Here is a 258427-nt window from a genome sequence, read left to right on the forward strand (position 1 = left end):
AAGAGCAACTTCTGCCACGGGATAGTTACAGGTCCCAGCTTAGGTCTACGGGCTCTTCTCATCTGTCCTTGATGGCAAATGAGATTCTTGTCCAAAGCCTTCTTCACCGCAGTCCCTCTGCAAGCTGAGGGTTGGGGAGGAGAGGCAGCACTGCCCGGCCTCAGAGGAGCCACTGAATCAGAGGCTGGGCACTGTCCCAACCCAGAGCATCCCAGGAGCCCAGCCAAACTGCTGTTCGCTTGGTTGCACGTGGCAACGTACCTTTCATCTGAAAAGGGAAACACATGCAATAGCAAGCAAGAGCAGAGCCTGGAAACACCAACGAGGGCAGCTGTGGCAATGAGGTTACTCTCCAGCTTGTGCCAGCACTGCGATGGCCCCAGCTGAGAGCACAGAGCAGAGCCCTTGACCCTCAGCGTGGGGCATTGCCAGTTGGACCATCAGCCAATGCTGCAGGTGGGTTGTGCAATTGCACCCAAGTGTGGGTTTGCCTTAGAGCCCAGGGTGAGTAGAAACACATAGGTATCGCTCCATACCATGTCCCCAAGTGGGGCAACAGTACGCCTGTTCACACTGAAATGAGCAGGTGTTTCCGTTTTCTTCAGAAAGAGCAGAGCTTGTTGCATCTATGAACATGCTGTACGGCCCATTGCCTATGACCAGCTCTCCGAGGTACTGGCTGCTCTTCCTGTGGTCCTGGCACTTGCATCCGTTCCAAATTCTTTTATCACAGGTTTGGAGACTCCATGGGCATGGGTGTGTGTCACATGCTGGCAGAGGAGGGAGGGCACTGCCTGAAACCCTGTGGGAAGACCAAAAGGAACTGCTGACGGAGCTTTGTAGGGATCCAGAGGTATGCGGAGACCATAGCAGCAGTAACGAGAAGGAAAAAGCACTTTAATCTCGCTTGAACAACATCCTGTTACAAGGATCACAGGTACACATTAAACCAAGACCGGAGAACTGCCACACAGGAGAAAGAATATAATTTTATTTTAAAAAATAATAATTTAGCTCAAACACAAACAGGATTGCAGAGGGTTGATCGAAGCAGGAAGAACAATATTTACCCACAGAACTTAAAACAGACTAATTTCATTCTCTTGTAGATGATCCTTTCAGTGCCCTTCCCTGTCCACAGCTCTACTTCAGGTCCTCACCTGCACATAAAGGAATCCTGACTCCCGAGGCTCTTGATAACAAGGCAGAGGAGAAACGGTGTCTGCCACACATGAAATGCTATTCCTACCTCCAGAGCCTCCACGGAAGATCCAAAAAGCCAGAAGAGCAACACCAGCATCTAAACCAATGTGCAATACAAAGGGAACAACTTGCACTCCTCCCTGGAAGTCTACCTACCCATGCCCCATTCCCAGCGTCCTGGCCCAGTGCTTCCACCCACGCCTGAATTCGCGCCCCCGCCCACAGGTGCTGTACACAGAAGTGTGCACACAGGCCTTTGCAATACTCCTCCCTCCCCGCTCTCTTCTTATCCAGACCTGCTGATCTTTCACCTCTCTCCGGGCCTGCGTGCCATACATTTCTTGGCACAGCAGCAGTTCATTTCACAGTGATGGGATGTGCCCTGGAACATGCTGAGCCACTACTGCAATTTCTTCTCTTCTGTGAAGTGGCCTTTCATGCAATTGCCATTCTGATACACAGGGCTGGCCCCCTTCCTTCTGCACCACACCACAGATTTGTAGAGGACGAATCCAATACCGGCCAGACACAACAAGAGAAGAGCCAAGATGTCCAGGCAGAAGTACTCGTATAAGGAGAGGTCGTAGACAGCAGGGCGAAGGTACGGTGCCCCATCGTGACGAAGGATGTACTCCAGCCAATACACTGTCCTATTGAGAGCATGCATTGGTCTGTCCAGGTGCAGAGCTGAGATGAGCTTGGCCGCTTTTCTGTAGCTGCAAGGGAAGAAGAGAAGAAGTTATCCTTCTGACAGGAGCTTCATAGCTGAGAAGTGGTCTGAAGTGTCCGGTGGTGCTTTCAAGTCCCAAATAATACCTTGGGAGAGTAGCAAATTTCTTCCATTATTCTCTTCATATATGCCTCTGAAAGCCACTCTGATGGCAAACATTGGCCATGGCAGCACAAGCCAGAGTGTATTTTACTTTGTGTTTTGTTAACAAGACTGGCAGTTCAGCTCCCAAGTACCTGCTCAGTGGGTTCATGTGGATTGTTGCTTTCTGAGGGGTGTTTGCACCCAAAGACCTCACCCAGCATCAAGCAACAGCTGCACACTTGATGACTGGCCAAATCCTTCAAGCTGCCAAGCTGCAACACCTTAACAACTTACACTGAGGTCAGTAGTTGAGAGCTCCTAACAGATAACCAAAAAAAAAAAAAAAAAAAAAAAAAAAAAAAATCAATGTCTTGGACAGCATTTCAAACACTAGCAGTTGCATGTGTCCTGTTAGAAAGTGGGAGCCCTGTGTCACTGTGCTGCAGCAGCTCTAGGAAAGGGCAGAGTATCTGGTCGTCAGAAGGAACAGATGGAACACTACCTGCACTCCACTCTCTGCGCTAACTGTTTCTACAGAAAGCTGTTTGGACAAGACCAGGGACATCCCAAGGTGAGGCTGTGATCTCACTTTCCCTGATGACAGGCTGGCATTAAAAGAAGAGGTTTGTGCCTCAGCATCTCAGAAAGCTTTCTAAGAAAATTACAGAGTCAAACAGGACTAGATCACACTCTCTAACAGCAAATGCTGGAGTATCTCCTCCTGGACCGCATCTCAGGATTTCGAGGCAGTAACATGTCCGGCCGTCTGAGCAATGCTTGCAACTCTGCTTGGTCCAGAAGCCACCACAGGCTGTGTAGGGGTCAACACAAAGACACACTGGTCCCTACATATGGTCTGCACCAAGGAAGAGCTCGATGCTTCCGGATGCCTCACCTGGGGTCAGAGATAACTGTGACGACAGCCTGGTAAAGATCCTCTTCTTTCATTCTGCTCCAGTCCATGAGGATACCCATGCCCTTCGCCTGCACTCTGGTCATGATGTCAAACTGGTCCCCATAGAAAGGAAATCCCACCACTGGCACACCGTGATAAATTGCCTCAAATACACCGTTCATCCCGCAGTGGCTGACGAAGGCTTTCACGTTGGGATGGCCTGCAGGCAAAGAAACGGCAGCAGGTCAGTGCCTTCCACGCTGAAACATGGCTACCAGTGGCTTCCTCAACACACAGCGCTGATGTATGTTTAGACTACTTAGGCAGCCCAAAACTTGCCGAGTAGCGCCTGGAGGAGGAGGGAGATACAGGCCAAGACGCAGCTTCAAGCACGAGTTAGGTGAGGACCACGTTTTGTACAGATCAGACTCCCAACAAGCAACAGACTTAGACCTACACAGCTGCTGTTGTCCTTGCATGCCTTTCCTGTGGTTTGGGCTAAACTCCAGGGATTTTGCTAGTGGCGCACACACACACACACACAGAGCCCAGCCTTACCTAGCAGGTTGTTCTGGGGCAGCCACCCCATCATCAGCGTATTCTCACCCAGGTTTCTTGGCTTCTGCCCAAAGTATCTGTGGGAGGAGATAAAGGAGGGGAAAAAAAGGGAAAAGAAACACACAGAGAACAATTATAAATTCAATCAGATCAAGAGACAGAAAGCAAATTCTGTGTTTTGAGATGAATCACCCCTCAACATTGATTTTCATCCAACTCAAGTTAAAAGGAATCCCATTCCCTCCTCACCTCCACACCACCCTCTGCGGGAGGCGAGCGAACGCGCCAGCCATCTTCTCCACCAAATCACTCGGAAGAGCTCGGATCCCGATGCCAAAGGAGACAACAACAACACCCGCATCTGCTGCTTCCACCCAGAGACGCAGACCCTGCGGGCAAAACACACACAGCTACCTTGAAGTCTTGTTGGAGAAAGGCCCTTCCCACTGTTGCCTCTGCCAGTAGAAAGTTGTCTACAGAGAGGATGAAGCCAAATCCAGCTGGAGCACAAAGCTACGTGGTTTTCACCAGGCAATGAACTCTAAAACCGCTGTGATTTCTGCACCCAGCTAGGCAGAAATTACTTGAGCACCTGCTGGGCTTGGGAGCTTGCAGGGAGGTGTCCAAAACTTGCATTTCATAGCATTACCTTCTGCTTTGGAGTAACGCAATTACTCTTTGGCAAGGAGGGCTCTGAAAACATAGGGCCCACATAGGAGCAGCCAGAGCAGAGAAGGAAATTGGAGTAAAAAGAGGAAGGCTATTTTCCATCATCACTAAGGCAGGAGGCCTGTTAGGGTCTCTAGCTGTAGGCTGATACAACAGACAAAACATCCTGCAGGCAGAGCCGGGAACATCTCGCTGGAGATTCCCCACAAACTCTCCAATGTCGAAGGCTCCTGGAAGTGGCAGAAGGTTTTGCCATCTTGCCAGGAGACTTCCACCCATCCTTGACAGCTACTTGCAGGTAGCAGATTTAGTTTTTGATCACTAGGCAGAGAGGCAGCTACAGCTCCAGCAAAAAACACAGTTGTTTGTCCTTCGTTTAGAGGCTGCCTGTAATGCTACATAAACAGGTGGGTATCTAGAACAGAGTCCGTACTTTTTTCAGCCAGGGCCAGAAGGCTGCAGGGAGAAGAAATCAGCCACCACAGCTGCTGTGGAGCAAACGCAGACTATTCCCTTTTATGCCAGGCTCGGCTGAGCCTATCTCTCATTATGGATTCTGTCTTGCTTCAAGCTTCCCATATATCACAGTCAGGAGCATTTTAGGGAAGTTTCATAAAAATCTATCTTTGAATATGAATACTTCCTTGAAATAAACACCATAGAAGAACATAAAGGGCAAAAAAATAGCTCTTCCTGTTATTAAAGGAGAAAAATAGGATGATTAATTCAGAATATCTTATTAATAGTAGTGTACAGGTTGGGGGATCATAGCACAGAAGAGTTACAGAGCATATTTTAGTGTGCTTTGAGTGTTACTCTCTGGGGATATTTGTCCTTTGTTGTATGCTTCAGGGACTCAAACCTATCTTTGCAGAAATGCTTAAAAAGCCCTAAAACAATCCAACAACGAAGAATCAAAAAGTTTTCAACTAAGGGATTTTGGTTTCTCCATTCTCTTAAGTTTCACATCCTTTAAGCAATACAACCACTAAAACTGCTGAAGAAGAGAAAGTGCTAGTTTTACTTTTCTAAATAAAAGTACAATGGCTCATAAAACAGATGATTACGTTATCCATTATAATTGGGCCTTAACATTTGACTTTCAGAAACAGCATTAAAGTCGCTAGGGAAGCATGGCTGACCACCAAAAGTTCTCACCATCTCTCAAATACATATCTATATTTCACCAAGTCCTAATTAGAGGAACTCACAATCGTAGTGTTTCAAATATGAGGAAATAAACAGCTTAATTACATAACTCTGCTCCAGTTCAGATGGGAGATTCCTTAAGCTACACCTAGACCTACAGAGGCCCCCTCTTCTGCTGGCATCCCGTAACCTGGTGTCCTGGTTTCAGCTAGGACAGAGTTAATTTTCTTCCTAGTAGCTAGTATAGTGCTGTGTTTTGGATTTGGTAGGAAAATAATGTTGATAACACACTGATGTTTTTAGTTGTAGCTAAGTAGTGTTTATACTAAGTCAAGGATTTTTCAGCTTCTCATGCCCAGCCAGCAAGAAGGCTGGAGGGGCACAAGAAGCTGGGAGGGGACACTGCCAGGACAGCTGACCCAAACTGGCCAAAGAGCTATTCCATACCATATGACATCATGCCCAGTATATAAACTGGGGGAGCTGGCTGGGAGGGGCGGATCACGGCTCGGGAAGTAACTGGGCATCGGTCAGCGAGCGGTGAGCAATTGCATTGTGCACCACTTGCTCTGTATAGTTTCATTCTTTTAGTATTACTATTGTCATATTATCATTATCATTGTTTTCCATTCCTTTCTGTCCTATTAAACTGTCTTTATCTCAACTCACGAGGTTTTTTTCCTGATTCTCTCCCCCATCCCAGGGGTGGGTGGGGAGTGAACGAGCGGCTGCGTGGTGCTTAGTTGCCGGCTGGGGTTAAACCACGACACCTGGACACAGACATGCCTACCTGCTAGCATGACAGCCACCGCCTACTGCAGGGCTCCAGCCTTATCTCCATCATTCTTCCCTTAGGCGCCCTGGGATCTGTTCTGGAAGCTGTGAAGCACATGAGTAATGCCCCGGCAAACAACTCCCTTCTTTGTAAGGCAGGCATGTACGCGGCCAGATTGGACCAAGCCAGTGTTTTGCAAGAGCTGTGAGGCAGCCACTCTCTGACATAGCTTTTGGAGCACCCTGCATGCGTTGCATTACCTGCATGCCATGCCACATGCGAAAGGGTGATGTGCAGCCATACATATCTGGAGAACTTCTGTTCTAAACCACCTGACCTCACTTTTTCCTTTTAACTGGAAAAAATTGGCACCCACAGTCTTGATTAAAGCTGCCATGAGAGATCTTGACAGGCCTCTAATAATTTGAAACTTGAATCTTATCTCCATTTCAGTCCCTCAGTCAGGACACCAGGAAACCCTGGCTGCCTGAGTGTCATTATCCAGGTTTATTTCCCCCCAGTGTTTGTAAAAGCGGTAAGGCAATGGAAGGAATGGCAGACAGGTCCTGCTCTGTTCCAATATTGTCCTCAGTCGGAGGCTTTAAGAGCTTGTCCCTCTGAATTTATTACTGGGGATAGTGAGGTACAGGCCAGGGAAAGCCTCTGGGATACTTGGGGAGTTTTCCCTCAGGGCTGGACCTTGAGAAAAATGGGATGATACACTTCAGTTTTGTACACTTTGGGATTCCACATTGAATTTGATAAGGGAAGAAGCACAGCTCTCCCCTATGGGTTCTTAAGACTACAAGCTCGAGGGCAGAAACACCCTGCGACAAATAGGATTAAGGAGGAAATTCTGGGTTGACATACATCAGTGATGAAGCAATGAAGACTAATTGTTCTTCCCATTTCCGCCTCAAGTATAGGAACAAACAAACTACTCACGATCAAGTCCCAGGGGCAACACTGCCAATTTAGGACTTCCACACATCATTTTACATGGACAGTGAAGCCAAATCCTGCTTCAGGATCAACAACTTAATACTACAACCTCCCTGCAACCCCACAGTCCTCAGTGTTCCCTGTATCCCTGCTGCACCCAAGCACCAAAACACAGCAGCTTTCCAGACTCCTGGGGCTTCAGAGCTTTTACAAGGTTCTTCAAAAGAAGATTTGCACTGAATAACTCCCCAGGTTAATGTGCAATCACAGCTCAAAGCTTTCCTGCACTTACCACTGGAAGGGGCTTTGCAGGCTCAGCAAGGATCCCCCCTGTGAAAATGACATGGGGGAGCGTCGGACGGGGAAAGTCCAGCACCACATCATTACAGAGGAAGAAAAGACTAGTTCCATGGACAAGGTCCAACATGGATGTCTTGGGCTCCACCCTATGCTTCTCCATGAGACGTTCAAACTTGGGCAGGATGACCAGCTTTGTAGCCACGCGAGTGATCATGTAGACTAGGAGATTCCAAGTCCTACCAAAGAAGCCCATCCTGTCCGTCATCAGGGAGTTGAACTCGGGGACATAGGCAATGGGGGAAGTGGCACCAATCTCTGCTGGGAACCAGAAACCAGTGGAGATCACAGCATATTTAACATGGAGGATGTGGGCAAGGATGAAGCCGCACATCTCATTGGGGTCCACCAACAGCAAGTCAAAGTGCTCACACTGGAGCTTCTGCAGAAGGGTAGAGTTTCCCAGCACCAGGTCACAGTTTTCCAGGTACTTCTCCAAAAAGGAAAACATCTCCAGAGAGGTCATCTTCCCTTGGAAGACACGCTTTATCTTCTCCTGCACCCAGGCATCCGCGCTCTCTGTGCTGAAGATACCCCAGTACCTCTGCACACGGAAGCCAGGCAGATAGGTTTCCACATCCCGACCCTCATGAAGAAGTAGCACGGGGTCATGGCCCCGGTCAGTCAGTGCCTCTGCCACTCGCATGAAGACTCGTAAATGGCTGTCAAAGACTATGGTGGGCATGATCAGCACCTTGGCACAGTGAGATGGCTCCAGAGTAAATGCAGCCACTAGGAAGAGAAGAGCAGCAGAGCACGGTAGCACCTTCATCATCTTCATCGCTGCAAGGAGAGAAACATGCCATTAATATAGTATGAAATGCTCTGTCATGTACTTGGGCAACTAACAACTGGGATTGTAGCTGCAAGTCAGAAGCTCATGAGCTGGGAGAGGAGAGCAGTCTGGAGTTCATCACTGGGGAAAAAAACCCCAACAAAACACAAAACACCACAACAAAAAACAATAAACAAAAAAAGCCACAAAAATAAAAAAAACCACAACAAAGTCAGATATCAGGGTGTATCAGGGGAGTTTTCCAGAAATTCAAAACCTCTTCTCTGTGCTCCTAAGGCTCAAAAACTAGCAGACTGACTTGCAGAGAGTTAGAGAGGGAGACCGGCTGGAGGAGCTCTGCTGGGTCACAGCACCAGCAGAGACACTTGCTGCTCAATCCCCAGTTACTGCTACAGAACCAGCACATCTGGATTTCATTTCTATTTCTGCCCAGCCAGAATGGCTGGTTCCCTTTGAGCCCTTGATGTCTGTGCAAGCTCGCTGGGAGGCCTGCAGAGCCCGGTGGGAAAGCCGAGAGGCACGCTCTGGCTTTGGCCCTCGCAAGGCTTGCAAGCCACCTTGCTCAGCACAGATGGGGCGGGAGCGAGCCCAGGACCCTCCGAGAGGAACTGCAATCCCAGAGAGCACAGCAGGGGTCTGGACGGAGAGCTGTTCCGCTACGGATCAGCCATGGGAGGATCGGGAGGCTCTGGGGAAAAGGGCTGGGAAGGGAAAGCAGGCACCAGGATACTGATGCACTGGAAGAAGGCAAACCCGGGAAGCAGCCCCAGAGATAACGTGCAACACCCATGGCACACTGACGCCCCTTAGTCACACTCCTACAGCCGTCATCCCATTCCCAGTTTGGTGAAACACCCAACATTTCTGTTGTGTAAGGGATGTTGCTACATCACTAGAAGCGAATGCGCCTCACCCACACCTTACATTATTTTGGGAGAAGAATTACATTATAATTATTTGGGAATAGTCAGAAGCAGAGCTGTGTCCTGAGGACCCAGTTCAGACATGCTAGGAAGGGGGGAGGGGGGGGAAGAAGTTACAATGGGAACAATTATAAGTGGATTTTGGATGGCCCCACACACTAAGCCCCAGGGTGGCTGCAGGGATGTGGTAGAGCAGAATTTGGTACAAGATTTTCTGCCAGCCTCTCCACTATTGCTTGATCAATTGAGAGGCAGGAAAGAAAGTCCCGGATAAGATCCTGCTAAACACAATCTTCAGACTCCCCTCAGCAGCTGGATATCTCTGGCCGGAGATAGCACGTGGGGGTGCAGATATGGGAGAGTAAAAGTGCCATACTCCCCCCCCCATTGCTTTCCTGTCCCATGGGGGACAGGACACGGGAAAGAAACAGAGCAGCTGCTGGCTGAGCCCCTCCCCTGTTTCAAAGGCAACTCCTACTAGTGCTTGGACTCCCACCCTTCTCACTCAGGGCCAACTGGGTGGCTGTGCCTGCAGGAGTGATGAGAAACATGAGAAATGCTAGCAGATACCAAGGGGGTAGTTGGACCCACAGAGCAAGAGCTTCAGGAGGATGGAGACAAAGGTGATGGGCTGGAGAGAAGAGAGCAGAAGCCCTGCGAGGAAAGTAAGGATCTGCCCAGCACCCTGCCTCCCTGCCAGCAGGAACAGGCTGGCCCATGCCAGCAGCGCTGGCCGCCACGGAGCTACAGCCTACGAAGCTGGTCTAGTTGTCAGCTTATTTGAGAGACCCAAAGGGGATTTATCCTGCTCAACACCAGGGAAGGTAAAGCATTTGGCTATGACATTGCGCAGCAGATCCAGAGCACATGCAGCTTCCAGGGGAGAGAGGGAGGGATGGCAGCTCTATACTGCTGGCCTTCTCCAGGACAACGGGGAGCTCAGGACAGGCTCCATGACAGGAACAGGTATAGCCTTGTCCTGGGGCACCTGGTGGGTCATACACACGCATAAGTATGCTGAGAAGAGCAGAAGAAGTGGTTTTATATGTGGGGTGGGGTGTTTTCTCATTGGGCAACAAGTGAAAGGAGAAGAACCAGGGCAGGTGAAAGGAATAGTTATTGAAAGAAAAAATTTGTCACCCATCTTCAGCAAGGACTGTGTCCTGCCATGGACCTACATGCCAGACATTGCTGAGACCCTCAGCTCTGCCGGGACCCTCTGGGGGCTACCAAAATCCAAATGACAAGTAAGCTGTCAATCTCAGCCCTCAGGCCAGGGGCAGATGCTGACACAGGAGACTTGCAAACTGCTCTTGGCTGCTTCATCCCTTCCAACATCAGGAGCAACCCCTAAAGGTGCTGGCTCAGGAACCCCTTCTCCCTGCCCAGGCAACAAGGGAGGCTGTAAATCTTCTTAAGTGGTGAGAGGATGCCAGGCTGCAGGAAGGGACCTTTTTTCCTACCCTAGCTCAATACCACTAGAGCTCATTTCTGCTCTGTCCATGGGAGGTACCCTGGCCACAGCTCCAGCCCTAGATCTGTGCTGGATACATCAGGCAGGGTTCCAACCAGGCACATGCCTGCTTTTTAGAGCTCCTGGGATATAATGAAGGCATAACTACCAGCTCAAAGGGCAGTACTCTGCTCTCTTTCCCTTGTTCAGCAACTAGTCCCTGTTAGGATCTCAGGTGGATAGCAAAGGGGAAAGAAGACCTAGACCTTATGCACACAAGGGCTAAACGGCCTAGATGAGGGAAGGCTCAAAGTCCACCTGCTCACCTCCCCGCTTTACCTCTTACCAACACTGAACAACAAAACTGCCCCACGAGCTTTGCGGCAGGATCCTCCAGCAAGGGCAGGTGCTGTGGCCAGTGCAGCCCTGTCCACAGCATGGGGCGCTGGCTGCAGCCCAGCCCTCTGGCTACGGGAGCTCAGCTGCCTGCACCCACTGTCGGGCTGCAGGCAGGTGGTCTTCAACAGAAACCTCCAAACCGCTGGGCACAGGAACATGATTCTGTGGGGAGGTGAATTCACAGCCTGCGCCGTGGCAGAGGTGCAAAATCCTGATAAACGACAGATCCCACGCTAGATCTGAGAGCAGAGCAGAGCAGACAGAAGCACCTCCTCATTTGTGGCCTGGAAGTCCTGGGCTAGGGGCTAAAACAGATAAATGTTGCAAGAAATAACACTGCCACTGCAAGGAGAAGGCTTGTAAAGAGAGAATAAACCCTTCCCTGTTTTCATGACAAGTGCTCGGTAAAGCTATGCCAACTGGCTGATTTACGCAGAGCAATCCCCCTAACACCACAGTTAACACTAACAGCCAGAAGTCAGTGTTCAAGAAAACTATTAAAAAAGCCCATGCCATAGCGGCTTTAAGTTTCACCGCTGCAACATGCGGGGCAAGGCAGGGCAAGGCTGGCACCTCGGTAAGAGCCAGGACCAGAGCCTGCTGCAGGGGTGGGCAGGGGGAAGCCCTCTCGTGACTGCCACTGCAGGCAGCAGCGTCCCCCCTTGCCCTGCACGCCTGGCCACCCTCAGCTGCTGGGAGTTTGCTTTCAAAGCCACAGCAACGCATTGAAATTGAAATGGGAGGCAGCAGAAAGGGAGCAGAGAGAAAACAGCCCTCCGAAACCCCCCTGAGAAACCTCTTGCTGGGCTGAAATTTGCCCCTTGACTTTGCCCTATTTAACATGTTTCACAGGGTATGACTTCGATATCGATGGAAAATCACATCAATTTAACTTAAGTGAAGTAACTGGACAGCTACAGCTCTAAAGACAGACATTTCTTTAATTCAGGTGCCTTTTATTAGGTTGAAGTACTAAAACCTCTGACAGCAAGGAGTCTAGGCAGAGAGGCCCACGAAGAAAGGGCAGTGAACAGACTCCAGTGCAAGGACCCTGCCATTTACATCTCTCCCTCTCCTCCGGTATTTTGTATTACCCAGTTCCTGCCTAGGACTTGGAAGCCCATATCCATGGGGCTGAATTATTTCCCCTCCTGCATCCTAGTCTCTATCCAGCTCTTGCCCACAGTAAGAAGAAATGTTTTCACTGTAAACTTCTCAAGAGTTAACAAAGCAGCACAATTCATTCGAAGCCAAAAGGAAAAGGCATCTTCACTTGGATCCTCAAAACTCTTCCTGGAATAAGAACCCCAAGTTTGCCTCATCTGTTGGGTATGATCCAGAAAAAACAGGACCACCTGCTACCATCAAGTTGATGACATCCAACCCAGTTGTGGCTAATTTATGGAAGCCAAAACTCCATGCAAGCAGGCAGGTATGCAGCTCTGAGAGCAATTCTGCCACTGCAGGAAGATGTCGCACTATAAGCAAAAGCTACCCAGGGGAATCTCTAGTAAAAACCTAGAAGATACAATGCTGTGCAAAGTAAACTCAATAAAACATATGTTGAAGCAGGGAAGTCTAACCATCAATCACATCCAACCCAGTGCTTGGTGGGCTTCTGTGCTCTGGTTTTGGATTATCACAGACTCCTGCTTCACCAGAGTCACCTGGGTAAATAACACTAACACTAAAATACTAATATTAGTATTATGGTATACTAATATTAGGATTAGTATTTTAGTATGAAAAACAATGAGCAAGAAAAAAACCTCCCCTTCAAATATAAGCCTCCCCAGGCAGCCTACAGCCCTGAGCTTTTAAAAATATTGTTCGCACACAGAGTGAATAGTGCACAGATGGTCTCCTCAAAACAGCGTACCTTTCTAGCATTTTTCCTTCAACATCTTCATGGCGGCCCACAAGAAACACAGAGAATGAAGAAAGCCCAGATTCCCAAAAGACCAAAGGGAACAACCACAGCAGTGATCAGGTCAGCACCAGAATAACTAATACTTTGCACCATGCTCGGTGCTACTGCTTCCACACAACAGCATCAGAAGTGCTCTGCTTATCCTCATCCGTTTTGCACAAAGATTGATGTAGTCCCCAATCAGTTCCAAACTTTTGGGACCTTGGGCCATCTTCAACATCCTTCCTGCCTCATCACAGTTTTATGGAGGAATCTCTACAGGCAGGGTGGGAATCTGTGGGCCAGCGGGAGGTTGGCGGTCCATAGGTCACAGCCAGGGAAGCATAGTACTAAAGAAAATACTGGTCCATAACAACTGAGAAAAGAAATAAAGACCTGTGTCTCAGCTTGTCAAGGCATTTGAAACTACACACATCTTCAAAAATTTGAGCTGGGGGATGGTGTCAAGCACCACAAATCTGCTTCCCCACCTTGCCTCTCATCATACATTAAATCTGTCCAGGTGGTAAGCGAGATTCCCCCCACTCCATATCCACAGGCTTCCCGGTTGTCTTCCGAAAGGGAGCGAGATGGTTTGTGACACCATGGAGCTCTGCAACAGCAAGTTCTTCCGGAGGGCCTTTTCCCCTTGCTTGCAACACAGTTGCAAGACAGAAGCAGCTGATGTGAGCTCCTTGTGAGCGGTGCAGGTCTGCAGTGTGGAAGCACTTAAGAACATTATCTGTAATCCCTGGATGCAAGAGACAGAAAGACTTGGGGCCATTTCCAAATACTCATGTGAGCCACAGACCTTGAAATGAGAGCACATGACAGTTCAGTGCACATTTTGTTCTTAAGAAGGGGTTATGTCTGTACGGCAGTCGAGTTGAACAAGTTCTTGAGACTGCAGAGAAAATTGGAGAGATACAAATGCACCAAACTTTAGAGAAGCAGTCAAGTGGGCTGGGGAAGAAAAGAGTCTTCCATTTACCGCCCTGTCATTTCAGCTTCTTTCTGCAGAGAAGCGCCACATTAAAAGAAAAGTCATTAAACACCCCAGAAGGTTGTGAAACCTTGTGTAGGAAGCACTGGGGATTGATAAAGTCCTGACAGACAAGTCTGATCACATTTGACAGAATTACAGAGGTAAGGAAGCTAGAGATGAGTCTTATCTTCAATAAAACAACTGACGCCCTCATGTAAAAAAAAAAACCCAAACCCAAACCGAACAGCTCCTTGGCTCTGAGCACACTGGAGGAATGAGACCTGGCTGAGCTGCCATAAACAAAGGTTGAGGAGGGATGCATAGGAAGAGGAGGCAGAACAGGAGAGAGAAGACACTCCTGAGATCTAATCTCCTAGAGGAAGATGAAGCAAGGTTACACAAAAGCGCTTTGAACATCTGTTCAGGTGCCAAGGCTCTGATCCTGCACAGTTAAGCAGATGCTTAACTCGTGCCCTTCAGTAGCCCTGTTGAAGTTACCCAGGCGGTTCACACGTGTCCTGGCAGAGCCAGGGCCCAGCTGACAGCCGGGAACTCACGCCGTCGCCCGCTCTCCTTCCCCGCAGCAGAGCAGCATTCGGGTGCCTCTGCCATTAGCTCAGAAAGTTCAATCCAGCCCTTCAGCGTTCACCCGGAGCGCAACTGCCAGCCGCGCAGCACCCGCGGGTGCTGCCATCGCCTGCACCCACAGCTCACACCGAGCCCACCCGTCTGCGCAGCCCACCGACCGCGCTGCCGCCGCCAGCGCCCGGGGGCAGAAGGACCCTCCTCCTCCTCCTCTCACGGCAGCCGGGCAGGACGGCCGGCGGCGGGGCAGGCGCCGCAGACCGTGGCCGTGCTCGCACCGGCGGCGGCGGGGAGCTCCCCAGGGCTCGCCGACGGGCGCCCCGACAGGGAGGCAGCGCCGCACCCGCGGGGCCGAGAGCCGCCCCGGCGGGACGGGGAGCGAGGAGCACCGGCCGCAGCGGCTCCCGTGCCGGCTCCTCTCGGACCGCCCGCCCCGCCCCGCCGGCAGCGGCGCCAGCACCCACCTGCAGCGAGTCCCGCCGGGAGCGCGGCCCGAGTCGCAGCACAGAGAGGCGAGGCGAGGCGAGTGCGAGGCGAGGCGCGGCGGCGGGAGGAGAGCGGCCCCCGCCCGCCTTCCCCTTTCAGGCCGGCCGGCGGCGGGCGCGGGCGGGGCCGGGCGGCGCAGCCCCGGCCCCCGGGCCGCCCCAAGCCAGGCGCTTGGCCGCAGAGAGGCGGGGCGAGAGGGTCGACAGCGGGAGCACCGAGAGCCGCCCCCGCCGCTCCGGCAGCCCGAGCAGGCAGGGAGGCAGCGCTTGGCAGCTCCCGCTTGTGCCTCCTGCCAGGCCAGCGTGTCAAAAGGGTGGCAGAGCTTCCCTCCAGTGACCGGTGCTGGGCCCTACTCAGACACGCACAGGGCCAAGACCCCGTCTGCGGGCTCTGTGAGAGGAGGGGGAACGGGGGGGGGCTGCACACGCAGTAGTCAGGACAGCAAAAGGGAAAGGATGGCGCATAGGGGAGCTGGGACGCTAGGGACAGTGTTCCAGGGCACCCGGACAGGTACAGCACATGCCAGAGGGGGATGTCCTGTTAGTCCAGTTCCAGCGTTAACCGCAGCTGAAACTGCACCAGTGAGGCACAGGGAAACTAGGCCTAAGTGCTCCACGAGGTGTTTCCTTTACACCAGGACAGCAGCAGAGATGTGGGTTAAGCCTGCCTAGCAGCTGCAAAAGCTTGTGAAGGGAGCCGTTTTCAAAGCACATGGAAGAGCACATGCAAGCTTTGAGTCTCACAGAGCATTCCCCACACCCCAGCACTTGTTGCACTTGCTCAGTCAGGTGCTGATCTCCAGCAAGGCTAATGACATTCTTCGCATCTGCTGCTGAAACTTCAGGTAGTGTTACACTTTATCCTACAAGATCACTTTTGAGGTGGAAGGCTGTGGCAGACAGTGTTGGTTACAGAGCAACTGACAGCCCAATCCACCCAGGGATTCATCCCAACCTTTCCATTGAGGCATAGCACAAGCGGTAAAAGTAAGCATTAAGCACAGATGATCTCCACCACGCCCTACACATGAGCAAGTTTCTTTTCCCTGCTCATATGGTCACAGACGAGGAAGATATCTAAGGGGACACAGAAATTACTTTTTAGCCAGGCATATACAGAATTTTTGTGTTAATCCTATTGTTTCCTGTAGGCTGGTGCTACTTAAGTTATATTGCCAGCAGCCATATAGCTAATTTGGTAGCATATTTGAGAAGAGCTAACCAGATATTCTGGTGGGAAGGAACTTGAGCACCCTCAGTTTGTCTTGGTATAAGCAAATATTCTTCTAGAGTTTTATCCAAGTTTCTTGCAGAGTCACTCGACAGCCAGCTGCACAGGCCACCTTTCACTTCTGAAGGCCTGTTACATGCACATGAGCATACAACTAAGGAGACAAGAAGTGGCTGTAGACAGATGTAGAGAGACAGTGCTGCATTACCCCCAGCACTGATACCCTCCCTTTGCCCACCTGCTATTCCACACCTTTAACTACCAGATCCACTCAGATTACAAAGGCAGCAATCTTTATTTTCCAACACATTAAAATTCTTACACTTAAAATACCCCCAAAACATAAAAGTTTTTAAAAAGTTTGAGAGTTCCAAATGTAAGTTCCTGATAAACAGAAGAAAGAGGGCAAACGACAAATCACAAGCAAGATGATGTTCAAATCCCCAGGCAGAAAATACTCTCTTCCCACCTTCCTTTGGCCTCTAACCTTTAAGTCCTTGTAATAACTGTGGTCTCCTGGGCCCCTCTGCACTGTAGCCTAGAATCCAGGCACCAGAGTGATTGTGCAAGCCAGAGGGGAAGTCCTGAAAAAAGCTCATTGGAACAAGTTGCAGCTCATGTATATGAGGGTGGCTCATCAAGTCTCATCCAACCCTCAATTAGGTGACACTGCTTTGCACAGAAGTGCAGCTTCATGTAACAACAGGGCTCTTCTCACTGTCACCCTTTGGGGAGGGAATGGAAACCTGGAAATCAGGCCCTGCATAACCTCTCTCGGTGGCTGGCAGTTTCATGAGATGGGGTGAGCAGTTCTCAGCCCACTACCCCGTTTCCCAAACATGCACTACCGCTATTCAACTCATACTGACTATGGGCTCAGCAGACTGCTCCACAAACTAAAGTTAACTTAACCCACCTAACAGGGAGAAAAAAGTAGTTGGGGGAAGCATTTTCTACCAGATGCAAGTTGCACCAGAAATAAGGAGGCAGTCACACAACTGGAGGGAAAGCAAGCCCTCTTCTCAACAGCAGTAAGCCATTGTATTGTATCTCAGTTGCTCACAAAATCTCAGTTTAGGCTGCAAGTTACTGAACTTGTTTGAGGCTCCCCATACCAAACATGTACTTTTAGCTAACACTTCAAACCTTACAGCACCAGGCTTTATTTGCCTTAGTGCTATGGGGAAACTGGCATTTTACTTCTTGAGAGGGATTTAACAGATGGAAAACAGCTCAAAGAGCAAGTGATCCAACTCAGAAAAGAAACCGAAGGCATTAATGATACACTCATCTCGACTCCTAACAAGCTGCACAGCACATTGCTGCAAGCAAGCATAAGCTGGCACATTTTATGTTCAAAGAGAACAAGGAGTAATGCCACACTGCAGTCAGAGCCTCTGAAACACAAACACAAGAAAAAGCAGAGCTGGATAGAAAAGAGGGCTTTATCTCCTCTGCCTCCTTACCCATTCCCACTGAGCCAAACGTCACAACCTCATGCAGTCAAGAGTTTCTGCACATCTCCACTCCCCAGCTACATTCCCAAGGGAAGCATTACCAAGAGTGCCACAGCAGTACTACAGACCTTGGTCTTTCTGACAATAGCCTACAACTTGCAACTCCAACCAATACAGTTACTCAACTACTAAGGTGTATTTAGACTCTGCTTCTCCAGGTACTCTGGTTAGTGGCCTCAACAGGAGTGGAAGGAAGAGGAAGGTAGGAATTCACTACAAGGTGAAACCATAAAAGAAGGAAACAGGAAAGAGGAACCCCGTCACACTGCAACTGTGAACTTGAAATGTCAGGTGGGGGTAGGGATTACAGCCAGAGGGTTCAAATCAGTTGTTGCTCTTACAGTAACTAGCCAGAGGCAAGTTACAATACTTGCCATTTCACAGGTATCCAAGTTAAACTGGCTGAAAAAAGAAGTGGGAGGTTAAGATACAGGAGAATGCTTTCTCTTTCTTCTACTAGATGGGCAGGAAACTGAAATAAAAAAAAAATCACTGCCAGCCTTTTAAAATAAGACTGTAGAAAATTTAAGTCTTGGAGGTGACCCTAGTGGTGCCAATAACACCAGCTCAAGGATGGTTCCAAATCAGGGGCCTAAACCAGAATTAGAAATAAAAGGGGGAAACATCCAACCATTCTCCTACATCCCCACGCTGGAGCTGCCTGCCCCACAGTGGGCTAGGGGAGGTAGCATTCCAGGCAGGTTTGACATCCATAACGTCCACATGCCCATCCAAGCCATTCTGGTGAGCAGATGGTTTATGAATTCCAAAGGAAACATTCTCAGTCACTTTCAAACTTGACAGAATTGACTTGGGTCGATATACTGCCCCCACGGTAGCTGCCTCGTTTTTTCTTTGTCTTCTCATGGCGGAAAGATTTGCCTTTAGTGAATTTCAGGACATTGTTAGCCTTCTCACCCCAGTCACCAGCTGCTCCTTTCTGTGAGGGATGAAGGGGGAGAGGAAAAAGAAATTCGGGTCAGTACCCAAGAGAGTAAAGGCAATGCTTTGCACTTCATCCTACCCAGCAAACACCAGTACATTAACACTGGAGCTGATACCACTCTCCCACACGCCTCCTGCCAGTGCTCACACACCTCCTAAGAGCACCTCCTGGTGGAAAAAGTTCCCACCAAAACGACTGCCTACAAGCACAGCAAGGCTGCTCCGCCGACCTGCATTTGCAGAGGCCGAGTGTTACCACCCTGGGCACTACCCAGCCCTACCTTTGCTTCAAATGAGTTATCAGCCACACGGGCATCCAGCTCAATTTCTTCTTCCCTTACGCGGCGGAATGGAGAGGCTGGCTGTTAAAGAGAAAGAAAATGAGATACAGTAAGCGCATACACTCACATGATATTCCCTTTAGTGAAAACCTCCTTCCCCTGCAAATATGGAGCCCTGTTCACACCACCTCAATCTTTAAGTGTTTCTCAGACTCGTAATTCTTTGCCTTCTGCAGATCAGGCAGCTCACAGATGCTCCTGTGCAAGCACATCCAATCAACCTTTGCCAATAGTATTACACACATACGTGCATTCCCTAGTGTTCTCCAGACACAGTTCGAGTGCTTGAGGAGGGAGGAAAAATACAAATAATCCTGTGGGCCCAGCCTCCCCCAAAACAAGCCTATTTGTTCAGGAAGCAGAGATGCCTCTCCCACCAGTCACCACAGTCCACCCTCACTCACCTGTTTCACCTTGGGAACTGTGTGTGGTGTTTTGGCTTTGATCTTTGCCTTTTTACTGCGTGGTGTCTCTGGCTCCTGAACATCTTCCCTCTTCTGTTTCTTCCTGATCATGCCTGTTAGATGTACAGCAGTAAAACTTCAAAGGGAGTAACTGCACTGTTGGGAAAGGTAGTGGCATCTCTCCCCCAGAATGCAAACCCAGTGCTGACACAGGTGTGAGGATCAGTCCCTGCATCACCCCACCCAGAAAACAGACACTAATAGCCATTCTGGGTCAGCAAGGGTTTTGCCATCCTATCCTAACAGGTAACTTTGTGGAATAGGGTACCTCTATATTAATGATTTAGTGCACTTGAACATTCTGTTGGTTAAAATTTGCCAGTTCTTGGAGTCACAGTATGCACTTGCACACATCACTAGTGCATTCAAAGTTGTTTTCCTCCTGGAGGGATAAAGATTGAGATTGTCCATTGGGGCACCATCTGTGGTGTCCCACTCAACACAGACAAGGTCCTCCAGCAGTCTGCCTTGCTGTCACTAACAATCTTGTGCATGCACAGGTGGCAACTGGCAACAACTGTACAGAAACATACTTCATGTTACCACGAATTCCATTGCCAGCAGATACGCAATACAGACAAAAAGGATCACACCAAATTAAAAACTAGCCCTTCCCTCTCAGTACTGGACCAGACGGCATAAGCTAATAGCACACAGAGATTAGACTGAATATTGCTTAAGAAAGGCTCCCATTCATGCTTAGCTCAGTAACATTGCCTGACAGACCCACTTCTCAGACTGCAGGTAATACCTCCATTGACTTTTCCAGTCTCTTCTTCAGAGCTGCTTTCACTGCTGCTGCTGCTGCTGCCACCAGCTGGCTTAGACTTCAGGTTGTTTGCTGCTGGTGTGGATGCTTTTGCTTTCTCTGTAGAGGCAGTGGTCTTAGAACTGTTCTGTGCTCCTTTCCCTGCCTTTTTGGGCTTCTCATCCTCTTCGCTGGAACTATCAGATGAGCTGCTACTACTTCTAGAAGCAGCTGCCTTCTTCCCCCCAGTTGCTTTTGCTGCCCCTGTAGATTTGGTGGCTGGTTTCACTGCTGGCTTCTTTTCCTCTTCACTGCTTGAGCTATCAGAGTCAGAAGTGCCTGCTTTGGGAGCTGGGGTAGAAGGTTTGGACACTGGCCTACCCACTTTGCCAGCTAGTTTAGCTGGAGTGCCTTTCTTCTTCTCATCCTCAGAGCTGCTGGAGCTGCTATCTGAATCAGAGCTACTTTGTGCTTTCTTTGTGGCAGCTTGTGACTTCTTTGTTGCAGGCATTGCTGCTTTAGTTGCGGGCTTCACAGGGGCCTTCTTGTCAGAGCTGTCAGAATCTAGAATGGAAAGGAAAAGAATAATCAAGGCTAAGCCCCATTCCTTCAACATGAAGCTAACATACAGATCCAATGTTGATACACAGTGCACTTCATCAGCTGCTTGAAACAACACTGCAATGGGTATTCCTGTCCAACTGCACTCTCATACCCTGCCTAGAAACACACAGGTCTGAGCAAGCACAACATGCATGCCTCACTCCACAATGTGGAAATTCTCCTTTTCTCCTACCCCAATACCTGAGCTGTCTGAGGAAGAACTGGAGTCTTTCTTTGCTTGTCCAGGCTTGACAGCTACTTTTGCTGGTTTGGAAGCATTCTTTATCACAGGTTGTTTAGCTGGGAGCTTACTCCCTACCTTCTTCTTGTCATCTTCAGAGCTAGAATCTAAACAAAAAAAGGATGCTCTTTAAGTTAATAAGCTTCTGGTGCAAGTTACTTTGGTAACAACATGTATATAACTCACAGGGAAGTGAAAAGCAAAATGGGTTGCGGCCCAAGGCTGAGTCACTACACAACTGGCAATAAGCAGCATCTGATGAACACTTGAATGGTCAGGGGACAGCACTCATCTTTCCACATATCATCTTTGTTGGGAGGAAGTGGAAACAAGCGGTTTAAGGTCTTCACTAATGCAAGCATAAGGAAGCAGATATTTGGAGAATAATGTAGGAGAAGAGGTACAGAATAAGGGACTGGAGAAAGTAGAGGTATCACCAAGAACAAACTCAGAGAGAAGAAACACCGAGAAAAGAAGCTACGTGGTAAAGATCAAAGAACAGGCAAGAAATTAGGAGACAAAATTGACAAAGCAGGGAAAGTGAGGCAACAACAGCGCAGTATCTCATTTTAGCTTTCTATTTCCTGTATCAGATATGTTTAGCAGCAGTCTGAGGATGGACTGGAGACTCCTGTGTACAAATATGCCTTTGTATTGTGTCACAGCAATCTGGAATGCTAAGCCTCATCTATTCCAACATTTCTGAACACTTTAATAAGTCATCAAAACCATGTCCATTTGTGAGAAACCAGGCAACAAAACCTTAAAACACAGAACTCCAGCCACTTGTTGAAGGTTCACACAGTCTAGTGCTAGCTGTCTACAGACAGACAGGCAGCTGCCACCCACAGTCCCTGCCATGGCACCAGAGATGTTGAGATATACAACAGCACCTTGAACTTGGGAGGGGAAATATAGCACACAGGGAACTTATATGCAAAATACAACATTGCAAACCTTAAAACTGATCAACAGAAGACACAAAGCACACTGCCCCCATTTCTAGGGTCACATTAGGAGAAAGCATATTTTGAGTCTATTTTTATTTTGGAAACTTCTCCCAAATACAATGGGGTAACAGAAACCAAAACTCTTAAGACATAGATCCTCAAAAAGTGTAACCATTAACTTTCCTGGAGAAACCTGATACACAAGATGCCCCACCCTTTCCATCCAGCAACATGCAGACCTTTCTGCACTTGCCAATGGTCTCATTGGTGTCTCATGGTCAGACTCCACTCTGCATAGCAGGCTGCTGTTTTTCACTTTCACATCTTGTTAGCTATGGAGACTGTAAAGCTTTCGAGCTCATAAGCTAAGGATCTCAGCAGATACACCGCTATACAGCAACCGCTATACAGCAACCTGGCCAATAAAAACATTAACACAAAACCCCAAAACTTTATTTCTTGAATTACCTGAGTCACTGTCAGAACTGGATTCAGCCTTCTTGGTAGTCACAGCTTTGTTTTGGGGACCAGGGATTTTTTTAGCTACCACTGCTTTGCCTGCAAAAGCAAGCTTAAAATTAACAGGCCACATCCACACCAAACCTTTGTCCCAAGATCCAAACCTTTCCAGATGTGAAAAAGCACCGTTCTCAGTGCACTAGCCATTCAGCCAGCACATCAGAAGCCAAGCAAGGACCTGGCCAGCTGCAGTAATGGGCCTCGCTTATTCCCGCTAAACTAGATCCTGTTGACTTTTCAAACCAACACGTACACTGCACACTGTTTGGATCCACAGGCTGTACACAGTGTTGTTTGGGACACCTCCAAATTACTCAGAAGCTTCCAGAGAAGCAAATGGCAACACAGACCCAAGTCAAACAGCTTTTTCAAGGAAACCAAGACATTGCCAAAACACTGGCCGCACCATGTAGTACTTCCTCTGCAGCCTCCTCTCCTCACAACATACCTGCTCCTCCCTTTGGGGGCACCTTCTCTGCCTCATCACTACTGTCTGAAGAGTCACTGCTCTCAGCCTTTTTTGCAGGAGCCTTGGCAAGGCCCTTCTTTGTCTGCGTAGCTTGAGGAGGTGGTACAGCACTGTACTGACCTATGAAGAGACACAGCATTCAGATGCCTGCATGATAATGCGAGCAGCACGAGATGTTTGTTGTAGTTAGAATAAAGCACTTCTGCTATTTGGTTCCATTTATTCCCCTCCTGTAGCTACAAAGATACTAGCTTATAATTTGGAAGGTTACACCCACCCCACTGCTACCTCCTGTTTCTACTGAGAGTTTAACTCTCCTCTTGGGGTTCAGCTGACCCAACCATCTCTGCAGAAGTTTTCTCTGCACTTTTAGAAGAATGGGAGCTTGTGTTGCCAAACTTTTTCAGAAAAAAGCCAAACAGAGATGTCAATTGTTGATTGCTTTCATTTACTGCCTTCTCAAATCCTCTGGTTAGAGGATCAGACTGAGTTTCAATGCTTGATTCTCCACGCAGATCAGCTCTCTCCTGGAATCCTAAAAGCACTATGAACAGAGGCCCATATAGCCCATCATCTGGATTGCAACTAAACAGCCCTGCATACTTCACAAAAAAACCTAAAAAAGCTTAAATTGCTGCAGTTGCAGAATAACCAAACCACTGGCAAATAAATTCTCAAATCCTGGCAGACAGGAAACCTGCAAGAAGAATGTACTTAAAGGCTACCCAAATAGAAGACATGCAGCAAACCAAGCAGAGTCTGTCACAATCTCTTTCACTCCCCATCCCTTGCTGAGGGAGGAGCTGAACTGTAAGCGTAGCCCCAACAGCACACATGAAAAGAGCTGCTGTATTTCTGGTTCACAATACCACCACCAGCACCACCTGGAACCTGTGTGCAGCAAGAGTTGCCTGTGCCCTGCACACGCTTCTCCCAGGACAGTGGGACCAGCAGAAAGCATCCTCCCATGTAGCAGCAATGGTATTAGTACTTACCAGACTTCGGCTTTTGTTTTGCAGGTGGCTTTTCATCCTCTGAGCTGTCAGATGAGTCCTCACTACTGGAACTTTCCTTGGCATGTTTGTTTTTCCCTGGACATGCTTGAGTGGCTGCAGGTTTCGGGAGAGGTGATTTCTTGGGAACAGCCTTATCACAAGAACAAAAGAAATACACATTAAAAAAAAAAGTTACAGAATCTTGTAGGGACAGCTGGACATGGATCTTATTTAACTCTAAGCCTCACTTAAGAGAGCAAATTTTGAAGACAAAGGAAGAAAGATTAATGAAGATTCTCAAATGCAAATTTTAGGAAACACATGAACATCATCTTTCTGGCCACTCTGCTGTTTTCTGCTGCCTGAATCCCTAATGAGGTGCTCCTCTGACTAAGGGGCCCAGCACTGACTGAAATAGTAGCAACTGCCACTTTATTAAAGACAACTATGATTATTTTTGTGTTGCAGAAAACATTTTTAAACACTCCCTAGTGGAAACCTCAAAATTACAGATAGCTAAGCACAAAAGAGTCATGCAAAAGTGAATATATAATGGAGACTACAATATGGTTATGACACAATGAGATGTTTTCCTGTAAAAGCAAGGAGCAGAGGAAGCAGTAAGGAGGTATTAGGGAAGAAAGCCAGCGCATGGAGAGGTGCTAGAACACATAATCCCACTGTATAAAGGAGAAGGGGGTATAAAAGCCACAAATGCCATGCTCAGCATCTGTGTAGTCTGTGCCTTTGTGTACACATTTCACAGTCCCTGCAAGACAGAGACACACCCAGTCTTACTAGACTTCTACAGCATTCACAAAGTTTTTCATGGTCTAATTTACCTTCTTCGGTGCAGCCTTTTCCTCATCAGAATCTTCACTACTGCTGCTACTGCTTGCTGCTTTTCCATTGACCACTTTGGTGGCCGCCTGGGCAGCTTTACTTCCTTTTGAGATAAGTAAAAAGAGACATTAGAAAATACACTATGGTAGATGAGGCGTAATTACATTCAGCATAAATTATCAGAGAGAAAAGAACCACAGGAAGCCAATAGGGCACACTAAGGCAGTACTGCAAAACTGTTGTTTTATCCTACTGCAAGCTTACAGAAAGTTTTCAGAAACCTGTCCATTCTAGCTCATCAGAAGTTCCAGGACTAAAGGCTAAGTAAAGATCTTCCCTGCTTTCTGAGGGGAAGACACTGGCAAAAGCACAACTTAAGCAGTTGAGATTGCTGATTACAGCTACTTATGCAAACAATACAGTATTTGGGACCAGATGTTTTATTCGCCATCAGTTCTACACCTCTTCCATGTCAGAAGCAGACTGGACTGGAATGCAAATGGCAGTGACAGCAGATTTTCAGACTGCTACGTCAATACATATGCCTTTGCATGTAGGTACAGTCCCCATCACTCCTCCCCTGGCTTTTTTGGTTTTGCACTTTGACTCATGGTACACAGTAAGAGGTACCTGATTTAGGTGTTGCTGGTTTTGGTGGCTGTTTCTTTGGTGCTTCTTCATCTGAGCTGCTTGAGTCAGAGCTGGAACTCTCTGCTTTCTTCTGAGGCTGGATTTTGGTTCCAGCTGGCTTCACCACGGGTTTTGCGCCTTTCTAAACAACAGTAGGGAAAACTGATTAGCCCTCGTAGCCATGAAAAGAAAAAAGAGGCTAATAAGTGGGACACATGTACAGAGAGTATAAACAGCTGTCTTTCACAAAGGTTACCATTTTGACTTGGAAACACCACTCTGCCTAATGGTTAGGGCCTGAAAATCCCTGGACAACAACTTTGCTCTGGGAAACCTCCCAGCAGCCCACGGGAGACTTCCTTTGCACCTCAGTCTCCAGTTCTGCCTCCTCAAAATGGGGCAGTTCTGGGGCTGGCACTGTTCTCTTCCTTCTCCAGATCACACTAGTTTGAAGACTGAAAATACTGACTAGGCAACTCTGGCTGGTCTCCTCTAGTGTACCCTCACATCATTCTTCCTCCCCTCCACTCCTCAAGACCATGACTGCAGCAAGAAAAAGGAAAGAGAAGATTCTCTTTTTATATATACACACAAATTTGATCTTTTTCTACATATATTTTAGCAATTGTAAATAAATCTTTCTCTGCAAAAAAAGTAAGCCCTGGCAATCTTAGGATAAAAGCAAGTAGCAGACCTGGATATGAAACAAAGTGGGTGCTGGACACAAAATTAATTTTTCATGGGACCAGTCCAAATGGCACACCGTCCACTACAGAAATGTCTTCTTACATTGCACCTGCAGCAGTCTAGGCACTTCATAGTTCAGGAAAAGTGAGCCCAATTTCAGAGAGAGTTCTGCTGGTCAAATTTGCTATTATCCATCACTCTCAAACACGCATTAAAGAGGCTAGAAAGAAAAGCTGACCTTTGCTGGCGGCTTCTCCTCCTCTGAGTCTGAATCATCACTGGAGTCCTCGCTGCTGCTCTCTGCCTTCTTGGCTGGACGAACTGCTTTTGCCTTGGGCACAGCTGCTGCTTTAGCTGCAAATAAGGGACAGCACACATTGATGATAAGTTAATTCACAACTTCCATGTACCTATGTTCTGCACTAGTGTGTATCAGGGCAAAAGGATATACTAAGGTTATCAAACCACGACTGAAGTTCATAACACTGACTTTGTTTCTTGGGCAGGGCACGGCAGAAGACTCCAAAATGGGTAGGCAAGAGCATAAAACCAATTCTAGATTTTATCTTTGTCACATACACATTTAAGTGCAGACTTCTATCACCAAAAAGGACACCCGACAAGGAAAGTGTCCCCACAAACTGAGATAACATTAACTGGGTCTGCACACCTTCCAGCTTACAAAAACCCGCTGAACAAGTGCGGACTTCCAAAGAGAACCACTGCAATGCTGTGTTAAGGTTCCAGACACTTTGCTCAACGTGTTTTAGCTAAATCTACTCCTTCCTGGTTACTGATTGCTTTTTAACAACATGGAGCAAAAGAAATAATTTTGCCTCAAGTTATATTTGCAACTGTCCTTACCAAACAAAAATCAAATCTAAGTTCAAATTCAGCTTTAGGATGGCTCAAGTTGAAGACCAGTTTTCTTTCTGTGTCTCTCCCTGTCTTCTACTCCTCTCCCACAAATCTACTGCTAGATACACACAAACTTGCATACACCGTGATTAAGGCAAGGCATAAGAACAATTCCAGATAAAAAGGGAAAAATACAGCTCACCACATACCAAAGTGCAGTGGAGGGATATATTTTTTGATTGCACTAGGACACAGGCTTGAAAGAAAGGAGGGTAGTAACCTCACACAAGCAGCAGGTGAGTAAGGATGCTTGGCATCTCTCTGGATCTTGAGGACACCATGTACAACTGCCCTGCATCAAACAGGTCAGAGCCCACCAATACAGAGGAGCCTGATAAATCCTACCCACGCAGGAGTGTTGTCAAATCACACGTATTTTAACAAATGTGAAAGGCCTTATAAAACCTGAATCAGTTTTCCTACAATAGCAAGATGAGAAACCATTCTTTAAAGCTCTCAGTGAAACTGAGAGTCCCTGGAAAACAGCAAACAAAAAAAATCATGAGCTAGCTACCTTCCATGAAGGGAGTACCAGCCCAATCTACATGCACTTGAAAGTCAGTTTCACTCAATATTTAAATCAACACATGATTCGAATGTGCTGAAGCAAGTGGGAGTAAACCTGCTGAGATATCCCATCAGTGAGTATTTGGAAAGCAGAATCTCAATATAGACAAGGTAATGAAGGCGCTACTTCAATAGCACCTTCAAAACTCAATACAGCCCAATGCCTTCACCAGTCTCAGCCAAAAGCGACAAACTAAATGGCTAAAACCTTCTAGCGGACACAAATCCTGATGTACTTAAATTATAACTGAATAAAGAGATCATCCTTAGCTAAAATGAACATACCTTACATGTCATGGGCAAAAGACCTGCCAGGAACAAGATCGGTGAATACAAACTCAGTCCTTGCTAGCTACTGAAGGACTCCAAATGAGCCACTGAAGCTGAGCTCTATATCTAGGTGAGGAGCCAATGTCAAACACAACTCTGGCCTGCCCTAGGGCCGCTCACAAACCCCACCTGGTTTCTTGGCTGGGGGCGTCTCGTCCTCCTCGCTGGAGCTGTCATCGCTGCTGGAGGACGGCTTCCTCTTCGCCCGGGGGCCGTTGGGAACGAGCTTTCTCTTCTTGGCCGCTGGAGACCTACAGAGAGAACGGCTGAACTGGGGACTACGAGGCGAGGGCCGGACGGCAGCTGGTGCCGGAGGGAGCCCGGCAGAGCCCGCCCCCCCCGCCCGGTAAGTGCGGCCCCGCCGCCGGAGGGGCACTTACTTCAGCCAGTAACTGAAGATGTCGAGGAGGGAGGCTGCGTTGGGGTCCTGCTCCTTCTAAACCAAGAGAGAGGCCGCGTCAGTCAGTCAATCAGTCAGTCCGTCCGTCCGCCCGCCGCCGCCCCCCCGCCCGCCCCGCTCACCGCCGCCGCCTCCCTGGCGAAGGCGCGCGCGGCGCCCTCGAAGCGGTTCTCGCGCAGGAAGGCGAGCACGAAGGGGAAGAGGTCGCTGGGCACCGCGCGCCACTCCGCCATGCTGCCCCGCCGCCACGTGCCGCCTGCGCGCACGCGCGCGCGGCGCCACGTACCGACGTGCGCGCGCACGCGCGCCGCTTCGCCCCCACCCTCCCCGCCATGCTGGCCGGGCTGTGAGGGGGCGCGGAGCTCCCCGGGCGCGGTACCGGGGAGGCGGGCCCCGGCGCGCAGGTCTCGGTGCTCGGCAGCGGCAGCCGGGAGGAGAGGCCTGCTGGCGGGGCGGGTGGGAAGGGCGCGCAGAGGTGGGACCCGCGAGGCACGGCCACCCTCCCGGCGTGAGGGGATTTGGAAAGGCCCCGCTCAGTGGCGGCGCGGGCGTCTGGGTGAAAGCAACAAGCGAGGCGGGAAGGCTGCTTGTGGTGCAAAGGCAGGCTTAGGGCCCGCAGCGGAGAGAAGGAGGAGGAGACCCCGGACAGTCTCTGCAAGGAAACTCGGCAGTGTGCCTATAATATTGGAGGAGGGAAGACTTCAGTCCACTTAAACCCCTTCCCCCCTCATCAGTCTGCTCCTAGTTGTAATCCATTTTAAATGTGATCACTGAAAGAAGAATGGCAGGGAGCAGAAGGAGCAGGGCTGCTCCATGGAGGAGAACAAACCTGTAGCTGTAGGCAACCTCGGTGCTGGCAGTGTCCTCACCAACAGGGTGCAGTACCACATAGCTTGAACATGGCAGGCAGAGCCAGAAGTTGACAAGATTCATCGGTAGTCCCAGGAAAGGTGAGCTATGAACCAGGCCTAGGTTCCACATGAGGAATCTATTCAGAAGTAAAGGGAGATGGTGCCAGAGGAAGGGCTAGGCTAAAAATAACACTGTAGGTCTAAAGGGACTGTCTATAAGACAGACCCAGAGAGGGACTTGGGGATAAGATTACTTACAACATAGTGTTTGAAGGGTATCAAGGAGGTAAAGTTAGAGATAAGGCTTGCAACAGGTACATCTACTAAATAGGATAGGCAAGCACTGAATCCCCAGGCCTGAGCTTAAATGGAGCTCCTGGGCCTATGGGCAAAGGGTGGGTGTGGAAGCCCCAGGTGAGGCTGATCAGGACAAGCATGGCCTCTTCGTGTACTCAGGACCCTGATAAGGAGAAGATTTCATTCAGCTGTTGTATATTGCCATGGCTTTAAATTAGTCATTTCTCCCTTGAAGTTTTTTCTTCTGTGAAGCTGAAGGTTTGCTTTGATGGATGCAGTGCTCTGTTCTCCTTGCCTTTGTGGTGGGGCTTTTTTTGATTCTCTTCAATGGAGTGTACTATAAAGCCTGCTGAGGGCAAAGGAAGAAGAGAGTCCTACACTGAAAGTCCTGAGTTAGGGCTGTCAGGGTCAAACAAGCAGTAGTAGGTAGGTAGTGTTATGCTCTTTGTTTTCCCTACCCAGCCCTCTGCTCTTAATCATCTCCAAATACTGCTGTGCTCTGCTGCGTGAGGGTTCTGTCCTTCTTGTGTGCAGTTAGGTAGTGCCTGCTGAACGCACCCTTGGGCGGGCTCTGTGCCCAGCAGAGCATACCTGCTGCTGGTGTCTCTGGAAGGTGCCACATTTGCACTGCTGGGGAAATGAAAGTAGCTCACATAGTGGTAGACTGTACTGTAAGATTCTGTCATTTTGCACAGGTGCTGTTGCCTGTAGTGTAGAAAAGGGACGTTCAGCTGAGGGCTTGTTAAATATGTGTGCTTTGTTTTCATATGCCCCTGATCTGGCCTGCCCCTGTTATATATGGAATAACTCGGGGCTGTGTTGCAGAGAGGAAACTGTTTCCAGGAACCAGTATTTCTCTCAGTTCTTGTAGCTTCCATCCACAGTAAGCTACAGCTGCAAGCTTCATCTGCAAAGCTCAGCACAAGTTCTGTGCTTTTGTCTGCATCGGAAAGGAAGAGATGCAGGCATTGCTGGCAAACTCTCCTTATTTTAAGTCCTGCTGTCTGAAGTAACTGCTGTGAGGAACCAGGGAAATTACTGGCTGTGTTTGCTTCACTGGCTCACTTTGCTTCTCGCCTGGTTAGTAAGCATCTCCCTCTCCTGCCAGGCCTTTGCGAGTTAGGTCTGTTCCCAGATGCTGTGTGACTGCTGCTCTTCAGAGGTGTGTGGCTGTCTAGGTGTGTTCCCGTGCATTGTGCCTGCAACTGCCAGATGACCTGGCAGGGCAGTAACCATGCAAGGAAAGCTATTTTGTTCTTGTGTTCCCAAGGCAGTAGTGGGCGATCCTGGGATCTAAAAAGCAAGCAAATTCAACTAATTTATGCTACTGCTTGTGAATTCCTTTGCTCCCCTCACCTACTCCTTAGGTCTTCTCAGTCCTTCCCCTTGGCTGGCATCTCTTTCGTTAAGGCTGCAGAGAGCTATTCACCTCAGAAGAGAGCATTCCTGTGAGAGGTCTCCGCTCTTCCCACTCTCTTCATGGCCAAGAAAAAGTGAAGAGAGATGGCATGGGTATTCAGACACTTACTGAGTCCTTTCCTTGTTACCCCTCAAAAGTACCTAGCAAAAAAGCAATGGCTCCAGAAAGAGCAATCTAGTCCTTGTCTTTGGACAGGTCTAAGACAGACCCTTGAGAATAACGCTGCAAATGCAACTGTGTTCTCATGGTGCAGTGACTTGAAGGGAGGAAGGTTAAGACTTGTACGGTCAATTTTGGGCAAGGGAGGATGAAAAGCTCCTTCTCTTTCCTCATTTTGTTCTTAATTCATTACAAGCTGTGTAACTCTTTCCCTTAGGCCAGCCTAATGTTCTGGGGTGTGAACGGGCTTTTGCCTGAATTTGTCACCTGAGTTTTTAGGTGGAGGTTGCTGTAAAGGTTGCTGAAATAACATGCTAGCAGTTGTTTTACATAAGCTCCTTTGGGGAGGCACATTAAGTTCATTTTAGTGACTTAGGAAGTTTAAACCCTAAAGAGGTTTCCCGTGGGCTCTGCATTGATTAAATAAAACACATAGCATCCTAAGTGACACTGATACATATGGAGAACCATATGGAACCCATGGGTTCCTACAAAGCAGGAAGCTGACTCTGCTAGCCCTTCGTATGATACCGCAAGGCTTTAAAGAGAGAAAGAATTTAAAAGCTAGTTCCAAGGAGCATGTTGAAATCCTCATCTAACATCAGAGAGATGATTTTGGTTTTAACTTTTTATTCTGGAAGTTAGAAGATAAACAGCTTTACAAGGGAAATAATGTGGAACAGTCTTTATAATGTCATATACATGGTTATCCATCTGTTTTACTAGTTCTTAATATATGCGTATTATTCCATAATAGTCAAAGAATTTGGCTAGAGACTCTAGTTTCCAACAAGTACATTTTTGTCCCTCACAGAAATCCCAGGTAGATTCTGTATTTGCACACTTCTCCAGTGCCCAGGTGTTCTTTACTCTATTGCACATTTTCAGGATGATTCAGACGAGGAAGTGCTGGTTTCTGCTCTGCATGCCTGGAGTTTCTCGTAAGGCTGTATCATCAGGAAGTATTTTTTATCCTAGTACTTTCTTATTGTGGGAGCAAACACTCTGTTTTTGAAAGACAGGCTGTGGCACACAGTTTGTAAGCTTCAAGTACATTTTGGGTAAAGAAAGATTTGGAGGTAACAGAAGAGTTTGACCAACTTCTAAGATAGAGTTGATTAGTAGGAAACAGTTGGTTCCTTATTGTTTGTAACCAGCTCTGTTCTAACATTAGTGTTTGTGACATGAAGTAGGCTGCACACAGAATGTCCTCTGACTGCTTGGGAGTGACTGTCTTGATGGGGAAGCCAGAGTGCAAGGCATCTGCTTTTGCTTTGCTGAAGTGCATCAATGAAAGACTTCACTGGTTCTCAGCAAAGAAATGTTTCTGAATGCAAATCAGTGCACATGGTTTTTCCAAGTTTGCAAAGGAATAGACTGAGTTATTTAGGCAGAATCTGTTGCTTTGTCTTCAGCAAGAAAATTAAATTGAGTCCTACTCTCTGAACTCCAACAATGTCCTTCCACTGGTTATTTTCTCTATACTCAAACATGAGCATAGTCATATGGAATCTGGTAAATCTAAGTTAAAAGACAGCACTCTCTAGAGGAAAACACAGAACATCAAGCTGCTTCATTCTACATGGAACAACCTGTTTTTCCCCTAGGAAAAAATGAAACTCCGTGCTCATAGGAGACAGAAGTCAAAGCCTGAGTTAGGGGTGTGCATAAAGCAGGTCTCGCTTGTTCTCTTCGACAACCGTTACTCTAAGTTTCTCGTGACTAAGGACATGGAGTTTCTGTATCACCATAACGCACAACCTTTCCTCGTTGTGTCGCCGTTTCCTCGGCCACCTATGGAATATACGATTGGAGCCAGCTGGAAAGGGGGAATTCCCCTCCTACGGCAGGAGAATCCCGCCGTCTACCTAGAAGGTGGTGCACCGCCGGCCTGAGCGGAGCCGAAGGCAGCCGCCGGGCGGGAGCCGCCCTGTGCCCGGCTCTGCAGGGGGCGTCGCGGGCCGCCCTCCGCTGCCGAGCCCCCTCCCGCCCCGGCCGGGCGGGAGGCGGGGCCGGGCGGCGGGACGGAGCGCCCGGCCGGGGTCGAGGAAGTGGACGGGACGGGACGCGCCGCTCCGCCGGCGATGTGAGGGAAGGGCAGCGGCCCCTTCCCCGCCAGCCCCGGACCATGGCGGCCCCCGGTAAGTGCCGCGGCTGCTCGCCCCGGGAGGCGAGGGGAGCGGCGGGGTTTCTCCGCCCGGCCGTGCTGCGCGGCTGGGGCGGCGGGGCCGGGCGGGCGCTGCTCCCCGGTCTGCCCCGCCGAGGCGAGGCTCTCCGCGGCAGCCCAGGCCGCGAGCGAGCTGTCCCGCGCGTTGGCGCCGGTAAGCGGGGAGGCAGCGGAGCGCGGCGCGCTGCCCGCGGCTCCCTGCCCGCTCCCGCCTGCGGGGCGGTGCTGCTGCGCGGCTCTGCTCGCCCCTGGCGCTCCGCTGCTGGGGAAGGGGGAAGCAGAGTCCCCTCCCCGAGTTCAGGGGAGCCCCGGGGCTCTTCGGAGCAGCGGTGGCTCCTTTGTTCACAGCCAGGTTGCTGCGGTTTCTACCTTATCTTGCTTCACTTGGCTTGAGCTCCGGGCAGGTGCTGGCAGAGCTCTCCTGTGTCTTGAGTGCACTTCGGGTTGGCAGCTCAGCTAGCTCTGAGGGAGGGTATTCTGTAGAGGAATCTGCGCCTGCTCAGCCTTTACCACCTAGATGTTTTTCTGTGATGTTTGGTAGAAAAGTCAATTCTCCCTAAATGCTGCTTTTGCATAGTTCCTTTTTGGGGTATGACTTCATGCCCCTTGCCACAGTGGCACAGGATCACAAACAAAGTGAGCTAGGTTGCCATCAATGAAAATGTTTTAGCTAACGTGCAGGTAAAACTGGTTAGAATAAAGCTGTGAACTCCAGGGGGAGAGGGGTTTAGCCTATATTGTGTAAGTCTTGCTAGTGCCCAATTTGCAAGTTCCCCTCCCTGCAGGGAAGTGTATGTGTTTTATCTAAAAAAGGAAAAACGTGCCATTCTCAGGGTGTGAAGTAACGTTAGTGTTTCACTGACGCATATCTCCTGGTGATGTAAAAATAAACTAAACGGAGGCCTCAGGAGACTTGTGGGCAAAACTACTTTTCTCCTTATAAACAGAAGGTGATTTCACAGAGACTCTTAAAAGTAGAACAGCTTTAGGTTCGCATATCATAATGCAAATCTTCTGTTCCTATCGCTGAAGTTTGGTTTGCAAAACTTTTATCTACTTTGATTCTGCTATTTCCTCTTGCTTGTTTGCAACACTTTATTTAAAGCAAAGGTTTTCTATTCCAGTCAAAGTGAGAGGTCTTGCTAGGATGTTAATAATTATTGCATGTGATCACTATTACGTTGTTATGCATTCCAGCTGGGCAAAGAATGCATTCATTTCCTCATACATCACTTAAATACACACACTTCAGATACTGAAATATGAAAGGTGCTGAGGACTTCTGTTAATGGCCCACCAGCAGCTTCTAATGCCTCTTGGAAGCGCGCTCTCTTTTAAGAATTTGATTATTAAGACACCTTTGGTTGGGTTTCATTTATACCATGGGCAATTTTCTTTCATAGGAAGTGAATCCGCCTCTATCAAGGATTGATATTTTGGACTGCCGTATTCATGTATCCTCCATACACATGAATCCCAAAGCAAACTGAGAACAGGCTACGTAGCACTTTTTCATTTAGTCAGAATTTGAGGTGGATTTGATCTAGCAGATGAAAATAGATTGGCTTGCCACTGCATATGATCATCTAAGTTGGAGTAAAGGATTTGTCTGTCAATTTTTTACCTGGTCTGTGGACAATGAGAAGTCATGGTCTGCTTAGGAGAGGGATGTGAAAGATGACGCAGAAAAGCTGTGTATTATTAGAGGCCCTGAATTTTCTCCATGGGACCCACAAGTACAGTGGAAAACTATGATCTGTAAATTGAAAAAGGTCAAACCTTTTGGCTTGTAGAATGAAATAATAGGTAATAACAGTTGATGACATCTGATTCAAATTTGGGAAGTGTTAAGTGGGCAAGATGTAGTCTTACCCAGAGCTGATATGCCAGCTTCCCACAGTATTCTTTAGCTATTTCGGTGGTAAGCAGAACCTTACGATATGGCCATAAACCACTATCCCATGTTTGCTCTGAACTCAAAGATTGTCACCTCGCTACTCCCAAACATGGTCCAAAGATGAGCCTGATTTGTTTGCTTCTCAGAGAGGACTATGAAGGCATGATATAGTCTATCACTATAGGATACTTTTATTCTCTTGCCATGGGTCTTCTGTGATTTTGATGGAGTTACTTCATCTCCTTCCATTCTGTGTGCAGTTTATAAGCTAGGGAAAGCTTTGTATCATGTTCTGTCTCTGTGCTATTTAGTCTGTGGGCCTTCCACCTCAATTAGAGGTCTTACAGTACTAGTTTGTAATCTCATCAGTCTTTTGTCATTGCTGTATAATGGAGTGTGCAAGTTAGCACTGAAGAGGCAGTTACAGCTGGAAAGGAGTCCAAAGGTTATGGTTTATCATTGCAAACTGCAACAGAACTGTGCCTGGATATTTTTCTATGAAATAAACAAACATGCCCTGCAATATTGTCAATAGTGCTGACATTTTGTGAACAGAAGCGAAAGTCACTTTTACACCCTAAGTTTAGGAATGCAGAAACAAGGTATTGTTAAAATTTAAACTAGATTACACTTGAGAGCATGAAAGATTTTTTAAACGGTTGGCACGAATCTTTCTTCATCTTGCTATTGCATATACTGTTCATATCTTTCTTACTTGAATTGAAGGCTTCCTTGTGTGCGTTTTTCCAAAACCAGCCTGTCAAACACATTGTCAAAGCATCCATCTAAGGTCAGAGTTTAAAGAAATAAAATGCTTGATGTTCACCTAGGGATTTCCTTGTATGTGTACAATAGGCAGAGCATACATTGTGCTTTGAAGCGTGCTCTGTGAGTTTTTCTGTAACTGATGTGTGAAGAGTTGTGGGAAAACCTCCCCGAAACATTCTGTATTCTCCATTTATTACACTTTTCCCTGAGGACTGGACAGTAGTTGGTGCTGCAAAGGGAGGTATTTGGTTAGACAAATAATAGCATGATCCAGGAAAGCGAGTCCTGTGTCATCCTTCTTTTAAAAGGGGATGTTGCAATTGAAACTATTTCTAGATTTTTGTTTTCTTTGAAACAATCCCGTTGCTGGCTTAAGCTTGTTTAGCTCTTCAAGACCCACTTCCAGTATTTTTGCTTATGAACATAGAGAGTTTCCTTGGCTCTAAATGTGGAGTCAGTAATTTTATTTCTCAGTTCTCCTTTTAAAAGCATTGTTCCTCAGTTTATCCTAGAAGTGTAAAAGGCTATCGGAGTTGAGGTGAGAGCTGGCACAGCTCTGTTAAGGGGAATGGCGTGCTGGTAGAGCAGTACTATCTAGGGAATCAATACCTTTCCTAAACACTAGGTGAAGTTCCTTCCTACTGGGTGCAGAGGCTACACTGCTCTGGGTGGTGTTGTCTCTGGGGATATAAATGCTGGCAGAGAGCTTGCAGAGAGTCTGTCAAGTTTGCATCTTTTGCCTACATCTCGGAGAAGGGAGGCTTCTCGGATACTTAGTGCCCCTACAGTGCAATGCATGTTTAAAATCAATGGCTCCCCCACCCTGTGTCCTCTCCAAGCACAGCTGCTTCCTTTCATTGAAAGGCTGGAGAGGGGCCTGTTTGCCAGCAGGTTTAGTTGTGGAAGCTCTGCCTTTTTTAAAAATGCATGGTAGGGTTAGGTGTCCCATTTTACAGAATGTTAAAATGCCCTGGAGGCCACTGTTGCTTTTCCCGGAGTCTGGAGGTGGGACTTCTCCCAGAGAGCACCAAGGTAGGACTTTAGGAGCCCTGGGCACACCTCACACAGTCACTGCGTTGTCTCCCCATCAGATGAGGTCAGGCTCAGCTGGCTGTGCTGCAGTGTGTGGGCTCTGTTCTCAGCAGATAGTTGTGCTGCCCTTTCCCACTGTGCTGCATGTAAATCAACACGTGGCGCTGAAGCAGAAGTCTCTGGTACTCCTTCCTTTCTAGAATAAAACAACTGACCTCCTTAATTCTGCTTGGTTTTCCTGTTTCTGCTCATGTGATTCTGTCATCTTTGTCAGGTGGTGTTCAGCCAGAAGCAATATTTTGGCGATAGTGGTGTTCTCACTGGTGTGAAAGCCATCTTTTTTCACAGCAGTTCTGCACTCTTAGCTTAAAGTTCCCAAGGCTTTGGGTCTGTTTGTCTGCTTTATGAGTTTGCTGGATTCACTCCATTGAGAATGCTGTCTCCTACAAGCCTCCATCTGGGGTTCAGGAGCTGTATTCACACAGAAACATGCAGCCGTCCTAGTGAATACTGCTGAACTGCTGTATCCGTGTTCTCCATAGCTAGGACATCATCCTTTCACCGCTAGAGACTTTCCATTTATGCAGGTAACCGTAATGCTATTGGGTGAGCACAGAGCACATCTCCACGCTTTACCTCTCAACTGTACCACTTCTGCTCAACTACAATTTAAAGTTGATAATCGTATGGTTTAGAGCTGGGATACTGTAGCCTAGGCATCATTTCAGCCTTCATTTCTTAATGAAGGTTCTGGGGAACGTGGCAGAACGGAGTCTTTGGAGGCTGTTCAATTTTGGTTGAATTTTAATAAGGTGACTGCAAAACTGTCGTCTTCAATTCTGGTAAATTCACACTCTGCAGATGCTCTTTTTGGCATGCCAAATTTTAGGCATTGCCTTCTACTTTAATTAGAAAAATCTGCCTTTGCTTGCTTCTGGATTGAGATGCATTGGAAATGTTGACACTTTTAAAGAGTCAAACTGGAATTAGAAGAATACAGTTTGCTAATACGATTTGAAATGCTCAGCACTGAAATTTACCATGGGACCAGAGCCGTAATCCTCAAATTTGGGTAAACTTCTTCACAGGTGAATGGGAAAACTAAATTTAGACTTAAAAGTTTTCTTGAGATTGGTGGGAGAGCACTGCATCATGTCATACTGGCTCAATCTGCATGTGATCTTAGCAAGCTGGAAACCATTTTAAAAGTGCTTTCATTCCAGAGCACAGAAATGCAGGAGTGTGTAGTTAGGAGCGGTCTCTAGAGAATTATGGAATAAGTCAACTTTGGCGAGCATATTTTGGGCTGTGTTATGGCCACCACTATTGTATTAATTCTTTCCCTCTGAAGAGAGGGTTTGTCATGCCAGAATGGTTGGGAAACCTTTGTATGACAGTTCTGGGGGAAGGACTCTAACACAGGCTTGCAAAGTGTCTGAAGCCTGAATGATAGAATTGCCGTGCTGCGGGCACGGGGGCTGGTGTACCCTTCAGTTGCATGCATACTTTGCAGGCAGTTTGCTTTCTGCTGCAATGAGAGCAAATGTCTAACAGCATGGAAGCCATAGTGACTTCCTGTAAGCGTTGTGGGACCTCATTTAAATAAAGGCCTTTCTTATTTTAGGTGTGCTATGTTTATTGTGTACTCTGCTTGAGCATGTAATGGTCTGCAGTTGTGTTGCAGAGACCCGATAGTGGTCTAAAATGATTTCACTTCACACGCAAAGGTGAACTCCCCTTTTCAAGCTAGTTTTTTTGGAGGTCGGTTTTTGTGGGTTTTTTTCCTATCAACATGCTTTAAATCTGTAAATCTCCACATGTGGTTTGTTTCACTTGAAACTACATAGGAAATCCCCTTCTTCATAGGAAGGTTTTTGAGAATGAAAAAACTACTTAAATTTTAGTGAGGTAAATGCAAGTAGGAGTTCAACACCCTTAGAATTGCTCTGTAGCTGTGAACACCTCACTTTGGATATATCTGCTGTTCTTTTGAAGTGCTTTGGAGCTTCTGACATGAATTATAGGGACAGCCCTGTGGGGTTTTTGCTGCAAAGCTGTGGGTCAGTTCTTGCTTCGAATTTAATCCTCTTCCCTGTGATCATCTTGCACTGGTACAGGAACCCCTGGAGGATATGATGTGCTGATTGTGTATGCAAGTGACGCCACTGAATGGTGTCAGTACCTCCAGAACCTCTTCCTCTTTACTCGGCACGTTCGAAAGCATCGGGTTCTGAGCTACCAGCTGGAAGGCGAGTCTGCCATCTCCCACCAGGAGCTAGACCTGTTCAACAGAAGTCGGAGCATCATCCTTTTGCTGTCTGCTGAGCTGGTGCAGAGTTTTTATCTCCCTCCTGTTCTGCAGAGCCTTCAGGAAGCTTTATGGCCCCCGTACAAAGTAGTCAAGCTGTTTTGCGGTGTTACGGACTGCGATGACTATTTGACCTTTTTCAAGGACTGGTCTCAGTGGCAAGAACTCACAAATGATGATGAGCCTGATGCTTACCTTGCAGCTGTCAAGAAAGCCATTTCAGAAGGTAAGGTAGCAGCGGTGGAGTTGTGCTTCCTGGTCAGGGGTTGGAGGAGGGAGATACGTGATATTGTTTATCCTTATTTTAACACTGGTAACGTGATTTACTGAAATAGAAAACTAAAGCAAATTGCACAACCCTTGTAAACTAGGAAGTTTTGCAAGCCAGTTTTTCTATGCCTGGTCAATTAGTCCCTAATTCAGGAGAGATTACCAGTGACTCACAGAGAACTTCTGAATTTGCAGGTTGTCTTAGGTGCCTGGTTTTGAATGCAAATTGAAAATAAAAACTGAGTGTCTTTAAAGTTCTGCCTGTAAATATTGTGCTCTGCAGTTTATTGACCCCAATCGATGGAAAATTATCTTTTCCTTCAGACTTGCATTCTGTCATACCAGAACCAAAATAAGGTTGTCTAATACGTATTCTCTAGCATGGGGCCTAAAGTCAGAGATATAAGCATATTGGCAACAGATCAGCTTGTTACCTGTGATGGAATGGCAGAGATTAATTGGAGAATTGCACTGATGGCCTTAAAAATAACCCACCCAGTCTGAAAGTGATCACCTCATAATAAGCACAGAGGACTTACTAGCGCAGAAGTATTAACAGCTGCAGACTACAGAAGCCCAATGTACTGAGTTTTAATTGAGTCTGAACTTTCCTAAACTCTAGAGGCGTGTGTGGTACTCCTTTCTCATAGTTTCTGTTGAAATGAAGGTGGAGAGCTCTGGGGAGTCGTGCTGGTCAGGATGTTTTTATGACGCTGCCATACTTAGGGTTATAGTGTTCTTTGTCAGCCTCCGTAGGATTGGAGTCCTGTGGTTGCATCTTAGATTAAGATTTATCTGTATTGAGTGGCATAAATGAGGCAGTGCAGTCTTCTAGTGTGTCTGGTGGTGTGTGCATAAAGGTGCTTTATGCCAGGATAACAACGGCAATAATCATGATGACAAATTTATCACAGTAAAAATAAATTTGAAAGTCGTGATCTTAGCTGAAACAGTCCCCCTGAAAAAAGATGACTTAGGGGTTGTGCTGAAGATGGCATTCTTAGGTACCCAGGTCACAACAGATGTTTCCTAGTACCTTTTAAAAACCTGCATAAACTAAAGTTTGCATCTCCCTTTCAAACACCCCTAAAACTTCTTCGTTTCCCAATGATTAACCTAGGGCTAAAGTACTCTGGCTTCTTTGCTTTCAGCCTGGAAGAAGACAGAAAACAGTGGCTGAGCTTTTGCACTCTGAAAAATAAAACTGACCAGAGATTAAATTAGCTTTTCTGACACTTTCTGGCAAAAATAAAAGTTTAGTTACTGTTTTCCTCCAAACTTGGGTCTAGAGCACGGCACCAATATTTTATGGATTTTTAAATATGCTATTCAAAATTAGGGAGGTTTCAGCAACATCTCCGTGGAATACTAGTGTTAATGGTTTTACTTAACATGTCTGAGGACTGTCAGAGTTATTCTAGGCCAGAGTAGGAGCAAGTTCTAGTGTAGCTGAAGAGTGTGTGAGAGTACAAAGGGACGTTGATCCTGAAATCTCTTCCTGGAGCCAGCTCTCACCAGCCTCTTCTGGCTTGCTGCATTCTGAGTGCACAAAGCACAACATGGGGCAGAAGAAAGACTCCTGCTTCCTGGGCTGCGGGTGTAGCGGGAAGCGTGTCTCTGTCCTTCATTAGATGGACTGGCTGTAGCGGGAGGTTTCATGTAGCCAAGTGGATCCCTATTAGTGAGAGGCTTTCACCCATCTTGCTTGCTTTGGGCGCATTAAAAATCAAAGAGAATTTGAGGTGAAGGGAAGGGGACGGGTGTGGGAATGGATCAGCTAGAAACCACTCTGGATCAACTGCTTCTCTCTATAGAGAGAAGCTGTGTTTGTCAAAGGGAAGCACCCAAAATCTGGTTTTTATGCTGGGAAAGATATCTGTTGGCAGTGGTGCGCTGAATGCAGAGCATTGTCAACTAAAGAGCAGCATCCACTCTCTTTGATGTTGGATACAGTCAAAGAATTGTATTAAGCTGACCTGGCGCTCTTCCTCCACTTCAAAAAGTGGTTCTCCACAGGTGAGCTAGCTCTGTACAGCTGGCTGCCCCTTGGCACACTGGGGGCTGTGCCCGGGGGACCTGGGTGCCGGATCTTCCCAGCACTTCTCAGAGCCCACCCTGGGAGGGGGCAGAGGTGACTCTTACTGGTAGCTCTATACTGTCTGTCTGAGCAGCCAGGGAAGTACGTCTTGCGTGCCTGGCTGTTCAGCGGGCTGGCTGCCATACGTCTATGGCAAAACTTCCTTGGGGTAAGGCACTACAGTCTGACTTTTCACAGTTGGACATAGAGTCCTTCTCCAGAGGTGTCATCTCTGCTGAAAGTTAGCATGTGCTGAAAAAAACTGTGCTTTAGCTTTATGTGAATGGTGTCTTGAAAGGGAGATTGTGCTTTGTATTTTTGTTGATGTTTCTATGTAACAAAAAAAAATCAGCTTATTTTCTGTTTTCTCACTTGAACAAGCATACATTGATCTCAAACTGACTTTAGTATGTCTAGAAAATACGTGACTGAGGGAAAAAATGAGATAAAAGCAAACTCATTTGCTGTGGAGTCTGCTGTAGCATTTTCCAAATAGTTTGGTACACAAAGATTCAGAATTTCTGGACTTCTGTTACTGTTATGGGAGCCCTACCTGATGTGAGCTGTCAGCTGCATGCACGAGTTGGGTCATGTCAGGCTGTTCTTTTGCGCGCATCAGAGCAATTGCCAAGGCAGGCCATCCGCTGTCACTCTGACTCTTGTGAAGGAAGAACCTACTTACTGGTTTCATGGCAAAAGTGTTTTGATGAATATATTGGATCCTACCTCTGTGTGGGGAAAAAATGACTAGGTGACCTCTTCCATCATATGATTCTACAGACCAAGTTTTGTGAATGGCCTCAAATGCAAATGTTCTGATGCTTCCTCTGAAGAGAAGACAACCCCAGGTGTACATAGTTCCCTTTTTTGGTTGAAACTGTGAAAACTTTCTTCTTGGTTGGTAATAAAAAATTAGCATCTGCCTTATAGTTTGCTTGCAGCTAACTCCAGCATGAGTGACTTAAAGAGTGTTTGTGACAGCAGACCTTTCCCATAGAGAAACACAGCCTGTGCTCTGCTCCCAGGACTTCATGGTTAGGATTTTAGATGAAGGCTTTGAAGTCAGGAGCTCTCAGAAGGTCTCAGTTAAGTCCATTCTCTACAGCAGACTGTGAACTTTTCCTGAGTAAGGCAGCCTTCAATTCCTACAGCACTTAGCAGAGAAAGTTTATGACCATATTTGAAATGATTTGTCTGGGTGTCTTCCTCTGGGAAGTACTTCTCTCCACACGCGTTCACCAGTACTTCTAACGGCAGTGTCAGCACACATTGAAAAACTAACCCTGATGCAAAAATGACCGAGCTTCAGCTTCCTAATAGCGGAATCCTGAGCTAGTGGAGCATATGATACAGGACACGGTGAGGCAAATACCTCTCCATAGCCTGCACACTGGCCCTGCTCAGGCTATGCTGTTGCCTCTAGCGCAGCTGTTAGGCTGTGGTTTGTTTGGTGCATCATGGGAACATGACACCCCCAGACATCACACGCTGAAAGCTATTTTAATTCTTATTAGTTTAGAACAAATTCAGAAATGAGGAAGCTCTCATCTGGCCTTGTTGAGAGCTAACTGTGTGCTGACACTGAGTCTTGCTCTCTTGTAGATGGGGCATTTTTACTTCTACGTTTCTCAGTCGTGGCAAACTACAGAAGGCATGAAGGTTTGCATTTGCAGGCACTCCTGTTATCTGTGGGGAAGTTTTTCAGGCTATGCAATAACTATGCTAAGGACATGGAAATGCTCAGGATGGCACTGTACAAGCCAGCTCAGGTCCGGCAGGGTATAGTCACCAGCCAGGGTGCAGTGACCAGCCTGCTACTTAAACCCTCTTGTCTGGCTTGTGATACCACACCATGCTGTGCTGTGTGCATTGGGCAGCTGGGAGTCTGTGCCGCACAGTTGGAGTCAGCGACCTTTCTCTTCCTCCTGTGTTCTCAAAGCTCCGTTGGGATCTGTTTTGTATTATGCACATTTCAACTTCCCAGTTTATTTCAGCCCCTGCCTATGGTGTCTTGAAAAATTTCAAATCTCCTGCTTTAAAAGTTGATGTTTCCAAAGCATTTACTAATTAATCAGTGGCTTTGAACTTTCTGTACCCAAGCAAACTCTTGCAGGGAAAAACCCAGGGAAGTCAACATCTGCCTGAGATTGCTAAGGTGATAACTGAATGTAACAGCAGCTGTGAACCGTGCTGTTGAAGGACAAGTGCAGCCTTGGCTGAGCAGAGCTCTCATGCAACAAAATGGACAAGAAAGAAAGATCAGTACCAGCAAACTTCTTGCAAAATAGGACGGTCAGAAGTGGGTGTAAGGAAGTATGTGGTGAATATGGAGGACAGTGGGCAGTTAGAAGGAAGATGAGAATTTTGCTGGAGCCCTGTAGATGAGGAAGAGCTGGAATGTTACTCCACCTAGTGAGGGGTTCATCGAGAGATGCCAGAGACCAAGGCAGTGAGCTTTTGTTGGGAGGGAAATGGCATGACAGAAACCGCATAAGCTGTTATCATTCTCCCTGCTGTACATGTCAAGGAATTGAATTAACTTCCTGGCTTTCTTCTGTTGCACTGGTGAAACCACAAATGAAACTTGAGAGCGTATCACAGAATCATTCAGGTTGGAAAGGACCTCTTGAGATCATCTAGTCCAGCCTCCCTACTCAAGCATGGTCAGATAGAGCAGGTTGCCCAAGGCCATGTCCAGTCAGGTTTTGAGTATCTCTGCAGGTGGAGACTTCACAGCCTCTCTGAGCAACCTGTTCCAGTGTTTGACCACCCTCAGAATAACAAAGTGTTTTCTTGTGTTCAGATGGAATTTCATGTGTTCCACAGTTTGTGCCCATTGCCTCTTGTCCTATCAGTGGGCACTATGGAGAAGAGTCTGGCTCCCTCTTTTTCATTCCCTCCCATCAGGTAAACATTGATAAGATCCCCCCAAGTCTTATTTTCTCCAGGCTGAAGAGTTCCACCTCTTGCAGCCTCTCCTCATATGAAAGATGCTGTGGTCCCTTCATCGTCTTTGTGGTCCTGTGCTGGACTCAAGCTGTGAAGATAAAGTAACGTTGGAATAGGCTACTCAGAGTTTGAGGTCAGGTTGGACAGATGCATAAGTTGTTCTCAAGTGTGTCTCAGCCCAGGGGGATGAAGTGGTAGTATGCAGGAGATTCCCTTCAGCCTGACACTTCTGTAATTATTTGATTGCTAACTTTTGCTCATCGCTGCCATTTAGGGCTAGAGCCCTAAATTCACAATGAATTTTTAAGTGTGGCAGGAGCTGCTCTGCTGTTACTTTGGGGGTTAATGATAACTGGTCTGTTCAGTGATGATACAAAAATTCCTATTTGTTATGTATCTTGAGATTTCTGCCGAAAGGCAGGTTTTTCCTGGAGTAGCTCATTAGCCAGTAGTCCTTCTGTGGAGGGGTGTCAGAGTTTGTTCATTTGACTGCTCAGACAAGCTCCATATTAGGCCTTGATGCACTTACAACCTTCTGCTTTACCGTGTAACTATTTGAGGACAGCAGCACAGTGAAATTCAGTGTTATCTGGTATGTTACGCTTATACTTGAGATGTCCTGAGGAATGACAAAGCAAATACCATAACTTAGAATAATAGTCTGTAGCTTTTGTGGATAAATTTGAACACTCTTTCCTTTCTTCCCCCCCCTCCCCCCCTTGTTAACTCACAATTGAATACTTTTAAGGGCAACTTTTCACTAAAAACCACAGAAGGCACCAGACAGTAACAGAGCTGCACACTTTAGCATAGGACAGTGGTGATCTTACCTCAGGTGCCTACTACAACAATTCATTGACATGCGGGTGCTTTGTACTGTACAATGCCGTTGGTAACTATTCCTCTGACAGTAGCATCTACTGTATCTGTTGTGCTCTGTCTGTTTCTGGCAGGTAGCACTTCAGTCAGGACTACTCTGTCAGCCTGACACTGAGACTTGCAGGTGAGGCAGTAGTGAAGGGTATGCTATAAACTGGGAACTGCAACGTCCCTCCCCACAGGTCCATTCTGTCCTGTATGGGAACATGTTCCTACAAGAGGGAGTGCTGTAGTGTGATTTCCAGTGCCTGTGGAGTTTGCTGTTGCATCTGGAGGCAGAACAAGACCTGAATGCTGTAGCAGCTCTTCCCTGTGCTGCTTGTTAAATTTCATAAAGCATGGCCATTGAGGAACATTGGATACAGAAAGTAATCCTGCTAGGAAGAGGCATGACGTGGCCAAGTACTTTATGGTGAAGTTGTGCCACCCCCTTAAAAGATACATCCTGGAAATAAAGCAGCCAAAAAGAGTTCTGTGAGTTAATTTGACATCCGTGGTCATCTTCTTAGAGAAGGATCATGAAGCTGTGTCAGATCAATGCCTCTATGAAACTACCTCCTTAATCTTTGGCCTGACAGAAAATGGTGCTTTGGGACCTGTTACATTGTTAGAGAGCTAATACTGTATCTCTGAGTCTCCAACTTGTGAGCAGACCCCAGTTCATGGAGCTCTAACTTACTGCGTTGTTCCTCTAGCCCTGCTGGAGTCTCTTTACTTGTCTGTCTGAGGTCCTAGATGAGATCCTAGCATTGTATTTTCCTCACCAGCTGACCTCTTCAAGCCCTCATACTGTGGTCCCACGTCCTCACAATGCTCCTGAAGAGTTTCCAGTCCCATGCATGCAATTGCCATTCTCTGCAAGATCCATTTTGGCCCTTAGGAGGTTCTAGAAACTGCAGATTGGATGTGGATGCCTGTGCTAAGTTTGTAATCTCTGCTTGCATCTTCAGAGTCTGTTTGGATATCAGAAGTATAGTAAAGGAAGCAAGCTGGAGGTAGGAAGGGACAGGAATTGATCTACAGACCCAAAGGGACAGAGAAATGTGAAGCTGGGGACCATTTGGTGTTTACTTCTGGCTCTCAGTGCTCTGTGGAGGAATATGTTCTGAGTAGTCCTATCTCAGAGAATTACATCCAGCATTTATTTCTGCCAGCTTATTGGAGTGGCCTTGAAGACATGAGGTAGCATGATTATCTGCTGTACTGCAGTCCTCCCTCCCTCGCTCCTTTTTTTCCCCTCTTCGAAGGGGCAAAATTAAGTGAATTCTTAAAACTGTATTTTTCTGTTATATTGTGTTGAAATAGAAGATACGCTTCTTTGACCCTGCTCTTTGAAGAGGAACGGGTGAGGTATTAGTCAGCCCTCTGGGGTGCAGTGGGAGTCAGCTTCATTATATGGGAGCTCTGCAGCCTGGCTGGTTCTCACTGCCTGTCAAGGAGAGGAAACTGTGACGCTTTTGCACAGGAGTTAAGGTTGAGAGAACATACTGGTAGCATGGCCTTCCTTGCAGATGCTAGTATGGTTATAAACGACTGATACTGGAAACGCAGAGACTTCAGAGAGCTGGTCAAAGCAGTCAGAGAAACCTTAACTAAACCCCCAAGTGATATTGAGAGAAATGCATGAATGTCCTTATCTGTAGCAAACAGGATCAAGCAGTTGAAAGTCTTCCCAGCTGCAGGAAGGATGCATTGTTTGTCATCAAGGTGCTTCATAAAGTCCCAGTTTATGCACATTAAAAGCAATACTTCATGGCTCATCTTTCATGACAGTATGAGATTCAAGCAGTGCTAGCATAGGTGCATACTAACTTTCTAGACAGAGACAACAAAATGATAGCCCGGAACTAGTAAAGTACAGAAACTGGTGTGGTTAGGAAGTGTCGGGCTATGATAGACTTCATGCACATCGCAAATACTAATCATATTTCTCTGTGGCTTATGGTTCTGATAATCTCCCCACAGGTTGCTTTAAGGTACTAACTAAGCCTAATGCTAAGTATCTGCCAATGTGAACTGCAAGGCTTTAAAACACCTGCATAAGATAAGAGCCCAATGACCATCACTGATGGCTTCTTCCAAGTTTGGAATAGCTAAAGTCATTTCTGCAAAATCTTTGCAGAAGTGTGTGGTCAAACCAAAGATGCTTTACAGAGCAGGTCTGAAGAGATGTGTGGGGCAGACTTCAGGTTGTTTCAAAGACTTTTATTGTGCACTTGGACAGTTGTTTTGCTTCTAGGGTTGCATTTTGTAGAATTTTCATGGCTGTTCTTTATTACTACAGAAAACTTTCGACATGTTTTTCAAAAGTGACTTGAGAATAACAGTGGATCTTGAGTTTCCCCGGGGGAAAGTTTCATCAGTGGCATAGGCTGACCTTAGCATAGACTACTGCAAAAGAGAGTGGTCTGTGTCATTCTCCACCTTTCATCTGGCTCGATGATCTGGTGTGGCATTGGACTGCAAGGGTGATATTCCAAGAGGGGCTATTTGAAGAAGAGGGAGGGCAGGACTGCCCTTTCAGTAGTAATGTGGCCTTAGATCTACTGAAGCCACTTGTAGAACCACACCTTCAGTCAAACAGTGATCTCCTGGTGGGATGTTTCCAAAGCAGCTACCCAGCTCTCTTAGGTGGAGTTTGCTTGAACCTTAGTGAAAGAACTACAAGCTAAACATTTTGCATTTGTAGCATGCTCTAGACGTGGTCAGATAACCTGTGTTATCTCTATGTTATAAGGGGGACTCTGCATTTCACCCCTGAGCTGGCAGCTACTGTCTTTGCAGTAGGTATGAGTGAAATGAATAAATGTTCCTCCTCATCCTTGTCGTGGTTTAACCCCAGCCAGCAACTAAGCACCACACAGCTGCTTGCTCACTCCCCCCGTGTTGGGATGGGGGAGAGAATCAGAAGAGTAAAAGTGCGAAAACTCATGGGTTGAGATAAAGACAGTTTAATAGGTAAAGCAAAAGCCGCACACACAAACCAAGCAAAACAAGGAATTCATTCACTACTTCCCATGGGCAGGCAGGTGTTCAGCCATCTCCAGGAAAGCAGGGCTCCATCATGCCTAACGGTTACTTGGGAAGACAAATGCCATCGCTCCAAACGTCCCCCCCTTCCTTCTTCTTGCCCCAGCTTTCTATGCTGAGCATGATGTGATATGGTATGGGATATCCCTTTGGTCAGTTGGGGTCAGCTGTCCCGGCTGTGTCCCCTCCCAACTTCTTGTGCACCCCCAGCCTCCTCGCTGGTGGGGTGGTGTGAGAAGCAGAAAAGGCCTTGACTGTGTAAGCACTGCTCAGCAGTAACTAAAACATCCCTGTATCATCAACACTGTTTTCAGCACAAATCCAAAACATAGCCCCATACTAGCTACTGTGAAGAAAATTAACTCTGTCCCAGCCAAAACCAGCACAATCCTGAAGTTCAGGGACTGGCAGCTTAGCTTACACCCCAGTTGTCAGCTGCTGAAGCAGAGATCCTGGTCCTGTGTCTCGGTGACGCAGCCAAATGCGTGCTCTTTTCCACTGGTTCTGCTGCGTGGGCCATAGCCTCTGATGAAAATAAAGACAAGAAGGGGAAACAGGAAGGGGAAAGAGGGCTGTGATGGGTGCAGTTGTATTTTAAACTGCTATCGCTCTTTTTTTGTGAACATCTGCCCCCAGATGAATGCACAGATTTATTTTTTTTTGCAGCTCAGCAGACTCACTAAGCCAGAATAATTCTTTGGAGTGAGGTGTGCATTTGAGCTGAAACAAAGTCTTTTCTGGACAAGTAACAGCGCTGTAGGGGCAGTGTTGGTACTCATGTGCTTTATTAGGTAATGGAAGAAGACATTTCTTCTCCAGGACTGTGCAAGGTCATCTGATGAGGTTTGTAAGAGCAGAATTTGGCACAATCTCAGAACAATATTTTGAGGGGTCTGTATTTGGGGAACATCTGTTACTGGGGTTGGAGGAAAACCCATGCTGGATTCAGACTGCGTGCTTTCCCTGAGGTCTTGCATGTTGCAGCTGGAAGAGTCACTGTTATCTCAGGTGCATCCAGTTCTTTACATTAAAGGTCCTGCTCTCAGCTCAGGGCTGCTAGTGAGTGAACAAGAGCTGTAAGTTTCAAAGAGTTTTGCAGGAGGTCACAAATTGCAACATCCTCTTTAATCTGTGACAGAATTACTGAGTGTTGTCTTGTCATCCTGGGGAAATTGCTGAGCTTCTGTGAAACTTCCCTGTGCTTATATCTTTGTGGATAGTGCCTTCATGCAACCTGCAGCATTACAGACCAAGAGTGTACCTTCCTCAGCTACTGAGGAACAGGGGGCTACAGACTGTTCAGACAGATCACTGTTTAGTGATTCCAAACTGAACTATAAGAGCCCGTCCAGTAGTCATCTGCAGTGAAGGCAGAGGAGGCTGAGGAGTGTTGCTGGGGCAGATGATGTGTCGTAGGCAGTTTCCCAGCTGTTACCTGCGTGGCACTGTATCCATGACAAGAATTCCAGTGGCGTGTTAACCCGGTTCCCATTTCCATCCGTTGCTAATGCAGGAAGGACTTCCCGCCTGGGATTCCTACCCGTGCTTCTGCACATCAGGAGATGTTATGTGAGGTGCGATGGTTATATGCATCAGTCTGATGACAGTTGCTTTGCAGCTGACTTTGCCTCCTCAGTCCCATTTTTCATCTGAAATGAATGAGTGCCAGAAATAATGAAAAACTGAGCCCAGCCCAAGCAGCCAACTGGAAGTTACTGGTGACATTTGTCCCTAAACTGGAATATTCCCACAGAAGGTACCTTTGATCCTGTGGGTTACCTTCCTGATCTCTGCCAATTCCCCATCTGCTTGAGGTTTTTTCTAGTGTCTGGCATTTTTTCATATTTTTTCGTCTTGCTTTCTCTTCTGTGTCCTCTCCACTCCTGTGGCTTTTCAGACTTTCCTAACCTCACTGTTCTCGGAACTATGTGCTGAGTTTCCTGTTCCTGCAACCCAAGTATGGTATTTGTTGGCCACTTTCTCATCCCTACCTTCCAGTATTTACAGGAGTGACATGGAGTTGCCCTTGGCATTGTAAACAACTTTTGGTGACTCAGCTTTCTCCAAATCCTTTTTGTTTCAAAGATGAAATTGAAAAATAACTTGGAAGCAGCATTTGGGAACACTGAACCAAGAAAAGTGAACAGATTCATTCACTTGGGTTAAATTTTCGTGAAGATCATGAAAACCTCTGGCACTCTGCTGCAAAGACATTTTTCTCCTTTCAGTTACATGTCTGTAGTTCTAAAATACAACAAAGGAAACCTGTTCCTTGAAGTTTGGATGAGATGTGCTTTATAGAGGAACGGTGGAGTAATGTATGTTTTTGAGTATTAAGGATATATATTGTCTTAGTAGGTTACAGAGGTAAACACAACTTACGTTCTGGCTTCTCACAATTTGCTGAAACACTGGTCTTGTCAACAGGTCTCAATAACCCACTTGTGTTCTTTGTAAGGATACAGCTTCCTAAGAGACGCACAAGTGTGTGTGTGCACGCTGGCTCAAGCAAAACTTGGCATAGTAAAATACAGCTTGTTTCCTTGATGGAGGATGAGAACTAGTTTATTGTGACTTCCAACTTTACAGGACAAATGAAACGTGACCACTTTCTTTGTAGAACTGAAAATCTGTTTTCAGGTGCTATGCTTGTAGATGAGCTGCTTGGGGTGAGGGGTTTGGAGAGAAGGGGGAGATGTCCCATACTTTATTTGTTCTGTATGGACAGTTTTACAAAGTCTTACATTTTACTGTGTTTTTTCTTCTCACCTGCTGCTTTTCTGCATGCTTTTCTCCACTCTGAAAGGGGAAATGTTGCTACAGTATAACCCAGTTTTGAGGGGTTATCACAAGATGTTTCACTGCTGAGTGTGTATCTCCTTGGTAAAGCAGGGACTCTGAGGTTAGCATAATGAAAGAGAACTTTCCCTGCTTTCCCTGACTACTTTGTCAGTACTCTGCCTGCTTCTCGCACATGCAGCTGGAGTTGCTCTGGGAGACTTAATGTCCTTGTTCACACTTGGAAAAGGAGGCTGGCCAGTTGCAAGCTTCAGGTGATAGCAGGAGCTCTCTCTGAGGGTCTTCCCTCTTGCTCTGAGTGTACTGAGGTGAAAGTCTGAGGCCTCATGAAAGCTAGTAGTCTCGGCTGGTGGGCTGGTCGATGGATGGAGTGGGAAGTGTTCACAGATGCCAGCGAGGGGGTAGTCTGCACGTGCAGAACCTATAGGGACAAGTTGTTGCCCAGTCGTGCCATTTGCATTAATATCTGGATGACAGAGTGGTCCGGACAGGCTGCTGACTCGTTCCAAGCATTCATGTGTCCTGTGGTGTAAGGGCTGACTTCTGAGAAACCACAGCTGTCGGCTCCATGCCGATAGCCCGCCAGCTTAGCCAGGAGGAAATGGATGACAGAGCGAGCTGCGTGTGCTGTACAGCAACAGGTCAAAATAACTGGCTGCTTCATATTAGTTTCTAAAGCTGCTAAATGGCTTGTGAAGCACATGGCCATGCCTACGTTTTCCCTGGGCTTTTCCCGGGGGTGAGTTTCTGCAGGGCAGCAGTGCGCGGAGCCCGGCAGGGCAGGCGAGAAGGGGCCGGTGCAGGGCTGCTCTCTGTAGCTCAGCTACTGGCACTTCCTGGAGGGGGGCATGTTCTTCAAGGGGAAATGTGGTTGGGTTTCTTGGACCACATCTCCTCCCCTTGCTGCTATTCTCACAAGTATTTCACAGACTGTCAAGTGTAGCCTGAGGTAGCCTTCCTTTAAAGGGGAACAGAAAGGCCCTCCAGTCAAGGCAGAGCCGTTTATAACCACGGGCTGTTGACCTGCAGCAGCTGCTCATGGAGAAGCTCAATTCAGGTATTCACTTAACTTTCTAATGAGTCTGTTGATTTCCTCAGTGATGGCCTCTCTAGCCTGGGTATCATTACAATTCTATAATTGCTGAATCTGTATATGCAAATGGGTTGTCATTACTCAAGTATCTCAGTGAGTGGGAAGCCTGATCTAACAACACGTCCCTTTAGAGCATGGATGTTATCGAATGTAGTGGGTTGGTTTCCTCTTCCAGTGCTTGCATGTTCACAAGCCAGTAGCACGTGACTGGAACTTGCAAGATGACCATAGCATCACCTCACTGCTTATGTGGGAAGTCGGTAATTTGCAATTGCAGAATTTTCTGAATGAAAAAACAGATGAATAATTCATACCCGAAACTCTGAGTGCCTGTTTCGTCAGCTGTTAATCCAATTACTGATTAACATTGCTATCTTCTTCCCACATTACCTAACAGCTGTGTTCTTACATATGACCTCTGGGCAGTCAGCTCTGTTACAAGAATGCAGAAGTGCAAGACAGGATCAGGCAATGCCAGAATTTCTTAAAAGTGCAAGTTATTCTTTATCTGCTAATTTGTTTCTAATATCAAATAACATCAGTAAAGCAGAGAGACCGGGGGGCTTGTTTTGTCCTTGCTCCCCTCTTATCCTTGCTTACGATAGATGTTGTAGCTGAGATCCACAGCTTTAGGTTTCATTTTCCTCTGAAATGGACCATATGTTGGGGAAGTGAGGTACAAATTACCACACTAATGGTTCCATATTGGGGTGGGGATGATGCCCTCAGCATCAGGATGCTGGCAAGCGTCAGCTTGTGCATATGTTGCAGGAACATTAATGCTTTGCTGTAATTTGGTCATCATTGGCTCTCTCTTATCTGCAGTGAGCTTAGTCTTTCTGATTTAGTCATATTGGAAATAACCAAAAGAGATTATAGAGGCACTACTCTAGTAACAGTTGCCTCTTCTCCTCCTCCCCAAAAGACATAGTGTCTTGCTCTGCATATGGCAAATGCCTGACGTGATAGTTATCATGTAAGGGAAGGATGTGGGACGAATGCTTTATTTTCTCCTGTGCAGCTTGGCAGCCTGGCACTCCCAGGTGGGAGTAGTCCACCTTTCCCTAAGAGAAGAGTTCCCAAAACTGGGGTCTGGCTCTTGCAGCTGATGACTTTGGACAGTATCAATTAAAATATTGAGTTAAAGAATTTAAAACCTCAGTCCATTTTCTGTAATACTTAGTACCACTGTCTGAAAATCCAAAAGACCACCATCAGTACATAGCCTTGTGTCGGAGTAGTTTCTTAGTCAAATCTGCAGATTTGTGTTGGTGCAGTATTAAAATCTATTTGCTAAATTACATGTACTATTCTGGGTTTGTTTAGGAAATGTTGATGTTGGTGGTAATGCCTTACTTTGAACTTCACAGAGCTGCAGATTTTTGGCTCTCCTCTTTCTACAGCAAACATTAAAGCAGCAATCTAGTTGTACTCATGTGAGTAGGCTTACTTGCGATGTGGAGTGATTCACATACTTAAAGTTAAGCGTATGTGCACCACTTTGTGACAAAAATTTCAGCTGAATGATTTGCTAAAATTTTGTGGCTTAAAACCTGTCTCCTGAAAGCAATTCGTATAATTCATAAAATCCCATTTAAATGTATAGAAAATATTAAAAAAAAAAAAAAGTGCATGACAAAGAATTTCAAATATCCTAAGCTTAAGTCTTTGGTAATTATAATAATGAAGAAGTCTAGATTTAAATTCCTCACTGACTTCTGGCTTCACTGTTTGAAACTAGCAGGACATGAACTCCTAATAGAAGCCTGCTTTAATAACTTTGGCTCTCTTGATTTGTGGAAACTTGATGTACCCAGAGGTTGGGGGATTCTGAGTGAAACCTGGACTATTGGCAGCTTCACTGTATGGATGCCACAGGTTAGACAGTGCGGTTGGTCGCTTAGGTCTTTCTCATCAGGACTGAGCATTTTAAATAGAACATTTCTTACTAATATAAAAACTCTGCCAGTCCAAATCTGAGATTTTATCTAGTAAATAATTTGTACTGCTCTTTACAGATGTGTTTTACAGTAAGTAGTAAATAACAAATAACTTCCAAAATGTTGTCCTAAATCCTTGACTGCTCCACAGTTTTCCAAGGTTTGGAAAATTTTGGCCCTGGGAGATAGAGTTTTAAGAATTCATGCTAGTCTTCTGACAAGGGGAAGTCAGTGACTTTCACCCCATGTTTTGGGAGATGGGAAAAAAGGTGTGAATCATGTGAATCAAGAGGTAGAAACTAGATAAGAAAGCGCTCTCTACTAAGTAGATATAAAATTGTCTGTTGTTTCCTTTCTCTAGTTGGGAGAAGTATTTCCTGGCAGGGGTAGGAGACCTGTAATCTATTTTAATTCTTGCTAGTTTTTTTTGCAGCCAGTGATATCAATTCAGTTTGTTTGTTCTTCCTTCAATATCCATGCTGTTACTGGGAAACAGGAATGAGAACATTGTTTTGTACACACAGATTGTCGGGTTGCATGTGTTTACTTCTACTCTTGGGTCTGTTTGGGTAGCGTACTGTTATTCTTCAACGCAAAGGCTCTGGTATGTTTCAATTTCACTGTTGTGATAGATACAGGAGCTTATAGTTCTTGCTTGAGGAACAGGATCCCTTCAGACTACTGCCTCATGTTGTATTTTGTCGACACAGTAATGAACTTGGGAGTTGGGGTGAGCAACATAAGCAGGATCCAGAAAACTAAAGATACTACTGAAATGAAAGTAAAGTTGGTTTTCTTCATTTACTTTAGGAGAGGAAGACTAAAGGCTGCTGCCCATCCTACAGGGTACTCAGAGCGCAGCTGGAGTCAGCGAGTCCAGTTGCCGATCATTCTTATATTAGACACTGACATACTAATTTTCCTATCTAACATGAGAAGGGACTAGCCATCTCAGCAAAGAGTGGCATTGTTATTTGTTTAGTAAGCATGTTCAGTGATACTCCAGCACTTTTGTGTCTTTGTGTATGTTTCCCAGCAATCCTCTTAAGGGAAAAAAAAGAGGAAGCTCTGTAGTTTCCCTTTCTTCAACTAGATCCCCTTTTCTGAGCATTATTTTGAGAAGAATAGCAAGTTCCACCCCACCAACTCCCTGGCTGTTTCTCAGGATGGATGTGTATGATATGCATTTTCAGCAAAGGGGAGTGATGTAACAGGACTCTGTATGCTTTATTTTAGACTCAGGCTGTGACTCTGTGACTGATACAGAAACAGAAGACGAGAAGAACCCCATTTACTCCCACAGACTTGCCATGAGTGAAGAACATGGATCGTCCAAGAGCACTGGGGACCACCCAGTGGTGCAGCCTGACCGCATACGGTGTGGGGTACTGTATGTCCACTCCTTGGGCTAAGTTGTTACTGTGGGCTGGTGCAACCCATTATGCTGCTCTGTAATGGACAGCTTTACAGGCCTGGGAATTAGTCCCTAATTCCTTTTCTGTCACCTTCCCTCTCAGCCCCCTGTCCTCAGTGTCTCTGTTTCATGAGCTCGGTTCCCTAGGCCCAGAAGTAGCTTGGTATGCAGTGCCCAGTGTTGTCTAGGCTGCAATGTCACTTAGTGACAGATAGTCTCATTAATGTAGCTGCTTGTCTTGTGTGCTGTGAGGCAGGTTCACACTCTTGACTTCCCATCTTCTGTTCTGGTGAGATTTAGGGGTGGCAAGTGGAGTAAGGTGATTATAATGACCAATTAACTCCACAGCCTGGATGCGGTCTAATATGACAGTTCTGGTGCATGTCCTGCAAGTGACTCTGAAGAGCTTGGGTCATGGCTGCCTGTCTGAAAAACAGCATTTCTTAGTATAGCATCCCCTCGCATGGAAAAAGTCTGTTTCTTCCTTTGTTTCTGTTTAGAACAGGGCTGTGCTGCTTGAGGGAAGAGACTGATAGAGTTGAAACTAAATCAGTTTATAAATCTAGCTGATAAATCCGGATTTTTATCAGCTTAATGCATGTATCTATGCTGGTGCAAGCTGTAACAGAAGCCACCTGCCTAGTTATTCCATGACTGGAAGATGCTCCTGAGAACCATTCAGGACCATGAAAATGACAGATGATAATTTATGTGTTAGTTGCAATGACAACAAAATCCCTAGAAAAAGGACTTAACAAATAAGTGTTCTTATGTTGTGAACCTGCATGTTGTAATGCCTTTTCTCTTAGGTGCAGACAACAGTTTATATTATCATGAAATGTAAACTAGACGGCGAAGTGAAAACTGAAGTTGAATTCTCTCCAGAGAATGCGTCGTCTGTGCGTGTGCTGGCTGAGATAGAGAATGAGTACACCATCTCTGTGGAGGCCCCAAGTAAGCTGGTCTGAGATATCCCCCCCATCCTCCCCCCATTGCTTCCCTTCTATCTCAACCTGCCTGTCCTGAAAAGCGCCAGAGGGATAAGGGTAAAGGTTGCAATGCAGTGAAACTTGAGGCTAGGAAATCTTGAACTTGCATTCTCGTCTGTGATACTTCTGTGATGAGGAACTGAGATAGACTGCTGCTTGGGGGCTCTGTTTTCCCCTCAGCAGCAGCAGGGTTGCAGTGTGGAAACACCTTACTGGGAGTTCTGAGTGCTTGTAAAGCACTTTGAACTTAACTGTGTATTATAACCACCGCCACATTAGCATTGGCAGGGCACCAAGGGAAGGTAAGTGCCAGTAGATAATTGCATGACTATAACAGCATGTGCTTAATGGATGATGATATCTCTGTGATCAGAGCTGAAACTATTTATCCTGGCTTGCCTTTTAATTTAGATATGTTCTGTCACTCTAGATATTTACATTTACAAAACTGTAGGTTGTCTAAACTTTAGGTTCACTAAACTTTAGGGGCAAGATTTTGGAGCCTTAGAGGTTGATAGTTGTTTCCCAGCATGATTTTATTTAATCTACTTTAGTCTGTCCTCTTGAAGAGTCTTTGTACCAGCTCTGAGAATAGAGACTAATAGTCATTATAGCAACTCCCGTAAAGTCAGTGAGGTGGATTGATTTAAAGAAGGTGACCTCACCCACATAAAAATGTTCAACTTAATCTGTCTTGATTTAAGACTTACAATTTAAACATGGACCTGGAAACTAACTTGCACTTTGAATTATAAACATGACCTTCACATTGATGAAGTGTAGAACTATGTAAGCTCTGCAGTTTCTAACAGTAAGAGAAACATATTTTTTATTCTTTTCGTGCGTGACTAACTATTTCATAATTTCCTGAGTTGTTAACAGCCAAGCATATATACAGGGAAAGATTAATTTCAGTGGGATTCAAAATATTTGTGTTTCAAAGAGAAAGTTTAGACCTATGAATGCACACTGGGCAAAACATCAAGAAGCTCCCAAGGTGCAGGTAGGAGATAAATCCTGTGCATGGGTTAAGTTCCAAAGCTGGAATTCTTTTAAGTTGATTTTGTTCAGAGACTAGTGAGGCTGACAGGGGTTGCAAAATCCCTAGTGACTTTTCTGGTTTCTCTCCCCTTCTTCCCCAGCTCTCATATGTTATGGCATGGTTTAGAGACTGCTCCAGAGAAAGCCAGGAGTGGAGACATGTGAGGCTTTCTAGTTTGAGGTGGTGTACTGTTAACATTAGTGGTCCAGACTACTGTTAGCAGAGGACCTAGCAGGTCACAGGTGATGTGCGTTGACATAGCAATGAAGAGGGTAGTTTCAAAGTACTTTCCTACCTAGTGTTCAGACCAACATCATCTCCTTTTTTTCATGGCTTCATGAATTCAGTGCAATAGAAACTGTTTTGGTATCCAGCTGGCAGTATCTCCAAACTCCTCCTATCCTCAGGGTATTTGATGCAGACTCATTCCCATTGTTTGTTCTTAACGGTGACTTCTCTTTCTTTTCAAAGATTTAACCTCTGGAACAGTGCCTCTGCAGATATATTCAGGGGACTTGATGGTGGGAGAAACAAGCGTCACCTATCATACCGACATGGAGGAAATCAGCAGTCTGTTGGCTAATGCAGCCAACCCGGTACAGTTCATGTGCCAGGTAATGACTCTAGCAAACAGCTGCTTTGGAAACCAGCTCTTTCAGAGGCTAGACAAGTGGACATAAGCAAAAGTGCTTGCCATGAAGTAGCTCTTCTCAAATGAAGAAATGCAAGGTTATTTAGGGATGTTCACATAACCTTAACATCCCCTTTTAGTGAAAGCATGGGTGCTTTTTCTCTCTCTAGAGCAAATAGCTGGCTAAGGTGACTAAGGCTATCCAACTAACCAATAAAAAAAAAAAATTGAGTCAATCAACACTCACATTTAGACCTTGATGACTTGAAAAGACTGGGATGACAGAACTTGATACAACAGAAAGTACCATAAAGAAATAAATTGTTTGGAAATTTGGAAAGGGTTCTTGGAAAAGATGTGAAAAGGTAGCAAAGTTTCATACTAGCTGAATGGAGTAACGTAAAAAGATTTGTTTATTCTTAGCACTTAGTTCTTTAAAGCCACTCCTCAGTTCTCATATCATATTTTGCACAGTTGGAGTACCTGAACCCTATTAGAGGGGTAAAGCTTGCACAAGCAAGTTCTCCAGATGTGTTGTCTTTTCTGCCTGCCTGCATGTCCCTGATCAGCCATGTAGCGGAAGCCTCCAGAGTATAGTGTTGTTAGTCACCAGCATACCTGGGGCAGGGGAGACTGTCTTTCCCTTTCTTTTTAGTTCAAGTTACGGAGCGGTTGGTACTGGGCTGTGCCTCTACTTGAGGAATAGGCATGCTTCTCAGTCTTTGGCTAAGAACCAGTCCAAAAGCCAAACCCAGAGTGTACACCAGAGCAATTCAAAATGGCCTAGTTCATACTTAGAGTGGGAGTGACACTTCATTGGAACAGTTTCAGAAGTAAGATTATACCTGTCAAGGAAGTAGGAAGTAACAGTTTTCTGTCCTTCCAGTTGCATGAGTGACTTTCTCATTGTACTCTGTCTTGTTGTGGAGTGTACAGTTCTCATCTGCTCACATTAATGATACTCTGTTTCTGGACCAGGAAGCTATTCATGTTCTTTGCCTGACCTGAATGTTGCTACCTTCAGTGTTTATGATACGTGCTAAATAAAGAAACGTTACCATTTTCTGATACGTGCTAAATAAAGAAACACCTTATAAATCTCACCTGAACTGAATCTCCAGACTCCCCCAAACAAAGTCACTTTCCATTTATCTCTAGGCCTTTAAAATCGTGCCATACAGCATAGAAGCACTGGACAAACTGTTGACTGAGTCACTCAAGAAGAACATTCCTGCCAGTGGCTTGCACCTGTTTGGAATCAACCAGCTGGAAGAAGAAGATATGACAACAAGTAAGTTTAAAGATTTTTGTTTTCTTTTTAAACTTCATCTGTATCAGTTGTTTTACCTTGGAGTGCTTTAATACTGCAGTGTGTGGTACCTGCACAGGCTGTCTCAAAAATCTTGGATCTCAGCCAGGAAGTTAAATTTCTGATGATGCCTACAGAAGGGGGATTGCCATTTGGGTCAAGTGACCCTTTTTTTATTACATGCATCAGTCTCACTTCCTTGCACTGCGACAGATGCCGCTGTGTAGACAGCTTCAAACACAACCAAAGTGAAAAGATGATGCACCCCAAAATGTCTCCCATATTTTCTCCCTTGTTCTTCTCCCAGTCCCACGTGGTATTTCTCCCCAGCCCAGTCCTTTTCCCCCAACCCCATGACTCTGCTCTAAGGTGCACAGTGGGCACTCAGGATTGGTGTGGCACTATGACATGGTTGCCTTACATCAGCTGGATCCTACTGGAATGATGATCTAAGAGGTCCTTGCAAACCTGTGATCCTACATACATTAAGCTATTACAGTGCCAGATTCCCCGCTAAAGGTCATAGGACTTAAGCCTGGAGATGTGCTAGATACCTCAGTTAATTTGTGCAGTTAGCTCCATTTTGAAACTGTATGTATACTTTACAGGGCTTTCACTCCTGCTTTGGTCTGTGCGTTTGCTAGGAATTTTGTTTCTCACCTACTGGCTCTGTTGCTGCTAGAAACTTAGATTCTAACAGGCTCCTTTTCTCACAGATCAGAGGGATGAGGAGTTGCCAACACTGCTTCACTTTTCTGCAAGATACGGGCTGAAGAACCTCACCGCCTTGCTGCTTACATGCCCTGGAGCACTGCAGGCCTACAGCGTAGCCAACAAATATGGCCACTATCCAAACACCATAGCAGAAAAGCATGGCTTTAAGGACCTCCGCCAATTCATTGATGAATATGTGGTAAGAGGAAGCAGCAGTCCCTCTGCATTGTCCCATAGCAGGTGTGGGCAGTCACACCAAGCTTGGCATTTAGTGTTGCGGGAGCAGGAGTGATGGGGTAATAACGGGTGCAATGTAGGGTGTAGGAGATGGACATGCAGCCACACTGAAAGCTTCCAGGCTGGAGGGTTGGGTGCATCTCTGGAGCTGGGGAAGTTCTTGGGGCTTTAGCACAGAGCAAATAAGGTGGAAGCAGAGACTGCCATGCTGAGTTTCTTTATCATCCATCCATCTAGTTAAGGTTCTGCAGGAATGTGGTTGGTGCCTGGTGTACTCTTCTAACCTCTGATCTTGGGAAAACTACAGCCCCTTCATCCCACTTACTTTAGGGAGTAATATGAGAACAGAGTATGTTTGGGAAGGTACAATCTGAGGTGCTCTCTGATTAGTCATAGTACAGTCTGGACTGCTTATTAGCTCATTCACAGCTGATCTGTGTAGTCTGCCTGCTCCACTTGAAATCCATTTCTTCCTGTCTTAGGATAGCTGTCTCTTCCCTACTTGTTCTCTCTGGGAGCTGAATTCACAATTCAGTTCTCTTTGAGCTAACCCCATCCACAGCAAAGAGCACTCTGACTTTTCCAGATTATGACTTGGACCTGACTCCAGCTGGGCCAGGCAGTTGTTTCTGTGGGGTCCTTCAGTGTGCATGGGGTTTATACTTTTCCATTTGAGTTGTTTCCAGCCTGTATGCTTCAAAATAATGAGCAGCTCCTTGACTCAGATCATGTGACTCCTTCAGCAGATTTTATTTGCTTTTGCTTTCAGTTGAAAAGTTGTGTGTAATTGTCCCTAATGGTTGTCTGAATGGTGGGTGATAGATCTGCCAGCCTCGGTGTGGTGCTGCCAGCCAATTACAGTAGTGTTTAAGCCCTGTTTAGGAGGCATGGGTGGATCTTAAACTTGTGGCTTGCTTCTTGACGTAAGTATGAATTTAGGGTTATACATTAGAGCTAAATAAAGGTCATTCCCTGTTCTGAGATCAGGAGGGCTGCAGAAACTGTAAATTGTGTGATTAAAATCTTTTCACTGGGGTGAGAGATGCTTAGGAAGTCCTTCCAACCTCTTATTGCAGTACTGTGCTCCGCCCATGTCCTCCTCTCCACCAGCCCAGTGACAGAGCTGTGTTAAGAGTAGGTCCTGCTTACTGACCATCAAGCTATCTGTGCAGCTTAGTACCAGAGCACACAAATGATTTGCACCAGTGTATCCACTGCAAGGTAGTGATTAGAAGCACTACTAGTATGGATATCTGAAAATCCCAGTAAACCCCTTTACTCACCTAATTTTCTCTCTGGCAAAAGTTCCTCTGCACCTCCCTAAAGCATTGCATGAGCTACGTGCCTGACCCATTTTGACTGTGGAGGGAAGCATGTGTAGACAGTTTTGACACACATGCCCTGAGGATTGAAGGCCCATGAGGTGGCAGGTTGTGGATGGAAGAATATCTTGTAGTACTGCAACCAGTTAAGATGGCTGCGCTTGTAACATAGTTGGAACTTGGGGAGGAGGCTGGGATGAAGCTTTGCATTTTGCTCCCTTGCGTGGTTTGGTGAAGATCTGCACTGCCCTCCCCCCTCACCCCATGTTACAAATATGTGAGAAAGGGTTCTGCTGTCCTGTGAATCGAAAGTTGCCTGTATTATATGAACAGCTGCCTGTTGTGAGGTTTCCTGTTAATCTCACAGAAAAGGGTCTGCGTACTTCCACTCTGGGTGTTACATGCTGCTGCTAATGCCAAGAAACTGAAACTACACCAAAGCTAAAACTTTGCTTTCTTGTAAGTGCTCCGCGTGTGGCAAGCTTTCCCCCTTATGGTCAGCTACACTTACCCCAAAATAGCCTTTGACAAGCATTTGTATTTTTAGAATGAGCTTTGCTTATGTTCTAGGAGTTTGCAGACATCAGGTAGGACATGAAACTGAGGGGGTGAGAGGCTGTAATGGCTATTCAGAATGTGTCAGCACCAACTTGTTTCACCTTCATTACCTATTATTACAACATATATCTTGAAGGCTGGGCCCAGACAGCTGTAGTGGGGATTTAATTCCTTTGAGAAGCCTTAGTCTTTGGGAATGGGCTGCTTTTAGAAGGTTTATTCCATCAGTGATGGGAGAGCTGAGATATCTTTTGCTTGCTTTGATTCTCCAAATTCTTTATTTAAATGAGACTTGAACACTTTTTTTTCTTGCCCTCCTTCCTCTCCAGGAAACTGCAGATATGCTGAAGAGTCACATTAAGGAAGAGCTGATGCAAGGCGAGGAGGATGAGTCTGTTTATGAGTCCATGGCTCATTTGTCCACTGATCTGTTAATGAAATGTTCCTTGAATCCTGGCTCCGATGAAGAGCTTTATGAATCCATGGCTGGATTTGTCCCTGGTGCCCCAGAAGATCTTTGTATGTATATTCATAGAATCACAGAATCGTAGGATGGTTTGGGTTGGAAGGGGCCTCTAAAGGTCATCTAGTCCAAGCCCTCTGCAATAAGCAGAGACATCTTCAACTAGATCAGGTTGCTCAGAGCTCTCGTCCAAGAGGCCTAAGCTGATCTGTCTCTCTTATACATAGTAGCGCCTCAGTTGATTTTCAGAGTAAGGGCTGGTTATAGTTTTTCTACTCTCACAAGGAAAGCATGCTCCAGTTCTGGTGTTGGCTGGCTGATAAAATTGCTCTAAACCTGTCTTTGATTGCCAGTGTACAAGATCAAGAGCTGTTTCCTCAGTGCTTTGAGGACTCCCTGAACCCTGAGCAAGTGAATTAGCATTTGGAAGAGACCAGATTTTCTACCATGTCCTGCTTCTCCCTCCTGAGATCCAGGGAGGTCGGGACACTGATTTACAGACACTGGTGGAAAAGAACACTATGTAAGATGTGATTTTACTGACAACTGGGAAACTGAAAAACAAGAGCTGAGCCTTCTACCTCAAGAGCTTGAGAACAAAAGAAAGCAAACATCTAGAAACACGTGTACTGAAAAGATTATAATTGAAAAATCATTATTCTAATCCATTTGGTTTATTGCTAAAAATACAGAGCTAATTCTGATAAATACGCAGATGTTTAAATTTTTCACCATTCCATTAATATTCAGTGAGGCCAATTGCAAATATGAAGTTAAGTACCTATGTTAAGCAATTGTAAATTTGCTGTTCTTACCAATCTGCCTATTTGGTCTGGCTTCATCCCACTGATATATTTTATTATTCCCATGGCGTGCAGATAATCTAGCTTATTATAGTTTAAGTACCTGCACAAGGACTTCTAGTGTTTCTGCAGTTTTAAGTGTGCTGCCTCAGGGGAAAAGCTTTCTTACTGAAACACTTTTGCTTATAGACTGTATGTGTCCTGGGCTGGTTTTCTCCTCTTTTAGATTAAACGATGTTATAAAACACATTTTCGTTGATTATGGAGTCCAGAAGACTGTCGGTTCTCTGCCTGAAATCATAAACTCTTCTCTGCGAAGTTTTGTTTGGCCGCTGCAGGGATAGTTTTGCTACCAAAACCAGGATTATTCTGCCTTCAGGTGGAGATAGGCAGTAAGGCCGATGTGGACTCCTAAGGAACAAAGCTGTTGTTGTTTGCAGTAATAGGGGTGAGAGTTTTAGATGTTTGGAAGCTCTGCCTGCAATCAGTGCACCTCTGAATGGGGTTGATTGACTAAGTCTGTGGAGGGGGAAAAAACATGCTTAAAACCACTAAGCCCAACTTGTCGTCTTCTATCCCTGAAATGTCCAGATCTCCCAGAAACTATGCAGAGGATATTCCTTTCTTTCGTGGATGCAAATCAAGCTCCTTGTAATTTACCACTTCTGAACTGGATTCTGAAAAGCCTCTCTGAAAATATTCTCATATAGGTTCAGATTTAGATCAGAATTGCTTCCTGTCAAGAAAACCATTTGCCAGACCTGCAGACTGTTGGTGGAAGAACTAATTGTTTTAAGGCACTTGTTTCTTCTTCCCTGCTGAAGATCACCACCTTCCTCAGTCTGCTGTCTCAGTTGCTTGTGTGCGTGTCCCCTTGCCTATTTCTGTCAAACAAGCCACATCAAGTTAAACAGTTCAAGTACACAGGTTTTCCTGCCCTCACTTACTCTGATTGACAGATCTCAGGAGGGAGTTTGGCTGGTGTTTTAGATGCATACACGAAACAGAGCCTACTTGGCTGACAGGCATGGAGATGGAGAGCTAGGAAAGATTGCCATGGGATGTGAAAGGTTGTGCATTTGAAGCCTAAGTCAGGCTGCTTTCCTTAAGCCTCCTCAGTAGCAAAGGCCCAGCAGGCATGTGTCCTTTAGGGAAGCTTTGGAAGCACAGCCACATCAGCAGGGTGGCAGTGGTCTCTGGGATCAGCACCAGAAAGTTCTCTTGGTGTGCAAATGTGCTGCAGGCTCTGCAGGACTGGTAGGACTAGAAAGGTAAAAACCCAAGCTGTCCCTTAAGTAGGTACTTATGGTTCCTTTACTGAAAAGCAGAGCTGAATGAGTCTGTGTTTTAAAATGTTTTCCTCACTGGTGAGATGCTGTATATGGCTTATCTGTAATACCTCAGCAAGGAATGTAAGTGTGTTTCCTGCTGCTTCTGGAGTTCTCCTAGTGTGTTGCTCCTGCACACAAATCTCTGTTACTTTCCACTCAGGAGTCTTCTACTGAAAAATCTCTGTTTTTCTTATGTAGTCTGTTAGTCTTTGCCTGAAGAATATTTACAGCTTGTCTGAACAGTGCTTAAATCTACCTGTATTGTAAAGGTAAGGTTAAATTGGCACAGTGCTTGACACTTACATTGGTTCTCTCAAAGCGAAGGTGTTTCAGTATTATTTAGAATACCAGCACACAGGCAAACCCTCACTGAAATTAGTGGGAGTGCTGGCTGGTTTAGAACTGCCATCACAAATAAAGGCTTCAAGCTTTTATACTGACTTAAAGGTTTGTGAGGATGAAAAACTCCCTAGGAAATCATGATTAGCTTCTACTGAGGTGCTTTCTCCAGGTCACAGTAGCCCTTACGTGAGTAGCTATGGCTGTGATGTAGAGGATAATACCTGGGCATTAAGTGTAGCCATACTGTGGCAGCATGCCCATTTATTGTGATCAAGATGTGCTTTCACCACAGCCTTTCAGAGACTGATCAAAGGAAGGTTAGATACCACAGAGTCAATTTGTCTGGCAGGAACTGGTTTGAGAATAAGGTAACACAGGACTGAAGCCATTGTAATGAGTTAAAAGTAGTAGCAAATACTTGAATACCGGAGTGTTCTGTTAGTTCTTGTATTCTTCACCCCACTTCTGATTTTTCAATGCATTTTTAGGTGGTGTTTTTTTCTCTTTGCATTTGGTCCTGGGGAAGCATTTACAGAGAAAGTGCAGAAGCTGTGCAAGGGCCCAATTTTGCTTAAACTGATGCTGCACGAGAGTTGCACACATCTGTGTTGAGTTGCTAATTGTCCCTTTAAGTTTTGAGATAAATGATGGAATTTTAAAAAATGGAAAAGGTTTTGTTCATCTACAGAACACTGCCTCCCCTTCTGCTGGAGGGGAGCGTTCTTTCCCAGGTAGGTCTTAATGCCCTGAGCAGTGTAGATCATAAAGTACTCCTAACCAAATCAGTGGGAACTTACTAGCTCCTGCTATTACCTTGTTTGCTGTTCTTTAATAATGAGATTGAATTGCCTTATTTAATTTCTTATCATTAATCTAATTGTTCCTGCTTCAGAAGAGCACTTCCCTCTTATTACATTTTTCAAATACCTGTAAAGTCAAACGTAATTTTCCAGAATATGCTCCAGGTTGGTGCAGGCTGCCAGTAAATGTCATTTAGCTGAGTCACTCACACTGTAACAAACAGCAGCTGAATAGCAAAAAGGGAGAGTTATCTCCATCATATCAGTCTCGTAGTATGAACTACAGCATCAGATAAAGTGCTTTGCTTTTTCTGCTTTCCTTTCACCAGCACCTCCTGCTGATTTTTGCAAAACAGAGTATTTTGAGTAGGCTGGAGTTGTGTGCAGGAGGGGCTCTGAGAGCAAGGACTCTTGAAAGTGCTGAAAACCTGTTTGATTTGTGTGAAGACTAAACTGCCTGGTGTGTGTGTGTGTTATTACACTGTTTTACTTGGGGAAGGAGTTAAGCTGTATTTCCTCTGTCCAAGGTCAGACAGTGGCAGTGGCCAAGGGCAGGTGGAAACAAGTCTGGACTCTTAGCACTGTTTCCATATCTATGAACTGTGTGGACACTCAGACCCTAGATAGTGTGAGTTTCATGCAGAGATTTAATCCTTTACCCTAGAGAGTTTCAGCTGACTAAAATCTATTGTCCTGTAATTTGTAGACCTCCAACACCTAAAGAGTAGATGTTAGTTCACATATAAATAAGTTGTGATGCCCTTATTCTACTCTCTTGCATATCCTCTCCCTCCTCCACCATTTTTATTCTCTTGAGACCAAACTTTCAACACTGTCCTCATTGATTTTTATTTTTTCCTTAGTTAATGCAAGAAACAGCAGCCTCCTTGTCGTCCTTGAGCAAACTGAGAGAATTGTGCACAAAAATTTGTGCTTACGGAGTTCTGAGTTGTGATTTACGCCAACACATTGAAGTCTTTGTCTTGCATAATAAAGGACTGTAGCTTGCTTTATGTGCAGGAATACCTGGCATCTAGTGTTTGCAAATGTTTAAAGGGGGAAGGGTGTTGTTACTTTCTAAAGGGTGCCCGCGCATGGATATTTTAGCTGTTGTGAAGAGTCTGTAGGTCATAACTTGTCTTCTGTATGTCTGTCTTCGCAGGTTGGTTGAGCTCCCTTCTGAAGCCTTAAACCCTGCAAAGGGAAACTGAAACTCTTTGAATAAATATCTTTTAGCTACTAAATTCTGACATCTAGGAACTACTTAACCCTCTTCCTCCTAACCCTTCAGACCAGCTTTCACCAGTAGACTGAGGAAAATCTGGGGACCTTTTCTGTGATACCCAAAGTCTGTGTGTGCCACCTTCTTGTCAATTCTGTCTCACTGGCCTGTTTTTGCAGTAAGTGGGACAGAAGGTGTCACTGACGAAGTCGAGTACTTCTTTTCAATTTTGGTACATGGGTGAGATGTTAGGTCTCATCTGTATGCAAGACAGGCCGGTGTGCAAGAGGGTAGCGAGATGGCAATCATGTCTTTGAAGGAGAACTAATTAATTGATGAGTTTAACTACATTGACTATGTGATAGAAAACAAACCCTGCAGTATCCTGTTGCACTGCTGGTTTAGTAATCCTGCAGAGCACAGCCAAAACTGGGAAGATACTGTTCCCTCCACAGAAAAAGAAAGGAACTTTGCACACCTGTCATTCTGTTCTGCCCCCAAATCCATAAAGTAGTGGCTTTCCTCTGGGCCTGTATTTGTTACAGGTTCATTTCTAAAAGCTATGTTAAAAATAATCAAGGTGGCTGCAAGGTGCAAAAATCGCTCTACAGAAAAATACAGGTCTGTAGTGCTGATTCTTTAGGATGCTCAAATGTCAAATCTGTGCTTCCATGTAGTGCAGTGATACTTAAGTGAACTTTATATTAAGTTGGTGGTGAGCAGATTAGCTCCAGCAGCATGCAGCTTGGCACGGACTGCAGAGCTCTTGCGAAGCTGCTGGTGTGGTTAGTCCACACAGCATGCAGTATTGCTGTGGCTATGCTGGAGGTATTCCTGTGAGGTTAAAGAATTTCTCAATAAGCAATGTTAGTCACCCTCAAGCGTAAGCATCAGGCAGCTGGCAAAGATTTGTGCAGAGTGGACTGAACATAGCAGCTTAGGAGCCTTTTTTGAGGCAAATGTCTGGTCAGTTGCCTGGCTTCCTCTTTGATTTTCACCATAAACCAAAGGTCCAGTCAGAAATATCACATCATTTTGTTATATTACATTGTTCCACATGTTTAAGGGCATTATCAACAGGTTCATCTTTCTGATTTTTTTCAGATGTAGAGATGCTTCAGTCCAAACCAGACACTCCAGTTGCTGGAGATGAAGTTTCTCTAACTACAAAAGACTCAATGCTCCGCAAGTTTTTAGAAGGTGAGACCTGTTTGGAGAGAGGGATGGCAGTAGCACAGTTAAAGCAATTAAATGGAACTTGAGATTTCTCCTTGATGTGTTAAGGATAGGAGCTAGTCCACACTTTGACATGGACAGTTTTGCCTTAGTGGGTACAAACAAGGCACAACAGAAAAAGCAGCTTGTGAGGTGATTTCACAAATGCAGCTAGTTTCTTACCAAAGAGGAGGAGTGATTTCTAGTTCCAGTCCCTGCCTTCCAGTGAGTGCAAGCACACAGCTGGTATCTATTCAGGAATGGCTGTCTTTTGTCCTTATCTTAGTGATGGGAATTAATTCTGGTGTCCTGATGTGAGTGCAGGCTCCCCTCATGGGCAGAGGCTGGGTATAAAGTAGAGCAGCACAAGCTACTGATGAATTTTAATGTAGATGCTTTATTCAAAAGTCCATCCATTGAAAACAGCAGCCTGGAAAGAGGAAAAGAACTGCTAGCCCCGAAACCTGATCTACGCTCTGCCTCTTCAGTGATCCCTCTGCCTTCTCTGACCAAAGCCAGACCTTAGCTCCATGCTGTCCCCACTGAGCATGATCGGTTTGTCCAAGCCTTTTCCTCACTCACCAGGTTCCACAGGATACAGACTCACTTTTTGTGGGTGACCCAGCTGGACTCAGAGCAAGATTAAGTCTGGGGCTCTTAACATCTTTTTCTGTTTTCCTTGCCAACACCGATGCTCTGGCAGTCCCATTGCATTGACTCCACTAGGTGTTGCAACATCACTAAAGGGAAGTCAGTCCAGTGGTTAGGGTATTCACTTGTGACTTGGTAACAGAGTAGGGAGTTAGTCCAGGGGCTCTTAATTCTTTTTGCTAGCATGCAAACAGAGGGAAACTAGCTTTTAAATTAGGTATGACAGCATTTGATGATTTCACAGTCATGTTACGAGTGAGAATAGAGTGGAGATGATGAGGTGGTATAATGGTAGCTGGACTTGTTAAGTACAGATGTGCGTACCCAGCTCCCCCTGAGACACGTTGTTCTGAGATCAAATATGTTGTCAGCTGATGGCAATTGCTCATTTCAGATAAAGGAATAATTCTCTGTAGTACTTTGTAGACCACCACAAGTAGCTTTTGGAAACTAGTGCTCTGTTTGATATGTTAACTATTATAATATGTTAATTAACTGGAATTAATTGAACTAACTTTCCTCGAGTTCTTAAAAACAGTTATGAGATTTTCCACTATGGTTTCTTCACCAAAACAGATGGTACAGGCTTAGTGGCAAACACTTACATGCTACTAGATGTTAATGACTTTGTCAAGTCCTGTCTTGAAGGGCTTTCACGCTTTAAGTCACTGCAAAACTGGATGTTTTTGCCTGTGAAATGGCCAGCTTGCTAAGAATGTGGTACATAGTGCATCTGGAGGGATCCAGCGTTCAGTGAAGCGGCCAGGTTGTTTTTCTTACAAACTCTACTCTGTTGTAGGCAGTAGCATGGATGTGCCAGATTCAGAGGAAGGTGTTTACCAGTGCTATGGTGAAGATGTATACTTCTCAGTGGAACAAGATACTTTTCCACAGGAAATGGCTAGCAGACCTCCAGTTCCTGTTCCAAGACCAGAATCCAGCTCTCCACAGCCAGACAATGAGCTGTACATCTCCAAAAGTGAGTTGGGTACCAGGACCTAAACTGTAGACTAGTCAACTGTAGAATGGCCTTGACATGGGCTCCAGTTGCCGAATAAACACCAAGAAAATCTACGTGGTTTTGAGTCCCCTGGATTATTTGGCTCTGGAGCTAGATTATCTTTGGGATCCAATTTCAGATCTGTTTTTCATCTTCTGCCTACTCTGAAAATGTGGGGATGTTGTATCCTGAGGTCTTGGCCTGAGCTTGCTCTTAATGAAAGCAGCAGGACAACAGATTACCCTCCAAACAGTATAAACATATCCAACTAAATAGGAAAGATCCTGATATTATAAGGACACAATCAAACTAATAAATTGAGACATTGCTGCTCTGTAATGGTATCATTGATTCAATAGCATTTGTATAGGGCATGATTCTATACCTGAATACCTCCCTCTGAGGTGGGATTTAATTGAAATTGAAGAAAATTGTGCCTCTTAGTTTGCTAGGCAGTTTTAGAAATCTTTGTCACATTTCACAAACATTCTGACAAGAACTACAGTAAGGTGTGGGAGAGTAATTTCAGTGACTCCTCCTTCCCCCCGTGACAGGACTGTGGGGAAGGCATGTCCAGATTTCTCTTAGAGGTGGCTGAGCTAAATTCTTTGAGGTCAATAGAAGGGGAGTTCTACTGTACAACTCCTTACCTTGTTTTCTTCAATGGACTTAGTAGGGTAACAGAAGCTGTAATGCAGTGCAGAATTGTGTATGCTTCCCATATTCATCCTTGCTATTTCTGTCTTTATAAGATGCATTTCAGTATCTAAATAGTGTTTGTTTTACAGTTTTTGCACAGAAAGCTCAAAGACCTGAGAATCTCTATGTCCCTAGAGGAAGGGTTAAGAAAGGTAAGTCAGAAGTTCACCCTGAAAATCTTTCCAGTAATCCAAAAGCAAATCTGCTGAGGTAGCTTCATTTGTGTGAAATGTGACTGAATAGTCTGTTTTACAAGGCTCTGGGGATAATAGTCCTATATGAATGACCCAGCCTTTCTGACCTTATGTGACATTGGAAACTTTTAATAACTGCAGAGTGTGAGGGGTGTACCCTTTTATCACGTACAGTACATATACCCTGTCTCAGAGTTTATCCTCAGTCAGGATCATAATGATCATAGAAGTCCTTTTTTATGTTGTGACCCATATTAGTTCATGGAGTCGATGTCCCACTTTTGATCTTCTGGATATAGCCACTGCCTGTTGATCGTTATTTCCTGGGATTTAACCTTTAGTGAACTGCTTGCCATTGATCTCTGCGCTTCCAAAACTGTGGCCTTACTCCTTCACCTCTTATCCTATGCACTATCAGAGTGCCAGGAACCACATCTGAGCTTTTATCTCATGCGTTGGGAACTCTTTATGTTGCAAATGAGTTACAAAGAGCCAGCATCAGCAGGATGAGTTTTCACCTTTCTGTTTCTGGAGTTATGCTGCACAGATTACCTAGGAAGAGTCCAGCTTTGTGAATGCCAAGGTGAAAGCTCTGTTTTGTGGATTGCTGAAGAAAGAGAGATTTTTGCAGTGAGGAAGCAGAGCACTTTAAGGAGTACATTTTGTGCTGTTCACTTAAATTATGTTTTTAAGAACAGAGGTTATCCCTGGGACACATTTGCATAAAAGGCTACCTCTCAGCTGGGTTTTTAGCCCTGACAAATAGCAGGATGGCATAAGGACAAAACACTCTTCTGGTTAGGGAAACATTCAGTCTGTAATACTGATTTTTTTGCATCTCTGCTATATCAAGGGTGCTTGAGTTTCTTTGTATTCAGTGAGGAGGGCAGATGCCACAAGTTCAATAATATTTTTGGTGTTCTTCTCTCTTCAGAGACAATAGTCAGGCCTGTAAGGGACCCGTCTCAATCAAGCATATATGATCCATTTGCTGGAATGAAAACCCCAGGTCAACGGCAGCTGATTACATTACAGGAGCAAGTGAAAATGGGCATACTCACTGTTGATGAAGCTGTACTTCATTTTAAGGAGTGGCAACTGAACCAGAAAAAGAGATCAGAATCATTCCGGTTCCAGCAGGTACAGGCTTATTGCACTGTCTAAGAAATACAGCTGTCTCTCTAGGTATATATCACCAGCTGTTCAGCGTGGGTACATTTCTTTTCTGGTTGGAGCAGGAAGACTGCTAACACAATCCCGCAGCTAGCAGAGTTCTCTCCTGTCACGGAAGGGCTGTTCCCATGCAGCCGCAAGCAGGTAGCTGTTTTACAGATCTGTTTGTCTTGCAGTAGTATTGTTAGTTTTTGGAGATCTGTACACTAGGAATTGGGCTAAATCCAGTTGGCTAAATTACCTTTCTAGAGGTCACCTAGCACCTACCTGTTGGCAGGGAACTTCTGTGATGAACATTTAGCTTGTCAGTTCTCATCCATTTCAGATCAGTGAAGACTCAGTGTCTCAGATGGTGTATTGGCTTTAAAGTCCTGTCTTGTAGATGGTCTGATGCCTCCCTGGATGTTTGATGGGTCCAGGACTACCTATTCTTTGCAGCTGGGCAAGGTCTAGCAACAGTCATTAGTGAAAGCACAGTGTTTGGGTGACTTAGCTGAATGAGGGAGTCATTATGTTGGCAGCAGCAACATAATGACTGGTGGAACTAGCAGTCATAGTTTAAAATTTCCATTCTCAAGTTAGTGGGGCTCCCTCTTTAAAACCACTGCCTGGTTCTTTTGGAGCCTTTTGTTTATGCTGCAGCAGTCTGCTCTCACACTTGTGACGCTGTTTTGGGAGCTGTCAGAACAAAGCCAAGACTTTTCTCTTCCTGTTTCTCACTTGGAAGGGTCCTCTCTACACAGAAACAGTCAGAGGAATCCCTTGTTCTGTCAATAAAGAACGCAATGCTACTTTAGTAGATGTCTGTAGCAGAGATGAAGTGACATGCTCTGTGCCCCATCCCATGAGCAGCTTTCAAAGTCTCTGCTCCAGATCTTGCCTCATGGTGCAGCAATTGCTCTGTCTGCTTTTCCACCTATTCAGGAGTTTCTTCCTCTTACATATGTACATATTTCCCTGCTGGAATAGTTGTCCTTTTTTTTTTTTTTCCTCTCCCCACTTTTCCTTACTGTAAGGTGCAGTATGCCACCACACAATGGTGAAGAGACTTAGCTCCCAGTTACATTTTCAGTTGTCCCCTCTTGCTTCAGTGGGGACATCCTGAATTCTTTCTGAATTGTCCCTCACACTCTGGGATGCATGGCAGCCTCCTCTGTCCCTGCAGTCAGAATTATTTGTTCATTAGTACAGAAGGGACTGTGCAGTTACTTGATCGTGGGTCTTGTTTCTATGCCAGTGGAAACAGAAAATAGCGGGAGTTCTAAACCAAGTGTGCTGCTTATCTGCAACTGCTAGTGAGTCTGTGAACTTGACCTGAACATACACAATGAACATCTGAAAAAACTTGGCTTCTGAAAGGCACACATGGATTTTTGAAGGGAATAGATTAAAACCTGTTGACATGGTTTGGATTTCAACCAGGTCTAGCAGGCTTTGTTACAGCTTGGTTGCAAAGTTAGCTGAAATATAATATTGGTATTGCTCATCCTCCTTTATCCAAAGCCCTGAAAAGAGTATCTTGTGATATTTCTAGGAAAATCTGAAACGGCTACGAGACAGCATAACCAGGAGGCAAATGGAGAAGCAAAAAAAAGACAAAAGTGCAGGTAACAGTCCCTGATTCTAACATTCTTTGGTAATGAAGCAGCTAACAATATTAATAGGCTCTTCAGGCAGAAATGTCTCTGTGTGTATTGTAGTTATGTGATATTTTAATATTCACATCCGTGTGCCTGTTGGCTAAAACATAGGGAAGTTGCTTTACTCCTCAATTTCCCAGACTGAGGAAAGGATGCCCTCATCTGTGGAGTGAATCTTGATTCATTCATGTACAGTTATGATTGCCCTTACATGATTGTGTTTAACTTTGTTCTCGGGTGCAAAGCTGTCTCTCAGAGGCTATACTTGCATAGACCCTTCTGAGCTGTTAATTTTGCCTTTCAGATTTGGAAATTACAGTACCCATTCGACATTCTCATAATACTTTGGGGAAACCAGAATGTGGAATATATGAATACGCCCCCAGGAAAAACATTTTCCCACCAAAAAAGGAGTTAAATCGAGGAGACTGGAAAACAGAAAGCACATCCAGCACAACAAGTAAGCAAACCCTGAGTGTCACCCTCTCTACAGGAAAGCTGGATGGAAAACACTTCCCCAGCCTGGCTCTGGAGTCAGCTCAGGGGACAGGACTTCTGGTCCTGAATCCAGTACTGACACCACCCCCCCAAATCCTGCATGCCTCAGGCTGGCTGTTCTCGAAACTGTAAAAGCAACTCCAGGTATATCAAGTGGTTTGGGCATCTTGTGTCTGCATGTCTGCAGGAGGAGAACCTGAAAGCTGAGTGAAAGATTCCCTTCAGCCTTCTCAGGGAAGGTATATCACCCATCTTCAGTTCTTAAAAGTAGATGGCAGCTGCTGTCTTAGAAAAAAGGATGCTCCCTTGCTGTGAGTCTCAGCAGGCAGTGTGCTCTTCTGGTCTGAAGGGCATAGTTATATTGCAGGCTGGGAACCAGTCTCTACATGTTGTTTCCTCAATTGTTGTAGATAAAGGACAGCATTTTTCATTGGTAACTCTGGGACCTCTTGAGTGACTTGGACAGTCTGCACATTTTTATTATCTTTGGTTTTTATTAGGTTTAATTTGTGCAAATTAAATTCCTGCATTCTCGCTGTTACTGCAGACTGAGCAACTCTTGCAGAAATCATTAAGATCATTTTGGTCCTCTGAAAGGACAACTGAGTCCCAGTGAAGTTACTACCTTTGTGGCTCTTGGCAAGATATAGCTGGCACACATCCAGAGTAGCTGCCAGAGGCAGGTGACTGAGCCAGTAACTTGCATATAAGCAGTTGTGAGAGAAATGTTAACGAGCCTCCAGAGTTCACTGTCTTCAGCTTGGCTCTCTTTCCCGTGGCATGATTGTGAGAATGGACCCTAACGCAGTATTTAGCACTCTCAAGTGCTGCTGTTTGTACTAGTTGATGATACGAGTTACCTCACCAAGGCTAGGGAGGGACTGCATCTTATGAGAAAACCCCTCTAGCCTCCATTTCAATGTATAGTTCAGTTCTGAACATTAGTGTCCCAGTATTGCACAGCCCTATAGAATATTATCTATTTATGACTGAAACCAGCCATAGCAGCATAGGATATGTTTGTGAGTTGCTGTCGCCTTCAGAGATGGCACGACTGATTGCAAAAACATTCCCTACTCTGAGTCCATGCAAGTTAAATGGGTTTGCATAAGTGGTTGCTGGAGGTTGTTGAACAAATTTGTCATTTTTAGCTCTGAAATAGACTAGGAAACATTCCTGTGGTGAGTAGGGATTTTTGTCAGAGGAGGTGGAGAACAGCTATTGGGAACAATAATCTCTCAAGCAGTTGCTTATTCCAGGAATGAACGTGTGACAGTGCTCAGAGCCGTCTACCTCCACGCAGTTGTTAAGGAAACGGGGACTGATAATTTAAATATACATAAATGTTGGGTCTGTAACACTTGTGAAAATATTTACCTGACTTGCCAGCTGATATTGGCACTGGATCCTTTCAGTTAGACTATGGTTGTGAGTATTTAACTGGAAGCCTGGACCTAGATGGGGCAGAAATCTGCTAGAAAGAAAGCGAATCTGAATGGTTTGGCCCTATGATCTGTGTTGTATGAAATGCCATTGTTTGGATCCTGAACATGTGAAAAATAACAGTGGAAATAAATTAATCTAAACAAGCATTAAATAATTTGTGCAAGAGGTAAGCATGAGGTTAGGAGTCCTGAGTTAGTGATTTGCAGTGAAATCACCAGGATTTAATAATCAGTTTGTTTTCTCTTGCTTACTCACTCCAGGTAGTGCAAGTAACCGCTCCAGCACTCGGAGCATATTGAGTGTCAGCAGTGGGATGGAAGGGGACAGTGAGGTAAGCTCTCACCTCTGCTATATACTGGTCCACTGTTCTTAAGTACATGGCTTTGTTTTCATGCAAAAGAAAAGGAGCTCGGGGATGGCATTGCATTTGCAGAAATGGCAAAATGTAGCCACTTCTGTTGTGAAGCTAACAAGAAGCAAATTCTGCTGGTGTGTAACCTCTTTTCTTCATTTTGTAGGACAATGAAGTCCCAGAAACAACTAGAAGCCGCAGCCCAGTTGCCCACCAAGCAGAGAGGCTGCCTTTCCCAGAAAGGCCTCCCAGAGTGCCTCCTCGAGGTGCAAGCAGGTAAAGCTAAAATGCAGCTCAAACATGAGCTTTCAGTGAATCAATATGGAAGCCTTGGGCAGAAAGCAAGGCAGGAAGCAAATGTGTCTTTCAACAAAATCTACCAGACTATTGTCTATAAACACACACTGTTAGGAATTGTAAGATCCTTGTTTCTCATCTGTAATACTTGGTGGAATTGGTTTCCTAGTTGGTAACATGCGTATTGCAATGCTGTTACTGCGGTTCACACACTGCAAGGGGCAGCACTATTGAAGCACACAACGCTTGCCATAATAAGACTGACTCAGGTGGAGCAGCATCCTGCCCCTGGCAGGGATTTAGTACTTGATCCTCCTGAGCAGATCCTCTTGGAACATGCAAAGTGTAGTGCAGAGGGAATTCCCTTTTGGCATTCCCTTGGACTTTTTTTCTTTTTACAAATTTCAGATCTTTCCAAAGCACGCTTGTTAACATGTATGATTGGCCTCAAATAAGAACCGCACTGGTTTTATAAAAGGTGTTGAGGGGTTTTACCTTGATTTGATCAGACCACCACAAACTTAAGTAACTTGTAAACATTCCTTTAGTCCAACCAGTGCAAGTCTATGAAGTCCAGGCCCCAGAGGCTTATCTAAGTACAGATGCTAATAAAATTCTCCTACTGTTAAAATAGTAATTACTAACGGGTGGGTGCAGTAAGTTCTGTATGTTGGCTTGGCTCTGGCAAGAATATAGCTGGAATTTATCTGTAGTTAGTTTGAAAAAAGGATTTTGAATCTTTTGATCTCTTCCTATTTTTGATCTCTTCATCTAATTTTCAGGAGAAAGCTACTGTACTATCAAAGTTTTACTCCAACCAAGTATTATAGCATCTCTTTCCAGTAATAGTAGAATTACTGCAGCTAAAGAGCAGAAGAAATAACTTGGACAGGAACAGGGCTCTGGCACCTTGGCATCTGCTCTGTTGCTGAATCACTGATAGCCTGTTTTTCTTGTATGACTATTGCTTGTACTGTATTCCTAGATATGGTGTTATTGCATGCAATGTGTTGTTCCAGAACCCTCTTCTCTACTATTTTTTTTAATGCATTTGTATTCTCTGTCTTTTTATAGGCCTGTAAGCTGTGAAGGCTTTTATCCTCCACCTGTGCCCCCAAGAGGTCGCTGAATCTCTCAACATCTGTGGAATATAGATTTTTCTGTTTGTACGTGTGTTTGTACAGATATTTTTGGGTTGTCTTAAATTATTTATAAGTGGGAGCCAAATGTTTTCTTCCCCTTCCTCCTCCCTAAAGCTCTGGTGACTTTTCCCATGATTTTCACTGAGACTTCTTGGCCTTCTGTAACTTTTTTGCTTGGAAGAATTTTGGTGCTTTGGGACTTCAAGGAAAAAGTATCGTGGTTGGGAAGGAGAACACTGATGTGTGTCTTGGCAGCCCTGCACCAACATGAAGTTTCCTTTTGACCAAGAAAGAACACATGTCCTTTTAGAAACTAAATCCTGATAAGCATTGTTACCAAAACCCTCGATACAACCTACAAGGGCTCGACTGGAAAACATGCTTGAAAAAGTAAAGAAATTAAGTTGTTTGAAGACTTTGTTTGAAGAACACTCATTACAGCAGGAGCAGGTGAATGTACTGCTGTTTGGTGTAACATTTTGGGTACGGACATACTGACCTTTCAGAAAGTGTAGAATCTCCCTCCAGCAATCATTAAACCATGGGAGGATGAGAAGTTGTCTTTATTCAAGAATGTATTTTGCATACAGCCTTGAAAATGCCTTTCCCTTTCCCCTTCCCTCCCTGAAGAGGACAGACATTAACAAGGTGTTGTGCGTGCTGCATTTACTGTGAAAATTCCCAAGGCAGCTGGTAAGGGACTTGCTGAATCACAAAACAACTGTACTTAAATCTTTTTTTGGGGGGGGGGGGGGGGTATGTTGTTACTTGAAATCACATGACTGACCTCTCAAATTAGAGGAAGGAATTGGCAGCAATGCTGTGTTCTTTCTCTCTTCGTTCATTGTAGAAGCAATATGAAGGCATTTCACTTCATGCTCTGGAATAGTATAGCGAGTCTCCAATTATAAATGCACACACCTCACAAATACCAGCCGTGTAGTTAGCCTGCTGCAGTGGAAACAGGCAGCCTGGGGCTGGACTCTGCTTGCTCTGCTCTTCCTTTCTGGCAATGTGAATGTGCAACGGCTGTGTCCAGCCTTTTTTCTGCCTGAGGGCTTCCAGACTTAAGGAGAGCTTCCTGGTTTGGCTCTCTATGTTCCAAATGTAGAAAGCATGTAAAGCAGAAATTAATTTTGATTCTTCATCTCAAGGAACTCGGATGATGGAAGTGAGGTGTTTTGGTTTGGTTTTTTGTTTTTTTTTTTAATTTTTTAATTTTCTTCCAGGCCTTGCAATCTTCTGTGCATATCCTGGCCCCTGGGGGACAAGTATAGGGCTCTGGTTGTCCATAAGTGATGCAGATGGGAATTCTGCAAGATAACATTCAGTGTAGAGAATTAAGCATCGTTACCTACTTGGTTTTCAAGCCATTCCCCCTCTTCCAGCCCTGAGAGAGACATAGATACATCTGTATTAGGTGATCCCTCAGGTACAGGTAGGACACATGAAGCTTCTGTCCGGTCATGTAAGCTCCCCTTAATGTGTAAGAGAGCAGGTGATAGCGTTGTAGCTCCTTTCTCTTGCAGGGTGGCAAAGCCAGTGTGCGGAGCTGCAGGAGTGACAGACGGCAACTGTGACTCAGTCAGCCCTGAATGAAGGTGGAGAAGCCCCTGCTGCTCTGAGGGGTACAGGCACAAACTAAATATCATCTACACATTAAACTCATAGGCTGTGACTCCAAATGCAGTTCATATGGCCTCTCCTTTTGATGATAGAGGGACGCAGGTGGTGTGCTGCAGGCCTATAGCTAGAGGTGACTTTTTTCCCCTCTTTTTTTCCCCCTTTTTCTTTTCTTTTTTCCCCTCTTTTTCCCCCTTTTTCTTTTCTTTTTTCCCCTCTTTTTTTCCCCCTTTTTCTTTTCTTTTTTCCCCCTTTTTCTTTTCTTTTTTCCCCTTTTTCTTTTCTTTTTTCCCCCTTTTTCTTTTCTTTTTTCCCCCTTTTTCTTTTCTTTTTTCCCCCTTTTTCTTTTCTTTTTTCCCCCTTTTTCTTTTCTTCCCCCCCTTTTTCTTTTCTTCCCCCCCTTTTTCTTTTCTTCCCCCCTTTTTCTTTTCTTTTTTTCTTTTCTCCCCCCCTTTTTCTTTTCTGCTCTGCTCTTTTCTGTTCTTTTTCTCTCTCTCCCCTTTTCTCTCTCTCCCCTTTTCTCTCTCTCCCCTTTTCTCTCTCTCCCCTTTTCTCTCTCTCCCCTTTTCTCTCTCTCCCCTTTTCTCTCTCTCCCCTTTTCTCTCTTTAAAGGACCTCAGTGCCTTTTCCAGTAACTCTGACACTACAGGCTCTCACTGACAGTTTGCTCTTTGTTCACAGTAGCCAGGGCAATGGTGAGGTGGGAGCTGCCTTCCTGTGCTCTTCTTGGAGCATAACAAAGTTCCCAGCACTATTCGGTCAAATTGGAAGCAGGGAAGGAGGTTTTGGTGCTGAAATGAGGAAAATGGTAGCATGGATAAGTGAAGGAAACAGGGATAAAAGAAATAAACTAAAAGAGGAAATTCAACAGCTTGATTTTATTCGGCTGTCACACATGCTTTGGTTTGCACACAGCTCCGTGGTTTTGTTCAAAAGTTCCCCATCTCCTTAGTGCTGGCTGCAGCTGTGGTCCAGAGCTTGGAGCTGTGATGTGATAAGAGGAATTTATGTGCTTCCACCTCTGCCAGGCACAACATGAGTAGAAATGGAGGATGTGGGGAAAACTGTAACAAGGCAGGAAGGGAAGAGCAAAATACGAAAGTGTGTCATGCAGATTTCTTTTCAAAGCTGTTGGACTGAAGCAGCCCAGGGATCTGTCTTCCCCAGCTAATTTTTAATTCTGCACCCCCTGCATGCAATAGCCAAATGTCTTCTGTGGGAGGGGTTTATCTGAACTGTATCTGAGCGTTTGCCTTTGCACAATCCTAATAACATGGCTGTGCACTGGATTTTTATTCCTGTACTGCAGTGAGATGGTTTATATCTGAATTGCTGAAAAGTAGCTCATAAGTAGCCTTTCAGTCCGTCTCCCATTTGCAGCTTAGATAGTTCCTTAGTCTGACCTGACCTATCATACAAAAACAAATGCTAGTGGGGCTCTAGTTTGGAGGACAGGGGAGCTGGGACAAGGTGGGGCTGAGAAATATTATAAATGCAGTCTGTTCAGGCCCCTTCTGCACTGCGTAAGGCGGGGGAAATCAAAGATGCAGCTGTAGTCGCAGGCATTCCCATCTTACTTTCTCTTTGTAACTTCTGGATTAGTTAGGGATCTCACTGACCAGCAATCACAGCAAAACTATCACCCTATCGAGGAGAAAAGGAACAGCACTAAAATGGCTTCACTGTTAATGCAGGTAAACAATTGGGACGCAGGCATGACTTTTGAGACTCTTGCAGGCCAGCAGAGGTGCACCCTCTTAGCCACCAAAACATGTGTTCCACATTGGTTTTGTTTCAGTTAGTTGTTTTAAGCCTCTTATGGCTCAGTGTCTGGAGTCCTTGTATCTGTAGACTGCATTTGTGCTGGTGAGCATGTGGTGTGTATTCCTTCCACCCAAGATGAGAAGTGCACTGAAACTGAAGCTCAGAAGAGACCGGAGAAGAAAATTGCATGCAACCAGATTGTTGGTTACCCAAGAATATGCTTGAGGGGGGAGAGTGGGAAGGAAGTGTGTTTCTGTCAAACATTAGAGCTCAAGGACTGAACAGATAATAAAATTGCTGGTAAAAAGTAAATGGCCTGACCACCTGTAGGGGCATTAACCAATCCACCAAGCTCAGGTGGCAGCTGGCTGGCTCTGGGAAAGTGTGTGCTCTTTGTGCAGCGTGCCTCACAAAACTCGCTGCAGCAGATGGCTCCGGCTGGCCCTGTTGTTGACTGAGAGACTTAAGTACTGAATAAACTGAAGATGCTGAAGCCTCCTCTCTCTGTCTCCCAAGGGTAAGCTACTCTGTTTTGGACTGAGATGCAACTACTAGAAAGAAACATATGGTGTTATCAAAGCTGTCTAGGTTTTTTTTTTGTTGTTTTTTTTTAAATACAAACAGGGATTTTGAATGGGTTTTGACAAGTCTCTCTCTACAGGGGCCTTGCTTCTACTGAAGTAGGTAGGAGATCGCAAACATACTATCTGGAAATGGCTTCGTATACATGTAGCTTGCTAAAATATGTTCAGGGAAGGTAGATTGAATGTGTAAGATCACAAGGGGAAAAGCTTTTGGTATAGGTATGGTGGTCAGTGGTAAACAGGGAAATCTGTTTTCACATCATTCCTGCAAAGCATGGATGGCATGTAACAGCACAGAGCAGCTCCTGCGTTCAGCTCATGTCCTTCACCGTTTATTTGTTGGCTTGTGCGATATTTGAGAAGATGGTGTAGCCCCTTTTTTTTTTTTTTTTTTTTTTAAATATTACGCCTGGTAGCCTCTGAAAATTGTTTCTGTATTTGTTCAGTTTAAAAATTGATCAATTAATACCGTGAGCTTTTTGGCTTGGGGGTTTTGTTTGGTTTGGTTTTTTTTTTACTTTGGACTTGAAGCTTGAGATAGTTCCAAGTTCACACGCAGATTTGCAGGCTTTATCTTAGCCAGTACTGACCGAAAAGTGACCGGTTGTTACGCCTGGGTGCAGCTTTGCCGCCTCGGTACCTGCCCCTCAGGCGGGTGGGGCTCTTGGCACTTCAGCGTTCATGGCTTCCTTCTGCTTGTACAAGCGTTGGAGAAAACGGGACCGCTTATTTTTGAGAGTACTTGCACGCAGCCCTGTGTCACGTTGTTCTCAAATAATTTTAGATTATTTCATTGATCAGTTTTATGGATTTATCAATTATAAAATAATTCCATCGATTAAAAAATAACTGAGCTTCAACACACTCATGCTGAAACCCGTGGTGTCTTAAACACCCGCGGTCTCTGGGCATTTCGGGTCCCGACCGCCCTCCCGTTGTTTCCGCAGCCCCTGTGCCGCCCGCAGGCACCGACCTGCCCCCCCTCAGCGGGGGAAGCGCCGAGGGCGAGGCCGGGCCCCGCTCCTGCCCCGCGGCGGCCGCAGCGCTCCGGCACTCGGCTTGGCTCCTGGCGGCCGCCGTAGGCGCCGCTCTTCCGGCGTGCGGCCGGATGACGTGGCCGGGCGGAGCGGAAGTGGCGTCGCAGGTCGGCGTTGGCGGCGGGGCGCGGGCCGGCTCCGCGGCGGGGCCTGCTGCGTGCGCGGGGACGCCGAGGCCCGAGATGGCGGCGCCCGGGCTGCGGCTCTGCGCGGCCGCCGCGCTGCTCCTCCTCCTCCTGAGCCTGCCGCTGCGCGCCCGCGCCGACGAGCACGAGCACACGGTGAGGTGGGGCCCGGCCTCCCCTGGGGGCGCCGCGGCGCTCGGGCCGCAGCCCCGGCCTCCCCGCCCGCGGGCCCTGCTGTCGCCGAGGGGCGGCGGCGCCCGCAGCGGCCCGGAGAGCGCGGCCCGGCGGGCGGGCGGGGCGGAGCGGAGCGGGCAGCGACGGGCCGCGGCCTGGGGGGGAGCGGGCGCGGCGGGTGGCGGCGGCGGCGGCCCTGGCGGCAAGCGGGTGGCTCCCGCCCGCGGGGCTTCCTTCTCTTCTTCTCCGCTGCTTGGGCTGTTTTGACTGCGCGGGCCGAGTTTATGCGAGATCGGGTCGTCTCCTCTCTATTTCGGTGTGAGCGGGACGCTCGGGTGCTCGGGGAAGGGCTACCGGAGTTTTCTGATCCGGTTTGGACATCCTTGTGTTAGCCGTGCGGCCGGGCGCGGTAGCGCTGAGCTAACTACCGTGTGTCCCACCTTTTCCTGGAGCAGATAAAAGCCTCGGCAGGCATGTGCGCTTTGTTTAAAGAGGGCTGCCTTGCTGTTTGACTTGCATTCTGCGGGAGTCGTCATTTCTTCCGGGAGGATGTTTGCATTTGCTTCAGAACAAAAGTCCAAGCCGGAGCGTGGTTCTGCGCTGCCTGCACGGTGACAGCCCTGTGGGAACACGCTGCAGTGTGACAGCTCGCTTCTGGGAGAGGGAGGTATAGCGTGGGTCTAGGCTGAGAAGTAAGAGCAGGACAGGGCGCTCTCGGACTTGCAACACTGACATGGACCGCTAAAGAAAATGGGTGCATAAATACTGCTGACTTGAACGCTCACCTATTAGTATGAGGGTAGTTTTTCTAAAGAGCTCGCAATATCACGCAAAAAGAATCTCGAGGAAGTAAGTACCGGTGCTTCGTCTGTTTCTGGTTTTGCATCGGAGTGTTGTTTCCCATGGCTTTTGGTGTGGGAGGGTGGAAGTCTGTGCCATGAGCTGAGATGTGATTTTTGGAACGAGACTTTGCTAAAAACCATCCCTGTTTCCTCACAAGTGGAGTGGATTAGAGTGCAGCTGTGATTAAACACAGCGTCTGTCTGTCAGAACTTTTGTGCTCTTGAGCAGCCTGGCTGGTGAACACTTGCTCAGTTTCTTAACATAGCTTTCTCTAGGTGTGATATGGTAAGCTTAATAAGTGTTTTTAATAAAACAGATAAATAGCATTGATAGTTTTTGTATAAGCAGTAGTTAATTAGTTGCCTAATTCCATGCATTTATGAGGCTTGAAAACTGTTTAGGATTGTCTTTATTTTTTAAAAGCTAATGGGATTTATCAGTGCTGCAGTTAACAACAGAAAAGCTAAGCTGATATTGAGTACTTTCAAGGAGCAGATATTCTTTGAACTAGCTTAGGTCCCAGTTTTGTTGCTGAAGCTGTGTTTTAGGGTTAGGTTTCTGCTGAGGTGAGATGGTTTTCAGCGTAGCACTGTGTTTATTTTAAAGGCTGTTTGACTTGGGATTCCTAATTATTCCTTTAATATTGGTAGTCTTCTGGGGAAAAAAGGATTTCATAAAGCTGTCATTGAATGTATTTATTTTTGAGCTCTTCCTTCAAAAGTGAATTGTGCTGGTTTTTAGGTCTTCTGAATGAGTACCTAAACAATTACCAATGGAAATCACAAATTTCTTCTGAAGGCTTGCCATTTTTTCATCTAAATTACTGAACTCTTCAAGATTATAACTGTTTCTTGGTTTAGTATTCTCGTTCACATGGTGTACAATTTAGTAACATCACATGATAGGTTAGGAATAGTTAATGTAGGAAGACAGTTACCTTTTTTTGGAAGGCTGTCTCCTTGCTTAGATATTTTGATACTTTAATATTGTACAGGAGATCGGAGTAGAAGCATTAATAGCATGAATGAAACATGAACAGGGTTTTGTAGTAATACACTGATTTTGAGATTAAGAACCTGAAGGAAATGTTCCTTAAATACTGCATTTTAATGAATTTCAGTTTTGAATATGATAGCAGACGGAAGATTAATCTTTCTATAACCAAAGTGCTTTATTACATTTTGGAGGCTCTGCTCGCTTTTGGGGAATGGAGGGTAGATAGTAGTATACTAGTATTCAGGACTTGGTAACTTCAAAATGTAAATTTTCACTAACTTTAAGACTTGAGTCCTATTGGTAGGAATAGACACCATTAGGCACTGCCATTTCTGTATTAATGCTTTAGTGTGCAACCTCCTGTGCCCAAGCACTTGGTCGTATCTGGGTGAAGGCGTGTCGTTACGTCTTGCCAGAGTTTACTTTTAACTGCCGATGTACAGGGCCTTACCTGTATGGAGCATGCTGAACATTTAGAAGTACTGACTTAAGTGTTTAATGCTCTGTGTTAGCAGGTTAATTTTTTAATTCCTTTACTGCTGCTATAATACATAATAGTATACAATATTTATAAAATAATACACACGTGTCTATAATATGTATTTTTGTATTAATATAAATTGGCTGTTAATGTTTTATATGTGTCCTTTATTTTATAACTGTAGGACTGCATAAGCAAATATTATAAAAGGTAATTGTAAGAGGACTCTGCATGAAGCTCTAGGACTATAAGTACTAGTGTTTTTGGAGATATTAGGTATGGATAGCTTCATTGTATCAACAGCTAAATCCTTTATCTTAAATTTGAATTAGTGTTTAAAAACGGTGTCTGCATTTCTTTAGGGGAAGAATAGTATAAATACAATTATAAGATAAAGACTTGGGTATTTAAAATCAATAGTAAGTGAAGAGAAATTGAGATTTGACACAGCATTTAAAATCTGCATTATCAGAACACAGTGCAGCAGCATAACTTCAGACCACAACAGAACAATTTATCAGAAACTGACTGAAAACTTCTCTGCTGATTCTTTAACTTATTTTCATGCTTCGGAGTGTGTCATGTACCTGCTTTTTGCCTATATTCTGATAGTTGCACCATTTCTTGACAGTTGGCCTTTCACTTGTGGAAGTGATAGTATAAATGAGATATTGGTGGCCTTATCACAATATATGCTGATCCTGCAGAAGCAGGGTTGGTGGGCTCCTGCCTGGCCTTTGTTTTCACATCTTCTGTTGCTAGACTTGTTGGAGTTGATGATAAAATAGACAAACCATAAAAATACTCTGAAATATCCTGGGCTTTTTGTTGCGGGGGCATGGTCTAGGGAGTAGGTAGCATTTTAGTTTTAACGTTGCTTCAATTTAATTATCAGTGCTCTGTAAGCATGGAAATACATGACAAACATTGAAAAACAAACAAAACCCAGCCTATACTGCGTAGCAAAATTCCTAATTTATAATGATTGAGAAAAGCATTTTTGTTTGACTTTTAGCCTGATGAAGTATGTTAAAGCCCTGAGCCTGTAAAGCTTGTTTAAAATTAATACATAAAATTATGAAATTTGTATAGTATCTGTAAATTGTCAGTTAGAGAAACACTGTAGAAAACATTTCAGTGCATGTAAAATACATCTTTGCATACGAAATTGTGTGCAGATGAGCAGCCTGATTGCTTTTTGAAGTTCTCGTGGTTCTGTTTTGAAGAGGTGAAATAAATGTCACAGAAGCAGAACGTAGCGTGCCTGAGGAACCTTGTGCATCTAGGAAGTGTGACAGTAAAAGGACTGCTTGTACAATGGTTCAGACTGTGCTGCTGGTACAGTTCTAGCCATGTTTTGGTGAGGCCTACAGTTCAGAGAGAAATGAAGAGATGTTACTAGAAATAACCTGCTTTATCCGAAGGAGAGCATGAGACTGAAATCCACAATTTAATAGACTGTGGATGTGAGCTGCGAACATTGGGTGTTATCACAGTGCTTGATAGACAGAATATCTGTAAGATACTGGGGACTAGAAACCTGGGATATTACTCGCTGGTTGAGTCTTACTTGCTACCTCTTATTTCCTGTCCTGCTTCTGCAGCTTTGCTCTGCCAGTGACAGATAATGTTGGTACTTTTTCTCCTGAAAGATGTGCTGGTGTTCCAAGGAACTGCATTGTGGAAAGCCTCACTCCAAACTTCAACTTGAGAAAAGGAGTAAAATGGCATACTTTTTGAAAGAATCTATCTTAATTTGAATTTTTTTTGCTGAATCATCACATAAGATTTGGTAGTTGTAATCCTTTCTGTGCCTCCATCATTTTTTGCAAAGTGTTTTCGTGGTTTAAAAAAGAATATCAACAACCTGCCAGTCTCATACCCTTTTCTGCAGCCTTTCATATACTGACTTAATCTAGCCTTAATTGTTTTATAGAATAAATAGTTTATTTCTCAGGCTACCATGCTAATTTCTACGGTCGTGCAAAGAGAACGTTAAGTTGCTTTCCACATCATGAGTGCCCTATTGGGTAACAGGAAAGAAAGATGCATGCACTGTGCTGAACATAGTCTCAGTATTACTATGCTTGAATAGTTTTTAAACCGTACGGGTGTATGGAAATTGTATTAAGCCTCAAAGTGGCGCGCACACACAAGTTTTCAGTAGTTGTATTGTCACGGAAGAAGTCCATGCTTGGGCAGGTCAAACCATGCAAGCTTCATGCCAGTTTAATATTCTGCAGGGGACTGGAATGGTAGTGTTGCCTTGTTGCCAGTATAGAAGGGTTTAAAGTGATTTTAGCTCGCACATGCACAACATCTCTATAGCCCAGTGCTCTGAACGGGCAGTGTGACCATATAGTGCTGCTTTGGAACAGATGTCCCCAGCTGTGACGAGGGTTGTAGCTGATACGTCGTTGCACTAGAGGTGCAGATTGGTCGTCTACCACCTGGGTGGCAATTACGGAAAAAAGTTTCTGAAGGTTTACCTCTCATTAATCAGATTGTACCAGCATACGGTAGGTGACTTGTGTTGATGCTGAGACTCATTGAGGCTGCCCCTGTCGTTTTGCACAGTTGAAATAGATCATTATATACTCTATATAGTTACTGAAATTACTGAGCTGATACTAAGCTTCGTGCAGAAAAAGATGCAAAGCCAAACTTGCTATGCTTACAGAATGAGTACCACATTTTTCATAAATTACAGTAAGTAAAAGGTATTTAAAATTGTGTTTTGTAGTCTTCTCTCATATTTGGAAGTAGTGAACTCTGAATTCTGGCACCATTACCAAGTTGTTAAATGATTGTGTCTGTGAATTTAATTAGAATCTCTGAGCTATATGCAGTGTATTGTCCTTTGATATGAACCAAAAACCAGAAGAGCTTGCTGAGATATACCAGGGTAGAGATTGCAGTGTCTTATTTGTTGACCTTTTTTGCCTTGTCAGTTACAATGTTCTTAATAGGACACTGGTGTCCATCTTCTGGCATGTGAAAAGCTGTCTTTCCACCATCTAATTCTGTGCAAACAAGTCAGGAAAGATAACGAAGAATAAAAAAGAATTTCTGAAATAGCAGTACTTCAGTACAGCAAAATAAGTCCTTCATGTTAGGAAGATGTTTGGTGCTTGTTTTCATAAGGGATGAAGATAAAATTGCATTGATGCATAAGTGTAACTCTAGATATTAGATTTATGTCACTCAGATTATCTGGAGTCTACTCTGCAGGTCATCAGTTTTCCCTCAAATTGTCTTACCGTTTGACATGTTATTTCATTACTGTTTGTCCCCGTTGCAAGCCTCAGTAGTTTAGAAACAGCTGTAATAGGAATATGTTTGTTTCTTTTCTAAAAGTCCTATAGCAGTGATGGGTCAAATAGTGACTCAGGACCCTTATATGTGGAATGAGAGCAAGAAATTTTTATTTAGATCTGTTACGATGACAGCTATTCTTGGTGAATTTAACTTGTTAGATGTGTGACGTGGATATTCTTGCACGTTGTAGCCAACTTCCTCTTTCGTTTCTTCCATACCTGTATTGATAGGGACGTCTTGATACTTTTTTCATGTTTTCTGGGATCTGGCAGAGTGTCCATGAGTCGAAGTATGTTGCTTGCTGATTATGTAGCAGAAGATAAGGAAACTATCACACTTGCAGTTGATTATGCAAGTTTTATATGGCTGTATAACAATTTTTGAAAGAGACCATTGGACTTTTCGCATCCTGTCTTATTCCGTGTTGGTTTTGACTATAAGTTATTGCTGACTTGCCTGCTAAGGTTAACAGAAGGCAATAGGTTTTGATTTGCTCTGTTGTGTTCAGAGCTCAGAGGGTACAGTTGAACAGTTGCTCATCAGCCAATATCAGAACAGTAAAAATAAGAATTCAGGGTTCTTCTGTTTTGTCATTTTGTCCAGTGCATCTAAGGCTGATGAGTTCCTCATGAAATGAGAATAGTTTCTTCAGTATGTTCTTTCTGCCGAGAATGAAAGGTGGTGCTATGGAGCTGAAATTTTCTTCCTGTTTTCTATGCCTCAAGTTCTCCACAGTTTGCAGGAGATCCCACATATGCTGAAAGAAGATATAGAAGAGCATGACAGTAGTTGAAACTACTGCAAGACTGACAATGAATGTGCTGACCAAAATCTGACTGGTACTGATACAGCGTACCTGAGTGCTGTGGCTCCCTTGGAACTAGGACTTTCTTTAGCAGCTTATTTTATGTTATCTCTCTCATAATATGACATTTTTGCTGGAAGGTATGTTGTATGTTAGCCTTCTCTGAACCTAGAAGTCCTCATGTAGAGGTGACAAAACAGTCCTAGAAGATAGGCTAGTTCTTTGTCTTCCCTAAATAAGAATTGTTTTCCTGTAAGTGTGTTGACACTGTTATTTGTTGTAGATGCTTTGATATTGTGAAGGCAGTAATGAAAAAAAAAACCAAAACCAAAAAACCCAAACCACCACAAACTTGAACTCTTTGATAGCACTGAGTTCTTGCCACCAAATTACCCTACCACTAGGGTAAGATTATAAGGATGAGTCATGACAGGGAAACGTATTTAAACGTGAAAGCTCATCTTTATAATTGAGAATGAGCAAAACCCAACAAATGTAGGGAGAAGAGAATCTGTTTGAATTGCTACTAGACACCACCCCCACCCCCAGTTCAGGCTGAAGTTGCTTAAGCTGGGTTTCTGTCCTGGTTTTGGCTGGGATAGAGTTAATTGTCTTCCTAGTAGCTGGTATAGTGTTATGTTTTGGATTTAGTAGGAAAATAATGTTGATGACACACTGATGTTTTTAGTTGTTGCTAAGTAGTGTTTATACTATGTCAAGGATTTCTCAGCTTCTCATGCCCAGCCAGCAAGAAGGCTGGAGGGGCACAAGAAGCTGAGAGGGGGCACAGCCAGGACAGCTGATCCAAACTGGCCAAAGGGATATTCCATACCATATGATGTCATGCCCAGTATATAAACTGGGGGGAGTTGGCTGGGAAGGGGGATTGCTGCACAGGAACTAACTGGGCATCGGTCGGTGAGTGGTGAGCAATTGCATTGTGCATCACTTGTTTTGTATATTCTAATTATTTTAGTGTTATTGTTGTCATATTATTATCATCATCATCATTATTATTATTTTCTTCGTTTTTGTCTTATTAAACTGTCTCTATCTCAACCCACAAGTTTTACTTTTTTCCTGATTCTCTCCCCCATTCCACTGGGTGGGGGGAGTGAGCGAGCGGCTGCGTGGTGCTTAGTTGCCAGCTGGGGTTAAACCACAACAGTTTCTTACTACAGCCCTCTTAATTTTGGGAGGGCACTGGGAGCACCTGATGGACTGCAAATTGCTGTGACTAGGGACTTGCTGATTATGAGTGAGGTGTAGCCTGGGATGGCTGAGGTGCTGTGTTCATTTATGTAGCAGTCCTGAACGGATTTCTCTTGTGCTGTTCTGAGATGGTTGTGAGAAAGGAGGAAGTAATAAATGTAGACTGAATTCTTTGCTTATGTTTGATTTGGCCCCTTTTCTCTACAGAGCAGACTAATGGCATCTTGGCATCATTGTGGGAAAAACTTGTAGGCCCTGAAGGAGGGCTGAGCATCATGTGGCTAAGAGACAAGCAAAGACCAAATTTGTTATTGTAGATGTTGTAATTACAATGTAGTTACATTATTCGATCAGAAAATGTAACAAGATTTTGAATAATATGTTCTTAAGAAGTTGATTTCTGTCACTTGAAGCTGATCTGGTATAGTTCCAAAAATGCAGAGGTCCCAACTCGGTATGAAGCAGGTCAGAAACAAGAAGCTAAGTAAAGCGGTGGTCAGTGCTTTCTTTATTCAGACACTGTCAAAGATGAATTCACAGACCTAAGGATGTTGTCATATTCTATTACTGAAGGTTGAACAGAGACATAGCTCAGTTCACATGTAAGCTGTTGTGTTACAAGGAGTAATGCTAAAGTGGGCTCTTGACAAGTTAAGACCATTTTGAGAAAGGGCTGAAAATATGTTCTGCAGCTGTTAGAGGAAGAAACAGAAGACGTGCTAGGCATAACAGACTAGAAAGAGACATGGACCAACTTGTCCCTTGCTACATTGGCAAGAGCAAGAGGTGGTATCGTAGTGCAGATTCCACTATCTGCTTCTGCTGCTGAGGGGGCTGGAATTCTGATTTTTCTTTCGTTCTTCCTTCTTTCCCAACTTTCTTTGAAGTTGGACAACTGTGCTGTGCTAGTATAACCTTTCTGGTTGCTGGCAGAGAGGAGGAATGTCTACTTTCTCTTGCTGTGTTGTTTACTCTTTCTTTGCTCCTTCATTGACATTCTTTACCTGTCAGCAATGTTCTAAAGTGTGTGCTCTGCAAACAGGCAGGTTTGTGAAACTGATAAGTGTTTGGCCTCTGCTGCAGCTCAGAATGAAATTAGTAAGATATTTGAAGTTTCTTGTTGGAGATCACTCTGTAAGAGGCTGGAATGACCCTTGTGCATCTTTGTAAACAAAAAAGATGAGGCTTGTAATTGAGATGATGTGTTAGTATAAAGGGATTAAATTATTTCCCAAAGCATGTTTGTTTAAATCCTTGAGTTTAACTTTTAAACACTTCATCTGAAGAATTTATTGCATTCCACATGTAGCTAATTATTTCTGAGTTAACCTGTTGGTATGGCTGTGGTTATTCAGAATAAATGGAGTTGAAGAACCTGTGTTCATTTGTTAAAAAGGGAGATGCAGAACTGTATTCGGTATTTCAGCTGTGCGCTGTGAAATAGTTGCGGCTAATTAACATTTGACTTTCTTTTCCTCTCCAATGTGTTCTGTGTTTGCGTATTGGTCTTAAAATAGTACTTTATTCTTCTGTGCCTTAAAAAAAAATAAGGATCTATATGGTGATTGTGCTTGCAGGTGTGTACAGTTATAAGTAGGGGTTTTTTTCTGCCTTAAAAGTTAGATCACTGTCCCTCCTGTTGAAATTACGGTAGGTGAAGAAGTTGTGTTGGGTGAGAGGCTTTGTAGTAACCAGCAAACTTGATACCTCATCCAGATGCATTCAGATATAGTGCAAGGAATGATTTCAAATCACTTAGTTCTCCTGAATTAATGCAGTATTTGAATACTGATAGGTGAATGGCTTTAAGGACTTTTTTGTTGTTGAAAAGTTATAAGGGCTTGAAAAAAATTACTGGCTCCTAGCCAAGGAATAAGTTTTCCTGGCTAACAGTAGCTGTAGAAAGTGAAGGGTGGATGTTCCCAGAAAGAATTTCATGGCAGCCACCAGACTCCTTGCTGTTCTTTTTTTTTTTCACTGTGAGAATGTTGAAAATGCATCAAAATACAGTCCTTCTGTCTGACTTTTTTGTCTCTTGGCTACTGTAGGTATGCCACAGTTTAATTTTAGTGCTTCCTGTGAGGTGTTGTGCTCTTCTGGGAATTTTGAATGTAATTTATACCATTACAAAAATGAAAAGGAGTTGCATTTTAGGAAAATACAGTATACCTGTCACCATGAGTAGATTGCCTGATTTATTTGCTAAGATCTTGTTTAACAAGACATTAGTCCGATATTTCCTTTCTCTCAGTGGAGACAAATAGAGTTTTGCTTTTAACTGATCCGTGTTTCCACAAAATTTGTAAAAGCTTATTTATTTTTGAGACTTCTGCTTTTCTCCACTTCTGCTCTCTGCATCTTCTGCTTCTCTATTAAATTTGTATGAATCCCCCTCTTCTGATACTTCAGTGATAGGCTCTAAGAAACTGTATGATCCACTAAGCTTTTTTTTGTAGGAAAGCAGGCTGAAAATGTTGTCCTGGAATCCCTGCCACCCAAAAGACAAAAACACTCAACTGTCTTTAAATGTAACTGTTGCCTGCGATTGAACAAGCCTGCCTTGCTAGTTAATATGAATGAGAGAGTTTCTTGAATATTTTTATTCTGCTGAGCTTCTCATCTAACTCAATAACTTTATCTTTCAGTACCAAGATAAAGAGGAAGTTGTTTTATGGATGAATACAGTAGGACCCTACCACAATCGCCAAGAAACATACAAATACTTCTCTCTTCCTTTCTGTGTGGGATCAAAAAAAAGCATCAGTCATTACCATGAAACCCTAGGAGAAGCACTTCAAGGAGTTGAATTGGAATTTAGTGGTCTTGACATCAAATTTAAAGGTAAGCAATTGAAAGTGCATTTAGTCACTTAAAAAAACCCCACAAACCCTTAAAACTTGATTTTTGAACTAGAACTTTGAACTAGTTTGCTGCTGCTAGCAACTGAGTGGATTTTGTGTCGTTGCTTGAAACACCCTGCAAGGTTGTCTACTACCATTGGCTTTTCAGTTTACAGTAAAGTTCTCATCTGTGTGCCCTTTAAGGAAGATGCTTGCAGCAGATGCATGCTTCTGAAGTAACTGATTACATTTTATAAAGTAAAACTAAGCTTTCTGTATGTGAATGATTAAAACTGTGTTTACTGAAATTAATATTCTGGAATTATCAGTTCTGAAGATGTAATTTTTTCCTATGAGGTTGAATATTTGGAAGGGATATGCAGTTGGAAGGGAGTAGCAAGGACTCAACATCTCAAAGTTCTACCTTAGCACAAAGTTAATTATTGTATCCTTCTATTTACTGTCTAGTTTATAAAATCCCTTTGACAAATACCTTTATATTATTGGCTCTAACTCATCATATGCCAGTCAGGATGGAGCTGGTCTGGGTTTTTTTCTGTTGTTTCCTGCCTTCTCCCTCTTTCCAAACTGTTCCAGAGATGACTTTTAACTTCTTTTGCAAATACATTTCTTGGTGTTAGGGGCTGAGTCTTTTATTGCATAATTTCTCTGTGTGTATTCCTTGGTACCCAGAGTGCTTTCAGATATCTGTAACTGGTGGTTGCAGAGCTTCAAATAATAACGGATTCTTTTTGTCTGTATTGAATTTTAACATTTATATATTTAATCCAATTTGGGTTTCTGTGTATATGTATTTTTTTTCCCTAGAGGGCTACACTTCATTGCATCACCAGTGCTTAACTGGATGGAGAACTTAAGCATAGTATCTCTTGTCTGAGCATTTGCAATCAGATGGGACTTAGTTTCTGTAAGTTACAAAAGTTTTATCCAAAACTAGAAATCTGCAAAATAAGAGACTTGATGATGTTTTTGTTATAGGTAGGATAAGTGGAATAAAAGATTAAAAGTTTGTTAAAACCATAAATTCTTCATAAATTTTTAAGTTGCATAGGGGATAGCATCTCTACATTAAAGGAATTTGGAGTTGAATCTTTCCTTTTAAGAAAGGAACTATACCTGCACAAACACTGGAAAACAGTCCTATTACTGGTTTGGAAGACCTGTGGCCTGCTGAAAATTTTTTTTCAATATGGAAGAAATAGTTTTCCTGTCAAACCTCATAGAATATGCTCAGAAACGCAAAATGGAAAGAACAGAGAAGGCAACTGGCAGCAATTCAACATGGCTGTGAAGATTAAGTAAAAATTCTATTGTCAGAATATGATAAATGTTTATTTTTACAGCAAGTTATATATGTAATTTTTACTTCCTTTAATTGTCCCACCTTTGCAAAGAGATCGTGTTATTCCAGTGACAAGTGTACTCTGTAGATGCAGCACCAAATTGAGAAGACTGGAAGGTTTGTGAGTTAATGTTTACTGTTATGAAGTGCCCTATTCTCAGATTTATTTTCTGAAGATTATTCATAGTTAATTTATTCTCCTATCATATAAAATTTTTGCTAGATCAAGTCTTTTATTTTGGGACTGGGAGTACTGAGCAGATTGTGCTGTTCTGTAGCTCACTTTTCAGCACTTCTGTCCTGGACCTGCCCTTTTCCTTATTGACCTGGAGATAGTAATTTAGTAATTTGTTTTTCTAGTGAAAGTTTTGAGATGATATCAAGGGAAGGAAATGGACTGGCTCAACATCAGGAACTGGCTGAAATGCGTGAAAAATTTTCTTCTTTAGGGGTCCAAAAAAGCTAGAGCCTCTGTTGTACCAGAACTACATGCAGTAGTCAGGCTGGTATAGATTTGTAAAGCATGTTCATCTTCTTTTTCCTGAAATAACAGATGAGAGAGATGAAACTTTCAGTTTGTCTTTTGTTTCCTCTTTTGACCACCGTATAGTCTGTAGTCAGATGTAGTTTAGCTTTCCAGAGTATTTTCGGCCATTTCTGAGGGAAATATGTGGAAGCAGAGCATTGGACAAATCCATTCTTCTGTGAATACACTCTCAAATACTTCTGTAAGATACTCTAATAATGGAAAAATTAATGAGTTACTGTTTCGGTAATTCTTTAACACTCAGAGAAAAGATACTTAACGTCTGTTTTCTTAAACAAAAATAAGTACAACTTGGGTAATACTGAACGTCCAGCTCCTCAGTACATAGAAATTGATACCATTCCTATTTTTGGAGTTCAGAAATACAGGGAGCCAAAATCATTCCGGACTAACACGAATTCAGAATGGTGGAAAAGTGCTGTGGTTTTTGTACCTTATGATTGTTTTGGTTTTTATTATGTCCCTGCCATATTAATTTATGTGTTGTCTTCTGTACTTCTTTACAACAGGTAAACCTGTTTTCCTTAAGTCTTATTTTGCTTTCAGGTTAGGAGTTTCAGATTCTGATTCACAACTGCTTGTGCTGATGTTTTGACACAGAAAGCTTTAGATTTTCTCTATTATAAGTAGTATTTATCGTGAAAAATTGAGTGCAGTTTCTTCAGGGCTTGAGGTCTGGTCTTCCACTCATACTAGCTTTTTCAGGTGCCTTTTTGTACCTCTGATTGCTTTACCAGTGCATACCAAGTATGTAGTTGCTATATTGGAGTATGTTCTTCCAGACAGACTGGGCATGATGTCATTCAAAACAGGCTTTGAATGGGTACGGAAGAGTAGAGATTTCAAAAAGAATCATATGTTTATGGCTTGTAAGTATAAGTGATTGATGTGCTGGTACATTTCCCAGCAGGTGGGGAATTCCACTTTATCCATGTCCTTTGGTGCTTTTTAAAATTTTATTATTATTAACACATTGGCGCTCTGTGTAGATTGATAATCTGTATTGGACCTGCAGTGAATTTAACTCCTAACCAAAGTGGCTGCAGGTCAGATGTTTTCTATAAAGCAGATGGTAGCTGGTAGCTGGTTGATGGCTACGTAAGTGTACATGATCTGGGAAGCTGTCCATGTGCACTTCTAGTTTTTTCCCTGACAATCTGTGTCCTCTGGATAAAAGATGAAGACAATAATCTCTTTGCTGTTAGCCGGCATCCAGCAGCTTCTATAGCAGGAGGTGCTTTAGTATTTCTAGCGGTGGATCCATGAAGTGAAATCTGAATGGGAGTCAACTCTATTTTACTATCTTTAATCTGCTATTAAAAGTATTAAAATATCCTTTTTTCCAAATTTCAGAGTAGCAAGTATAAATTAATTGTAGCAGTAGTTATTAGTACTTATTTAATAAAAAATTATGTAAAATTTGTTGAAATCCAAATCCCCTTAATATACAGGTTTTTAAAGTGAAAAACCAGAGCAAAGGATTGCTATCTGAGATTCATTTTTTACAGGCTTAAAAGCTGTCATAAAATCAGTACAATTTATATCCAATGCATGTAGGAAAATTTAAATTTCATAGACCAGCCCTTAAAATTTAGCATTTGTATAAAGAATTCTATTCCAGTTTGGTTATTGAAATGTGATGGTAGCTCAGTTTTTTGGTGACTCTTTAACGGTAGATCTTGTTCTTGGCTGAAGTGGTGTTCACTTTTTTTTTTTTTTTAATAATTGTAACTGGATTATATCAGTGAAATTGAGATTTTTTTTTTTTTGTAGTGGATAAATTTTATCTTGTTGTGATTGATCCATGCTCCCACCTCTGCACCAGTGGTCCAGAAGTTGCTGCAATGAAATTGAAACAGAGTTGTTGGTGATATGTTTGGGGTGGGTTTTTTTTTTCCTTAACAAATAGAAGCTTATGTTTTGGCATCAATAGTTGTTCTTAAGAAAAAGATATGACTTCAAGGAGTGTTGAGTATCTAACATCTACAGCTGAAATAATTAAGAGCTGCTGATGTACCTTTCAATAATCATTAGATGCTTGAATATGCATTTAAATACCTGCTTTTCAAATGTTGGCATGACTGCCTGAAAGACTTGTACAGATTTTCTTCATGAATATGTGAATCAGATCTAAGTTCTGAGTTAACAGGTAATCATGTTTTTCCTCATGTGTGTTTGGAATTATGGCAAGACTAACAATTACAGGTATTTTTCCTCTTTAAATGAGTGTCATAAGAGTTTACAAAATTATATTAGATTTGGATTTTATACTTTTAGATTTTTATCCTCTGGAGTGAGTAAAGGGGAATTAGAATTGTTCTAATAAATTGTCTTCTGCAATAAAAACCAGTTCCCTTCTTCTCAACATAGTTTGGCTGGACAGCAGTAGCAGGTAAGTGTGAAACTGCATGTTGTTCATCGTACATATTCAAAGAATTATTTAGGCTGCAGCTGTCGGTAACTGAAGTACTGTAGACAGTGTAAGTAAAACTCTCGGTTGAATCAGTGGACCTTGCCTGTATTTTTGAAACAGAATAAGAAAACTATGGCTCTGCAGAAATGTATTCTGCTGAGAATGGAGGTTTGCACTTGAATGCTCGTAGTGGTGGGGCAAATCTACAGTGTATTCAAGAATCCATGAAGTAGTGTTTCTTCTTGTGTTTAAAAATGTGTCATGTGAAAGGATACCTGTGACCCTACAGGATAGCTGGATTTCCCTTCTGTTACAAATATGAACAATTTTATTCTTATATCACAGGTCTCAAACCTGCATAAATATCTTTGTGAAGAAGATAATGAATTATTAACATATACTTATATTGTAATGTAACTTTAAGTTTTCAGTTGGCTTAATTCTCTTGTCAAGCTAAATCTAGTGTAATAATGCTTTTTATGTAATATGTCAAGTTCTTTATTCAAGTATTTGAATTGACATCTTCTACGTTACACCTGAGACCTAGTGAATTATTAAACGTATTGAACATTGGGATCATAGTGACTTTAATTAGAACATTAATTTTTGACAATGCCATACAATACCAGTTAGAGAAGATGAATTTAAAAGGGAAAATGATTTTTTGTAACATACTTGAATTTTGCGCTTATTTAGAGATGTTATTAAATGACCATACTTGTAAGTGAGAACTCCTTGCCCAAGACTTCCTTCTGCAACACCTCTAGAAAATATGACCGCCATTCAGGATGATGTTCAGTGTTGTACTAGGAGATGGTCAGATATAATGAGGTTTTATATGGTTTATATGTTTGAATAAAACCCAGTTGATCTGACTGTTCATAGGAAATTTGAAATCTGGCATAAGCGTACCTGCTTTTGTAATGAATCTTGCTTTCATACTCTTTTAAAATTTGCTTAATGTGCTACTGATGTTACTGAAGCTGTATTATATAGCAGATGTTACCTCTTTGACATCCCTGATGTAGACACAACACAAAACATCCCTCTAACTTCACACTCCTCTTGGATACACACACAACCATAATTTGCATAAGAACTATCTAACATACACAAAACTTTAGATCTGGTAAAGCTGTAGTGAAGTAGACTTCAGCTTCCCCAGCCACTGAATGATGTTCTAAGCTACTTTGATTTAATCATTTAACACAGTGGACTTAAGCTTAACCATCTAACCCTGTCCTGTAACTGAACGACAGCTTCAGCATTCTCAGTGGCTGGAGGAAGGAGCACTTGTCTTCATTCCTCTTGCCTTCATTCAGTTGTTTTAGAGGGAGGTGAGAGGAGCTGTACTGTGTAGTATGGCTGAGGGTGAAATCATACACCATGTGTAAAGTCACGCCTATGTTTTGCAAGAATTGAATGAGGCTGTTTCTAATGATTCTGCTGGGGTTTTGTGTATGTGCACGGGAGTAACTCATTGATCCACAGTTAATTGTAATATCTCTGTGATGTCTTTTGGTATTCTGAATACCAGGAGTAAAATCTGTAAAAATGGATGAAGACAGTTTTTTGGTGGCATGCTGCTATCTGCAGCCTGGTTGGATGTCAGTGCAGTCATTTCACTTCAAATGATATTTTGAAGGCTTTTTTTTTTTTTACAGCAGCAAAAGCCACTGTTTACATCCTAGAGTATTAGATGCAGAATGGTTCATTTCAGTTAGTAGTTAAAAAAAAAAAGGTGGCAAATTCCAGGGGTCTGAAAGCCCATGAAGTAACTTGGTATTAGATTACAATTTAATACCAAATTTGTCTTGGTTAATAATTGCAAACAAAGGCTTCTGTATTCAGGCTATAAAATGGGAAACATCTCTAAAAAGAGCACTTGTAGTTCATGTGATTTTTATTTCACTAGTAGCACTTGCTCCTATTGCCATGTTGTCCTTCACTTGCGCTGGTACCGCTGTGTGTGTGGGTGAACCAGTCAGGAGAGAGCCACCTAAAACCAGTCTGGCCCCCGTAGCACTTCCCCAGATCAGGCTTCCGTGCTCCAGCGCTAGCTGATGCTTCAGTTAACAGCCTCTACCAGTTTCTCTTTTATGCTTATTTTAATTCACAGTATATTTTCATTTGACCTCTGTGTGTTGAACAATCCTTTGTGAGTTAAAAAATTTAACATTAGAAAGGTGTTATCCTTTATTTGAGTATGGTATGAAACTGCTAGAGAGTGACAATAAAGTGCCGAGTATTTTGGAAAGAATTAATCCCTACTTAGCAACAAATCCAGAAGATAAGAAAAAAAAAATCAGAATCCCTTTAATTAATGTCAAGATGACTCAAAAAAATCTGTTAAAGCGAAAAAGTGCCAAGCAGAGGCATTTTCTTTGGGAACATAGTCCAAAAAGTACAGGATCCAGCTCAGTAGAGGCATAAATGCAAACTGAGGCCTGGATTTGTAAGTCTGTGTTTCAGCTGTGGTGCCAACTTTAATGGCTTCCCTCTCCTGAATGTATCAGTATGGGTCCTGAAAATGTAATCCATGGTCTGAAAGTTGTCTTGGGACACTTGTTGACTTGAATGGTTTTGTTAATTCTCTTTTTTCCCCAGCAAAAGTTTTATTGCCTAATAAGTCAGTCTGAAAAATGATTTTTTTTTTTTCCAGTGAAAAAATGAAGCTTAGCGTGCATTCGTTAGGTCTTGGAAAAAACAAAAATAGAAAATACTAAAGTTTTCATAAGAAATAGGAGAAAGAGATGCATCCATTCCAGAATAGCAAGGGGCACTGTTTTCTCCAGGGCTATAGGAAATCACTGCAACTATGCGGGACCACTGTTGGCTGGTTTCTTACTGTCTTGCTTCACCAGGTTTTGCTTCAGTTTTGCTTGACCAGGCGTACTGTGCATATTTTCATTTTGACAGATTGTCATTATCAGAGAAATAATGTTTTGTGTTGAAAATATTCTACTTACTAGTGCTTTTTCTGTGCAGGTGATTTGATTTTCTTTTTAAGCTTTATATTGCAGTTAGTGAATAGGAGAAAGTAAATTTTAATACAGATTAGAGCTGTACTTGGGGCACAAATTAATTTTATCTACTAGAAATTGGTCCTCAATTCCAGTGATGACAAAAAGAGGAGGGGGGGGGGGAAGCTGGAATTATTTACATTCCTTTTGTTTCACTATTTGCAGAGTGAAGACATTTACGAAGAAGCAGATGGGGGGGTTTTGTCTCTAAATCTATTGCTGCCTGAATTCTTGTAAATGAGCCCTTTTGTCTTTTTTTTGCTTGAAAAGGAAACATTAGGGAAGGAAATTGGAATGTGAAAGAATGGTTGCTAACTGTATTACTTATGAATTGTAGATGGGGAAAAATAGCTTTCTGGCTCAGAGAGGTGGATTTATTTTGTTTCCAAATGCAGCCTCTTGTGCATTCTTTGCGTTACTCCTATTTTTGTCTTCTGTCCTTTTTTCCTACCTTTACCCTGATTGCTTTGTTTCTTCCTTTATGGTAGTTTCTTGAAAATTGCTGAGAACTTTAAGAAGTTTTAGTTTTTACAAACAGTATTCCTAGTCAGTGAGCCTGATTACACTAAAATGGAGAGATGATATCATACACAGTTTTAGGTATTTGTTAATAATTTCATATCTCTTGTTAAAGTGGTCTCATGATCTGTCCAGGCAAAGCTGCCGTCAGCTAATGGGTCTTAATTTAGTGTGGGTGAAGTAGCAAAAGGATAATACTTTGAAACCTTTCCTTATCCAGTCTGTGGGAAGCTTCTGCATGTGGAAGGGTAGAATTACAAAAACAATCATGTAATTGCTTTAATGGTTCCTTTTTAAATGTCCTTTTTTGTTACCTACTTGAAGATAGCCAAGAGGGGTTAAAGACTCCAGCAATGTCCGTTCCTCCATTTGCTTGGTTTGCCTTTGCTTTGAGCCAGCTCATTAATAAATCATTAACAGTGCTTTAATTTTTTGCAGACGATGTAATGCAGACTACTTACTGTGAAATTGACTTGGACAAAGGAAGAAGAGATGCATTTGTGTATGCTATCAAAAATCACTATTGGTACCAGATGTATATTGATGACTTGCCAATATGGGGTGAGTGATATTATGCATAAACAACTTGATTACAACTACAGGAGTCCTGTGCTAGTGGGTTTCATGGAGTCATTTAATGACTAAGCTTCATTACAAGAATCTCACAAGTATGTAGAACTTATGTAACCAAATAGTACAAATAAGTTGAAGGATTATTGCATTGAAAGAACAGTAGGATGGCTTGTACTAGTGAATTACAAAAACAGTGAAAAGCTGTTTTGTTTCTCAAGCACTGATTTAATAATGCCAAGTTCTTAGGGTTAAATTCTTTTAAATGTTCAAGTGAGTGGTAATTAGATAGGTCAGATATAAGGTCCATGTTAATGTGTTCATGAAGAACTCTTTCAATGTTTAAACTTTATTTTGCTAGTTCTTGTGTTTATTACTAACGCAAGAGCTGTTTGATTTACTTTTATGGTAATTTAGTGGCTTTTAACAGTTTTGCATGTGCAGTCTGTGGTTATATGGAGGAGTTTTATTTTACTTGTTCTTATACAGTTCTTAAAATTGATCTTGCTGAGTATTATTAATCTGGGCTTAGAAGTGCTTGTGTCTTGAGTAAAAATTTATGTGTCCTTATTGCCATTGTCTCCTAAGCTCTCTGGTTTTTGTTACTCCCTTGTAACCTGTGATCACATACCTAGTAAAGAGCGCTCTGCAGATCGCACTTTGCACTGATAGCATCAACCAAACCCCCCAAGCCCTAGTCTCCCTGTTGTAGATATAAACTGAAGGGAAATGAAAAGCACCACAAAAGCTTTGTTAAGGTAAGGTCTTTGTTGCCTGTGTTTCGTGAAAGAGGTAAAACGGCCCAAAATAAACAAAATCCCACAACACCTACAAAAATACAGTTCAAGCCACATGAAAAAAGTCCTTTGATAGGTAGTATGCTGAATAATGCTATCCATCGTTCATTCATTCTGACAGAAGGTGGTTTTTTTAGCTCTTTCTTATAATTTTAATTGGTTTTAGAAAGTAGCTATCTGATGAACATGAGCCCCAGTCAGAAATGCTAGTGCTTTATTTATTTATTATTTATCTGTTAGTCAGGAAGGTTCTTGCCTCTTTTAAAATGTGTGTGTTTTTAAGAGATAACATTATAATGCCTGACAGGAGAAGTACTCATATTTGTATTCGTTCTTTTCAGCTGGTTTGCTTAGTGTGTGTAACAGCTCTGTGGCAGGGCTTGGAGTAGAGCCTAATTAATCTGTGTGGCCTTTACTATACTTCCTGAGCAATTGCTGGTAGGCTTTTTAAAAGCATGCATGAGTGACAGTTGTTGCTACAATATTTTTTTATGCTTTTGGCCTTTCAGCAAAAGATCAATGAATGATTTTCCTAGACTAGTGGCAGCTACGTAGGCTTTAGACTGCCCAAGGATGATGGATGCTAAGCTGACTTCTTTGGAATCCTGTGTGGCTAGCAAGTCTTGGAGACCTTCTTTTTTAGGACTGATTTTTCTGATCTTATTTGGGAACATTTTTTCTCACCTCAAATACCGAAGAACAAGTATACTTACTAAATCTTCTACACACTGAGTAAACTTTACGCTCTCAGCTGAAAAATCTGTTTTACTGTGATTCCAGTGGTTTTAATGTTCTTCATTATGCTTCAGTATGCTTTGTATGCACAAGAAGTCATTCCTAATGCTACAGCTAACAGACATGTACAATCTAGGTATCATCTTCGTATGATATTAAGAAGCTGGTTTTGATAGTTGTTTGGAACCAGGAGCTCAAGTTGTGATACTTAATGGATGACTGCAGCATCATGAGTACTGGTAGTATTATGCAAGGTTATAATCTGACATCAGGTGTGAAAGCAAGCGGTGCTGAAGATTTTGGTCTATGTCTCCTGAGGGCTGGGTAAAACTAGCAGGGCTGCAGATTGGTCAGTGAATATTAACCCGGTTTTTATTCCAAAAAATTAATCGGTTCTCGATGGGGGGCTGAGAAAGGAGTGGATGCACCTGAACTGATCAGAAGTGTTTATGTGCAAGTCTGCACATGTCTTTCTGACCTTTGTGTTCCAAGTACAGTTTAGAAAACTGTGAATATAGCTTATCTGCGTTACTTCTGGTTTTGCTGGGTTTCTGTTCAACAATAGGAATATTTCAGGCTCTGAGTGCTGCCTAAACCTTAAAGCTCTGAGACTTACTGCTCACTGAGCAGTTTTTATTATAAATATTTCTGTTATGAATACAGCATGAGTGATACCATACACGTGGCTCCTCCAGCTTGTTGGTGTCTTTGACTGTGTTGTGTAGACTTGCCTAGTACCATGTAATGTGGTGGTAGAGATACTAAGGAAAACTAATATCTTTTGCTTGATTGAGTGTCATCGCATAGCTGTTCATTTCAGTAACTGTAATGAAAAACATTAGGACTGCTTAAAATACACGGGAGTAAGAACTTTAGTAATAATGATGGCATCTCTGAAATACTGTGAATACTGAGAACGTTTTTTTGTTTTATTAAGATAGTGTCCAGAACTGGTTACCCTCAGCTTGCATTAAAAATATCTTGTGCTGAAATGAGGGTTTTGTTACTATGTGAAGGCTATCATGTTGATCCACTTCAATTGGATTACCTTTCCTGAGAACCCTAGAGCCAGCATGTATTGTATGTACTGTATCACCCAGTCCACTATTTTTTTCATTGTTGACTTGTGTCTTGTAGCTGGATTAAACCAAAATTTTGTTCCCTAAATTTAAATGGCTAGAGTCCTTTTTTTTTTTTTTTTTTTTTGCTACAAAAGAAAATAAGTATTCTCTGAAGAGTTTAAAAGAAAAGGATTCAGATGGTGTTAATGTTTGCTGAGAATTTTAGGCAACTTCTGTTTAATTCTGTTCTTAAAGCAGACCACTCGCTTCTCTGGGCTCATCCAGATGTATTTGTGACACTCCTCCTGTCTCCTGGCAAACTTTAGTTAAGTTCATGTTTTATGTTGTTCATGGTTTTCCACCTTGGTAAGGCTTACTGATGTCAAAGTCATATGCACAACCATTAGTATTTGAAATTCTCCTTAGGAAGTCCTCAAAATAGCCAGTAAGGAGTACTCCATTTTCAGTAAAGACTAGGCATAAAATAACTTTTCTTAACTGCTGATAACTAAAGGTAAGGACTTCAAACTGCTGTTTGAGGGCTTTGGAAAGTTTATGCTTTATTTTCTGACCTGAAAAAGGCAACCAGATCTTTTTAAGTGCATTCAGATAAAATGATTTCATTTTCTGCTTTTTCCTGAACTTCTGTCCCACGGTGGAGTGGCTAGTCTTGACTGTCTTTGTTTCAGGACATCTCCCTAAGTATATGGAGCACTGTGTTAGTTCGCTCCTTCACGTAGTGATTGATCAGAATGTCCTTTAAGTAGTTTAGAGGTCTGTATTGTCATGGTTTTGGATGCTACTATGGGAACAGATGGTATAGCAGGTGCTAGGCTGTATGGCATAGGCACAAACTGGCACGTGTTTCATGTGGATAGCATATACAAGGCAATCCTGACAGATGAGATTAAGTAAAAAACATGACAGAAAAATACCACCTTGAAAATTAAAAAGCACAGGTAATGCACAAGTGCCATTCCTTCATATACCTGCTGCTTCGTGATAACCTGTTCCATATCCTTCACCTACTTGTTTTCCCACTCCCCCCCACCTTTGTATATCTTGCGTGCTGCTTTTATTGTGGCTTTCCATCTTGTATGTGATCTTTGGTATGGTGGTCTTGACATTAAAGATGATGCTTGTAGCCTGTGAACTTGGTGACTGCTAGGCTTGACCTCCCCGCCCCCAGCATAGTACATTCTCTGGAATTTTTCTGTAGTAGATTAGACATTTTGCAGTAATTTATTGAAAAGAACTTAATCATGGCTAATATTGAGTTCAGTTGAGTTGCATCTGTGCAGCTTTCCATGTTGGAGGTAATAAAAATCTTCAAGTAAACGATAACTTTCTGAATTTTTCAGTGAAAGTAACAGAGAGAGTAGTCAAAAACTATCATTCTTGGCAAGCATTGGAAACTTGTGTGCAAATGAGAGCAAAAAGTATGTGTGTGGGAGTCAACTAATGAGGAATACAGAATGAAAGTAAAATTTTTAATAGGAAGAAAAATGAGTGAAGGGATAGATGGGAGATGGGAAAATACAGAGGTTTTGGCTAAGTTCTGTTCATGGAAATTAAATCTGTATTCAGCTAGTTGTTTATCTGGTAAGAATTCCAAATAAAGCTAGAGGAACTGTTGTTGTGTCTTCTGTTTCTTCTCCAGTGTTTGTAGCTGCATGCTTTTTTCTTTTAATGCCGTTACAAAATGCTTCTTGCAGATACCTGTGGATTGAAGGTGTAATCCAGGTATTAGAGTTGAAGAGAAGAGCATAAGATCTGCTGTGTTCTCTTTACTATAGTTATGTTGCTTTTTTAGCTGGCAAAACTTTTGTGATGCATATTTTAAAAAAATAATTACAGAATATTTGAAAAGCATACCTGTAATAGATGCTGACACATGTTTCCTATGCAGGTATTGTTGGAGAAGCAGATGAAAATGGAGAGGATTATTACCTTTGGACTTACAAAAAACTTGAAATCGGTTACAATGGAAACAGAATTGTAGATGTCAATCTGACCAGTGAAGGAAAGGTGAAATTGGTACCAAACACAAAAATCCAGATGTCATATTCAGTAAGTAATTTGGTGATGAATCTGTAATAAGAAATGCTACATGGTGAAATAGCTCAAAAATAGGTACTTGTATACCTACAACTATGTATTGATACATCAGGCTATTTTAGAGGAAGATGCATCTTCGCTCCTTCAAATCGTTTTTTTTTTTTCATTACTGAAAAACCTTGATAGGTTTATTAAGAATAAATGTAAAATGATGATTTTTGAAACACTACAAACAAACTGAAGCTTCTATAATCTGCAGAAAAGTGTTTTGGTGGGAAAGGAAGATGTCCCAAAAGGTATAGAGACTAGAAGTGTAGAGGACCCCCCAGTAGGTATGCATTTTCTTAATGTTTGGAGCTCTGACATTTGCATCATAGATTTGAACTGGATTCTGAGCTAGGACTGAAACCCACGGCAAGCCTTCATACTTTGCAAGCAGTTAGTGTCAAAGCTTATTTTGGTTTTGCAATTCCAGTAGAAATTTGTCTTATTTATGTAACCTTATTAGTAAAGTTCTCTCTGAAGCCCTCTGCTATTACATTGAATTGCTATGATAAAAGGTAATGAATAAACAATGTTTGCTGTTCTGAGTTAATGAATTAAATTTTTCAGTTTTCCTCCTTATTTATTTGATGTTACTTAAATCTGTAATGGTTCACTTCTCATGTTCACCACATTTGTGTACTGAAACTAGTTCTTAATGCATTGCTTTTCTACAGTGTGTTAGCAGTAGGTGTCAGCATAAGATTTTATTTCAGAGGATATTCTTGCTACTATTACATTTGTCTTGTGCTGAATAAGTTGTATAGTTTGAAGTGCAGATAACTGGTTTTTATATGTGCTCTCTAGAATTATGTTTACACTAATCTCCCTATTTCTACTGCAAAATTGATAGTAGAAATTTTGAAATTTTCTATTTCAAATTCCACCAGCATTGTGAAGTCCATTTGCTCTGTGAATTTTGAGGTGGACAGCACTGAGTAGCTGCCAGTAATGAAAATAACATTAGATGTTCCCTTAAAATACTTTTCAGCATACAGAGCTCAAGACTTAGCTATCCAATTCTGTTGGCACCACTGGCCAATGGCTGGGCTGGCGCATGTGTGGTGTTTAATTCAGAGATTGTCTCTGGTGGCTTTGTTCTAAGCAGTGCTTCTTAGTGGCAGATGCTCTAATGAGAAGTGTATCTGCTTAAAACAGTGTTGAAAGCTATTAATGTTTTGAGCCACTAATCTTGAACAAGGTTGTAATTTGAACTGAAGAACATTTATATCATACCTCAAAGTGAATAATACTTGAGTCTTGGGGTTTTTAATCTGTCTCAGGACTGTGGTGAGTGATAGGGGTATTCAGTCTACATTTATATGCTTTCTTCTGTACTGAATAAGAGAACATCTGTTGGAAAGGATAGTTCTTGTCATGTATTTTAAAAAGATAGGCACAAGGGGGCTGCATTTGTTTCAAGATCACTAAAAAACCTGATATTTCCTAATCTTGGCATGCTTTTGAAAAAATTTTAGTGTAGATTTGTGTTTAATTTCTGAAATTGCATTTAAAAATAAAAATGAAAACAATCTTGCAAAAATTCTGAAAAATACTTTGTGCTACCGTGTTAGCACCATATAGTTCATTAGTACAATTAAATCTTCCAGTTTCAAAGCAGTCCTCTGTGCAGCTAGTGGAGTAACTGATAGCAGTAGTGTGCTGTTACCCTGTGATAGTATGGCCATAAACGCATACTTTTCCAGCTGGTTTCAGAGTTATTTATTGGCAATTGAAGTGTCTAGATTGCAGAATCCTGTGGTCTTACAGATTTTAGGCTGCAGCTTGTAGCTTTTAAAATTTTAACATCTGTCTTTTAGGGTCCAGCTTGATCCCTTTTATCCAGTTCCCTTCCAGCCAGCTTGTATCTCAGTTTATGCCCTTTTCTTTCCTATTGGCATCTGTTTTAAATCTGCACTTATAACTTCTAATTTCCCTCACTTCTGCTAGACTACATCTTTTTTCTTGGGCACTGTACTCAGAGAATTTAGGTACAGATGATTTCACTGAATACCAGTCTCAGTGCATGGCAGCAAAACAGATCTCAGCTGCCATTGGGGGAGTGGAAGTAGAGGGTGTTGTCATTGCTGAGTGAACACTGGTAAAGTTCTCCACAAGCCTCTTTTCATACAATGCAGCACATGGAAATGTTGAGAAAAGGGAGTGTGCTGTCAGCAAAAAAAAAAAAATCTTTGGAGAAATTCCACTGCTTTCTAGCACGTCATTCTTGAACATATTTAAACATGCTTTCTTTCTCTAACCTTTCTTCTGAAATCTTGGGCAAATTTGGGAGGATTTTTCAAAGGTATTGCCTCATCATTTTACGAGTATCTACAGTGGGAAAAAAACATCCTCTTTGAACTATTTGTTTGACAAAACTGAAAAATAGGGTCATTTGATGGATTTTGGTTTTGGCACCCTCAGTATGAGTATCTTTATGAGCTCCTATAATCAAAAAAAGGGTTTGTTGTATTTGACAACTAGAAGTTTGCATCTTTGGTTAGCCTCACAGAGACAGTGAGAGCTGAGGCGGTGCAAGACTGATTCTTCCTTGTTCTTAAACATAAGCATAGACAAGATTAGACGCATGAGGCAAGGTGGCTGATGTTCATTCTATGTCTGACCTGTAGATATCAGTCTTTAAGAACATCAGTGCATTGTTTTTGCCAAAACCTAGATTCATATTGAAGAAAACATCTGAAGTGGATGATTTTTAAAATGTATTTTGGGTTTCTGCATGTGAGTATAGCTGAACGTACTATAATGAGCTTTTCAAGTGTAAATTTTTCTCTCTTTAGGTGAAATGGAAGAAATCAGACGTGAAGTTTGAAGACCGATTTGACAAGTATCTTGACCCATCTTTTTTTCAGCACAGAGTATGTATTGTTCTAAGACAACCTTACGAAATATCCGTTTGAAATGGTTGCTTTAGTTCAGAAGATGTCACAGAATTTTTGGACGACATCTTTGAATTTTTGGATGCCCCAGATGTTCTGGGACAATGAAACAGGCAGGTCTAGGACTGTAGGTTTTAAGTGATAGTTCTGTTGCTCAAATAGGATGGCTCCAGTAGAGTGCTTCAGTAAATGTGCAGGCAAGCTTTAAGCCTGCAGCAAGTACAAGGCAGTTCAAGAAAATATATTCACGTGATCGGAAGCCGTGACATTTCAAGGACACAACTGTACGGCTTGCATAGCTGAATAACTGCAGTTGGTCGTATGTACACTTTTTACTGAAGTAAATGCAAAGCAAAAAGCATTAGCCTAAACCCGTTGGCCACATCAGTTGTGATAGTTTAAACCTGTGGCTGTAATCTCCTTAAGGGTAGTATGCTGAGCTATACTACTTTCTGAAATTAGAGGGTTTGGATTCTGTTTGGAGCTCAGTGAAAACCAGAAGATGTGCTTGTCCGAGGCAAAATAATGCCCCTGCACATTTTGGTCCTGCGCAAAGCAATGGTTCCTTTGGCTTTTTGTCTGTGAGCATCTCTCGTACTGTTTAAACCTCTTCTCTAGGAAGGCAGCAGTACATCATGTTGCCTTTCCTTTACCAAGGGAGCATGCGCAGCCAGTTGCTCAAACTTTGCTGGTGCTTAACTAAGCTGTGATAACTTTGTCATGAGCATGCTTGGCTGTTGAAAAGCTTTATGTATGGTGTTTCACAGGCCAGTTTTAGTGGGACTTTATACAAATGTAGTGTTACTTACAATATGGGTTTATTGTTACTTAGCTAGTGCTGACAAGCTGTCCTGCTAGGCAACGATTTATCCTTATTGGAACAAATTTGAAACACATGTACAGTTCTAAACCTTAGGGATGTGTTTTCTTTTTGTAGATTCACTGGTTTTCAATTTTCAATTCTTTTATGATGGTGATCTTTCTGGTTGGCCTAGTGTCTATGATATTAATGAGAACTTTGCGAAAAGATTATGCAAGATACAGCAAGGAGGAAGAAATGGATGATATGGTAAGATCTGCCTTCACGCTTTTTTAGATCTCTTTTTTTTTAAGGCTTATTGTTTTCTCTTCGTACATTCATTGTGTTAGCAGCTCTGAATGGCTTTCTTCAATTGGACAGAAAACTGCCTTATGTGTATCTTGACAGTGTTACTGGTTTTCTTTATAACACGCTCCTAGGTTGCAACCCAGAACTCTGTCTGTAGTTACTGTGTTAATGTTTATATCCACACTTAGGTTAAACGAGGTCCATTCTAAGTGTGTAATAGAAGCCTGTGTATACTCCTAAGCACTTCAGAGGATTTTAGGGACAGGGAGGGAATCTGATAGATTTTACTGCATCATGCATTCAAGTAGTAATTTTTGTTGTTTTCATAAGCATCTGAAAAGTAAACTTTTCTCCTAGATTTGATGCATTCAGGAAAGAAGACATGCTTGCATTTGAAGTTGCTTTAATGAGTCAGACCTTTAATTTATGCCTACGTGTGTGTTTGTCATTAATTGTCATGACTATACTTAAAATTTTTTTCTTGTTGTTCCTAGGACAGAGATCTAGGAGATGAGTATGGGTGGAAGCAGGTCCATGGAGATGTTTTTAGACCATCCAGTCATCCTCTAATATTTTCATCGCTTATTGGTTCTGGTTGTCAAATTTTTGCTGTCTCTCTTATAGTCATTGTTGTTGCAATGATAGAAGATTTATACACAGAGTAAGTATAATTGTGCCATGCCTTCAGCATATAAGTGCTTAAATGAACAAAATAATTAAAAAAATGAATGTTCTAAGTGGCCTGGAAAAAAGTGTTTGAGAGTCTTAGTCTTTATCTTTAGATCAGATGTAGTATTCAGAAGGGCTCTTAAGTTGAAATGAAGCTTTGTCCTACTCTTATCATGTGAGTTGGTCTCATTTAATTTTACTCTTAATGCTTGCCTTTTATATGATTTATTATGAAACTAGTTTGTTGTTCAGCAGCATCACAGGTAGGTTATGTGGGAAATAAATGTTAAAAGGTACATATTTCACTCCTGGTTTCATCTGGAGTGACAAGATATTGATATATTTCTTACTGTATTTTCCCCGCCATGTCCTGTAAAGACTGAAGGAGGAGTGTGCTGGGTTGTGAATAGTCCTGTTTACTGCTAACAATGCATTAAGCGAGTCTTATCCACAAGTCTTCTCAGGAATAGAGATTTAATTTCTTAAGTTCTTTCGAACAGATACTGCTCAGCCTGTGTTGCATGTAGAACCTCCAGCAATAGATGGGCTGTGGTCCTGACTGGACAGAATTCATTTAAAACAAACAAATAGTACTCAAGTTTAAATTTAACACACCACTTGCAGTTCACCTGGTTCTCTTCCTTTACCTTTTAACTGTTTGAGATTTTTGGTGTCCTGGATGGACTTCATCTGTTTCTGTAGTGAGTGTGTTTTGGATACTGGGGGGAATGTATGTATTTATTTATTTTAATAAATGCTTTGTTTTAAGCAATGACTAGAATGTCAAATCTCTGTTCTATTTTCCCTTGAATATCACCTGTAACTATTGATTTTAACAAGTTGTAATACTTCTAATGTGCCACTAGAGAGAACTCTTGTTTCTGAATTTAGCTGCCTTTTAATGGTGTGTTTAAAAAGCCATATTTTCATTTTTCATATGGTGTTATTCCCCCCTTGCGCACCATGGTTACATTTCTGGATAGTCTTACATATACATTTTTAATTGTACAGCATGTCAGCCCTTTAAGGGAGGGAATGAAACCATTTCAGAATGTTTGTGCACTGTAGGGAAGCTGTAAGTTAGTAATGGTAATTGTAAAATGTATCAGAACAGTAATTTTTAAAAATATATGTGCACTTAGTCTTTATTGCAATAGGCCTTTATACCACTTTCAAAGTGAATTTAATTCTGGGTGTGTAACGGAACAATTGACCAAATCTGGTGCAGACAATTCTTACATTTAGGAAAATAGTGATGTGAGTGAAAAAGGCTGTAAACCAGAATTACAAGAATGGTTGCCTGGCAGTGTTCTTCAGGTCTGTTAAAACTCTTAGGGATCATGCAGCTGATGCCAACTAAAAGTCTCTTGGTGAAAGCTGGTCGTGTCAGCTATTAATTTATTAATACTGGCTTGTGTTTTGAGAAGCTTTTCCATTAGAATGTTTGAAACATGAGTGAGTAAGCTTGAGAATAGCAAATTTTGAGATAATTTTAGATGAACATCTGCTGGTCATTTTACAGGTAGCCTGGATTTACATGTGTCACTTCAGACTGTGCATGGTCTTCTGGGGTTTTGCATGTGTTTCTAAATTGTCTTAAATTAGGAGAAGTGTTAAAATTGGTTTCTGTCTAACCAGTAGCTTTCTAAAATGGAACTATTGCTTATTTTTTTTAAGAAGCAAATGTTAGCATAACGTTTTAGAGTGTGGGACCAGCGAGTATATTTGCTTAGTTCAGTCCATGCATTCATGGAAGCCAGTTGTACTAAAGGTTACTTCTTTGAGTAGGATAGGCATCCAGTAATGGTTCATCAAAATGCCAGTAGTCTGGAATCTCTCAGAACAACTAATTTGAAGAAAGTACAGCAAGCTGGCTGAAAACCTTCTGCTTTTTGCTGTCGAAGAGTAGCAGAGGGACATGGAGAAACAGCTCTACTCATGAATAACATTTATATCTTGCTATTCTTAGACAGGATTTTAAAAAATGTATTTGGAGATGGCTTTTGTGATTTAAAATTATTAGCTTTGCCTGTAAAATTTAAAAAAAATTATGCCAAAATGAGTACTCCAACATTTAATGAGGTGATAATTTAAAAATGACTAAACTCTTCTGATTTAACTACTCCATGCTCATTTGTGGCTTCATTATAGTATTTATAGTCTCTAAATCAGGTTTTCTAATTTTCTGTAAGATGAATACTTTCTGTCTTAGAAGTTAAGTTCTGAGGGGTGGCAGAAGAAACATCATTCACAATCTTAGTATATTTTTGTTAATAATAGCCTTTATATTAAGAGGACCTTTTATCTGCAGTAGTTGAATCTTACACTTAATGTATGTCATGTAAATAGTTCAGTTCTTTATACACAAGGTACACACATCCAAATGTCAGAGTATTTTGATCAGAGGTGAGATTTTTGTACTCCAGTGAAAATAAATGCATGCTAGAAAAGAATGTCAGAACTCTTTTTCTCAGATTGAATTAGACTTGGCCAGAAGCTTTGGATACAAACAGTTCTCATTCTTATGCAGATTTTACAATTTAAGCACTTTCAAATTTTTACATTACCTAAAAATATTAAATAACTGCTTCTGCTAAATGTACATATTTTACTGTAATCTTTTGCTCTAATACTGTTTGGTGTTCTATTTCATTTATCAAAAAATCACTTCTTGTAGGAGAGGATCAATGCTTAGTACAGCTATATTTGTTTATGCTGCAACGTCGCCAGTGAATGGATATTTTGGAGGAAGCCTTTATGCTAGACAAGGAGGTAAATTGTTTTCATGTTTCAGCATTTTCGTTACATTGTTAAATGGAGAAGTTACTATTTTCTGATTTGCAGCAATATAGAAGTGTCCTCATGGAGTTAGGTCATTCAGATGGAATCCATTAAATTCTTAATAAACAGAAAATATTTTGAGTATATTTAACTTTCATATTATTTCCTATTCAGTATTGGCTGCATTTTCTAACTAAAGATAGCTGAAGTCTTTGGTTAATTTAAAAGTAATAAGAGCTAAAGAACTGTTAACAGTTGTATCTTATGAATTGCTTGTTATACTCTTGTATATAATTGTTTGGCTTGTGACATCCAGAGAGTATAATAGTCTCTCCCTCTTCTGTAACATGCTGTTAAACAGCTCATGTCATCTTCTCCAGATGACTCCTACATAGCCCTCCTCTATAGGTACCGGGGGAGTTATGTTTACTAACACAGAAAGGATGAGTATACAGTACTTACTAGACCATTAATTGTGGATAGGGAAGGCTGTTTATAGCATCTTTTAAAGAAGGTTATTCTACTTTCCAGTACGTGCTCTGCTTTTTACTTAGCAAATTCAAAATGAGTATCAGTAGAGAGCAGAAGCCCAATAAAATTGACGTAACAGATTTGGACAAGCTGTCTTCAAGTGCTCCCCACTATGCCTCTGAGTTATGACCATTTACGTCCTTGCAGTCCACTAGCTTCATCCATTCCCTATGCTGCAATAAAAGGGTAATCAATATCTATTATCTTCTACAGTGCTTTAGAAAAAATAATTCTGGTAAGTTCGCAAAAGAAAATTTGTATCTTTTTAGCATGACATACTTGTTAGTATTTAATCTCAATTGCACTCTAATCTACTCTTGAGTTTGGAGGTTAGATGTTTCTTTTCATGTGGCTTGTGTATAAACCTAGCGATTTGTAGAAAAACAGATCTAGGTAAATTAGGGTTGCTGTTCTAAAATGTACTGTGCTGTATAGTTGGGCCAGATTTGCATTTTTTTTCTACAGATATGTATCAAACTGTGAAACGCTGATTATGTTGCCTCATGGTGAAAATACATATGATGGTCTTGAAAAGCATATGCTAGTTTTCTGACTGTTTTTTATTTAGTACATATTGCAGATGCATCTATAGTGTATTAAATTTAAATACAGACAGTATTTAAGAGCATAGAAAGCAAAGGGAATACAGACAGTGAAAATTCTTAAGGTATTGCCCAAGAGGGTTTTTTTGAGCTCCTCAGGGAGCTCTAAACTTAGTAATAACTGCTAGCAAGAGTTGCTGTTCCCTTTATGCCTGGGGTTTAGAAATTACTTTCCTTTTACCTTTTCTGCTGTTGAAGATGTCTGAGTTCAATTTTGCTGTATAGTAAATGCTGTGGCATTTTGCTTTATACCAGGGATAGCAAGTTCCTTAATGCATCCTGAACGTATGGAGTCAGCTTAGTTGGGTCAAAACAACCCGGAACAGGTGCTGCCTCAAAGCAGCTGTAGTGCTGAGTTGTTGCGGGAGCAGTGCTGAGCTCTCGTGTGCTCTCAGGGTTTGAGCAGGCTCTGCACAGGGCCAGCTCTGCTATCTCTGTCGCTACTAATCTGCAGCTTACATATACACTTAAGTTTCATACCCTGGTTTCTTTGGCCAGCTTAGTCAGCATATGCTGTTCTTCAGCTGAAATGTTCTCACGTTGTATCCCTTTTCCTGTCTTCTCACCTGGCCTAATAAATGGATTAATTTGCTGCATCTTGTGAGTTGCCAAGAGTCAAGTGAAACTGTTAGTTGACTCTTGGCTCTTGTATCGCTGTAGTATGTTGTTACTTATTTCTTTCACCTTTTGGGGGGAGAATTCAAACACCTAAATTCTGGAGAGCTTGCTGATAACTTTTTAAACGAAATACACTGTATTTCACCAGTCCCATTGGAATGTCCCTTCTTACAGGAAGGCGATGGATAAAGCAGATGTTCATTGGAGCCTTCCTTATTCCAGCAATGGTGTGTGGAACTGCCTTCTTCATTAACTTCATTGCCATCTATTATCATGCTTCAAGAGCTATACCCTTTGGAACTATGGTGAGTCATTTTACTGGAGAATTTAAACACCACTGTAGACACAGGAAAACTACGTTTTAGTCTAAATACAATTGTGAGTCACAGCTTTAGCTTCCTAGTTAGAAATTTATTCTGGGAGGGGTTTAAGGTGCTTTAAGTATAATTCGTTTTAATCACAGTAGCAACAGCTGCTGGATGCCAATAACAGTCTTCTGTCTGCTTAAAATGACACTTCTGCTTTGTATTCAAGCTTAGTGTTATAACAACATGGGAAGTTAACAACTTTAATTTTCTCCTGGATGGCCAATGCAAACTGATTATAAGCTGAAATGCAATACAATGGGATTCCAAGTGAAAGCTACTTCCAAATCATAGCAGTCAAGCAGAAAAAAAAAAGATAAGGCACCAATATGAGATGAGATGTCCTGAGGAGATCTGGCTTTACGAAAATGAATGACTGTTTTCACTTTGTGAAGTGTTATTTAATACCTAGGTACGGTCTTGTGTCTGTGTATTAACCGTGTCGCTTGAAAAACAATGCTGATTGTATTACTTTCTCATTTAATCATGATGACTTTTCCTGTTTCTTGTGGCTTTTGTCAGGATTTTGTTTGTTGTGATGGCCCTTTCAAGCATCCTCACATAAGCCTGTGAATACAATGTAGGAACTAATCACTTGGCACTTCGGCAGAATTTCTGTTTGAGCTTGCAAGGGGTATTATTTGAGAGCAGAATTTTTTTAAATATGCACCATAAAATTGCTTTTTCTAATTTTGTGCAGTAGCACTGTTAACTTAAAAAAAAATCTTAATACAGAAAGGCTTGTTTTCTTTTCAATATCTGTAGCAAATCTTGAGATTTAACATTTTTTATAGCTTCCTTCTTTGCATATCATTTTTTGTGATATGTTAAATTGTTCAATCTATTCGGAGATGTTTGGGTAGCCTTGGATTTCTTCTTAGTTTAAATCTACCACAAAATGAAGCTTAGTATCACAAGTTCTGTCTTACAAATTGTATTATTTGGGATATAATCAAATTCAGTATGTGACTGAAAATACTTCTTAAGAACACATTGTTAATGAGTGAATGTGATAGAAGTCGTAAATGGTAATAAAAAGAGAATTCTCAGTTTCAAGCAAAGGCTTTCAATAATTTTTTACTGATGGAGGAGCCATTACTTTACATGTACATTGCTGGTTCTAGCCACCTTATTAGCAGTATTTTCAATGCATACCTAAATACCAAAACCACTACGTATAATATCAAGCTAAGCAAGTTTATAAACTGTTCACTTAATTTTTCTGGTTTTCTTCTTCAAGAAATTAGACTAAAATTCTATCTTTGGATATGTTTCTATTAGTCGGTCAGTGCCCCAAAGGAATATTGTATTGGTTTTTCCTAAGCTAGCAGCCATATACAATACTGTCATAAAAGTTTACAACATTGATCTTTGATATATGCAAAGAGGCTCTGTGTTACTGCTGAGCAAGCATTTATGATATCACATTTCTCGCTTTGGAGATCAGGAATGCTGAGGGAGGGGAATTCCACCTGTGCTGAAGTTTGTCTTGTAAACCTGTTCAACTGATTTGTATTTTAAGATCATGGAAACATGTACATGCAAAAGCAAATGGGAATATAAATCTTTAGGGGTCACTTAATCAGGATGTTAGGACTCTTTATACACAGTGATTTTAATGATCTCAAGGTTTTATGAAAGTGTTTGTATCATTATGACTGTGGCAATAAAACTTCAGTGGAGTTAGCAGACTTTTAGTAGGAGCAGGTTATGAATCGGAAACTTCATCAGAATAAGCAACGCTCTAATGGCTTCAACTAATGAAGCTGGTTTGTAGAAGGAAATGAAAGTTGTTTGAAATTACCATGTTATGCTTCAGGTTGAAGTCCCTGGGAAGCCCTCTGGCTTTATGGATAAGATACCTTTGTGTCTTCCCACCTTTGTTTTCGATGTAGAGAAGCTTCCAGAATTCTCTAGTGCAAACTTGCTGCTGCTGCTTTCTTGGGGAAATAAAACCTCTGCCATCTAAATGTACTAGAACACAGAAATTATTTCCTTTACTCTGGCATGTCTTGAAACCACCCTCCTTGATTTAAATTGCTGGCAAGAATTACCACCTCTTCTTGACTACTGTAAATCTGGAAAAAGCAGAAACCGAGTTGCTGAAAAAAGTCTCTGAGCTAAAAGGTTGCTAAGAGACTATGCTTAAATACGACATCCTGTGCTTTGCCCGTTTTGCGTTGCCACTTGCCAGTGAACCGCTAGGCAGTCTCCTCTCTGTGACTCAATTCCTCCCTCCAGACGGATTTTTCTGTGGAATGCAGGCAAGGGCAGCTGATAGTGTCAAAGCCAAGACATCCAGGCTAACGCACAGTTGCTGCATCTTTGATCTACCTGGTATCTGCTCTTCTACACTTTTGTCTTGAAATGCTCAAATTGGTTGGACTCTTCAGGACCTTCATACACCTCACTGTCATTGCAGTCTGTTTTGAACCTCAAAGCTTCATTCACCTTGTATAACTCATTCCCAATGTCACAGATCTCCTCAAAGATGTGGCAGGGACTGGGAAGATCCAAAGCTTGTTTCTGAAATCATTCTTCAGTCTTGGGACTCTGCCTTTAGCCCTTTTGGAAATACATGCAAGCCGTCTTACCGATACTGTGACAAACCTTCCGTAGTGAAATACACCATGAGCCTGAACAAAGGCTTAATCTCTTCCCTGGGATATCTTTCAGCTGCCCTTCCCTTCAAAATGCAATAAAGAATGTGACAGATTTTATTCAGATATGAGAGCTTTTTAAAACTTAATGGTTTAAAGCTTTCAACTCCCTAAGCATATGAAGGAGATGTAAAAGTCTGGGTTTTTTCTCTCATCTCTTCACCTTTATAGAAATGCAGTGGGTACTGTTCAATTCTTTGTTCTTTTGGAGCCCAAATTTGATTTTTCTGGGGTATTTTGTTTATTATATCCTGTTACTGGTGAACATAGAGAGTTCTGAAGGTGTTGTATGCCTTGACTTACCTTCTGTTGATGTTTGTCAGTCTTTTTGGTGTATTTATCAATCATCTTTCTATTTTGTTGTGTTTGAATTATGTGCAAAAAATGGAGCCTGGAACAGTTAAAAAGAATTTTAAATAATGGCAAGTGAAGTGACTTCTCCATATATGTTTGAGGAGTGTGGTGGTAGTTCTATGCAGAAATACTTACTAAGTAATGTAGAATTTCTACAGAGTACAGCATGATTGGATTTGAAGGGACCATCTGAATTCTGGCATTTCATAAGTTGTGACTGCTTATGTTGTTCTGTGTGTGATACATAATTTAAAGATTTCCATTAAGGCTACTATGACTAATGTAATATTCTGACTGCAGAATCCATGCAGCTTCTATTAAATTGTTTAAGGTGTACCATTTTTGTTTTGTTTGAGCAATAGGTTCCTGTGTGGCTAACGTTTCCAGTATGCATTTTTAATGATTTAATTAAATAAGGTTACGCACACTGAATTTCTCTTGTGATTGAGACCCTAGTGTTTGCATCTTTTATACCTTGTTTGAACTAGAAAAAAGTGTTTCCTCTAACAGATAGCTTAATCCAAGCTGCAGCCATGCCTGACAGCTTTAAGTTGATATGAGTATTGGCTGCCACTGAAAAAGGAGGACCTGGTAGTGCCAAAGATTTTCACGCCTTGAGCCAGATAAGGAAATACACGTGGCTAAAAATAGAAAAAAATCTAGTTACATACATTCAGCAGGGTGCTTCCCCAGATTGCTTGAAGGTGACAGTGGAACCCTTGGTCAAAAACCTCATTTTTGCTGAAAATAGACACAGCTTAATGCTTCTGCCTAAATTTTCAACAGTTCAATATATTACCCAAAGCAGCACCCTAGATTAACAACTTAGTTTTAATAAAATTAATAACACTTTATTTTGAAGCCTTCTATTCTTTTCTTGTTCTGTATAATGTTTGGCCAGATGATGTGCAGAAAACTGTTTCACTGTACAGATTCAGTAACCTCTATATGGGAGGAGAGTCTCATGACTGAGAGTGCAGTTTTGGTAGCTGACAGGAAAGATCAAGCTGCTGCTTTGACAGTTAATTTTTATTGCTTTTCTCCCTTGTGCATTAAGCAGTCAAGGCACCATAGCCTGCCAGTAGCTGTTAAATATTAGATATGCTCATAAAAATTTTAATTATCACCTTTGAATGAAGTTTAATCTACAGTTGTCAGAAAATATGAAACACATGGCACTAGAACATAAATTATATCCCTCTTGACAATGTTTCCTTTCAAATAAGGAAAACTGAATTCTGCACGTTCAGTCAAGGGCAGTAGAATGTTCTTTCCCCATCAAAACAAAACAAAAAGGGGTTAGAAAGAATGCAGGCTTGCTGAGGTTGACAATCTCTTCTATGGCAACTAAAACCTGCAAGCTAAATCAGATGTTCATGTATAAATAAGATACTTTGTACAAGAAAAATGCAACAGTCGAAATAGGTATGTTTTAATGTGCTGGCTTGGTAGAAAAACTCACGTAATTTGTCTTCAGTAGTATGGATCGTGGAGAATGTGTGCTTGTTTGCTTGATGGAAAACTGGGTTTGTAGATGTAGTAGATTTGCCTGTTTGCATAATTTGTGTTTTCTGAAGTGGTAATTAAAACTCTTCTCTGAATTTCTCTTGGCTGATATTACAGCAATACTTCTCTTAAAAGGCTCACGAAGACCTTTCTTGTCTCTGTCTGTCATGCAACAGCTGTTATTGGGGTTTGGTTTTTTTACGGTTACCAGTGACCTCTGTAGGGAGATGCTTCTGTGGGAGGGCAGAGCACATACATGTGTGGCTCCTGCCTGTGTTTCCTCTTACCATCTGTGATGGTGAAATGGACGCCAGTAAGTGCCTGAGCTGCTTTTGCCATTGTAATCACATTCTCTGAAACCTTTGAGGCAGAAATCTCATAACTTCATCTCTTTTTCAGTTAAGACACTTGTATACCCCAGTGCCCTGTGTTTGCTTCAGTTTGGATTTAAACTCTCTAGGTTTGGACATTGCCCAGCCTGCATCATCACTGCCCTTGCCATCTGTGGCAACAGGCACTACCTGTTCAGTTTGGGAGGGAGGCAGTGTCTTCACCTCAGATCTGAAATTAAGAGGAACATGCCTGAAAAGGCAGAAGCTAGAAAAGCCACCTATCTCCAGTCATCTCTCACATCCAGAGTAGACTATTACTGCCAAGAATGAAGAAAGTGATTTTCAGCAAGCATCAGTCTGAGCAGGTAGACTACCTTGGAGTCAGACAGCAAGTTGAAAGCAAGAAAGCAGATGCTACTGAGGTCAGCACAGTGTGTGCTGATTCTAACCGGTACCAGTTGTGTTGGTTAACCTACTAAGACCAGCAGGTTGCTGTCACCAGGGTGGGGTGAAGACAGAACATTCACATCTTTATCAGCTTGGACACCTTATCAGAGGCAGGTGGAAGTGGGAGGCATTCCTGAGCCTGCACTATGATCCATTCTTGCTTGCTTAGTTGAGCCTCCTTTGCACTGCAAAATCATCTCAGAGAATTTTTAGACTCCTGAATGGCTTCAGGAAAAAAGGAAAAAAAGTACTTCAATTCCAGCTGTGCTCAGAACATAGCATAGCATTAAGACAGGCAGCTCATTGTTTAACAAAACGTTGACTTTACCTAATGCTGCTTACTAGATTTCACTGAAGATGCTAGCTGTTCTGTCTGAAATCAGTTCATTTTTCAGCCAAATGGTTAATAGAATGGAAGATGTTACATCATTATCAGTCATGCTTTGACTGATCTGATAATGAAGCCACAAGCACTCAGATTTTCTGATGGATGCCGATTACATGTGTACTGGGGACAGGTTGGCAGTACTTACTGAAGCCATTATTCAAGGAACCTTGGTCTGTCTCAGCTTGTTTTATGCAGATAAACATTTTATATTTCAAAGCTGCTGCTGAGTCAGTCTCACAGACAACACAACAGCCAAGCCCTGCTGGAACAAGTTGGGCCTTCTCCTTGCCCACCTGATTTGAAGCCATTCAGCTCTGCAGTTGGTGTCACTAGAATGAGATGCTACTGACTGCCTTTTTTCACCTAGGAGTTTGCCAGCTAATCAGTAATGAGGCCTGGATGTTCCTTGCTTGGTTCGTTGTCCAAGGTTATATTCTTTTCATGTGGATTCCCTACGGTAGATGTGTTTTGCAAGATGGACAATTACAAGCTACTAAGTTTTGTTCAGGTGAGCTTGGAACCCAAGGCTGTTCCTGGACAGTTTCTTTCTGCAGTAAAGCAGTGGATTCACTTTCTACCACTATCCCCGGTAGGGGGTAACTTCCGAGATCAAGAAATGAAGCTACAAACATCTTGATAACTGCAAGACAGTTGTGGCTGGATGAGCAGTACAGATGCCCTTTCACGCTGCCTGTGTCTGAGCTTTCTGCCTCAGCCAGGTTTGAAACCTACCTGCCGGAGCGCCACGGACAGGGGCCACCCGACACACACGGAGGTCCTTGCCGGGCAGGAAGCAGAGCAAGCTCTTCTTGCAAATGAAAATGGTTTCAGTATGGTCAGATCAGAAATTATTTGGATCGTGTCCAGGCCTTCGTTCTTGAACATCTCTTCTACCCACTGCATCTCAAACAAGCTGGGACTTTTTGGTCAGTATTTTGGTAAATTTAGCACTCAAGATGATGTTCTTTGATGTTTCCAATACTTTTTGACATTTTTCTCTGAAAATTCTCATCTGCTCATTCTTTTAGACTGAGCAGTTTTCAAGGGCAGAACCTGCATCCGTTAAGTGAGTTGTATACTTCTTCTGTTAATTTATTCTTAGGCAACCTCAGTGTCCTACCTAAGACACTATGCTTGCTTACCTGTGTTTTTTTGAGTAATGGAAGAAGATAAATGGGAGATACTAAATATGTATTAATTGTGTAAAATCTGCTTTATTATTGGCAAGTATAAATACTATTTAGCTTTTCCTTATTTACCACTGAAGCTTCCTATTTTGGTGGCTCATGATGTAATTCTTTAATAACCTCTCCTCAAAGATATACAAAGCAGTCTGGACAGTGTTTCTGCTTGTTGACCACCTGTTTGGTGTACCCCTTCTGTGAAGCATGAAAGCTTGCTCCATCCAACACCAGGCAACGTTTTCCATTCACATCTGGCCTAGGCTGGTAATGATATACAAGTCAGTAACAGAGGGATAACGCACTGACTGTTGTCAGATGTTGCCTTAAACTGGTGTGATTGACTTAATGCTAAGTTTGTATTGAGCTAATGTAGTGCAGGTCTTCATCTCATGAAGCCTAGCAGTTCCTGCTTTTCAGCTGCTTGCAGTAGATTTCTGTAGATATAACATATGTGAACGGCCTTTATTTATCCTGGAGTAACTACTTCTTAAACAAGTCAGTGTGTGGCTCTTAGACCTGGTCCTCTGTCCATTTTTTTTGGTTTAATCTGCTGCCATGGACTTTGTGTCCTGACGGAGTGAAAGACGAATATAGCTTCTTTGCTCAGGAGGCACCAGAGTGTACACAGAGCCTCACGCAACAGTGCTTTTAAAAGGCAGTATTTTTATATGTTTGCATAGAGAGGGTCACAGGGTCAATATTCAGAACTATGGTTATTGCATTACAGGCAACTGTTCTGTCTTTAATTATCAATATCAAAAAGTTAACAAACTGTCTAATGCTAATTCATTTTGTGCTAAAGAGTTATGAGTAGAATGTTTTGCTAAACACTTTAAATTTTCCCATTTTGAAAGATAAAAATATGTTGCCTTCAAGGAATAGCAAAAATAGAGCTATATATGTATGCTGTGTTGTGGTTTAACCCCAGCCAGCAACTAAGCACCACGCAGCCGCTTCCCCCTCCCCCCTCCCAGTGGGGTGGGGAGAAGGAGGGGAAAAAAAAGTAAAACTCGTGGGTTGAGATAAGAACAGTTTAATAACTACAGTAAAAATAAAATACACTACTAAGAATAATCATAATAATATAATAATTGTAATGAAAAGGAATATAACAAAAAAAAGGAAATAACACCCAAGAAAAGACAAGCAATGCACAATGCAATTGCTCACCACCCGCTGACCGATGCCCGAGCAGTGATCCGCCCCTCCCGGCCAACTCCCCCCTGTTTATATACTGGGCATGACGTTCCATGGTATGGAATACCCCTTTGGCTAGTTCAGGTCAGCTGCCCCGGCTCTGCTCCCTCCCAGCTTCTTGCGCACCTGCTTGCTGGCAGAGCATGGGAAACTGAAAAGTCCTTGGCTTAAGAAAAGCGCTACTTAGCAACAACTAAAACATCAGCATGTTATCAACATCATTCTCACACTAAATCCAAAACACAGCACTGTACCAGCTACTAAGAAGTAAATTAACTCTATCCCAGCCGAAACCAGGACAACTGGAAAAAAGATGATTCATGGTAAAATTTTAGGGAGGCTGTTCCATTTGAAAGAGCTGGAACATTGGCTTGACTTTGCTGCATTGTGCATAAACCTAATCTCTATATGTAGGTAGGGCCATTGTGCTTCGAAATTTTGTATCTGTGAATACCAGTGGTCACTTGTGTCTTTGGTAGTCCGTGTTGTTAATTACCTGGTTGGTGAATAGTGGAGAAAATTGAACCCAAAATTTTGATTGGTAGCATTCTGACATGGCTTTGCAATTCTTGTTTGGGTTTCTTTTTTGGATTGGATTAAAAATTTTGCACCCAGCAATTGTAGTTTTGTATGCAACTGCCTAACTGCTGGATGTTAACTCCTAAGGATAGCGCACTCTGCAGAAGTTTAAGAGAAGCTGACAAAATTTTCTGTGAAGTACCATGAAGATTTCCATTTCATTCCTTTGCAATGTGTTGAGTATAATGATTAGATGAAAACAGTAAAAAAATCTGGAATCGTTCTGCTCTCTCAATTGACACAAGAAAATATACTTAATAATGTTTATTAGGAAGTTTCTCAGGAAATAAATAGTTCCATTTGATAAAATAGATGTATATTGACTAATGCTTCATAACTACAAGTATGATTCTACAGCAATAACTACTAAGGACTAATATATTCAGAGTGGGTTGGTTATCTTCTTTTGTTGTCTTTTGCCTGTGTTTTTTTTTTTTTAATTATTATTTTATTTTTTGCTTACAGGTGGCAGTGTGCTGTATTTGTTTCTTTGTCATTCTTCCACTGAACCTTGTTGGTACAATTCTTGGCCGAAATCTGTCAGGACAGCCTAATTTTCCATGTCGTGTCAACGCAGTGCCTCGTCCCATACCAGAGAAAAAATGGTAAAGACAACCATGCATGTTAAATAGATGTATTCACTTCAGTACATTTAAAAATGACTTTTCAGATGTGATCATTAAAAGTTGTTCTAGAATAACTTTTTTTATTTGAATTGAGTTGTGTCTAGGAGAACACCTCTACTGACATTTCCTTAATATGATTTTTCTGTTGAATAAAAAAACCAAGTGCAGTTAATGGTTAATAGTTGTAGCAGATTTTACAGTCCTGGATCACTGGTTCACATTTGGCCTGAAATGCTCTTCGGTCTCTTATGTAAAAGGGATGGTCCCAACCCAGTTCTTGTATGGGTGTCTTGAAACTAAACCTTTCCTCTTTAGTTAATGCCTCTTACAGATTTAGGATTGAATGTGCCTTGGAGGCAGAACTGTTCTACTTAGTGGTCTCCATATACAAGCTGAGACGTATTTGCAGGGTGATGGTGGTGAGAAGCTTGCAAATGCTGTTCCCAATTCTGCACTTTTGTTGATGGCAAAGAGCCTAAAATACTCCAGGTATACGGTTTGAATTGCGAATGACCCTTTATTTGAAGTGAATATAAAGGGGTGGGTGCCTAGTCTCGAAAAGTAGACTTGGGTTTTTGGAAAATCATGAATGCAGTCACTTTTTCCTATTAATTTAATTCTGAGATGGAAGCAGCAAGCTATGGAAATGAAAATATCCTCAGAGGATTTTTTAATAGATTTTTCTTGCTTTCCCTGTTCAGAGGAATGGAACAGACAAAGTGAAGGGGGCACTGAAACGTGTACACCCGCGATATCCAGGAAGTGCAGCACACTTAGTCTCTTGTTACTGGTGGGTTGTGCAGCTCAGATGCTAGGCTTTGATTTATATTGTGACCTGTATCTTGGGAATCTGATGGATTTTTCTGGATCAGCATGACAGATAAAAAGAAAGAAGATACTTCTCTTGAAGATGATGAAATTGCACACCGTCAACTTAGACAAGTCTCCCTATAAATAATAAAAGAAGCTGCAAATTATATCACTGGTTACTAGCTAGATTCAGCATCATTGCAAGTACTGCACAGAGGTCACCTTTAGGAAGTGACAGTATCATCTACAGGTAGTTGAGTATTCATTTTTGGCCATAGGCTCATGACTCAGTATAGCATTGAAAATAAACACTGGTTCTTAATTAAATAACCATTACCCTGCAAAATTTTCTTTGTGCTTTTTGCTGTATTTGTAGCCATCAACAGTTTTGAGTTTTCACTGCCTTCATTCAAGGCTAGTGGATGTTATGGGGCTTGATTGCTTAAGCCCTTTTTGGGCAAGAGAGATTCTTTCTGTAGCCTTTAAGGCTGGTTAGATGCCTAACCTTATACCTGTAGGTGATAGGCATGAGACTTATGTTTTGTTTCAGTTTTCCCCAAGAATAACTCATCCTTCTACCTGTACACATGACATCTTTGGGAGAATCTTCTTTCTAATATGCTGGTATGATACGAGACAGAAATGTTCTTATTAGCATGCCTTTTACGTAATTCTCTGTGCTATATTAATTATCTGGTTATATGTCTTAATATGTTTATAAATGAAAGATTAAAATTGTCCCTAAACTATTCTTAATATTTTTCAGGTTCATGGAACCAGCTGTTATTGTTTGCCTAGGTGGAATCCTCCCTTTTGGATCAATTTTTATTGAAATGTGAGTATGTCAGCTGTTTGCCAATTTGATTAAAAAGTATAATAATTTAAGTGCAATTACAATATCATTTGCATATTTTGTTTACTCTCTTCAGGTATTTCATTTTTACTTCATTCTGGGCTTACAAGATCTACTATGTTTATGGCTTTATGATGTTGGTTCTGGTTATCCTCTGCATTGTGACAGTTTGTGTGACTATCGTTTGTACCTATTTCCTGCTAAACGCAGAGGATTACAGGTGGTAAGTATTGCATTATTTGCATAGTTAACCAGATTGTGAGAGTTTTATAGAAAAGTAATGTTCTTCAGTCTAGATGGGTCTTTTCAAAGTGTCCCATGTCCAGATTTTAGCTGTAGGGAATGAAAGCAGTTCTTGGATCCTTTCTGTACAGGAGCTTTCTGTGTGTATGTGCATCTGTGCGTGCATGTATGTATGTATAAAAAAAAAAAATACATCAAGGCACACAGGAATATGAAGAAGGATCATCACTTGCTATCAGTGGTAGCTGTTGCCCTAGAAGCTTTTGTCACTTATAGCAGACAGCATGTAGATTCTGTTAAATAAATCTGTAGAACCAGTACACTTTATTTTCAGGTAAGTTTTTAGCACACTGTGCATCTTCTTGGGAAATCTTTCGGTTAGAAGTATGATGGACATGTGTGTTTACTTTCAGGCAATGGACAAGCTTTCTTTCTGCGGCATCAACTGCGATTTATGTTTACATGTACTCCTTTTACTACTACTTTTTCAAGACAAAGTAAGTGGTAGTTTTCTTGCTTGAATATCAGATTACCGTATTGCCAAATAAGTTTATTGAGAAAAACTGGGGAAAATACCTAGCATAAATTTCTATCTTTCTTTTTCAGGATGTATGGCTTGTTTCAAACATCATTTTACTTCGGTTATATGGCAGTATTTAGCACAGCTTTGGGAATAATGTGTGGTAAGTTTCAAATATATTGACAGTTTTCTGTCAGAATTTTTCAGACTATCATGTTTCTGATTTTAGCTCTGTGGTTTTGGTGGCGGAGTGTGTGTGTCTGCAAGATGTGCTCAAAAAAGCTTACAGTCTTTAAAGAGAATCTTAGAGTTCTCTGCTTATACTTGGAGATTTCTGTGGATTGTGTCTTCTGATAGGAAGATAATTTATGTACTGTGCAGAGAATTTCACCCTCAGTGCAAGCTTGAAAGACTCAATATTTGGCAAAAAATTCTGCAAAATAAATTTCAAATTAAGTTGAGTCCATGCTAGCATTTTGTTTCGGAGTTCTTACTGTTGCTCCAAGACAAGGAGCTAGGTACACACCCATTGAGGCATCAGTGGTATCGCAATACTGAGGATACTACCATCTGTATCTTGTAGCATGTATATATGAGCGTGAACAGAACAGAAAGGACTGACACTTCAGGATAGCATTTGGGAAATAAGTATTGGAATATTCACAGGTGAGGAGAGTGTGGAGTGCTCCTGTGTGCAGCTGGATTTCATTGCTTTTTAAGATACTGTTTTGACAGATGTTTAGAAAAAAACATAGTTCTCGGCATGGAGGTCATCTGATAAAGTCAAATATACTTGTCACCTGTTAGCTTTATTTTTATCCTTTGCTGTATGACTTTCTGAAAGTGCTACTTGGTTCTTTTGCACTTTCCTATGATGTTATTTGCTTTTTATGTGTAATCCTTATTTAATAGTTTCCTTCTTAATAGTGAATGAATAGTCCTATAGACTCCAGTGGAAGGATTTCTTTGAGTTAGATATTTGAGACACATGATGTCTTAGAGGAACTTACTTTCTGTAAAGTATACATTTCTTGATATCCCAAGAGGGTGGGTAATTTCACAATGCTTTATAAAAAGGAGAGGGAAATCATCTCTTAACTGCTGAGTACCTGTTCCCCTTTTCTCTCCCTTTTCTCTCATACAATCTAATCTTGCTTCATCAGGTTCTTGGCACATTACAAGACTTCCCTGCTGTTCTGGTAGTCTTGCAGCCATTTTTTTTTTCTTTAATAGGCTTATACTTTTCAGCTCTAATCTTTTCTTTTTAAAGTGTTCAGGCTGGTATTGATTAAAATGTCTATGATGCAGAAGCCAAGCTTGCCCACAAGTTTCCATAATTAAAATGTTTTTCAAAATATGGAAAAGGAAGATTGTCAAATGCTTTCTTGTCATGGTAGGACACTACTTGATGGAATATTAGAGTAAAATCCAAATTTATTCAAAATCAGAAAATACTTTAACACATTAAACTTTATTTCCACAGCTCTATTGAGATTTCTTTTTGTCTTTTTAAGTGTGTTGGAAGAGAAGCTGTGAGATTCCTTTTTACTGAGAACTCCCATTTTCAGCATGTGGAGGGAAGAAAAAAAAAAATCCCCTGTCAAAAAGCATTTGTCTAGGGAACTTGCTGCCATTGAGGTCTAACAAAGACATTTGTGTTAAAGAATTGTGCAGCATGCATGCTACTGACTGTACATCTCCTGTGAAAAGTGTGTAGAGCTGTGCTTTGGAGGCTCACGCGAATGGATGTGTTCAGTATCACACAGTTGGATATGAGACGAACTAGTTAGGGTCCAAAGCAGCCACAGGGAAACTCTCTGCAGGCTCGTATCATCCAGCTCTGGTTTTAGTGCCCCTGACAATGCCTAGTGAACTCAAATCCCACATGTGGTGGGACACTTTGATCCACAAAGTCTGTTGCCCTCTGCAGAGCATCTCAGTTCTGGGACTGGACAGTAGGGAGCCCATGACAACTTCCAAACCTTTTGAGCTCCTTGTGTTTCCTTCTTGGTGACAGAAAAGAATAAAACTTATTCCCCAACTCAGTGGATGGCTTAGGAGCTAGGTAGTATAGAAAGACCTCTTGCAATACCACACTTCAGCATCCAGATAAATACTGTAAGAAAGATTGAAGGGCTTTTTAAAAAAAACCTTGTGCTTAGAAAGTCATAACTGTAGTAACTGTTAATTGGTTTGAAGTAATAGATGGGAATTAATATTTTTCTGTTTTGTGATTGCTCTTCCTCACTATTTGGATTTTTCTCTTTGTTTAAAAGCTTCTTGTTCTGCTGAAATATGCTTGCAGTCTATTTCTGCTAAATCTATATAGGCCATAACCAAGTTATAAATATCATCTGATAAGGTGTTCAATAAATAAATAAAATCATTCCCTTTACTATGGATTTTTTATTCAAATGAGCCAACTGTCCTGCATTTGTTTCAGGAGGACATTCTTTAGTTGTCATTGTCTAGGGTTTCCCCCTCCCCGCCCCATGTTTTATTCAATGCCTGTGAAGTAGCCTTAATCCCTGCCTTGGGTATTGGCCATTAGTGGCCTTCATGGATAAGGCTCCTGTGATTCAGAATAGGTTATGATTTGTTTATGGGGTTCAGAGCTTGTGGTCTCATGTGACTGCTACTCTCTACTCCTCCCCCTCACTTCCATCTCATGCACACATTCTCTAGATCTCAAATGAAACACAATTAATGCTTTGTTCTCCCAAATCTCTGTGATATCTGGCATCACATCACTAGAGAAACCCTCGAAGAACAAGTTCTGGAATGTATCTGAGTTTAGCAACTAAAATGGGCATTGGATCTATTGGCGGTGTCTGCTTTAACAGGCAAAACATGATGAGTCTTAAAACAGGAGTCCGGTGCCATTATTTTGTCCATTTACTGCATAAGACAGAAGATGAGTTGACAGGCTGTAGAATTATCTGCGTGTGCTCCTGTATGACTCCGAGCTCACGTCGGCTCCTCTGCACAGCCTGTGCTTGGGTCTGTCTGAATGCTGTACTGGTCTCTCCTTGAACTGCCAGGCCTTCCCTCTGCTGCGCCCTCAGCACACTTAACGCTTACAAGCAGCAACCTGATCTTGTGTGTGCTGTATTTGTTTTAATCGAACTCTACTTTGTCCATGTTAGTAATACAAATCCCTCATTTGCTGGTCGGTGGAATGGTTGTCATGATATTTATACAGCTTGAAATGCTGTGCAGCGCAGAGGCTGACTCCACAGGCTCTTTACCACTCCGATAGCATTGGAACGATGCATCAGGTTTGCCTTGTGCAGATTTCCTGGTTAGATATGAATGTTGGGCTTTTGGGGGTCTAAAAACCAAAATTTTGTGAGAGTTTAATGGCTGACCTCATGAATTATCCAGTCCCCAGGATTTAAAGAACTCTCCAGGTTCTGAATAACTCTGGTCAGCAATGCTAGCTGCAGGTCTGTACGGTCTTAATTTCTTAAGGCAAAAAAACCTTCATATTTTTATTGGAAAATGAAGTTTTGGCAGAAAACTTTTAGTGTTGGTTAAGCTTTTGTGTTCAACACATCTTGTGCAAGTCTGGTGCATCCCAGATCACTGAAAATGTTGTTTCATGCTTTGTTCTGGACTTTTCTGTATTGCTTCAGGGAAGCAAAAGTATCTTTTCTGTTTAAAGTCTGTTCTTTACTGAGCATCCAAACATTTGATGTTAGGAGTTTTCTCTGTAGTGAGTTACAGGCCCTGACTTCTCTGTCCTTTTCTTCCCATATTTTATGATGTGTTATTCTGGCAATCTGACAGCAGTTGTCTCTAATTCTTGCTTGATTTTCAACTTCACTTCTAACCTAAGAATTAGCCAAACTGACTTCCACAAGGCTGATTTACTCTCATTTTGCTTGGAAGAGATGAAGATATTCCCTGCAGATATTGTAAAACAACAGTATTTACTGAGCCTGGCAAACCTGAGGTTCTGGGTTTGACCAGGTAGGTTGCTGAATCTCTTTCTGAGAAGAAGTCTTGGTCCAGTGCGTTCTTTCATTTTTCTAGATGTCCTTAGTCCTGCAGTATTTTAGGTTTAGCATAAACTGTTGCCCGTATCAAAAACCCAGTGACCTGTTCTTTTATTACTGCTGTGACAATGCGTACTCTGCTCATGACTCTTACTAATTTGAAAACCACAGGTTGCAATTTCCTTTAACTACTAACTGCTACTAGTTTAATCTCTTTGTACAGACCTCCTTGGAGTTTTAAGACTCCTGGGATGGGGATCTATTATTATTCGTGCCTTGTGGGAAGGAAAAAACCATCTGCCAATAAAACGCTCATCCAGAAGGCATGTAACTTATAATAAAAACCCGCCCTCCCATCCACCTTCCCTGCAGAGTGGGTGATTGTATGTTTTTTACCCTCTGTTCAGAAAAAGGGACCCAGTTATTGGCAGCAGTAGGGGGGCTGCTATATTTATCGAGGCCAAGTGAGCATGGCCTCTTGGTAAGATGGCTTAATGGATTTAGATTGCTAGACTAGGGGAGTTCTTGCCAGACGTTCGCTGGAAGCATGGATAATTAGAGTTTGAGAAAAGTATTGCAGGTAAATAATTTTCTGTGTGCAAAGTGCATGCTTTATGTGACTTTCTCTGTTTAAGTGTGTGTGTTTTATATTGCTGGCTTATTTTGATGATCAGCTCTCTAACATATTCAACGTTTTCGGTTTATTTTGCAGGAGCTATTGGTTACATGGGAACAAGTGCCTTTGTTCGTAAAATCTACACTAATGTGAAAATTGACTAAGGAAATAAGAAAATTGAACTATGGATCAGTTCCTGTTTTCATGGGGATGAACTTGCACAACAAAAAGCGCGAGAAGAGATTTGGGTTTTTAACACTGGGCACTATATGGGTCTCCGTTTTGTGGATGGCTTAAAGTAACATCTATTTCATTGATCCTAGGTTCTTACTGACTGCTTTCTCCAACTGTTCACAGCAAATGCTTGGATTATATGCAGTAGGCATTACTACAGTACGTGGCTAATCTTCCCCCCCCCAAAAAAAACAAAAAACAAAAAACCTAGCTCATTAAAGATGAATAGACTAGCTCTCTTCAGTGAAGAGGACAAACGGTTTATTTAAAGCATTTGTTCCATTCAATAAAAAGAGGGAAACTTGGCTGCTAAAACTACTTGATTAGTAGTCTTCCTGGTACTTAACATTTCTAAATTATGTAAAAATGCCGTTCCAGAAAGATTACTCTTCTGATTTTTACTGCCATTGCCAGGATAGGAGGTATGTTTTATATTTTGACTCCAGGTGCTTTTTGGTTTATTTGCGCTATCAAATATACCCTACACTCATTTGTTTAAAAAATAATTTAAAAATATATAAAAAACCCATATGCATGTAATATATCAGCTATTGTTCTAGTTGGACCAACTTCCCTTTATTTATCTTTAAAGTAACATCCAGCTACATCTTAAATCCATCCAAAGAAAATACAGTCTGAAGACGGGATGTGTTCTCTGCAATGCAATTTACTGTACAGTTAGAAAGCAAAATGTTGAATGAAGAGGATTGTTTGTTTTTTAATAAACGCTTTGAGGTCTAGATTAAAACAAAACCATCATTTTAACTGAATGTCTAAAGTGATTCTCCTTTTTTCCAAGTTAGTCTTGCATTTTTTTTTTTGTTTGGGTTTGAATGAAAATTTTCCTTTAGACCTTATACAAGGGGTAATAAGTGTATATAACATTAAATAATGTAACTTAGGTGTAGATCCCAAATGTATTTGGATGTACAGATTTACTACAGAGTACTTTTCTGATGATTCGGTGTAAAAATGTGTGAATTTGGGTGGCTTTTTACATCTTGCCTGCCATTGCATGAAAAGTTGGGGTTTCTTCACAATGTGTGTATGTCATGATTTTCTGTTCTATTTCCTTTCTCAAGCTCTTACAGGAATTAAATTTGTAATTTAGAACATTTTAATTTTTGTTAATCCTATCTGGACACTTGTGCAACATCAAAAGCACAGTTGCTTTAGAGTGTTCAGAAAATAAAATAAACTTTTCAGACAAAAATGTTCTGATTGTGAAAATAGATGAGTTTGCAATTGAAAATGTTTGAAAAGGCAATACTGTTGAACGCCAGTTTCTGTATACAATATTAGTGTGGTTTTCAAATATCAAAACCCCATGCTTTGAATTCAGAATTTGCTTACAACTGTATGGTACAATACAGCTCCAAAGCGGATGACCAGCCCAAAAAGATTCTTCTTGGCTGAACTGTTTGTGGAGAAATCTGTTTTGTGATCCAGCTAGTGTACTGAGAAAAGTGGGGGCAAGTGTGGACTGAAATAAATGGGCAAATAAAGGTTAAGTCTTTCTAAAATGACTGTTAATTATGCACTGTATGTAGCTAGAAATATCCTGAATGTGTTTGTGACAGATTTGAGAGCCAGTCGGCTTGGGGTTTTTTGTTTGGTTTGGGTTTTGTTTTTTTTTTTCTTTTGTAGGCATCTGCCACATAAGGATGTCTTCATCAGTGTGGCTGTCTGAAATAGAGCACCTGCTGTGGAGAAGGCAGCTTCCTGAATTTAAAAAATGAGCAAAGTATTTGTATTGATTAGGACTGTATTGTCCCTATATAAAAAGTACTGATAATGCAGTAGCCACAATGAGAAACAACCGTGCTTTGGCAGTGTCGGGTTGGAGGCTGGGAGAACTGAACTGATAGGTAATAGTGAGAAGCAATGCATCCTGGTGTATATGGCTTCTGAAAAGTATCTGAGCTTTCAGCTCTGATTTCCCTGGCCAATTTTAACCAATTGGTCAGAAAATAATTAAGTTTTGCTTCAAGTGAGTGCTTGGTGTCTGTAGCTGAACACTGTGCCATTTAAAAGATAATTCTTTTTTTTTAAAGTACAGGCTGATTTTAAGATGAGCTTGTAAACTGGGTCAACAGTTAGTTTTCCTTTGTTCCAAAACATGGAGACTTAAAGCAAAGAATGGGTTTTGTACTAGTTCTTGCTAGTGCATACAGCTGTGGGAAGCCCTCTTTTCATCCATGTTCTTCTAAATCTGAAGTGAGAAGCCATTATCTCCACACAATAAATACATTAAGTACTCCACTGAGATACAAGTTTTTTAAAGGGAATATTTTGATAATGGGTCTGTTTCTCTATTTAGAGCAGTGCTATGTGATTAGTCTATCAGAAATGTCACTAAACCGTTTGTGAATTTCATTTAATCACTTTTTAATGCCACAGAATGGTGGGCTGCCTACTTGCTTTCTCTATCCTCTGGCATTATTAGCTTTCGCATACCCAGATAGGATTGTATAGCTTTTAAAGTGACATTGAAAAGATACTTACTGCACAGGCATTGCTTTTGTTTCTGCAAGCACGTTCCTCTGGAGAAGTACTGTGTTTAAATAATTGACATTTTTCTACTTCCACCCTAGCGCGTAAGTTGGGGGTTTGCTTTGTTTTCCCCCTTCCTTTTGGTTTCTGAAGGAGTGCAAAATGTGACCAGTTTTCGACAGCTTGTCTTTATGGTTGCTATTTGGGGCAAGGCTATTTATTTGCCCCCCAAAAACTGTGGGTATAGCTTGAACCATCTTGCTTAATAGAATTCGGAAGCTCTCTGCTTAGATGATGTAGTCCTTCCTCTTTTATGGAAGAAATAAAGATCTTACAGCCAACACTCCTCTTTCCATGGTTGTTTCTTAGGAGTTTCTGGTTCTTGAATTCAAGCTTTTTGATAACTCTCCAGTTGGCCACTCAGTGCTTCTCTTCCCACTTCTGGTACAGAGGCCAGAGAATTGGGTAAATAGTTGGGTAGCAATAGCCAATCTTGATCAAATGCTTCAGATAAATACAATTGTAAATCTTTTCAATTGAGGCAGAGTGCATATAGAAAGCATCTCTGGTACTTCATGTATGAAAAGTGGTGAACACTGGTTTGGAGATAATGGAGACTGCAAATAAACATTACATTACACTCTTTTTTTGATGTCTGAATGTTTTGAAGCAACAGTGTCTATTAATTCCTCTCCAGAATTAACATTCCAAAGTGTGTAAAGGGCACACAATTAAATTGTTTTCTGTATGATAGTCTAGGTGTATTTCTTTAATAAGTTTCAGGTAAAAAAGCAAAACTAAAGACCTAATACTTTTTACACTTTTGGTGCTAAAACTGGGTAAAATTGATAGCACGTTCTTATCACTATCGTTACTGCAGATATGTTACAACAAATGAGAAAGTTACATTTTGCTCTGGCTTCAGCATCACCACCATCTAGCCAGGTTTGCCCAATGAATTATATATACACAGCTTCACTGAAGACAGCAAAATTGTGTAACTGAGTGCATCAGCAATTTCGCCACTGGAATGTGTCCGAAAAACATAAGCTCAGGAAAAAAGAAGTCTCCTCTCCAGTCTGTGGACAAGTAAACTGAATAGTTGGAGCTAGAGTTGAAGGGTCCTCTTATCTTGAATTACTTCTTAACTGTGCAGCTTGTGATTCAAGAGTCGGTTGGAACTGTAGGTTGGAGAAGGATTCCCATTTTTGGATCCCTTGGATCTTTTCTAGCTAAATGCACTATGGTAGCGGCAGCCTTGCAATGGCTGTTAGCACTGCTGCTGTCTAAAACGAGTATCTCTTACCAGGGTTAGCACTGAAGTCACGAAAGCCCCTGCTATTGTTGGACTTCTGTTGGAATAAAGCCACACTTCAAAATTTGAAGCAGCGCGTTTATGGCTTGCATTCTTCAGGAGTATCTTTTCTCAAAAAAAAAAAAAAAGCTTTGGTGCCATTTGTTTTCCAAAGCATTGCAAAGGAACATTTGCTTTTTGCTAAATAGCTTCAGTGAGAAAATTCTAATTTTCTGAGGAGACATCTGCATGTGAGTTCTACAAGTAGTTCCTTACATCTCGCAGCTTTAGCCGGGTGGTGCTTTTTCAGTTGGGGGAAGGGGCTGTTACAGTATTTACTTCTATAACTAGTTCTGTGGTTCTGAAATTTTTCTTCAATTTTTGGGTTATGGCATTGGGGGGGGAAAGTGGGAGAACCCATGTATCTGGAAGGCATTGTGCAGTTCCAGTAAATTCAGGCAGTTCTTGGAAAGAATCACTTTGAAGGGCAGAAACTCAATTGGGAAAAGGATAAGAAAAGGTTGTTTTATCTGGTGGACTAACCTATTTCAAAGGCAGGCCTCTGGAGACAAATTTGGTGTTACGGTATCGTTGCCCCCAGCCCCGTACCAGTTACGGTCTTTTTGTTTTCATCAGTGTATTGGCCATGGTGCAAGGCTTTTGCAGTAAACCAAGGATTCATCTGTCATGAGCAGGGGAGATGATGTTAGTTGCTACCAGCGTTTTTGGCTTGTTGATAAGTTAATTTTCTCGCCAGGTCCTAGTAATACAATACAGAACGGTATGTTGAATATCTTTGGAGGTTCTGCCATGCTGAGGCTTCATTTCTATGGATTTGGTTTTCATAAGGAGCTTTCCTTACATTGTAGACAGAAGACCTCCTTCAAGACCTTGGGCTTGGAGCATTCCAAAATGTAACTATACAAGTTCGTACTTATCCTTCAGCTGGCATTGCATGACTACAGCATTCCAGAAAATACATGCATTTTTAGAATTGGGAGTTTAAGAGCAATAAACAAAATACCTGATTTTACAGAACTGTTATTTTAGGGTTTTCTCTTCTAATACTGTGAGACATGCTTACCCATATGATGCAGTATTTACCTTGATAGATTCCAGTTCACCAAAGCATAGACCTAAGCCCTATAAACTTGAAATGCTGTGCTGGGTCTGGGCCAGGAAGTCCAGTCTCTCGTAGTTCTGTCTAACAAGCTGACCAACCTAGAAAAACACGCTGCAGTTAGGCACCATGCTGTGAATCCTTTTTTTCTGAAGGCTGTGTGTCGCAAGCTTTTCCTTGGTTTCTGAAAAGTTTTGAGCGCTATAGTAACTAACTCTTTCTGAGAAGCTTCCAAACATGGCTGAGAACGTCATGCGATACTGAACTCCAGGAAGCTTTTGTGGCTGCTCGTTCTCATTTCCCAAAGGTTTGTCTCGGGAATTTCGGAGTTGTGTGATGTACTGAAGCACTAGACGAGGCATGGTGGTTTTCTGGGCTACTAGAGATGTAATGCTCCCTTTGAGCTCATTTTATGCTATTTTTTTCATTCTGAATCACTAGTCTTGGTTTAGCCGTATCACTTTATTGGGCTGAGAAAAATGGATTATGTTATTAGCTGAGCGTGAGGCTTTTCTTGCTTTGCTACAGAGGATGAGCTACAAGAATGGGATGGAAGTTTTCTCCTCGTTTCCCTTCTAATGTCTGGCCAGAAGTTGGCAGGTGAATTAGTGAACATTACCTACTGTTTGTTTTAAAAAGAGATCTGACAGTTTTACAGAGACAGACACCCATTTACCTGCAAGAATTGGAGACTTTTATAATAAAATGTCGAAGAGATGCTATTAGGTTACTTAAGTTCTGCATTTGGACTCTGCAGAATCATTTTTAGTGATTTGAATTGCTTAGCTGAAAGTTTTTTGTTGAGAGGTTTTTTCCTGTTTATCTCACTACCGCAAAGTGATCAAACACCCACCTTTGTCTGAATCTGAAAGGTACCACTTTTTTTTATGATATGTATAGTGAAATAAATAACAAAAAAGGAAATCACTATTCCTGGTTTTACCAATCTAAAGTGACGTGCAAGATGAACCTATTTCAAAGTATTGCTTGCCTAATGAGAGGAAATACCTGCATGTTCTCTGCCATAGCCAGGTATGTGGTTTGGATGAAGATGTTCTTACAGATAAATCTATGTACAGAAATCCTGTGCAGAAACTGTAATTGGGAAACTTCTCTAAGGCAATTCTCCATGAAGCAGCATCGCTGCTTTTTTGAGACATTCATTAAATTCTGCCCACTGTTGTGAAACAGCCTAAACTCAGGTGGTGTATGCTGCCAGCCTCTGTAAATGATGCCTGCGGGTGAACAGGTAAATGCAACTATCCCATCTTCGTCTCGTAGCAGAGGCTTGGAGAAATGTTTGTACTTTCCCGGATCCATCCCTTTGGGGAAAGAGAGAAAAATAATTTAAGACGGATTTTTTCCTATGGCAAAAAATACTTTGGCAAGACCAGTGGATTCACCTTTCAGAATTTTGAACTGACAGATGCTTTTCCAAAGGTGTTCCCATGCCCTCCTGCTTAACCTTGCAGCAGAGATCACCAGAACCACCAGCTTTGCTCAATGCTTTCAAAGCACAACTCCCTCCTGTATGAACCCTGGAAATGGATTTTAAGTGAAGTAATGAAACATCAGTTTGACATGCCTCAGTTTGGGAACCAGTGGTCAAGCCAGAATTCATACTTCCAGATGAGACAGATTTCTCCCCCTGCCTCCCACAGCTTGTCTCTGACTACAGCTCAAAAATACCCCAGAAGTAGCTTGTTTTTTGTCACACGGTTCAAGGATTGCAGTAATGATGGGAAAAATGTTTGGTGCTCTTTTAGATGGGATGACTTACAATCCTGTCTGCTGCTACTTTGGTGAACAAAAAGGAATTTTCCAACGATGGGTTACTTACTCCCAGCTTCCCGAAGTGTCACTGCTTGTGTATAACAGGGCTACATTGTTAAATGTATGTTGAGTTGTTAATGCATAGGTGAATGTGCCTGTGACTGCAGTGAGCTCTCTGTACAGCAGATTTCAGAACCCCTGGAACATGTTTAAGCACATACGTGTCAGCACCTTTAAAGATTCCTTTTGGGTAGTGAATCATTTAACCTTACAAGAGGTATTTCCTGGGTGGCAATGCCATAAACTTGATAAAAAAAGAACGACCTGCCCCCAACCTGCTGCATGAGAGACTAAAATGGGTGATGGAATGAAGAGAGGGCAGGGGTCAATATTCATTTTATCACCTGGATTTGTCAATGACAGTGGTCAAGCTGGTGAAAAAGGGATGTCCTAAGAGGGATCAACTCCAGGAGTGATAAGGGGAGTCGAGAGCAGTAGACTGCTAGATAAAACCAGATGGAGAAAATGGGCAAGAGGAGATGGGGAAAGTGAACAGGCTTCATCAGGGTGGGAAGCCTGTAATGGTACTAACAGAATAAATGAGCCTTTGACAGTGTCATGAAGCAGAGGGAGGGTGATGGCTCTGCAGAGTGCCCAGTGGTGCCTGTAGGAAGTGATGCACGGCACACCGGGTTACACCTGCAGCAGGGGTTGTTTCCTACCAAAAAGGAAGCAATGAAGTAAGTCTAAGCAGAAGCGAGGGGTACTGGAAATGCAGAGGGAAGAGGAAAGAGAATGGTCTGGGTTCAGAGGGATGTGCTCCAACTCTCCAGGGCTCTATCTGCCTTTGTAGTGGTGATGTACATGGAGGAAGAAACATCTTAGCGTGTTTGGGGAGCTAAGACCAGGAAAGGAAATCTCTGCTTGTAAACCTGGAGACAGCTGAGGAATCAGCAGTGGGACAGGCTCCAAGGGAGTGGTGCCTCAGTCACTTGTTGTTAGAAGATTTGATGGCCCCAAGCATTGACAAGAGGGAAGAAGCAGGTCTTGTGGAAGAACTAACAAACGTACGTACGTGTGTGTGTGTGTGTGTGTGTGCGCGTTGGCCTCAGGACATGTTGTGTGCAGGGATATTCCATCAGTGCTAAGTAGCTCCCACATAGCTTTGCTCATGGATACTGTTCAGAAAGAGCTGTGTGCATTCTTGCTCAGCAAGGCTTGAAAAGACAGCGGATTTTGTTTGCATGTGTTGGGCAGGAGGGGATTCTGCAAAGGAAAAGGCTGCCTTTGACAGCGATGGATATAGATTGTTTCGTTTTCAGATAGTTAACTGTTGGTGTCATGAGTTGCACTGCCGGTGTGAAACTTCACTGACTGTTTTACCAGCTCAGATGAAAAAGATACTTTCACAGGGCTTTTTATGTTCCTTATTTACACTGATGTGACATCTGCCAAGCAAGATGACATGAACTGATCTTCTAAACACCAGGTAGCAGTCATTACCCTGTGTGCACTGCTTTGGCTGCCAGTTGCAAAATGCCATGATTGTTACTGAGAGCGATTTCTAGAAGGGTTGAGCAGCTCTCCTGTTAGGGACTTCCAAAGTCTGCTCTAGTGGGGCAACTTTTTTGTTTGTGTGTGGATAATAGTAATAGATTCCTCTGAACTCCCTCACAGGCTCATTCTAATTGCGTAATTAAGGATCCACATTTTATTTTGCTGCCTTCCTCTTCCTCCTTCAAAGCTGTAGGATGTCCTCTTGTATGTCCATCCATGTCTATAATAGAGCTTCTGTATGCAGAAGAGGTTGGGCTCTCCAACATAAGCTGCCATCCTGGAAGAGGTTAACAAACGGTTTCCATGTGGTCAAAAGACTGTGTTCTTAGTGTGTGACAGCCCAGATCACCACACTGCTGACAAGGGCAGTGCTTGCTCTGCTAATCCACGATGCTGATCAGGGAAGCTGTTGACCCACCCTTGCAAGCATTCAAGCTTTTATTTTCCAGCTTCCCGTGCCCTCAGAAAGTAATGCTGCCAGGACCTTCTCTACAGAGTAGAGCTAGTGCTATTATCTCATAAGAACTGGGAGTTCTGAAGCACAGAGGGGTGATCAGCCTTTCCTTTTAAAATAACCATTAGGCTCTGCTCTTTGTCTGACAAAATCATAGAAAGTAGCAACCTAATGCAGAAAAAGTAAAAGTTGTTAGGGTGAGTGTGTATATGAGCAGTATAAAACTCAGGAGACGGATCTGGTTACCTTACTAGGTTTATTCTGATGGGTGTTAGTCTATCTTCCTTTTCAAAAACCTACAGTGATGGAAACTCCCTTGGTTCTTCATGGCAATCTGCCCTAGGGCTTCCCTGTTTTACTGCTAGAAACCTTGCCTGAAACCTAAATCTTCCTTGGTCCGGCTGATGCTTATTCTTCCTTTACATATTTGAAGAGGGCTACTGTTTTTATCTCTGTCCTCCGTGCAGGTCTCAGCTCAGGTCTTCCAGAGTTGTACCTAAAGCCCCTGGTAATCTTCTGCTAAGGTGGCAAAAGCAAGAGCAGCAGCAAGATGCTTCTATGCCCATGAGGTCTCGAGTGCTAGACTGGTTTCCAGAATTACTATTCCTTTCATTGTTGCTGTTTGGGACACGCATCAATGGATGGGTCAGCTGCATTTCAAGTCTTCATGGGTTTGGTACTCATTTAGGGCTCCTGTTCAAAGTGCCCATATTCTCCAGGCTTGATCTCAAAAGGTGGATTTGGTGTTACAGCCCCAGTTTAGTGACCATCAGTGAGGAGTGAAGGGCGGAGAGTTTGGAATGAGCATCCTCAGGGAAAGCAAATGACCAGGCAGCTGTTTTGCTATCCAGCATTAGCAGTAAGTCCTAGTCACAACCTTGACTCCTCCATTGAAATGTGTTGTGTTATTCCTGTTTTTGCCTCATTTTGCCAAGATTGGTTCAGCAAAAGGATGCTTTACTCTTCCAGTGAAAATCCGAGACCTTTCCCATGCATGTTTTCTCTTCCTACCCTGTAAGTGACAGCCCCTGGAGCAGCCTGGGACTTTCCCTCATGGGTGACCCAGATTCCCCCACCTGCTGATCCCTGTCCTTCAGGTTTCTCGTCTGATCCTCTGGGACCTGCTTGGGAGCACAAAGTGGAGGAAACGCAGTGTGTCTTCTGCTCAGCTATTGTTAGAACTGCTGACGTTAAAGGCTGAATGCAGGTCTTGGGCGTTAGCATGGACCCCCTGCTGCGTTTGTTTGGGCCACAGAAATAAATGGCCAGCTTGCTCCATCTCACATCACAGTTCAAAAGACAACGAGAAAGATTCTGAGGTGTTGGTGGATACCTGACTGCCATCACCTCCATTATAGCCCCCAGAAAATGCAGATTAGACAGAAAAACATCGGTGTTCGAAGTTTTCCTCGGAGTGTTTCTTGTGCAGTAGGATCATGTCCATCACGTGCACAAAAAAGTCTCATGCTATAAAGATTTCTTTAGAGTGCCCTTACTGTAATGTCTTGTACCTTGCTGGTAGTCGTTTACATGACATCTGGTTCTTATTGTTCTTGACCTCTCCCCCTGGGTAGCTATGCAGGCTGTGTCTCCTCAGTGCTGTGTGTTACAGAAGACAGGTGGCGAACCTGATGCTTGGGGTGGAAAGTGGGTAACTCGTGCTAGCCTCTCCTTCCTGTGGGAGGGAGCCTCCTCCACGCTCCCCGGCTAGCTGTTTGTCTTTACCCAATGGGCTTTTCACCAGTTGTAGAAAACTCTACTGCGTTCGATCAGCAGAGCTTTTGACCGTGGTCTTCATGCCAGGGTCTGATGCAGCCTTTTTGGCCTCCGTGAAGGTTTGGAGATTATACTAATTTCCTGACTTTATCTTTTCTGGGAAGCCAATATTAAATGGGGAGTGGGGGGGAGAGGCAGGAACGGTTTGCAGTAGCCTGTGTTGCTGCTGAGGAGATACCTGAATCATGTTGTGCCTTTTTATGCTCAGGTATCATTCATTGCTGTAGACTAGAAGTGAGGAATTTATGGATAGCCGATGGCAAGCCATCATCTGTCTGAGTGAAGGGAGGGTTTGGAGCCGGTGGTGTAATGGGAGACACTGCTCGAAGACCCTGCTGTGGGAGCTTGGAAGTACGCAGTTGAAGGAGCAGAGAGTTATGGCACAGGGAGGTTGTGGTATGCACGTTCACCCCAAGAACCCCCCACTGAGCTTGTACACTTGTCAGCTCTCCTCTGCTCACTGGTATAGCGTCTGTACTGTCTTTGCCTAATGCTGCGTCTGTTGAGCGGCATGAGGATAGGTGAGCGACCCGTGACCATTGCTGCAGCCTCAGACTGTAATGTCTTGTTCGAGCAGCGGCTGCCCTATGCAGTGTTGCATTCATACGGAAGCACCTGGCTGGCCCTTGGGAGACGGCTCTTAAGACTCTTCAGCATCCAGTGAGGTGGCTGGGCTTTGGGCATCTGCCCTTTCCCTACAGAGTCACTGTGTAAATAGTAGAGACACCCCGCCTGTGTGGACTACCTCCATCACAAGCCAGCAGCCCTCAAGTATGGTGCTTTCCAATGTGTTACCCTATGCTCTGCTGTTCAAGATGTCTGAGATACCGTACAACCTCCGGCAGCTGGGGTCCACCAGCTCAGATGCCACAGCGTAGATTTTGATGCAGCTGAGCATCTCGCACACGATCCATCTGCCTGATTTCCCAGGCCTCGCTGTATACGGATCATCCCAAAGCTCAAATTTCCGGTAAAACAGCCCAGTTGCCCCTGAAAGCTGCTGTAACGCGCTTCAAAAGCGGGTGAGAGGGATAAACATGTGCCCTGACGTTTTGTCCCATCTTTCTTAATTTCTCCCATTCTTTAGTTTGTTGGTTTTTGGTTTGTTGGTTTTTTTTTTTTTTTGCCCCATCTTTCTCCATCCACGGTCTTGCAACTCCCCTTACACGCAGATTTTAAGGCTGCGATGCGAAATGCGATGCGAAATACGGCTTCTCCCGGCAGCGGATGAGCTGTTCCTCTTCGGCTGCCCCTGACGTGACGATTGTTTCGAGGGAAAATGAATAACAGTAACAGTAATTAGGATAGCAATAAATCTTATTTATTTTTCTTACCTTATTGTTATAATCTGAGCTTTTGCCGCCCAAGTGCGTGCAACCGGGAGAGGGAGCGGGTTCCCCGCCCCCGACGGACCCCGCAGCCCCCCTCTCCCCCCCCCCCCCCCCGGGACGGGGCGCCGCGCGCCCCGTCCCGGGGGGGGGGGGGGGGGGGAAGAGGGGGGGCTGCGGGGTCCGTCGGGGGCGGGGCAGAAGCGCGGGCGCAGACGTGATTGGCTGGCCGTGCCTTGAGTGACAGCGGCGGCGGCCCCCGCCTCCCGCGCTGGCGGCGGGGCTGCTGGCGCCGCGCAGTGCCCGCATCCCGGGCAGCCTTGCCGCCTTCGCCGCCGCTATGGGCCGCGGGGCCGCCCCGCTCCGCCGCTTGCTGCTATCGCTGTTACTTCTACCCGCCGCGGGGACGGGCGGACGGGGAGCCGCCTTAACGGTGGGGGAACCGGAGACGGCGGTGGAGGAGCTGACGGAGTATCGCGACCCTTGCAAAGCCGGTAGGGGAGCGGGCGGGCTGCAACTCCGGGAGAAGTTTGCAAGCACGGCGGTGGCGGACAGGTGTCCCTGCGAAGCGGTCCTCGGTAACCCGGTGGCGTCCGGCGGGACGGACCCTGGGCTCACCTGGTCGCGGTGGGAGCCCCCCGGCTGGGAGCCGCCTCGGCATCCCGCTGCCCTCCCAAACCCCAGCGGGCAACCGGCGAGCTCCCCCGCTGCTCCCCGTCCCGCCGGTGCGGGGGGGTTTCTGGTTGCCCCCCAGCCTGCGCCCCCGCCGCCCCCGTTACCTGCGGGTTGCAGCCCCGGGTAGGAGGCTACGCCTGGGTTTTTTTTTTTTTAAATTATCCCCCGCTCTCCCGATCTCTTTGCTCTCCCACCTGTTATCCGCCCCTCCCACGCGAGATCTCCCCTGCAAAGCCAGGAAAATGCCCAGCGGTGCTTTGCATTTCGGCGTTGGGGTTTTTTTTCCCCCCATATAAGCTTTTTCTGTGCATTTTTGCAGCCCGTTGGCAGCTGTTTCAACTTGTCCCGGGGTCTGTCCGGCCCGAAGTTGCGGTGCGTGCCCCGGAGAGGCAGGAGCACGCCGGCGCTTTGCGGGCTGCCTCTCTGCCTGCGGCTGTAAGCGCTGGCGCAGGGGCTCTCCCGGGGCTCCCCGGCGGGCAGGGAGCCGGTACGACCAGCCCCGGGCACCAGCCGAGCCTCCCGGTGTATCCAGGTACTTTCTAGTTGTCTGCGTGCAAGTTAGCGCATCCTCTCCAGGAAGCCTCCAGCTGCTCCCTCCGTCCCTTTTTCAGAGTTTTTCGTTCCCGTGTTAGGCTGCCCTCAGTTGTTTCTGAGCTCGCTGTAACCTTTTTTAACCGTTTGATTTCTCCAAGAGCTTCTGTCATCCCTAGTATCTTAATTTGAAGGGAATATGAACCCAGGTTTTCTTTTTGGAAACCTGAGTGGTACTCTTGATGTGGCTGTTACTCCTTTTGGTTCCAGCTATCGGCGAACGTTGTGGTCTTGTGAATTGCTTCTCTGCTGGGAAATCGGCAATCGATACCTTGTTAGTCTTGTTCCATTTACAGATAACTTTGTGCAAAGTCCTATTTTCTTAACACTGTAGGAATCAAAAAAAGGAAGGAGTTTCTTTGTGTGTGGTGTTCTTGGTCTTTCTATTGAGTTGGGGCTTTGCCCCCGAATGCTCTCCTAGCTGTTTCTCAGTGTCCCTTGGTGATAGCTTCCCTTGTTATCAGCTCTCTCCTGACTGCTTTTAGGGGACTTGGAGCTCGTCTATGTGAGCAGATACGGCTATGTCAAGGCAACATCTATCAGAGCCCCTCTGTCTTGTGCAGCAAGTTGTTTAACTGGCCTTGTATGCGGGCTCAATTGTGAGTGGTGGAGTTTATTCCAAAATTCAACTCAGTCCTCTTGTCTCCACAGAGTATTTTTTGCACAAAACATTCCCTTGATCAGCAAGTCATTTGTGATTTGATATATGGTTTGGTGGGGGTTTTTAAATTCTTTTTAATCAATATGGGACCCCGTCTACCCAAACATGCTCTGCTGTATTTGTATCTACTTCTAAATGGTAATGAATTCATCTCTCTCTTTCCAGTGAAACTAGTTGTTAGTGATACGGCTATGGTTCAGACCTGGAGAGCTGCAGGTACGGTGACTTGGCCTTCCTGTCTGAAAATGTATTATCCTTGCTTTCTCCTCAAAAGTATGGCTTCAGCTCTGGTGTGCCTCACTTGCACTTGGGACTGTTGGGTACTACTGTCAGGTCAAGTACGTGGAGAATGAGGAACGCTCCTTTAAGGACCACATAGAGAACATTTACTTTAATTGCCTCACCTACATCAGACAGGGCACCTGTGGCAGAAGGGGGGGGGGGGGGGAATTCCCCAACCTGCTATTTACCTGCCTTTGCTGTAAGACCCTTTCTTTCTCCTGCAGTCCTCCCATCTTCCAAGCTCCCTACCTCTCACTTCTGCACGCATACAGAGAAGAGTCTGGACTGCCAAAGGCAGCCTCCCTTCCTTGTACATCCTCACCTCCTCTCCCAGTGGGCAGAAAAACCTCATGTGTGTTATTCCTGTCAATTCAATTCAGTCAGGATCAAGCGCAGAAATGATCTTTATATTCTGATTTCTCAGTGTTTGCCTCTAATACTTTTCCAATGTCTTCTTTCCAATAGAAGGGAAGGAGTGAACAAGACCCCTGGAGGTCACACAGTCCTCTTCTGGAGCCCAGGACCAGGCTGGTGTTTCTGACAGTGCTGGTACACATCTGTCTGTGGTGGAGGCTGCCAGGCAGCCTAGCCCAGCATTGCTTTGGCTTTCCTGTTGTCTGACCTGAGGCTCCAGTACTGCAGTTTAGGTCTGCCTTTCTCACCCAGTCTGTGTGGGTGTGGAGGACAGTACGATGCCTTCTGCTTTGCTGCAGCCTTTTTCACTGGTGAGCACTGTTACCGGCTTTCTCAAGTTTCAGTCGTCTTTTCTGTAGAAGAAAGAGACTCTGGCTCTTTCGGTCTGTCCTGACTGGCTGTGCTTCCTGGCTCTCTGATCCAGTTTCTCTCCATGTGGGCTATAATCAACCTAAAGCGCAGAGCGCTTAGGGAGCAAGACACTCCTTACGTGCCATGTACCTATCTCTGTGCACTGAATGGCTCCAGTTTTTAGTCAGCCCCAAAACTAAGCAAGCAGGACTTGTACCACGTGGACCCATGTTAGACCCTGCCACTCCTCCTCCCCCTGCCTTGCGTTCGCAGCCGTCTTCCTCTTTAGTACTAGACCATCAACAGAGCTAGGCAGGTGTTCACTGCTGCAAACACCATCCAAAGGGTTAGTTCAGCCAAGATTAATGAGTGAAGAGATCTGTTTCTGTGAGACAAGATGAAGACACCTCTAATGGAGTTGTCCCGCCAAGACGGGCTATGTCAGGGCTGTTGTCTAATGCCTATATAGGAAGTCTATTGCACTCTTCCTGATGTGCTATACTGGTGACAAGTCTTCTTAACTTCCTTGGGCCTGAGTTTCTCCACTGGTGGGACAGTGTCAGTGGTTGTCTAGCAGCATGACTGGCGAGAGGGCAATAATTGCAGATCTACAGTGAAAAGGTCAGGTGTCTGGTATGTTTTGCGAGGGAAAGTTTTTGATGGTCTGTGGAAACAGAGCTGGCACTGTGATACTTGTGGTGATGTTTCCGTTGCTACTGTAGGCACAGGCTCCTGTGCACGGTCTTGTGGCTGCAGATTGTATGCAGGCTCTTAGCCCATTGCGAAGACAAACTGCTGCTCCACTTACATGTTTTCCAAAGCTGTTAAAACTGTAGTGCTTTACTTCTTTTTTGCTGCGGGCTCATGGCTGTGACCCAGAGGCCGTGATGGATTTAGATCTGGCAGGTTACGAAGTGAAAGCTTGCCAGTTCCTCACCCCTGCAGCTCATGCCCTGAGGTTGAGTGCAGACTGTCGATGGTTGATCTGCTAGACTGGGAGTGAAAAGCCTGGCGCACGCTCCTCTCTGTTGCATTAGCTAAGGGTGTAATAATCTCCAGCAGCAAGGCAGGATAGACAGCACAGGGCAGTAACCTCCTAAATCACTGCAACTACTGAGCTACTGGTATAAACACGTGCCCAGTTACCGGGGCGCAGCTGATGGGCAATAACTCCACTGCTGCTCAACCTCTTAACTCCAGCCATCCAGGATTTTCTTTTCCTAATCTGTGGCTGCTTTCCTGCCTTTTTGGTAGGGTAGAAAGAGAGGGGAAAATGCCTGAATGGCTGATAAAGGGACAGCTGAGGCAGGGCTGCACCGTTGGTTTGAGTTGCCAGGGGAGGTGACAGTACTGACTCTGCTGGGTGGGTTTTGCTGAGTGTTGCGGCAGGTCACTGGAGCTTTTCAAAGGGAATGGTACAAAGGTTCCTGCCCAGATTTGCTCCATTATAGATGGAAAAATGTCGTAAGCCTGACGTGCTTCAGACAGATCTGCTGCTCAGAGGGTCCAGCTAAGGGTACCCAGGCCAGGGTGCAGGTCTGAGTGAGGCTGCCTGACAGACAGGCAGCAGGAGGAACTATGGATGCCTGGTAAACAAAACAAGCTCATCCTTCTGGGGCTCCTCAGGCAAACTGGAACCAAAGGAATTAAATAGGCTGTAATTTGTTCTGATAGTTATTTTGGTGCAAGCTTATATGAACATTAATTTGAGGTGAAGAGCAGAATCTCTGAGGTTCATAGTGACCTCTGGAGATGGTATAGTCCAACTTAAGTCAGCAAGGGGAGGTGGGAGACGTAAATAGGAAGGAGAGCTGGGCACTGAATAACTTGTCCTGTGGATGTTTACAGGCTCGATGACCCCTTCCCTCCAGCGGCAAGCCTGTGATGAGGCTCCTTTCCACTTGCCAAATCAGCAGGTGAGGAGAAAAAGCTGTGGTTTGGTCTCAGCATCTTGGTTCCTGGGTACTTTGGCTCCGAGTGTGGTGCCTCTTGCCCTTTGTGAGCTGGAGGTGCAGTGTTGCCTCCCAAGGCCTGGCATTTCCCTTGGTAGCTCGTCTTTCAGGGTGGGGTCCATTGAGGGTGTCCTGTGTTGGAGTCCCCTCTTTCTGTGTGCTCTGGCTAGGCAGTTTATTCTTGTGTGACATGTCCTGTCTATAGGCTGACCGAGTCCGGACACGGGCCAACCTGCAAGTCTTGACTCCCAGGCCAAACAGGCGATGCAGTGTTTCTCTGTGCAGGTGTTTGCGTTAGGAGACAGGCAGATCTGCCTGCCTACCCATGTGCTCCTGAGACAGAGGCCAAAAGGGTGTAGGGCTCCTGCTGCCTGTGCATGTCTCAAGTACCCTTCAGGAGGGTTTGCGTTGCTGAGGAGAGCCAGACTGAGGAGGAATTGCGTATAGGTACAAATGAGCCTCGCAAGCAAGTTCAGCTTCTTTCCGTGAGACTTTGATCAGAGACATGGCTTTTGGCTCTGGGCCGTTGCTCGCAGTGCTCCTGAGCAGGCAGGGCCTGGTGTGGGGAGGCTGCGAAACGGGAGCCGGGCTCTGGCAGGGAGATGGCACCTGGAAAGTGAGTTAGTCCCTATGGATTTTGTGGAGTGCTCGGAATGTGAGCTGAGAACGGGAAGAACTGAGGCAAGAGGTGTGAGGGGGCACCATTAGGGAACTGAGCAGTAGTCCCATCTCTCCTGTTCCTTTATCACTAGAAACGTTGTTAGAGAAGCAGTTTGGCAGTGATAGTGCAGCTTTTCCTGCCAAACCACTGCTCCTTCAAGCGTGGATGCTGCTTGCCCAGTCGCAGGATATCGCTGTACATCCCTGTTCCTGCTCCACCTGCTGATTTGATCCACCAGCTTCTAAATGCCCCATGCCAGAGGTCTCACACCCTGAGAGCTGTCCTGAGAGCAGCTCTCATAGAGGGGTATAAATTGTGCTTCGCTGTAGTTATGTTCCTCTTAGCTTTCCCTCTGTATAGGCACAGCGCCTTTGGTTCTGGAGGCAGCGAATTTCGTTTGGGTTGTGGTGCAAACATCTGAAGTCATGTGCAGACATTTCTGTGGGCAGCTGAGGAATTTGCTGTTAGGAACTGAAAGCCTTGAGGGGGTAATCAAATGAGAAAGGGGAGAGAGGATCTGTAAAGTCCGTGTTGCTTGAATATTGCTCGGGTTTTGAGTGGGATGCAGATGCTGTTTTCTCTGTTGGAAGCACAGATCCGTCATGTTATCAGGGCAACTTGAAAGCTCTTTGCAGGCTGCGTGGTGGATCCAGCCCGCTCAGCTCTTGATAAGGGCCTTCCTGCAATCTCACAAATTGTCCTGTTTGGTTTGGCAATGGCGGGAGCACTGGCAGAGCATGTGCCAACCTGCCCTTTGCTTTGGAATCCCAGATTCCTGTGGAGGAATCTCATTTGCATCTTACAGATTTTCCATAAAGCTTTGAAGCCTCTGAGCTGGTGTGGAAAGCCTAAGTAAGCTGCAGTGCAGCTATGGTGAAGGTACCAGTGCCCCCGGCGTGGGGCTCTGAGTTGTAGAAGCTGGTGGTGGGAGCCAAGGGCAGTCAGTATGGTGGCAGCAGTTCTGGGAGCTGAATCCTGGTCTCCTGACATTAGAAGCCATGTGGGCTTCCAGAAAATAAAGTTTCCTTCCTCCTTTCTTTGCCACCAATACTTACATGTGTGCTTTGAGGGAAGAGTCTGGGACGTAACCCAGTCTGTGGATTCCTTGATGCTGATGCAAACATTTATAGAGTAAGGAGAAAGCTCTCGCCAGCAATCATTCCCCTTACGTTTTTTCCCGGGTAGGTTGCAGGAAGGGTTAAATGCTCAAGGAGGAAGTTGACTGAGTCTTTTTGGGTGGTCTGGGAAAGAATGAGAGAACAAACTATTCAGTCTTTAATTTACCTGCTTTGGGGAGGTGACAGCAGTTACAGAACGGAAAACAGGTGGGTGAGGACTATTGGAGACACTGTCTTTATACGCATTCAGTGATGCAGCCGTTTGCTGTTGGGGAGGCTGTATTTTGCAGTGAGGTAGAGCTGCAGCAGAAGCTTCCTCAAAGGGAAGGTTTAAGGTGGCTTTTATTATAATCCTAGTCAAGCACAAGCTAATGGCTGTGGCTTAAAGAAAAAATAGCCACCAACCATTTTCTTGCAGCTGAGATTCCCAGGTAGAGAAGCTGTTGGCCTGGGGAATTTGACAGCAAAACCTTATGATCACTGGGAAAAGAAGCACTTGAGATCTAGGTCTGAAGTCCATCTGACAAAAACATGCTTGATCTTTGACACTTCCTGGAGTGTGTTGGATCTGCTTGTCCTGCATGAGATGTAACACTCGGTGCTATACCTACACCTTGGGATTTAGCAATGGACAGGACAAGGGATGGGCAAATTTAGGATAGGGGGCTTTTTTTTTCCTTAAAGAAGGCTGGTAGGGTGGGGAAGAGGTGCTTGGAGTTGTCATGGATACTTCTCTGCAAAGACCTTGGAGAGCTTTTATTGAACTTTGTAGTCTGGGTGCAGTTCACAGGTGTATGCCCTTGACCATAGCCTGTGCAGGTTTGATCAATGAAGACTGCTCGTTCCTCAGGTGTTCTGTGGCATAAGATTAGTAAGTCACAGAGCCCCAGACAAAGGCATTTAGAAACTGTGCTGCAAGTCTTCCAGGCTTCAAAAGTCCACAAAGCTGAGGATTTTGGTTTGAGGCACTTTCCACTCGTATAATTATATTCTACCTTTGCAGTTGTGCTTGGAGTTTTTATTCTCTTCCTGTCCTAACCTCCTGTGTAGTGTGCCTATGCCTTGCTGGATGGCTAATGCAAGAACTAGCTGCATTTTACTGGTAAGCCACCTCTTTCTCGCTGCTAAAACCATGCCCGTGGGTGTCTCCCAGGTGAGCGGCTGCTGCCCCAGTCTGGGGAAGAGCTGTGTGACTACAAATACCCGCTGCAGCGTGTTCAGGCTCACACATTTGTACTTGGGAAATTGCAGGTGCGTGTGCCTGACACACTGGATTTTCTAGCCTCCTTTTTCTAATACGTCCATTTCCTTTTTTTTTTTCCCACATTGCCTTTGCTGCAGAGACCCTTGTGCTCTCTGCCTGCTTCCTTCTGTGTTTCCTACAGATCTGTTTCGGATGTTTCCCCCTTTCCCTTTTCCTGAAGCTCTCTCCAGTCCCTGCCTGGAGGATTGCTCAAATCCTTCTCTGCATTCTGCCTCAGGTGTTCTGCGATGCTTTCTCCCCCAGGCTGTGGGGCACCCCATCTCCTCTCCTGCCCCAGCAGTAACTCATGCTCTTCCCCCCAGTGGTCGGTAGGTTCTTCCATCCTCGCTCACCTAACAGCAGCCCTGTGCTATGGTGTGCATTTACCTGCTGAGTTGCGCTTGATGAACAAGTTCTGCGCAACAGGCTGTTTGCTGTAAATAGGTGGGCTGCTGTCCCAATCTCCCCTTTCCTTCGAGAAACAAGAGGGAAATGGTGGGGCCGGCTTCTGTGAATCAGAGTCCAGAGCTGTCTGTGCCAAGGAGATGGTGCTGGGACTGGGGAGAACGCTGACCTGACGGGGAGGTCTGTATGCTCTTTTTGGAGACGGGCAGCCTTGGAAGGAAGAAGGCACCTGACACTGAACGACCTGGTTGTCCTGGATCACGAGTATTGCAGGTACGAACCTGCAACAAAACTGTTGTCAACTAGTGCTGAAATGTGCTTTCACTGCTCAGAAGCGATGGATGATTGAGCAGAAACTGGCGGTTGTTTCGATTCAGCTACTAGGTCTTCTGGTTTTTGGTTTTTGTTTTTCTTTTTTCTCCTCCTTTGTTGTAGCTGAGCTCCCAGAAATGCTCATCTCCAAGGGCGCCTGTAATGTTCAGATCCACTCTAGCGCTTCCTGAACAGGAAGGTTCCCTGTCAATAGAAACTGCTTAAATGTGCAAGGAAGCCCTTGATTAAAGAACTCTCAGTGATCGATTGCTCTTTCTTGGCCAGTTTATGTCAGCCAAGCTTGGAACGGAGAGAAATGTTTAACTGCGTGTTGAGAAGGAAGCCCACGCGAAACCCCAGCCACTGGTAAATCACCCTCTGGTTGGACTGATACAAATTGTCAGAGACCCGCAGCTGCTGCCGGTCCATGAATCAGCTCAGCTTTAGACCCGAACGGAAATTTACATCCTCTCAAGTCATTTTGTATTCGTGCAGATGTCAGCACCCAAGCAAAAAGCATCTGTTTAACCTCCCAATCCACAAACCCCAAAGCTGTTTGCAGAGCAAACCGTACCACGGTTTTGTAAGACAGAAGTTCAAGTCTGCTGAGCATTTTATCTCCTCCTGTTGAGAGTTAGTGTTGGAGTACGGTTGAGTCCCTCTGTCTCCTTATTACAAGCTGGTTGATATGGTCCTGGAGGGTGCTGAGAATTGCCTTTCTCCACTTCCCATGTCAGAGCTGTGGGTGTTGCCAGTCTCCCACTCCTCATCAGTGCGACTTTGAACTTATATAGCATTGCCTCATCAGCAGCATTTTCATTTACTCAGAACTTTGGCAAAATTAGCTGTTTTGGTTGGTATTTTGCATGCTGAATTTCAGGCGAGACCTGCTGGGGGTTGTTCATTCGTTTCAGAGAGCAGAGTTTGGAGGAGAGAGATTTATTTACAAACTGTGCCCTGCCTCCTGCTAGCAGAGGCTGTACCTGACAGAAGGGCCCGTCCCTGCTCCAGGAGCAGACGTCTGTTGTGGAAGTAGAGGACTGTCCACACTGATGTGTGTGTTGGCAGGATGCTGTGTGATGAACGTATTGGTTCAGTAAGGCATTGGTTTTGCTTTAAAATTCCCCAGATATAAAAATACTTAAATGCACTGGACTTGCAAAGTCAAAACTCCCTCTTGCAGAAATGCCAGCATTAGGTCTACTTTGGAGCTTGTGATGTCGCTCCTTGGGCATGAAGGTAGACTCAAATGATGTGACATGGAACTCTGTCTTGAACACCTATCCTGTGCAACGAGTCTACTCTGAGACTGCATCAAATACGGGTAACAAAGGGGACTTTTGGCTGCGTTATCCATGTCTCTGTTGCAGAAGTTCGGCAGTGGGTAGCAAACGAGGCAACTGCTGCAGGAGAAGCTTGGACAGCTGCATGGCAGAGGTGTTTGAGCTGTACTGGAGTCAAGAGGCCCCAGACTGAGAAACAGCAGTTGGTAAATGATTCTGGCAGGCAGTGGGGCAACCTAATATAGTGACCTACAAGTTAGGTGGCCTTTAAAAGGATGGAAATCATGCACCTGCATTTCCCTTACTGAGTATCTTGAGCCCAAGTAGAGCTATTCCTTGAGGGGCCTATTGTCAGTAGCTCAAGCTAGATGTGGGCAGGGGAGTGATAAAACAACAAGGGTGCGCACTTCTTTTATGGAGCCTGTCAGTAGGGCTCCAGTCAGAAGAAACTGCAGTTCAAAGTTATATGCACCTGGCTTTGGATGTGTTTGATTCTCCAGAGGTCTAGTTCAGGCTTCTATGGCCGCTGGATCTTGTACCCTGCCATTGTCCAGACGCTCCTCTGTTGGTTTCTCTGCTGCCTGTGCGTTCCCGACAAGAGTGAGGCACAGCTCTTTACCTAAAGGTGAGTTTTGAGAAGTTTTGGCCGCTGGGCCAAGGGGTTTCTGAGTTATTTGCACAGTGTGACTTCTGGTGCAGTCTGGTTTCTGTGATTCTATTGCAGTTACTCAGATTAGAGACCCATAGACCATTTTGTTTTGTCCGTGCTGGCACTGCTGACCGGGGAAGGCAGAGATGCTCTGATTCTTGAGGCTGACCCTTCGGGGGGCTGGGGTGGCCTGTTGGGCTGGTTTTGCCCTGGAAGAGAAGCCTGTTATTTGCTGTGCTGTTGATGTTGGAAGTGTATTTTGCTCAATGATGCTCTGAGCTGCAGCTGGCCTGTGTATCAAGCTGCTGATGTGTTGTGCAGTTGACCACTGCCTGGATTTAATCTCTAACCTTTGATTGTTCTTGAAAGCATGTTCTAGGGGTTGCATTCCCACCCACATTGCTCCTGTGACCCCTTCCATTTCCTGGGTGTCTAAGTACAGAACAGAAAAGATTCATTAACCTGGCAAGTAACCTCTTTTTATGGGGGAAGTGATTTTCCGTCACGCTCTGTTAGATCCTATTGATTTCTGTTTTTCCCCTCTTTGGCCTCTTCTGCCATATATTCTCTTCTTTGTCATGCTTCAGTAGGAAGGTGATATGTGATATGCTGGCGTTTTTTTTGCTGTTTCCTGGGCAGAGAGCTGGGATCTCCTGAGGCCATTGCTCGAGAGCCCAAGTCTCTGCCTTTTCTTGGAAAGCTTTGTTGTCAAGGTAAACTGCTGGTTAGTAATAGGATGTTGACATGAGGAGTAACACCTCCTGGCTGCCCTCTTTTTTCTTGACATTGAGAAGAGCATTTTCTGTCCTTTTGCCCTCTTTGCCCATTGTACAATCCCTCATCTCCTGGCAGAGGTGTGACACGTTTGCCATGGGGTTTGCAAGCATGCGTGAAATGGAGACCCTCAAACCATCAAGTGTGCCTGCTCTTTCTGTTCTCCTGGGTGGTGTCAGCGGCTGAGTCCTGATGCTTTTGCACTGCCTGGGTATTTCATAGCTACGCCTCTGCTTGGTGTGAAATGGAAGGAGCTGCCAGGTTTGGGCTGTCCCACTGGCTCATCATAATGGAGGCAGATTGTGGCAAGTGTAAGGGGAAGAGGCGTGTCCTTGGAGCTGGGTGGGAGGGCATGGGGGTGTCCCCTGTTTCAGGAGAAACAGGACATTCTGTGCAAAATTCCACACTGGGAATGGGGAAAATGTTTTCTTCCCAACGAGTTCCCCTCCTCGTGTGCACATTTGTGTATTCCTCTCTCTGGACAGTCATCTTTATGCTAATGCAGCTATTGCAAAGATAAAATATTACAAAGGTAAATGCTAAATACATGCTCTCTGAGCAGGATACCTCAGTTTTGAGAAGGCTGTTGCTGTTTACTAATGTATTTGATTTTTAGACAGAGCCTTTCTGTGATTCAAGGCAGCTATTTCACTAGTTGGAGAAATAGTTTTCCTTCCAAAAGTACGCTTTCACCTTTTGTATTAATTTCTCAACTTTCATGGTTCTTGCTAAATTCCTCTTCTTTACGTATGAATATTTTATGGTAGTCCTGTGTAGAAGTACTGCAATTGAAGCGTCAAAGACTTAAAATCTAAGGGAGCATTGTTGTTTCTTTTACACTTTTGTATTGTTAAAGGAAGCCATATTCTGAAGAAACGGTTGGCCTTTGCACTGCCTGTCCTATTGCTGCTCGGGTTCAGCTGATCAGAATGAGGACCTCTGCCCAAAAGGAGAAATAAAGCTCGCTGTGGCAAGGTTTGTCATCTAGGTTGTCCTAAAGGAAGATGCATGAAGAACAGATCCTATTAATTTACAAATTTTAGGCTGCACTTTCCCTAAAATGGGCAATTAAACCCTGAGGGGTCAGTGAAGGGGTACGAGCTCTGTTTGTTGACCAAGCAGACTGATCCACAGTGATGTGGAGAGCTGTGCTCCCAGCTCTCAGCAAAACAGGGCCTGGCTGTTTGGTGCCAGGCTGCTTGAAGGCTTGCTTTCATGGTTCACTACATTATGTGGGAGAAGGGGGGGAAAAGCTAATGGGAGGTTTTTGTATGGTGGGTGGAATACACCAGGAAACTCCTGAAGACCTTACCGGATCATAGTCTTCGCTTTTAGTTGTGAGCGGACGTGGGGAAACAAACCAACAGGCTCAAGAGTCTTAAAATGCATTTGATTCAGCATTTAAAGTTGTTTTGCTCATAATGGCTTTCAAGGCTTTGAACCTTCAGTTTCTATATTGTTTTTTTTAAAAAAAGTTTCCTCATGTCCTTCATTAACCCCCAAGACTCATAACATACCTTGAAAGGGGGAACAGTAATCTGTACATGTTAATACAAGTTGGAATAGAGACGTTGGAAGGTCTCGTAGCAAAACTGGGAAAGCTGGCAATGTTGCTATTAGCAGAAGGCGGCGCCGTCAAAGGAGCAACTGCATGTGGGGCTGGCTAGGGAGGCTTAGGACTCTTTAAAGTATGCTGTGGAAGGACGTTTAGCTATCCAGTGTGAATGCAGGGCTGGAGCTTGGTGACGTCTCCCTGCAGGACTGTTTTCAGAATGCCAAAGTGCCCTTCAGTCAATATGAAGGCTCAAGGGATTGTGTTTAGGGGCGTGCAGGTCTTCCTTCCCATGTAAGGAGTAGACCTCTCCTCAGCTCCATGGTGCTGCTGTGTGATGCAGGCAGCTGCTGCTTCCTCGAGGGCTGGCCTGAGGATGCTGTTGTCCTCTGGAGAGAGAAACTCTGGAATGAGCCATGTCCTGGAGGGACTGGAGGTGAGGGATGGGGTTGTGTTGCACGTGGTGCCTCTTCTCTCCTTCTGCTGGTGGTGAGGCAGTGAGGGCGATGGATACACCAGAAGTCCTGTGCATCCTGGGGCTCTTGTTACTCATTATCAAAAACCTGCCAGCAACCTCCATTACACTGTCACAAGCCAAGGTCCTGGCGTTGTCTCCATCCCCCTGCCTTGCCCTGAATTTTGCTAACATGCATGAATGCAGAGTCCTGAAATTCAGGTTCATGGTTCTAAAGTTCATGGTCTTGAGAATAAACAAAAAACTATTGTGGTGGCTGAGAGCTGGGTACCCCATTAACCCAGAATCATGAATATTTATCATGCTGGATTACAAAAGAACATAGAGACTATATTGTATTTCCTATAACTTTATTTCCATGGCATCTTTTCTTGGCGGGTCACTTTAATGTAAGCTTTGCTTATTTAGTTGCACACTTTAAGCCGATTAACTTTTTACTAATAAAATGTGTGTTGACTCCCTTTGTCCCAGCTCCTGTTTGTTTGTACCCACACTCCTGTGACAAAGAGTCACAGAGAACTGCTTTAAGCTCCGGCTAAATCCCCCTGCTGGAAGCTTTGAACGAGCTGAATGTGTCTGGGGGTGATTTCAGCCTTGCATTTTCTCTCTTGCCCTCTCGCTGCCTGGAAGTTGGGCCCTGCAAAGCAAGCTCTTCTGAACACCCCCTCCGTTTCTGAAACCGTTTGTGGTGCTTTGGGGTTTGGCAGGAACGATCCAGCTTGTTATTGCTGCTGAGCTGGGTCAGAATAAAACTACAAGTGGGGGGAATTGGGGAAGGTTTCCAGCCACGAAGACTGATCTGTGGGCTCTGCATGTTCAGTAGTTTCCCAGCTGGTAACCACATTATTCCTTCTCTGCTTACATACCTTGCCCTGTCATTCAATGCCCAACACACTGCATGTTTTACTGTGAGTTCTCTCTAGGAACATCCCAGAGAGATGATTATATCCTGCTGTTGTATTAAAGGCCCTCTATAACAATTCTCTTTTTCCACCAACGGCAGTTCAGACCAGAATTTTAAAGTTAGTTGGGAGCCTAAAGGCATGGATAAGCACTTGGAAAATACTTCCTAAAGGCCTTTTATAAATCTATTCCTTTGTATTTGGAGCTTTGCTAAAGCTAAAATGATCCCTTAGAAATGTACTGTTAATACTAAAGAATGGCTGATCTGCCTTAAAACAAACTCAGTAGCCTGTTTCCATCGGGCCAGCAGCAAATGCCAAGGGAGGTATAGAAAAGCAGGGTAAAATAGAGTGATATGTCCAAAAAGTTTCCCTGACTGTAGTAGACTCCACAATCCCTGAGCCAGAGATGGTTCATTGTCTTTAATGATCTTGGATAGCTTTGTCTTCCATCTGCTTTCTTTTTGAACCTGCATAAGCTTTTAGCATCCATAGCCTCCTGGAATGAGAAGTGCCAGAGCTTAACTGCAGCATCCCTTTACTCTTTTCTCGTCCACTTGTGAGTCAGTGCATCAGGTGTTGCAGAGGTTTAGTTAGTGTTGCCTACCAGTTTCCATTCTTGTCTCCTTTTAGACCAAAGCTTCCCATGTGTTGTCTCTGTCTTGGGGAGATTCAGAGGAACGCAGCTGTTTTTAGTAGCAGAAAATATTCATCCTTTGCTGTTGCAAGAAAATCCTTTCTTTAAGAACTCTGAGATCACACTGAATGGGGAAAAGGAGGGGAAATGTTGAGGGCAGTAGCAACCATGCTCCACACCTCGTGCAAATTGCTTCGTGCTTCTCTGCAGCACCTTTTGCAGGTGAGTATTGGACCACTCAGGTTTGAGGGATGATTTTGAATGTGCCCATTAATTTACTTGCAGTGGAGAGGGGATGACCAGAGGAGGTGCATGCCATTGCTCTGCCATCGCCTGTCCTCTCTGGAGAAGTGTCTAACAAATTGTGGTGGGAGGTGATGGAAGGAAGGACAGTGTAGGAAGGGGATGTACTCACATCTGGGCATGTTCTAGTACTGGAAGTTTGAAACTCCTGTTACTTTGTTAGAGTTTTTGGTGAGGTTTTGTGGCTGAAGGCATGGTTTCAGAAAGCACCTTGTGTTTGTGATGGCCTTGGTTTCAGGGAAGGACATTGTGCCTTTACTACTGGACCCCTGAGAGAGATGATAAACAAGTTGTTCTTTACCCAGTCTCAGCTAAGCATTTGGCTGCTGTGATATGGTAGTATGGTGGACATAGACGGGTAGCTCTGTGTTGTGGCCTCTACAGGTGGCTGCTGGTGGTGTTCATCACATGGACAGTCAGTGGGTGAACGAGTGAGGTTAAGAAGAATAAAAAAGAGACTCTTCGTACAGTCAGTAGCAGATCTCTAGTAGTGCTCAGTCAGCTGTGTTGGACGGGGCGGAGAAATCGAGATGTGTGAGAATAAATACGCATCCTCTCTCAGCGTCAACAGAAGGAAATATGAAGGCAGTGCTGTGGGTGAGTTGGTTCTGTGGCTTGCCCTGAACCCAGAGCATGCCAGTCCAGAGCAAAGCTTTGATTATATGAGCTTATAACTGGCTTTCCGCTAGTTTGGGATTCTGCTTAGGAGCTAGGGGAAATTAGGGAAGAGCAGCTTTAAAGAGCAATTGATAGGAGCACTTCCTAGCTTGTGAAAGTTCACAACCTGTCCTCATTCTGATGGCACCTGGAAAGCATGCAGTGGCAGTGCGCCTCCTTTGGGTAGCTTATACACAGTATTCTCTGCTGATGGCAGAAGCATGTGTATTTAGTACAGTGCATTGGTTTTTCTCTTGGGAGAATATTTTGGGTTTTATTTATCGCTTCTAGATCTGTGAAGTTCCTTGGGTTGTCTTCCCCAAACTTCCCGATGGCTGTTTGCCCTGTATCTAGGACTAGTGGAGCAGATGAAGTTTCACATGAATCATGATTGATTTCAACATCTAGTGTGTGGATGTAAAAGGGCCTACTAGTGATAAGCCCGGAGAAATACATTGATGTGTTCCCCCTTTCGCTTGCTCTCTTACCCATTGTGCCACCTTCTATCACTGATCTTGTAACCTTTCCTGTGCAGTCAGACCTGGTGAGGAGACAAAACCAGCCTTAGCATGTGATGCCATCATCAGCCGTGGAAATACTGGTTCCCCATCCGATGATACTCAGTTCCTGTGTGACAGCTGTGCCATGTGCTGCAGCAGGGACACCTTTGATGTGAAAGGACACCGCAAACTATATTTACCCTGCCTAACCACCATTAAATACAAACAAAGTATAAACCTCTGTGCTGGATGCAAGCTTTTTCTTTGCGGTGCTGACAGCATCTTTTTGTTGCAGCAGTTCCTGCTAGGGACACAAAAAATTTAAGGATCTTGGTGCTCTCAATTTCCTCCTGGCCAAGTAAAATAAAAATTGGGTTGACAGGTTTACATCATTCCTCTGTCAGCACTGTAGTTCAACAGTCTCCATCGCATCGACATATCTCAGGAGTGGTGTGTATACTGCATCACTGTTGAGTGTAGAGTATTTGAATGTGTCTGATGAAGACTGATGCAGGGTAGTAATGTCCAGGTAAATGAATGAAACATGGACATGAGCCTACTTGTATAGTTGAGTGTGGAGAAGCAATTGTCGTGTGTTGGTTGCTTTATTTAAGGAATGGTATATTGGGAACTGAGTTATGTTTTCTGGACTGCCTTAAATATTACATTTCTAAACTTCCTCAGACTTCTAGACCCTGGTAATACCCCTTTTTACCAGTGGATTTGCCTGCTCTCAGCTCTTCAGCGTCTGATGGTGAGGGAGCTCTGTCCTCTTTTGCAGGTGCATGAAAAGTGGATGAAGGTTTGCTCCCCACTATACTGCAAGTCTATGCAAAATCTGGAGGGGAATCAGAAGAGTACAGCTTGAAGACCTCCATGCTAGGCAATGCTGCTTCATGGTGGTTTTAATCTTGTGCAAGGTTAATATTAAAGTATGGGTGTGTACCATGCAGGGAAGAGCTGGCATTTGGTGGGTTAAAAGCTGTGGTGTTGATGTGGCTGCAGAGGGATAACTGACAGGAGGGGGAGCAGATCTGCTGCTGCTGGCTGCTGGGTTGTTACAATAGCTCAATAGCTGGAAACTCTTTTTTGATGGGGGCAGCCCTTCTGGAAAGTGCTTGCATTTAGCTTTCCGCTGATCTAGAGCTGGCACGGGAGTCCTGCTCCCTGAGAGGGCGAGCCGGGGACAGATCTCCCTGCTCATCCTTTCTGCTAATGGTGGGAGAGAAAGGGGTTTGCTACAGCTCCCTCAGGCTCTCCTGCTGAGCTAATCCCCTGTCCATGGCATCTTCTGGAGGAGCAGGAGGTGTTGAAAACCAGCAGCCACTGGAGCAAATGCCTGAGCACTGAGTCCTCTTTCTGACCCAGCACAAGTATCCTTCTGCAATAAATGAGCCGCTTCCCATTTTTGGTACCTTCCTTTTTTCCAGCGGGGCTGGTGACCCTGCCTCCTGCCAGTGCCCAGGGGTGTTCATGACAAGGCCTGGCTTAAGGCTGTGGGAAGCTGGAAGTAGTTTCTAGTTTGCAGTTCTTTGGGCTGGAGTTTTTCCTGACATTGGTCTGCCTGGGCCTGGGAAGTATTTTCAGAGCCTGAGCCAAAAAAGGGCTTTGCCGCCTGAGAGCGAGGCTAACGCAGGGAGACCTTACTGGCACTGTTAAATCCTGGCAACTGCCTCAAAGCAGCTCTGTCCCCTCTCCCCTTTGCTCCCTGCTTTTGTCAAACCGCAACCTCCCACTTCAAAGACAGGCACGCTCCTGACACAAGACTGCTTGCTATCCAGAGGGCACAAACAGCTTGTCAGGGGAAGAAGTTGTCTTCATTCCCCATGTAAAGACATTTTATTAAGGCTGGGAAATGTGAAAATTGAAGTTTGCTTTTGCACCTTCAGTCCAGCCCTGCTTATGCGTTGCGATAGTCGCTAATTACACGATTGCATGATGCTGCTCCTGGAATGGATCCAGCTGTGGAGTGAAGGGGACTGATGATGACAGGGATCCTTTCTCTTCTCTTGCAGAGCCAGGGAGGTGCACACTGAGCAAGGATGAAAAAAGCCTCTGTCTTTTAGACAACTGAGTGGCACCATGGCAGAGTGTGTGCCAATGCTCTGCATCAGTGTTCCTACCTGGTCTTCAGTGAGCTGTGGCACCAGTTTTTCCAAGGCTCCTTGCTACCTTTGTGCTTTTCTGGGTGTTTGACATGGGAGCGTATAGATCACTTGCAAAAGTGCCAAGTACTTGCTGCCGCAAAGGAGGGAGCAGAGCTCTGACACAGACAGGACTAGGCTAATGCACAGGGTGCAGCTGGGGTGTTTCAGAGACGGATGGCCAGCAGAAGCGGTTATGGTGTATATTTATATGGTTGTATATTTAATGTAACCTTGTGAATGTTTGTGAAGGCCTGGGATGAGTTACTCTGGGTGATGCTTTGTTTTCAGGACAAAGCTGGAAAGGGAGGGTTGGACATACTGAAGTAGAAGACCATCCACTGCCTAAGGAGGGCTGAGCAGCTGCTCTCTAAGCCAGCCATGTCCACTGACGCTGCAGTCGTGGCCACTTTATTCTGGCTCAAGTCTGGGCTGCTGCTGAGGAAGACAGTCTTCCCTCCCATCTTCCTTCTCCCAGTATCGGTGAGCCGTGGGAACTGAGCACAAAGAGGGACTGATCTGGTTGAGAACAAACTGGTTTTTACTGAGTTGGTAAAAGCAAGTTGGTTTTCACTGTGTTGCTTCCCAGTCCTGTGAATGCTTGTGGTAGCACAGGAGAGGCCATAGGAACAAGTGACTGGGAAGGAGGAAGGGGAGAAAAGAGATAAACCCAGCTGCCTCTGGGAGTGTACACCAACAATTCTTCTGCAAGCTGCATGCACAGTGAGATGACATTTCTGTTGCGCATGTGCTTGTCTCATTGTGCTCACTTGTCTGGAGAGTCATAGCTGTAGTTAATCTTCACTGAATGACCCTCCAGTTTCTATGAAGTTGTAGGAGATTTTATGTATTAGTGATCAAATGTGAATGGAAAGCACTAAGAATGAGTTAGCAGTTTATGGAGGTGTGGAAGGTAGACCATATTTGCATATGCATGAAGCATAAGCATTGTTGAATGTCGTCATCTGCTGGATGCTTTAAGCCAGTCTTGCTGCGTGAGAGGACAGAGCTCAGTTAGGCTGGCCTCTCTGTCTGGCCTTCCCTAGGAGGTGAAGGATTAATGATGCCTCCTTCAAATTACTTAACACTATAGTTTTATGCTGGCTCTTCACATCTGCTGTGATGTGATACAATGCTGAATGCCATGAAGGGCCTTTAAATGGCAAACAGCTTCCACCTGAGATCCTCCTGACTTCAGAGCCTTCGATTCCAGTCTGGAGCTGGGTCTACTAGCAATTATATTTTGTACGAATTCCACCAGCATGCCTTTGGAGATGGCAGTGTGCTGATTTTCCTTCTGTACCCAATCTCTAGTGTACTGATTTCTGTTCCTGAGAAGACTTGTGTGTTCTGCAGTGATATCCCCAAAAGCTACATCTTACCGTGAAGAGACAGACTGCGATGGAGAGCCTGGATATGTTCCTAGCACTCTCTGAGGGCAGCCTTCTGTTACTGTAGCCTCATACTTGCATGTGCTCTAGGCTTCCTGCAGAGTTCAGGGCATGAAATAACTCCTGTAATTTGGACCCATGGGAAGAGGCTGAACTGGAGAGGACCCTGCACTAACAGTGGAGGAAGCAGAGGTGGCTGCCGTTAGCATGCTGAATCGCACAGCATTTTCATTCATTCCAGCTGTTTAACAGGATTACATGAGGAGTGGCTTCTGCCTGCGGGCAGTTAGTGCCTATGGAAATGTGCAGCTGTCTGGATCAGTTACGTGCAAATCCGATGCCTCCCCTTTATGCGTAGGAATTTATGAATGACGGAAACCGTGTGAATCAATTGCATGAGTGATTTTTCATGTGCTTCACCCTGCGTCAGATTCGAGGGGGACTTTCAGTTAACTGTGTCTGTGGTCCCCGACAGCTTCCCCAAAGAGGGAGGAGATGCTTCGGGATGGCCACTAGGTGTAGGAGTAGGACAGCTTTGGTGGAAGTGAATCCCCTTGCCTTGGGCAATGGGAGACAGCCCAGTGTGCAAGTGAGCCTGGCGCGGCATGCTCTCATCTTTTGCTTGGTCCGACTGCCCTTTCTGCAGCATGACTGCCTTGTGAAGTGGCAAGGACTTGTAACCCTTCAGCCTCAAGAGAGGGAAGGTAACTCCAGCACCTTGGTGCTGGCCGGCAGCAGATGGTCTACCTAATGGTGGAGCACTGGGGTGGGGAGCTGGGAGATCCAGCTCTACCTTGGATTCTGTGACCAAAAAAAATTGCTTCGCTTCTTCAGGACAGGCTGAGAAACATATCTTTGGATGGCTCTTTGGGATATCTGTTTGACGCCTGCTTCAGCAAGCTTTGTCTAAAGAGGTGAGGCGGGTTTTTCTGTGCAAGGCCTGTTCCAGTAGGCACAGATTCTGCACTGCGCTTTCTTGGGGTGCAAGTATAATGTGCCATTATTGACAAGGAAAATAGTGGCACCCATGTACTTTCCCCTTTTGAATATTTAAATCCCTCTATAGCCTCCCCTGCATTTCCAAATAGAGATATTTATTGTCTGCTTCCCTGACCAGATCTACCTTTTGGAGAGCAGTACCCCTGAGTGAAGGCCTTACCTTGTCTATCTGCTCAGTCCTCCCATCTACCCAGCTACAGACCATTAGTTTGGATGTGGTCTAGCTGTAATATGGCAAATGACCTGTTGCCAGGCTGGAACTGAGCAGGAAGCCACAATGGGCACATTAAAAGTGAGATGCTAATTTCAGATGGCGCAATAAAATGTGGAGACATGAAATTATAGTTTATGTGGAGCCCCAGAGCTTCATTTATGCTTTGAGTTGTTCTAGCAGCTATGGCCTGGTGCCCAATGGTAATGTCTGGGTGAGGGCTGAGCAAAAAGCATGCCTGTCCCATGAGTAAGTAACTTCTCTGGAACCAGGAGCAGGGAGTGGTTGCACTGCCTGACCTGATAGATCTTTTTCACGTGTTGAGGTGTTCATTACAGGTCCTATCCAAAGTCTGCTCACTGTGGTCCATAAAGCATGTTGCTGCGGTGGCACGATCCTGGGAGGAGGCAGCGTTTGGACCAGTCAGCAGCATCTGACTGCGGAAGGGGCTGGAGAAGCCCAGGCAGACCTGGGAACAAAGGAGCTGTTGCTCTGAGCTGCGTGATGAAACTTTTCTCTGTGGAAGCCAGACAATCTCCCCATTTATTTGCAAGTGGCATTCGGTCACAGTTTTTTGGCAACATATGGAAACTGTTTAAATTAGCCATATGACCCATACGTGAAACAGATGCATATTCTTGAGCAGGCTTTTGTCATTGATGTTTGAGCGACTGAAGGGTACAGCTGGCTCACTTGGGAAGTGGGGAGCATGTCCTCACCCAGATGAAGGTAAGTGCTTGAAGTGAAACAGAGAACCAGAATGTTAAAGGATGTGTGTCGATAAAGACCAACTTCTCACGGGCACCTACTGCATAAATAAGATGAATGGATGTAATGACACTTAACCCTTCACTGCGTTCCTGATTGCTCACTGCTGGTGCAGGATCAGTTGTGTCAACAGGAGACTGTAGGTCTGTGACTCTCTTGGTAGTGTCTTTCACTTGTATGCTAGTATATCAATACACTAGTTTAAAGCTCTGAGGTCTGATCAGGGCACAATTCTACACCTTTCTGAGCAATCTTAGTAAATAGAGAGTAATGAGATCTTGTTGAAGAAAGCAGAACATTGTGACTGCTGTGGCTTTTGGGTGTGAATCTTGAGAGCAATTTTGTATGGGGAGAAGTTGCACCCAAAACTGATGCCTCTGTAACTGGAGCTGTGACAGCCTCTGAACTTTAAATCCTTGTGGAGCTCTGTACACTGGGAGGATTGTGTTGCTACACACACCTCACTGTGGTGTGTATGGCTGGGACAATAAAAAATGGCCTTGAATATTGAGAGCGTTGACTTTATATGTGCCAACTGGGATGGGATAGACCAAGGTGGGAGTTGCTGAGACTGCAGTGATGGTTGCTGTGGATGTTTGGGTGGCTGAGTTTAGCTGATGTGGGACAGCAACACTGAAAGACAAGAACGGAGAGTTTATGGCAGTGGGGTTCAGGAAAGGGTGAGGAAGCAGTGAAAGCAGAGTGCTGGGAGCACTGCTGATAGGGCTGACTGGAAAGGAAGAGGTTTTGGGACATCAGAAGGAACCACCCGAAGGAAGGCCATGGCAGGATGCGAATCTGTCCTACGAGGGCAGCACTGTGACTTTGTGTGCCGCACAGGGATGTCTGCACAGTGCAGTATTCGTAGATGGGTGTGCTGCTGACAGTCTTGTAATGCTCGCCATCACAAGGCAGAGTTGAAGAGCATCTGCTGGGGCGGGCTGGCTGGCTGGATCCTCTGCCATGCGTCTCTAAAGGTGCAAATCCAGAGAGGTATTTGAACAGGCTGCTGACAAGGCTTACGAGCTGCAGAAGGAGAAGCAGGAGATCCTGTTTACTCTATACAAATGATGAGAAAAGGCGATCACTGTTTTTTCAGGCTTTCTTGTAGGAGTTTAAAACAGACAGGGAATGACCAGAGGGGTATGGGGTGGTTTAGGGGGCTCTAGTTGTCTCCCTGAGCCAAGTGTCCTTGCAGCAGCCTGTGCTCTGGGCCACGTCGCGCTGAGCTACCAGCACAGTTCCCATCTGGGGCATCACTGTATCCTGCAGGATTGTCCCCTTCTGGGAAAGCCACCTCTTTGGATTACATGGTACTAGAGGTCAGGTTTCTGTGACCAAGGCGAGTTGCTTAGCAAATGCCTGTTTCTGGGCAAGTTGGTGGTATGGGGAGTTTCCCTGAGGTGCATAGTGCAGGCGCGAGTGCCCCTTCTCAGACACCGATGGGCTGAGCCCTTCCCCAGGCTTGTGGGCACCACCAGCTGCCCCATGAGCACAGGCAGCCCCTGTGCAGAGGGGATTCCCTTTGCTGTAGCATCAAAGGCTTCAAATGTAAAACCAATATGTTTTCCAGACTTAACAGGTGAACAAAACAGCTGTTTGTGATGACAAATACTGATATTTTGGCTTATGGACAACCTGGATGAAACATCTCTTGGGATGTGTTTTGACCTCTCCTTTTTTTGTTTTGTTCATATGTTTCTTTGAACCGTTTTTGCCTGTGGTGAGACTTACCCGGAAGCATCCTTGTCACAGGCGTTACTCTAGTAATGTTTTGCGTACTGCAGGGGGTGGAGCACTTCATTTTGCAAGGTTATTTTTAACTCCTAAATACTTGTGGCGAGGCCAGTCCAGGATGGTGGCTGGATTCTTCACAAGGAAGGGCTGCGCTCCGCTGCCAGGGTGAGCCATTTCCACTCCTCCTGCTTGGGGTGCCGCTGTAATTTTCCATGCGTAGTATCTCCCTCCGGGGAATGTTTGTAAAGTTTGATTTTTAGAGGGAAGAGGGAGGAAAGGAGATAAAAATCTACTGGTCTCCTTTTGTTGTATGTTTGGTTTTGTTTGTTTGTTGGGAGGGGAAAAATACTTTTTTGTATTTTGCCCCTTATTAACACAACATAAATGTCATGTTTTAGACTGCATCAGAGCTCAGCATGTGCCTGGGACAGTGCTGGTGCCAACCTGCTTCCTCCTTGGTTTCTCTCCTAAACTGGTGTTGCCTACTGCTTTTGCTGTGTTGTGCTACGAGACACACTCACCTGTTTCCTTTGCTATCGCCTCTTGCTTTTCCTTGATGCTCTGATTTTGCAGCTTGTGAGGGTCCCAGTCCTGTGAGGTGCTGAGCCTTTCATTCCCTGGAGTGAGCACGGTGGTCTGTGAAGGTCCTTGCTGGTTTGCAGAGCAGGAATGTGGCATTTGCCCAGTTCCTGAGATCTCGTGCAAGGATGGGTTGTTTTTTTTGTTTTTTTTTTTTTGGTCTCTTCTGCTGGGACACCTATGCCTGGCTTAGGGCACAAACCCCGCTATAGTCTGGGGGTGCCTTTGGTTACATCCCATGCCCCCACCATGCCATTCAGTGCCGCAGCCACTCTGGCTGCTAATCTCATTCTGATCTCTTCATTGTTGTGTTTTTGGCAACCCAAATTCCCCACTCAGGCCTGAGAATTTAACATCAGCACATTTGCATGACTGATCGGATTTGTCTCGCTTCTATGACGACATTGTTTCTATGGAAAATTAATGGATTCTCACGTTGTATTTTTAATGGCTGAAACCACCCCCCTGCCACCCTCCCATCCCCGAGCTCTCGGAGGGGAAGTCTGTAAACAGCTCAAATTAGCTATCCTCCGTAAATAGCTCCCATTTCTTTCCTGCCTGCTGTCCATTTCTTTTCTCTCTTCCAACAGTGCTGCAACACTCCTCTCCTGGTGTTGGTGGATAAAGAACAATGAGTAAAATGAGCCTATGTTTGCTTTCCTTGTCTGGCCCTTGAATAGATGTGATCTATCATGAACTACCCCCTTTCATCCAGGACCATGTGGTTTTAAATTGTCAGCCTGCCTTAAAGTTTGCTCCAAGCAGGCCTGGGTTGCTACCTTCCTTTTTTGAGGATGCAGCTCAGTTAATGGCTCCGCTTCTGTTCATTTTTGCCACGAGCCAATTTCTTCTGCGGGTGGGCAGGTGGCAGTGAATTTCCTGCCTGTCTGTTTGGGGTCACCTGTGCCCCTGCTGCAGTGCTTGGGGTGAGAACACTGAAGTTTTGACACCTAGTGTGTCAGGCCACCTGAAGGAAGAACATCCCTCCCCAAATGATGCAATTAAATAAGCTGTAACGGTTCACTTTGCATTGTGGGCATGGCTGGTGAAATGTCCTCGGTGGGGGGACAGTGCTTAGCCATGGAACTGTTCCAAATGAAGTTTAGGGTTAGAGCAGTTTTAGTCTTAAATTTTCTTCTGCCATCTCTAAGGTTGCTATTCCTCAACCTAATTTTGTGGAATAAATCCAGGGCAAGTCCCATGGTATGGGAATTACCTGAGGAGAAGGTCTGACCTGGATTGTCTCTTCTCAGAAGACTGAAGCGGGTGGCCAGAAGGCTCAGAAAGGCTCTCTTGTGGGACAGCTGCTGAGGGGGGTGCAATGTTTTAGGTCAAGGTCTCCTAACCCGTGGTACCAAGAAAGTAGTGTTGAACAAGGACCTGAATACCTGAGACAGAAACTGCTGGCAGCCAGTCCCCGTGCCTGTCCTTGAGGTGATGCTGGGGTGAGCGGGTGATCCCTAACCACCCCCAGCCTTAAATGGTTGATTGCTGAAAATCAAGGCCTGTGTTCCCCACAAGGCAGAGGGGAAGGTCCTTTGAAAAGAGCTTATTCCATTGCCGCACTGCTGGGCTGCACTCGGTTGTCCTTATTTTCCTGCCTACCCCAGACTTGGCTTGTGCACTGGGGTGTGCTTGCTGCTAAAGATCTTGCTTTCAGCCCCACAAGCCCAAGGTGAGGTGGTGTCTCTCGCTGAGGACAGGTGGAGTTACTGGGGAGCTCAACTGAGCTTTGTGTTCCTACCTTCTGGTTTTAGGTCCAGATATCTGGAGTACAAGACCAGCCTGGTACCTCAGCCAGGACGTCGTGTTTGCAAGCGAAATAGGCTTTGCGTTAGTGCTTTGGTAATTAAGATGCACTGCTATAAATGGCAGGCAGGAAACTATGGGGATCTGATTGCTTGGTTACTTAGGACAAAAATGTTGCCAATTTTTAGGCAAAAATGCTGAAGGTATGGAGATAAGGTGGTTGCTTTGAATTCTTGTGGTGGGGGAAGAGAAGGGGGCAGGAGAGAATCCGCTGTGTGCTGGCAGAGGTGGGGCTGAAGCAATCGGCTGTGCAAAGTGTTACTTTTCTGGATGAGATTGTTGCTTGGGGCTTTGGATTATATTAGCGTGGAAAAAATGCCTCCAAGTGAAGGGCCGCAAATCATAGCTGGGCCAATAGGGAGGGAAAGAGGACTATAAAACAGGAAATCAATTTAATACTCAGTGGGTGTTTGCAGCGTGCTCATCCTTCCTTCAAATTGCCAAAGGAAAGATTAATTAAAGTTATATTGAGCAGCAAAAATGATGGAGGGTGTGAGATGGGGCTTGCATGGCACAGCTTTCTCCATAATTAATTGACAAAGGCATTCTTGTATTTCATTACCCAGAACCTTGCCATCTCCTGCTCTTAAAGGGCACCTGAAGCAATGCTGGATTTCCAAGCCAGCATTCCTGCCTTGCAGGTTGAGCTAACGAGGATCACTTCATAGGCACTTGGGAAAGGTGCTACCTCTGTCAAGTAGTGCCACTGTGCTATTTATGGGTCCTATCATTTAGGATCAGACCATGAAACACTTTCATCTGCTTGTGGTTTTGTTTCCTGGTTCCCACCTCTGCTAAGGCTGAGAGCTGTATGCACTGCAAGGTGGAGGTGTTGGCAGGGGATGGAGATAGCTGGTGGCTAGGTCTCTTGTCTTTGTCTGCTGCCTTTATTTAGTCAGAATAACTTTTGAGCAGGGTGTGACAAAACCTATAGGAGGCCGGGGCTTGTCTGGACGACTTGCTAACTGTCAAACAGGGAGAGAATTGTATGTGGCTCCCCTTTCCCTGCATCATGATCCAGCTGCCATCTGTGTCACTTCTGTACTTTTCATGAAAAGCTGCTCCTGATCAGTGCTGTCTTTGTGAGAGGCTTTTCCTGCTTGCAGCAGCTGCTTTTTGGGGCTGTTGTGTATTACTTTCCCTCTGCCTCTCTGGGGCAGGCTTTGGAGACACCAGGGCTTTGCCTTTGTGATGGAGTTTCAGAAGCCGACTCCTCTAAGCTGAGATGCAGCTCAACCTGCCAGGTTCTACCTGTCTGTGACTAGAGCATTTCCTCCCGAATTTTCCCTTGAAGATCTTCACTTGGTTTGATGCCAGAGCTTCCCTTAAATCTGGCTGAATATGAAGCTTTCTGCTCTTGTCATTCTGAAAAGGAGCTGCGGCAGTCCTCTCTAAGGGTCTTTAAACACTTTGCGGTGCAAGAGGGAGTTTCTACATACCATGCTGTTATAAGGGGAAAGCTCTGCTGTCTGCCCAGCGGTCCAAGGTCTGGCAATCCTGTAAGTTTGTTTGCTCTGTTGATTTCCATAATAAATTACTGAATATGCTCACTAGTGCAGGGCTGGGAGATGTAGAGCAGGCTGAAGCTTTGGATTAATTGGATGCAGCAGCTCCAGTCTTTATTGGCAATATGAGCACCATGGCCATGCCCGACTTCTGTTTGTTGTGCATTATTGCTGTGATGGCTGATAGCACCTGGCTGTGGAATACTGTAGAAAGGAACTTTTTTGCTTAAAAATTATGTGTATGTATAATGGTCTCTTGATGCAAGGCCAGCATTAGATGTTCGTAAAATCAATTGTAATTGATTGGGCCAAGAAAAGGAGAAAGTGGTCGCAGCTTAGTGCAGATGCTGGGTTTGGCACTTCTTAAACCAGCTAGGACAGAAGAAACAATGGTTGAGTTGGTTAAATTACATGAAGTTGGCAAATCAAGGGTTTGTTTTCTGTTTTGTTTTGTTTTTGGCGAGGACATCTTGCCAGGCTGTTGGCTTAAAGAGAAGATACCAGGTCTGTTCTGAGTCACCATTGGCTTTTCCTCTACATGGCTCTGAACTTTGTGTAACTGGGAGAACAAACAGACTTATGAACGCTAGCCCTGTTTAAAAGCAATTTCTCTGCACTCTCTTCTACAGGCTAGGAAGGTGTCATCTGCTCAGCTTATGGATGTAGGTAGCTAAAGACACAAAATGTGTGCTTTCTCATCATCCCTGGATGCTCTGAAGAGAGATTGTTGCTTCATAGTCCACTGGCTCAGTGCAGTAAAAGATGTTTTTTTTTTTCTAGCCTACCTTATGTGCAGACTGCTTCCTCAAACACTAAGCAATAGCAAATGGAGAGATGTCCAGGCAAGGATGGGATGGGATGGGGTGGTATCCAGTTGAGAGCTAGACACTAGGGTGGAGGGAAGAAATGCTGCGCTGGCAGAAGTTGCAGAGGAAGAATCTCACTTTGAAGTGGTGGCACAAGGTGGAGGCATGCTGCTTGCACTTGGGAACAAGCTGGATCTGAAAGCCCTTCCTGGCTTGTGAGAAAAGAAGGTGCTGAAATCGAGCCCCCTCCTCAGCAGAGTGGAGCATCCGTGGCCATGGTGGAGTTGGACAGGAGCTGGGAAGGGTACCTGTGTCCCTCAGGCAGCAGGAGGGGGCCAGGGTTGCCTGGGCAGAAGGACAGCCAAGTGAGTTGCAGAGCTTGGTTTCATTTGCATGGGAGTGAGGTCTTCAAGTGAATTTAATTGCCTGTGGGGTGGCTCTGTGCATGTCTGTCTGTGTTGGGGGGTAGAGATCAAACTACATACATTTGTGTGTCCATGATAGCTTCTTCCTAAAGTCTGTTGTCTACCTATATGTAAAATGTGGCCAAGAGGCTCTCTGCAGACTGCGTACAGCTTTCAGGGAGAACAATTCAGAGATGGACAGCCAAAGCCCTATCTCGTATCAGCATTGCCACGGGACATGCACCATCACCTAGAGCAGAAAGCAGAGAGAGCAAAAATGTTATGAAGCTCACACAGCTCAATTTACTTCGCATGGAAACTGGAGGGGCTAAGCCAGTCCCTTGGGTTTTGCACACCACATTACAGGGGAGTAGCATCCTTAACCCTGTAAGGTGGTCTGAAGTATTGGGCAGCAGACATCCCCCTGCAGTGCTTTCTTATGAAGAGGCAGGTGTTTAACCATTTAAGAGCCCGTAGAGGGAGCTGCTTTGCTGCCTGTGGCATGGATTTCCAGCTCTGTGTGTTCACACACGCCCTCCTGCATTGCTCGTCGTACCAGGAATGGGTTCATAGATCACTGGACTGGAGTAACTGCCATGTCGATGTGGAAAAGATGAAGACCTTGATTGAGGAAGCATCCAGCAGCAGGAGAGTTATGAATATTCAAATGAAAAGATCTTTCTCCTAACCTAATTATGGCAGGCACTATAATCCATGCCACTGAATTGTTCAGTTCTTGGTTAAAATAACATGGCATTCAGCCAAGCGAGAGCATGTATCGTTCCTTAAAGCTCATCATTGTGTAGGCTCACATGTATGTTTGCAGCTTTGGACAAACTCAAGCCCAAAGTATTTCTTTGTTCCTGCATCGTCACCTTCCAGGAAAGGAAATTCATTGAATGTGAATCGGAATTTCTGGCCTAATTCGGACTCCTGCAGATAACTTCCCAAGAGAGGGTGCTGTGGGAGCACTACACATGATAATTTAAGCAATTTAGGTTTGTGCAGAAGTCTGAACAGGGATTCAGGCTCTGATTCCCAGGAGGTTTTGACATTTTTGAAATGTTTGTTACCATTTAGAAGTGGACGGTCTTCTTAGACATGCCTCCACAAACTGAGACTCGTTTCTGAGACGAAACATGCTCCCTGGTCCCCTGAAAACTGAATTGCCGAGTCACTATTGCCAGGAAGCCCCGCTGATGCCAGACACCAGCTCTGGCTCCAGACACCCTTGCTGTGTGGAGGGGTTTACTGCCAGAGCCTTCAAGCCAGCTTATCCCCAAAGCTGGCCAGTGGGAAACTTCTGATCATTCCTACTGAGGAGAAACAAACTGATCCAGATGAAAATGTAATGGCTGAATATGGCGGTCTTGATGCTCTTCTTTTCCTCATTACTGCCGCTTGTTTTCTCCTTTGGCTTGAGTGTTTGATGCTCAGGATCTGTCCCTGTTTCCAAAGTGTTGGTCTGGGATATTTTCTCTCTCTTCTTTCACTGGTTTCTGCCTTATTTTGAGGCTTTGCTCTTCCCTCTGACACAGTTGTTACTTTGCCCAAAGGAATGTGTTGAGTTTTTTCTTCAAGGTATAAATCGTTCTTAGCATACTTCAGAATACCATTCTGCTGGTTCCTGTGCCAGCAAGTGGTTCAGCAACAGCAGCAGACCTGTTTTCCTGCGAAAGAAAGAAATATGGAGGTGCTGGGAACACACTTTGATCTGTTGATTTATTTATTTATTGTTAGACTGCAGAGTGTTAGCTCTAATGAAAGTGTGGCCAGCCCTGAAAATTAAATCTCCCAATGCTCAGACCTGTCAGGTTGGGAAGCATCAGCAAATGCTCAAAAATAACTTGCGTGGTTTTGCCAGTGCATGAATAGTCATATTGTTGTTTGCCAGGAGGTGGCACTCACTATTGCCTACATGTGTCTGCATATGCCCAGCACTCCTTGCCCATAGCTCATGTTGCTAAGGTGGGACATTAGTTTTCCCTTGTATTATTTGGATATGGTACAATCAACTCTAGAACAAGAGGAGCTGGTGCCCTAGGATCTTTCAGTAATGCAGATGATGGAGAGCAGAGATCTGGGTGGGGATAGACATTGTCCCTTACAAATACATGTGTGATTGATCTCATGGGTGGGTTCAGAGCACATCCTTCGATTGCGCTGTGAGCCACAAACAGCCGGTGTGGCTCATCACTTGGGTGACACAGTTGAGCCTGTGTTAGGCAGACACAGGCAGGCTACCTGGGTTGCCTGACAGTGGCATCTGTTGATGCTCACAAAGTTGGAGATGCCAAGGTTAACTGTCCAAATGCTGCTTCCTTGGATATTTTGCACTGGCACGAGTAGTCATGAGGCATCCCAGCTTGGGAAGCCAGCTATCATCTACACACAGAGGTTGTGAACACTAGCGAAAACTGAGTTTGAGTCATGAGTATTGATGAAACAAGTCTGAGGCATCTACTTGGGTTCACGTTGCTATTTGGTTTCCGTGCTCATTGCTGCACTGCACTGTGGGAAACCTGCTGAGCAAGAGTAAAGTCCTTCCAGCAAAAATGTGTTAAAACTATGCTGGAAGAACTGAAATGAATTCTGTCAGCGTGAGCTGTGCCAGCTGGCTGTGAGTTCAGATGAGACCCTCGAGCTGATGACATATACTAACTTAGCGTGGCTCTGGCCCCACAGAAAGAGGGCTCCTTTGGCTCAAGTTAGAGGGCATAGTCCCCAATCTAGGTTCACATCCCGTTCAGCACCAAAAACCTGCCATTTCTTAATAAAAGCTTTGGTCAGTGTCCTGTTTTGGCTAGGACAGAGTTAATTTTCTTCCTAGTAGCTGGTATAGTGCTTATGTTTTGGATTTAGTAGGAAAAGAATGTTGATAACACACTGATGTTTTTAGTTGTTGCTAAGTAGTGTTTATGCTAAGTCAAGGATTTCTCAGCTTCTCGTGCCCAGCCAGCAAGAAGGCTGGAGGGGCACAAGAAGCTGGGAGAGGACACAGCCAGGACAGCTGACCCAAACTGGCCAAAGAGCTATTCCATACCATATGACATCAAGCCCAGTATATAAACTGGGGGGAGTTAACTGGGAGGGTGGATCGTGGCTCGGGAACTAACTGGGCATCGGTCAGCGGGTGGTGAGCAATTGCATTGTGCATCACTGGTGGGTTTTTTTTGTTGTTGTTTGGTTGGTTGGTTTTTTTCCCTTCCTCCCCCTCCTTTTTTGTTATATTCCTTTTCATTACTATTATTATTATTATATTTCATTATTACTATTGTTAGTATTATATTTTACTTTAGTTATTAAACTGTTCTTATCTCAACCCACGAGTTTTACTTTTTTTTTTTTTTTCCCCCTTTCCTCCTCCTCACCCCACTGGGAGGGGGAAGGGGGAAGCGGCTGCGTGGTGCTTAGTTGCTGGCTGGGGTTAAACCACGACAGTCAGTGAAAGAGTCTATATTTGAGGTGGAGTGGGATGGAGGGAGCTTTCCTGGCAGGCAGGGTATGCCTGTTTCCAAGGCCTCTTTTTCTGTGAATCTCTGTCACAGCTGGTCCTGATGGCTGCTACAGGGAAAATTGCAGTGGTCTCCCATAGCATCCAGAGGGTGACTGCTTTGCTGATCCCTGTCATCAGGGTAAATCTATGGCCTATACTGATGCGCTGGTACAGGAATGGGGGCTTCCTGGCAAGGGGTCGTGGCAGGCAAACGGGTGAAAGTTTTGCTGCAGCTTGGTGGCTGGAGATCAGTTCAAACAGAGACATTGGGTGACGTTTCTGAAGTGCGGAGTTATATTCTTCTTCTGCCCGCTCAAGTGGCTCTCATATACTTGTGTAAACTCAGAGCTGACTGCAGTGAGGGTGAAGGATGCCCCTCCCTGGGTATTTGTCTTGAAGTGTTAGAGATCAGCCTGTTTTTAACAAATCACAATATTGCATTTTGTTTTGAGATGTATTTTTTAGGAACAATGTTATTCAGTTTTCTGGCTGAATACTAGAAGCTTTTCTTGGAGATTTTTTTTTTCCTACTTGTGTCTTCAAAAAAAAAATAGAAAGGACAAGAATTTTGTTAAAAGGCCTGGATGAAACACACTTTTAATGGAAAAGGAATATTTTAAACTGTTGTGAACACTTTTGTATTGAGTTCTCATAAGAGACAGCAAAATTATTTTTCTCCCCTGAAATCAGATTGTGCTACTCGGAACTAGGGAAAGGAGCAAATGCAAGCAGGGAATGGGAGAAGGGAATTGCTTGGGGGTAAAAACAGGCTGGAGGTGATTTGCAGGGAAGAGCGATGAAGGTTTTTGAAAGAAGACACTTTGGGCTGTCACATTGCTTTGGAGTGGGAGCCTGCCAGAGCCCCCTCCCAAAGTTACTGTGGAAAATGAGGACTGCGAAGGCATTGGTGGGTTTGGACTCTGTGGTTGTGTGTGAAGCACCCGGAGAAACTGTTCAGCCTGTCCTCTGCCTAGAAGGAGGTGTTCTCCTTCCCAGTGCCATCTGCCATACCTTCCAGGCGTCATGGCACCTCTGTGCTCAGCACGCAACGCAGACACCAGCATGTGGACTGTTTTCCTGGGGGAGAGATGTGCTGAAAATGAAGACAGCTTGCCAGGCTGCTTTCTTCATTTGGGTGCTGGATTTGTTTGTTAAACACAGTCGTCTCTTTCCCTTTGCCCCAACAGACAAATGCTGTCCGGGTGCGTATGCTGGGAGGTGGTGAGGGTAAACGTTCAGGGTGGTTGGTGCAGCTTACTAGTCCAGCATGGAAGCAAACTCTCTCATATTGGCTCCACCAACCTTGATAAGAGCTGCTCTGTTCTTACTATCCAGAGCAAGTAATGCATCTTCTTAAAGAAAAGCTGGCACGCTGTTGCACCGAGTGTTAAGAGTTTGCACCTGGCTGTACACTGCAGAGCTCTCTGCCAAGAGAAATACTGGTTTCCAAGTTTGTTAGCCTGCTGTTTGGAGATTTTAATTTTTTTTGTTTGTTTTTGTTTTCTTCTTTGGAAATCCTCCCACATTAAATTAAAAATGAGACCTTGGTAAAGGAAATCAGAAGGGATGTTTTGAGATGCTTCATTTGCCAGCAGTCTCTGAACTTGTGACCCTTTAAAATAAAGTACTTGGGCTTTCCTGTGGGACGGCTCCCTTGGGGTGGAAGCAAACATCTTTCAGGCTTGCATGCCTTTAGGAAGGAGCCTTTGACAGCACAGGAGAAGTTGCAGCGCAGCATTCTCAGCCGGGACTTCCAGCAAGGAAAGTTGTTCAGCTGGTTCGGGACTGTGATAAATCATGGTTCCCCTGGAGCACGCTGGGACTGCAGAGAGCTGGAAATAAATGCTAGGGAAATTCAGCTTTTGTAGTGGGCCGTCTTTCAGGATGATGTATGGCTTCGTAACAGAAAGAGATTGCTTTGCGAGGGCTGGGAGAAAACTGCTGCCTTCCATTGGGAAGGAAAATGTAACAATTCTGTTGATGTAAATCCATGCTGCAGGCTTGCCCTGAAAGCTGTGCTTTGGCATGGGCTACCTTAGCCTGAGAAACAAACTGTGTGGTACTAATGGAGAAGAGCCACTGGGAGCCCAAGGTGGTGGCAATTAGTTTGGGGCTGAAATGGGACAGTAGAGTAGGGAATGGATATCTAGTTGGCCAGTATAGTAGTGACTTACCAAATGTGGCTGGGGAGGGAATCAGATGGCATGGGATGCCGTTTGCATCTCTGCCCCTTGACAGCTACATTGTCATGAGCAAGTCATTTCTCTGGAACGATAAAATGTCTTGTCTTCAAATTGCAGTCACAGGAGCTTATGTCTCTGCTTTCTTCCACTGGCCTTTCCCAATCAGCTTGGGATGTTTGGCCATGCTGGTAGACTTGTTCGCTGGTGGGGATCTGACAGTATTTTAGGTTCTTCTCTGTTCTGTGTGAGGGCTTGGATTGCCAAGAAGTTGGGGAGAGCCCGAGTTCTGTGTTTGTGTAGCAAACAGAGGCTCTGTCCTGGTTATAATTGATGTCAGTCTGTGTATAGGTTTGTCTGCACTAACTATGGTCTCTTCTGGAGCTGTTGCTGTATTTCTGTACTCTGGGGTTTGGTAGCACTGTTAAGGAGACCCAGCCAAAAAGCCAGAGCCAGCCTCCTTTGAGGCTGTCTCCCATTTCTCTGCTGTGGCCAAGTAACCAGGAGGAGACAGCTTTGTTCTAGGGAAAGGGGGAAGCATCTGCGTCCACCTCCGCTCATGCCAGGGCTTTGCTGCTTGTAGCAGCTCTTGGCTGGGGCAGTTTGTGGTAGCTGGGATGTGCCCAGTAGCAGGCAAAGACTTCTTGCTGTTCCCATGTCCCAGAACAGTGACATCGGCAAATGCTGTTGTACCGACTGAGATGCTGAGATGCAGAATAGAGGAGGCAAGCGCTGCATCAGAACCAGTGCCATGTTGTATCAGAAAATACTCTCTGAGTTAACCTTTCATAATTTAGTTGCCACAGATCTGATGGCAGGTTTCTGATATTCAGGCAAAGGTCCATATTTCATTTGGTCTTGGCAGTGAAAGTGAGATGATCAGTAAAACCCATTGGTTTCTCAGGCCTAACATACTTTGATCAGTGATGTTGCTAGTGTAGCAATGGGATGTTTTTTCCTCCCCAAGTAATGTAAATGTTGTTGACTTAACAAGAGAAGAAAAAATGATTCCATCAAATCTGTTGCTGTTGCAGACAGCGACTCAACATTGCTCCTTGTCTGACTTACTGAGTTCTCTTGAACTGTACCACCGATTAATTTGCTCTATTTTTTTTAAATTTTTTCATCAACGTACGCAGGCTTCTCGTATGAGTTTTAACAGCTCTGTTCGTAACCTGTTTGTTATCTCTGAAAGATCTGTTCTGCTTGGTCAGCTGCTTCATCGCCTGTGTTTATTTTGTTCAAATTCCCAAAATGATAACTTTACACTGCAGCATCAACTCGGTCAGGATACTCCCGGGGTATAATTTTTTTCCACTCAAATGATTTCCAGTCTGTTTCTCTGAGCTGTGAATGTCGAGTTATCAGTTTGTTTACCTTATTTTCATGGCTTCTGGCTGAAACTCAAGGATTTTTACAAAATTAAAAACTCTGCAAACTTAAATCTGGGTAACTGATCCACAAGGGGGCAAATAACTGGCTTTTCTCCACTGAAGTGGAAACAGTAGGCTGGCTCTCAGCTTGGATTTAGAGCAGTGCAGTGTGTCTGAGTGCTAACTGTGTGTATGAGGTCCTGCAGGCTGACAACTGTAGCCTTTAGATGTATGCTGCTGAGCTCGAGTCCTTCACCACTGTCCTCCTGTCTTATGCAAATTGTTGGCCTGGGGATGGTGCGGATGCAACATCTCAGGATCTGAGCTGCAACTTAGCTAACTCCTTCACACTAACAAGGGAAATGCCAGTGATTGTCCTCCTTGTAGGCTTTAATGAAGAGTGAACCCCACCACCTTAGTGCCTGGTTGAGAGCCAGACCTGTAACAATGAGCAACATGAGGAATCCCAGGTAATCAGCTCCTTTTGGTGGATCTGCACAGTGGCTTCATTTAAGTGCTGTCGCCTGGCCTCCACTGATGTCCACTCCGTCTGCACTTTTAAAACTACTGCTGTGTATTACCTTTTTCTGGTCCATGGAGTAATCACCTTTTAGGTGTGATATGGGCCACATAGGAACTGTACTTTCCTTCCAAAATAAAAACTAAACTAATTGTAGTTTGTTTCTCTCCAGCTGCCTTTTGGGGAGATATCGCTTTAGATGAAGATGATCTGAAGCTGTTTCAAATAGACAGAACTGTTGACTTAACAAAGCACTCAGATGGAAACGCAAGACACACTTCAGGTAAGGGCAGCCCTGGGGTGGTGATGCCTTCTTTTCCCTGGTTTTATCCTTAGGGAGGAAGGAGTTCCCTGTCATTCATGAGGCCTGTTCCCACAAGCAGGGAGATGCATGCAGAGCTTATTTATGTGATTGAGGGTGGGATCCAACTCTGAACTTTGTTGAACAAAAAACGAATCGCAATTTGATGCAGCCAATCCTGTCTTGTCCGAGGGAGAAGACTTTCAAATTTACAGCACTGGTCTCTTTCTACAAGGAACTGCCTTTCTGCAAATTTGGAAGGAAATATATTTGAAATAGGGACACTCAGTTTGGCATTAGTTTTGACTCTTATTGTCCTCCCTCCCCTTTTCGTGCAATGTATGATCTTAATGGAATAATGCATTTTTTCAGCTGTCTACCTAGGTAAAACCCACTGCAGTCTTGCATACAGACTACCCTTGAACTTATGTTATAATTAAAAGAGGTTAACAATTGTGCTGATTTTGTGTAAAGCCAATAAATGGGGTAACATATGCTTATCTTGCCCCCCTACACAGCTCTTCTGTATGTTCAGTCTTGTGCCAGACGAGAGTTGTTTCTTGACTCAGGAGCTCTGACTGGACTCCAGCTCTAACAGTCTCTGAAACACTCTGCAACTGGTTTGGGGGGTTTGGAGGGCTCCCTGCAGTATTGTTGCCTCTACTCCACTTCACGCTGCAAGAGAGAAATTGTTGGGAGTCTGAGCTCTGAGAGATAGCAGAGGGACTGGAGACAGAGCAGATCAGGACAAACTTTTTTTCCGTCTCTGCTGTTACACTCTTAGGTTAGCAAGTAGAGTGAGAGGTTGGGTAGAGACAGAAATCACTGAAATCATATGTTCACCTGACCCCTGTGTGTCTCAGCTCATCTTGTATCATTTGTAAGGACTGGTGGCTGGTTCTGTATCCTTGTGACTGCCTAGCTTTGGCTTCAGTGCATCTAAGCACTGTGTAGGTCCTGTTCTGGGGATCAGTGCTCCAGCTTCCTGTTGGGATGAGTGTGAAAGATGACACATCCAACACAGAGGCATGCTTTTGATGCCAATGTAACTGATGCAGATGCTGACATTTTGGGCAGAGGAGGGCTGTCCAGTTCTTCAGATTATGGATTGCTCCCTGGAAATGCAATTATCCTGCATTGTCATGTCACTTAGCCCATTCATATCATGTTTCGGGCTGTGACGCATTCTCAGGTGATAGGTGGTTAGGAGTAGGTTGCCTTCAGAGCAGAAGGTAAATCAGAAAATGAGGACTAAGTAAGTGGGACAGGCAGCGTTCATCTCTTCCACATCCCGTTGTCAGTTCCTGAAGTTAGATGAGGAGACTACTGGGGAAACAAAGCCAGACAGTGTTTGACTGTATTAGTTTGCTCTGGTGGCTTTTTTAGTCATCATATCTAGCACATTTCTTTCACTCGGCACTGGTGCCAGACCCACGCCATCTGGCAAATGAACTGAATTTTATAACCCACATCTGTATCATGTAATGCAGGCACTGGTCTCTTAACAACCATGGCTTATGTTGTGTGGTTGGACTAGTCTCTTCCTGGCACCTTTTAGTGACTGAGGCAAAGCTGGTGCATCACACGATGCTTTGCATTAGGCGAATGGTGATGTCACATCACTCACTTGGCCCTGTCCGCATCTCCAGCAGGCTTCATTCATCCCCCTGGCTTTCAGCCCCTGGAAGTGCAAGCTGACAAATGGGCAGCCCCTGTGACTGTCACGCTTTCTGCGGAGCATGCACAGAGGGATCTCTGTGTTCACCTGCCCTGTGAGGGGGCTCTCTGCAGGGGCAGGAAGGGTTGATTCTTCTCTTGTGGGGCTTGCTTGACACTCATGTGAACTGTAAGAGGGTGGTCTGCTTCACCGTGGTGGGGACTGGGACCCATTCTTCCCTGGGAGAAAGTCCTGCTCTCTGCTTTTTCATTTCCAGTGGGAAGAATGCAACCTCTGTACAGAAGCAGCCTAAGACCTTTTATGAATGGGGACCCCTTGAATTATAACATTTCAGAGTTTCCTAAAGCTGTTAATCGGATTAGTTGTATAGCGGAGGAAGTACTTAATACATATATACAGACACACAGGCTCTTCGTATCTGGGAGCTGCAGTTCTGAACACGCTATTAGGCCAGGCATTCTTCTTCCCCTGTGTTGTTTCCTTGTCCCCAGAAAATGATGTTAGGCTGGGAGGAGGGGTGAAAATTGTGCCATTTGACGCTGTTGGGCTGTTTATAGGCATACACCCTATTACCTTGTGTGGAGCATCTTCAGCTGTCAGGCTCTGGACGAAGAATGAGGTTCCTGTGTGCCTCCTTATGGGTGATGGGAGACATGGTTCTTCACTGGATCCAACTGAAGATGATCTGCTTTAGCAAAAGCTCTGCCTTTGCTGGTGAGCGCTGAGACTGTCACATGTTTCAAGCTTTCCCCTTGTTCACCTTCTTCCAGTCTTTGTCTAGAAAGATTGCTATGCCCTTCTCTAGGCCCTTGAGAGAGAGGCAGGGAATCTGATCTGAGGACCGTCTGGATTCTGCCACAGATCTCTGTGCTGAGCTTAATTTCACAGCACGAATGTGCTCCAGGCTTGTTTTCTGCGTTAATTTCCTGCTTGCAGAAATGCCATAGTCGCTATTCAGACCCTCAAAATTTGTGAGCCTGCTTGACAGTGGGATGCCTTGAAGTTCAGTGTTTCCAAACGCTTTGTCAGCAAATATGGGAGCTAGTGTTTTATTCCTGGTATCTGGGACTTAAAGCAATGGACCAAATAGCATTGTCTTCCAGGTAAAGTCACAGAGCAGGGTGATGGTTCCTTCCCTCTGAGGGATGTTGGCTCAGAGCTCTCTAGCAGTCCCCTTGAAGACTGCTCATGTGGGGTTTACAGTTAGGGGTAGCTGTCTCCTTGGTACCCACTTTGGTACCTTCCTTCAGAGCTCCAGCAATGATGTCCCTCTTCGGCTTTGTCTGGATATCTCTGTCCGGTATTCCTGGATTCTTTTGTGTGAGTGGTCACATAGGGAATTGGCATTACACAGGGAATTGCATCACTTGTGTTATGTACTTAATGCCTTTTGGAGTGCAGCATATGACCTGATAGTCCTTATTCATGTGAACAGTTTCCTTTGCTCCAAAGGAGCTTCCTTTCCAAGAACTTGTCAGGAAGAGCACAGGTTGAGCAACTGAAAACTGCAGAAGGCTTTGCAATAGCATCTTGTGGGCAAACATCCTTCTCTGGTGCATTTATAAAAGTGAGGTTTTTTTCAGATCCTGTTGAGGGAGAGGCAGGCATGGTGGCAGTCTACAGCTAAGTGTTGATCTCTGTTGACTCAGTTAAAACTCTGAGCTGTGAGTTAGTAGAGAGTATTTGCACGCAGTGCAGAGTAACTCTGAGTGAATGCCAGGAGACGTGCTATTCTAAGAGGGCTCAGGACTACCAACTAGTTTATTTCTTGTCTGGACCCTTTCAAGATTTCCCTGAAGGTTTATTCTGAAGTGCTTTCCTCCAAACCAATTTTAAATCATTCCAGTTATATGACTTCTGTGCTCCTTTCCACAGGCCTCTCAACCTCAGCTCTGCTTTACCTGAAGCTTAGTTTTACTCTCATCAGTGATCTGGTAAAAGAACCATTTAAAGTTGCACATTTGACCTTTCTTTGAGTTGAGATAAGATTTTTCTAATTTTCTAAACCAGGAAAAAAAAAGTTTGGTTTTTTTTCCCCCATTGGCTGTTCTCCTTTGAACCTAGGTCATAAGCTCAGAGAATTGCTTGTGATCTTTTTGTTTGCTGCTTTTTATATTATAAGAGATTCTGCAGACCAAATTATGCCCTCCACATCATCTATTCATCCTGCTATTACCATCTGTAATGCCATATAAAAATCTGCCAAACAGGAAATTTCCTTCTCCCCCTTAAAAATGTTTTGCAGCTAGAAGAGGGGACAAACAGTAAGGGATGTTGTTAAAATGAAAGTGTTACTTTGCATTTGAAATGTTTAAGTTAGCTACCTCCCTGTCTCTGTTTCTGTGGGGTCAAGTTTAGATGTTACGTTTAGTATGAAAATCAGTTGTTCTCATGCAGTGGTGTTGAAGTGGATACCCTTAGGATTTGGCCCCGTAGAGATACAGTAATGGTTCAAAACATAATGAACAGAATCCAGCACCTGGAGATCTGCCAGTGAGCGCTATCCTCAGCAAGCCCATGCTTCACCAACTCCTAATCACTTTGATGAAAGATTTTGCAGAGCTTATAGTTTTGAAAAGTTTCTCATAGATTTTTTTTTTCTAACTTTAGTGAAAATATTTGCTTTTACAATATAATTTTAGTTTAGAGGAAACTTGAGTCAAAGCTTTGAGGATTCCTCTGCTGCTGAGAACCCCCAGATGGCTTTGAAATGGGAAACAAGAAGATCCACAGGCAGGCTGTGAAACTGCACAGTGTCACCTCTCTTTTGGACCCAAATGAGTCCACTGGTGCAAGGTGATTGTCTCTGCTTTACTGCTTTATCTGCTGAAGCATTAGCCACAGAGGAAGATGACCTTTTCTTTTTTTGCCATGCCTATGGGAGGGATGTGCCTATTTAATCCTAACGGGTTTAATTTAAGTCTTTTCAGGAAACTTAGGGATTAAGAGGACTTTTCTGATATATTACCTCTTTTCCTGATTTTTCTATCACGGAGGCAGTTTCTAGTCCTGAAAGGCACCTCTGTGAGTGAGAAAGGCAAGTTTGTCTCTTCTGGGTTTGGCACCAGCAGATCAGAAGACACGGGAGTCTGGCTGCCCTCGCTGATGCCATGCTGTGCTGGACTTGCTGCTGAGGCACTGACTCTGCATCCCGCTGCCGCCAAGAATGCTTTTCAAGAACAGTCAAAACAGGTTTTCTTTGCCTCTGATCCTGAGAGGTTTTTAGGCTCATGGCTTGAAGGCCTTGATGAGGCTTTCACACTGCCACAAATGAGTGGCAGGAAGGATTTACAGAGCATCTTTGCTAGCTAGAGTGAGTAATACTTCAGATAACAGTGCAGCTGGGACAGGGATATGTTTGATCCCAGGATTTCTACTGAAATCAGAGGGGAGACAGAGGCTGCCGTGAATGGCTGGAGGCTCTGACAGCAAATCCATGCAAGTTATTCTCTGGCAAACAAGGCAGACAGGAGTTCTGCATTAAATCTTCTCTTAATAAGAGCAGGGAGTTGGTTTGTTGGCACACACTAGCTCCGCTGTTCTTGAGTGTGCTGTGAAAATGCAGGCAGCTACTCTGCTGCTTCACCAGATCTACGCAAGGCCCACATCTGCAGCAGGCTGCTTTGCTTTTCCTTGCTTTCAGATGCCCGTGGTCACCTTGTTTCACGGGAGTCTTCCTGTTTCAGGACTGGCTCATAGATTTTTTTTGTAGCACGACAACCCAGGAATCACAGATTTCAATGCAAAGTGCATAAACTGCTTTGGGGCATGGAGGCAAACCTTGAAGAGATCTGGAAGGGAGCAGAAGAATGTGCAGTCCTGTGTGAGTGCATGCCTGAAAGCCTGTATGGTGCAGAGGGGATGACTGCAGTGCTTTTCAAGTTGCATAGCAGCTTTTCATTCACCTGTGGTGGGCTGTCAGCCCCTGAAACACGTTTCACTGCTCTCTGGTTACATTCTTGAGGCAAGGCGTTGATTCCCACGTAAGCTGGGATTGCTTGCAGGACAGGTTGCCTGCTAAGAGTTGTGCTGTTTAGCCTCAGGGTGGAGAGTAAGACTTCTCCTCCAGTGGAATGCTTGAACTGCTGGAAGCAGTCACAAGCAGGGCTTCTGCTGCTTCACTTTCGGAGAGGTTGCTCAGTCTAGGGGCTGTGGCCGGTAGTAGTGCTGCACGTTACTTCCAAGTCCTCTTTCATGCAACTGATGTGTTTCCAGTGAAATTTAAGTTAGTGCAAAATGCACTTCTAGAAGAATGCAAAATCCAGGGATTTTAGACCACGACTGACTGAGATTCCAGGGAAGATCTGATTTATGGATTTGAAGGAGAGACTGTTAAATTCAGCTGACTTGGCACATGCATGCCAAGCTCAGAGCTGTTTTTCCCTTGTAACTCATGTTTGGTGCTCTGCTGTAGTGGCACTTGGTTCAGGGTAGAAGGGGTGGACTTCAGCACTGGTGGATTCAGGGCTGCCTGGGGCCCAACCTTTAGTTAATTTAGGCTTAGAGCAAATCTGTGGGTTGTGCTAACTTAATCTGAGCTATATTGGTCGTAACTGGCCAGGAGCAATGCAAATAACTATGTACGTGCTGTAACATAACCCACATCTGTGAACTCTCTACAGGGGTCTGCTCTTCCACTGGGAAATCTTTAGTGAAGGTTGCTTCCTCTTATGTGGGTAGAGGAACATCTTTGTTCCAAGAGACCTGTCTGAGGGCTCTGTCCATCTGTTTGCATACCTCCTTTCAGTTTTCCACAACACGTGACGTGCACTCTAGGGATATCTCTTTGCAGTCCACGCAGCCTCTTAACAGGAAGAGCCTCAGCCCGCTCTGCGGAAAGGTAGGTGCCAAATGCCTGACGCTTGGCCTGATGTTGAGGTTTGTTTAGCTGTGCCGAATGATTTTCCTATGACTAGCCCCAATGTTTACCTTTTTGAGTCCATTCAGTCAGGGGTTTCACCAGAGCAGACAACCACGAAATGAATTGCCCGTAGTTCTGTAGTTTGCTAAGGCAAGGCAGGAGCTCCCCTTTGGAAGAACTGGGTAAGTCCTCTAGGGCTCAGAGTGCTCTTGTTCACACTGCTTTTCTGAGTTACCCCCTTTCCCAATTCCACATTTCTGTGCAATAAGCCAGTGATCTTCTCTTTGCAGAAAAGCAGATACTGTGGGTTTTTTTCCTTCCAGCCCAGAGTATTGCAATCCTATTGCAACCTTCTCAGACCTGCATGATTTTCTCCAGCATAAAGATAATTGCCTAGAAAGCCCATGACCCTTGGCTGTTGCTGATGAATCTTCTAATTCCCCCTGTAGTTAAGGCTCTCCTGCTAGCAAATGCTAATCTTTAGGGTTGATATTTTCACTCCAAATGCTTTTCTTTTTTGATTCCTGAGTGCCAACTTGAAGTCCTTTTTGGAAAACATTGAGAGGGATTTTTCTCTCTAATTGCTATCTTAGGGATGCCCTTTTGCTAGTCACAGGAACAGACTCTTCCAGTCTGGCGCCTGGCAGGAGGAGAGGAGAGAAGATGGTCAAATCAAGGTGCCAAAACATGGGATGTGTATATGTGCAAAGAGGACAGATGTCCCTTGCAAGGTTGGAGAAGCAGCCCAGAGTCAGGACAGTGCGGCTGTCAGGAGCGGGGAAGTTGGCTTGTCAGGCATGTCTGCCTGTTCTCATCCTGCCACTGCTACTGGGTTGATCTGTCAGTCGGAGAGTGCCTGTGGGGTGATCACACAGGCTTCGGGTCTAGAGCCCTGGGGATATGCTGCATGGCACGTGTGCTGGCCCATCCAGTGAGCTGCAGCTCAGTTCACAGGCACAGATTCTGTTCTGGAGGGCTTTGCATCTTACACTTCCAAAAGCACAGCACAGGCCAGCTTTGTGCTTTCGGCTGGGCTGTTTTGCCCTTTCCACATTGCTTGCTTCCAGTAAGGAAGAATTCCCTTAGCTGTTCAATGTGGGGGCACAAGAGAGATGCAGAGCAGCAGCTCGTTTCTTTGTTCCTGCCCTTGTGTGAGGGATTCTTCTGATTACCTCACTCTGCAAGCTCCTGTGTGTTGCATATTCAGCTCTCCTGCTTTAGAGATTCCCACTCATCCTTGGGTTGCCCGTAGCCCCTTCCCCCTTGCCCGGAGGGCTGTATTCTCCTCCCTCAGGAGGCAGTTTCACCTTGCCCCCTGCCTGGAGAGAGTTCGGTGTGTTCGGCCCTTTTTCTCTTCCTATATTCTCTGAACGGAGTTCATTCTTTTCCTTACTTGCCTCCTCAGACCTCTTCCTTAGGTCATACCCATGGAGAGCTGTCTCACATGCTGACAAATGCTGTCTTACTGTTATCCCTGCTTCCCAATGTGGTTTTTGTTCCTACTTTTGCTGTGTTTTGTACAGTCCCTGTGTGACCTTGAAGTAAGATGCGGGAGAGAGAGTGGTCCTTGAGTGCTAGATAACGTTTGAGTCAACATCAGATGTTAATGGAGGGCTGTCCACTGCCTCCCTAGACAATGAGGTGCTGCTTGTGATGTTCCTGAGTAGCAACAAGAGGTGCTAGAGTCTTTACTCCACCTGTCCCACCAAAAGGTATGCAGGCTCCGATTTTCTTTGGACTAAGGTCTTTCCAGTATGATGTGTTGCTTCAATACCACTTGGGACCAGCGAGGCTTGCAGTGGTCCTTCACACAGTGGGCTGTGGTGTTCCAAACTTGGCTTGTGACAAGCGGAGAAATGCTTCACTCACCGCAAGAGAAATAAAGTCTGTCTCCTCTTTCCCCTTTGCTTGTGATAAAGGTCCTGCAGGGCAGGGTAAAGAGAGTCGCAAGCAATAGGTGAAGACACCATCTGGCCCTTGCCGGACTACAACCTGAATGACACAGCCCTACTATTTGCTCTGCGTTCCCCATGGAGTAAGATGTATTTTTTCCTCTTGTCTAGGTTCCCGATGGCAGCTGGTCACATGCACCACAAAGTTTGTTTTGTAAATGCACTGTTCCCTGAAATCAAGTTTTCTGGATGGTGGCCTCCCGCCTGTCAAAATAGGTGGTTTTCGTTCTGCTGTGCAGCCAACATTCAGCCTTACATAGTTTTTCTTTTAGTGATTTTATGAGCTCTGCAATATTGCTCAAATTAATCTGCACAAGCAATAAAGCTTTCTCCATTGTAATGAAAATCCCCAGCTATTTCAAACTCTGCCACTTATTCATTCTTAGTGGAAACTTTGATTCTGTTTATCCTGTGAGTCCAATTCATATGCTTCTTTCAGAAATCAGCCAGGAAGGCAGTAACTCAGTATCACCCTTGTCAAATGCTGCACATCAGAAATTAATCAGCTTGGATTTTGTTAATGAGCAATTAACTTTCTTTAAGCACCCAAAGACATCTGCAGAAACTATATATGTTGATGCCATGGTTGAAGCTGCTTCCAAACAGCCTGTTTCTATAACTTCTTCCTATTCAACATGGTGCCACCATCAGCGTTGGGCATAGCTGCAGCAGTGTCGCTGCACAGATGATGCTGAATCCCTGCTGCTCCCTGCTTGACTTTGCCTGGCTTTGGCTCCCAGCCCCACCGCTTTCCCCATCTCCTAAGTTCTCTTTTGGGCACATCTCAAGCACCTGGAAGTCGGTGCTAGATGGCATTATTAATCCTATAAGGAGCTGGGGTAGTCACCATGTAGAGCATTTATAACACCTGATTTCTGTTTGCAACTGTCTTGCTCTCGATTGCGCTTAATTAAATTTTCTTTTGCTCTTGTCTACAGCTGGTGTAACACACTGGGAGGCTGTTCCTTTTACTGATGCCAGAAGAGTCTGAATAGTCTTTTGTGTTTAAGTGGACGTTATTAAATAGCTTTATATTAATTAACTGTGATGCAGGGAACACATGGGCAAATGTACTTGAGGAGATCAGTTTATCCATATGGAAATTACATTGGAAGTTAAATCCATTACCCTAATTGTAAAATTTGACAGTGCTTAGCCAATAACAGCAGAATTGCCTAAATCATGCATTTGTTTCAGAGCTGGGCAAATGCCTAATTTCCTTGAATACGTGCTCAAATGAAAAATTGAATTTGCCTCAACTGTCTAGGCTGCCTTGTCATTTCCGAGAGTTTTTTAGCAAATTAATTTGGAGGCAGAAATGGTCAGTGAAAGAGTAGGGTCTAACAAGCTCTGAGAGCAGTCATTGCAGGATAGGCAGTCACTCTGCAAGGCTGGCTTGGATGCCTTGACCCTCAGGCTCCCTCCTTTCAAGCAGGGATGTTGCTGTGCCCACAAAATAGAAGTTGCTTACCCCGTTCAGCGAAATACCTGGCAGGTCCAAGAAACAATCGGTAGCCAAAATGGCTTGATGGATAATAGCAAACAACAAATAAATTAGAAGTTGTAAACTGCTCATGGTTGATTGTGAACAGAAAGGGGTTACACTTGTGGAATAAATGTGTTCACTTTGAGCTGCTTGTTCAGGCCTAATTTGGAAAGAAGGCTGCCGCTTGTAGCTGCAGTGGACAAAAAAACCTTCGCTGCAGCTCCCCTTTTCAAATGGCAAGGACAAAGTATTTATTCAGCTGTCAAGTGGGGAAAGAAAGCAAATTAGTTTTAGGCTGAAACGCTGGACTGTGTGTGCTGCTGTAGTTCTGAGGCCAGATGGTGACTTGGACAGCCCTGGGGAATGGGTAACAAGTTTCTCCGGGGCAAAGATCAGAGGCAAAAGGAAACATTCAGATTATCTTGCTGTTCCACCTCTTCGAGCGGAGAAGATAGTGTGGGATGCATAAGGCTGTGTTAGGGAGGGGATTAGCCACTCTTTTTTTTGCAGTTGATGGTGTTGCTGAATCCTGGAGTCAGTTTGTGGCAGAGAGTGGGTTTGAGACCTGACTCCCCCACCGAACTGCAGCTGTCCCTGGGACAGACGGGGCAGCTTCTCTGCCAGCAGCTCTCAGTGGGCAGCTCGCTGCAGTGAGGAAGGCTCCTCTGCCACTTACCCCCTCAGCTCCCCCGCAGCTTCTTTAATGACTGCAAATGATTTGGGCATCTGTTTCACCAAGGAGCCAGGACCTTGGGGCTGGAGATGGCCTAAGGCTACCCAGCAGTGGCCACGTTTGGCTTGTGCTCCCAAAGCTTTTCAAGCCCCACTTGTCCTTCTGCCTCAGTGCTGGCTCATGCCTCAGTTTCCCTGCTGTTGGCAGTCATTTTGGGGTGTACTTTAAATGAGCTGTGTTGAAGCTGGTAGGTAACCAAGTAGACGGAGTGTCTCGGCTGTATCTACTTAGGGTGCTCAACTGTCTGTTAAACATGGTGCAGGCTCCTGAGGGATAAGAAGGCACCAAAAACTCTCCAAGAAGCTCCAGGATTGGGAGTGTCTGAACATCCAGGCAGAAAGCAAGCTGGAAGAAAGGTCTCTCTGCTGGCACCACACACTCTCCATGGAAGGAGTTTTAATTGCATTCAAACATAATTTAGCTTCCAGTGTAGCGTTTTCATTTTGAGTTAATTTTTATCCAGTATAAACAAGGTAGGGGGAAAACAAAAGGATTAGGAAGGCTGAGTGGGAGGAGCGGTCTTGCCGGGCTGTGGAGAGCCCCAGGCTCTGACTGGGAGCCCACAGCTGGAACGGGGCAGGGGGATGCTGCAAGGCAGCGCAGGGAGCTGTGCATGGCAGTGCCCAAAGGGGCTCAGAGTAGACTGAAGCTGAAGCAATTAGACTGTGCAGGTCAGAGGGGAAGGGATGTTAGCAGAGGGGGGCCAGGAGGGTTTGTACTGCCTGCTGGAACAGTAATGGGTGAACCCAAGTCAGCTCTTACAGTTTCCTTATCACCTGCAAGTTCACTTCTGTTTTTCTTTCTTTTCAAAGGAGAGACAGGGAAGGAGGATTATTGTGAATCGAGAGGAATGTGGTGGAGAGGCAGATACCTGTTAGAAATAGGTCTTGATCCATCAGTTTGACAAGAAATTAAGTCCAACGGGGTGGGGGGGTAGTTGGTGCTACACATTATTGCTTTGAAGTGCTGGGAGGGGAGAAGTTGCACTGTGTGGGGGGACCTGGCCATACAGCAGAGACCAAAGCACTTGTGTACTCACTTTAGCTTTTAATTTTCACTTGCCTCAGTAAAAGCACTGTAAGCCAGGGACTTGCAGGACTCTTTCTTACTGGAAGAAATCAGTGACATGACACAAGTTGTAGGTAACTTTTTTCTTTCTTTTCCCTCTCATCTGTCTGTCTTTTTACCCCAGGGAACAGAGGTGGTTTTTACAGCCTGCAGGAAAAGGCCCCTTCCAGTCTTCTCAGTCCTTCCTTGTCTCCAGAGAGCATTGCTCCCCTTAAGCATTGACTCTCAGTTGAAAGGTTGGTGGAGAGATTGGGTCAGGCTGTCCTGTTTCTTGCAATGCCTTCTTTAAAAAGAAGATGCATGACAGTATAGAAGTGATGCTGCCACTTGAACAGCAGGGAGTGCCCAGGGAAAACACAGTGTTGGGGAACGGTGCTGCCTACACTTCTGCTCTGCCTGCCATGCCACTCCAAACATGGATGGCCAGCAGAAGGGCTTGGTGCATTGAGTGCTTTGCAGCTCATGTTTGTGGCAGCCCTGCGTTTCCTTAGCTGTGTTCACCTTCCTCTTCTCGTGAACTTCCCTGGGAGGCCAGTGTCCTCACCCTGCACAAGCATTCGCAGAGCTGATGTGGAGATGACACATCTGCTTGTCAAGCCTCTGGACCCTGGGACTCTCCTGAGTTACTGCAGCTAGTCAGCTTACTCTGAATATGAAAAACAGATTCCTGCAGGGAATTTGGGGTTCGGAATTCTTCTCTTTAATTTATTTTTCTTTAAGTAAATTGAGGGAACTCCAGCTATTCCACTGACAGGAAATGCTGAAGGATCTATCTCAAATCATTTGCTCAGATCTCCAGGGCCTGGGGGTTTATGAAAGGTTTTTGCTATAGACTGTCCACCAGCTCTGGGAAACATCTGTTCCACATTCTGAATGCGTTTTCCCAGCAGAGCTTGTTTTAATAAAATGATCACTTTCTCTGTGGCTAGAAAATCCAGTGCAATAAAGTGTTTTTTCTATGCTAAAAAGTTCTTGACCACTGGTTAATGAGGAAGTTAAAAAGCAGCATGTAACATCAAGTTTGACTTATCCTGTTCTTCCAGAAGCTTCTCTGATGGTCATAATATGACAGAGTTCACCAGAACTGAAGCTCTGAACAGTGACAAGTGTTTCATGTTACCTGCACTTCTTGGTTTTGTTGAGGCTTCATTGTAGCCTCTGTTTGAAATCCAGTCTCTAAGCTGTGGCATGTGACTAGCATATATATTGAATGAGACTATGAAAGTGAGGTGGTTTAAGGCGTAGGCAGGGGAGGTGAAATTGTTAATCATTTTTAAAATGTATTTTATGATGCTTTTTTTCCTTGGTCGTGACCCAGCTCTGAAATGGCCTTTCCTCCACAGTAAGACGTATTAGAAAAAGTCTTGCTGCGGTTTGATCCACCTGAGACCAGATAATTATGTGTACAGTCAAGTTATTCTCTGCTAAATCAGAAAAATAGGAGAACCTGGCAAAGTCCTCAGCACTCACTGGGGACTCCTTTGTCCTCAACAGAGGTGATGAACATAGTCGTGGTAGCTGCCTTCCAAGTTCAGCTATGGAGCCCTTCCCCTGTGTGGGCAGCAACCAGGGAAGGAAGAGGAGAGCCACTCAATGTGGAGAGAGTCTTCATTGGTCTGGAAAGGAAAAATTATCCTGGCTTGAAACTGCTCTGAAAGTGGGAGGTTTTGATTTTAATGGGAACTTTTCCACTTTGGAAAAAAGGGAGATGTTGCAAGCTTCATCCCATCCAACTTCCCATGTGGGAACATTTTGTGTTCTCAAACTGCAACTTTTCAGACACCTACAATTCCTATTGACAGTAGTTGGGTTTTAGACTAAAATTCTAGATAGGCGTTGTCTGAAAATGAAGCTTGATGTATCTCAGGATAGACTGATGTTTCTCCTTTGCTTTCAGTTGGGTAACTCATCTTGCCCCAGAGTAGTGTTTTCAGATAAAAGCTAGAAGACAGGTGGTGTTAAAATGTTTTAGAAGTCAGCTGCCTCTCAAGCGGCTTTGAGGTCTTAGAGGGACTCAATAGGAGGGTGATGGGTACATCTAGGCCCACTACGTGTGTCCCAATTCACCAGCGGGCTGCTTAGCTGCTTTGCCTGGCTTTCCTCTCCTTTTTCAGACAAGAAGCCCCTCATGGTTTGTAATCAAGTGGAAGCAAGCACAGAAGCTTTATTTAATAAGGAGTCTGATTGCCCCCTCTTTGGTGGTTCAGACTACCTGGGCTTAAAAGAACAAAAGCAGAACATGCACAGCAATAAATACCTTCAACCCTAAGTTGCATCTTGTCAAAGACAAATTTTCAGGTCCAATATATTACTACTTCTCCTAGTCCCACACTCTCTTGTGGGAAATATAGGTACTGAATGGAGTCTGCTTCCTGCTCTTTCCTCAGATTACACATCTTTTATCCTGTGCTAGTGGTACAAGGGAACCACAAACAGTACAGTTTTGATGGCATGCTTTGTGCGCGCTCTCTCTCTCTTAATGTGCTGTCTTTTATTTTGGTTCCAGCTGAACAACTTGGACTTCTTTTAACAAAATTGGATTGTCATTTTCCTCTTTTGGAAGAGTGGGAGAAACTGCTTTCTTCCCAACAATGCTGCAGCCTGCTGCTTTCTACTTTGCTGGACCCTTACCTACCATCTCAGGCTGCTTCTCTAGTTCCTGCAAACAATTTAGGCACCTGTTCTTCAGCCAGGGTTGCAAACGTGGTGGATTTATCTCAGATTTATGGTGCATTTAAGCTACTGGACATTTCTTTCAGTCAGCCAAGCTCCCTTGGCAGTGCTGGTCTGTGGGAAACAGAAAAACGAGTTGTTGTGCAAGTGTGCTGTAGGTAGAAGATGAAATATTCCCAGCCTGGGCAGAGAATCTCTTGTGTGTTCTCTGCCAGGTCATGCACAGAAACTAAGTTATCTAGTTAGGGAGTCCAGCAGTGTCCTGCTGGGGTTGTAGCTGTTAAGCAGGACAAATTGTTAGAAAGGGTTGAATCACAAAAATGTGGGAGTTAAAAGAGCTTAGGAGATCTAGTACAGTTCCTTGCATGGAGGCATGACCTAACAAATTCTGTATCATCCCTGGTTGTGGGAGAAGCAGACAAAGCTTAAACAGTCAGGCTGGAGAAAGGTGATGGCTGGTCTGGTACAGCAGCAGGTGGGAAGTACTGAGGATGAAAGTGATCTTGGAGGGCTTGTTAACTGCTGGATATACATTAAAAACCAGAAAAGTTAATCCTGTTTTGCTCATCTCATTACAGGATACTGTAAGCGGTAGACCAAGCCTGCCTTTTTATTACTGTATTGGCTTTCCACTGAGCATTGTGTCAAACTGAAAATCTCCATTCTCCTCTTCAGTGTTTCTAATGATAATAGGCTTCAATACATATGCGGGCATTTCATGCTCTGGAGCAGTAACTCTGGAATCCGCTCTGCTTTCAGATGTGAAAGAATAGTCCAACAGAGAGGTACAATTTCAGGAACGTGTTGAGGGGGCAACAGGACCTGCACATTGCCTGCAACCTTATGTGCAGCTGCTTCCAGATGCAAGGTGCATTTCTTGGCTTCCTTATTTATTGATTATGGCACGTCAGTTACTTATCTTTGTTTTGCTAGGATCCTACATTAGCCTTCTCTCAGGAAGAGTCAGAAGAGAGGACTGTCTGTCAAGTCACTTTAATCTTTGGGATATGTTTAGGTATCATAAGGATAGGAAACGTCCAAAAGCTCAAGTGAATCGGAACAAGATCTTCCAAAATTCTCATGTATGATTCAAAAACACTCTTGTGGGGGAGAAGGGTATGGCTGCTCCCTGTCTGTACTAGTGAGATTAGTAGTGTTTGAAAATATCCGGTATATCTGCACACCCATATCTGGCCATTGTGTAGTGCTCTCCCTTTTCATCGGCTACAATGAGACAAAATATGCAAAGATGTTGTAGATTTCATTAGTCACACTAGTTTATTCAAACATCTCCTTTGCATAAGAAACCAAGGCTTGCACTGATCTCTGGGAAAGAATGTGCTCACAGCTTGGAAAAGTAGTCTGCGCAAATGACACTGCAGCACAGCAGAGGTCAGCAGCTCGGGTGCAGGAGAGGGGGCCCGGCTGTAGGGTTTGGTGCCATCATTTGCAATTCAATCCCATACAGCTCCCTCTTAGGGGAACAATTCACTAAATACAGAGTTGTTCTTTTTTCCTAATTCACCATATAATTCACCTCCCAAGTTCAATTAAGAAGCAATCTGTTTGTGACTGGAAGCAAGCTGCATTTATTTAGAAATACAAAATTATCCTTTGCTTCAGCAAAGACCACATGCCTTAATAATTCTGGTGATGAATGGCTGGTTGGGGTTTCCTTTAAATGAAATGGGATATTGTGTGAAGAATAGCATACTTTGGGGGGGGCGAGAAGTCCTGGGGATGTAAAATTCAACTGAGAAGAGGAACTTTTGTTGAGCTTGGACTTAAGGAAGTGACAAGGACTGGGTATGAAAGAAAACAAAGGGAAATCTTAGGATGGGACATTGAGGCTGGAAAAGAGTGATAGAGTTCAGAGCAATCCATCTTGTTGAATCAGGCTTGTTCCTGTTCACACATCTAGTGGCTTTTGTCCAGTCAAGCTCTGTTAAACTATGGCACTTCCTTTGGGAGACAATCCCCTGATTTAGTGTGTCTCTTGGACCAGGAAGCTTTAACCTATAGTCAGCTGAGAGTCTGGGTATTTTATTTTCCTCTAGTTCATTTTGTTGCTGTCTTTCATCATCCCTTTCCTGATATTCTAATTAGTTATAGTAGTATAATGTCAGAGAGGTAGAATTTGATACCATCCTCTCAGCCCTCCTCCAAGGTGTCAGAGATGTACCTTTTCCCCTGTCCTTGCCCCCTTGGAGGGGCTGGAGAAGGATTTGCAAGAAGCCAGCTCCAGAGCAAAAAGAAGAGTTTTCCAGCTGGCAAAGCAAGACTGGTTCAGGGGCTGGAGGACATCCAGCTGTCTTGAAAGTGGGACATCCCTCTTGGAAGTGTCCACATGGCATCCAGCAGTGCTGTATGACTAGCAATATCTCCCTTTCTGCATATGGTGGTTGACCATGCTCTTCGTGCTTTACCTTGCCACCAAGACTGTCGAAACTTGCTGTTGCTAATACCTCTGCAGGGATCAGCTCATTCAGCCTCCCTTCTGCTCACAGGGGACCCACGATACCAAGATGGGGAAGGAGGGAGGGGGACAACAGTGGTGGTATCAGCACCACCTTCTTACAGCTGTGAATGTAGTCCATGCCAGTTTTATTTATCTGTTATACATCTTGCTGTCTCATGTGTTGTGCTCTCTCACCCTAGGCACCATTTTTGAGTTCTCCTTCCTACTACAGTCACCATGGAGAGCTTTCCTGCCAAAGGGATGCTGGTGTGTTTTCCATGTTGGGTCTGTGACTGTTCAGTGGCTTGATGGCCAGGTTTCTATACTCTCTATAGTTGCTCTCTGGCTTCTGTGGTGTTCCCAAGTTGGACCTTGCAAAATGGAAGGCCCAGGAAACCTGTAAGACAGACAGCTATAGAAAGAAGGGCCTGGTTCTTCTCTTCTCCCTCCCCAATTTTTCAACCATTTTTCTGTGCCTTTCACTGCATTTTTCTTCTACTGTCCCTGTCCTGAAGGGCCTCTTGCTGCTCGATGATCTCTTAGTGCTTCATCCCTCCCCACGTTCAGCAGCTGCTGGTACTACATAGAATTCAGATCTCAAGACTGTATGATTGTTGGTCAACATGCTTTTAAGAGACGGTGAAAATTTGAAAGCTAACCCAGGAACTTCAAATGGTTCCTGGAAGATTGTATTTGGCATAGCTCAGGTAACCAGTGTAGTGAGAGGCTGGAGCAGGTATGCTGAAACAGTGTGAAATGTCCCAAGCCCCTTCCTTGTAGAATTCTGGTTTAAACTGTGAAGATTTGCACCTATGGGAATGTCCAGATGCTGATTTTTAGAAATTCATGTGTATTTTTTTGCACTCGGGCAAGAGACGTCTAAACAAGCCTTAAGAGCCTTTCAAGTACACGGTTTGGTGCACCTCAGGTTGGAGATTCCATCCTTTCCCCCCACCCCCTTGGTGGAACAATCAGTAGATCCCTGGGTAGGGTGCAAAATCATTAAGCACTCTGAACTTTTTATTCATTTAGACATTTTTAAGAAACTGAAAAATACCACAGAAAACCAACATTGTGAATATACCTCTGCTTCTTTACCCTTTTTGAAATTTTTAGCCTCTCTGAGGTTTGTTTGGGTTATTTTTGCTTTGCTAACTAGTATTGGGAGAGTGAGTTAGTTTAGAAACGTGCATTTTAGAAAAAGTTGAAGATGATGGTGTGTGGTGGGTTAACCCTGGCTGGACACCAGGTCCCCACCAAAGCCGCTCTATCAGTCCCCCTCCTCAACTGGACAGGGGAGAGAAAATGTAATGAAAGACTCATGGGTCGAAATAAGGACAGGGAAATCACTCAGCAATTACCATCACAGGCAAAACAGACTCGACTTAGGGAAAAAAATTAATTTATTACCAGTCAAATCAGAGTAGGATAATGAGAAATAAAACCAAATCTTAAAAACACCTTTCCCCCACCCCTCCCTTCTTCCTGCATTTAACTTTACTCCTGATTTTCTCTACCTCCCACCCCCCGTGGCACATGGGGATGGGGAATGGGGGTTGCGGTCAGTTCATCACATGTTATTTCTGCTGCTCCTTCCTCCTCAGGGGGAGGACTCCTCACGCTCTTCCCCTGCTCCAGCGTGGGGTCCCTCCCACGGGAGACAGTCTTCCATGAACTTCTCCAACGTGAGTCTTTCCCACGGGCTGCAGTTCTTCACAAACCGCTCCAGCGTGGGTCCCTTCCACGGGGTGCAGTCCTTCAGGAACAGACTGCTCCAGCGTGGGTCCCCCGTGGGGTCACAAGTCCTGCCAGCAAACCTGCTCCAGCATGGGCTCCTCTCTCCACGGGTCCACAGGTCCTGCCAGGAGCCTGCTCCAGCACGGGCTTCCCACAGGGTCACAGCGTCCTTTGGGCATCCACCTGCTCCAGCATGGGGTCCTCCACGGGCTGCAGGTGGATATCTGCTCCACCATGGATCTCCATGGGCTGCAGGGGGACAGCCTGCCTCACCATGGTCTTCACCACGGGCTGCAGGGGAATCTCTGCTCCGGTGCATGGAGTGCCTCCTCCCCCTCCTTCTTCTCTGACCTTGGTGTCTGCAGAGTTGTTCCTCTCACATCTTCTCACTCCTCTCTCCGGCTGCAATTGCTGCTGCGCAGTAACTTTTTCCCTCTTCTCAAATATGTTATCCCAGAGGTGCTGCCACCATCGCTGATGGGCTCGGCCTTGGCCAGCAGCAGGTCCCTCTTGGAGCCGGCTGGCATTGGCTCTATCGGACACAGGGGAAGCTTCTAGCAGCTTCTCACAGAAGCCACCCCTGTAGCCCCCCCGCTACCAAAACCTTGCCATGCAAACCCAATACATGGTGGTAGGAAGAAAGATTAGAAAATATTTTGTGAACAGAAAAATATAGTTACAAAATCAAGAAAGAAGATGTGTAATTCAGAGTCTTTCCAGTGCTCTGAAAACTGCTTTGATTAAAGCGGTTATCCATGAGCTACCTGTGAGCATTCAGAACTTCGCTGTGTCTGGCACCTTGCTAGTCCAGTAGCCAAGGATGAATATGAAGTGGAACTCAGTCCTCCTCCTGTGTTGTGATTCGCTCTTACCTGCTGCTCATTGGGAGGGTTTTCTGTCGACCTTAAGACTGTAGGTACCAGGGTGGAGATAACGGTGCTTATAGAAATCAGACTTTACTGGTGACATTGTGTAACGGAGGGAGATTTCAGTTTGCTTCCTGCAGTACAGGTGGGTTTGCAAAGTAGGTATTTTCCTTTATGGTGAGCAGAACTATTCTGAAGTCTTCTGAAGCAGAAGTGTGAACAGCCGTTGTTTGTTTTAAATCAGTTTCTGGCACTGGGTGACATTTTAAATCTTTTTCTGTGGCAGAGTGGACCCTGTATTGAGGGAAGATCCTATTTGTATGTCATACATCAGTAAAACTGAAATCAAGTACTGGGCTATTGCCAGGTATTGTGGTACCTTAATGGTCAAAAGACCAGTAGGGGCTATAGACAGGGGTCTCTATCTCTATTCCCTAGCAATGTGACTTTTCTGGGGAGCTAGGATCTCTCCCTGAGTCTTCATCTTATGGTAGAGGATTCTGGATGCACTGAGCCCCCTCAGCCCTCTCGGAGTGCTGGACAGCCTAACCTGGTGGAGTCGGGTGGGTATTAGCATCACAGAGAAGGACTTTTATTTTCAGATTAAGCTGAATTCAGGCCAGTTGTATAAGAGTTGATAAGAGTGTATTTGTCTGAATGTAGATCATTCTTTGCCTTGACAGTGTACCTTTTTTGATATTTAATAGTGGTACTTACTATTGCTACCATCCTCCTTGTATAGCTCCTATTCTCAGTAAATCTCCATGGAATTAGCCTTCCCTAGAAGAGACTTTCTGCCTATTCAGTATATGGGGAAACTAAGGCACAGGATGGTAATGAGTTGCAAGGTGTCACTGTAGGCTAGGAACAAATCCAGGAAAAGAGCCCAGCTTTATCAGGCTCTTAGGCCCTGCTCCCTGTACAGGGAAAGCAGCCAGTCTCTGTGGCCAGCAGACCCTCAAATGGCATCACTGATAGCTGCTGTCCTTTCCATATCAGAGATCTGCTAGCCGATTCACCAGGAGATGTGTCTCTGTTCTTTTTTCCTTTGCAGGAGGCCTGGGAGAACAGCCTCTTGTGTCAAGTGAGAACGCCACTTCAACCGATCGTAGTAACAAAGCAGTTAAAAAGGGTAATGTGGTACCCCACCCAGACCTTTGGGTATCTTTTATTTACTTTTTTATCCCCTGTAAAACCACGTTTTGTCCTGTGTACATGTGTGTGCCTCCGTGCCTAGGAGACCAGCCCTGCCCAGGCGTCTGCATTTGTTGCTGTTGGTGGACTCTCTGCAACGGTGGGTTTGCCTTGTATAGTGTGGTGGGTTAACCCCAGCCAGCAGCCAAGCACCCACACAGCTGCTTGGTCACTATCCCACTCCTCCAGCAGGATAGGTGAGAGAGCAGGAAAAGCAAAAGTGAGAAGACTCGTTGGTTGAGATAAAGAAGGTTTAATAAGTGAAGGAAAGAGGAAAAAAAAAACAAAACCAAGTGATATAAAGGCAATTGCTCACCCCCATCCACAAGCAGACTGATGCCCAGCCAGTTTCTGAGCAATGGCTAACTTGGGAGACAAAACCCCGCAGATTTTATTGCTGAGTATGATGACATATGGTATGGGATATCCATTTGGCCATTTGGGTCAGCTATCCCAGCTGCATCCTCTCCCAGCTTCTTGCCTATCCCATGTCTACTTGCTTGGGGAGCAGACAGGGCTCAGCAGAGTGAGAAAAAGAAAGCCTTGACACTGTGCAAGCACTTTTCAGCAATAGCCTGAACATTGGTGTGTTATCAGCACTGTTTTAGCCACAAATGCAAAACATAGTACCTTACGGGCTGCTGTGAGGAAGTTAACTCCATCCCAGCCAGACCCAGTACATACAGGTAGCCATGACTGTCACCAGGACAGCAAAAACATTTCACTCCAAGGCAGAGAGTGTAATGCTAGCTGGCTGCTCCTTGCTGTAGGGATGTTTCAGCTAAACCAGTTTAAGCTTCTGTTCCCCTGAAGCAGGGCTATCATCCAGGCCAAGTTTTGCAGTTGGCTTCCCCCACTCATGTAGGTAAGGTATTGCTTACAGCATCAGTCCAGACCTGTGATCTTACAGGCATTCCCACAGGGTTGCCCTGTTCTATACAAGATGTTTGCAACCCACTGTGTGCAGGAGGGACTGTTGTTTCCCATGTATAGACAGAGGCACTGAGGCAGAGAGACCATGCAGCACGTCAGTCCGGGGGGGAGATGTTTGCACTGGCTGCTGCGTTCATAGCCCAGTGCTGTATTCCCTCATTGGAGCTGCTTATGTCTCCTGAGCTGATGGCAAGCCTGAGGCAGTGGAGCAGTGGGCAAGAACACTTGAGGAAAGTGCTTCTGCTTGCAAAGCTGTGTTGGTGCTTCTGGCGGCCTGTTTCCACTTAGAAATGGGCTGGTGCTGCTGTTGGCGTAAAGCTGGGCTGTCTCTGCTGTCCAGATGAGGCTAGGAGACTCCTGAGTGAGTTTCAGAGAGCAGCAGGGACTGTTTCATGGCATGTCGCAGATGCAGAGTGCTGCCTGGGCTGTGGGGAGTGTAAGAAGTCTCCCACCCACGGCTGGCGTGCAGAAATGTTGGAGTGTTGTTCATCGTGGAGGGAGGGGGGGATTTTAAAAAGGATCTCGGTTGTCCCAGGCTTAGCAATAGTACAAGTAAGTAAGAGAGTTTATGTCCAGGTAGACTAAGCATTAGAAAGGCTGCATGGCTTTATCTTTCACTGAAGAAACCCTCTCAATACATGCAACTTGGCAGTGGCTGTAAGCAGTGCTTCTTCAAGCATGCTATTCAGATTTCTTCTGTCCCCTGGTGATATGGCATCTGCTGCCTGCTTTCCCCAAGTCCCTGCTAGGAGGGTGTGTCAGGCCTCTCCAAGGACCCACTGCAAATTTAAGTTGTTAAAGGCAGAAAATTTTAGCAAGAATTAGGAGTAGTCAAGAGCTGTTGCAGGACTGATGTGGAGAATTCACCCAAGAAGGTGTGTTGCTGGCAAGGAATGGAAGCGTTGATGGCACAGAAGTGTGGATGCAGGGTCCTCTGTGCAGAGCTCCTACTGCACCAGGCGCAGGAGAGTGCGGGGCAGATGACTCCTCACTTGGCTGTGCTGGCAGGAGCTGTCTGTGTGCAAATCCACAGAGATTTTGGGCAGCCCCAGGAGCAGTTTGTGTCAGGGAGACAGGTATCCACAAGAATACATCTCTCTCGAAACCCTCTCCCTTATTCCAGCTGTGGCCCTTGTAATGCCACAGCAGTACCTCTGTGGGATAGGTGTATGCAAAGAAGGCGAGGGTGTTCTTATTTCATCGGGGAAACCCTCAACTTCAGAGCATCTGCCTTCCAGAGTTCAGCAACTGGCTTGGGGATGGTGCAGCTTCTGAAATGCCAGGTGCAGCCGGCATGCCAGGGAGGTGCTCAGGAGGAAGAGGAACAAAAGGCAAATTCCCAGCTTTGTCCTGCAGCTCAGAGCAAAGCCTTCAGCAGGAGGGGCTGGACCTGGTGAAGCAGGAGGGAGGGTTTGAAGTTCATTTCTTCCATCCCCCTGCACTGCCTTAATTTCCTTCTCATTGTTTTGATCCCCTCAGCCTTGACAGTAGTGGTTTGCTTACTGGTGCTTCCGCTGGAGGGATGAATGGGAGAAGAGGCTCTCAGCAGCCGCTCTAGTCACTGGAGGAAGGTCTCAGTGGGGCTTGTGCTTATTCACAACCCGGCAGCCCATGTCCCTGACTTGGGAAGCAAAGCTGTAGCCGGTCTTGCTGCTTTCCATACGAATCGCAAGACCACAACTGGAGCTTAGATCCCTCCTCTTGGAGCTTCAGAGAGGTCCACCAACACTGAGGAGCCACCACCAGCAGTGCTGCCTCTCGAGATGCGAAGGGAGTTCCCCTTGGTGTGACCCTTTAGGCCAGCACTCTCTGCAGGTGTAGCAACCCCTGTACTCTATTATTCCTTTACCCAAGTCCAGCTGATGTGTTGGCTGCGCGATACAGGCAGCTTATCTAAGAAGTGGTGTCTACGCAGTGCTTACACATGCTAGTAAAGCCCAGCTGGACTAAGTCTGCTTTGAGAATTTGGGTCACCCATGAAACAGCAAATAGGAGGTGAACAGCCAGGAAGCTCTGAATGGAGGATATTTTCTGCTGGGTCAGACCCACACCACATTAAAAGTGCAACTCGTGTAGACATAACCAGTATCTGAGTAGACCTGCAGCAGCACAGATGCAGGGCAAGGTACAGGGTCTGCCTGGAAGCCTGCATGAATCCTCAGGCAGGTTTTATGGCCAGCACTGAGCACCACACAGCCAGGGCTCCTCTGCCTTTTTAGCAAGAAATGAGACACATGTTCTGCTTTCCCTTTTGTATTTTTGCTCCTTTTCATTAAAATGAAGAGATTCAGCATGGATGGAGATTTGTGCTAAGTATAGAATGCCTCAGGTTTTACACCCTGAGCATCCCTCCTCCAGCAGAGACTGTCCGATCTAGCATGTGAAAACAAACACTTTTATGTAATACTTTTCAGCCTTGAGTATAGGTTTCAGTCTAAGGGGCCTGTCCTCCTCTTCCACGACCAACTCGAATGAGTAGTTGTTGTGTTGTGAAGCTAGCCCCGATAGAACAAATCTTTCTCTGCAGATATGCAGAGATCACCCTGCGGATGAGTAGGGCAGGTTGAGAATACACAGTGGCATCTGGGCTCGTTTGACCCTCCTCCTCCCGTTGTCCTTGTTTAAGTACTGTGTCCCCATCCGTGAAGTTGCTGTTGGAGAAGGTGGGTGGCTAGAGACAGGGGGCTGTCCCTTTACACCTTTCTGGGAGAACAGGTTTGGCATAGTGCATATGGAGGCTTCAAGACAAGAAGGGCCAGGTCACTACAGATTAACTGTCTCTGAGTCCCAAACAAATCACTGGCAAATCTGGCTATGGCTTCTGGTTTGGATTAACATCTTGCTTTTTCTGTTTTTCTTTTTCTGAAGCTCCAGGGTATTACCTGAGGGCTGCACGTGGAACTAAAGAGGATTTAAACAGTGTTGCCACTCTGTCTTGCAGACGGCAGGCAGAACACAACGCTTGCGAGGAGACCGAAGAGGAAGGAATATAAAGATGAGTCTGGGATGGATACGCACTCCTCTCCCAGAGTGCGCAGGGCAACCACATCCAGGGCTGAGAGGATCTGGCCGGGGGGGGTCATCCCCTATGTGATCGGAGGAAATTTCACTGGTCAGTAGTGAGAACATTGCTCCCTGTTTGCTCAGGGGTGGGTGTCTCAAAATGTGTGGGACATCTCGGGAGCAGAGTTTTCCCACAAATGACTCGGGTCCTTGGGAGCCTCTCTCCTGGGGCAGGGTGGGCATATGGTTGCACAAGGAATTGCCCTGTGGAAGCCTGAGAAGGAAGTGTGCAGTGAGATGGTTCTTCTCTTGGAGTCCAAGAAATAATTGGGTGACTCGGTCACTTCTTGATTGCTTCAGGGGCCAGCACCTGTGAGCTGTGCTCACCCCCTGTGTTTCCAGACAGGGATCCTCTCTGCTGTTGGAAGAGCAGGAGCAGAAGTACCCTGGGTTGCTATCTGAATTCTCACTCAGAGAACTTTCCCTGTGCACTCTGCTTCCTGACCTGCTGTTTTCTGGGCACCAAACTTCAGGGTCTCCTGTAGGTGTGTGAGGGAGAGGAACTGAGCTGTGTCCCATGGTGGATGAGGAGCTCTCCGAAGTATCCTTTTTAGGATCTCTATGGCATCTCCTGGGCACTGTCCAAATTAAAATGTCTCTTGGGGTGCAGCAGATCTCTTGCAAGTCTCTCATGTGAAGCAGACAGACAACTTGCTCTGATGCCACCTCTCCGTAGCTCAGTGGTTCCCCATGGGATTGGTTTCCTTAACTCATGGATGACAAATGCTCTGTGCCTCACTGGAGCCAGCTCCTTCCTGTCTCCCCCAGGCTACCTCTGCCATCTCCCACTTAGATCCAGCAGACCTTATTCCCTTGGGCTCCCAGGAAACTTTGTCCCATGTACTTTGTCCCAGCACCCACACTGCTGCCAGGAGTCTGTGAGGCCCCAGTGAAGGGTCTGATCATCTCCTACAAAGGGAGGGGCTTATGCAACCTGGCAGGATATTGAGTAGCCTGCTAGCCACAGCTGTCCCCCACATTTGTCAGAGAACAGGCATCCCCATCCCTCAGCGTCTGATGAGAGAGTCTTCTCTGTGTTACGTGTGTCCCACTGCCCTAACCGGTCCAGAGTAGGTAACACCATCCTTCCATTTGGGTGACTGTGTAAGAAGCAGCTCTTGCCATAGCACAGTTCTCTCTTGCGTTCAGCTTGGTGTTTTGCCTCAGCTTAATCCCACCCTGGAGCTCCTCTCTGTGTTCCTTGTGTTTTTCTGATGTACTTCTGGCCTTTCTCCACTCTGTAGTCCCTCTTGAGAGTGGCAGCTTGCTCTGCAGCCCTGTGTGTACCAGAGGCTATGCTGGAAAGGCAGTACTGTAGGGAAGCCTCCTGAGGCTGTGTACCGCTCTGGAGCATCGCTTCCCAGCTGTCTGTATGACTGTTCTGGATGCTGCTGAGTGACTGCTGGAGGTACCCCGCTCCCTGCGGAGGGGACATTCTGTGGCCTGTCTTCTTGCTAGTGTGAGACAGGCATAATACCCTACTTCTCGAGTGTCTCTGTTCAAGTCCTGAGCTGTCCCTCAGTTCGAGCACAGAGCAGCAGTGTATCTCTACACCTTCTTACACTGCCCTGAGACTGCCTCTAGCTCCTATATAATTTTTGCTTCTAATTTTAAAGATAAACTACCTGAGGACAGCTTTGCCTTAGTTTTGAGGAACATCTGTAGCACTCATGAGGTTCCTGGGTCTTGAAAGATGTGTGCAGTCATGTTACATTGTCATGAGTGCAAATTTGGCATGCCACTGAGTAGCTGGTGCGCAGATCAGAACACCCAGCAGCTCTGCCAGAATGAGCTCTACCTAGTGAGGTGACATTTCTCATATGCAGAAATATTGATGTGCTTAACCAAGTTTGCTACCTGTTTAATTAGAGCAATTAACTCATCAGGCACAAGGAGAGAAAAGGATGATAGGGTAAGTTAGTGCTATAGTTTGAAGTGGGTCCCAGATTCCTAGAGGTGTCTACAGGTATAAGATTGACTGTTCCCCTATGCAGATGAAGTCCATTAGAGATTTTCCTGAAAGCCAGGCCTTCACTGTTTGCTGTTTTTGGATTTCTTTTTCAGGAACCCAAAGAGCTATCTTTAAGCAAGCGATGAGGCACTGGGAGAAGCACACTTGTGTAACGTTTGTGGAGAGAACTGATGAAGAGAGTTTCATTGTGTTCACGTACAGAACGTGTGGGTAAGTGCACACACATTCCCTGCAGCTATCTGTGTTGCAAACATCCCTTTCATTGACAAATGGCTTTGTAAGTCTAGCTCTGGTCAGAATAGACCAATGGCTATGTGGCGGAATCTGTCACAGAGATGCATCTGGTCACTTCCAGTAAGGATTGCCAGGATAATTTAGTATTTGCTCAGAAGAAGGTGCTAAGCCTTTCTGGATTCTTTTTCATGGGATAATACTTAAGTGTATACATGCATTTTCATAGATATGCACTTACGTGTTTTCTTTATACATACACACACATATATATGTAAGTACATATATACTTACGCAACTGCTGGCTTGTCCTGGACCCTGCCAGATGCCATCCTCTGTGCCTATGTCTCAGACTTCCTCAATTCACTCATGTGCTGCATGGGCTTGTGGATTTTCTTTTCCAGATGTTGCTCATACGTGGGTCGCCGAGGAGGCGGCCCTCAGGCTATATCCATTGGAAAGAACTGTGACAAGTTTGGTATTGTGGCTCATGAGCTGGGTCATGTGGTGGGTTTCTGGCATGAGCACACACGGCCTGACAGGGACCAGCATGTCACGATCATCAGAGAGAACATACAGCAAGGTAAAATAGCACTTCAGGTTATTCCACCTGGCTTTTGGGTGGGTGGAAACCTTTCTTGCTGGACTTGTGGAAAACCCTAGTGGTCTGTGAGCTGCGATGGAGAAGAAGTATTGCTAATCCTTGCTTAGAATAAGGGTCAAAATAGTTGGGTGAATAGAGATTTTGGATGTCCAGCTGGAATTGTTGGAATGTAGGAGTATATCTCTTTCATTCCAGGCTCCCAGAGGTGGAAGGCTTTTTTTTTTTTTTTTTTTTTTTTTTTTTGTGAGGTGATTTGGTTTTTTCCCTTTGTGTTTGGCATCACAGGTCAGGAGTACAACTTTTTAAAGATGGAAGCTGGGGAAGTGAACTCACTGGGAGAGACCTATGACTTCGACAGCATCATGCACTATGCTAGGAACACATTCTCCAGGTGATAATCCAAGGTTATATGTCCTGAGGACTATTTTCAGTTGTTGTGATTGGCTCTGTGGGATACGTGGAGCCTAGAAGGAGACCTGTGATCTATTGCAGAGATATGTGGCAGTTGCAGTGAGCTCTGCTGCATTGCAAAGCTTGAAAAATATTTGAAAAAGCAAGGTGGGTGAAGAGAAGTATGGTGGACTCCTGTTTTCCCCTCCCCACTGCATTCACCCAGTGCTGATAATCTCAGAGACCTTCCAAAGCCATGTTAACGTGTTTTGCAACCTTCCCAGGCAGCATGTATGTATGTGTGTGCATATCTACCCACATGCAAGGAGGGTAATGCTAAAACCTGCTTTGAATCTCTTGGTTGTCCAGCTCATGCTTTGGAGTCACAATATTGCCTTCAGAGTCCCTAGCAACTCTGCCAAGGGAAAATTTAAACTCTAGATCATGATCTTTAATTACTTGGGTATTTTTTTAACCGTTTATGCATGTGCTTTAGATCATGGCCTGTGCAGCTCTGTGATTCTGTGTGACTGGGTTCTTCATGGAGAATTTTTCAGTCCTGTTCCTGTCCCAACTAACTGGCCAATTTCTCTATAGGCTGTTTGCCCTTGACTCCTATCTCATCCTTCCAGATGGAGCCCATTTTCTGATCAGACAGCCCTACTGGATAGAGAGGTGAAATGAACATAGTTATTTACATCCTGGATATGGAATGAGAGTTACCGGATGACCAGCTTCATTTTGCTGCCTTATTTGAAGTTTTTTCCGTTAATCCCACTATTGCTCTTTCCCAAGAGCTTTCCTTCACTACATACCATGAGTAAAGGGGATGGGAGGCAGAGCGCAAATATTCACACTCTTGAGAACTTTTTGTTGCAAAAATTAAAGGTGTCTTTGGGGCTTTTTTAATTCTCTTACTCCCCAGTTGTATGGAAGTGCCAAGCCTATTGTTTTGTGCTTTTGTTTCTGAAGCTTCACGTCAAACTTGCTGAAATGCTGCTTGTTCTGGCAGGAGGAGATGGTGGCTGGGCAAGGGTGCTTTGCAGCCTTCAGAGATTTCTTTGGATCAGATACCCAAAGCAAACAATTTTTCTTCCCTTGAGGCATCTGCTGGACCCTTCCAGCATTTGCTAGACTCTAAATGGTTAGAATTGTCTTGCACAAAAGCAGGATTAAGTTATTACCGCCATTTATATTGTGGATGCCTTTGAGTCTGTGTCTCTTGAAAACCAGGGTCCTTCAGAACACTGCTGGGCCAAAAAGGGATAAAAATGGCAAGAGTCCTTCTAAATTTAAATTGGTGCTTAATAGGATTTTTAAGTCTGTTTTCTTTAAGCCCTTTGTCTCTGTGACCCACCCTCACCCCAGTAGCAGTCTTTGTGCAGTAATTGAACTGAGCACTAAGTGCCTCTGTGGGCTGATTGTGCTCTCACCATAAATAGGCAGTGCTGGGAACAGGCTTTTACTTTACCGAGACCTGTCTTGACATCTGCTCCCCTAAGGGAACGATGCTTACTTTGACCAATCAGTAGAGATTTGTGAGTGTATGCATGTCTCCTTCCCACCTTACTGAGTTTTGCGAGTGCTGTCCAATTGCAACCCAAACTGACAGAAGCATAGAGCCCACGAAGATATTAAGTTCCAGCAAGTTTCATTAAGATCAGTGGCCAGGAACGGGAGAAAGCCCCTGTGTGACCCTGCAAGGGAAGGACTGTAGTGGGTGTATTAATACATTAGCAAACACCAGAAAGTCCACATAGGAAAAAGATGGTATGAGCACCTGACCAGCAGAGATGGGGTGTGTGAGTGAGGAGGAGGTGAAGGACACAGAGCCATGTCTGTGACTTATTGTCTTGAAGCAACTCTTACATGGCCCTTAGCCAAACCTTGTTGTTTATAACTCCTGTGAATATTGATGATAGCAGAGCATATGGTGTTTGCCATGGTCAAATGCTGCTGCAAATCCTGGGCCCTTTTTATTCAAAACTTTGTACCTAGGACAGAAAGGGACAGTTTTTCTGAGACACAGTGAGTCCTAGCAGTGGAAATTGTTTCCAATGGTGTTTTTGAAAATTGCTGTAGGAGTCACTCCTCATTTTCAGTTCGCAGTGAAACATATTTCTCATTTGCGTCTGTGGCTAATAGGAATAGGAGTATGGCACAAGAGACTGTAATGACAGCAGTAACAAGTTTTTACCATGGGAATTTCTGTTCTTGTCTATGTCAGAAAGTTGCCTGTTTTGCAGCGTGTGGCTGCAGGCTTTTATTTCCTGGTGCATTCCTTACAGACATGGCATCAAATTAAGTTGAATATTGCTGTCTCATTAAACAATTTCTTTTACAGCTGTCAAGACCCATAAATGGCAGCTTAGCAGTAAGAAAGTTTAACCTCCGCAGAGCCTTAAGCAAATAGTGGGTTATCTTAATTCACTAAGCCTCTTGTTAGTAGACGTGGCAGCACAGCTTGGAGTTACAAAACATGACCTCTGCAAAGCTCGTGTTCGAATCAGGATGCAGGTAGCACTGCCTGCATGTCAAGGGGCATCTTCTTGATGTATTTGCAACACACCATCCTAATCCTGCACAAGACGTATACACAGACTCCACAGGTTTTACTGTGTGAAGTAGCGTTATGTTGTCTCTCTCCTGCATATGGGGATGTAAATACAGAGTTGGGACAAAACGTAGCTGCCTGCAGCTGAGTGCTTAACCTGCCTTGAATATCTGCTTCCTTGAGTGGTGTTTAAGCACCTGTATCTGTTGTCCTCAGATGGGATGGTGAATGTTCAGCATTTCTTGAGATCAGTTGATAATTTCATGATGTTTGCATGACGCTTTGCACATTCAGGGTACTATGCAGATGCTAATGACTCTTGAGAGTATCTCATCTCAAACTCTGTTGTTCTTAGCTGGTAGCAACGGTGGGTTGTTGTGCTTGACTTATCACTGCATTGGGCAGCTAATACATGTTCTGCCCATGCCTGGACAGCAGGAGAATGGGGCATCCAGGATTCCTGGATTCTTTTCCTACCTCTGGGAGGAGAGGTTAGGTATCTTATTCAAGAATTATTCTGGTGTTAGAGTTGCTGAGCTGCTCTGTTTAATGATGTCTTCTTGGTGTTTATTAATTTGTGAGCCAAAGTATCAGTGCTCTTGGAGACACTCAACAAATGTGCAACTTAAAACCATAAGTGTTGTTAAGCAGATGAGGTTTGGGTGGACAGCATGGGACTGCTGGGACCTTTGTGGTTTAGGCCAGAAAGACTCTCCTCTGTTCTCAGTTCCTTTGTAAAATGAGAGGAACTATATTTACTGCCTCCTAATTTGGAGTCTTGTTCAGCAATGCATGTGAAGGGAGTACAAAATTCAGTTGGTGGAAAAAGCAAAACTAAAAATCTTGCTGCCCCAACCTAGCGTACAGTCTTCTGGAAAAAAATGTGTTTGGCAGGTAATAGGGGTAATTTGAAGCTGTGGGTTGTTGGCATTGTGTGAGCAATACCCTAGGTGTATGTTATGTGCAGAAGGCTGGGGGCTGTGAGTATGCAGTCGTGAGGGCTGGAATGGGAAAAAGAATCAAAAGTTTGCGTGTGCAAGTGGTGATTTCTCTATTAAACTTTGTCATTCTTTCCTGGTTGAGCCTCGAGATCTGCAGAAAGCATTTCACTGCCACAGAAGTATGTCCCTGCCAAATGTCGAGTTGTTCTGTGAACACCTGAGGAGGCTTGAAAACTTACTGTGAGCAAGCTGACCTGTTTCTCTGTTCATGGTGTTTCTGGAATAGGAGGATTTATTTTCGATACATAAACTTAAATAAATTCAGCCCGAGGCATGCAGCTGGCACGTAGAATGCCAGCCTGAATTTGTCGATCAAAATTTGATGGGTTCACCTCAGAGCTTGTAAGCACTGATTTTGGTGCTGATCAGGAATTTTCCTACCACTGAAAAAAACCAACATCCCCCATGCAAGAGTTGATTCTAGTTTTTAAAACAGATTAAATTCCTTCCCCTCTATTTTTTTTCTTCAGTTTGAATATTTACAAAAGAATTTTCCCCCACAAAATGTTTAATAGAATGATGTTTTCTGTTCAAGAATACCGACTGCAGCTCTGGACAGCTATGATCCAAATACTTTGCTTGCAGTACTTATTTAAAATTCAACCAATGCAAAAAAACCCTCTCAAACTCCTTCCCAAGGCTCTCACGCAGCTGAGCAGCCCAATGAACAGAATTACTTGTGTACTTAGAGCTTAACCCATACTTGAAGACTCTTGTATCAGGACTAGGCAGCACTAAAATTATTGCTTCTGCCCTGATTTCCCGTCGGACTCTATGGACAGTTGCATCCTGTCCTTCAGAAAGAGAAGTCTTCCCCACTGAGCTGATGCTGAAGTTTCAAGCTCACTGTTAGCCTTGGCACCTCCAAGCCTGTTAGGCATTCAGGGGTGCAGTGAAATGGTTCCTGTGGACTGGACAGCCTGGCTGCGAGAGCTTGGACTTTACTAACCTGGAGTTCAGGTTTCTGATTCCTCCCTCCCACTTTAGCCCTGCAGTCCTAATGCTGCCTTGGGGTCTCTCTTGCATGCAAGCTCTTGCTTGGATGCACGGACTTTGCATTTTGATGGAAGTGAGGCCTGAGCTTAAATCCTTTACTGAACTGCGATCAGAAGTGCAGTAGAGAGCTCCTGAGTATGAAGTACCACATGGAAGAAACAGTAGCGAGGAAAAAGAGGCAGAGACAAGTGGAGTTGTTAGCTTGGAAACTTGTGCAGAACAAAGGTAGAGCACTTCATCTTTTTCTCTTGTCTGTGGCAACTGCAGTCACTGCCAGCTCAACCCCATCTGCTGCTGAACAAACTCCCCTTCCCTCTGCTCCTTTGGCTTAAGTGTCCAATCTGTGCTCCTGCTGAGCCAGATGTGCCATGAACATTCTGCAAGAATATTTCATTGCCTTTTCTGATTTATGGCAAGGAATGTGTCTATACTCAAACAGAGGCAGCAGCAATCTTGATATATCAAAAGAGTAATTTACTGGCTTGGCAGACTTGCCTGTACATTTGGAAGCTATCTGCTATAGCGAGAAAGCCACCTCAAGACATGCAGTGATCACAATCTGCATTACTCTTGCTTGTTAGCATGGGATATATGGTCAAGGGGATGGTGTGGGAGGCCTGCCAGGATGACTTTCTGTGCATCGTGTCACTTTCGCTACTTCACTGCTCTTTGTCTCTCTGTTCTTCCCTTTAGAGGGGTTTTCCTCGACACCATCCTTCCCCGTCGTGATGATAACGGGGTCCGGCCAACTATTGGTCAGCGTATTCGCCTGAGTCAGGGAGACATCGCTCAGGCGAGGAAGTTGTACAAATGCCCAGGTAAATATGGCTTGTGGAGATGGCTCCAGCTTTATCATAGGCATGTGGTTTATCTGGAAGGCATTGGAGTTCAAGAGCACCTTAATGATCCCTTTGATGAAAGAGACGCAGGAAATGTAGACCATTAAATGCTTCAGGCTGGAGCTGTGGGAGAATGGGACTTGCCTAACATGTGTCTCCTATTAGTACTTTGCCAATATTCCTGTTTGGTTTAGGGCTTCAGGTTGGTCCAGTGTAGGCTCTGTTCATACAAAATGAAATCAATGTGCAAGACCACGGACAGAGTGGGGACTAGGAGTTAGCAAAGCGGCAGAGGGTTATCTGGTAGACTGGGGTCTCTACACACCAACCATCAAACTTCTGTTGAGTTAGTTATATAGTTGCTGTCCCAGAGATGAGCCTTAAGGAAACCGTAAGTGTATCTCTGTGATTATGGTGTGTTGCACTGAGGCTTGGGAGATAACATGCAAGAAAGCTCAAAGATGCTAATTTGTGAAACAACTGGGTGCTGGAAGCTGGTGCTTTGGGGTGTTCAGGGGAGGGCCGTATCCCTCTTTCTGCTGCCAAAGGGTTGATAGACTGGGAACAGCTTTGATAGAGAACCCATCTACATATGTGTGACATACCAATAGTCTGGGTCCTGCTTTATGTGGGGTCTGAAAAGATTGGCAAAAAGAGCATTGGGGTCACAGATATGATTGGGAGACTAAATTTACTCATCAGAACAAAAGGATCTTTTTAAAGTGGAGATGTTAGACAGTGAAAGTTTATGCAACAGTTTTAGCTGAATAGGTTAATAGAGAAAACCAGATTTCAGAGAAGCAATCTGCTGGACTTCAGGACAGGTTGAATGTGAGGATGTAAAGAGAGGCTTCAGGCAAAGATGGCACCCAGTCTGGTGCCTGTAACATGGACTGCAGTGACTGAGAAGGGAGATAGCATGGGAGGTGTGATGCTCAGAGGTAGAAAATTTAACAAGCTCTGTTGAATTTCTGCAGATAATGAAACATCCATGAGAAGATACTGGAGAATGAGAGAGTTGCCCTAATTTTGCAGAATGACTCTGTAACATTTGTAATAATGCAGGGAGGGGAAAAAAGGACTTTTGCAAGCATGGCCCAGGAGTTTATCTAAATGGGTTTGTCTGGCCAGCATATTGGTCCAGTTGAGAGTGGCTTTGACTGATCATAAACTTAATATGATCATAAATGATTAATCCTCTTGGAATAGGTATATCACAGAGAGAGGGGAGAAGGTGAGAAGGAGGGATAAGTTTTATCAGTATACAGTCACATCTTAAGTGAGCGGCTGGCTAGCACTGCTCTGTGAACCATTCATGAGGCCGTGGAGAATGGTCGATAGCTGGTGTGCAAATCCGCTGCTTCTCTGTATCCAGCTACAGGTCAGAGAGTATGGGTTCATAAGGGTCTAGAATAAATTCTGAGGACTTCAGGGTCTGTGATGTTTGGGGATCACTGTTTAGCTTATAGTGAGTGGTATAACTTTCTTAGGTGTGCTTGTTCTAATTAACTTTTTTTTTTCCTTTTTACCACTTGTAATTTTCTCTAATTCGCTTTTGGTTGAACAAGATGTAGTTCTTGGAAAATTATCTCATGGGTTAGTTTAGGGATTGGTTCATTTGAATACTCAAAAAAAAAAAAAATTTAGGGATGTCTTGCACCATGTTTTTTGATTGAGTCAGACTTAATCCAAGCAGGCTTTTCATTCCCATAGCTGGAAGCATCGACTACAGATTCAGATTTCTTGAGGCAAGCTGAAAAGCCACTTTGGCCTGAGGTTAAAGTCAAACTAAAAGCTACAAAGCAACTTCCTTTAAAATGAGGACCCTTCTGAGTCTCAAGTTTTCCACTTGCAAAATAGAACTTTTCTACTTCTTAGGTTTTTTTCCACAAAGCTTTAGCAGAGATTATTGCAGTTCAGAACATATTTGGCAGCAGAATGATTAGAGCTTTAAGCCTACTAAACAAATTTTCTTCAAATAGCTATTGTTTTGGTTTGGTTTTCTTTTTTTCTTTGCATCAAAATTTATACGCAGGTTGCATTTGAAGAGAAGGGGTGCAGTATATTTAATGACATTAACATCTTCACCTGCCATTTGAATCTGTAGCTTGCAAAGTTCTCTTCCTCTGCGAAATGCAAAGCGCAGGAGTTCAGAACCAAAGGACTTCAGTTGTATGTTCAGGCAGGGCCTGAATGAGACTTTAGGTTGAGGACAGATTTGTTCAGTGGTCAAGCTGAGGATTTTTAGGTAAAATGCGATAACATAATCCTGAAGTTGAATGGCGGATGGTTTCCCTTTTAGAAAGAGAGTCTCCATCTGAGAATGCCTGAGAAAATCCCCCCAAAAAAGAGCTAGCATGGTGGAGGATGAGTTACAAGTGTGCACTGGTACGAGCCAGAACGACTGCTGTGTCTATTGTAAGAAACAGGGCTCTCCAACTCATTAAACTGGAGCTCTTGTGGCTGCTACAGTTAGGGCTGGCTTAGCTTTTCCATTCTAAAGCCCTGCTGTTTTAAATTGCTCTTAATTCCCCAGAGCTTATACCTGCTGGGTTAAAGTTAGTGCCAAGCCAGGTGAAACCAAATGAAATTTGCTAAAGGAATTTCTGGAAGGCAAGATGCATTCTGCTACATAGTAGTAAATGCTAGATTTTATATGGCTGCGTGGTTGAGGATTTGATGAGTATTGTCACTACAAAAGACTTTAAAACAGCATGTCCTGTTGTCTTGTGCTGTGCTAAAGGAAACAGGCCTGTGCAGCTGTGCTAACTGTGCAGGAATGGTTAAACTATAAATTGAGAATGGTCCTGCATTATATCATCCCATCCAATTCTCTGTGCATTTTCAAAAAGATGTAGTGGACCAGTAACCAGCTGATGAATAGTAAGTGCCTGTCACTCAGCTACTTCATTTACAAACGACTTCTGAAGCATTCACCTTTTCTACTTTGTTTTTCGCCTCTGTTTCTTTCTAGCTGCTTACATGTGCAACAGCCTCTTCACCATGGGCAAAAACCACCTCAGCTCAGTCTCTTGGATCCCAGAAGTACCAAACACTAGTCTTATTGAACCTGTTGGCTTCTTTGCTACTAGGTGGAGTACAGTTGTATTCCTTTTTGGTGTGCTCTGCAAGAGATTGTGCTCTACACACAAATATGCGTTGCTCATTATTATCGTGCTTCCCCCTGCACATGCAAGCAATCGCTCTCCTCTGCGCTGAAAGGCCAGCCTCTCCCAGGCTGTCTGGAGAGTTTCCTCTGCAAGGTTTGGATAGTTAGCTAGGTCTCCTTTCGTGATGTTTTAGCAGAGTAGTATTTGGTAGTAGATACGTTAGTACCTGTCCCATAATTACACAGTCTTGCCAGGAACTGTGTAATTACACTTAGGAGAATTAAGTCTGGGCTGTCGGCAACCTTCACTGTGGTTCAGCTGAGGGTGGTAATTCTCTTTGTCCTGTGTTGTTATGGTCATGTAGTATGTGTTCCCAGTGATTTAGAGCTCTCTTTATCATTTCATATTTGTTTAAATAGATTTTTGAGCAGAGAAAAAGAACATTTGTTTATCTTGGTGAGTTATGGATTTGAGTCCCCTCTTTATTGGAACACCTTGTCAGATGTTGGCATTCCTAGAGCCATCCTAAGGTGGTGGCCACTCCAGACCATGCATTAACCAGTGGTGATGCCAGAAGATCAGCTGGAGAATGGCTTGCTGTCCTCAGAATAAGTATGGCTGGGACTCAGATTCTTTGAGATGTTTATCTGCTGGGGCTGCATGCATTTCCTGGTTGAGCATCCTGGGAGCTGGAATTATCCTAACAGATTCTAACACAGATAACAAGGCAAAGTATCTTTGCAAGAGGTAAAAAGGAAGAAAGTGTATTTGTTCTGCAAATAGAAGTCCAGATTTCTTCTCCAGTTCATGCAGGTCATCACCTTTTACAAGCATATTTCTCTGCCCACCTGAAGAATACAGACAGCATCACCTGCCAAACATTTTGGGAGAGCTGGGAGGATATTAGCTATTTCTGCAGAATTGAAACTAAAACTTGCTGTGCAATGCTCCTTTGTAGTTGCATAATGGTAGGGGGAGTTCTCAGGGCTCAAAACTGCTTGAGAAGGAAGGAGCAATGTAGAGGTTTTGACCTTTCATTTATTTTCTTCATTCCTCTGGGGCAGATGTGTGCATTTACCTGCCTGTTTTGCTCAGTGGTGCTTTTTCCTAGTAGTTTAAAATACCTTTGGCTTTCCTGACAGGAATCACTTTGCCAGATCCCATGCTGACCTGTGCCTTGAAATACATGCAGCTTGTTTCTAGGAGTGACTCCACCTTCCAGAGCACCCCTATGAGCTGTTCGGTTGGGCAAAAACCCTTTTTGCCTCACCTATTGTTCATCTAGTCTGATCTGTCAAGCTGTGGATCAAACTACTTCAGGGAAATTAAGAAATTCTGGCCTAGGTGACTCCCGTTCCCCTCTTTGAAGATATTAAACTTTTTGAATGGGACCAGTCTCTTTTCACCACCAACTTCCGACCCGCCCACCTAAATGTAATCATGGCTGAAAAATTAGTGAGTGTGTGATAGCATCAGGCAGAGGAACATCCCCTGGCATTTCCATGAGAAAGGGAGCCAGATGTTCGGCCTTGTCGGATCTTTCAAAGCACTGCTGCTTAACGAGGGATTTTTGGGAGCTGCCTTACCGTCACTGAGGAAACCAAGTAGCAGGTCAAGGGCAGCTTTATAACATCAGCGGGTTATGAAATTGGAAAAACAACTGGAAAGCAGGCAAGCCAAGGTCCCTGCTCCTTGCGATAGGTATTTGCATGTGTCTAGTAAGCATTCTGAAGGAGATGGGAGCTTTGATATTTGTGATTCTCCCACCTAGCCAGTCAGCTGCTCTGCAGATGTAGATGGCCACTCCTTGTTCCAGCTCAGTTCTCCTGGCTCAGAGAGCAGGAACTACAGTAGTCATGGCTTTCCCAGATGTTGGAAGCTGCGGTTCCCTAAAGGAGCATATGCGTGTGCATATTGTTTGCGTCCCAAAAGTCGCTCTGGGATCTACATTTCGTCAACTGCAGCAGGCCACAAAACCAGGAAGGTGGAGAGCAGAGTGAGCTGCAGTGCTCACGTTTTATCCTGCGCAGTGTGACAGCAGGATGGATGCTGGACAGCCAAAGCGTGAGGGCAGTGGTGCTTCCCCTGCTGTTGTTAGGATATTTTAACCCAAAAAAAGACACTTAACAATGGTAACTAAGGAAAACTTCATTGAGCAGCTTGTAACGAAGGGAAAACAGATTTGCTGGCAGCAGTCTTGGGGTTGCGAGGTGCAGTAGGGTTAATATTTTGCATTTGATTAGTGGATGAGACATTCCTCAGTAGGGTTGAATCCTGAAAGTGCTGGCATGTGGAAGGAAGATGAAGGAAGAAGAGTGTCTCTTTAAAAGCTGTTTCTCCTGTGTCCTTGCACTGATCATCTTCTATTCTGGGAATTCTGACAAATTTCACATCACCCCTTTGCCAAGGTCTCAGGTGGTCAATGACCTTTGGCCAGTACCATGAATGAACATCCTTAGAGTACCAGCCACCAACCTGCACACAGCAGCCATGTGCAAACATTTTGGTAGACCCTGATGTCTTTCAGAGAGTCACTCCTTGTTGCTGGTTTTTTTTTTCCCCCTCTCCTGCAGCTTGTGGAGAGACCTTGCAGGACTCAACAGGGAATTTCTCAGCCCCTGGCTTTCCAAATGGCTACCCCTCCTATTCCCACTGTGTCTGGAGGATCTCGGTGACCCCAGGGGAGAAGGTAGGTGCCACAGCAGCACAAGGTGTACTCTGCGCTTCGCTTGCATGTGGTTTTGCCTGTGATGACAGTGTTAGCAGCTGCCAAAAGATGTCTGCATGCCTGGAATGCAGGGATGGAGCCTTGAAAAGGTCCTGAGCACCATCGCTGTCCTCCCAGAGATGGGGTCAGGAACACATGGTCCTGAGGAGAGAAGAGGTAATGCTGGAGCAGAGCCCCCTCACAGGTCTGGGCTGCGTGTTGATCTCTGATCCGTCCTCTCGATTCGAGGCTGAACCCTGCATGGACATTTCCTGCCACCCACTAGCTCCGGCTGAGCTCACCTTTCAAAGCCAAGTGCCAGTCAGATGAGTTAGATAAAATGTGCCAGCAAGCTGGGGTCCCGAAGGGAGCTGAGGAGCCATGAGTGACATCAGTGGCCTGCTCCTGTCACATAGGCATAATGTCCCTGTCAGGGGACTCCCGCTCCCTGCCTTGAAACGCTGAGCCCCGCTGCGCATCAATCACCCACGCTCTCCACTTTCTTTCCAGCTCCTTTTGTTTTATTGATCTTCCTGTGGAAATGAAATCTTTCCTTAATCCACTAACACCAGCCCTTCAGGCCTTTCATGCCGTATCGGGCTGCAAGAATGTGCAGCCCGGCTTGGGAGCTCCTCGACAGAATGGCTTTGCTGAGGACCACCCTCAAGATGCATTTAAGACTCAGAGTTGAACAAAGAAGAGCAGAGCTTGCTCGTTTTGCAGCAGCCGTCTCTGCAAGCCCAGTCCCATGCAGTGCTGAGCTCCCGCCATTAGCTGCAGGGAGAGCTTCGCCAGGGGCAGAGGCGCCAAGAACCATCCAGGTTTTGAAATTATGGCACTGGGAGTTTTGCGGTGTAAATCTTACTGTAAATTCTCCCTTTGTCTCTCAGCCTCTTCAGAAGAGTTGTATTGAATAGGACCCAGCATCTAAATCCTGAACCACTAATGTTAAAAAAAAAAAAAAAAAAAGAATCAAATTCAGATTAAATGCTTCAACTTATCTGTTTAATCAAATGCAACAATTGGTACAAAGTAGCATCATAGCACTGAGGCATTAGCTTAGAACAGATATTGGGCTCGTAGTATTCCTCCGCATAGAAACAGATGAATCACCTTTTGCTGTCCAAAGTCAGAAAACTGCAGAAGTGTGAACAAAGTGACATCGTTACAGACTACACTCTGCAAATCCAGCCAGAGCTTTGGGGGAGAATGTGGCAGACTATAGATGTAAATTAATACATGGTTCAAATCTTCCAAGGACAAAAATGCCACAAGGACACCCCATCGGTGACTTCCATAGGCCCAGAGCAAGGCCTGTAATCCATGTTACAGAGGGAGGACACCAAAGAGATAAAATTTTAATTCTAAGCTCTGCTCAGTAACGCCACTGAACACAATTGCATCATGGTGATGGTGTGAGTGTAATTGTCAGAATGTGGAAACTTGTCAGCAAAATTAGCTCTTTCTTACAAGTGTCGTTTATATAAGAGTATAGACCCCAAACTTCTGTGTTTTGGGGCAATGTGTTTCTCTATGATGTTCACGTTAATCAAAACCAAAGATTCAATTTTTAATTTTAAAAAACCCAAACTGGGCTTTTTTTAAGTAGCATTTTAGTAACTGAGGAGCAGTGACTGTGAATTATAGAATGGGTAGTGAAGTGCTGTCTGCTGTTGTGTACTTTCACAGTTTCGTTAAAATACCTTGAGAAGCCTTTCTTTTTTGAGCAAAGGTGATTAAAAAATCCAGCCAACTGTCCAACTGTCTTTTCCTGCATACTCACTTAGTTAGCGCTGTAGCAGAGGTGAAGCACATAATCTGTAGGGTCTTCTTTTTAAAGTAGCTCCCTTCCCAAAGAGAAGTGTGTGCTCTCTCCTTTCAGATTATGTTAAACTTCACATCAATGGACCTATTTAAAAGTCGCCTTTGCTGGTATGATTATGTGGAGGTGCGCGATGGCTACTGGAGGAAGGCTCCGTTACTGGGTGAGTAGCTGCATCATATTAATTGCATTTCGTGTGTTCTTCTTGATGCTTAGGGGGGTGAGGGGGGAAAACAAACAGAAACAAACCTTCCTTTACCTGGGAGGAGCCTACGTCCAGCCAGGGCGCTGGCCATCCATTAATGTCTCCATCCAGAGATGTCGATGTGCTGTATTCACACCAAATGATCCATGCTCCGAGCCCTTTGGTAGCAAAGACTTTATTCCTTCCTTTTCCAGCTTGAGAAGTGAGGCAGAGAGGGAAGTGAGCCAGGGATGTGGCTGGGACTAAAAATGTGGCCTCTGGAGTTTTATTATTGCTTTTCCTAAGACCAGGGTGGAACTGTCAGGCAGTCAGAATGAAGCAGCCGTACAGCTCCTGGCCCAAGCTCCTGCCATTATTTCTCAAGTATTTGTGTTTACAAATACACAGTAGTCTGTACTTCGAGCCTCGACTTCTAGCAGGGAACTTGCTAGACCATGCCTAGGATGTCAGACTGTGCAAGGGCTCTACTCTGCTCCTGCTCCCAAAGATCTCAAGGAAGTGCAGCTCCTCTGTGTCCTCCCTATTCCTCTGCCTCCTGCTATCATAACTGCAAGTCTTCTGTCACCCTGAGTGGGCAATCAGGAGTCCCACCTGCTTTGCCACTGGCTCTGATCCTGACTCCATCCCCTAACCTGCATGTCCCAACGTGTAAAATGCTGCACTGCAAACAGCCCCTTCTGCCTGAAAGGAAAGAAGCAATCAGGTTGCGTAGCATCACCAGCTATGTTAGAGGTGCTGTGCCCTGTGCTATAGCACAGGACTGGGCTAGTCAGCGTGGGGTCAGTGGGCTTAGGGAGCCCTGGGTGCTCTCCTTGGCCCCACTGGACATCCCAGCCCTGGTACCAGGTGAGGTGCTGAGGCTGAAGCTGTGCTGCTCTCCAGAGGTTTCTATGGGCCTGCCTTTCAACGCAGAGTTGGCAGCCGGTTTTACTGCTTCCTGCCTGTTTTGGGCTTGGCAGCATTTATCGCCGTTTTCTGCTGCACATGCGTCAGGTAACATTGCTCCAGCAGCTGCAACTTAACTCCTCATTATTTATTTTTTCTGCAGAGTAATTTAAAGGTATTTCAGAAGCCAAGTACCTCCCCGTCCCCCTAGTGCAGGTGGACTCACGAGTGTTTCCATCTGGAAGGAGACACTGCATGAGTGGCCACGGCTCCCGCAAGGGGCTGAGCCCATGAAATTAGCTCGGAAGAGGCAGACAGACGGCAATTCAGCAGGGGGCGGGGAGGGGGATTAGTGTGAATTGTGAAAGCACGGGCTTCTTGTGGAGAGAAAAAAATACATGTGCGCTGCATATTTTCCCAGGGAAGTGTGTGAAAACCCAGCCTTTAAATGGTGTATAACTTTTTATGAATGGGCCCTTTATCACACTCTGAGGAGTTTGCTCATTCTCGTTCCTCATCTGCGTTTCCTCTCCTTGACACCCTTGTTAAACTCCAAGTCTAAATCCAGGAGGCAGTTGCTCAGTGACCCTAGAGGAAGGAGCTTTGCAGCGCTGATGCTGTTCGTTAGCATCCCGTTTGGGAGTGGAGATGGGAGATGCTATTGGTATGCTGCAGGGCTGTCACGTTGCCCCAACAGTGCTGGGCAGCTTGAGGGCACAGGGGCTCAGAATTGAGTAGCCGAGTAAAGCTAGGGTCCGAGATGATATTTGGATGGGTGACTCCGCAAGAGAAAAAAGTTGGCGGTGAAACTGCTGTTGAAGAGAAACAAAGTTTGTAACTCACCTTCTGATTTGCACTGACTGGCCTGTCACAGAGGCATAGCTCTTGCATCCTTGAAGGTCATAGCCTTCCCGGGGGTGCCGAGTGGTGAAGGTGGAGCAGGCAGAGCCAAAATGGCAGTAGCTGACTGCGGGCATCTGACTAAGCAGGGGGGCCCTAGGCTCTTAAAGCACAGGATTCATGCCAACTACTCTGCTACCCATACATAGGAAAAGCAACAGCCTTCTCTGCGTGCCAGCCAACAAGCCTTGAACTCTCTGTCTCCTTATTCAGTGTAGGGAACCACCAGTGCAGCCTGCTAATGGGAACTAAGGTGCCATCTTGCAGGTAAGGCATTAACCAGGTTTTTACCCAGTGGAGGTTGTTCAAAGAAGCCTTTGCCTGGTGTTGCAAGGCCAGGATCCCTATCACCGCTGTCCTGACTGAATTCAACGTGAGGAACTGCTCTCTGCCTCTGTCAAATTCCCAATGGGGCTTCAGTTGGACAGGGTGCCAAGGCCATGTTGAATTCAGTATGTAGCCCTGCTGGTGTCAGCTGAAGTGAAAAACCCGTTTGCACTGAATGCTCTCAGTGCATACTTGGTGCTTGCTCTGTTTCCGTGAGGAGCTTCTGGCTGGAACAGATAGAGGAGCCCCAAATCAGGGTTGTTGAAGTTATTTGGGCTGCAGATGCCATCGGCAGCTGTTCTGTTTCAGGATTCATCTTTTCTGGCAGGATTTGGGTATTGACCAGTGCTAGTGCATGCCAGAGAGCTCAGAGCTGGGTGAACCATGGAGCACAAAGGCTCTTGGTCTCTTTCTCTTGAAAGAGACTGAATGACTGCAGAGGCTTAACTGGGAAGAGGTGAGAGCAGAGGATGAGATAAGGGGATACTGGATTCTGCTCCCAGCTGAAGAAAACCTTTATTAATTTAATAATTGAAGAGAATATGAATTAATGGGGGGGAACAGAAACTCGTTCAAAAGCACAAGTGGTGGGAGTGAAAGGGTGTTTTACACAAGCACAGCTCCTTTAACCACAGACTCTGCTTTCTGGAGCCACAGGTGCCTGCTATGCTGTGCTGCTCATCTGCCAGGAGATCTTGATCGTCTCTTTCCTGCCTTCTAGGTAGATTTTGTGGTGACAAGATCCCTGAACCAGTAATCTCCACGGACAGCAGGCTGTGGATCGAGTTCCGGAGCAGCAGTAACATCCTGGGCAAAGGCTTCTTTGTGGTCTATGAAGGTACAGCCCTTAGCTAGAAGTCTGTCGTGTTGCACAGAGCAGCCAGAACAGGATGCAGGACTTTATGGGATCAGCAGGAGTTCTGCTTCCCCGTGTGGTTAGATACAGCCCCCGCTCTTGTTTTTATGGGAATTGGCAGATTTTGCAGGCTGTTTCAGCAGACAAGGCATGGATCTTCCAACTAGATCATCACATTTTTGGGGGGACAAGAGGATGGCTGCACAGAGCAATAGCTTCCATTCATAGGCCAGGTTCTGTTTGCCCTAACCAGCCCCTGCAAGCAGCAGTGCTGGGTGTAGCAGGAGTTCCTTCCAATAATTTAACAGGCAAAGTTCTGTTTTGGATCATACATTTTATATCACTTAATGCAGCTTATTTTGTTTTTTTTTTTCTCAAATGCAAAGATTGTTCTTTGGTTTCTCCCTTGTATGTTTTACTTACAGATTAGAAATTAGCATGTCAGATCTTCTGCAGGTCAGGTACTTTGGAAACTTGCGTGGCACTGGGATGCTGAAACCACTTCAGAGGAGGAGCAATACTACCAAAGTCACTGACAAATCAGTAACATCCCTTCTCCATATATGCTTATCTTTTACAATAATGATTCTAAAACGTATTAAAAGCCTTCATTGTTCTCTGGGCAACAGGCATTTTCTTAGAAGTACCAGTGCTGTCAATAGTATTGAGGTTGACTGTATTGGTACCGACGTTGCATCATCTTCTTTCTGCAGCCACAGGAACAAGCATGACACTGGAAGCCCAGTGCCCAAGTGTCCAATATACTCATGAACAATGATACTAACAGAGGGAAGTGAAGAAAACACGGGACTGCTGGGGAAGTGCAAATAAAGCAGATGAGGATTTCACAACAGCGTGGGGCTAACAAATCTGTTTCACAGGAGAAATGTCTGGTTTCTGCAGGAATTGTTGCCCCAGAGACAGAGGTAGCTTGCCTGATTTTTTTTTTACGTCTCTCCTGAGAAGCAGCTGTTGCCTGGACCATGTGGTTTGTAACACCCCTTGTATGGTAGTTTGTTGGAATTAGAAGTGATCGAACTAGTGTGTCTCTAATAGACTGTTTTATTTTGGCTTATTGCTTTGATGGGCTAGTCAGCTTAATTCTTACAGTGGGTTATTCCCCAGTGATATCTGTTCCAACTTCAAAAGAAAAAAAAGCAAGGTGAGGAATGTTTTTGGGAAGTAACTTCTCTGTTCTTCATCATGTGTGTTAATATGGCATCATGCTTCATATTGCTAAGTGGTATTGAAAGAAAAAAGTTTTTACATTGGCTACATGCCAAAGTTACTTTGCAAAACTTTTCTCTTGATGATTTTCCATATTTCCTGTTGATTAATAAATGACCCCTAAAGGTTCAGTAGACATAAGCAATACTTGCTTCACTTGACTTTTGAGGAGAGCAAATGAAAGTGGAATGGGCATCTAGTGGTCAAACTTTGCATGCCTTCGACTGTTCATATTTTCCTGCCTCTTCAAGACTCTGGCTTTTTATGTAACCCTATCCTGCAAGAAACTTCCCATTGGGAGGGTATGAAATCTATGGCTAAGCCTGAGAGCAAGCAGAGTATGACTGGTGGAAGCCAGCTTGTACCACAGAAACAGTGATGGCCCATTGCATAGTTCTTTTCTTAGCTCAGCCTCCTCTTGTCAGAACAGCAGGTAGTGAGATTATCTGCATCCCTCTCCATAATTTACCTGCTGAAATGGGAGAGTTTCCAAAAATCTTCCTTAACTCCTATTTCACTCCAATGCAAGCTCTGGTAATGGCTTGTTTCTTTCTTCCGTTGTCAGGTAGCTTGCTCAGCTGTTTTGTGACTTCTGTGTCTAGGGATGTCCTGGTTTCGGCTGGGACAGAGTTAACTCTCTTCTTAGTAGCTGGTACAGTGCTGGGTTTTGGATTTAGTGTGAGAATGATGTTGATAACACTCTGATGTTTTAGTTGTTGCTAAGTAGCGCTTATCTTAAGCCAAGGACTTTTCAGTCTCCCATGCTCTGCCAGCAAGCAGGTGTGCAAGAGGCTGGGAGGGAGCAGAGCCGGGGCAGCTGACCTGAACTAGCCAAAGGGGTATTCCATACCATGGAACGTCATGCCCAGTATATAAACAGGGGGGAGTTGGCCGGGAGGCGCAGATTGTGGCTCGGGAACTAACTGGGCATCGGTCAGTGGGTGGTGAGCAATTGCATTGTGCATCACTGTTTTTTTTTTCTCCCCCCCCCTTCCTTTTTTTGTTATATTCCTTTTCATTACTATTATTATTATTATTTTTCATTATTACTATTGTTAGTATTATATTTTACTTTAGTTATTAAACTGTTCTTAACCCACGAGTTTTACTTTTTTTTTTCCTTTCCTCCTCCTCACCCCACTGGGAGGGGGGAGGGGGAAGTGGCTGCGAGGTGCTTATTTGCTGGCTGGGGTTAAACTATGACAAGGGAATAAGGGTAATTTTTATTTCCAGGATGGATTGCCCTTAAATGTTTAACTTTCTATCAGTTTTTGTCCAAAAGCTCTCTGCGTTGCTGTTAGTTCCTCTTTTTCTTTTGAACTCTTCTCCCTCACATACTAAAAAGCCAAAGTGGGTTTTAGCACTGCTTCTCTGTCCTCTGCTTTAGTGAGAGTGCATGTAAATGCTCGTGCATCGGAACTTTGCTGGGAGCTCTGTGGGAGAGGAGTGGTTTTTGGATTTGGATTCCTCCAGGTCTTGGCCCTAAAGTTTTCAGTAGATGGGAGGAAAGAGGCAGAAGCATGTAGCCACATGATGGGGGAATTACTTGATACTAAATGACAGCTAATGTAGTGAAAGTGTCCTCATAGTTCAGTCATATTGTTCCTTTTCTTTCATGAGATTCAAGATGGGAAGATGCTGGTGGTTTTGCCCTACAGCACTGCTGGCAGCCCCGAATTTGTCATCGTTATTGTCTTCTCAGGCTCTATCATGTGGATGTTCTTTCCATTTTGCAGTAAAGCTCTTCCAGTGTACTTCGCGCTCAGCTGAATTTCAGTGTGAACTACTGCAGTGGATAGAGAAAATACTGTTTGCTGGCTGACAGTTTTATGGCTGTTAAAAAAAATTGTCAGTTCTCTGCTCTTGTAGTCCTCTTTCTGTTAGGTGGGGGAGACAGTTCTCTAAAGGGTCCTTCAGAGATTCTCTCTAGCACCACTTGTAGCTCTGAATATACAAACTCAAACTACAATCTAAATTGTGCTCTGCAGCTGAATTTTGGGTGCAACTATTCAGTGATGCCTTAGCACTGATTCTCTAAGAAAGAAGTTAGCACTGCACTAGTGAAACAGTGCTTTTAGCTAGGTCGCAGTTAAACATTAGCAGCTTACAAGGCAAGACCAAGACAATGTTACCCAATGCAAGCAATTTCCAGGACGCTATAGGGAGACCCACATCTGAATTGCTAATGCGATGCATTGTGGGGAGACCCCAAGGGTGAAGATGGTTGATGTCTGGCAGGTGTCATTGCAGTGCCATCTCTCTTGTACTTACTGTCAGTGCTTTTTGCTTGCTTGACTTTAAACACAGCCAAAACATTCATATGCCTTCTGTAGACGTGTGTGTCGTGCATCATGGGGTAACACAGGTTTTAGCCTGTGATCTTACTTTCATTTGTTACATGGTCTTGCAGACAATTATGCTGAACTGCTATTGTCTTTGAGGTCTCTGCTAGTTTTGTATTAAACTAGATTTTCATTAAATTTTCTATTCTTGGTCTTTAAACTTACTCATTCTTACATTTAGCACAGAACTTAATTTTTCATACACAGCAATGAGCCTGATGGTCTCCTGATGAACAGCTCAACTCATGCTTGTTAATATTGCCATCGTGTGGCTGGATTAGATTTGCAACTGTTTTTTATTTGGGGTTTTTTTGCCAACTTTTCTTGGTCTTTAGTGCTCGTAGCAGGTTTTAAGCAGTTATGAAGGTGACTAGGAGTGTGAAACACACAAATCCATAAAAATTCTCTGTCCCAGTGAGTTCACCTTCTAAGGAGGTTGGCACAGCAAGACAGGAGACACTGTCACTATGACAAAATGTTAGATTTGTAAAAACTTCCATGCCTGGTGTGTTGCCTTTGTGTAAAAAGCAGTATTGATACAGATTTGAATGAGGAAGAAGGCTATGTAGGGAGCAAGCTTTACCTAAGGAAAAACCTGCAATCTCCTGGTTTTGCTGTTTGTTTTTTATGAAGCTATTTGTGGTGGAGAAATTCACAAAGATGCTGGCCAGATCCAGTCTCCCAATTACCCAGATGACTACAGACCTTCTAAAGAGTGCATCTGGAAGATCACAGTTTCTGAGGGCTTTCACATCGGAATCACATTCCAAGCCTTTGAGGTGAGAAATGTCATTGTATATTATATTATGGATATTATTTTGCCTCTGTAGATCCTTTAAAATTAAGAAGAAAGTAATGTAAATAATAATTTAAAAAAAAAAATTCTTTTGAATACTTCAGAACCTCATTTCTCCTCACCAGAAGTTTGCTCAGAGATTTTGAAGCCAAGTTTTAAATATGATGAGTTTTCAAAAACTGTTACTCTAGACAGAAAGAATTAGAAGGGGCACAGAATTGTTGATGATGTTAAGTAGGGACTCATGAGTCCTTAAATTTTCACTCTGGTCAAATGAAATTGAATGGTCACAATCCAGGCAAAAAAACTCTTGTTGGTGTCACTGGGCCTTGGCAGATTGCTGGATGTTTGTGACTCTTCAAAGAAACATCATGTTCCCAGATGGCACACAAGCTTTGAAGAGCTCAGAAAAGTTTTTCTCCTGCTGGTTATAGGATGTCTTACACTCTTAGCTAGGTGCCCAATGATCTGTTGCTGACTACTGATGTATAAGTCACAGACAGGAGTGGACAGGACCTGGGTTGGTGCATAAATCCCATCTATCCCATAGGCTACTGTGGCTTGTGTACACTTACTGTGCTTGTCCTGGAAAGGGCTGACACCACTACCTCCTAGCTTTGACCCCACAGCTATTCCTTGAACCTCTTTGTTTGTAGTTGTTCAGCTGTTCCGTATAGCTTCTCATGGAAAAGCAGCTTGTAGATAGTCAGAGACCGGGTTTCAGTGGAGGATAGCCATGAAATAGCAGTAGAACTGAGATGTGCCCAGTCTTGAATACAATTTCAACTGCAGGAGAGTTCAATGGCAGACACGAGGCAACCTAGTTTTGACCAGTTGTTTGGGATGCTCCTTTGGAAGCTGATCTCTGGCCAAAGTCTAACTGGGTAGCTAGCCTGACTCGGAGCACTCATACTAGTGAGCTACAGGCACACTCTTTTCCCATTGCAGATTGAATGGCACGACACATGTTCTTATGACTACCTGGAAATCCGAGATGGCCTCACTGAATACAGCCCACTGATCGGTCACTTCTGTGGCTACGAGAAGCCACAAGATATCAAATCCAGTTCAAATAAAGTATGGATGAAGTTTGCATCTGATGCAACCATCAATAAAGCAGGCTTTGCAGCAAATTTCTTTAAAGGTATGTGATCTAGTACCTGTCAAGGTCGAAGTTGGGGACCATTCATCCCTTAACCTACTGCCATCCCAAAGTGATCAGTTACCATTTTATCTACGTGTAATTAAGAGCTGTTAGACTCGTCTGTACAACCATCAATATCAAGTTAATATACAAATTGCTTTGAGAGTGTAGAGGGGTTTAATGCTGAGGCGTGAACACCATTTCCCTGATTAAGACAGAAAGAAAGCCTACTGGGTCAGTACCAGCACAGGCACTACGCCTTGTGTTGCACAGCTGGACAGAATGTGACCTCCATTTATCCATGCCAGGGGACACTGACATTTTCAAAAGGTACTACTACTGCACAGAGAGTGTTACAAACGACTCTCTGCTTAAGTTCTATACCAAAAGAAACCTCTGGAGAGAGGGTAAATTTGAATGCAAGTAGAATCCCAGGGAAAATTTCTGAGTGCTTTAGGAGACAAATGTGTTCCTAAACTGAGATCCTCTTCAGGAAGATGCAAATAAGACTAAGATTTTTCTTAAGAGCTGGACCCGAGACATAGTCCTTTACCAGTATCCTGGTGACTTGATAGAGGCAAGAACCAAATATCTAACCACTTGGGAAAATACGTGCAGAGCTGCTGCGAGGTGGATAGTCATGTTTCTCTTAGGTTCAGTGATGGTTGTACAGAAATAATAGCTGCAATGCCAATATTTGGATTGCATACATCCTTTATTTACTTCTACTTTAACTTTTGTCTTGTGTTAAGGGTGTCACGGTCCATTAGGAACTCTGAAATTTACAGGACAATGTACTCTGTGAATTAAACTTTATTTCATGAGCTCATTAAGAAATACAACAAACAAACACGGCAGGGTCAATCTCCTTTGCTCAGACTAGTTTATCACATGAATTCACTTATTCACCATACAAGTCATAAGGTTTCATAATTTATAACCCATAATTCTTAATCCATGCACTTACGTGCAAAAAAAAGAGTTAGTTAAATAAAGTTTAATTTACAGAGTACATTGTCCTGTAAATTTGAGAGGTCCTAATGGACCATGACAAAGGGTGATTGTAAGATCACTGGCAAATACTGTGATGTTTAATTCCAGTCCCTGAACAACTCTCACAGTGCCTAGACTTCCTTGTTTAAATTTCTCAGGTTCCATAAAGACACAGAGAATACTTTGTCCTAAAGACATTTTGGCTTCTTTCAGGAGCTGATAGTGCAGGCTGGCTGTGGCAGAGATGTCTTCCAGGGATTAGCACTACATGGAGACTTCTTGGCCTGCAGCAATTCATTCTCTAGAGTCTGAGGTTCTCCTGCAAGTTTGTAGGGAAGAAAGTTACACACCTGAACCTGGGATGCTTTCCTTGTGATACAGATAGTCAGAAATAAATTTATTTCTTTTTTATGTAAAAAATGCATAAACGTGCCCTGCTAGTACAATTGCAGACACAGGTATTGTCTGTGGAGTTTTTGCTGGCAGACTGGATCTTGTGGTGTCTGCTCAGACTTCACGTGTTTGAACCAGAAACTGTGTAGCTCGTGGATGGTTTGGGTGTTGCTAAGTCCATGCCAATAAGTCCAGCTGAGGAGCAAAGTGTATTTGCTTGGACCAAGCACCACAGTAGCCATAGCTATACAACTTTTAGCCAGCTTGCATTGTGAGCAGAGCTGATGTCAGTTTGCAAAAGCCGGGTGGACATACCTGCAGGCTACATGTGGAGTTTCAAGCTGGGGTCTGAAGTCTGCAGCCTGTACCTCCATATCCAGAGAGATTTTGACTACCAGCCACTCCATGAACAAAGTAAATGAACAAATTAGATGGCTCTGCAGGCACTCTTCAGACTGCCACCCATAACTGATTGAGCAATGGGTCAGCTTTGCCGTAATGAATTATGAAAGGAATAGAGCTTCAATTACATGTCTTACAGCACTGAAATAAAATAACTCAGCTTAAAAAACCCAGAGTTAAGGATGTAATTGAATGTTATGCTTTGTGAGAGCTTGCAGTGGTAACTTATAACTTCTCAGAGAAAATAAACCTGCAAACAGCTCAGAGAGAGTAAGACAGCTCAGAGAGGGTAAGCCATTGGTCACATCCAAGAGACATGTCAGGAAGATATGAAGAGCAATTACCTCATGTCCATCCCATCATGTATATCTCAAGGGAAAGCTCTAGGATTATTCTTTATTATTTATCTTCATTTTGGTAACAAATTGTTTGTATCACTGAAGCCTATTTTGTATATGGTTGAAGTGTTAGTAGTGATGTGCTTGTCTTACACTCAAATTGTTGTGCCTTTCTTCTTCATGGCAAACATTAGAGGAAAGACAATACTTTGCAAAATATACCTGCCCATAGCCAGGACATGTCCTTCCCGTGGTAAAGACTGATGACAGGGGTTTTTGACAATCTTGCCTCTCTTATCTCTCAAGCAAGTGATTTAACAGCCAGATTAGAAGCTACTGAACCTGTACCAAGCATGGAGCAGCAAAGAAATACTCTACTTTCGTCATAGTGAATCCACGAACAGAAACCAGAAAATAAAATCTGTTTGCACTGGAACTGTTGCAGTGGGGGGGGGGGGGGGGTGTCCTGATTGTGGGAAGGCTTTGCAGGAAGACAGTGTTATCAATACAAGAGAATAGAATATTTCAGCTGGAAGGGAATCATCTAGTCAAGACTGTTCCTATTTGATCTATGTAGGAGTAACTGTTACTGGAACATTATATTGGGTATTATAATAGAAGAGAAGAGAATATTTCAGTTGGAAGGGACCTACCATGATCATCTAGTCAAGACTGTTCCTATTTGATCTACGTAGCAGTAACTGTTACTGGAACATTATATTGGGTGTAGGTGTCAAGGTGTTGGCAGTGGGAGGCTGCGGGGCCTGTCCTGTGCCAGTCAGATGGTTCAAGCTGGTTCTGCACTGGACCCACTGCAGGACACAGCTGAGCCCATCAGCTGAGCTGGTGATGCCTCTGTGAAAGTATGTTTAAGAAAGGTCAATAATGACGGGGAGAGAGAGGAGGAGGGAACAAAAAGTGCAAAACAGCAGAGGTAACACCAAGGTCAGAGGAGAAGGTGGAGGTGCTTCATGGCAGAGCAGGTATTCCCTGCAGCCCGTGGAGGACCCATGCTGGAGCAGGGGGGGAAGTATGAGAAGGAAGGAGCAGCAGTGTCAGGTACTGACTGTAGCTCCCCATCCCCTCCTGCCTTTGCATGCTCACGGCTTTGCTGAAGGGACTGAATGTAAGCTGTTGTGATACAAGGCAGGAGAGGAGTCTGGAGTGAGGTTGAGCCTGAGAAAAGGGGGCGGAAAGGTGTTTTCCCTAAGTGTTCTAACATTTGTTTCTTTTTTTTCCAGTTTTTGTTTCCCAATACCCAAATCAGTACTCAAATACTTATATTAATTGGCAGTAAATTAAGTTAAATTCCCCAAAGTTGAGTCTGGTATAATTTCCCTGTCTCAACCCAGGAGCTTTCTTGCTCCTGTTCTTCCCCAATTCTACTGGAGTGGAGGGCCGGGGAGTGAGCAAGCAGCTGAGTGGGAGTTTGGCTGCTAGCTGAGGCCAACCCACCACAACCATATTAATAAAACCATCTATTAAGGGATGCACATGGAATCAGGGGTCAGGGTGAGAAGTCAGTACATCTGGCTATCTGTATATTAAAACGTCAGTTCAGGTGGTTGAGATGTGATTGGAAGAACCTGACTTCAAAGTCTAGGGTAGCAAGACTTCATGTGTCTATGAGAAGGAAGAACTACTTGCATGTCCTCCCAGCTCCTTTGCTGCACCCCATTCAGTGGGGTATGGCCTCCCACAGCTCCATTACTGTGTGCACCATAATGGGGTTCCTGGTAGCTCAGGTCACTCAAGTGCATGAGGAATTTAAAAAAACAAAACAAAACAAAAAACAGGGGCAAATGAGGACAAAAGGCAGTGTAGTCTTTACAGGAGACCATGTTTTCCTGCTCCTGTCTGAAAAAAGCACTCTTGACTAGTAACAGTAATTGTAGTCCTTTATGGGGTGGTAGGAGTGCTTTAGCACTTGTGAGGTTTGCTGCAGTGCCTGCTCTGTGGGCTCAGCTCGTCAGCTAGTGCTCTGGTCCTTCCGTCCAGAAGTGTTGCATGAGGAATATGAGGGGGTTTGGGTGGTCAGGAAAGTGTGACTTGTTCTGGTTTTCTCCTGACAGAGATGGATGAATGTTCTCTGCCGGACAATGGTGGGTGTGAGCAGCACTGTGAGAACACACTGGGCAGTTACAAATGCACTTGCGAGCCTGGCTATGAGTTGACAGCTGATAAAAAGAGCTGTGAAGGTGAGTAACCTACAGATTGAGGCATCTGTCTACAGGATGAGTACTACAACTAATAATGAAATTAAACAATCTTGGAGATGATTTTCCTTGCCCCTACATCCACTTTATTTCTGTTTATCTTCCCCCAGCTGAAAAATTCCTTTTTGTCAACATCTTCCATTGAAAAACAAGTTTTGGTTGAAAAACTGAAAATACTCTGATTCTCTACTGCTAAACATCTCTAAAACCAGTTGTTCTTCATGGCCAGAGATCCCTGTTCAGACCAGATCTCCCACAATGCAGCATAAGGGAAGGTGGGCATTACAACCTAACCATTGAGTGGCCCAAACGTATTTCAATCTAAGGCTGAATTTATTATTTTTTTAAAAGAAATTTCTTTTGTAGAATAAAATGTCAATGTCTTGCCTGCATGCAAAACAGACACTCTCCATATTGAGGAGAAAATTCCCTTCTTCTGTTATAGGGGGAAAAAAACCCACGTCTTCGATATAAACTTTCTGTCAGCTTTCTATTTATACAGTTAATCTCTTGCAACAAGTGTTTGCTCCCACCAACAATACAGCTGTTGGTGTGGTGAGAACCCACCCATTGTTCTTGTCTCATAGCTCTGCCTTTCAGCTGAGACTTGTAGGGAGCTCCACATGCTGTGAGTGGTGCTCTCAAAGTCACCTGGTTTGCCCTGACTTCTACTTTTGTCAAACTGTTTGGGGAAAGCTGCTATCAGCTTGGTGAGGGCAGAGTTAGGTGTGTGCAAAAGGCTTTTGGAAGCTTTACTTTTTTTTTTTTTTTTTTAAATTTCTTGCAATTTTCAGCAAGTCGGTATAATTTGGCAAGCGTTTTTTGAACTTCACTCTTAACCTCCTGTTTTAAACTTCATTTGTGGGCAATACAGGAAGGATAGTCTTTGAAATGGTAGTGATGCACATCAGAGTAAATTGCTTTTGTTTCTCCAGACACACTTGCTTGCTACACTTTTTGTATTGAAGCTGCTCCCTTGGGTTAATTCTCTTAATGCAAAGTGATGCTGGGAACAAGACACAGGAAGCTTTTATCCCTGTGGATTTTGAAGATCTGGCTGTATCTCATTACTCCCAAGAAACAGCAAGAAAAAATTGCTTCGTTATTCAAAATAGAATTTTGCAGCAAAAGAGCAAACTGAGGTTGATTCCTTTGAGGTAAAAGCCATGCCCTCCCACAAGAGGATGAAGCCGAGATGTCCTAAATTTTTAAAGGAAATGGGATAATAAAGCTAAGTCTTTGGCTTTGTCTTCAATTTTCCTTAGAGAAGATGCAGTCCACATATAATAAGCCACTAAAGAGTTGACAAGGGTGTCTTCCCTAGGATTCCATTATCTTCTAATTATTCCATTACTGATAAACTTGAAATAGTAAGGTTTGTAGGACTGAGTGTGGGTGAATTTAGCAAGCTGGCCTTTACAACTGTATTGTGCATGTCAAGTCAACTGATCCATAGTAAGCCCAAGGCTAGAGAGTAAAAAGGAGATCAATCTTACATGGTTTAAGTGGCTCTCGGCCATAGCCTGGCTGTGTGTGTTTCACTGGTGATTTATAGCAGGTGAGGTTTCTGTCTTCTTTGCAGCTCCCAGCATTTTAAACCTGTTCTGGAGGCTGGGATTTGAAATGTGCCGCCAACCAGGATCTGGTTCATTTCCTAGCTAACAGTGTGGCCCAATCTGTGTCTGAACAGAACCAAGTAAAACTTGTGTTCATTTATTGCCTCTCCAGCTGCCTGTGGGGGCTTCATCACCAAGCTCAATGGGACCATTACTAGCCCTGGATGGCCCAAGGAATATCCTACTAACAAAAACTGCGTCTGGCAGGTGGTAGCTCCAGCCCAGTACCGGATCTCTCTGCAGTTCGAAGTGTTTGAGCTGGAAGGCAATGATGTACGTAACCAGTCCCTGCATCTCAGAGGTGTGACTATTGGCTAACTCAGAACTGGATAAATCCTTGGGGTACAAGGAAGAGGAGACTCTGTCTTACTGGTGGAGCTTCTGGTTGTTTCCCCCCCCATGACAGAATAAGCCAATAACAGTGATTGTTCTCCTTGAAGTCTGGATCTGCTTTCTCTATGGAGTGGAAGGATTAAAGCTGTTCTGTTATAAATGGGCTTCTTTCCTGTACCAGTTTTGCATAATTGTGGGTGTTTTCCATCCCTAATAGGTGTCCCATCCCCCCCTTCCCCAGAGCTGCCTTTACAGGAAAATAATTGGAAATGAACAATGAAGTAGACTTCTTCAAAGATAAACAAAATAACCAGTAAAAGAGTCTGTTCTCTGCCCTGCCAAGGGCAGGGTGGAATTTGAACAAAGCATTCAGGTCTCACTTTCCCCACTGTAAATGGGAGCAGTGGCTCTTCCTTAATTCAGCAAGCTGCTGAAGTTCATTCAACACTGTCAGGTTCTTGGATAAGGTGGGAGTAATTATTTTAGCTAAATTAAATGGAACCTTTGCTATTCTGATAAACACACCCATGCTTTAAGACCAGGGCAACAAGGGAAGGGGTGAGAACACTGCCAGAGGAGAATTTGGGGAAGTTAGGAGTATGTTTGAGTATAAGGCTGTTTCTGTTCCCTCTCAGTCAAGACTCTGTCCCCTTCCTCTGAAATGCTCTGTTCCAAGTCCACAGAGCTGAGAAATCTCCTCCTCTCTTGGCAGGTCTGTAAATACGACTATGTTGAGGTTCGTAGTGGGTTGGCTTCTGACTCCAAGCTGCACGGCAAATTCTGTGGCTCAGAGAAGCCTGAAGTAATCACGTCATATGGCAACAACATGAGACTGGAGTTCAAATCAGACAACACGGTCTCCAAGAAAGGCTTTAAAGTTCACTACTTCTCTGGTACGTGGCTGTATTCTTTCACTTAGCTGTCTCCTCTGACTGAACCTTTGTTTTTGGTGAATTTTCTTCAACCTCCTGTCAAATCAGGCAGAGCCTGACGTGGTTAGTTACATCGAAAAAGCATGGTTGCTCTGTGCTGTGTCACCTTTCATCTTGGTTTCTCAGTGCAGTGTATGGTCCAGTTTTATAGTGTGGTGTCAGCAAGATGCATGGATTTCATCAGTGCCTCCAGTCCTTCCACAGCAGGAAGCAATGGGGAACCCGATCCTAGAAGTTATTTCTGTCCCTGGAGTCATTAAAGAAAAGCTTTTTCCTCTGAAACTACAAGAGTTAGAAAATTTCCAGAAGTCTTCTATATAGCAATCCTCCCCATCAAAGCAATGCATGCTAGTGGAAGTTTCTAATCCTCTGTTCTGAGTCCTTTGTAGCTCCTGGTGTCAGTGATGTATCTTGTTGGCAGGCAGTTCTGGACATTAACTGTACATCGTATGGAAGTGGAAATTCAATTTCATGCTGTGTTTTCAGCAGAGACCGAGGAGTATTAATGTTTTTGAGGAGGATGATCAGGCAAAATGGCCTTGAATTAAGACAGTTGCAGAGTAGAATCAGGGCTAGGCATTTGGCTTATTAAATCTAACAAGAGGAAGGATGAGGTGGGGCATGTTTCACCTAGAAATATGTTTGGGAGTGAGGAGACAAATGAGGTTAATGAGCTGCAGGGAGGGCATTGGCCCAAGAAAAATTGCAGATAAACTGCTCATAAATTAAATTGGACTGGAAACCATGAGCAGATCCTATGCTCAGAACAGTGAGATTCAGAAATGCATAGTCCTGAACACATAGGAGTGAACATCCACTGGGGCATATTTCAGCTTCAGGGAGCAGCTCGTACCTCAGATCCTCTTCTCCATCTGGCTGCTTGTGCTCTCGGACAGAGCTATTTAAAGATGGAGTTCATCAGAGCATGTAGGAACTTGAAAATATAAAAACTGGCCAGTAGATTTTTGCCTAGGCTAGTGAATTTGTGTGATACTTTTCCTGGACTGTATTCTAAAAGAATGAGACATTGCTATAGGTTTCTTTTAGATAGGAGTCTTTAACCATTCAAAACCTACATTATATAATAAAACACATTTGTGATGCATTTTATGGAATGAAAGACAATTTAAGAGAATTGTATCTGGGCTAAAAAGCTGACTGGACTAATCCAGCAGCAGAGGTTGGAGGTTTGCACTGGTATCGGCTAGTCTGGGTATGGGACTCCCAGCTGGTGACTGTGGTAGTCTGTTTCTCACTGTCAACTCAGTGTTTGTCGGTTTGATCCTGCCCAGACAAGGACGAGTGCTCCAAAGACAATGGTGGTTGCCAGCACGAATGTATCAACACCTTTGGGAGCTACGTATGCCAGTGCAGAAATGGCTTCATGCTGCATGAAAATGGCCACGATTGTAAAGAAGGTAAGGTCCCCACTCCCTGCCCTCAGGAAAGACAAGGTGCTTCAAACAGTTTGAGCCAGGGTGCTTCCTGCCCGGTGTTGGAAGGATGTTTGTACAGCGTACCAGCCTGGGGCACTGAAAAAGCCCCAGATAGCTGAAAAACTATCTAGAAAAAAGAAGAGGAGGGCTTGTTTTCAGCTGGATCCATTCCCCAGTCCAGCCCTCTATATGGCCGTGGGGGATGGACAGGGTAGGAGCAAGAAGTTGGGCTAGCGAAAGGAGCAGTTGTGGGACATCACCATTAGACTAGTCACTGCTGCTTCATTTGATTATTGGGTTTGAGTCAGAAGAGAAAGGATGAGCTAATCTAACCGCTTGCTGCTGCCAAAATTACCTTTCTTTCTGCACCCCTACCCCTGCTGTGTGCTGCCATGGCCTTCCTGTGTACCATCTCTGGTGCTTGCCTGATCTCTCCATGAGCTGATTCAGCTTTCCAAGTCGGCAAAACGACTCAAGACTGAGATAGCACCAGAGACAACACAGTGGAGGGGTTGGACACCATGTCACTGGGAACAGGGCAGACAAGATGGAGGAGCAGGAGAATATGTTTGGGAGTGAGGAGGTGAATGAGGTTAATGAGGTCTGGGGGAATGAGATGGTCCATTTCACCAGCTGCCAAGTTAGCTCAAAAAAGTATAGGACGAACCCGCCTATGAAATAATACTAAAAGGTCTTGTTCAGTGACTGAAGCCTTCCCTGTTTCTGCCCTGTTGAGGGTCTCAGTGGGCAGAGAGGAGCATGTAGGACATTACGTGGTTCCCATGTGAGACCTGCCTCGATGCCTCCATCTTGTGATCTCTCTCTCTCAAGCTGGTTGCGAGCACAAGCTGAGTGGTGCAGAGGGAACGATGAGCAGTCCAAACTGGCCTGACAAGTACCCCAGCCGGAAAGAGTGCACCTGGGACATCTCTGCAACGCCTGGCCACCGAGTGAAAGTAGTGAGTAACCAGTGAGTGGGAGCGCGAGGGGAGAAGCAGGCTGGATTGTGGGGAGCTGAAGTGACTTTCCCCCACCACTGTGTGAGTAGGAGGTTGATCCTCATAGGTTCTGTGTGGGGTGCTCAGAGGAGGGCATCCCGGGAGGCTGCCCCTGGCCTGCAAAAGGGCAGAAGGTCTCAGAGGTACACCAGGCAGGGGTGAGGCAGCTTGGAGCAGACTCCAGCAGATGACAACTGTGGAGCATTGCTCTCTCTGTTAACAGAAGGTATAACATGCCCTCCCACACCTACCCCTACTTGTGACCCACTCTGTTGGGACCATCTCTGCATAAGGTGATGGCAGGGCCAGTCCCCAGCCCCTCTGAAGGAGAAGCCTCAGGCCCATTTTACAGTGTGGCCTGATGCATATAGCAGGATATGCCCAAAGCTGTGCAGATGGCCCATGCACTGGGGGAAATAATGCCTGGATCCCTGTGGTCAGTGGAAGTAGTATTGAAGAACTGCACATTCAGTGTGCCAGGTAGGGTTCCCGGCAGGAAAATAACAGTATATAAGGCTTGCAGTTGAAAACTGTTGTCATGCACCCATGTGAGGCAGCAAAGCTAAGGCTACATGGCACATTCATATGAACTTCTGAGCTTTGTGTGGTGGTTTAACCCCAGCCAGCAACTAAGCACCACGCAGCCGCTTCCCCCTCCCCCTCCCAGTGGGATGGGGAGGAAGAAAGGAAAAAAAAAGTAAGACTCGTGGATTGAGATAAGAACAGTTCAATAACTAAAGTAAAAATAAAAATACACTACTAACTAAGAATAATAATAATTGTACTGAAAAAGAATACAGCAACAAAAAAAAAAGAAATAAGAAAAGACAAGTGATGCACAATGCAATTGCTCACCACCCACTGACCGATGCCAGAGCCACGATCCGCCCCTCCCGGCAAACTCCTCCCTGTTTATATCCTGGGCATGACGTTCCATGGTATGGAATATCCCTTTGGCTAGTTCAGGTCAGCTGCCCCAGCTCTGCTTCCTCCCAGCTTCTTGCACACCTGCTTGCTGGCAGAGCATGGGAAACTGAAAAATCCTTGGCTTAAGATAAGCACTACTTAGCAACAACTAAAACATCAGCGTGTTATCAACATTATTCTCACACTAAATCCAAAACCCAGCACTGTACCAGCTACTAAGAAGAGAGATGACTCTGTCCCAGCCAAAACCAGGACACTTTGCCACCCTGAGATCGCTCTTGTCTGAAAGCACACTATTCTGTTCTAGTTTGTGGGAGGAGTGGGACAGCCATACCATTTGACCTGTTTCTCCATTTTGACCATCCTCTGCTAAATTGCATGCTCAGATTTACAAATGTCTGTCTTAATTCTCCTTATTCTTGCTTTAGACCTTCAATGATTTTGAGATTGAACAGCACCAAGAATGTGCCTATGACCACTTGGAAATGTATGACGGGCCCAACAGCAAATCACCTATTCTTGGCCGCTTCTGTGGCAGCAAGAAACCAGACCCTGTAGTGGCTTCTACCAACAAGATGTTCCTCAGGTTTTACTCTGATGCTTCTGTGCAAAGAAAAGGTTTCCAGGCAAAGCACAGCACAGGTAAGCTGGTTGCCTGCCAATACCCCAGTGCGATAAGATGTCATCAAATCTCACTGCGTTTTTTACCAGGCAAAATGAGACACACTTTTCTCCCAAATAAGCTTAGCCTGAATTTTAAGTGGTTGTAAATTGTGCTAACCAGTTCCTAGACCATTGTTGGCACCATACCATAAATGCCAGCTTCCTTATCAGCTCAGAGGTCTCTTGATGTCAGACATTCCTGCTCAGTTCTTTTGTTTAAATTGGAGCTGTTTGGTTGAGCAGCAACCCATTCTGTTCCTCATCAGCCTTCAGAAGATGCGGTGATGCAACTTAGCCCGTGTATTGGCCCACACATGGAACAAGCTGGTTATGGTGGAAGCAGAGGTGTGCTGTGGACAGACACAGCAAGCTTGATCTTCTATCTGTGGCAGCCCAGAGATGGGTGTGTTGTACCAAGGTTCACTTTTTTAAATCCCTGCCACTGTAAACTGATGAAAAGTGCTCTGAGCAGCAATGCATGAGAGACTGGTGAGGAGGCATCTCCCTTGGCTGAAGGGAAATTCTGCACCAAAGCACACGCGTTTTGCGCAAGCACGGGGCTACCTTTGTGCAATGTGTGGGCAGAAAAGGATTATTTTGGTCCCCAGTTTTTTAATGTGCTTCAACTTACTGCTGGTAAAATACTTCGAGTCAGAATTTCAGCTGCAGGACAAGTGCAAATAACATGTTAGGTCTTCCTTTTAAGCAATTGCTCTATAAAATAATACATTTTTCCAGAGCATAATGTGGCAGGAACCCCATCCTGCTAGTTTTAACTGATTGTCTCTTTCCCTCCATGTTCTGTACCAAAAGGACCAAGCTTCTCTGCGCTATGTGGGTCAATAGATTCGTGGGTGACTGGAGAATTCACTGGTTTACGGTAGTTTGGTGCAGTGGTTAATTACCTTCCTTGTTGTACATGCACTTCATGCTGGAGGTCTTCTCTCCCTAATTGGGATGGCAAGTCTTTGCTGTGAGGTAGGGCCTTTGATGAGACCGTGTTTTGTGCTCTTTTGTTCCTCTAGAGTGTGGTGGGCTTTTAAAGGCTGAAGTACAAACTAAGGAGCTGTATTCCCATGCTCAGTTTGGGGACAACAACTACCCAGGTCAAGTGAACTGTGAATGGGTGATTGTAGCTGAAGACGGTTATGGCGTGGAGCTGATATTCCAGACATTTGAGATCGAGGAGGAGGCTGACTGTGGGTATGACTACATGGAGATTTATGATGGTTACGACAGCACTGCACCCCGCCTGGGACGCTTCTGTGGCTCAGGGGTAAGCCATGGTGGTGGGGATTTCACAGGCATAACTGGAGGTGGCAAGGAAGGGTACTTTCATACCCTTTTTGGAGAGAGGCAGCTCTCACAAACTGGTGGTGAGAATGCCTTGTGTGTCTGTGTTTTGCTGCTGCTCCTGTTGCTAGAGATCACAGCCCTTTTATCTGATGCACAGAGTTGGTCTGAAAACCTTGCTGACTGACTTTCCCTTGTTAGCCCAGGGCCGTGGCGGCAGCACAGGACTGCCGTGCTGCTGTGCCCCAGCCCTGCCGCAAAAGCATTGTGTAAATGTTGGAAACAGATTCCAAAGACCGGTTTCATCCTCAGTCAATTCCTGCCTGAAGCCAAGTCACACTGCGACCATGCTATGGTGAGGGCGAAGGGTGGAGGGACTTGCAGAGCTGCTTGTTGACTCCAGGGTGGCATGCTGTCTCCTAAACTGTTATCTATGTCCCCATAAAGAGGAGTGACTCTGTTAGCGTGAGCAATAGTGTGTGGTATTTAAAACCAGAGGTTCTATGTTTAATTTCTCTAGGACTTCAGCAATGAAATGGAGAAGGTTCTTATTGCATTTAAAGAGAGATATCCAAGGAGCAGGTGTGTCGGAGCAGTCCTTGCAAATTGGGGAAATGGTCTGAAAAATAAACAAAGGCATAGCAGCTTGGTGTGAACAAGTTCAGGGCAGCAGGGTAGTAATCTACCTACCTGCACACTGACCAATGGAGAATGGCTGGGAACATGTTGGTCCTGCAGAGAAGCACAGGGAGGTTGTAGCAGGTCACAACGGTGCAGGAGATAACCAGAGTTATCATGTAAGATACGTGGCTAAGTTATTTTGCTGCTAATGAACCCTGGAGGGCCTCAGCTGCCAAACAGGGTCCAGTTTGGATTGTGTCATTTCCTGAAAAGATTAGGACACATTAGAGAAAACTCAGAAGACTGGAACAAGAACATCCAGGGAGTCCTGTGAATGTGACCTACAAAAAACAGCTGGAAGAACTGGGATTGTAGAGTGGGCTGGCATCAGTCTTCAAACATAAAAGGCAAGCATGCAAAGAGCAAGGGGATGTGCTCAGGAAGTCAGAGCAGGGCAGGAGGTACTGAGCGCTCAATGTTTGTGTTTCCTGGCCAGTCTGTGAGCTCAAATTCTAGCATCATAGGGCAGACAGTTATTTAGCCTGCAGACTTGACCACTCTGTGCTGTCTTCTTTACTTTTCTGCAGCCTCTGGAAGAAATCTACTCTGCAGGGGATTCCATCATGATTCGATTCCACACAGATGACACCATCAACAAGAAAGGCTTTCAGGCCCAATACATAAGTACCAAATTTCAGGATGCATTGCACATGAGAAAATAGTTTGACTGCTCCTCACAGACATTCCCATCTGAAGACTGAGACATTTAACTGTGATCTTTGTCTTTTTTTTTAAGCTTCTGTGCACCTGGTCAAAAGCAGTGTACAGTATTTTCTGTAACTTAAACTAAATCCAGTCTCAAAGGTTTGTCTCTGAAATTATTAGCATGACCCTTTCCTGTTAACATGCCCAGGACCAAAAATTGTCTTCTAATCATACCTGCCAGGGCATAAACATTGTATTTTGCACAGCTTGCCATGGATCTGAGTGAAGACTGAGATTGAATTGAGAAAAGCCTTCATCTCTTGCATATCCTGTTTCTAGGTGATATTTCCTAAGCATCCTGTACCCATGAGTTGTCTGAACACATTTTCTGGAGCAGATGATGTGGACAGCCACCCAGTAGGATTTTCTCAAAGGACCTTGGGAGCCACCCACTCTCCCCTACCAGCCCAAAATACTCTGTGCAATAAGTGAACAACCAGATGGCTGGGACTACATCACTCCTTCTGTCCCATCTATTTATTGTCTTGGTTATTGTGGATTGAAAAGTAGGCAGGGGCACAGGGATAGTCTCTTCAGGGCTGCTAGCTACTTGGATCACGGTGAACGAGAAGGGCCCAGTGCCTGATTTGCAGTAATTGTCATGGTATATGTTGAATGGAAGTACTTTGTGGTGGCTGACAGGAAAGTGCTGTGGTGGGATGCAGGGCATGATTGTGTAATGGTGGCAAAGCTTAACAACTGGAGTGCTGACAGCGTGCTCCAGTTCCACCACCGGGCAAGGCAGCTCAGAGGGCTGTGGCAGCAGTCCAGGCCTTATCTTAAATAAGGAATCTCTCCTCCTCACTCCACCCACATTTGCTTTCTCAGCCTTCTTTACGCTGCTTCCTTTCCTTAGTAGCACTTCCACGTGAGCCCTTCCTTTTCACAGCTGAGCTGCTCTCCTCAGGGCTCCCCACTGCAACCTAGGAGTGCTCTGCAACATCAGCTAGCTGGAGCATCTCACCGAAGGAAACACTGGGCCAGAGATAGTCAGGGTGTCCCTGAGGCAGAGGGACACAGGCCATGCTACAGGTCAGCTCTGGTGAGCTCTGGGATCCTGTCAAACATGTGCAAGCTCCAGGCATGGGACTAGGAATGGGAGAGCTCTGCTGGTTTCTGCTTCCTCCCTGTTCCTTGCTGGCCAATGGCCCAGTCTCTTAACCTCATGGCAGGGTGCAAGCGAGATGGTGACTTAAGCACTTTGAGCTACACGGCTCAGACATGCTCTGTGTTGCAGTTAGTTATGTACACGGAAGCTACCGAGCCATGGCCTTGCAGAATTAACAGGTAGCTTGGCACTTGTAGGGAAAACTGTGCTTTTGGGGGAACCACTGTAACTGAGCTGCTGATATGGGAAGAAAAAAAAAAGAGAAGGAAAAAAAAAAGACTTTATTCTGAATGATACTTCATTAAGGCACTCATGGGCAATTATGAGCTAAAAGCTGAGGTATGTTAGCTTTAATAAAGTATTTATAATCCAAGGATTACTATGTTTACATACCAATGTACTGTCAGGCTTCGGGGTGACACCTCCTCTCTGGTGTGTGACCGTGGAGAAGTGTGGGGCCAGCACCACTGTGAGGCACAAACGACATTCCTGGAGATGAGGGCATTTACAGATGGATAATAAATAGACCCAGCCCTCTCCAGAAGTCCTTGAACAGAATATGGTCCAAGTATTGTGAATACTAGGAGAAGCAAATGCATGAAAATATTTTCTTGCTTAGAACAAGAAAAATAATGTAATTTATACACACACACACACAAGATTATATGTATATAAAATGTGCATGTAGAAGACCAGTAGTCAAAGCCTTAATAAGTGTCATGTGAACAATACTGTACCATTGACTATAGCTTTATTGCAGGCTGTATAAAACCATGTTACTTCTGTTTTGGTTTTTTAGCTCTGTTTTGTTCCTTTTTTCAAATTGTGTGGCCTTTTATACAGGCAAGACCTCTGATCTCAAGCTGTTTGACCATGCAGGTCTGGGGAAGTGAGCTCTGCTAGATGGGGTCTGCGTTTGTCCTTCTCTTCCTTGCCCCCGTTCAAGCAAAATCGCAGTGACTCAGGTCTGGAAATAAAAGCGTGACACCGATCCCTGTGAAACAGAAGGAAAGTTTCAGGTGGCAAGCAGCGGTTCAGGTTTCCTGGCTCCCTAATGGGAGCAATGACTCTGGAGAGAAGTGACTGTTGGAGCTTCCCGTGTACTTTAACATCTCTGTTCCATGTTCTGGTAATTTCCCATCTTCCCCAGACTGGTTCATTGCAGATGCTTGCAATGTGGTTTGACGGATCTACTACACTGGTTAGCATTCACACAGGTGTCTCTTGTGACAGTGTGCTCACAACTGTTGTACTGTGCATTTCAACCAATGATCTATGTAGAATATTTCTGCTGTACTGACTGGGCTTAACAGTCAATAATTCTAAATGTGTGAAATTTTCTTAAGAAAAAAGAAAAAAATGTCAGACCCTCTAAGGTGTGTATACGTATTCTGGTCTTTGTGTGGTTCTACATTTCACTAACTAAAATAATTTTTTAAGAGGGGGAGGAGAGGAGGGTATGGGGGCAATCACAAATGTACCTTTGCCCAGAATGAGTCTCTGCATTCATTAAAGACTGTGGATTCAGTTGCACGTTCTGTTGTACGCATGCATTTACCACTTCCTCAAGGGGAGGAAATTTCTTAATACATTCCTTGTTCTGCCAACAGTTGCTTGTGTCTACTGCTAATACCGGGTGGGATTTACTCTGCAGGAAGTGACTTTTCCTTAAGCCTTTAGCTTTGTCTTGGCTTTTGCAATCATGAGGGCATTTAGGAAGTGGGGCAGAGGAACAAGTTGGTCAGCCAAAGGGCTACATCATTGTGTTTCACGTTCTGCACTCATGCTTTAGCGGGCTGAGATGCAGATCTGCAGCAGTAAACATTAGGGATCTGGAAATTAGTCCCTAAGTAGACTTCAAAAGAGGAGGCTCATTTACTACACTACAGGGTGTAGCCTTCAGCAGCAGGTCCCAAAGACCCTGGAACGTGAAACTCCTGTGCAAAGGACAGCAGGATCAGCATGAGGCAGATGTTCCTTACTGCAAAGTTGTGGTCTGCACTCTCACTGTGGCAGCAAAATGTTCAGTAGCTAGGCAGCACCTAAAATGCTTTTCTTCCTCTTTCTGTCCACTGCTTGATGTCTACCCTGCTTGCTAAGGATCGTGTCTGTATTCTTTCCCCAACATATACCCAGTTCATGCATGTCCCACCACCCAGAACATTTCCTGTGGTGCGTGTCATGGCCACTCAAACCTTCGTGGTGACTGAATTTCCTCCCAGCTGTTCCTAAAGGCAAAGCAGCAATGGAGATGAAGTAAGGAATAAGCATCCCCATGTAGCCTCCTGCACCAGAGTATCATGGCACAGTATAACCCTGGAATGAGCCTGGAGGCTGACAGTCAGGTCACCAGGTGGACATCATTTCCAAAATGAGGGCCAGAAGCCTTCAGTCACACAGCGAGTACAGTCCGAAGCAATGTTGAAATACTAGAAATTATGCAGCCCAAGTGAAGCTGTTGGGAAATAGGAGGTAAAATAGAAGGTTGAATATGAAGTGGAGTCACAGCTGTTAGAGAAACACACAGACATTTGCAATTGCAGTGAGATAGATTGTGCATACAGTAAGAACCTATCTGTTGTATGTGTAAAGATCTTTTTCAGGCTTATATCTTCGCTGCTGTTCAACTATCATGTTCCCTTAATGTCTCTTTCCACACTGACTGCCTGCCACCAGTGCTGTGTGACATGGCCAGTCCTCATTTTCTCTGCTTGTTTCTAGAAACAGGACTTTATGTTCCAGAAAGTGCCCAAGGACCGTCCAGTCACCACGTGTGAGAAGCTGAAGGGAATATCCATTGTCTGCCAGGAGATTCTTCATCTTTTAAAAACATGAGTACCCAGTGTTACAATGCACTTCAGACAAAGAACAATGCCTCAGACCAGACAGGCTCGTTGGGCTCAGCATCAAGCCAGCAGAAATCCTCCACTTTGTCCTGGCGTTTCCAGCAAATGTGCTCTGGCAGACAAGGTGCGAGCCTTAGAAAGCAAAAGCAGGATTCCCTTCAGGCTGATTTGTGGTACATGTTAAACACGCTCTTGGAGCCAGGAGCGGTTTTATTTGCCATGGGGCCGGCAGAGAAGAGGCGGAGTCCCCAGCGCCCTGAAGCCCAGCTTCCCAGGCACGTGCCAGACCCTGCCCCTGGCAGGGACCTGGCTCTGTCAGGTGTGCTGGGACCCAGCCAGGTTGTCTGAGTCAGCCCGAGAGAAATGCCATCGTCTCTTCCTCTTTGCAGGTCCGCAGTTCGGTTTTTAGCAGGAAGAGAAACTCATCCTAAAAGGAGCGCTAACCCTGGCGTCAGGCAGTCTGCTGTTAACGCGTGCAGGGATTTCTTGGGGAGAAGAACGAAATGGTGAGTGGGAGTCGTCCTGTCGAGTCGGTTGAGTCTTGTTTGGATGGAAGTAGCGGGGGAAGGTCAGAGTGCAGGAGAGGTGAGGCCACAGGACCACTTTGCTGTTGGATGAAAAGCTCCCCGGGAGTGTTTAACCCTCCTATTCTCTACCCCGACCAGATCAATCAAGCTGGCCCCTTCGTTAGCTCTGCATTTCCTTATGGTGCAACTAATGGTTTCAGACACCTCCTTGGATTTCAGCATCTGCCCCAGCTTTTCTGTCCTGGAGGTGTTGCGTGGTCTTAGGGCGGCTGGAACAAAGAGGAAGCTTGTGCCCTGGATCATGCAGTGGACCCTTCTTGAGGAGATTTCCTGTCCTGGGAGATGGGACCTGCTGAAAAGCACGCTGTGTGTTTAAAAATGGCCAGGTGAGAGTGGCTGGGAGCAAAACCTCCTTCCTCCCAGCAGCTAGCTGGCTCTGAGGCTAAAGCAACGTTCTCCTCTGAAGCATAATAATGAATTAATTCCATGAGCATTCACTGAAAACATGCCCTCAAAGGATCTTGAATTGACAGCAGAGCTAGGGGAGTGCAGCACAAAGTTACTTGTTAACAGCATACAAACAGAAATAATAGATTAGTGGCTTTGGTCTCTCTAACCTGTGTTGATCTTCTTTCACTTCCCCATATTGGTCCCCTTGGGATCTCCCTTTGTTTCTCTTCCACAGCCCTACCCAGTGAATGGCACATAGCCTGTGCTGGCTCCATCCAAGAGCTGGCCAGGTGTTACCCATGGAGCTGTATAGGCACAGAAGAGGAGATGGTCCCTGCCCACAAGCAATCACAGTTTGAGCAAGTGCAAGAACAGCTAGGGGAAAGGGAGTATTATCCATGTGTTGAGAGAGTTGATGCTGAGAGGTGGAAGCATCTGTGGTAAATCTGAGAAGTAAATCCAGAGGATCTGATCGCTGGAAGTGTGTGTTAACTGCATTTGTCCATCTCCCCTCTGCTCCCTTCAGTGAGAAGCTCTCTGTACTGAGCCGCAGGGGCCCAGTGACGCTGATTTTGGTTGGGGAAGAGGAAGAGGCTTCTCTCCTTGTGGTCTCTCCTGTTTCCAGGTCTGCAGGATGCTATGAGTTTCTGAGTGGCAAAAAGGGAGAGGGAAAGGTTGCAACATTTATTTTTTACCTCAGCTGCAGTATAAGGCTTTCTCTCACCCAAGATGTGCTCTTGGCAGACAGTAGATGCTGTAGTTAGTGCTGCTGGGAAACCTACCTGACTCACATCAGGGTCACTGATACTCAGAGCCCTGTAAACATTACTCTGGAGTAGTCAGGCCAATCTATGAGGAAAAGCAGGGGCACTGCAGGCATAGAAAGTTATCGCAATATTGAATTACATTCACTTTACATTTAGAAATTTCAGGGCAATGGTCAGGAGTTTTAATCAGGAGGATTAGAAATCTTCTCTTCTTTCTTTTTTGAAGTAAATAAATTGGAAGTCAATAGTAATTTTTATGTAAAGGACATCCTTGTCTCTCCTGACATGGCTAGCATACAAACTTGCATACTGATCCATTTTTGCAAGTGACTTGAGACAATGGCTTTAAACCATTGTACAATTGAGAGAAACAGCCTGTTTCTCAGTGTCTTGCTACGGCTTTCTGTATTTGCTTGCTAGCAGGTTAGACACTTCAGTTTCCAAATACAACGGTCTTAGGATATCCCAAATCCTGCATTTTGTAATTAAAGGCAGAGGAGAGCACAAATGCCCAGTGCCCTGCAAGTCACCTGTTAGAGATTTCAGTGCAGAACCAGGCTTCTCCTTCAAATAAGGACTTACTTATATGGTCTGTCTGCTAGTGTCCCACCTTAAGAAACTAAGTATTTAACCCTGGTCTGCAACTGTGATGATTGAATAAGCTAGGAAAAACATTTCTACTCAAATCAAGGGCTACCAATCAGGTTATTGTGACTAACAAACAGACCTGTTCCTAGCTGGCAACTTGGATTTGTAAATAGTCAGTTGCACACACAAATATAGTTTCACAAATAACTTGAGCAGAGAAAGGTGACCATGTGTAAATATGTTATTTATGTGGCTCCTTCTATTCAAACTTCCATTTAACCTGCATGCACGGTCCTAGAAATAATAATGAATTCCATTAAGTGCACTGTCTTTAACCAAGAAGAAGGAAATAAAATAAATTTACAGCTTCGGAGAAGAGGCAGATATGAAAATCCAGTCTCAAACATTAACAAGTCAGCTGTTCCCAAAGGTGTGTTTCAGTGAGTAAGTTCAAGGAAGGCATAGTAGAAAATTTGGGTGCGAAATGTCTCTGCTGTATTTCATTCCCAGCTAGCAGCCTGGGTACAGCAGTATGTGCACTTCTTAGAAGTTTGAAAGAGATCCTTTTCACTTGGTGACCAACTGCTAGCTGTGTCTGCATGCTCAGAGGCATTTTCCAACGTCTGCAGTCCCATAAGCTAAGCTGTTCAAAGGTTACACTTCCAGTACAATGTCCACTGCTTGCGTATAAGGGCCAAACTTCTAAACAAGCCTCCGGCTGGTGTCTGTAATGGGAGGATGAATTCTGGGTCTTTCAATAATCTCATTCCCTCTTTGACTTTGCTGTGGATTATGGTCCTCAACATGCAGTGATGTGCCCCACTCCTAGACTGCAGGACTTAGACTGAGCCAAATCTGTCATAGCTTGCTTGCATTTTGAGCCTTCCTTCTCCATAACCTGCAGTATCCAGACTTCTATTGGCAAGCTTTTATTGCATTGACGTCCTTGTTCTGAAGTAACCAGGCCCTCCCCAATGCACTGCAGCGGAACTTCCTGCAGTCAGAAAAAGGGCAACTTCCTGCTGGCCCCTTCTCTACCGGCTTTTTGTGGATGCAAAGTGAAGCTCTGTCAGCCTTTTCCTGTCACATTCCAGAGCACCAGAGTTTCCGCTCCAAGGGAGACCTCAGCAGCTTTGCTCTTTCACACCAGTTTATTTAATTCTTACATGTTTCTGGGACTGGCTGGGGTTCAGGAATAACACTGAACCTAAGTGTCTTAAAAGAGCTGCTTCATACAGATATGCATACTACTTGCCCCTGGATTATAGGAGAAGAGAGGCTCCTGCATTGCTTGTCCTGATAACCCACCTCTGAAGCTAAGCTTCTCCACAGTACCATTCCCAACACTGTCACTAGCACTGATCCCTACAGGCAGCCCCAGCTGCCCACAGAGCTCACCATGTAATGGACCCAACATTGCTACCAGCAGTAGAGCTGCACCAGCAGAAGAGGTTAAGAGCAGTTTTCAGCTGTCTGCAAGCCTCTTCCTGTATTCCTCTGGGATGGCAGAGTCTCTATATCACAGCTGACAGACAGACAGTACATCTAGCAGAGACTGTTCTGAATACCTCCCTTTCTATGTGTGGAAACAATTTAGTCAGGAAGGAGTTAATGTGCTTCTATCATTTTCAGCTGTCCTTGAATCAACAGGAGCAGGCACATGTGATTAGTTTGGGGCTCAAAGGCTGCAGGTGCAAGTCCTTGCTGTTTTACAAGCTACCACTGTACTTCATCTCCCAAGCCATAGTGGGGTTAAACAGCCTTACTCTTTCTCACTGGGGACCTGTCAGGGTAAATGCATTAAATGATAAGGCACTGACTGCTCAGAGGCCCTGCATGATATAAACAATTCAGGCAAACCAGTTCATGTTTCCTCATATCACTTGTCTCCAATTGTATGGCATGGGTTATGTTTTCTCTGGAGTAACTAGCATGCCTTCCCTGTTCAGCTCAAATGAGTATGTTCTCATGCCATCATTTCCAGTCACTTCAGAAGCACCCCTCCCCGCTCCCACGCCTGGCCAGGGGCATCTGCCAATTGCTAATACTCAGTTGTGGTTTTCTTTTTTTTTTTATTTCTCTGCAGGAGACAACAATGTCTTTCTCAACATTTTACAACACAACTGTAAATTCAGTAAGTACACAGCATAGGATGAATATCAACTGACTACTCACCATCATGTTACCTGTAGGAGCTGGGGGGTGTGACTCTGGAAAAGAAATTGCTGCTTTTATGGGTGGCTGCTGATGGGGATCTTCTCTGACAGACTGTCGTAATGCCACTGACATTATATTGTAGCAGTAAGGACAGGTGAGATGCCTGAAGTACCCAGATTCCCATAGTTGTTCCTGTTTTCCTGTTTATTTAGCAATGAGCAAATCCAGTGAGAGGTGAGTACATGCTAAGCATGTAATGCAGCTGAACTTTCTTCCTGCTCCTTTCACCAAAGGGAATGTGAACGTCGTCTCAGATTTCATTTCTGTTCTCTCCCGGTGAGAGAGTGGGTGATGAGGGGAGCAGGCCATTAGCCATTCCAGCAGTTACCAGAGAGTCCCTTACGTGTCCCGATGCTCAGTTAAGATACATGTCACTGCTAATTCTTTGCTAAAAGACATGGAGTTCCTCTCTCTTCCCACAAAAAGTTGTGGGCATGCAAAGATCTGGGCTTTCTAATCCTACCTTCCTGCTTGCTATACTGTGAAATGTAGTCTCTATTCTGACGCACAGACCCTTTCTGGTTTTGCATCTTCCCAGCCAGGGTTCAACAGCATTTTACTGCTGAGTTACAGGCATTGAGGACAATCAGTCCAGCCACAGCCAGCCTTAAAATGGGGAAGGATGATTTTTCTGGCTACTGAGTTACTGAAAGGTGAATGTACATGTGGGTATTGATCATGGTTGTTCTTGACTAAACACAGCATCTGTTAGCTGTGGGAGCCAGAGGAGACCTGGCTGACCTGTGGCCTTTGAGCAGGCAGGTACAGCTCTTGCGCTCTGGCCTGTACCCAGGGGCTGCTCCCCACAGCTGTTTGGGGTGGACGCTGGGTCCTGTGGCTCTCAGCTGGAGCAATGTCAGTTTGAGATGGTGTGTCAGCCTGGCAGAGGGGATAACAAGTGAGGCACCTGCCGTCATCACTGCCTGTGTGATGGACTTTCTCCTTGCTGGAGCTGCCTTGTCATTTGGAGCTGGGTGTGACATTTTGCAATGGCTAGAAAAAGCCAGATGGTTTTGGTTTGGGGTACACCAGGTTTGCCAGTGCCCTGCGCTGCATGCCTTGCATCTGTGAGCCAAGGCACTGATTGATCCTCCAGACAAGGCTGTGCAGGCAGCTGCCTCCAGCATCGTGGCAAGGACAGAGAACAGACAGTTGCAAAAGCACATCTTTTCTTGGGGCTTCCCACTGCCCTTTGTGCTGCTTTTCCTTCTGAATCCAGCTTTCTCTGGCATATATTTATGCCTATCTCTTGTGTATGCTTTTTTTCCAGCCTCAAGCCCCATTTTGAGGAAAAACATATATTCCTTCTATTCAGTCAGAGCCATTGTTGGAAGAACCAGAGTTTGGGTTCTTCCTTATGACTGGCAAGTACAGGCCATGACCTCAGGGTGCAGCTGCGTGCTCCATGTGTTACCAATCACATGCTGTTGTTGAAGCCTTGCAACTGCTCACTTAGCCACTCTCCTTGCTTGCTTTGTATGAAACACTTTTTTGTAAATGTTCTGTAACCATCTAATTTCTAGACTTCTGCACATACATCTGGAAGCACAACTGTCCAGGCAGATTGTTCTTCTGGGGTAAGAGTTTGTTTCATTATTTAATCCGTTTGATTATGTGGAATGTTTTCCCTCTGAAATAAAATATCTGCTTCCCCTGTTCGTGTCAGTGTGCAGTACAGCTGGGCTGGACACCACTGTTTTGATCAGGGCTGCAGTTTTGTTCCTCGCATTGGCTTTTCTTGCTGTTGTATGGCAGCCACTCGCTCAGCTACTAAGCACAGAGTTAAAGGATCACACTGCGTTTGACCTGACTGTCTTTCTTTGTGAGTTAGTATGAGCCCTGGGTGGTTGGAGTAGCCGCAGGGATACCCAGCTTCCTGGCCTTGGTCCTTGCAGTCATCTTGGCGGTGGTCTGTGTTTTCCAGTGGAAGAACTACAGCTGGAATCAGGTGACTACCTTCCATCTCCTGGGTGCCTTGCTATTTCTAAGCCTAGACCTCCACATCAGAAACCTGATTCAACACCCTCTGAAGTTCTTGGGAAGTTCAGGACCACATCCCTAGGCACTCAGACTGTCTCTGCTCTGTCTCTCAAAGGCTGGACCTCAGCTTAAGAGTTGCAGGTTCATAAGGATAAAAGAGAAATTCGTATGAAAATCCTGAAGGGGCACCTCCAAGTGATCTGTTAACTAGCAGGGAATTAAAAAAAAAAATCTATCACCACTGTTCTTCAGGGGATTTCTCTGTCATTTCCCACAGGAAATCATTCATTTAGGGATCCTCTCACTCCAAAATGGTGTTACTTAGCTCCTGAAATGCTCCAAGGTGTTTCATAGTATGTATAGCTTGGTCACCTTTTTTCCTGTATTTCAGCCCATGGGGTGGGTGGGTCTTTGCACCTTGCCTACCTCCTTACTGCTGGAGTAGAGTCAGGGGTTTCTGTAGCACCATGCTTCCTTCCACTGGGATGAAAAAAGCACCCATACCACCAAAGAGATAATCAACCTGCCCATGGAGGAAGAAAGCCATGAAGCACTCTGGCAGCCCAACATTGACAGTTCTACCTAGAAGGGCCCTTTCCTTCCCCTGCCACTTTACAGATGTTTTTAACCAGCTTTAGTACTTGCATGGATGTTTATGTTTCCTTACTTCAGAAAGAAAGGTGTAACAGTACTGAGGGAGATTATTTCCCTGTAGTTGTTGTTGGTTAACATCATCTTTTTTTAATCTTTTTTTTTTTTCCAGGGTGTAAATGTGAAAGTGAGGGGTTTCCTCTGTGTTAAAAGACCAGACAGATTTTGGGTGTTCTAGTAAACGCAACACTTGGGCATTGAGGTTTCCCCTTTGCAAGGTCATTCTCATGGGCAGGCATCAAGTGGAGCCTGTGATTGTTCCAAATGAAAAAGCGTTTTGGCATCCAGCTTAGAATACATTGGATACTATCCCTGATATTATCCCCTGTGTGGTTATTTATCCTCCGAGTATGTCCTGAGTTCTGGACCTGTTTAGTAACAGAACATTTTCTCACTGCCCTGTGCTTCTTATGCAGTTGTTTGTGAATTGTAGCTAGATGTTGTTGTTTGTCATTGTTTTGTTCATTGCTTTAGACCAATCAACATCCCGATGAGCAGGAAGAGCATGAATATGAATCATCCCCTCCCAGACCTCCAGACGTAAGTCATCTATTAACTGATTCTCAACATAGCACACATGCTGCTGAGTGAGTTACTAAATGCAGGACTGGCTTTAAGGGTAGCCCTAGACTAACACAGAGCTCATGGTAAGCTCTCTCCCCATGCTTGCCTGGGGCTCCTAAATGACTGCTGTTTCTGGTTGCATGTCTGTCCATTTGATGCAATCCCAGATGAGATGCCAGCAATGGTTTGCCATTGGGTTAGAATACAAAGGCATTAGAGCTGCATCCTGCATGGGCAAAAATGGAGGGGGAAGGAGGGTTGAACCTGAGATGTGAGCAAATATGTCATTTTCTTCAAAATACTGCCAAACATTTCCAAAGAGAGGTGGGGATTCTTGCATACTGTATTCTCTGCAGTACTCACAAGGTCTCTGAGTACCTTGTGACAACAATCACAGAAATTATATTTTGCCTCTAGGACTTTTATATGACCATGATGCAGGGCACAACAAATATCTATGTCAATGAAGATCAAGACAAACACCGCAAACCAGACATCCAAACACAAGCAAAGCCCATGAGGACAAAGAAGCCCAGAAGAGAGCCACCTGTGGTGGAATCCATTTATGAAAACCGTCCGCCCTATCAGTGAAAAAAAAGCACCAAATAGTGGCTGGGACCAGAAAAACCAGACACAATCCTTTTCCTGGACACCAGAGGTCACACGGTTGCAGTTTATGAACAAGAGAGTTTTCTCTTTGTGCACACATGAAATTCTACAGAGGACAGGACAAAGAGACTTTGGATGGGGAAAGAACTTGTTTGCAATGATGCCTCTGAGGTGTGGAAGCAACCTGATGTTCCCCTGGAGGACCCAAGGTTTTGCTGTCCTCCTAAATTTAAGTTAATTCGTTTTAATAAATAACATCTAAATCCTTGCAGTGATGCTGATGGTAGAAAAGAGCAGTCAGAGAGTTAGTTGGAGTCTGCATCACTCAGGTGCCTAAGCTTCTCACAACAGCCTGCAAAGACAGGGATGCACTCCTTTTTTCATTTGGCAGAAGGAGTCTAGACCATAAGTGAGATTAAGTGATATGCCCAAGAAAACTGGAAGGAGAATGCAACTCCAGCTGCAGAACTTAGCCTCTGTGATGGCAACTTCCCTTCGTTCTCAGCTGTTCCTTGCCTGCAATGGCCTCTCACTCACGCTGTTCTCTCCTCTGTACCTTGGCATTTCAGCTGGGAGGTGGGGTGAGAGTGTGATTCAGGCAGGAGACACCATCCAGAGAAACGATCTCCTCAGCAGCCCTATCTTGATTCATGTGAGGGTGCTGAGTGGCCACAGTGACAGGCAGGATTGTGCTGGCAAATGCCTTGGGGAGAGCAGAAAGCCCGGGGGAGATGGTGGGAGGAGGACAGAAAGAAGCCATAGGGAAGGTGCCCCCATTTTGTGGAAAGGCTGGGCTATAGAGTGCTTGAGAAAAGAGAGAGCCCCCAGGAGCAGCCAGAGGTCCCATCGAGGGGGTGAAGGCAGCCAGAGCTTCAGCCTCTGAACTGGGCAGGGAGCGTTGTCTTCCAGAAGGGATGCTGCAGCTATCCTTCATCTGGCTGTGGGCAGCAGGATTGGCAGCCCCAGGAACGGCAGATAATGCTGCTGATAGCCCCCAGGCTGCAGGACCCCCTTCCCATCCCGCACTGTGAGATTTCTGACTGGTGGTGCGCTGCAACTGGCCACGGGCTCCTTGCAGGCAGCAGCAGTGGGTCCAGTGGCTGAAGCAGGCAAGACCCTTGCCCTGGGAGGGACAGCCCTTCCCACAGGGCACTGGCCACAGGCACTGCAGACCTACTCTGCAGTGGAGCAGCAGATGTGGGCACTGCCCCAACCCAAAGAAAATAACGGCTCAAATCCTCATAACTAGATTTTTCTTTACTGGGTCATTAACGTACACACATGCAGCAGTGGAATGTGTGCTGTGGGAGAAGCAGGTCGTGGGCAGCCATGGGAGCCGTGTTTGTGAGAAAATCAGCTGTTTGATGCAGCCACTGTGCCCAATGAGCCTGTGGACAGAGCATCAG

General features: G+C 44.5%; 5 protein-coding genes across 6 annotated transcripts; 3 read left to right on the forward strand and 2 right to left on the reverse strand.

The window, feature by feature from the left end:
* Nucleotides 1-962: 962 nt before the first annotated feature.
* LOC127017771 (2-hydroxyacylsphingosine 1-beta-galactosyltransferase-like) lies at nt 963-14916 on the reverse strand. The gene is made up of 6 exons (XM_050899044.1): nt 14877-14916; nt 7298-8145; nt 3720-3859; nt 3471-3547; nt 2913-3132; nt 963-1919 (listed from the first exon to the last, which is right to left on the reverse strand). Exons 2-6 carry the CDS (start codon nt 8141-8143, stop codon nt 1604-1606), a joined length of 1599 nt encoding a protein of 532 aa, XP_050755001.1. The 5' UTR covers nt 8144-8145; nt 14877-14916; the 3' UTR covers nt 963-1603.
* A 1494-nt stretch (nt 14917-16410) lies between these two features.
* Nucleotides 16411-28528, reverse strand: NOLC1 (nucleolar and coiled-body phosphoprotein 1). The gene is made up of 14 exons (XM_050899387.1): nt 28418-28528; nt 28276-28331; nt 28025-28146; nt 26319-26434; nt 25394-25535; nt 24763-24866; nt 23921-24071; nt 22905-23045; nt 22406-22495; nt 20948-21094; nt 20147-20707; nt 19336-19448; nt 18872-18952; nt 16411-18585 (listed from the first exon to the last, which is right to left on the reverse strand). Exons 1-14 carry the CDS (start codon nt 28526-28528, stop codon nt 18427-18429), a joined length of 2094 nt encoding a protein of 697 aa, XP_050755344.1. The 3' UTR covers nt 16411-18426.
* Nucleotides 28529-32513: 3985 nt separating this feature from the next.
* PIK3AP1 (phosphoinositide-3-kinase adaptor protein 1) lies at nt 32514-78128 on the forward strand. Its single transcript, XM_050899143.1, has 18 exons — nt 32514-32537; nt 32971-33163; nt 39004-39420; nt 55468-55616; nt 56455-56599; nt 58148-58290; nt 59466-59598; nt 60333-60529; nt 62777-62966; nt 68513-68608; nt 70074-70253; nt 71063-71125; nt 72102-72307; nt 73875-73947; nt 74285-74440; nt 76185-76255; nt 76443-76552; nt 77648-78128. The coding sequence occupies exons 1-18, from the start codon at nt 32514-32516 to the stop codon at nt 77700-77702; spliced, it is 2601 nt and encodes an 866-aa protein (XP_050755100.1). The 3' UTR covers nt 77703-78128.
* Nucleotides 78129-78192: 64 nt separating this feature from the next.
* Nucleotides 78193-136004, forward strand: TM9SF3 (transmembrane 9 superfamily member 3). 2 transcript variants are annotated; one of them, XM_050898554.1, is made up of 15 exons: nt 78193-78408; nt 93323-93518; nt 101821-101943; nt 106455-106615; nt 109444-109521; nt 110480-110611; nt 111145-111311; nt 113997-114091; nt 116026-116156; nt 125329-125468; nt 127066-127134; nt 127229-127375; nt 127809-127892; nt 128002-128078; nt 132626-136004. In XM_050898554.1, the coding sequence occupies exons 2-15, from the start codon at nt 93353-93355 to the stop codon at nt 132691-132693; spliced, it is 1638 nt and encodes a 545-aa protein (XP_050754511.1). In that variant the 5' UTR covers nt 78193-78408; nt 93323-93352; the 3' UTR covers nt 132694-136004. The 2 variants fall into 2 exon arrangements, with proteins under 2 accessions (XP_050754511.1, XP_050754510.1); XM_050898553.1 differs by lacking the exon at nt 78193-78408 and adding an exon at nt 82899-83004.
* Nucleotides 136005-144898: 8894 nt separating this feature from the next.
* On the forward strand, nt 144899-244692 carry TLL2 (tolloid like 2). Its single transcript, XM_050898751.1, has 21 exons — nt 144899-145052; nt 181050-181160; nt 201745-201822; nt 205759-205929; nt 207945-208062; nt 208488-208666; nt 208973-209078; nt 214322-214446; nt 220151-220266; nt 222167-222269; nt 225145-225261; nt 229482-229627; nt 230593-230788; nt 234987-235112; nt 236859-237019; nt 237792-237972; nt 239304-239429; nt 240279-240406; nt 241801-242014; nt 243061-243311; nt 244537-244692. The coding sequence occupies exons 1-21, from the start codon at nt 144899-144901 to the stop codon at nt 244669-244671; spliced, it is 3042 nt and encodes a 1013-aa protein (XP_050754708.1). The 3' UTR covers nt 244672-244692.
* The last annotated feature ends 13735 nt before the right edge of the window (nt 244693-258427 follow it).

Source organism: Gymnogyps californianus, chromosome 6 (genome assembly GCF_018139145.2).
Source record: "Gymnogyps californianus isolate 813 chromosome 6, ASM1813914v2, whole genome shotgun sequence".
NCBI classification, from domain to species: domain Eukaryota; kingdom Metazoa; phylum Chordata; class Aves; order Accipitriformes; family Cathartidae; genus Gymnogyps; species Gymnogyps californianus.

Coding starts and splice junctions, on each gene's coding strand:
- LOC127017771 (XM_050899044.1), bottom strand. CDS start 8,143: ATGAAGATGATGAAGGTGCTACCGTGCTCTGCTGCTCTTCTCTTCCTA. Junction 3,548..3,719: donor CCGCAGAGGGTGGTGTGGAG/GTGAGGAGGGAA, acceptor CTCCTCCCACAG/ATACTTTGGGCAGAAGCCAA. Junction 3,133..3,470: donor GCCCCAGAACAACCTGCTAG/GTAAGGCTGGGC, acceptor CTTTGCCTGCAG/GCCATCCCAACGTGAAAGCC.
- NOLC1 (XM_050899387.1), bottom strand. CDS start 28,528: ATGGCGGAGTGGCGCGCGGTGCCCAGCGACCTCTTCCCCTTCGTGCTC. Junction 24,867..25,393: donor ACCAGCAACACCTAAATCAG/GTACCTCTTACT, acceptor TTATCTCAAAAG/GAAGTAAAGCTGCCCAGGCG. Junction 20,708..20,947: donor TTCTTCCTCAGACAGCTCAG/GTATTGGGGTAG, acceptor TTTCCATTCTAG/ATTCTGACAGCTCTGACAAG.
- PIK3AP1 (XM_050899143.1), top strand. CDS start 32,514: ATGAGCATAGTCATATGGAATCTG. Junction 59,599..60,332: donor AGAAGAAGATATGACAACAA/GTAAGTTTAAAG, acceptor CTTTTCTCACAG/ATCAGAGGGATGAGGAGTTG. Junction 62,967..68,512: donor TGGTGCCCCAGAAGATCTTT/GTATGTATATTC, acceptor GATTTTTTTCAG/ATGTAGAGATGCTTCAGTCC.
- TM9SF3 (XM_050898553.1), top strand. CDS start 82,906: ATGGCGGCGCCCGGGCTGCGGCTCTGCGCGGCCGCCGCGCTGCTCCTC. Junction 106,616..109,443: donor AAATCCAGATGTCATATTCA/GTAAGTAATTTG, acceptor TTCTCTCTTTAG/GTGAAATGGAAGAAATCAGA. Junction 110,612..111,144: donor AGGAAGAAATGGATGATATG/GTAAGATCTGCC, acceptor TGTTGTTCCTAG/GACAGAGATCTAGGAGATGA.
- TLL2 (XM_050898751.1), top strand. CDS start 144,899: ATGGGCCGCGGGGCCGCCCCGCTCCGCCGCTTGCTGCTATCGCTGTTA. Junction 145,053..181,049: donor TCGCGACCCTTGCAAAGCCG/GTAGGGGAGCGG, acceptor GTTTCTCTCCAG/CTGCCTTTTGGGGAGATATC. Junction 239,430..240,278: donor TGGCCACGATTGTAAAGAAG/GTAAGGTCCCCA, acceptor CTCTCTCTCAAG/CTGGTTGCGAGCACAAGCTG.